At 40.0% G+C, this 288358-nt stretch overlaps 1 protein-coding gene and 3 long non-coding RNA genes across 13 annotated transcripts; 3 read left to right on the top strand and 1 right to left on the bottom strand.

Annotated features, from left to right (window-relative positions):
* Positions 1–113977: 113977 nt before the first annotated feature.
* LOC140125703 (uncharacterized) lies at positions 113978–116498 on the top strand. The gene is made up of 3 exons (XR_011854703.1): positions 113978–114141; positions 115185–115236; positions 115974–116498. It is a non-coding gene; the product is annotated as an uncharacterized lncRNA (long non-coding RNA).
* A 17190-nt stretch (positions 116499–133688) lies between these two features.
* NR2F2 (nuclear receptor subfamily 2 group F member 2) lies at positions 133689–147416 on the bottom strand. Of its 3 annotated transcripts, none has more exons than XM_072148572.1 (3): positions 147043–147416; positions 139957–140484; positions 133689–136977 (listed from the first exon to the last, which is right to left on the bottom strand). In XM_072148572.1, exons 1-3 carry the CDS (start codon positions 147083–147085, stop codon positions 136703–136705), a joined length of 846 nt encoding a protein of 281 aa, XP_072004673.1. In that variant the 5' UTR covers positions 147086–147416; the 3' UTR covers positions 133689–136702. The 3 variants fall into 3 exon arrangements, with proteins under 3 accessions (XP_072004673.1, XP_072004671.1, XP_072004672.1); XM_072148570.1 differs by lacking the exon at positions 147043–147416 and adding an exon at positions 142081–143049 and having other exon boundaries at positions 139957–140505; XM_072148571.1 differs by lacking the exon at positions 147043–147416 and adding an exon at positions 142081–143042.
* On the top strand, positions 144439–197156 carry LOC140127648 (uncharacterized). 8 transcript variants are annotated; one of them, XR_011855046.1, is made up of 11 exons: positions 145432–146738; positions 155416–155486; positions 155873–156014; positions 159208–159276; positions 162798–162999; positions 164485–164647; positions 167007–167077; positions 176752–176818; positions 179193–181806; positions 185717–185927; positions 197025–197156. It is a non-coding gene; the product is annotated as an uncharacterized lncRNA (long non-coding RNA). The 8 variants fall into 8 exon arrangements; XR_011855044.1 differs by lacking the exons at positions 145432–146738; positions 197025–197156 and adding an exon at positions 144439–144660 and having other exon boundaries at positions 185717–186246; XR_011855041.1 differs by lacking the exon at positions 197025–197156 and having other exon boundaries at positions 145430–146738; positions 176757–176818; positions 185717–186246.
* Positions 197157–198622: 1466 nt separating this feature from the next.
* On the top strand, positions 198623–223826 carry LOC140125702 (uncharacterized). Its single transcript, XR_011854702.1, has 3 exons — positions 198623–198689; positions 222644–222710; positions 223578–223826. It is a non-coding gene; the product is annotated as an uncharacterized lncRNA (long non-coding RNA).
* The last annotated feature ends 64532 nt before the right edge of the window (positions 223827–288358 follow it).

The following is a 288358-nucleotide window of genomic DNA, read 5'->3' as shown; positions in this document are numbered from 1 at the left end:
TAATTAGAGGTCCGCGTCATACGACCTTTGTTATTACGTTTATAAGTAAGCAAGTTGCTGTTCCAGCACAGTTCAACACCAATCGGTGAGAAAAGTTTCCAACAGAGTAAGGACACGCCCCTTTCATTGGCAAAGTGGTAACACCCAGTTGACAATTTATCTATCAAACTTTAGGAGGAATGATAAAACAATGGCACAATATAAAGATGACCAAGAAGTGTTTGTATATGAAATAAGAAGTATGTATTTAATAAAATAAATAAAACAAGGCAGGATGATGACAAGTTTACTTTAAGACTTATGTTATAAATGTTCCTTTATTCATACCAATGATAGACCAATAACTCAAAAACTTAAAGATTTTAAAATGTGACAGATCCAGTCTGGGCAGGAGTCAAGGAACCTTTCAACACGGATGTAAAAGTGAATGGTGTTGCATAAGAAGCCTTCATGCTTAATTTCAGGGCTTAAATGTGGAGGAGGAAATTCTGTGTCCTCAGATTTGGCCACTAAGAATTATTATGACACAGTTTTATACTTGCATAAGAGGGCATCATGTATGGAGGAAATAGCATGGCACCAGACACCAAAACACCAGGAATTATGACTTCTCCGCCCTCTATGGGGTTTGGGCTGCGGGGTGGGTGGGGGGGGCGCAGGCTATATGGACTTCAGCCGCAGGTTTTAGCACAATTCTACGTCAGATCAGACCTTACATAAAAGTGCCCTGGTGGCGGAGCGCTGATAGATCCAGCGATTGTGGGGGGACAGGGGCGCTTAGCGCCAGCATATGATAAATGTGAAACAAAATCTTCTCTTTCTCTGCAGTCCTCAACAAATAAATTCTTACCGCATCTCCACATCTCCGCAGATTTTGCTACAATAAGCAGCAAGATCTGCGGAAAAATCAGTATGTTTTCCATGTGGATTTGTTGTGGATTTGCTGTGTGTTTCCCTCTATACAAGCAGTTACGTACAAGATAGGTTTGTTCTTAAGATGAATTTGTATGTAAGTCGCAACTGTATACCTTATAATTGTATCCCCAGCCAATTTTTTGGGGGTCTCTGTGACAATTGGATTTTAAAAATGTCGGGTTGTCATAAGAACCAGGAGTAACAATAAAGCTTCATTGCAGACACATTTGATAACTGTTTTAGCGGTTTATTGGAGCCTAAGGCAAAATTACTGTAAATGACCAACATCCAGAGGTCCTTTCGTAGCTAGGGGTCGTCTGTAAGTCGGGTGTACTTAAGTAGGGGACCGCTTGAACATTGGAGAGGGGGAGATCTTGGGTGAAAACAATTAGAGCATAAATTTATATGCTGCAAAGAAAAACTTTTAAGACATCTTTAAAGTTGTGTCAAATTTACATTACTACTTAAAGGGGTATTCTCGGCATTCACATTCAGTTTCATTAATCTTCCATATATAAACATTTCTTCAATTGGATGTTATTAAAAAAATTGTTTCTGTGTGAAGATAATTTCCCATAAACATAGCCATGTTGTCCCTTAGAAGCGAGATGGCTTCCTCGGATACGACCACATCACATTTAGGCAGCAGTGGCCAGACATGTACTATTGAGTCCTGTCTGACCACCTGGCTTCAGCGATCATTACTACAGGACGGCTGTGGGACATGTAGTAATTCTCAGACATTTCATATACAAAAACGTTTTGTTTATTAGTGCAATCCCTTCAGCAGAGGTGGCCGTATCCGAGGAAGCTATCTCGTTTCTAAGGGACTATATCACTACATCTATGGAAAATTATCTTCACACAGGAACATTTTTTGTAATAACATCTAATTGAAGAAATGTTTATTAATGGCAGATTAATCAAACAAAATGTGAATGCCCAGACGAGAATACCTCTTTAACGCTCAAAGAGAAATGGTATAACATTTGTCCACTTATTTTGAGCTTCCAGTTTTGGTTCTATGGAGGTCTGATAGCGTTATCCAACCTGATCATAGACCCATAACGGCTTAGGAATATTATACTGCCATATCCATTGTGAAGTTGAAGATTAGCATAGACCTGTCATAAAGTGTAAGTAGATGAAGTTAAGGGACAGTCATGGGTTTTTTCATACAGTACATTCCCGCACCCCAAATGTCTGCTTAGTACCAACTAGTGAAAAATCATAAAGTCCTTTGAGAATTTTTCAGATTTTCTTGGAAAACTTTCAAAAACAATTCCGATTTTATGACAAACTTTGCCTTCAAGTTTTGTTTAAATATAAACATATCTATCTACAAAAAAAAAATATCAAAATATCAGCTTTCGAAAGCTGTCGTTTTCTCACCCAAACCATTGTAACACAGGGTCCACCGTGTATGAACTCGGCCTAGAAGATCCAACCAACAAATCCATGAAAAGATATCCCCATCGCAAATTACTTGTAAATTCATGTTCGGTTCTGCAAAAAGCAACGACTCCTTCTTAGCTCAGCTGCCTACAGCCATTATTACTGAGACGTTGCCAAAAACAAGATACTTTGTTAAACTCTTATTTAATGTATCCCAAGGCATGCAAAGGCAAATATATACGTCTCTGTGTAGATATATACCATTGCTGCCATTGTATGAACATACAAAGGGATTGTGTGTCGAATAAGAAAGTAGTTAATTGGAAAATGTTTCCTTTTAATGTCTTTGCTACCATGGAGAAAATGCTTGTTTTCGTTATTTTTTTTCTCTTTGACTGCTTTTTTTCTACTTTGCTCACTTTTTACCAGTGGATTTGGTAATAAGTATAAACTGGCTACTAGTAATTCACCAGATTTCTACTATGGCTTAGTAAAATGCCACCATTAAATTATTTATATACAGGCAGTCCCCGGGTTACGTACAAGATAGGGTCCCGAGGTTTGTTCTTAAATTGAATTTGTATGCAAGTCGAAACTGTATATTTTATAATTGTAGATCCAGACCAAAAGAATTTTGGCCCCAGTGACAATTGGAGTTTAAACATTTTTTGCTGTAATGGGACCAAAGATTATCAATAAAGCTTCATTACAGACACCTTACAGCTGATTATTGCAGTCTGGGACTATAGTAAAGCATCCAGAGAGCTTCATCAGAGGTCTGTCTGTAACTATGGGTTGTCTGTAAGTCGGGTGTCCTTAAGTAGGGGACCGCCTGTATATATATATATATATATATATATATACATATGAACATATAGATATGTTACTATTGGTAACACTATTAAACATTATTTTTCAAATTAGTAAAATGCCACCATTAAATTATATATATATATATATATATATATATATATATATATATATATATATATATACATATTAACATATAGATATGTTACAGTTTATAAAAAGGGGATTTAAATCCCTAATCCCTAAAAAAAAACTTTGTTTTTGTATCTCGCACACATCTAAGGCTGTCTCCATCTCAGCTTAGGGGAACTAAGTGACCTTGAGTAATATATTTCTGAGAAAATAACTCTGACTTCTAGGAATCTAAAAAGTCGAAGGGAAATATGTATAACTTGACTGGAAGCATGCGCTCTGCAGAATTCCGCCAGATTTCTTATAAATGCTGAAATAAAACAATAGTGACACATCTCGGTTATTCTTGAATTTGGCACCGGGGTCAAAAGCTGTTTATTATCTTCACAACTTCCCCCAGCTTTTCGTGACTCTCAGCAAATCATCAGCTAGGATCGAACGGCAGCTTTTTAAGCTTCAGACAAATCTTCTGTTATGGCTGAAGGTCATTCCATCAAATTACAAAGGAAAGATGTGCCTGTAAAATTTGGAGTGCAAAAACAAAAACTCTGGAGAGTGTTAATGACATCGTCAGTTCATATATTTTCTATTCTTTGTAAATATCTATTTATTTCGTCTGGAATGTACAATGTCACGCTTCTCAATGTAATGCTGATGGAAATTGTGTATGAAGGTTCTCAAAGATAAATCTGATATAACCATTTCATAACGCGTAACTCATTATTTTGGCCACTAGGGGAGCTATTCCATTGGAACCTATGGATACCATCTGATACATGTTACACAGGGATGTATACAGTATCCACAGGGATGTATTCTGTATCCACAGAATATCTTTCAAATACCTATGAATGGTAGTTACATCTCCAGGACCTCCTTGGCCTGTACCTATCTTGAGAATGGGGTTCCCATCCCCTAATGGACATTACTAAGAGTTGACCGCTCTCATGCAGTACACTCTATCTAAAAAAATAGCCAAGGGTGCCCCAAGTGAGCGAGGGGCGGAGTAAAGGGGTTCTGTCTGCACACGTGCTATAGGTTGCGCTAGTTCTGGCAGTACCTGGAATAAAACTGCCCCACAGTGTGCTGGATGCCAGATATATCTTGATATATACGCCATGGTGGGAGGGGTGGAGGAAACATCATACACTGAGGCATGATAAATTTCCCCCATGTTTTATTGTGTGAGAATAGTGATACTTGAGCGTATTGGGGGCTTGTTTCATGCCATTTTTGGCATAGAAAAAAATGTGCAAACCAATTGTTCGTCAACCTTGACAAAAGGTTAAAGGGGTTATCCGGGTGTTAAAAATTACGTAGGGCGGGGTTGGGGTGGGCTATTTAAAAATAATAAACATGTACTTACCGCCTCTGGCGCCGCCGATGCCCCGCAACGCGGTTTGTTTGATCTCTGCCCCTGTTTGTTTACAGGGTCACAGAAGCCACGCACAGGGAACTTCCGGTCCACAATGTGGCCGGCTCCTCCCATCCTTCCCTATCTCTCAGCGTTGTAAGTGCTGGGAGATGGTGTCGGATTGGAGATTCCGGCCGGCCGGAAGCTCCCTGTGAGCCCCTGTAAACAAACCAGCGCACAGAGGAGATGGACTGCGGCACGGGACATCAGCAGTGCCGGACGAGGTAAGTAGATGTTTATTATGTTTAAATAGCCCTTCCCCCCCAGCCCGGGCCCTCAGTAATTTTTAACACCCAAATCCATCAAAATTAGGCAGGGCAAGGGGGTGACAAGAGTGATGTAAAAAATGCAGGTCTTGATACATGCCATGCATTGTCTATATTTCCAGTGAGTAGAATTGACCAAAAACATTTATTGTTTCAGATTCCTCCATCCAATACTTTCTAAATGTCACCCCTAACACTTATACTATCAGAATCTTGGAACACAATTCCTGTACCTCGATTGTTCTCCATCATAGTTTTAAAAGAACTTATATCTCTTGGTGGTATCAACATGGTATAAAAGCAGGAAACCTGCTTGATCCTTTTAACATGGGATTTTTTTGCAAAAGTGAACATACAGCAATATAAAGACATAGATATTTTGTTCATTCATCCCATGTTCTGTGTTCAGGGCATTCCCTTTCCAAATGGGTTGACTTGCAAAACCAAGCTCAGCGCTATTCTATGTACAGTGGTGTGCTTGAAAGAATATGGAGAGACTGTAGAGCTTATCAGTTTCCCAGGACCAATGAAGATGAGACAGCCCAATAGCCCATTGTTAGAAGGTGCACATCTCATGCTCCCCCACGTGCATCAAGCAAAGGCAGATACCTCCAAAACATCACGTACATCAATAATACAGAAAATTTCTCCTTCCATATGTTCATTTGCAAAACCATACATCCAAATGAATTACTGTGCATTTAATTAGTTCCCACAGCATGGTGGTAATAGATCATATAGGTATTCTTACCACATGCCTGGGCTTTTTTATTTAGATATTTTAATTGTTAAGAATTAAAGAAAAGTTTCTTAATTGCATTGTTTCGCCATTGTAAACGTACGAGCAGTTAACAACACTTTGAGATATGGATAATTTTGAGAAGAGAGAAGAACCACAATACATGTTCAATGAGTTGTATAAGACAAGACAATTCTTAGAAAGATGTAGGTGGTAGAGATCACCATTACAGGCAGTCCTCTGGTTATGTACAAGATAGGTTCTTTAGGTTTGTACCTAAGTTGAATTTGTAAATCGAAACTGTATATTTCATAATTGTAACTCCAACCCCAAATTTTTTTGGTCTCTGTTGCAATTGGATTTCAAAAATGTTGGGTTGTGATAAGAACCAGGATTAACAATAAAGTTTCATTGCAGACACCTGTGATAACTGTTATAGCTGTTTATAGTAGTCTAAGGCTAAAGTATAGTAAATTACCAACATCCAGGGGTCCTTTGGAACTAGGGGTCATCTGTAAGTCGGGTGTTCTTAAGTAGGGGACTGCCTGTACTTCATTACTAGGTGCTATTGACTCAAATCTGCTGTAGCCGCTTTATTTGGACCAATCTTTGAAGCTTCTTCTTCTATCTAATGTAATATTTCATGACATCTACATTACTCTACTTTCCTAAATTTTTATATGGTTAACAAATCTTAAGAGGAACATTTAACTTCCTTAGATCTATACAACGTCTACTTTCTACTCCGAGTTGTGTTTCCCGGTGTTTGTTTCTTTGTTTGGTCTTGAACTTTTCTCGAAAAAAAGACCCCCAAATCGTTATAATGAGATTTCCCTCCGCACAAAGCCGCCTTTAGAAATCACACATGCTAAACTTGGGTTTGTATAATTATTAGCTGTGTTTTTTTTCGCACAGATGAGGGAGTACAATATTGCACAATGATTGACATGAGAAGTCATAAATCAAAGTCGGTATTTGAGAGCAGTGATTAATGGCTTGTCCATTTCAACCCTATGATTTATAAGAGGCGTGTGTGAAGGTTACACATGTTCGATACACATGTATCTCTTTGTGCTTCTATGCATGGTTCATCTTCCTCAGGCTCTTTTCTTGAATTAGACTTTATTACGTTTCTATATTAGCAGCATTTTGCTGTGCCTGACCCCTTGTGCATTTTCTGCATTACACTAATGTTCCCGAGTCTGGGGGGAATAAATGATTTGTGGGTTTGTGTCATATTGAACCCAACGCTTTCCCAGACATTATTTCCAAAGGATTGTCCTACTTATCTGGTGGTAACTGTGCTCAGCCTATCTCCATGATTTTAAATGAGCTCCTATTAACTATTGTGTGATTCCCAGGAATTGAAATTGGGTGATTTAGATGAGGAAAGAACTTGCCTGGTTTTTTATAAACGTCTCTTTATCAAAATCTTTCAAGTAGCTGGTTTACCTATGTAGTAAATACTATGGTCTGGAAAATAAAATGTGTCTGTAGGGATGTAATCTTTGGGAATGTCTTTATTTGATGGAAACTAAACATTTATTGTTCATATTGACAAGCTACATAATAACTGAAGGGATCCAGAACTAACCAAAAAGTCCAATAATCAATTATCATATTAATATTCACTCCTCCTCACAGGCAAACTTCAATTTTTATTTCATTTTTACAGACATTATTTCTAAATTTACTTTCGTACCATCTGTTTTCATGCTATGTCTTGGCAGGCCATGTATCAACAATTTTGACCATAGAAAGCTGGATCTAGTTTTAGGTATCGTCCATGAAGTTCAGTGTAACTATGCCTTTGTGTATGTTGATAGGTGTAGCAGAACTTTAAAAAATGTATTTATATTTCCAGATTATAGCTGGATTTAGAGCAGCCTTGTGCACTGGTGAGTAAGATGTCTTCACTGTGCTGCTGTAACAGGCTTCTGTTGGAATACTATAACAGCTATGCTGTATTCAGCAAAAAGATCTCACACACCAGTGCACCACAGTGCTCCAAGTCCAGCTACAATCGTGGAATACAAAATGCATTTTTTAAGTACTTCTGCTACCAACAACACCCAAAGGTATGGTTATACTGATCTCCAGGGCTGCTGTCTAACACTATCTGAAACTTTATATGGCCCCTTAAAGGAAATCTACCATCAAAGTGAAGCATGATAAACCAGGGACACTTACTCATAGAGCCAGTGACTGTGGCAATCTTCTTATATGTATTATCCATGGCCTTTTGCTTGCTGCTAATGAGTCTGAAGATCTATGGGCATGTTTGCAGAAGCCCCCGGTCCTCTGGCTTCCCAAACTGTTGTTATACTACAGCAGCAAATCTCAGACTCCCCCTGCACTCGGCAGCAGTGAGCTCACAGTAGGAGGGGGAAGTGCTCCTTCAGAATGTAAAAACTACATGTAAAAAGCTACATCATGGAGGGGCTCTGGTAACATGTCCACAGCCTTTCTGTTTCATTAGCATAATTTTAAAAGTGGTTTTTAGAAGGAAGGAGGCCATGGCCACAGTCACAGAGCCTGGATCTATGAGTAAGTGTCCTTGGTTTATCATGCTGGATTTTCATGGTAGATTTTCTTTAAATTGACAATTGACAAGGGGGGTCACTATGATTTATTTTCTCTGTGATTGCCTCTGTGTCCTTTATGAAAAGAAAAGGACTCCCTTTGACTAGTATCAGTTAACTCAAATATACATTTTGTTGGGCACAATGGGGCACATGTATCAGTAAGTCTGGCTTTGTCCGGCTGTTTTGGGGGGCTTTTCTTGGCTTTCCTGCTGGTCAGATGTATCTTGGAATCTTGGAGGTTTTTCCTTCTGGATACATGTGGCTCTTTAAAAGTCACAAATTTTACACCTGGATTCGGGTGATAACTCAGGGAACATTGCAGAAAACTAGACAATGGCAAACTTGGAAGGGAGACTGCCTTTGGCACAAAAAAAGGTGCAAGTTAGCACAAGCACCGTGAAAAGTCTCAAAAAATAAAAGAAAAAGTCAAGCCAGAAATTTTGATACATGTGCCCCAATGAAATGAGGTTTATACAGCATATCTATCTAAGCTATATAACTTGTTGCTGACAATTTGTATCATTTTTGTGCTTTCTATCAATACTAAATACATTTTTAGTACACCAAAGGTTTCTGCCACAAGAATATGGGAATTTTGGAATTGTGCCAGATACATGACAGTTACTCAGGTTTAATGGGGTGGCTTTCTGAATCAGTAGATCTTTATCCAGTAGAACATATGGGATAAGCTATTAGTAGACACTCAACATCAGCTAATCTGTAACATTTACTGAGACCTGGTGGCATGGCATTGGTAACAGTGCCAGCATCACTTCTATATACTGTTCACACATTGTTGTATCATTTAAATTAGTCCTCAATTGTACACAGTGCAGAGGATGGAAAGTAAGGAAATATCAAGCACTTAAGTCAATTTCACATTTTAACAATTGATTAAACGGCTTAAAGTCAACATTCTATTTTTTTAAGGTCAATTAAAAAATGGAATAATTGCATTTCATAGAATAGGAGATAAGTTACAGTTCAATATAGGGCTGAGTACTTGGAGTCTCAGGACAGAAAGTTTCTTTCTGAATGAAGCATTGGTTCATATGACTTTCTACTTTCTCATCCATTGGGTACATATTACCACTGTCAAGAAAGTTCGGAAAAAGTACTTAAAGAATACGTAAAAGTCCCTGGGAATGGAGAAGGATACAAGAGATATTGCACTAAAATACTATCGGATACACTCTAATAGTGTTAGTGATTTACAGATGGTATCCCGCAGCTTGGGGGAGAAATGTATGATCACTGGGGGCTCCAGCATTGGGATAACTGAGATAATTTTTGTGGGAGTTCTTGAATGGTTGGGTATGTGCCCTTCCATTCAATGGAACTGATCTGTAAGGAACTACTAGATGTAGGTGAGAACTGTGCACAGCTTTCTCTGTTGGACCTATAGGCTTTGAATGGATTAGGTCATCACATTCATGAGCATTGCTCCAATCTAATACTTCAAAGGAGGTGGGAGATGTTATTCCCTTTGAATTAGTGGCTATTATACCACTCTTACATGGTCTTGGTATGATTGGCAGACAAAAATGGCCTAGCCCCCATACCAGCAAGGATAGTCTATGGTTGGATGTTGGATTCTGCAGAATCCTCTCTGGTGCCCCTGACTCATCATAAATGAAACTAAATATAATTTGCACAATTTTAATTTTTACATCTCTGAATTCCACAAACCAGATTTGCTTATGGAGACTTATAGCCATTGACACTCCACTAGTGAAATTTTTGTAGAACACAGAAATACGCTTTCCAGGATGGCATAAGAAAAAAACACACATCTTTTTCTACCTTGTAAGGCAGCTCCCTCATATATATATATATATATATATATATATATATATATATATATATATATATATATAAATAAATAGAAGATCCGAGCAGCACACAACAAGCTGAATAAAAAATGGGTGCAAGCTATTAGGACTGGGTGAAGGTCATCCATAAGTATAAAGTCAAAACAAGCATCACTCTGAAGTCCAATTGTGGTTGAAAAGTGGTTTCCTTTTATTCCATGTGCAGCCCATAGTGGCTGAGTGAGTAGCACTTCTGCCTTGTAGCACTGGGGTCCTGGGTTTGAATCCCACCCAGGTCAGCATCTGCAAAGAGTTTGTATGTTGTCTCCGTGTTTGCGTGGGTTTCCTCCAGGTACTCTGGTTTCCTCCCACACTCCAAAATATACTGTTAGGTTGTTTAGCTTGTGAGCCCCATGCCTTGTGCAGCACTGCGTAATCTGTGTGTGCTATATAATATATGTTCCAGAAGGAACAGACTCCTAACTGTAGACAGCACTGTTTCAACCTGATTGGGTCTCATCAGTACAGCATGAGAGTTTTGACTAGGGTCAGAAAGTAAGAGTGCTGCTTATGGAGACTGCCAATTAAGGCTGCCTTCTTGACCCTAGTCAAAAGCCAAACCAGTTCCCTAGACTGTACTGAAGAGATCCAATCAGGTTGAAACAGCGCTGTCTACAGTTGAGAATCTGTTCCTTCTGAAATAGATATACTGGTTTGGGTTTAAACCTGCTTCATGTCATAAGGCATCTTGTAGGTCATGCTTGATGTCAAGGGAGCTGTCTTACATGGTAGCTAAAAGAGGCAATGTTTTCCTTATCCCATCCTGGAAAACTTATTTGCATATTTTTAGACTCACCAGTTTTCTCATTCTATGCTATGCTATGTGAGATTAGTTACTATGGGTGGCAACTGCATGTGCCGTACTCATGGTAGGTCCACTCCTGCTGTACATACGCAAAGAACACAGTGGGGGCGCAGATGGATAAGATTGTAGCAAGTTTTTTCTAACTAAATATGATCATTCTCTATAGATTGCAGATTAAATGGCTTCATAACTGTAATAAATGCTGTTTACATAAATTAAAGACACTGGTAGGAAACATATGGAGCCAAGTTTCTAATTGTGTGATTCATTATGGGGAAATAACACATATAAAGTTTCTACAAAACAGTTTTCATGAAATTTAGAACAAATTGATGTTTAATTCATAAGAAATCTCAGTGGTTATAGGTCATTTGTCACGGGTTTGTACAATGTTATTTCATTTACTTATTTAGAAATTAGTTTCCTGCGGATCATACACCTTGCTGCACACGGAGATAAAGTCCAGCGAGTGGCAGTCACTTACCGACACCTAGAAAGACTCTTCCATTACATTTACTGGGTTCATACACAAATAAACATCCTGACAAGCAGTATAAAGTGTAAATGTTGGCATAATTCCCGCACAGCATTTGCTGCCTCCTCTAAGCTCCTCTTTAGCCAGATTACATCCTGCAGATTTTACAGGTCAATAGTTCAGGCTGCAGATATTTTTAGTCGGGTTCCTTTTAGTAATATGCTGATTTGTTGCTATTTCTTCGGCTCTGATGATGGAACTGGCGCTTAGTCCTGGCAGGATTGCAACTACCTTGTAGTGACCCTATGTTCACTTATCTGGAAGGTTTTTCGGAAGTAGATATTTAGAGCTTGCTAGTTAATTTTTCTACAGATAAAAGTACGGAAAATATAGGAAAATTTAGCTAAATTTGAGATAGCATTAGTGATGAGAAGACCCAAATGAGCGGGTCCATGCCAAACATTGTGAGAAGTTTGGGTCAAGGTTCTGCTAATTCCCCCATCCCTACCATTTAACAGCCGCGATTGGTGCTGGCAAAGATCACAGGTGTTATCTCTTTAAACTCAGCTGGCAAAGCCATTGCATCGTCATCGGGGAGCCCCGATCCTCAGCAAAATAGCAGTACATTTAAAGTGTTAACACACACAATCGGCGTCAGCACTACAGGAACAATAGGAATGAGGAATGCTCGTAAGAGCTCACAGTCTATGAAGATGAAGGGGTCACACAGAAGAGATAACAGGTTGTATAATAAATATAAATGCTGCTTGAACCCGTCATCAGCCGCCATCTTATATACAAAGTCCAAGGTTCATGTGCAGAGAAGCCTGAAGATTGGTACCTGGTGTTTGCCAGATAACAGATGGGAGGAAGACACAGGATGAGTTAGTAAAAAGAGACTTAAAGAGTGGACTGGAGCGGGGATACACATCTTCTTTGGGACTGGTATAGTGCCCCATCACAGAGGAGCATATTTCCTCTATGTGAACTATGCACTTCTTACTTTATTTTACATTAATAAACTTGCATTGATCTATAGTGTTTTGTACATGCATCTGTATTCTTAGTATATACTTAGTATCTTGCAGTTAGGGAACAGAGCTTGGAGGAGCAGACTACCTGTCTACCTGAGCAACCAGAAGAAGAAGCTGAGACAGGGATACTCTGCCATAGACCAAAGGCTCCTTGCCTGTGACCAGGGTACCAGAATTCTTAAAAGAGATGGATAGCTGCTCCAGGTCTTTCCCCACCAATAACCTTTCTTCTTCCTCGGAGGAGATCGGAGAGGTCAGCCCTTTCATTTGTTTGTATTGCTTTGCACCTGAATTTCCTCAGTAAAGAAGGCAACTGTTCACTGCAGACCCTGACTCTATGGACTTATTTCCCATTGGGGTGCACAAGGCCTTACCATCCCTTCTAGAGAGCAGCAACATGTGGTAATGTCTCAATGGTCTTTCCATTTCAAACAAAACCTTCAAACAAAGACCAAATGTGCAATCCAAACAATCTTCTTTATATATACTTGGATGACAAAGACAACAATAGCATATATACATCACCAGTTCCCGGCTAGATATGCATAAGTCCCTATAAAGTCCACACTAAGGATTCCTGGCTTCCACTGAGACGCCAAATGCCCGGTGTGTCATGTGACGTTTCGGAGGGAGTTCCTCCTTCCTCAGACATGCGCAATACCGGTCAGGTAAGGGTTTAAATACATTTGTTACCAAAGTTTATTCTAATTTATTCAACATTTAAAAATCCCTACTGAAACAACATTACAACAAGTATACAAAACACATCATGACAAATTACGAACAAAGTTTAGAGAAATGTACTAAAACAGCATTGTCCATTAAACCTGGGGGTTGCAAAGTATCCAGCTTAGTAATCCAGTACGCCTCACGTTGTAATAATCTTTTCCTAAGAAGTAAATCATTTTCATGTGTAACCTCTTCTAATATTAACCAACGCAAATCACTCACTGTTGTATGTGTAATGCCTCAATGGTGCCTGGTGGACCAGCATACCCTTGGGGCCATCCCTAACATCGGTACTGCATGGGTAATATGGCAGACTAGAAGGTGGGCATGAGCACCTGTATTACATTCACAAGGAGCACTTAAGGCAGTCATGGTGAACGTTTTAGAGCCTCAGTGCCCAAACTTCACCCAAAAGCCACTTATTTATTGCAAAGTGCCAGCACAGCAATTTAGCCAGTAATTTATTTCTCCTTGTTCATTGACAACTTTCAATCGTTCAGCCCCCTAAGGACACCAACACAGGTGAAAGGAGGAGGGCAAATTCACCTATCATTGTAGGAAGATTCTGTAGGAAGATTCTTTGAGTCCTGTCTGGTGAACTTCATGCTGGGGTTAGGGCCTGGGTGCCCACAGAAAGGGCTCAGAGTGCCACCTCTGGCACCCGTGCCATAGGTTCGCCACCCCTGACTTAAGGGGTATACCAACACCCATTCTCAAAATTAAGGAGCTTGCCAGTCATTTGCCCCTCTCCCCACCAGCACTGAAAAGCAAGTTTATGTATAGTATAGTAATCCTTCATGTGTATAATTTACTCCTGGGACTCCAGCTTTTACCCAATTCCCAAAAAGATACTCAAATTGCCATTAACTTCCATGAAATCAGCCCCGGAAGATCTACAGTATATGCATATGTGTTTGAGATAGGAAATTTAGTTTGTGAGTCCATCTAGTAAGAGAGGATAATGCTAGGAGTGAGAATCTTTGTACAACACTACTGAATACGTTGGTGCTTGTAAATAACATTCTCATTACTGGATTTGGCTGGCGTCTTGGTGAGTAGTCACTTTCTGTGTGTCCAGTAAAGAGAAAAATGTCTCATTTCTTCAGTAATAACAAGAGATTTAGGGACTGACCACTTTAATTGTGAAGGGAGCCTGACATTTACTGATTATATTAGCTCAATGTGAAATGGCCTTTACTGTACCAGGATATCATTTTTCACAAACATGCGGCACGGTATGACAGATGAGCCGTATTAGCCGCAGCTTTATTGGCTCAATCACTTTGGAGTTTGTAGTCATACTTCAGTGTATAATTGTCATTAATATCAGCATTGTGTACAGTCATCAGGTATAATAAGATGTAAACACTTAGCAGAATATGTAACATACTCAATCCAGACCTATCATTTGCTTCCGTCTCCATAGAGCTGATGTTAAACCACTTGACATTCATCTATGAAGACACAATGAACCTGGAAAATACTCCATAGTATCCTTTACTGCGCAAATCATTAAAAAATTACTAACCTTATCATAATATCAAAGTTGCGTTTGTATAATGATTGTAGAGTCACATACAGAGAGTGAGGATCATCCTGTCCTATCCTATCATTTACATAGTGGAGATATCGCAAGCGTTTTAACTAATGGATAATTTAATGAGATTATTAGATAGGTAAGAAAACAGATAGAAAGATAGATAGATAGATAGATAGATAGATAGATAGATAGATAGATAGATAGATAAAAAAGGAAAGTCCACAGCAGCACAATGTCCAAAGTTCCCCTACAAGGGGGGGTGCAGAGGCCTCAGAGTTCGGGGTGGGAACCCATGTATGCATAAAATCGCAAAAATGAAGCAGCAAATCCAAGCAGGTAAAAGTGAAGAAGAATTTATTCCAAAACTGGGAACGTTTTGGTGTGTTACCACCTTTCTAGCATCCTAGATCTGGCGCGTGCCAAGGGCAGCGTCATACACTGCTGCAATTAGCATCACTCTATGATCAATGTCCCCTGTCCCCCTAGGTAGCTTAAAGATAGCTGATGGTTAGTTAGAGCGGAAGATAGATGGATAGATAGATAGATAGATAGATAGATAGATAGATAGATAGATAGATAGATAGATAGATAGATAGGATATAGATAGATAGATAGATATGATGGAGATATATAGATAGATAGATGATAGGTCGGTATATAGACGATTGATAGGTGGATAGATTATTAATGCGAAGCTTAAAGATAACTGATTGTAGGTAGATGGAAGATAGATAGATAGAATATAGATAGATAGATAGATAGATAGATAGATAGATAGATAGATAGATAGATAGATAGATAGATAGATAGATAGCAGATTGTGGCAAACGCCCGTTAAACTGAGTGCACCAGAAAAAAATGGACAGACATTTGGATGGACAATAAACATAGATACTGATATATGGATACAAATACAGATCATACTGGTAGGTAATTGATAGATAAATAGTTAGAGATACATTTAATACATATGAGATATAATAAACCCAGAGTGATAGATAAAAAAAGATAGATACAAGCATACATACAAACATAGATAGATAGATAGATAGATAGCCCTATTTTCTGTGTTTGTATTGTCCCTATAACCTGGTGGGGTCTGATCTGTGTCAGGTCTGTACATGATCCTACCTGCCCCTAGCACTTCCCAATAACATAATGTGACATTGTATTTATCGGTGATGACAAAAGAATCTAAACATGATGATGACGATTCCATTTTTCCATTCTAGTGTCTCTTTTTCAGCAATTCTCGTGCTATCCAAATTAAATATACTTAACCCCTTTTAGATGCTGCGCAGTATGAAAATAATTGCAATAATGAATGAGATGTACACCTATTAGCCTGCCATTTTAATTATATTTAATGAACATATTATCATGTCTGTTGGCTTACTTTGTGTTGCTTTTATTTTAGAAACCTATCACGTTTAAGTTGTGTTGACAATTTGTTTTTAATATCAGCTCGAAATTCCTTTTTCGGTTTCTTTGCAAATAGATGTAACGCTAACACAAGCAATCTGAGGATGTTATTAATAAAATGGGACTAAATGTGACCATTATCAATGTTTTTAGATTCATTTTTATCTTGAATAAAGAGAGCAGAACGATGCCAAAAAGCCGTTAGTCCTAAAGAAACAAGTCAGGCCAGCCAGATACATGGCAGAACGCTGATTTAACTTGCAGTTATTCCTTTTGACTCTCCATAAACATGCATGTTTGGTTTGACTGGGAGTGCATGTATTCTCAACAGGAGCAGGGAAAGGAGGGGCTGCCAGAAAACAAATATCACTTGAAAACAAAGGACCTGGCAAGAGAGAATGTACTGTAGCTATGGTGGTCATCACCTCATCCTGCTATGAGGTTGGCCATTACTCATCCGATTGTCATGACTACCAATGAGGATGTCCAGGTTTTTTTTTATAAAATTGATCACCAATTCTTAGAAAGGATTAAGTCTATTGTTTGTTTATTTTTTTAAAAAAATGTATCCCATGTGTCAAATTGCTAAGAAACATAATATTGCACATTGAAGTGGCCACTACTGTCTTCAATAAGATGCGAAAATGCAAACTAAAATTAAAAAAAGAAAAAACTGAAGACTCTGATGAGTTAAAGTTCAAGAACTCAAAGGAAATCTTCAATTAAAACCAAGCAAGATAAACCAGGGACAATAACTCATAGATCCAGACACCGTGGCTGTGGTAATCTTCTTATATTTGTTATCCATGGCCTCCTTCCTTCAAAAATCAAAATTGAAAATTATTCTAATTAGACTGAAAGGCTATAAGAGCCCCTCTGTGTTGTAGTTTCACATGCTGTTACACTGTGTAGGAGCACTTCCCCCTCCCACTGCGTGCTCTCTGCTCACAGCTGCTGCGATTAAAAATAGTGCATGGGGAAGTTCCTTCTAAAGTCAACTTTTAAAATGATGCTAATGAGCCAGAAGTGCTCTGGGGAGTGTTCTTGCTGTCACACTGTCACACTGATTAGGAGCATGCCTCACCTTCCCCCTGCCCCCTCAACATGCCCCCTCCCTCTTCCTGCTGCAATCTTATGGCACCAGAGAGTTAGCCTACAATGTGAGGGGGAAGATCTCCTGCACAATGCAACAGCCTGTGAAGCCTCATCATGGAGGACTCTGATAACACCCCCCATAATTTCAAAAGTTGATTTTAGATGGAAGGATAACAAATATAAGAAGGTTACCAGTGCCTGGATCTATGTGTAAGTGCCACAGGTTTATCTTGCTTAATTTTGTAGTAGATTTCCTTTAAGAGATTATCCTACGTGAGATGTAGATAGGATCCTTATAGCTAACAAGAGCTTCAGAGGATCCTAAGATCTACTAACACACATCTTGTGATACGACCCACATAACGTGCTGTTATCATGTTGGCTACTACATTTAGACAACAGACCTATGTTTTCTCATATAAAATGGACTGCGGCTTAGAACATTTTCCCTATTTCTTAGAATGGAAAACAGATTTCAGAGTTTCACTCCATGAGGCTACGACAAGATCGAGGTTAATATCCGTAATATATTCCAGATTGATTTATTGCTGGATGTTATGTTAATCTAGTTCATCCACCGTGGAAATAAAATCTTCTTAAGGAGTTAGCAGAGCAATCAATACTTCTCTTTTTAACAATAGATATAATAATTTTGTGATGATGTGGAGTCTCCGACTGGTAAATAGGATGAATCACTAAATAGGGACAATTACTTGTAGCCAATTTCTTGTAGTTATTGGCCCCATATCTGGTGCATCAATATAATGTTACTATTATGGATCTAAAGTAACAACTCCAAATGTTGAATAAACCTGCGTCTACGACCTCTCACCTAGCAAAACCAGTTACCTATACTGTGCTGAGGAGATTCAATAGAATCCAAACAGCGCTTTCTACCATTGGGAATCTGTTTCTTCTGGCTTGGCTATTATCCCACATCATGTCACCAGGCTTCTTGTAAGTCATGCTTGATGTTAAGAGTGCTGCCTCACAAGGTAGTGAAGATAAAAATGTATGTATTTGGTATCATCTTTCATTATACCTTTAAGTGTCACATTGACTACTACCTGAAGCCCCCGTGGGCTGGGATTCAAATTCAAACACTTGTCTGCTCATTATCCTTTAGCGCAGCTTTACGCTGAAAACCACCCTCCATGTGACGTCATGCCCCTCCGTGACATCAGCTCACCGCTGCAAACATTTCCACCGCTTGCAAAATGAGCTGTATCTCTCTGACATAAGCAGTGAGAAACGGAAAGATACAGCTCATCGTGCAAGCGCCAGCAATACTTGCAGTGGTGAGCTGATGTCACGGCGGGGGGGTTCAGTCTATGGGCATCTCTAAATGATAAGCGAAAGACAAACCTTTGAATTTGAATCCCAACCCCTGGGACTTCAGGGGGGCCATTGGCAGGGAGCCAGGTACATTGGTATAACGACTATATTAGCTGATGTACACATCCCACAAACATGAAAAAATACACATACGCTTTTGTCATGTTATGGGCTTTTGGAACATTTTATTAATGTAAAATAGTGCGTTGGTGGCTGGTTCTCTTTAAAGGGGTATTCCCATGAAGACAAGTTTCTTATATGTACTCAGGATAAAAAAAATAACACATTCTCTAGTTCACTGTTATTAACAAAAAGGCAGCATTTCACAGATATAATTCTAACCTGTCACTATCAGTCCTGCTGTGCACAATTTCAGTTGCCCCTAAACACAACCCTGTAACTTCTAACTTAGGGCCCGGCCGCCATCTAGAATTGATATTTGCATCATGCAAGTGAGATTTCTGTCTCTCTGCTAAATGCCGTGCCTCCTGCACGGAGCTCACAGACACTCACATCCTGCCAGGAGATCGTGAGATGAGACAGGAGCTGCAAACTACAAACTACAAGGAGATAAGTGATCCGGGGGATGGGGGAGGCCGGCACATATCTGTGAGATGTAGCAGGGCTCACAGTGTAACAGTGTAAAAGTCTTTAAGGTGAAAATCATAGAGGCACATTTTGGGTTTCCCAAATTTTTTTCTGTTTGGCGCTGAATTGCCCCGGGTTTTTGGCACATCGGCACCGGCTTTCATGCAACACAAATCGGGGGGCATGGCCGTCCGACTACCCGACTGATTCGGACAAACCGCGTTATTTAAAAATGAAATTGTGTGGCAAGATCAGCACTCACATGCGCCAGGAAGAAGAAGGTGAACTCCGGGGGACCTCAGCGGGGAAGCAACACATGCAGGAAATTGGACGCACGATCTTAGTGAATCGCGGCAGCTCTGAACACTTGTCGGACATTCCGGATTGGCTGCATCAACGGGACGGGTAAGTAATATCACGACACAACTAGATCAAGATAGAGAGGACTTGCCCATAACTAGAGATGAGCAAGTAATCCAAGATTTGATTTGTAGAAGCTTTATCTAATTTTTCAAAAAATTCGGTGATTCTCCAACTGCTTTGGAAATTTGGAAATGGTATATAACCTCTGCAAGTCCTCTTAAACATAGATACTTAAAAAAAACGTCTGATCTTATTAATTTAATTGTTATTGAATTTTTAAATGAATCCTAGTCCATGCCCCCTCTCTAAGCTCTCGTGTGAATCATAATATTAGCTAGCTGCCATTATCAAAGATTTCTGTGAATCAGAAAAGATTTGGATTCAATTTGGTGCTAGATTTCTACAAAGCTACGTATCAATGTTACGAACCAATGAATAGATTCATTCATCTCTATCCATCTGTATGTCAGACCTGAGATATCAGGGGGTTGGTTTGCATATAATCCTGGACCTGCTGTTCAAAAACAGCAGGACAAGGAACTAAAGTTTGTGGTATGCTGGGCCACGACCCCTCACACAAGCTTGAAGCTGTATCTACTCCCTTAAAGAGAGCCTGTCATCAAGAACAGAAACAATAAACCTTACACACACACCCACTGTGCCTTTGTTAAAAAGTGCAGTGCAGAGGTCCCAGTTAAAATCTGCCTGTACCATACCAGTAAAATCTCTCACTAAATTTTTCTGCCTTTGTTTATGTTGGTTCTGCCAATCACCGTTTGGCTCCACCCATCTCAGGGTGCATGAAACGGTGAAATGGTCTTCAGTTTTCTGCACAGTGCTCACCATGCACTGAGAGGGACAGCATTTTGGTAAGGACAGGAAGTGGACAGGGAGAGGACTTCCTGTATGCTTAGGCCAAGATTTGCAGAATCATTGTGCTGTGTATCAAAAGAAGGAGGTGGTTTACTAGCATCCGTGAGCAAATAACTTTTCTATACAGAATTTGACTCTTACATACTCATTTGCATATTTGAAAAATGTCTGTAATTAAGATACAGATCCTCAGTGGCAGATAATCGTAGGTGAAATGCGGAAATACGTAGGTATTACTGGTGTGAGGGGTAAAATTCTGGTGATAGGTGCAAAGCAGGAAGCAATACACTCCCTGATCTACCATTTAGAGCCTCCAAATTTCCAAATCCACCTTTGAGGCCTACTCTGTTATTGTTCCCTTCCACCTCTAAAAAAGAAATATAGTAAATAAGTCCCACATGAAATAATACATTACTTAAAGATGTCTAATTCGACTTATTTTTCACTTTTCAGAGCCCATTTCAGCAGTTCCAGTGGCAGAAGTTCATATTCTATGATGTACCGTTGCATTCATGAAAAGTCCCAGTTTACCTTTTATGAAGATATTCGCCTTGGCCAGATTGATACCCACATAACAATAACGTCTTACAAGATGAATTGTGACTGATGAGTGAGTGACACGGCTGGGGAGTATCTACAGCATAGAGCTTGACTAATGATATTTTAATTAGATTTTCTACTGATGGGAAGTCCTTCCTAATCTTCATTTTCATACGGTCTCTCGCATTGAAGTTAAACCCTTGTTGATCTTTCACCCATCGATGGAGTGGTCATATGAACTTGCAAGTGTGAGCAAGATCGTTTGGCTGTGGGTTGTGTCAGCCGCGACCCTTAGTAGCGAATAAATTCTTTCACAGAGTTCCCCACCATCCCACATTTCAGAAAATGAAGCAAAAGACCCAGACCTTCAAATACAGGCTTTCAAGCTGAGAAGCTAGTGAGGAGAAAAGAATGCTAATGATCAGCAGGAAAATAGCCAGCAACTATAGACAACAGGGTGCCTTTCAGATGCAGAAACAATAGGATGTGTGGTCTTCTCATTAAATTCTAATTTGTTATTTCAGTGGTATGACTTGCACGTTCGACTACGTTTCAAAGTCTTTAAGGCGGCTGGCTTGTGTTTCCAAGATGTTTATCAAACATAAAATTGTAAATCTTTTAATGAGTCCTTGGTATACCCCACCTATGAACAAGGACTGGCATTGACTCTCCAGCTCCGCACTTTATAATGATGCAAAGCTCGTGATTAAACCTCCAAAGGAGATATCATGCAGCAATAAAGAGGACTGTTTGTCATAGCGTAAGAAGAAACGCAAGGTAATAACAATACTATTATAGATGATAATCCATCAATTTTTCACACCTCTGCATTTGCCAAGCACAATAAAGGAGAGGGGAACAAACAGCGTATTCTTCCCTTTACATGATGTGTTACTAATGAGAGGCTCTTTATAACTAACCCAGGAGGAAAAAAAGATTCGGCACAGTTAATGGTAGGTAATGTGCCGGCCAAGGCAGGAGACATGGATCCTAATTCCCTGTTCGGATTTTAGGATAACCAAACCATTACTGCCTATTTAGTAAAGCCATTTAAATCATAGATGCCTATCCAGATAGACAGGCAATACAGAATAAGTTTTGGGTATCAAAATTGGTGACTGTACGACAATCGCGTAATGACTTGCGCTATTTATAGTCTATCATTACAATGGATGGTGGCATCCCAGAGAGTTGCTGCAATGTGATTAGAAAGAAAACTTGTGATGTTTTTAGATGTATCGGTGCCAATTTTGTCCGCTACATATTTAGACATGTAAGATCATGCTGAATATATAGAGTAACATAAAAGAAGAGCTTGAATCGATTGGCTCCTTTAAGAAAGATGACCGCCTTTAGAAACCAGTCATCATTGTCCCTTATCATTGTGCTTATGTACCAGCAGCTTCCTACTATTAGATTGTATGTAATTGTCTGATAGCATTTATTTAATCTCTAGAAAGTATAATTGAGCATTTGAGAGACTTCAAGGATGGTGTTTTGAGATTATGGGGCACATTTACTTACCCAGTCCTCAAGGTCCCCCGGGTAACCCCTGGTATCCCTGTCAGGATATCCACCTTGCTCAGGTCCGCCAGAGTTCACCTTCTTCTTCCTGGTGCATGTAAGTGCATTGTCTTGTGACACAATTTGAAAGTTACATCCTGCGTTCAGCCCGAATCAGTCCGATCGTCCGTCGACATGCCCCCCGATTTCGGTCACATGAAAGCCAGCGTCGATGTGCCAAAATCAGATCGCGTGCATCACAATCCCCTTCTAAATACCATTCCCAGCAGCGCAATCCCCAAAAACTTAATAAAACTTAACTGGGAAATGAACCCTTTAATGTGCACTAGTAATATATGATTCCTAAGCTTTACATACATATAAGAAGGGATATCCAATTGATGTCTATCTTGCCAATATATGGGGCACACTCAGTTTGATGGCGCAGTGGATGTGCAATAAATTGGAGTGGGGAGAAAACCCTTATGCCCTGTTTGTGTAGGGTACAAGAATGGTGCACTATAAATACCAGTGGAGTTAAGGACTAATGGGTAAAATCTAGAGAAAAGTTCTTACAGAGGATTTCCCCCACCTAATTTAACCCCTATTCACAGCACTGGTGATATCTGTTTGACACCGCAATAATGACATGGGGGTCCCAGTCCCAAGTTTCTCTTGAATGACATGACCATGGTTATAAGAAATCAAGCTTCTGCATTGCATTGCCATGTTCTGGCAAGGGATGAAGATATTAGGGTTCCGATAACCAACCACCCATTGCTTGATCTATATTTGTAATATAAAAATGGAATTAGAAGAAAACCCCCTTTGAACCGTGTAAATGTTCATTTGTTGAATGTCTCATCAAAAAGCTAGAATCCCTACACATGTTACAGAGTTATAACCCTCAGACATTACATATGTATTTCTAGGAAATCATTATCATACATGAATTATTAAAACAAGAAATACATAAAATTGCATACATATCATGTTGACATATGTGCGGTTCACGTGTGTCACGTTTCCAGAGTCTTCCAGTTTAGTGCAGTGTTTATCTGGCCTTCGCTGCTATTTACATCTAATTACATAAAGCTACATTATCCTATAAATTCTGGCAAAACATATGTTAAACCTGTGTACAACAATTAAAACAAAAGCTGTAATTCCACATCAGTTAACCTAGCACAGCCCCCCCGGGACCACCAAGAGGGACTGTGAAGTCCTGCAGCTTCCAGTTCTCATGTCTCAGGTTATTCATGGCGCAGTTAGTGCACTCGGATATATTGATCTCTATTGATTTCTCCATGTGAAGACACAAAGCTGGCTGAGATCTCATGTCCTATTAGTGACACACAGTCCGGGCCGGCTGCCTAACCTCTGCCTTACCTCATGGTGTCCAGTCTGTTACAGATGCTCGGGCCACTCTCCGCACTGTCACTGGAGACTGTAAACCTCTTTTCAGGTCACGTCTAGTAGTGATGACTTCTTAGGCTTGGTTCACACTTGTATTTTTAATAAATGATCCATACTGGTTGGTCAACTCATGCATAATAATGAGTTGGTGTTCATAGAAATGATGAGCATCTGTCCAAGGATCCTTCTTATGACAAGATACGTGTCAAACAGATGATTAAAAAAATACATAGCCCTTGATTTACATTTACATTTCTTTCTAACAGGATCAGTTTATACTTAGTTTTATTTGTAATGTTGGTTTTTTGGGATTTATCTGTTTTTATTTTTTTATATATGACAAAAAACAAAGAAACAAACTTATGGAAATATTTCCAATGCTGACTTCTTATATCAAGAATGTACAGTATTGTATGCGTGTAGAATGTACGGAATCATTGGTCTCAATAAGGATACCCAGTCATCAGGGGTGCTGTCAGAACCTGAACCTGCTCTGAGCTTCAGCCACATCAAGTGCTGTTTTCTGGAAGCCTTGAATGATAACAGTCTTTTGCAGGGGGAATCTGGGTGCTTTAATTTTGGAGCTCAGTTGTGTTTCACCTGTGACTTAAGTGATGGACAGCCCATCTAGTCAGCTGCTGGGGGTGGCATCCAGGGACTCCCTAATATATCTGCTCAGTGTCATTACACCTGGTTTTACTACTCTTCTGACTCTTGTGTCCTATTTCTGCTTGCCATTACTTGTAGCTGACCTCTGCTACATTATTTGACCATTTTTATTCTATTCTATTGTGTGTTTCGTCACTCTCTTGGATTTGACTTCTGTCTGTCTTGTCCGTCTATTATTTGTTGTTTGTCCCTGTGTCTTGTCATATTTCCCGTGCGCTCAGTCAGTGTAGGGATTGTCGTTGAGAAGTCCTAAACCATTAGGATTTGCAAGGCTTGATAGGTAGGTGGCAGGGGTTATGGGTGAGTTTTAGGCTTTAACCTCTTTCTCATTCATGACAGGTAGTTTATTTCTGTTGTGGCTGCAAGTTGTTGGATTGATGACTGCAACTTTTTTGATCTGTTTTTTTTTGTCACCCAAATTCTCTAATTAGTACCTTATCCCCACGTTTTTAAGAAGTTTTTAAGAAGTGTCCGTGCCACATATGTCACTGAAATGGTCCCTCCAGTGCACAGTCGGACCGTACGCCATTTTGCACATAGTACATTTTGCACTGTTTTTAGTAAATATAGGCCATTTTGTTGTATCATTTATCAAACACATCAAATTACAATGGGAGAAGCATTATAAAAATCACAATGAGGTATCCATAAAGCAGACATGTATCAGACTGTGTCCATATAATAAAAAACCTCTCCTCCATTGACCCACACTACTATCCTTCCATCAGGGCAGACGCGTGCGGTTCTAGCACAGCGCCAGGAGAAGGCCAGTAAGCTGTATACATCTTGGCTTATCATCTGTTTAACATGTCTTTGCTTTAGTGAAAACTAGATTAAAGAGGTTATTTCAACTTAACACACATATCTGTCTCAGTGAAAATGAAAAAGGCAAAATGCAGCAACATAAGAATTTGTACTTATAGAGTTTGTCCGGAATCAAAGATTATTTTACTATTGGCCCTTGATGCTTTATGAAGGAAAAAAAACTAATACTGACCTCAATCCTTGCAGAGTAGTAGTTCTATATTATTTTTTTTTCTAAAAGGGGGGACACTCAGGGTTGGCCTTGCTTCTTTCTCATCCTTCAGAGGAAAGATCCCTGGTGGGTTGGTGATCTGGCTGCTGCTGAAGCTATCTATTTTTGTATCTTTCTTTCTAGCATCTATTTGTCTATTATCCATCTACCTATCTTGACCTGTCTACCGTATATAGCCTTATACAGAGGTCATTTTTATTGAACAATCAGACAGTATAAGTGACAGGGGACTTCTACTAAATACAAAGTCAGCAGCTTCTAATGAGGCTTGTTAGTGATGCTAATCTATGTAAATGTTATTAATTGAGAACATCTATCTTTTATCTCCAACATTTGGTAATCAGGCAATTAAAAAACAATGACATTCCCGGGGGTTGTTCTCCCAGCAAAAAAAGTGATCAAAGAGTTTAACAGAAGGAAAGCGAAAGTCCCTTATCAAGTCACAGGCCTTGCCTTGGGCTAGCGGGCCTCATTAGAGCCAGAAAATCTCTGTTGATCACCAATTAACCTGATTTGCAGAAACTCTGATAAAGACCTCAAACAACATGAGTTTTCTTACTCCCTTAAATGACACAGTTTATTGACAAAAATAAAAGCTTTCACTTTGAAAAGGAACATAAAGGCACTCGTTCAGCGTTAATGGTTATACCAACCATGTGTTATGGAAATAGAGATGGTTTCATTGCTGGCGGTGACACCTTTGAATGATGACGCGGTGGTCAGTGTTGGAATATGAGGTATACCTTCTATCCATGGTGCACGCTATAGGCCTGAATGCTCCCAGGCAGTACTGCGACAAAGCATTGATCTCGCCACTAGCCCAAAGAGTCTTTAAGACATAGCTGAACACAGCAAAAATTATCCAATTCATTGCAATGTTTACATATGGCAAGTTTTGTTCATGTGAATTTTTCTATTTTTTTAAAGAGAGAAATATTTATTTTGGATCAAATATTCTATGGGGCATGTGGGATAGATATCTATGAGGCATAAACTGATATCTATTTACAGATTGAAATTTCCATTATCTTTATCATGTTATGAATCTTACCAGAATTATGGTTCATCATCATATCAATGCCAACACAGGATTTATAACAAAGCACCGGGGGAATTATTATCACTGCCTCTATGCCAGTTTTCTAGCGTAGAAGCAGTGAAATAATTGCAAATTCTTGCACTTCTTAAAATCGCGAAGACGCCGACCCCATGGCAGATGGTGGAGGGGTGGGCACGGGACATGTATTCTTTTGCATAGAGATCTGCAAAGTTATGCAGAGGTTTGCAAAGGTATTTACTAGAGATGAGCGAACACTAAAATGCTCGGGTACTCGTTATTCGAGACGAACTTTTCCCGATGCTCGAGTGCTCGTCTCGAATAACGAACCCCATTGAAGTCAATGGGAGACTCGAGCATTTTTCAAGGGGACCAAGGCTCTGCACAGGGAAGCTTGGCCAAACACCTGGGAACCTCAGAAAAGGATGGAAACACCACGGAAATGGACAGGAAACAGCAGGGGCAGCATGCATGGATGCCTCTGAGGCTGCCTAATCGCACCATTATGCCAAAATTATGGGCAACAGCATGGCCATGACAGAGTGACAGAATGAAGCTAGATAGCATCTAAAACATCCAATAATTGACCCTGACACTATAGGGGACGGCATGCAGAGGCAGCGGCAGCAGGCTAGAGAGTGGCATGGCGACATACCCTAATTGGACTCAGGCTTCAAACCAATGGGTGTCAGAGAGGAACCAAAGGAGGTGAGCAAGAAGCACTCAAATAATATCGGTACATGATAAAAGTTTGCCAGTATATTTTGTGGATTACACAGCAGGGTGGCGACAAAGTTAACATGGAAGCCATGAAAACAACCCAAAATTCTGCCTGACACAGCTCGTTTGATAAGGGGACCATGTATGCTTACAGTTCATGCCAGTCGCTGCACTGGCTGCCAGTCTCCTTTCGAATACAGTTTAAAATAATAATAACCCTCATCCATAAAGCTCTGTATAATGCTGCACCCCCCTACCTCTCCTCTCTTATCTCAGTCTATCGCCCAACCCGTGCTCTTAGATCCGCCAGTGATCTTAGATTAACCTCTACCCTAGTGCGGACCTCCCACTCGCGTCTCCAAGACTTCTCTAGAGCTGCACCAATTCTATGGAATGCTCTGCCCCGGACTATCAGACTAATACCTAACCTCCAAAGTTTCAAACGTGCTCTTAAAACCCATTTCTTTAGGCAAGCCTATAACACTCATTAACTGCATGAAGTTTTAACTCTTCTACTAACCCGTCCTGTGTCGTCCTCCCATCTGTTATCCAGCAACCAACAGGCACCAGACTTCTCTGCAGTCCCATTCACCCTGGACCTGGTATATAAGATGACGGCTGAGTGGTTCAAGCGACAGCAATTCCATTTATTATATTTTTTTCTATTCCCTAAGAAGAATGGCTTGACCATTAAATATTCTTTTACCTCGTGTTACCCCATCATCTTCATAAACCGTAAGCTCTGGCGAGCAGGGACCTCACTCCTGTTGTTCCATACAAATGTTGTGCTCTGTTACATTACATTTGTATTTGTTTCCTATGATTTGTAAAGCGCTACAGAATATGATGACGCTATATAAATAAAGATTATTATTATTATTATTATGGAGGCAGTGAACTAGTAGTAGATTAAAGGTGCTGCAACTATGTTAGTTGGATCTTGGGATGGAGCTGGCGCTCTGCAGCCAGGCGAGCTTTCGCCAATCCAAGCCCCTGTCTCTAGGCTACTCCCCAAACAGCACTTCTAAGAACCTTTTGTATAAGATCAAGTGTAGTAGCGTTCTTATAAGTTTAGGATATGGCGGGTGAGAGGAATGTAAACAGATGCGCAAGAAGCGCTGAAATAATATCCCTAAATGGTAAAAGTTTGCAAGTATATTTTGTGGATTACACAGCAGGGTGGCGACAAAGTTAACAACTTTGATGTGGAATGCCCTGTAATAGCTCTTGGGCGGTGTGCCTTTTATCGCCTAGGCTCAGCAGTTTCAGCACCGCCTGCTGTCGCTTAGCGACGGCACTGCTGCTGTGCCTAGAGCTACCGACTGATGGCGCCATGCCCACGGATGGTAATTCGGAGGAGGAGGAGGTGGAGGAGGGGTGGGAGGAGGTATAGTAGGCCTTTGAGACCTGGACCGAGGTAGGCCCCGCAATTCTCTGCGTCGGCAGTATATGACCAGCCCCAGGGTCAGACTCGGTCCCAGCCTGCACCAAGTTAAGTGTAGTAGCGTTCTTATAAGTTTGGGATATGGCGGGTGAGGGGAATGTAAACAGATGCGCAAGAAGCGCATGATGCGCATGGAGCTGGCGCTCCGCTGCCAGGCGAGCTTTCGCCAATCCAAGCCCCTGTCTCTAGGCTACTCCCCAAACAGCACTTCTAAGAACCTTTTGTATAAGATCAAGTGTAGTAGCGTTCTTATAAGTTTAGGATATGCCGGGTGAGGGGAATGTAAACAGATGCGCAAGAAGCGCTGAAATAATATCCCTAAATGGTAAAAGTTTGCCAGTATATTTTGTGGATAACACAGCAGGGTGGCGACAAAGTTAACAACTTTGATGTGGAATCCATGAAAACAACCCAAGTTTCTGCCTGACACACCTCGTTTGATAAAGGGACGATGTATGGAGGCAGCTATATGGACGACTTTTGGAGGTAGCAATGGAGACAACGTGTGGAGGCTGCTATGGAGACAATTTAATTTGGATAGTGCCTGTATGTGGCAGTCCCAAACATTTTTCAAACCAGAGGAGCAGGTAGGTGGCCCTCCAGTAAAATGGAATAGATTGAGTGCCTGTATGTGGCAGTCCCAAAAATTTTTCAAACCAGAGGAGCAGGTAGGTGGCCCTCCAGTAAAATGGAATAGATTGAGTGCCTGTATGTGGCAGTCCCAAAAATGTTTTAAAACAGAGGACCAGGTAGGTGGCCCTCCAGAAAAATGGAATAGATTGAGTGCCTGTATGTGGCAGTCCCAAAAATTTTTCAAACCAGAGGAGCAGGTAGGTGGCCCTCCAGTAAAATGGAATAGATTGAGTGCCTGTATGTGGCAGTCCCAAAAATGTTTCAAACCAGAGGAGCAGGTAGGTGGCCCTGCAGTAAAATGGAATAGATTGAGTGCCTGTATGTGGCAGTCCCAAAAATTTTTCAAACCAGAGGAGCAGGTAGGTGGCCCTCCAGTAAAATGGAATAGATTGAGTGCCTGTATGTGGCAGTCCCAAAAATGTTTCAAACCAGAGGAGCAGGTAGGTGGCCCTGCAGTAAAATGGAATAGATTGAGTGCCTGTATGTGGCAGTCCCAAAAATTTTTCAAACCAGAGGAGCAGGTAGGTGGCCCTCCAGTAAAATGGAATAGATTGAGTGCCTGTATGTGGCACTCACAAAAATAGTTTCAAACAGAGGACCGGGTAGGTGGCCCTCCAGAAAAATTAAATGCATGAAGTACTATAGCAAGAGCCAGTGGGCCCTGTCAAAAAATAGCCATTTTCCTCTGCTTTACTGTACAAAGAGGAGGAGAAGGAGGAAAATGAGGAGGAGGAGGAGTGGATCAATTATTCAGGTTGAGCTTCCTTCACCTGGTGGAGATTGGAAATTCTGAGAAATCCAGCCTTTATTCATTTTAATAAGCGTCAGCCTGTCAGCGCTGTCAGTCGACACGCGTGTACGCTTATCGGTGATGATGCCACCAGCTGCACTGAAAACCCGCTCGGACAAGACGCTAGCGGCAGGGCAGGCAAGAACCTCCAAGGCGTACAGCGCCAGTTCGTGCCACATGTCCAGCTTTGAAACCCAGTAGTTGTAGGGAGCTGTGTGATCATTTAGGACGATGGTATGGTCAGCTACGTACTCCCTCACCATCTTTCTGTAAAGATCAGCCCTACTCTGCCGAGACTGGGGACAGGTGACAGTGTCTTGCTGGGGTGACATAAAGCTGGCAAAAGCCTTGTAAAGCGTACCCTTGCCAGTGCTGGACAAGCTGCCTGCTCGCCTGCTGCTCTCCCTCGCTACTTGTCCCGCAGAACTACGCACTCTGCCGCTAGCGCTGTCAGAAGGGAAATACTGTTTCAGCTTGTGCACCAGGGCCTGCTGGTATTCATGCATTCTCACACTCCTTTCCTCTGCAGGGATGAGAGTGGGAAGATTTTGCTTGTACCGTGGGTCCAGGAGAGTGAACACCCAGTAATCGGTGCTGGAATAAATTCTTTGAACGCGAGGGTCACGGGATAGGCAGCCTAGCATGAAATCTGCCATATGCGCCAGAGTACCAACGCGTAAGAATTCACTCCCCTCACTGGCCTGACTGTCCATTTCCTCCTCCTCCAACTCCTCCAACTCCTCTTCTTCTGCCCATACACGCTGAACAGTGAAGGACTCAACAATGGTCCCCTCTTGTGTCTCGCCAACATTCTCCTCCTCTTCCTCCTCATCCTCCTCCACCTCCACCTCCTCCGATATGCGCTGAGAAACAGACCTGAGGGTGCTTTGGCTATCAACAAGGGAATATTCTTCCCCTGTCTCTTGTGACGAGCGCAAAGCTTCCGACTTCATGCTGACCAGAGAGTTTTTCAACAGGCCAAGCAGCGGGATGGTGAGGCTGATGATGGCGGCATCGCCACTGACCATCTGTGTTGACTCCTCAAAGTTACTCAGCACCTGACAGATATCAGACATCCACGTCCACTCCTCATTGTAGACTTGAGGAAGCTGACTGACCTGACTACCAGTTCTGGTGGAAGTTGACATCTGGCAGTCTACAATCGCTCTGCGCTGCTGGTAAACTCTGGATAACATGGTCAGTGTTGAATTCCACCTCGTGGGCACGTCGCACAACAGTCGGTGAGCGGGCAGTTGGAGGCGGCGCTGCGCTGCCCTGAGAGTGGCAGCATCTGGGCTGGACTTCCTGAAATGCGCACAGATGCGGCGCACCTTCGTGAGCAAATCAGACAGATTGGGGTATGTCTTGAGGAAACGCTGAACTATCAGATTTAACACATGGGCCAGGCATGGCACATGTGTCAGTCTGCCGAGTTGCAGAGCCGCCACCAGGTTACGGCCGTTGTCACACACAACCATTCCCGGCTTGAGGTTCAGCGGTGCCAGCCACAGATCAGTCTGCGCCGTGATGCCCTGTAATAGCTCTTGGGCGGTGTGCCTTTTGTCGCCTAGGCTCAGCAGTTTGAGCACCGCCTGCTGTCGCTTAGCGACGGCACTGCTGCTGTGCCTAGAGCTACCGACTGATGGTGCCGTGCCCACGGATGGTAGTTCGGAGGAGGAGGTGGAGGAGGGGTGTGAGGAGGAGGAGGCATAGTAGGCCTGAAACACCTGGACCGAGGTAGGCCCCGCAATCCTCGGCGTCGGCAGTATATGAGCAGCCCCAGGGTCAGACTCGGTCCCAGCCTCCACCAAGTTAACCCAATGTGCCGTCAGCGATATATAGTGGCCCTGCCCGGCAGCACTCGTCCACGTGTCCGTGGTCAGGTGGACCTTGTCAGAAACGGCGTTGGTCAGGGCACGGATGATGTTGTCTGACACGTGCTGGTGCAGGGCTGGGACGGCACATCGGGAAAAGTAGTGGCGGCTGGGGACCGAATACCGAGGGGCGGCCGCCGCCGCCATGAGGTTGCGAAAGGCCTCGGTCTCTACTAGCCTATAGGGCAGCATCTCCAGGCTAAGCAATCTGGAGATGTGCACATTAAGGGCTTGGGCGTGCGGGTGGGTTGCACTATATTTGCGTTTCCGCTCCAGCGTCTGGGGTATGGAGAGCTGAACGCTGGTGGATGCTGTGGAGGATCGTGGAGGCGACGATGGGGTTTTTGTGGCAGGGTCCTGGGCAGGGGGCTGACTAGCAGCTGACACAGGGGAAGGAGCAGTGGTGTGCACGGCCGGAGGTGAACGGGCTTGTTGCCACTGAGTGGGGTGTTTAGCATTCATATGCCTGCGCATACTGGTGGTAGTTAAGCTAGTAGTGGTGGAACCCCTGCTGAGCCTGGTTTGGCAAATGTTGCACACCACAGTCCGTCGGTCATCCGGTGTTTCCTTAAAGAACCTCCAGACTTCTGAAGATCTAGCCCTCGCCGCAAGAGCCCTCGCCACGGGAGCTTCACTAGTTGACACATTTGGCGCTGATGCACCAGCTCTGGCCCTGCCTCTCCGTCTGGCCCCACCACTGCCTCTTCCAACCTGTTCTGGTCGAGGACTCTCCTCCGTCTCAGAAGCACTGTGTTCACCCGGCCTCTCAACCCAGCTTGGGTCTGTCACCTCATCATCCTCCGATCCCTCAGTCTGCTCCCCCCTCGGACTTCCTGCCCTGACAACAACTTCCCCACTGTCTGACAACCGTGTCTCCTCATCGTCGGACACCTCTTTACACACTTCTTCCACTACGTCAACAAGGTCATCATCACCCACAGACTGCGACTGGTGGAAAACCTGGGCATCAGAAAATTGCTCATCAGCAACCGGACAAGTGGTTTGTGACTGTGGGAAGGGTCCAGAAAACAGTTCCTCAGAGTATGCCGGTTCAAATGCCAAATTTTCCTGGGAGGGGGCAGACTGGGGGGGAGGAGGCTGAGGTGCAGGAGCTGGAGGAGTGGCGATTTCGGTGACATGGGTGGACTGCGTGGAAGACTGACTGGTGGTGGACAAATTGCTCGAAGCATTGTCAGCAATCCACGACATCACCTGTTCGCACTGTTCTGGCCTCAACAGTGCTCTACCACGAGTCCCAGTAACTTCAGACATGAACCTAGGGAGTGTAGCTCTGCGGCGTTCCCCTGCTCCCTCATCAGCAGGTGGTGTCTCACCCCGCCCAGGACCACGGCCTCTGACCCCTGCAGTAGTTGGACGCCCACGTCCCCGCCCTCGTCCTCTACCCCTAGCCCTCGGGTTAAACATTTTTAAAATGAGAGTTATAACTTTATTTTTTTTTTAACTTTTTTTTGTTTTTTTTTGTGTTTTTTGTTTTTTTTTGTGTTTTTTGTTTTTTTTTGTGTTTTTTGTTTTTTTTTGAGTTTTTAAAACCAAACAATGCTATCCTATTGCTATGGCTATTTTCTAGCCAAGTATCAAAGCACACTACTATGCCAGATGAGATGACACTGAGTTAGTGCCTAATTGAAATCCAACCCCTACTAAATTTTCCCACTTCGGTCTTTGCTATGGATATGTGCGTCACTAAGCGCAGAACACAGCGGTCGCAAGTCTCACTACAAATTGCTCAGAATTGGCTAGTACATGCACTGCAGAAAGTACAGCCACCAGCAGATCAACCAGAAATCAAATATATAGAACGCTACTGTAGGCGTAAGTAAGCTCTTTGTATTCTCCTATGGCTATTTTCTAGCCAAGTATCAAAGCACACTACTATGCCAGATGAGATGACACTGAGTTAGTGCCTAATTGAAATCCAACCCCTACTAAATTTTCCCACTTCGGTCTTTGCTATGGATATGTGCGTCACTAAGCGCAGAACACAGCGGTCGCAAGTCTCACTACAAATTGCTCAGAATTGGCTAGTACATGCACTGCAGAAAGTACAGCCACCAGCAGATCAACCAGAAATCAAATATATAGAACGCTACTGTAGGCGTAAGTAAGCTCTTTGTATTCTCCTATGGCTATTTTCTAGCCAAGTATCAAAGCACACTACTATGCCAGATGAGATGACACTGAGTTAGTGCCTAATTGAAATCCAACCCCTACTAAATTTTCCCACTTCGGTCTTTGCTATGGATATGTGTGCCACTAAGAGCTAAACACAACGGTAGCAAGTCCCCCTGCTAATTCCTCACAAAATGGTACTAGATGCAAATTAAAATAAAAAAAGTAGAACGTTATTGTAGCCCTAAGAAGGGCTGTTGGGTTCTTTGAGAATCACTCCTGCCTAACAGTAAGCTAATAGAACACCCTAACGCTTTCCCTGACCAGCAGCAGCTCTCTCCCTAGCGGCATCCAGACACAGAATGATCCGAGCAGCGCGGGCAGCGGCTAGTCTATCCCAGGGTCACCTGATCTGGCCAGCCAACCACTGCTATCGACGTGTAAGGGTACCACGTCATGCTGGGTGGAGTGCAGAGTCTCCTGGCTTGTGATTGGCTCTGTTTCTGGCCGCCAAAAAGCAAAACGGCGGGAGCTGCCATTTTCTCGAGCGGGCGAAGTATTCGTCCGAGCAACGAGCAGTTTCGAGTACCCTAATGCTCGACCGAGCATCAAGCTCGGACGAGCATGTTCGCTCATCTCTAGTATTTACTTAAAAAGTTCCGACCTGGTGAAGTTTTGCTTGCAGGTTATGGCGCCTGCCGGATATATCGGGAGGCCTTAGCCTCTTGATGTATCCAGCACAATGAGGGGGCGCAGGTCAGCAGCATATGATAAATCTCCCCCTAAGTCTTTTAGTGCTTTAACTGAAGCTGGACATAAACATGAGATAAAAGGCCTTACAAATGGGCAATTTTCACAACTGATCATTCGCGACGGCCTACAGCAGACACAATGTCAGTGTGGAAATGTTTGGTAGCTCTCATCTAAAAAGTAACCGTAATCACTGGATTTTGGCATGATTCAACTTGTCACTTGTCAACTTGTCATTTGTAAGAGACAATAGAGGGATTGATGCTCCCCACACATCACACCGAATATTCTAAGAGGCTGCGCCAGGCCCCTTTTCGCCTATTAACACGGAATTGATATGTTGCACCCAAATGTTTTGAGTTGTGTCCTACTCTAGCATACAGCCTTAGGCTAAGTTCACACTATTTTTCAAACCTCTATTCCAGTGGTGGCGAACCTATGGCACCGGTGCCAGAGGTGGCACTCGGAGCCCTTTCTGTGGGCACCCAGGCCTGTACACCAACACATAGTTTGCCAGATACGACTCACGGCTTTCTCCTGCGGTCAACCCAGAACGTGCCATGCTCAGCGCTATTTTAAAGCAACATTCTTGGCTGCTAGGACTACAGGAGTAGCCAGAAGGGATGGATAGAGATGGATTGTCATTTGAGTACCTGCTCTGGGTCTCCTCATTCTTCCTCTTCAGGGGACCCCGGAGGGAAGCTACAATCCAAATTTCTCCATCATCTTTCTATTGTATTGGTGAACTCAGGACACCAATACGATTAAAATCTGTGATACAGCAGGGATCAATAAGTATAAGTTACTGCTTAAATTGTCATGATGGCACTTTACGACATACAAGTGGGTTTTGGTTGTAGTTTGGGCACTCTGTCTCCAAAAGGTTTGCCATCACTGGTCTATTCCTTACCTCCCTTAAAAAACAGAGGATTAGTGGATGTTTAATGTATCAATTGAAAATCCCATTGACATCAAAGTAATAATAATAATTCTTTATTTATATAGAACCTACAGAACTTAGGTAAATTTTATGTCATCCATTAGGTTCCATTATGGCATGTCATAGAAGGTATCAGTTACTGTATGTATAGGTTTATTTGTACTGAAAAAAATTACGGAAAAAAATTACGAAAAAAAATTACTTTTGCTCTGTTTGGAATAAAACACATGAATAACGGATTAGCTGCCAAACTGACCATAAAGGACGACATAAAATTTAATATTTAATTTCAATGGGATTTTTAATTGATATGTTAAACTTCCATTCTTTACTTTTTTTAACCCCTTAATGACTTGGCCTTTTTTAGTTTTTTCACTTCCATTTTTCACTCACCAACTTCAAAAATCTATAACTTTTTTATTTTTCCACATAAAGAGCTGTGTTATGGTTTATTTTCTGCGTAACAAATTGCACTTCATAGTGACGGTATTTAATATTCCATGGCGTGTACTGGGAAGCGGGAAAAAAATTTCAATTGCAGTGAAAATGGTGAAAAACCACTTTTGCGACGTTTTCTTGGGGGGGGTTGGATTTTACAGCTTCTTTGGGTCGGTGCAATCGCGTGGATACCAAATTTGTATAGGTATTATAATGTTTTCATACATTTAAAAAAATTAAAACCTCCTGTATTTTGCCATCTTCTGGCGCCAATAACTTTTTCATACTTTGGTGTACGGAGCTGTGGGTAGTGTCATTTTTTGCGAATTTTGATGGCTTTTTCATTGCTATAATTTTTGGGACTGTGCGACCTTTTGATCACTTTTTATTAATTTTTTTTATATTTTTCAAAATGGCAAAAAAATGCCAATTTCGACTTTGGACGCTATTTTCCGTTATGGGGTTAAACGCAGTAAAAAAACGTTATTATATTTTAGATCGGACATTTTCGGACGCGGTGATACCTAATGTATTTATAATTTTTTATATTTATATCAGTTCTAGGGAAAGGGGGGTGATTTGAATTTTTAGGTTTTTTTATTATAATTTTTTTTTTTTTACTTTTTTTTATTTTTACTTTTACTATTTTTCAGACTCCCTAGGGTACTCTAACCCTAGGTAATCTGATTCATCCTATCATATACTGCCATACTACTGTATGGCAGTATATGTGGATTTTACAACCCATTCATTACAATGTGCAATTAGCACATTGTAATGCATGGGTTAAAACGAAGTAGCCTCGGGTATTCGGAACACCCGAGGCTACCATGGCCACGGATCGCCTCTCCCCATGAAGTCATCGGGGAGCGATGATCCGCGACAAGATGGTGGCGCCCACACAATGCTGCCGGCGATCGAGGTGACTCAGCCCGCGTCGGGAAGGGGTTAACAGAGGTAAGGAACAGAGGTTTAAACAGTTATGTGAACTTAGGAATAGAAAGTACCTATGTCACTGTAGGTAAACTTTCTTAGATCCAGGACTGTCCACTGTAGAACACCTGGACCACCTTGTCTTATTCTGCATCTATCTATGTTGACTACACATTTCATCTGGAGATGAAAAGACCATGCCAATATCATGAGAAAGTGACATGTTAAGGACACAAATGTTGAAACCAATTAGATATTTGGTGTTTAATTGGTTTGAGAGTATAAATAAGAATGACAGGTTCATTGAAAAGCAAAATTTCAATGGTCTGGAAATGCCAGATTGTGTCTCGATATTATTCAACAAGAAGCAGCAGACAGAAGCGGTTAATTGGAAGATTCTTGAGTTGGTTTCATCACTTATAAATAAAATAATGGAGAAAAAACAAAAATTAAATTGAGAGGACCTGTCACCAGTCTTGATATGTCTTAATCTTCAGTGCATAGGAGCTGAGAGGGTAGAATTAGCAGGGGGTCTGACACTTGGATTTTTGGATAGGTCATCAATATCTATAAGGTAGAAAATCCCTTTGAAGTGCAGAGTCCCTACACACTTTGATACTGTTAACAATTATTGCCAATTATTATTATTTATTTGAAACAAGAAAGGTTTTTTTTATTTGATAAAGTATTTTTATTTGATAAAGTAATCTCCTTCATTAGATCATCTGATGATGTGTCAAGCACAATGCTAGTCTAAACTGTGAGAGTGTGAAGGTTTACAATTTCAACTTCAATTTCAAGAAACCTTGACTTCAAGGGGAAAAAAACAAGGGGAAAGGTGGGAATCCACCCATCGAGAAGTGTATAGAAAACAGGGAGACGAGGGCAATAGTCCTCAAAAATAGGTTGGAAGAGGTAATGTCCAAGATGACAGTATAATTGTGTAAGGAAGGGAATTATGTTCTCAGAGTAGTTGAAAGACTCAGCAAATTAATATAGTCCAACCACGGCTGCCATGTTTTAATGAACAAATAAATCTGGTCCACCCAAATAGCAGTCTTCTCAAAAGCCATTTGATCCTGGCCTTGGCCCGTACGACTTACAAGTTTTCCAGGATTTTCCAATTTGCTGCAATATGTAAGCGAGGTGATGAGGTGTAATGGAATGGTTTGTAGATATTTTGTATATTGGAATTACTCCTGGCCAAAAAATACTAGTATGGAGGCAACCTAAAAGTGTTTTTACAATATATAAGAATGAATTACTTTGTATAACGCCATTGACATCTTATCTCATCCACATGTTTAATATTCAGAACCGGTTGTTGATGTGTAGGAGTGTATGAGTCTGTATGTTTGTTATAATAGTGGTCAATCACTACATTTACTAGCCACATCAATTAGATGATCAATTAGACTCCTTAATGATTCATTCATCTATTGTTTTTTTCTGTCTTTGTCTTAGTAGAAGGGAGGATAATAAGGGATTACTGTGAAAAACAACAGAGCTTTGAAGGTCCACACCACCAATCTCCGATATAGACCTTCATCACCAACCTCCTATTACAACCATATTACCCAGCCTTAGCTACCTTGTAAAAACCCTCTGACCCCCATTACTTTATTGTAAAAGTGTGGCCAAGCAAGTATAATCCACGCATCTTTGTTTGATTTTCACACAAACACAATGGAGGTCATTTACTTGGCACAAATGACAAGACATAATGCATAATCTTTTTTTTTAAGACAACAAGTATGTCCATTTGTGAAGAGGAGAATGGTCACCTAGACTGGGGCAGAGGAGCATGGGTATACAGGGCAATACAAAGCCTTTGTTCATACTTTGTAGGTAATAAAAGATGGTTAACGGGAAGCTCAATTGTATCCAACCAACTCATCAACACTCTATTGTACCAGCATACAACAGCAGCAAGTTGCATAATAATGATGAATGTCTCTTGGCATTGTGGTTGTATACCCCAATAATCAGGAATATGTAGCATGTACTGTGGATCTCGCATGTGTCTCTAATCCGTCAATCTAATTTTATGTCAGGTGCCATACACAATAGATAGAAGTAAGTTGATGATTGGGCACCCACTGGGCAAACGTTCAACTGTTCATACCCTCTCAGGTAGCGTATGAAATGGCCTTCCTAGAATTCCTTTTTTGTATGGAATCTCACCCATTTAACAATGAAAACCACAGAACTCATGTGAAAACGAGCATAGAGGAGTCCCACTCCAATTCAGAAGTTGCAGTGAGAGTCCCTTCAGGCGCCCCTATCTTCAGTTTTAAGGTACCTAGTAACATGGTGTCATATTAAAGATAAAAGTCTCATCTTTCAGAGCAAGGGGTTGTAGTTCTGTGATCTACATAACCGGACATACTTTAAGCTGATATAGTTAATTTTTATCATTTTCAATTTGTACAGTACTAATTACTCTTACATGGAAGTAGATGACTGGTATCATAAAAAAAAACTTCTCTCCTCCAATTTTCTTACCTATGTAGAGGATTGCCTAAAAATTCTCATGCCCTGAAAGAAGAAATTAACATTTGTTTCATCCAATCCCTTCCCTTCCATGGTTGGACTTGATGGACATGTGTCTTTTTTCAACCGTATAAACTATGATTCTACTTTTTGATATTTATTGAATCCTCTTTGGTATGTTATTTAACTGGAGGGTCTTCCACTTGTCTCTTGAGTCACCGAAGGTACAAATACTCCTGACACCCTTCCTCCTCTGTAGATATTATGGACAAATACTTCACATTAATGCCAGTAAAATGCAGAATGGGTTACTTATAGAGTATAATGAATGTATAGTATAACAATAGAAGTAACAATGGCACCTGGAAGGAAAACATGGAAAAGGATAGCCGACATCAGCAATGTTCAAGAATGGCAAAGTTACTTATTACTAATGTCCTCATTCCATCTTCTACTTATGATCCTGCCTTTCTTTTGTTCCTAGTGCTCCTCAAGTCAAATGTATCTACCACTGCTGCCTTTCTCCATTACCTTTGGTGGTAGACTCCAAAGACTTATATGCCAGAAAAGTAGTAATTCAATCCTATAAGGCTTAAATATAATACACACAACAAAAATAAACATAACACACTGAAATTTCTTTGACCAAATATAGAAATTTCATTCTAAAAAATCTGACAGTGACTGAGGATCAGTGTTATACTATTGTGACGTCCCGGCCACCTGCTCAGAACTGCAGATTCTGTGTAATGTTTCTATGCTATTTTTACCAAAGACAGGAGGTTCTAGACAGATATAAAAATGTAGGCTTCGAGAAACTGTTGGATTTGTTCTATTTATCTGATTACTTAAAATTCGCCTATTCAGTTTATAATATTATATTCCAGGAATATTTTATGTTTGTGCATTAGAATTTTGTGCATATTGTAAAGTAAGATCCGTATACAGTGTCCTGCCAGGGCCTTCCTTCACAATGACATCACCATTCATTGCACTTATGTAGAATGTATTTATTCCTCTCGGATTGTAGCGCATCGGCGCTGGCATGCACGCAACGGAAATTGGGGGGCGTGGCCGAACTATGACCCGACGGATTCGGAGAAACCGCTGCATTTTTCTTTAAAAAAGTGTCACGGTACTCGCGCTTACCTTCACCAGGAATAGGCCGGTGAACAGCAGGGCATTCTGGTGGGCCTCGGGGAACTTCAGCACAGCAGCGCCACCTGGTGAACGTCGGAGTAACTACCTTAGGGAATCCATGCCGGACCCGAATCCAAATCTGCCCCATTGTGTATGACGTTTCGGTCCATACTGGACCTTCATGAAATATCGATTGTAGTGGGGAGAGGGAAACAGGGACAGTTCCTGATATTAAGTAGCCATGTGTAGGTGCTTCTAGAGAAGTATCCACTTCTTACAGTGCGGAATAGAAGGAGGCAGTAGTGTGAGAAGTGGATACTTCTCTATTATTAAAGAAACAATCCAGTTAAGTTAAATATTTTGGGGGGTCATTTATCTTATCTCTGTTTCTTTTGGCTTGTTTTTACCTGTCTTTTTTTTCCGTCTGCTACTTTGGTAATTTATCAATCTCACTTTTTTCCTTGTGTTAAATGTTTTTTTTATCAGATCTCTTTTTGCAACATTTGTTACAAATGTCTCAAAAATGTTGCAAAATGTCTCAAGTCACTTTTTTTCCATTTTCTAAGTATGGTTTTGTCTGGAGTTTTTTGAGCAATGAGACATTTAGCGCATCTGGAATAGAAGATAATTGTGTCTTACTGACGATATACTAATGTTCAGGGGACTTCAGTGCACATTTCAAAAAGTCCCCAAAAAGGCGCAAAAATTGCAATCCATCAAAAAAAAGTTGCAAAAAAGACCTAAAAAAGGAATAAAAATAAAAATGAATTACCCCCTTTTACCCATAAATGAGACTAGTCATTCTTAAACTACTCCAGATTTATCATTGTGCATCAGACAAGTTGTCTGTACAACTACTTAAGTAAATTCGCCCCATGTCTAGACTTATATATTTATTCTTATAACAGCCTGAATGTCACTACTTCCTTTCCAAATAAAAGATGTGTGACAATTGGAGAAGGCCTATCACATGGCACCAATGAGAGGGAAAAGGGGTGGATAACTAACAATTACTGTAAAAATTAATATTAAAAAAATTATGGATTGTTATGGATTATTTACTTTTTGGACATCTATTTCTGTCAATGGCCAATGTAATGTCTTTATATTAATTATGTCTTTGGCCATTGACCTTACCTCCTCTTGTAGCTATACATCAAGGTGGCAGGTGCATGGGACCACTACTCACCTGTAGGTACACCCTTTGGCTGCCCCTGCTGTGCATGTGGATATAGTAATAGCTTGTAAAACAAGCAGCAGTCATATGTTACTCCTTGACTACAATAGAGTAAAATATCTCCCAGTCAAAGCCTCAGCGAGCAAAGTGTATGGGAGGGAGGAGGGCAGAAAATCAAAGAGATTAGTAACTCATCACATTAGTTATGGGTTATCATGGATGAGGAAGGTAATGAAACCGAGACCTAGATCACTGATCAATAAGAGTTTGACTGCATTTCTAGTTCATTTTCTCCTGCAGTGAAATAGACAGTAAGTTTATTATTGATCTCCCCGCTAATCCATAAGGAGTCAGAGCTAAAGTCTACTGGAAGAATCAAGAAAAATAAGATAATAAGCAAGAACTCTTGGTCTTTCATTATGAAGAGCAAAATAAATAGAGAGACTGCTTGAGAAGGAGCACTAGAGGCTAACCCTTCCCCTGCAGGCCAGGCATCCCACCCCCCTGGATCACAGTGGGAGCTCCTCCACTGACTACATTACTGCAGCACAATGACAGGGCACAGGCACAGGGAGAGAAAAGCCATAAACATCCTCATTATTATTTGTCACTAGAAGCCTAATGATTCATTTACTACACTCAAATTCTTCATACGTTGCCTCATTTTGTAAGGTTTAATTCTTTCTAATGGGCAAAACTAGAAAACTATAGATGAGGGGAATTAGCTCCATTTATCTGTGTGCTGCTAACTTTTTCTTATCAAGTGAAATGAATGGATGGATGGATAGATAATAGATAGATAGATAGATAGATAGATAGATAGATAGATAGATAGATAATAGATAGATAGATATGAATTAGATAGATGAGTGATTGATAGATAGATAATAGATAGATAGATGGAAAGAAAGAAGGTTGGATGGTAGATAGATGGATGGATGGATAGATAAATAGATAGATAGATGGATGGAAAGAAAGAAAGAAAGACAGTTGGATGGTAGATAGATAGGTAGATAGATAGAATAGATATGCAACAGATAGATGATTGATAGATAATTGATAGATAATAGATAGTCTGCTTGACAAAGGATGTACGGGACAGCTGTAGCATTGAAGCATAGGTGAATAAAATGGCCCATTTATCATACACTATGTGCACCAGTGTATGATGTTGCCCCCTTCCCCCAGCACATGATGGATTTATCAGGAGGCACCGGTCTACAGATAAATCCTGGAGCAATTCCTGGCCGAGCGCCTAAAATTCACCTATTTCAGGTTTTGAACGCCAGATTTCAGGCGTAAGAGCCCTGATATATCTACCCCAAAGACTCCACTTTCCCTATTGTGGAATGCTGCTTGATACTTGGATAGTTTAGGGCACTCTATGGTTGGTTTCTTAGGATAGCAACCTTACTCCATTTATGTTTTTGGACTATGTTGCTCTTTCATAGACACATACATAGATGGATTGATTTATAAATGGATAGAGAAGCAGGCAGCAATTCAGGAGTTTAGTAGTTAACCCAAGATGAAAACTTTATTTCAAGTGAGAAAGGTGGGAAACATTTGATATAAAGTTTTTACCTTGGATTAACTACTGAATTACTGGAGTGCTGCCTGTTTCTCTGTCAATACACCAGAGTTCATTTGCCAGGACCTGCAAAACCTGCACAAACCCTAAATGGGATACAACATAGTGGATAGTGCATGTAGATAGATAGGTGGAGACTAGGTAGGACTAGTAAATGGATGTCTTCTTGTATAAATAGATAGAGAATAGATGAATAAACAGATAGAAAGATAGATAGATAGATAGATAGATAGATAGATAGATAGATAGATATGGGATAGATCGATAGATAGATAGATAGATAGATAGATGGATAGATAGATAGATAGATAGATAGATAGATAGATAGATAATAGATAGATAGATAGATAGATAGATAACAGATGGATAGATAATAGATAGATAGATAGATAGATAGATAGATAGATAGATGATAAGGGAGGGTCTAATAGAAAAATGGAATTTTGTAAATAATGGAAGTAGAGATACTGAAATGAGACCAGTAATAAGTACATTGATCTAAAATACAGGATCATGTAAACTTAGCATTGGAAGATCTATCACTATCTATCTATTTCTAAATTGTTAGAAAAGGTTAGGGAAACTGATAAAAAATATAGGTGAATTGTGGAGAGATTATTATACTAGGAATGAAAATTTATCATTTAGAGAAGTCATAGATACATTTATAAAACAATAGAATGTAGATTGATACATATATATTAGGTAAATAGATTTGATAGATACAGTAGATACATAATAAATAATAGAAAGAATTATGTTTTCCAGCAGCTTCTCCTCCCATGATGTGCCCAGCAGTAGCAGCAGGTATATTATGACATTAGCTTGTCAGATGGCACAATGAAGGGGGAGAAGCTGAGAACAATCCATATATCGATAAGGACTGTAGAGATATTTGCCTTTCTTTTCTAGGCAGCCGTCTGATATTAAATACCTTGTGATTGAGATGTATGAGGGGCGTCCTGGGAATCAGGAAATCAAAGGCACAATGTAAATGTATGTGTGAGCCAGGACAATGGCAGCCCTGCAGGGACTGGGGGGATCATATATCCAGGAGTGACACCTCACATCATACATATACAGGGTCATATGTGCAGACTGTGTGTGATCTGGGGTGACATCACTTCCCAGCATGGTCCCAGGGACAGAGGTTATAAGTGATGACCATCACTCCACCTCTTCCATGTACTGGAATGGAAGATTGGGACAAAAAGCTGCTATCTGTCCCTATAGTGGAGGCTTCATCATTCCCCATTATGGGACAGGGCTGAGGCTTCAATTATTTCTGACATAATACTGTAAAGACTACAGGAGAAGGGATGTGGGCACCCCAAATTACTCAACACTAACCATCCTCCTTATTTTTGCTCGATTTTTTCTTTCTTTCTTTCTTTTCTCTCTATTTCCCATTCTTCTTTCCTTTCTTATTTCTTTGCTTCTTTCTTAGATTTTTTTTATTTCTTTTCTGTAATTATCTATTCATGTATCCTTAATTTAATATCTCTCTCTCTCTCTCGCTCTCTCTCTCTCTCTCTCTCTCTCTCTCTCTCTCTCTCTTTCTCTTGCCTTCTTTCTTTCTTTCTTTCTCTTTTTCACACTTTATGTTTTTTTCTATTTTCCTTTCTTTTTTTCTTTATTTCCTATCTTAATTTTTATTTTTACTTTCTTCTTTCCTTCCATCGTTCATTTCTTCACTACTTTCCATGCTTTACTCATTTCTTTCTATCTTTGAGTCTTCCTTCCGTCACTCATTCTTTTTCTTCCTTTCTTCTCTCTGTACTAATCACCCCCCTGTTTATTTATCTATCTCACGTATATATATCCTTTTCTCTCCCCATTTCTCCTGTACGTGTCTCTTCTTCTATTACAATGTATCATATCCTATCTGTATATGAGTCTTTCTTCTACTTTCCATGTATCTAATGTTCTTGTTACAGATGACAGCATCGTTTAGAAAAATAACATATAATATGGTGATCTTTCAGGTTCATTAGAAGATTTTCTCATTTGCTTCTCTTTAGTCCTCCTCATATAAGACACAGCACAGGCTATTTTCGTTGCTATCACATCACACTAGTCCTTTCTCCCTGCGGTGATATATTCTCTGATTCCTATATTTATTACAATAAAGAAAACTGAGCGGCTAATGTAAGTGATAAGAAAAGTTATTAGATATCTTGTAAGTTATATTAATGATATCTATGTGCATCATAAGGAAATGATTAAGTGATGCAATTTATTATATTGGGCACAAAACTGATCATAGGAACATTTCTCACCAGGTCTTCCTGTAGTTTACATGGTAACAACATGTTCTCCTAAATGTAAATGTGGACAAGGATTGTATTGAAGACTGAGGTGGCAGCAATAGGATGTGATGGCATCAACACTGGCATCAGAGGCAGAAGTGGCAGAGTACTGACTGACACATGTAATGTAATGTAATACATGTATATAGTTACTAGACTGCCGAAATGAGACACATAAAAACACCTATTCTTATCGATCTTCTATCTATATATGTATGCATTCATCTAATCATCTATGCAATCTATTTGTGTGTTTTATCTTGTCATTTATTTATCTATTCATCTAATTATAATCTGCATATTCATTCTATTATCTTCTCATCTATCTTCCCATATAATCTATCTACCTGCTCTATCTTTTATCTCCAGGTCTATCACACTTTTCTATCTTGAGTATATCGGAGTATTTATCTAAATATTTATCACATATATTTGTCTTATCTATTATTCATCTATTCATCTATCTATCTATATATCTATCTCTATATCATATCTATCTATCTATCTCTTATCTATCTATCTCATATCTATCTATCTCTATATCATATCTATCTATTTCTTATCTATCTATCTCATCTATCTATCTCATCTATCTATCTCATCTATCTATCTCATCTATCTATCTCATCTATCTCATCTATCTATCTATCTATCTATCTATCTATCTATCTATCTATCTATCATACATCCATCTATCTAACATAAAAAACACTGTTTTGTCTCTTATTTGGTTTCTATCTATTATATCTCCATTATTTATCTAGTCAAAATGCAAAACAAGCAGGCAGTACTCCACTAGTCCAAAATTGTCCCTGAAAAAGGTAACCACACCGAAACGTTGCCATAGTCTCAATAAAGTTCACCTCACTTCGATTTTTTTGCTACCAAAGTGCTACCTGCTTCTTTGCATTTTGACTACTTAAGGTCCTATCCAGGACCTGTGGGGGCGCTGCACCCCTTCTTTTGAGGAGTTTCAACTTTATGCGGACTTGAATTTTGTTTAATCTATCTATCTCTCTATCATCTATCCATTATCTATCTATCTAACTATGTGCATTACATGTATTTGTTTTATCTCTTGTTTGGTTTCTATCTATCTATTAGCTATGTATCTATCTGTCCTTCGATATCTACCAGTCTAGCTATCCATTATCTATCTATCTATCTATCTATCTATCTATCTATCTATCTATCTATCTTTTTATCCATTCGCTATCACAGGCATTAGTCTTATCTTCAGTTGGATATCTATCTACCTACTTATATATCTTTCTACCATTCTGTATCACTTGCAATTGTATTATTTCTAATCTTCCTATGTATCTCATATCTATCTTTCTCATATCTATCCATCTATAATTCACTATCAGAAGCATTTGCCTTATCTTTAGTTGCTTATCGATCTGTTTATCTATCTATCCCTCTACCATTCTGTATCACCTGTATTAGTTTTATCCCTTATTGTGTATATATCTTTTAGTTATCTATCTATCTATCTATCTATCTATCTATCTATCTATCTATCTATATATCATCTATCTATCTATCTATCTATCTATTATCTATCTATCTATCTATCTATCTATCTATCTTTCTAGCTGTCTATCTCATATCTATCCATCTCCCTATCCATTATCTATCTACTGTTCTGTATCACGTGAATTTGTTTTATGTCAATGGGTATCTATCATCTGTCTATCTTTCTATCTACCGTTCTTAATCACTCATCTTTGTACTTTCTAGAACTATATCTATTATTCACATATGTTCATTTTCACATTGGTTTAGGTCTCCAAGTGTAACATCTGTGTCCCCATTTTCCCAGCATCGGATTGTCGATGGTGGCCCAGTGATTGTTACCTGCTAATAAGAGAGGCACCAGGATAATCTATGTGCCATGGCGGCTGCTGCTGGTGGATCTTCTGTGCCTGTGATCTTCCCTAATTAGTGTGACTCTCCGGGTGATGAGTACAATGGGAGCCCCCGTCCATGTGATCAGGGTTCTCCATAGATATATATTCCAGATCAGCAAGGTCATGGATTCCAATTGTTTAAGTGTTCTATAGAATAGACAATATGGGGGATGGGTCAAGGTATAGCCTCTGACATGGGTCATCCCTATATTCCTGGATTTAAAATCTCATCACAAGAGTCAGAGAACAATCTCATCTCTCCAATCCTCAATCAACACAAGAGCTAATCCACAGAGATGGGGGCATAGAATAACTGCAACCCCTCCTCATGTAGACTGCTATACTAATAATGGCTGGATACTTGGATTAGTTGCCAAACTAAGAATTGAAGGCACTATGTTATTACAATAATCACCTCCATCATCATCATCCTTCAGTAATATTTCCCTCATCTCAACTTTCTTCTTTATTTTGACCCCCTACCTCTTGTTTCCCCTCCTATCTACACAAGTGGTTCAGAACTAAGGCAAGAATCTGCTAATAGCAAAGCTTTGAGTCTTAACAAACAGACTTGATGCTTGGTGTCTATTCACATAAAACAAAGAAGTGCCCGTATTGGGGTTTAGGCTTCTAAGGTCAGTACCCCACCTGCTACCAGCCTGGGATCCAAAGAAATGCAAATGAAGCCCAAGTCTGCCATAGGGCACCCAAATGAGTTTTGTGCAATGAAAAGGGATATTTTCTCCACTTGTTGTGATGCTGAACATCAAGTTGAAATATTTAAATTACTATGATGATTATATTATATGCATAACTATGTACATATATATATATATATATATATATATATATATATATATATATATATATATATATATATACAGCCAGTTTACAGCCAATTAACTAGGAGTCGTCTGTAAGTCAGGTGTCATTAAGAAGGAGACTGCCTGTGTATATATATATATATATATATACCATGGAATAAAGGATTCACTATCTTTTTTTTCAAACACTGGAGTTCTGGCTCTTTATTGGATTTACACATATTTGTATATATGATAGCATTTTTTTTACCACATATATTTTACATCCTGAAGCCGCTCATCCTCAGAAATCACTTTTCAATTTAATATTAGATGGTCCTCTTATTTCACTGTGTGTAATGATGCGATATCTGACACTACCACTGCTAATTTTGAAACAACTTACCAGATGAACAGTATAGTCTTCATAAAGACATACATAGACACAGGACCAACATCATTCACAAAAGTGCACTTTTGTAGATATAGAAGCAGCCAGGCATATACACATTGCAGGTTACATACAGATCTACATGTACACAGTTGGGGAGATTTATCATTGGCAGACTCTTTGCTATAGTTCTATATCTGCCTTTGGCACTCTACTGCTTTTCAAATTTATTACAGGGCCTTTATGGAAATATATAAATATATACACTCACCGGCCACTTTTTTAGGTACACCTGTCCAACTGCTCGTTAACACTTAATTTCTAATCAGCCAATCACATGGCGGCAATCTCCTGCAGTTCAAACCGAGCATCAGTATGGGGAAGAAAGGTGATTTGAGTGCCTTTGAACGTGGCATGGTTGTTGGTGCCAGAAGGGCTGGTCTGAGTATTTCAGAAACTGCTGACCTACTGGGATTTTCACGCACAACCATCTCTAGGGTTTACAGAGAATGGTCCGAAAACGAAAAAACATCCAGTGAGCGGCAGTTCTGTGGGCGGAAATGCCTTGTTGATGCCAGAGGTCAGAGGAGAATGGGCAGACTGGTTCGAGCTGATAGAAAGGCAACAGTGACTCAAATCGCCACCCGTTACAATCAAGGTAAGCAGAAGAGCATCTCTGAACGCACAGTACATCGAACTTTGAGGCAAATGGGCTACAGCAGCAGAAGACCACACCGGGTGCCACTCCTTTCAGCTAAGAACAGGAAACTGAGGCTACAATTTGCACAAGCTCATCGAAATTGGACAGTAGAAGATTGAAAAAACGTTGCCTGGTCTGATGAGTCTCGATTTCTGCTCGATTCGGATGGTAGGGTCAGAATTTGGCGTCAACATCATGAAAGCATGGATCCATCCTGCCTTGTATCAACGGTTCAGGCTGGTGGTGGTGGTGTCATGGTGTGGGGAATATTTTCTTTGGGCCCCTTGGTACCAATTGAGCATCGTTGCAACGCCACAGCCTACCTGAGTATTGTTGCTGACCATGTCCATCCCTTTATGACCACAATGTACCCAACATCTGGTGGCTACTTTCAGCAGGATAATGCGCCATGTCATAAAGCTGGAATCATCTCAGACTGGTTTCTTGAACATGACAATGAGTTCACTGTACTCAAATGGCCTCCACAGTCACCAGATCTTAATCCAATAGAGCATCTTTAGGATGTGGTGGAACGGGAGATTCGCATCATGGATGTGCAGCTGACAAATCTGCGGCAACTGTGTGATGCCATCATGTCAATATGGACCAAAATCTCTGAGGAATGCTTCCAGCACCTTGTTGAATCTATGCCACGAAGAATTGAGGCAGTTCTGAAGGCAAAAGGGGGCCCAACCTGTTACTAGCATGGTGTACCTAATAAAGTGGCCGGTGAGTGTGTGTATATATATATATATATATATATATATATAAATCTCTCTGGGATTTTTTTTTTAATAATCGCAAGTAGAGTAAAATAATCGCAAGAGCACAAATGCCAGGGGAGGGAGGGGAATGGAGTGTGAAGGGGAGTGGAGTGACCTTGTAACTTTTTGGGAATTATTTTAAAAACTCGCAAATCATAAATCTGACTTTGCATGTTGTTGCACTAGCAGTGGTTCTATGTTTAAACCACTATTACTGAGTGGCGGAAAAAGCTCCTTGCGATTTATTTAGTCCCAAAAATCGCCAAAAAACCCTTGCATCTTTTTGTTCGGTTATCTTCAGTTAGGCATGCATTCACTATGTGCAATCAGGCAGGCATCCACTATGTGCAGTTAGGCAGGCATCTGCTATGTTCAGTTAGGCAGGCATCTGCTATGTGCAGTTAGGCAGGCATCCACTATGTGCAGTTAGGCAGGAATTCACTATGTGCAGTTAGGCAGGCATCCACTATGTGCAGTTAGGCAGGCATCCGCTATGTGCAGTTAGGCAGGCATCCACTATGTTCAGTTAGGCAGGTATCCACTATGTGCAGTTAGGCAGGCATTCACTATGTGCATTTAGGCAGGCATTCACTATTTGCAGTTAGGCAGGCATCCGCTATGTGCAGTTAGGCAGTCACTTACTATGTTCAGTTAGGCAGGCATTCACAATGTGCAGTTAGGCAGGCATTCACTATGTGCAGTTAGGCAGGCATTCACTATGTGCAGTTAGGCAGGCATCCACTATGTGAAGTTAGGCAGGCATCCACTATGTGCAGTTAGGCAGGCATTCACTATGTGCAGTTAGGCAGGCATTCACTATGTGCAGTTAGGCAGGCATCCACTATGTTCAGTTAGGCAGGCATTCACAATGTGTAGGTAGGCAGGCATTCACTATGTGCAGTTAGGCAGGCATTCGCTATGTGCAGTTAGGCAGGCATTTACTATGTGCAGTTAGGCAGGCATCCGCTATGTGCAGTTAGGCAGGCATTCACTATGTGCAGTTAGGCAGGCATCCGCTATGTGCAGTTAGGCAGGCATTCACTATGTGCAGTTAGGCAGGCATCCGCTATGTGCAGTTAGGCAGGCATCCGCTATGTGCAGTTAGGCAGGCATTCACTATGTGCAGTTAGGCAGGCATCCGCTATGTGCAGTTAGGCAGGCATTCACTATGTGCAGTTAGGCAGGCATCCGCTATGTGCAGTTAGGCAGGCATTCACTATGTGCAGTTAGGCAGGCATCCGCTATGTGCAGTTAGGCAGGCATCCGCTATGTGCAGTTAGGCAGGCATCCGCTATGTGCAGTTAGGCAGGCATCCGCTATGTGCAGTTAGGCAGGGATCCGCTATGTGCAGTTAGGCAGGCATTCACTATGTGCAGTTAGGCAGGCATTCACTATTTGCAGTTAGTTTTCCGATGGCCACGCCCCCCCTATTTCCGTCGCGTGCATGCCGGCGACGATGCGCCACAATCCGATCGCGTGCGCAAAAAACCCTGGGCAATTCAGGGTAAAATGGTAATATTCGGGAAACAAGTCGGAAAAACGTGATTCGTGCCCTTAGTAAATGACCCCCATTGTCTACTACTAAACCAGAGTTTAAGAGTTTTATATTAAAAGTCTTACACCTAGAGCTTTGTGAACAAGTTCCTAGCAAGGCGGTTTCAGAAAAGGAGGTGGTTAGCGATGAGCAAACATTCAAGAATCACTGCGCTGAAACATTGCTCAATTTTCGTAAGATTTGATTCAGGTCCCGATCTATTCAGTCAGCATCAATGATGCTTTAATTGTCCTGGTAATTGGTATATAACCAACTCTATTCCTCCAAAACATGGTGGGGCACATTTACTAAGAACAGTGCTCTGTACTTTGTGCAGTTTGCCTGTGTATAGTGCAGGGGGCGCCAGATCCAGATATGGCGGACGTTCTCCATGAATGTGGCACCCCCTGCACTGCTTGGACAGAGTGCACCACTTATTTTTGGTGCACCTTTAACGTAGGGCAACACATTTCTGTTGGACTTTGCATGTTAAATCTGACGCACGGTCCCTCTGCACCGGAACGCCCCCTAATTTGTGTCGCATGAAGACTAGTGCAGCTTCCCCACAAAAGGGTAACGTGCGACACAAATGTGGTGCGGACACATCTTAAATACCTGTGCAAGCAGTTTGCACCAGGGGGGGGGGTTATTATAAGTCCCTATTGTGTTTTGTAAATTTTCTACAAATTTTTTAGTTTTCAGAAGCCTAATGGAAAATAACAGAAATCAAAAGTCCATTGAAAGCAATGGAACTTGTAACAGATCTGTTTTACTTCCATTGTTATTTTGTACATCAGATTCGTACCGATTTTTATCAGATCTACCAATCACCAAACAGATTTGCTCATCTCTAGTGATGGTGACATAAATACTTATTTTTTTTACATTTCCTATTCCGGTGATATATGTATCACAATATTAAACTTCTAAACTATTCTCTTTTCGCCATCGTCAAGGCTGGTTGATATTTGGGGTAATACCTGATACCTGCGGGCATCATTCTTATTATTGATACCTGTGGGGATCATGTGGTACATACTGTATCTGATCGATGCGCGGGCTTAAGGGTGACAAGACTGTGTTGTATTGTATTGACAGCCAGTATTGGTGTAACATTCTAATCTAGTTTAGGATGGAATTAGCAGCACTTTACATGCTGTGTCTGAGGATTGATAGATAATAGGCTGTGTAAATTACATATATTAAGCCGACTGCAGGTCTTATGCTGAAGTTCTAATTTAATAAACTTCTTGGAGCAGAAATACGGGGAAATTAATATAATATGCTTAAACGCTTCGTCTTGGGTATGTAAGAGTATATTTATGTTGAAAAGAAAATACACATAAGCAGTTAAAAGCCTTATTAAGATCATCTGTATTAAAAATAAATCCGTTTCTGCTCATTAGGGAAGTTACAGTCAATTTAATTAATACACATTAATCCATAGCTGACATTAAAATCGTCTATAAACCAACATTGATATAGATTATTCCAGCTCTCTGGATGGCAGAGGTGACTGGAGCGTAGAGGGGGAGGAAGGCAGAAATGGCACAGGATTTGCAGCTGTATAGGTTACCTACAATGAAAGAAAGAAGTCCTATTAGCGGTGTTCAGCATCGGATATAGCATATTGGATCTGGAGCGTGCCTTGTACATGGACACTGCCTATTATGGGGCTTCATATAATGGTACTGCTAAGTTGGTTGAGCGATCCCCTTTAGTCCTTTCCTATTATTATCAGAATAGCAGAGAAGATAATACAAGGTTACACTGTGTTACTATGTTTCACCATAAGACTCAACAGTTGTAGTATGAAGGAACGGATATATCATGGACTCTACACATAAAAACAGGGGCACAAGCCTGGAATTGCAACTACTCAACCTTCTTCTCCGGTAGGGTCTAGCACAGGCTGGAGCCTCGGGGCGTATGATACATCCCCCCCAAAAAACATTTTTTCCATGTCTCTAATATACAGTCAGTCCCCTACTTAAGAACACCTGGCTCACAGACGACCCCTAGTTACAAACGGACCTCTGGATGTTGGTAATTTACTGTACTTTAGCCATAGGCTACAATAAACAGCTGTAACAGTGATCAAAGGTGTCTGTAATAAACATTTATTATTAATCCCAGTACTTATGACAATCCAATTGTCACAGAGACCAAAAAAAATTAGGTTGGGGTTACAAAATACATAGTTCCGACTTACATACAAATTCATCTTAAAGGAAACCTACCACATGATATGGTAGGTGTAAGATGGAAATACCGAGCACCAGTTCAGGGTGAGCTGGTGCCGGAGCTTATTTTTGTTAGTGTCCTAAACCGCTGCATCGCGGTTTAAAACACTTTTTTTAAAAAAATATTTTTATTAAATTTTCCAAAGTTACAAAAATACATGGAAAAAGAGACATATATCGTTTCTTTTTTTACAGGTATAAATCATTGTTACAGCGATATACTTTATAGCCAAAGCTGCTTTGGTGCACGGTGGAACGCGCTCGGCGCACCAAGCACGCGACCGAGCGCGTTCCACCGTGCGCCAAAGCAGCTTTGGCTATAAAGTTTAAAAAGTGTTTTAAACCGTGATACAGCGGCTTAGGACACTAACAAAAATAAGCTTCATACAATGGTGCTTGGTATTTCCATCTTACACCTACCATATCATGTGGTAGGTTTCCTTTAAGAACAAACCTACAGAACGTAACTTGTATGTAACTCGGGGACTGTCTGTACTTATATTATAATTTCTCACCAATGGCCTTTACCACATTTGTAGTTTTTTTTGTAAGAAGCACATTAATACAATGATGACCTATATCGGTTGGTTCCATCAACAGACACTTTTAAGTACAGTGATCACTGTGTACCCTTCATTGTAAATTTGGCACAACACAGTACTTTTAGGTTATTCGGGCTTTGTTTCATTCAAATAAGACTACATTTTAATATTAGATATAGCCACTATTAGAAGTATAGACAAAGGAATTGCTGTGCCCACTGGTGCTTGTGATATCTTTCAATGACTGATTTTATCTCCTAATTTTTACAACCTAATTATGATGACCCATTCCATCAGTAAGTCTCAGTTACCTTACCGGTCTGCCCCCTTGTTATATGTAAACTAAACATATGGCCTGCTCTAGGAGTGGTGACTTTACCACCTTCTACCCCGGGATGGGAAGGTGCTGGTCAGTTCAGGCACAAACTATGGTTCCACCACATCCCAAAGATGCTCTATTGGATTGAGATCTGGTGACTGTGGAGGCCATTTGAGTACAGTAAACTCATTGTCATGTTCAAGAAACCAGTCTGAGATGATTCCAGCTTTATGACATGGCACATTATCCTGCTGAAAGTAGCCATCAGATGTTGGGTACATTGTGGTCATAAAGGGAAGGACATGGTCAGCAACAATACTCAGGTAGGCTGTGGCGTTGCAACGATGCTCAATTGGTACCAAGGGGCCCAAAGAGTGCCAAGAAAATATTCCCCACACCATGACACCACCACCACCAGCCTGAACCGTTGATACAAGGCAGGATGGATCCATGCTTTCATGTTGTTGACGCCAAATTCTGACCCTACCATCCGAATGTCGCAGCAGAAATCGAGACTCATCAGACCAGGCAACGTTTTTCCAATCTTTTACTGTCCAATTTCGATGAGCTTGTGCAAATTGTAGCCTCAGTTTCCTGTTCTTAGCTGAAAGGAGTGGCACCCAGTGTGGTCTTCTGCTGCTGTAGCCCATCTGCCTCAAAGTTCGACGTACTGTGCGTTCAGAGATGCTCTTCTGCCTACCTTGGTTGTAACGGGTGACGATTTGAGTCACTGTTGCCTTTCTATCAGCTCGAACCAGTCTGCCCATTCTCCTCTGACCTCTGGCATCAACAAGGGATTTCCGCCCACAGAACTGCCGCTCACTGGATGGGTTTTTTTTTCAGACCATTCTCTGTAAACCCTAGAGATGGTTGTGCGTGAAAATCCCAGTAGGTCAGCAGTTTCTGAAGTACTCTGACCAGCCCTTCTGGCACCAACAACCATGCCACGTTCAAAGGCACTCACCTTTCTTCCCCATACTGATGCTCGGTTTGAACTGCAGGAGATTGTCTTGACCATGTCTACATGCCTAAATGCACTGAGTTGCTGCCATGTGATTGGCTGATTAGAAATTAAGTGTTAACGAGCAGTTGGACAGGTGTACCTAATAAAGTGGCCGGTGAGTGTATATCGGCCATATATACATCCCCCATGTGGCAGTGTTAATGTAGCCTTTGTGTTTATATGTGTATCACTCTCCCATACTCCCCTTTTCTACTGTAGTTAACCCCTTGGATCCTGAGGGGTACCGTGTTTCCTAGTGATTACTCATTTTTATATGTATGAAAAATATCACTTCGGTGCACCATGGTCCAGTCCATCAGGTCCAGTGTACCCAAAGTTGCCTAATTTGACTGGGGTGCAGGACACAGTCATTTAATGCCCAGTGGGAGGTGTTGAGTGGTGAAGTTAGGCAAGAGAGGGAGCACTTGGCCTTGTGGCTAATTTTACAAGCCATCATACAGTTATATCCATAAACTGTGGTACTGAAACATAAAGCACACATTGGTTTTTATTTTATTATTATTATTATTATTCATTATTATCATACTTGTAACCAGGGGCTTAACTAGAAGAGGCAGGGTTCAGAATGGGGCCCCCTAAACATGTATACATATTTGTAAACTCACACATGTATTTACTTATATACATAGACATAGAACATAAACGTAAATACTACATATACATACAGCATATACACAGATTTACAGTACCATGTACACCCATGCAGCAAATACACATCACATATGCACACACATAAAGAATATATACACATCATATTTAAACACATACAGCAAATACACACATCGATACAATACCATATACTGACATACAGTTATACACAAACATACAGTATATACACTCCCAATATTCCAGATTCTGGGGCCCCCTGACACTGTGGGTCCCATAGCGACTGCTATGGCTGCAACCCCTGTAGTTATGCCCCTACTTGTAACTGGTTATGGCCAAAAGAGTAATATTGATCCAGACTATCCTTCCTATATCGTTAGGCTCCAATATTTCCTGCTAAAAACAACATTTTGAATGGTAAATATTGGATCCATGACATCATAAAAATCTTGTCAATGTGTAAATGATAGATGTGGACGCTTTACCTCTAGAGAGTGTAGTAAACCAATCTTATGAAGATACTGGGCCAACAAATCCTCTGTAATAAAAATACATTATAGAAAATCATTACCTGTTACTTAAAATAGCATTGAATGTAGTTTTCCAGAAAGAATCCCAGGATTCTAAGATAAGTCTGACCCTTCAGTAATACGGTCCTTGGAAATTCTATATTTCTTGATATTATATAAAAAGAATTGAAAAACATTATTGTAGTTGACTGAGATGTAGTTTCTAGATGAGGTTTCGCAGTAGCTGGGGTCATCTATATCATCCATACTGCAGATATAGGGAATTCCCACATACACCAGGAAGAAGAAGGTGAACTCCGGCGGACCTCAGCAGGAAAGCGACACATGCAGGATCTCGGGCGCATGATCTTGGTGAATCGCGCCGGACTTCATCCTCGTCAGACAATCCAGATCGGGGATCGCGACAGGACCGGGTAAGTAAATGTGCCCCAATAGGTGAACGTTTTTGAAAAAGGCGTTAATTTTTGCTCAATTCATACCACTGCCTTTCCTAAGCATGGTCGGAACTGGAGTGTTTTTGCACAATTATTTGCACTATTTTAGGCGCAAATCAATGTTAAAAAAGGTGCAAACATCTGGAGGCAGGAGAAATACAAAGACAAATTAGGCACAAACCAGGAAACTGCTACACGGCAAACACCAGAGAACTGCTGGATAAAGGTGCAAAAAAATTATGGGAATACCCAAATGTACCCAAAAAGTCACTAAAATACAACCAAAAAACGTGCATTAGACTAAGATAAGTCTGGCCCTTCATCTCTTGTACCAACACTTATCTCTAAAGGCAGAATCCTCTAACCTTTTTGGTACTGTGGTTCCTGTGAATGAAGATGTCTTTGTGCTTGTGGCGATATCTCCATTCGCTTCAATAAGAGCTCTAAGTACAGCTCCTTGGGGGGCTCCACTTTTTGTCAAAAAGTGAATAAAGGAAGTTGCACAGTAGTGAATCACCCCTCAGCACCCCCTAGAACAGTGGTGGCAAACCTATGGCACGGGTGGCAGAGGTGGCACTCGGAGCCCTTTCTGTGGGCACCCTTACTCCTGAGGTCCAATACAGCCCAGGACATGCCAGGCTCAGCGCCATTTTAAAGCAACATCCTTGGCTGCCAGGAGGAACAAGAAAGTGTAGACAGAGATTGTTGGATCATCTTCTCTGGGAACCCTGATTGTTCCTCTTCAGGGGACACTGAATCTAAGTTCTCCATCATCTTTCTATTGTATTGGTGAACTCAGGACACCAATACGATTGAAACCAGTGATACAGCAGGGATCAATACGTTACTGCTTACATTGTCATGTTGGCACTTTGCAACATATAAGTGGCTTTTAGTTGTACTTTGGGTACTCTATCTCCAAAAGGTTCCCCATCACTGGCCTAGAACCATGAAATAGGGAACCCTGTCATAGGTAAAACACACATTTGTCAGATATTTCCTTAGATGGATATATCTCACAGATATGACATCAGTCCCTTAGTGGATAATACCCATTGTTGCCAAAACGTGCCAAAAAGTTCTAAAGTAGATATTTTACATATCTTAGCAGTATTCACGTGGCAGCATTAGAAAGTTTAGAAACCAAAACAGTCCCCTGTTCCCTAAAATATTTCATACTTTATCATACCAAAAAGCCCCCTCGTGGTTATTTTATACAGAGCCCCTCATGGTTAATATATATTAGCCCCCCTCACATCTTATGGATTCTTTAGATACAGCCCCACTTCTCCCCATGGATTTCTTATGTACAGCCTTACCTGGGCCCTCCCAGCAGCTCTAGGCCCTGGCACTTGCCTAGGTACGCCAAGTGTTGAAGCTGGCCCTGATTCTACACTAGACCAGAACTGGAATAGAATTAACCCATTTGGTAAGAGGTCGGAGCCACTTAGAATATTGGATGCATCAAGCGGTATGGGGGAGGAAGTATCACGACTAACGCTCAATGCACCCAATCATGATACGTCAATCCCCCTGTGTATAAGCATATAAACATGTACATAGTCCATTTATACTATAATATGGTAATATCCCATCTAAACACTTTCCGGGCAGAAGTCACAACCCAGAGCCTCAGAGTTCATGTGTAGAGTGTGTGAGCGCTGAGATAAGGCACACAAGCACAAGCTAGTTCACACACACCATACACTGCGGTCACCTGCCTGCCACTTTCTGTATTTACCTTGTGACAAAATACATGTGGAGGTGAAAGGGTGGAAAACGCGAGATTGCAAACACTGAAGAATCATGATGATACCTAAACATTTTAGCCTGTGCAGAACAATAAGCAACATTACAGATTAACATGATCTGTCAACAAGCCTTTGACCCATATGATTATGAGAGATCTATTAAGTGCCACCTACAATGCTCTCATGCTCACCTTGGTACGACTTTGTACCCCCTGTCGCAGCTGAGTCATAAGTCAATATTTTCTATGCCAGGCCGCTCTCTCTCTTTGGACCCTGTGTGTACTTACTCCGATAACACGTGTTTTCTTAGCAGAAAGATGGACCCCATGGAGCCTTGCAAACATTTTTGTCATCCAACACTAGCTGCAGTACAAACAAGTCGTCCACTGAATCAAATGGCCAACAATGACTTATCAGCCGAGGGGACGTGCCTCTATGGAGACGACGTTTGCCAACCATTAGTGTATTTATGATAGAAAATGACCTTTGGATGTATTTATTTTTCTTTAAAAGCACCCAGACTTTCCACATGGGATATAAGGAATGTATAGTGTAACCCATGACATGCTGGATACTGGATAATATTTCATGTTTCAAAGTTTTTATAATAAATTCTGTGGTGTTTATTCTTTACTTGCTTTCCTTCCTTGTTCTCGTGGCATTTTTAGGCCTCATGCATAACAAGCATGTTTGGGACCCCAAATATTGCTGCCATTGCAATAGGGCATCATGGTTTGCTGCATCACATGCAGCATAGGTCACCAAGTGAACCCATAGAAGCCATGAATTTAGAGGAGCCCTCTAGACATATGACAAATAATATAATCATTCTCTGCCAAGCCTGTTACACCATTCATACATTATTGCGCAAAAGTTTTAGGCAGGTAGAAAAACTACCGCAAAGTCAGATTTCTTTAAACTATAGCAGTGTTTATAAACATGTTTTATTCAGTTAAGCAAATGCAAAGCAAATGAACAAAAGATTAAACACATATTTGGTGCGACCACCCCTATACATTCCAAACAGATGCACTTGCAAACCATTTCTTGAAGGAACTCAGCTGGGAGGTTGTTTCACACATCTCAAAAAACTAAGCACGCATGGATGTGGATGTAGGCTTGCTTCACAGATTGTAAGCTCTTGTGAGCAAAGACTTAATTGAAGGAAAGTTACCTCCAAAATCCATCATGATAAACTGGGGACACACACTCATAGATCCAGGCACCGTGACTGTGGTAATCTTCCTATATGCATTATCCAGGGCCTTCTTCCTTCATCAACTTTTACAATTATTCAAATTAGCCTGAAGGGCTCTGTGGGGTGTTTCCAGACCCCCTTTGTGCTTTAGCTCCACAAGATGTTACGCTGTGCAAGGAGCATTTACCTCTCCCACTGTGTGAGACTACGGCAGGCTGTAGGGGAGGGGAAGTCCTGACGCAGGAGGGGGGAGTGTAACAACCTGTGAAACTACAGCATGGAGGGCCACTGCCAACACCCCAGTAGCCTTTCAGGATCATTAGCATAATTTTAAAAGCTAATTTTAGAAGGGAGGAGGCCATGGATAACAAATTTAAGAATATTACCACAGTCACCGTGCCTGGATCTATGAGTAAGTGCCCCTGGTTTATCACAATGGATTTTGATTGTAGATTTGATTTAATCTACAATGGGGCACCTTTACTTACCCAGTCCTGTCGCGATCCCCGATCCAGACAGTCCAAGCAAGATGAAGTCTGATGCGATTCACCAAGATCGGGCGCCCGAGATCCTGCATGTGTCGCTTCCCCGCTGAGGTCTGCTGGAGTTCACCTTCTTCTTCCTGGTGTATGTGAGTGCATGGCTTGCGACACAATTTGAGATAAATCCTGCGCGTTGTCCGAATCCGTTGGATCTTCTGACGGCCCGTCCCCTGATTTGTGTCGCGTGAAAGCCGCCGCCGATGCGCCAAAATCCGATCGTGTGCCAAAAACCCCAGTTAAATGCGACGCAAAACGGAAAAATTCGGGAAACCCAACAGAAATGCGTTCTGCGGACCCTTAGTAAATGTGCCCCAATGTCTTTTTGGTTTGTATATGTCCCCAGTGATCAGTAAAGCAGTGGGACATATGATGGTGCTATGTAAACAGTGATGTAGAAGTTGGGGTAGTAGAACTAGTATTTATTGTTCTCTTCGTGTTCTCCCAGACAAACTGGATAATGTTGAGGACAGGATTATTTTGGAGCAATATCATTACTTTCATGTATTTTCTTACCCTGAAGATAGTTCTATGAGTAAGTGTCCCCGGTTTATCATCTTTGATTTTCACGGTAGATTTCCTTTGAAGCAGAAGACATTTTGATCTCTTCTATTTTTAAAAGTATTCTTACTTTGTGGCATTTTTTTCCACACTTGCCTAAAACTTTTGCACAGAGCGGTACATCACCTTCCGTCGCTAAACGATTAAGTGATGTCACTGCGTTCCCCTTCCTCAAACAGAATCCATTCTCCCCGTCCTCCCTGGTAGACGTTGCTATCACTTCTAATATGTTCTCTCTATCACCAAATCCCACCACTGCTTTGCGGTTTTCAATTCTTTTTTTTGCTTCTTCTTCTTCCTTCCAATGAAAACTCCTTTAGCAGAGTTTTTGAAATTGAGCTTGTGATGTAGAACCTGCTGCGTTAAATTATGATCCAAAGGCTTTGGGTGGTGACAATCAATCAGAATACCTGGGGTAGTGTGTAATGTGTGTGCTCTAAACAGCAGGAGAGGACTGACCCAGGACATGGTCCCCCAGCAGGTTAAATAAATATGATACCATAGACAAGCAGGGAGGATCACATAGCCGCTTCAATCAGCTGTTGATAAAATACAATCTTGCTTTAATGCACGCTGGGCAAGTTATTTAACACTTACAAAACCTGCGTCCCTTTTATTTCTCCCAGTGACAAAAAAAAAAAAATCTTTGAAAGAAATGGCCTTTCAAGTGATAGGAAAGAAATGGCTTTCTGCGCTTTGATGCCGGGTGCAATAGTCGCTTTAAATTAAGTCACAAAAACTGTAAAAGTACATCTGGAAAGGGACACCAAGCCTTGGCGGAGCGGCAGGAAATCAGGAGACATGTTAAGAACTTAAGTGGTAGCAAATTGAGGAAGGTCTCTCTTCTCGTACAATCGGGCGCGTCTCCAGCATCAGGCGCTCTGTATGGAGCGCTGCTTTGATCACCAGATGAATATATGGAGAGCGGGGGCTGGATCACTTACTGCCAGGTTTGTTCAGGTGAGCACATACTTATACCTGCTGATACTGCTGATAGTAAGAGGGAAATGGAATCGCTCTAATCTCAGACCCGGGGTACTGATACCCTCATCATCTTTACTGACTAATACGTAAGGTGGAGGACATAAAAAAGTAGACATAATACAGCGGTAGGGGCGTTACTAGTAACTATAGGATCCCGCAGCAAATCCTGCAAGATAGACCCATTCCAGCAGCAAGATCAGAACATTATTTTGGACTTGATAAACAGGGATAATACACACAGTGATGTCACAGTACAGGGATAATACACACAGTGATGTCACAGTACAGGCATAATGCAAACAGTGATGTCACAGTACAGGCATAATGCAAACAGTGATGTCACAGTACAGGCATAATGCAAACAGTGATGTCACAGTACCGAGATAATACACACAGTGATGTCACAGTACAGGGATAATATAGACAGTGATGCTTCAGTACAGGGATAATACACACAGTGATGTCACAGTACAGGGATAATACACACTGTAATGTCACTGTACAGAGATAATATACACAGTGATGCTACAGTACAGGGCTAATAATCACTGTGATATCACTGTAATGTCACAGTACAGAGATAATACACACAGTGATGCTACAGTACAGAGATAATACACACAGTGATGCTACAGTACAGGGCTAATAAACACTGTGATGTCACTGTAATGTCACAGTACAGAGATAATACACACAGTGATGCTACAGTACAGGGATAATACACACAGTGATGTTGAAGTACATGAATAATAGTCACAGTAAAGAAAAATGTAAACTTTTTTACATCCACACCTGGATTCTAAATATCAGACGCAGCACTTACAAACTCTGTGGCTGCAAACTATAATCGGCCAAAATATAGGAGGGAAAAAAAGAAAAAAACTAAGGGAAATTAAAATGATGTCACAATCCAATCTCCGGGAAAAATTGACCTAAACCAGTCCCATGGTATTATGTATGGCATCAGTGATATCAGTGTTCATATCCCCTGTACTGTGACATCATAGCCTTCATTTTCTGTGTCCATTAGTAAGACCAAAATAATAATCTGCATTTCACATGGCTGATGTATGTGATCAGGATAGAGTTTGACCCCATTACAAGTTCTGCTATGGGGCGATGAGTAGGACAGGTATATTTGTGCTGGAGTCACAGCTATACTGCCTGTCCCATGGGTGTCACCCCTATAATCATGGGAAGTGGCATCATGGTACTTACTCCTGGTTTAACAGAGAACTCCAGAGACCCTCCTGACCCAGAGACAATGGTGAGATGCTGCACTCAGCCCTGCTACATATGCTACTGCATGATCATTTACTTCCAGGAAAAAAGTCTCTAGACTTGTCTTAATGGTTTCCCAATGTACTTAAGACAGGCTCCAACCTAGACTGGCTTTAATAGGCTCTTTACCTGTAATAGACCCTGTGAAATGCTCTCTGGAGGCTTGTTGTGTGGATGTAATGGCCAGACACAGGGACATTTGTCTGCAGTGACCCATGAGCCTCAGCTTGCCAGCTCTGGACTGGAGTTTAATGTAATGTAACAGAGTAGACAAGAGGAAAGGCCAGGCCTGCCCCAGGGCCAACACATGCTTACTCCCTTTTACTGTCACTGCACCAGAGCTGTGACTTCATTTCATATTCCATTAATATTTACTGCCACTATTGAGTTCCCCACCACAAAGTTCAGGCTAGAACTGCTCCCATGAAACATTAATGGGACAGTGAACATTATCAAACCAGGGAGAGTGGAGTGCACAGTGTGGAGCAGGCAATTCATTATTGGGTCACATTAACTACAATTAGTTTACCTAGTAAATGCCCCCCCCCCCCCCCATTATCTATTGTCATGGGGGTGTCAAACCTGCAACTTAGTAGGAGGGCACCACCAACATGGTTCATCTGATTCTAGGTATCTTTATCTATCTATGGATATCTAACTAATTCTAAAGTATGTGACAATTCATAGACAGCATCAAGCTATCCACTTACCTTTAGCATTATCTATAGATATAATATCGTTCTCTTTCCATCCCTTTCCCTCTCCTTCTGTAACCTTTCTGAATCCTAATACAACCGATTTCTTTATTTAATCCTGCACTTACATCTAGTGATCTATTCATCTTTTTTATCTATCCATTTGCCTGTAGCATAGTGTACAGTATGCTATCTTGATATCTGTGCAGATTAGTCTCAGTTAAAGGTGAGGTTTATTTAAGGGTGGCAACGTTTCGGTGTGTGCTACATCTATGTCAAGCAATTTACAACAGGGTCGGGGATATATAGCAAAAAGCATTGTGGGAAATTAGAATACATAAAAAACTGTGCATGTAAAGCATCAAATATATGTTGTATTGTATATAAATGTGAGTACATAATCTTATATATACATAGTACATTTATATAATGTGTATCTTGAATAAACCTCACGGGATGTTGGAGTGCTGTCTACCATGCTACACATAACCACTAAGGACCTTGCCTTTACCATTTACTTCCTAATAGTTTATCCTTCCAGCCACCCCTGTCTATCTATTTTTCATTTACCTATTTATGATATATTTATCAGTTACCTATTGACTTGTCTTCATATCTATCTATATAAAACCAATCTGACCAATGATTGATCTAAATCGTTTATAGATTTTCTATTCCTCTGTATCTCTTTATTATGCATGTGAATCATTGTTTAATTTTTTTTTATTTCTATCGATCTATCTATTTATCTATCAAATTTCCTATTTTTTCTCTTCCATGTGTAAATATGTCAGTCTATCCTATTTGTATGATTTTTAACCATTTCCAGCCATCTCTCTAGTGCGTGAACCTTTTCATATTTTATCTATTCAGTAAGTTTCTCTATGATCTCACTAATATCGACCTGTTTATGTATCTATCTGCACTTTTTTCTATCCATATGTCTTTCTACCAGTCTATGGTTATCTCCTAAGGCATAGCAGTATAGAAGAGATGAGAGCAGTGCTGGTCAGTACATTTCTGAGGTCCCCCTCCAGTATTGGGGTTCTGTTGTATGGAAAGTCGGAGGTTGCCTCTTCTCTCATCCCTCTGCTCTTTGATGTTATCTACAGATCACAGCTATGTGTGAAATACTTTCTCAGATTTGACCATATCGATCTCCTCACGATTATTTGCCTTAATGTAGAAATGAATACCCTTCAGATAAGTCTCAGCAGTAGCAGCATCCAGGCTTCACAGCTTTGCCTTGGGTCAGTGTCTCTTCATCTCAGAGATGTCCCTCGGTCATGGCTCACCTAGATCCTTCTTATAGCTTCATCTGTGTGGTTACAGATGTATATATATATATATATATATATATATATATATATATATATATGATAGATAGATAGATAGATAGATAGATAGATAGATAGATACATAGATAGATAAATAGATAGATAGATAGATAGATAGATAGATATGCAAGTTGTGCTGCTTAGCCTTTCATATACTTTGTAGGTATATAGTTTAGTTTTCTATATTTATATATGATCAGTATATGTATACAGTACATATAGAGATAGAAGGAAATATGCATGAGAAGAAAATGAGAGAGAGAGATTGAGTCAATGATAGACTGGTAGTAATGTACATGTTATATGACAAATAGATACTGTAGATAGAGAGAGGGCCAGCGAGAGAATAAATAGAGTGTTTGCTAAGACTTCTATTTCTTTCTATATAATATATCAATGATATATACATGATATAATTATATAAACTGCATTATCTATTCATGCATATATTGCTGTATATGTTACATCTATCTAATTAATATCTATGAATCTATCTATCTGATATTTAACTATCTATAAATATTTATTTATCTCTATACATGTGACATCTATTATATCGATCTATTGCTGGATATGCAATGCCTATTTATCTATATGTATCTCTATATCTACTATTATATAAGTTATACTTATTTATCTCTACTCCTTTTATGTAATATCTATCTATATTTTTTTCTCGATATGTAATATCAATATGTATGCCTTTATATCAATATCTATCTATTTATCTATCTATCCTTGTATGTGAAACATCTGTCCATCCTTGTATATGTAACATCTATTTATTCGTCTGTATCTATTTATACTTATATCTCCTTATGCTCTTGTACAAGTTATAGCTATTTATCTATCTCATTATATTTAATATCTACATATCGCTGGATATGCAATATCAATGTATATGTCTGTCCCTATCTCTATCCATCCTTATATATGTAATATCTATGCTTGTATATGTAATATCTATTCATCTGTCGGTATCTGTATACATGTAATATCTATCTATGCTTGTATATGTAATATCTATTCATCTGTCGGTATCTGTATATATGTAATATCTATCTATGCTTGTATATGTAATATCTATTCATCTGTCGGTATCTGTATATATGTAATATCTATCTATGCTTGTATATGTAATATCTATTCATATGTCGGTATCTGTATCTATATGATATCTTTCTACTGTATAAATATTGATATATTTGTGATTGTGTTTGTGAAATACAGGTTGTAGAGTGCATACATATATCCATACGTGTGTCCAGCATGTATGGCAGTGCAGACTTGGTCCTGGGAGAGTTGGCTATGATGGGCTTGGGAGTGACATATCTGCACTCTTTTCCCCCTCCATCCTTCCTTCTCTGCTTCCCCTGTGTTTTTCTCTCCAGCCCTAAACGTGTCAGGCTTTGTCACATGCTCTGTGTGTGTTTTTTGAGAGCATTTGAATAAAAGGCTCTATGCCAGGTATTGGTGACACAGTGGGTGGAAATTTCAGCCTCTCCACAAAGAGTTGGGAGCTTGTATTTGCATAAGGTCAGAGTGGAGCTTCTGATAGAACTTTCAGCATCCCTGTCTCCTAGCAACGCTCTTGCACTCTTGGTCCCTGCATTAAATTGACTGGTCCTTCCCTTTTCTTCCTTTCACAGTCAGCCTTACAATAAAATGTCACCCTTCCAACCTGTGCCTGTCACCCACCAGGTCAACTGTGCCTCTCCCTCTCTCTCTCCTCCAACCCTGCTCCTAATCAGGCAAGGAATGAGCTCATCCAAAAAAATAATAAAATCTCTTCCATTGGATTTTCTTAATTAATATTAATCATATTCCCCTATTGTGTTATGATTAAATCCTTCATAAGGCACATTAGAGATTAGTGTCACCTGCATATCAGCTGCTCAGGAGATAAGGGGGATCATCAAGCTGTAGGGCAGCCCCCTGCACCCATCTAGTTGATACAAGGTTGGGCTCAGCATGGCACTCTCACAATGAAGCCTCTCTTGGCTCTGAGATGAAAGCTGCTGACAGGATACAGATGCTGAGAGCTGGTGTTAATGGAGGGTCATTTCTGGACAATGGTATCCATCACTCGTCTCATGACTTGGGTGTCACATGAAGCCATTTGTGACAATATGGGAGTGATCCCATCATTATATTACAGAAGAGCTACAGTGCATGCCAAGCCATGCAGAGACTAATGCATTATTTATGTATATGGACTCATAACACAGCCAGATTTAATGCATTCCCCATCAAATCATCTCCCCTTACTTAATCTACTGATCATCAGCCAGAGAAATACTGTGTCAATGCATAAAACACCCAGAAACTCCAGAGATTTAGGGTTCATGATGGCAAACCAGAAAAACCATTGTAAATTATACAGAAAGTGTTTGGCCATTGCTCCTCTGATTCACTTTGTCCATTGTTAATCATCACGTTAAAGATCCATCAGATTGTGATCATCATTACAATGTTGGATCACACAGAAAGGAGAAGGCCTGGTTAACCATTTCACAGCCAGGGGTGGCAGGCAGCACCAGAAGAGAAGACCCTGGTAAGTAGGAGGTTAACTAGTTGTTAGGAGGCTGGGAGGAGAACAATGACACTTCCATGGGGTTAATGAGTTCTCTTTCAGCTCAGATACCATTCTCTCGGTGGCATCTTTTACAGATAAACTCTTTAGTAATTGAGGTCTGCAAGAAGCTCCAAGGATTAAGAGACAACTGCCCTTTCTTTAAAATGTATAGTTCATATGTCTACATTGGGGCACAGGGAGCTTCTTATACTAAGCTCTCACATTCACATTGCTCCATCTCATTGATGCTGACAATAAATAGGTAGGCAAGAAGACACAGCATGTGGCTCCTCTGCTCCTATATTCTGTATATACCTAGTATTAATAATAGACATATTATATACTATGAGTTCCCTCTACAACCCTGTGCAACGTATCCCATAATCATTTCATGGGGTATTACATAATCTATGATGCGTATATTTACGTGTAGTATATAGCAATGTACCATGTAATATATACATTTATAATATGCAATATGTGTCATATGTAATATGTTCTTTGCTTGAAGGATAGATCATCTTTTTTCATGAAAATTATATTAATTATTACATAGAAAGGAGGCAGACTACGGATACATAGATACATCGATAGATATATATCCAAAGATAGATGACAGTAGATAGATAGATAAATAGATATATAGATGAGATACGATATAGGTAGATAGAACTAGATTCTAGACCTAGGAAGGAAAGCAGATTATTGATTTTTAGATAAGAGGATGGAGAATAAAGTATAGATATATGGATAGATGGATATATGGTAGATAGATAGATAGATAGATAGAAGAGATAAGATATGTATAACAAGTGGATAGATTGAAGAAGAAAGAAGGAAACCAGATTATTCATTTTTAGATAAGAGGATGGAGAATAAAGTATAGATATATGGATAGATGGATATATGGTAGATAGATAGAAGAGATAAGATATGTATAACAAGTGGATAGATTGAAGAAGAAAGAAGGAAACCAGATTATTCATTTTTAGATAGTAAGTTATGAAATATGTAGATGGATAAATGACAAATAGAAAAGAAGAAAGGATAGCAGATAGATATATGATAGATATTATATATACTTCTATTACTTCTAATAAAATCCCAGTTAAATTTAGAGCTTTACTGCTCACACACGGCAGTATTGAAATCATTAACGTTTTGAGGATTAATGAAATTAGGATAGTTTAGGAATTGCTATTTATTATTACTGCTGTTTTCTTGTCACAGTGCTCTTCTATAATGTGGGAGGTGTTAGATACACCTTGTATTACTCTTGATTAAACTATAAAATACTAATGGATTAATAGATATAAGTATTACAGTATTATCAGTGAAGAGTCCAGATTGATGTAATCACAAGGTTGTCAACTATATTATACATGTAAAACTGTTTATATAATGTGGATGCTATTTGTATTATTGTGTAGTACTTCCATGAAGTGATGTATTTCTATCCCTCCATACTGGGCAGGATGTATGGCTATGCTCACAGCAGGTAGCTTGCTCTGTGCTGTATGTTGTGCTGCCGGTGCATGTTGCTTGTTCTGTGGAGAAGGAGCAGTACATTTGAGTACAGTACTGATGTGTATAAGCTGCATGTTCAGGTTCTACATCTATGGAGACTGCAAATGACCCATTACGATGCATTACATAATGGCTTCATAAGTGAATGCTGCAAAAACAATGAATATCATATCACAAGTATAGAGAAAGATAGATGCTCTTGCATTCAATATAAATATTTACAGCAATAGTAATAATAGAAGGTCCAAATAGCCATCAATATTGGATATGCAACCAATACAATAGTATATACCAAGTTGGTTTCATCTACAAACTTTTAAAGCCCATGGACTCTGATACTCATGTATCTGATATGTGCGATGCATAATCACTTCTAGTCTGAAATGGGTAGTAATGTACTATGCAATAACACCTATACATTTACTGTAAAAAAAAAAAAAAAAAAGCTGAACGTGTTTGGAGGTATTCCCTAAAAATTTGATGAAAATTGTAAAAATTCCAAGGTGTGTTGATAAATTTATATATAGATATAGATATACAGATGGATGTAAAATATTTGGAATTCGATTAAGGTAAGTATTCCACTGTGTTCTGAATTATAAGGCAAGATAGAAAAAATAGATATATAGATAGAGATAGAAATATACATTTGACTGTTGACTGCTGCTATTGTAGTATATATTCATGAGACATCATAGAATAGGTATTGTATATAAGATCCTTGTAAAGGAGTCATTGACCCTCGTCTCCAGGCGCATCCTACATGACAAGGCTTAGCACTCAATATACTGTATACTGACTACTCGCTATCATCTTTATTTGTTTAGACTGGAAACAAGACTCATAGAAGCACCATATATACAAGTGTTTTCCGTCTGATAAAACGCAGGCTATAGTTTCCTGCAGACATGCAGCGTTTTCTATGCGGCTTTCTTCAGTTTTGGACCCTGTATTGACTGCACTACTGTTTGTTTCCGTCGTTAGTCCGCGATTCTGCGAGTTTATACACATCTGTGTATACCGGCTACACCCTGTATAATCATATGTGCTCTTATAAAAAGTCCACAGAGCTTTATAGTATCCTATACTTCTAGAAAGAAGCAGCCTATCTATCTGTATATCCACCAGTGCGTCTGTATTTTATCTATTGTTTTTTTTATTACAAGCATAAATACAACTTTATATTAAAATATATAAAACAACTATATTATATACATACATATATATATATATATATATATATATATATATATACATATATATATATATATATATATATATATATATATATATATATATATACCTAATTAACTATTCGATGCTACTTAATTCATATACATTTTTTTAATACATAATCAATCAAACTTATATTTTAGAATCTTTCTATCTAACATCCATCTATCATCTATCTATCTATCTATTTATCTATCTATCATCTATCTATCTATCTATCTATCTATCATCTATCTATCTATCTATCTATCTATCTATCTATCTATCTATCTATCTATATATCATTTATCTATCTTCTATCTATCATCTATCTATAAGTCTAGTAAGCTACTTTAGTTAGCTAGTTAACTAGCCATCATTCATTCTATCTCCCTTGCCTCTATACATCATCTGTGTATCCATCTATCCTGTACCTATGTATATGTGGCCACATCTTGGGCTTAGCCCAGTGCATTGTGCAGGCAGAGGCAGCAGGAGCCCCTGCAATCTCTCCAGCTCTGTATATGAAGCAGTATTAATAGTCCTGAGTGGCTGATCTGATTAGAGGGGGCACACATCTCCCTGGCTCTGCTGCCTCTCTCTATCCCTCTGTCTCTCTCCATACAGATGCCATGTTTCAAGTCCTGCCTCAGATTACTGATTATATCAAGAATTCTGCTAACACCTATCATTTCCAGTCATCTCCAGTCATCTTCCTTCTGTCTTCAAAACATCCAGAGCATTTGTGATTCCACTTGCTGTTTCTACTTATTGAGTTCTCCATGTCTCTCTGCAACTTGTCATAACCTGTAATAAATGCCCTTTTGTGGGGAGTTAAAGTCCACAGGGCACCAGCTCCATATCCCAGTGCAGGGGAGAGGCAGGGAGCGCTGCTCAGCGGTTAACACTTTCAGGGTTCTCTAGGGTGTAATGTGTCTCCTGTGCACATCAGGTCCTCACTTGGTAATAACTGTGGTATTCTCAGGTCTTTGTATGATAAATGTGCCCTTTTAGGCGCAAATTTTAATAGCAAATTTTTGTGCAACTGTGAACAATAGGGCTTATTTACTAAGGATCGCATTTCCGTTGGACTGTTCATGGTTTTCGGGATTTTCGCCACTGGGACCGGGATTTAGCAGAGGATTGTGTCGTGCGCTATCAGATTTTGGCGCAGCGGCACCTGCTTTGTGTTGCGCGAAATCAGAGGGCGTGCTGTCGGACGATCTGACTGATTCAGACTGAGAGGGAGATTGAAGTTTAAAATTGTGTCGCAACCAATGCACTTACATGCACCGGGAAGAAGAAGGTGAACTCTGTCGGACCTGAGCGGGGAAGCAACACATTCAGGATTTCGGACGCATGATCAATGTGAATCACGGCATCCTTGTCGGACATTCCGGATCGGGGATCGCGCAGGGACCAGATAAGTAAATGTGCCACAATGTTTTCATTTTTAAAATGTATTAAAACACTATAAAACCTATATAAACTTGGTATCACTGTGATCGTAGCAACCTAAAAAATAAAGTAGACCTATCATGTAGATGGCACAGTGAAAGCCGTAAAAACCAAGCCCACAAGAAAATGCGGCACAGGGCATTATCGTCGGACAGTGCACTTTCGGGAACTCTGATGGACTGGGTAAGTTAATGTGCCCCATTATCTTTCGTACGCATGGTCAGGAATAGAGGGACACATTTACTAAGGACATTGTGCCAGTTTTCTGACAGACGGCGGGCACACGGCAGTGCCAGGGAGAGGTGGAGGGGGAGAGTGCCACTCACCCCGTCCCTCTCCATAGCCTAACATAGAGCCCGGCGACGTATTCCGTTGAAAGATAGGACATGTCTAGGGGTAGGGAGCGGTACGGTGCCACACATGTGCTGCACCATACTACTCCCGTACGGCACTATGAGGCCATTGTGATGTATGGGGGACGTATATAAACCGTATATACATCGGCCATATATAAGTCCCCCATAGGTTTGTGTGAATGTAGCCTTTGCACATTCTTTTAGGTACAAACTGCTTGCACAGCTATTTAAGAAGTGTCTGCACCACAAATGTGTAGCACGCAACCATTTTGTGGCGCGACTGCTCTAATCATCACGGACACAAATAAGGGGGAGTTATGGTGCGCCGGACCGTGCGCCAGATAAATTGTGCAAAGTCCAATAGAATTGTGTCGCATGTCCTATGTTAGAGGTGCACCACAAAAAAGTTGGTACACTCTGTCGGGGCAGTGCAGGGGGCACCAGATTCACGAAGAACAGGAGCCAGAAATCCTGAATCTGGAGCACCCTGCACTATACACGGAAAACTGCATATAGTACAGTATGGACTGCTCTTAGTAAATATGGCCCAGAGTATTTTTGCTCAATTATTCAAACCTTTTTAGGCCCAAATCAATGTTAATTCAGGCGCAAACATCTGGAAGCAGATAACTAAGATAAATCTGCCCCATGCTGTCCATGAACATTTCTCCATATTAATCAAAGACTTTCTGTTGTACTTTTGGGGAGCAATGGTTTCCACTTGGCTACAGTCTATGGATTACATATTCCTGGGTCTTGTTCTGAGTGAGCTTCATTTATATAAAAAATAGATGTGCATTCTATGCGAGACCTGTCTGTGTGTTATAGACACATTTTCCAGATAATTTAATAAGATGGTGGAGCTTATTGAAAAGGGGCAAAATGCTAAATATTATTATTATTATATGCAACAAATGCAACAAACTAATTACATAGGCCAACTAACAGACAGGATAAATACAGACTAAAGAGTCTAAAAATCAACCAGCAGACAGTGTTAGAATAATAATAATACATACAATCTTTATTAATATTAAGGCACCATATTCTTTAGCACTTTACAGGTTATAGGGCAGTGGTGGCAAGCCTATGGCACGGGTGCCAGAGGTGGCACTCGGAGTACTCTCTGAGGGCACCCAGGCCATCACCCTAGCACAGAGTTTCCAGACCTCTACCTGCAGTCCCTGGCCACCCAGGACATGCTGTAATCAGTGCTATTTTAAAGCTACACATCCTCAGCTGTCTGGGACAACAGGAGAAGCAAGGAGATGCAGACAGGGCTGTGTTATTATTGGAGCTCCTGCTCTGGGCCCCACAATTTTTCCTGTTCAGGGGCCCCTGAATGTCTCCTCTTTCTTTAAATTAAAAGCCATGACAAAACAGGTAGCAACAGTTACTGTTTAAATTGCCATGTCGGCACTTTACATTTAAAGTGGGTTTGGTCATACTTTGGGCACTCGGTCTCTAAAAGGTTTGCCATCACTGTTATAGGGGAACATATACAAATAAATTAAGAAATAGAATAAAACATAGTCATGGAACCAAAGTAGTGAGGGCCTTGGTCGTAAGAGCTTACAGTCTGTGAGGATAAGGGGTGACACAAGAGCTTACAGTCTATGAGGATGAAGTGGTAACACAAGAGCTTACAGGCTATGAGGATGAGGGGGTGACACAAGAGCTTACAGTCTATGAGGATGAGGGGGTGACACAAGAGCTTACAGTCTATGAGGATGAGGGGGTGACACAAGAGCTTACAGTCTATGAAGATGAGGGGGTGACACATGAGCTTACAGTCTATGAGGATGAGCGGGTGACACAAGAGCTTACAGTCTATGAGGATAAGGGGGTGACACGAGAGCTTACAGTCTATGAGGATGAGGGGGTGACACAAGAGCTTACAGTCTATGAGGATAAGGGGTGACACAAGAGCTTACAGTCTATGAGGATGAAGTGGTAACACAAGAACTTACAGTCTATGAGGATGAGGGGGTGACACAAGAGCTTACAGTCTATGAGGATGAGGGGGTGACACAAGAGCTTACAGTCTATGAGGATGAGGGGGTGACACAAGAGCTTACAGTCTATGAGGATGAGGGGGTGACACAAGAGCTTACAGTCTATGAAGATGAGGGGGTGACACAAGAGATTACAGTCTATGAGGATGAGGGGGTGACACAAGAGCTTACAGTCTATGAGGATGAGGGGGTGACACAAGAACTTACAGTCTATGAGGATGAGGGGGTGACACAAGAGGTTACAGTCTATGAGGATGAGGGGGTGACACAAGAGCTTACAGTCTATGAGGATGAGGGGGTGACACAAGAGCTTACAGTCTATGAGGATGAGGGGGTGACACAAGAGCTTACAGTCTATGAGAATGAGGGGATGACACAAGAACTTACAGTCTATGAGGATAAAGGGGTGACTCAAGAGCTTACAGTCTATGAGGATGAGGGGGTGACACAAGAGCTTACAGTCTATGAGGATGAGCGGGTGACACAAGAGCTTACAGTCTATGAAGATGAGGGGGTGACACATGAGCTTACAGTCTATGAGGATGAGGGGGTGACACAAGAGCTTACAGTCTATGAGGATGAGGGGGTGACACAAGAGCTTACAGTCTATGAGGATGAAGTGGTAACACAAGAGCTTACAGTCTATGAGGATGAGGGGGTGACACGAGAGCTTACAGTCTATGAGGATGAGAGGGTGACACAAGAGCTTACAGTCTATGAGGATGAGCGGGTGACACAAGAGCTTACAGTCTATGAGGATGAGGGGGTGACACAGGAGTTTACAGTCTATGAGGGTGAGCGGGTGACAAAAGAGCTCACAGTCTATGAGAATGAAGGGGGTGACACAAGAGCTTACAGTCTATGTGTATGAGGAGGTGGCACAAGTGCTTACACTCTATGAGGATGAGGGGGTGACACAAGAGGTATGAGAATGGTCCAGTCGTTCTTTATAAAGGGACAGAATAACTTAATGCTGCTGGAACCAGCCATCAGCCTCCATCTTATATACAAAAAGTCCAAGGCCAATGAGATTGTAGAGAAGCCTAAAGCTTAGTATCTATCTGGTGTTTTCCAGATAATGAACGTGAGGAGGACACAAGATGGGTTAGTAAAGAGAGAGTTGAAATTTCATTCAGTTAGGGAATGTCATAGCCTTGCCTAAAGAGATGAGTTTTAAGGGGACATTTGAAGCTTTTGAGGTTGGGTATTAGTCTGATAGCTGAAAGTCCAGGGTAAGACATTCCAGGGAATTGGTGCAGCTTGGGAGAAGTCTTGAATGTTCCCACTAGAAGATTAAAGAGAATGGGCTGAGTGATTCACTCAGATGAGAGAAAAGACTTAGGTAGGTGCAGCACTATGCAGAGCTTTGTGGGTGAGGGTCATTAGTTTTAACCGTGTTTAAGTACTGGTGCAGACTGGAGGCATCTGTGTATTTTTTGGACTTAAAAACAAGACAGTATGGCTGCTGCATTCAGAATAGATTGCAGAGGGGAGAGTTTAGTAAGTGGTAGGTATTTGCCCGGGAGATCTGTGTCACCTGTGTTGATAGTAGAAGCAGGACTGTGAAAAATACAATTATGTTCCCGGACATTTAGGTGAAAAATACAATTAGGTGGATACTATTATAGAGCAGCTCAATATACAGAGCACCACAGTAAGTGGATATGCCCCAGTACATTTTGAGAAGCTACAATTTTGAAATACAAATAATTAATTGGAAAAAAATCCATTTTCACAATATTTGTTTTGGTATCTGACTTTTTCTAGTGTACCAAAAACTGCTGGCTGGACACAACTGATATTATGTACAAAAATACATAAAAACATAGAATGAAATGATATCCAAGCATCTTGGTCAATGCTAGAAGGGAGTGTATACTTTGCATGACAATTTCCGATGCTATGAATTTCTTATTGAAGGTGATTTCCCTGTCCACCACATGCCAGCAGCTCCTTTATGTGTCTTGTGCATACGCTCATGATATGTGCATAGAAAGAGTATTTCATCCATGCAATAAAGAATATAGAAAGAAATCCTCTGTGCTGCCAATCACCAGGCCTTGCTGCCAGTGGGTGATACAGTAACATCTCCATGTTTCTTTGGACATCCAACAATCTCTCTCATCATATAGTAAAAGGACTGGCGGCTGCTGACAGATGGATGACAAGAGGATGCTGACATCCAAAGGTTCTTAGAAAAAAGTCATCTTTACTTTTAAGTCACTTCATAGAAAACGGGGACATGACAAGAGAGATTTTCTTGAGATTTCCTTCATATCCACTTACAATTCTTTATATTTTTTCTATTGTTTAATTTCTGATTCTACCGTTGCTTTTGGACGGTTATACATCAAATGTAATACCATCTTCTATTGCATTTAGGACACGGAAGGGAATAGGTCATAGTTATTACATGATATTCGGTAAGAGCTATGTAGGGTGGTTCTACATAGCTTTGCATGGTGTTTGCTCTGTGCACCGACTCTTATTTTATCAGCCTAACAAACATTAGCTGCATAGTTTGCCTGATGATATCAGAAAGATTTGTTTCTTGGTCCAGCCAAGGAAAGGTCACTCTAATAATACCCAAGGTCATTGTGGGGAGCCAGAGTGTCTCCCAGTCATTTTTCATTTGGTTGCAGCAACTAGGAAGTGGTGTTTTGTGATGTCACCAGCACATGCCAGGAGATTATAAGGGCAGGGAAGGGACAGACTTGTGGATTAATCTGCTGCAAACATTGTTAACTAGTTCACTTCAGTACTTAGCACAAGGCCGTGGAGATCTTAGTGCATTACAGGGGCTGCTGTGTGGTATAATGCAGAATTTGCTCAACAATTATTAGTTGGCATATGTGCTATTGATGGGTACAGTGCCTTGCCAAAGTATTTGAACTCAGCGCACTCTGCCCGCGACTTTTCATATGTGAAAAGTCGCTGGCTTCGTTTTTCAGGGCCTGGCGTAGAATAAACGCTGTGCAGTCACTTGCCCCGGAACATGAAGAGGCAAAAATCCAGCGGTGGGGCAATACCGACCGCTGTACAAGCGCCGGCGTATGATAAATATGCCCCAGAGTCTTCATATGTACTCCAAGACAGATGGGTTAATTCAATGTGGAATGATTTAGTCCTAAATTCAGAATCCTAAATCTAGGAACATGAAAAATGAAAGGAAACCTGATGAAAGGTTCCAGTAGCCCTTGTAATAAAAATTGCTAAAATGCTTTTATAGCCCAACTTCACTGTTCCTGTAATTATAAAAGTATATCAAAGTTTACCTGGCTCCCTTCCAGCAACTTTCAGCTAGTTACAAGGGCGCCTGCTTTAATGGTCCGATTTCCTGTCTCCTGAAGTCATACTCCCTCCTCCTCACTCAGCCCCCCTCACTCCTCCCCATAGTCTTGACTTTGCCAGTAGTTGTGCTGTTGATCAACATTTTGGGGAGAAAACTCTAAAACTCTAAATTATCTCTAAGCTATATGTGGAGAGCTGCCCTGTATATTCTATGACAAGGCACTTGCTGATCAGCAGATACACAAGTACTTTGTCATGCGTCTTACAGATGTCTATTTGGTGCGCAGGGTGTTTAGCAAATTGTAGAACATTTAACTGTCTGGCCCTTTAGTGAGAAAAAAAAGAGGTGGATGAAAAATGTAATGCCCTCTATCACTTCAATTACTGAGGAGAACTTCCAGCGACGGCTGCCATGACTTCATCACAGTACCTTTGCTTTCTCATTTCTCATTCCTCTCATTTAAAGCAGATAGTCAAGACGCTCTCTGCCATAATGCTGATGAAGATGACACTCCAACAACTTTAGCACCCCATTTCAATTACCGACCCCTCTCAGTGGCACCAGATCAAAATGTAATTTGATGTCTACCTTCTCACTATGAGATATTTGTCTTGTATGTCATGTCGAAAATATAGCTTTATGCATTCTTCCTGGAAAGCTGGGAAATGTGCTGCTCAATGTGTAGTCTCACTGCCGGGACAGCCAGGCTAGTTAGGTCTAGGTAGGTCACTGTACCTTGAGAAAGTCAAGACTGTTCTGAGGTAATGACAAAGGTTCAGAGTGAAATTAAACATACACAAATGGAAGCTACATAGCTAAAACTAAAAAAAAAGTAGGCTCATATCTTACATGAATATAATATGGCATAAAAAGATACATTTTAAAGACATCAAGGGTAAAATCCAGGTAGAGCTTTGGAAATTATGTTTTAACTGTTATAGAAAGTCCACAGTCTTACCAATGCATAATTTTTAGGATGAATTGAGAGCTTTTGCCCCAACTCTTGACCACCCTCCTGGACCCAACTTGGGTCTATCTCAAGTGCATCTTCTATAACCCCTGTGTGTGATTTCCTACTTAGGATGGATTTTTGTGAGCCACAAAGACTCCTATAAATCAACTGAATTTTAAAAGGCCAATAGATGATATAAAAGACATCATCCACATGGAATAACCAAAGACGATACCCTTACTAGGTAGTCTCCAGTCCAGCGTGGGAGTTTTTATAACTTTATGTGGGTAAGATCTGATGACAGGTTCCCTTTAATTAATAATATGAATGCATTTACTGTAAGGAAGCTCCATTTGATCAACCAGTGCTAATATTAAGTTTTTTCTAGTATCATAGCTAAGTATCCACGTCCGTACATAACGCACTCAGCATTCCTGGGTATGTAGCTAAAAGAGCAATTTGCATTTAGATTCATGATTAGAATTGACCTCTAGCTTTATAGTAGAAGCTAATTCATATCCATATTACAAGTGTTTCATACAACTGTTCTAGATTGTGTAAGATGAAGCCATATAATTCTAGTGGAGCCCAAGCCTTAAAATTATGCATTAACAACCACAACGCATTCACAACATGAACTTCTATTATATTGTCCTCAATACCCATAGTACTATATGTCTGATGTAAAAAGATTAGGTTGTAATGTCTAGTAGGATCAAGGAGTAATGTGAGTAAATTGAATTTGTGGTTGCCAAGATTATCCAATTGTGTTCAAGGTGATTTCCCATCTGGGATCATGGCATATCCATGGGCTATGCTATAAATGTGCTATAGATGTGGGTCTGACCACAACAAGGGTGGATGAAACCAACCAGTGGTTATTGTGTATGGAGAGTTGGAGAGTCCTCTCTCTTTTTCTATAGCTTTTATGCTACGGTAAAATTAATGAAGCCCAGACAGAAGGCCAGAGAACCCCATTAAAGTCAGCAGAATATTTTGGGCTACATTGGCATTTGTCATTTAAAACATCAGTGTGTTTTACCTATAGTAGAAAAGAATGGTGGACAGGGCCAGTACAGATGTGGAGCTTACGTAAAGAGGTACAGCATACCAAAAGTGAATGCTGTACCAGTCTCCCCTTCCAACTTTTTGGGGGAACAGGGGATCTGCCTGTTCCCCTTGCAGGACTACAGTATAGAAGAGACCATATATTTCAGTGATGGTGAACCGTTAGAGAGCAAGTGTCCAAACTTCAACCAAAACCCACTTATTTATCAACAAGTGGAATCAAGCAGGGGCGTAACTTGAGTAGGGGGCAGAGGTTGCGATCGTACCCGTGCCCAAGAGGTTTAGGGGGCCCTTATGGTGTCACTTTCCCATATGAGTAGACTATTACTATAAACCATACATTATAGTCGGGGGCCTGCATTGGAGCCCATCAGCTTCTAGGTACTCCACTGGTAACATGGCAATTTAAGCTGAAATTTGCTCCCTGTTCTTCTACAACTTTAAATTGTTGCGGCCTCCTCAGTATACCAATACAGTTAAAAAAAAAGGTGGGAAAATTCAAATTATCATTGTAGCTTCTCTCCAGGGTCCCTCTGTATTGGAAGAATCATGGGGCCCGCAGGAGGACCTCCAAAGATAATCTGGCCCAGTCCACACATTCTCAGTCCTCCTGCAGTCCCAAGCAGCCAAGGATAGATCACTCTGAGAGTCTTTTACGATTGAATCTGTGCTAGGGGTGATGGCCTGGTTGCCCACAAAGAGGGCTCTGAGTGACACATCTGGCCATAGATTCGCCACCACTGATATATGTGATCACACCACTGAAGATGATGGATGTTGTGGTAACTGCCTAGCATCTCCCATACATTAGTGAGAGCTACTGCTCAATCTCATTTTATCCTTTCTACGAACATTACCGACCAAGGGTTGAGGTTGTGTACCCTTGCCCTATGTCTATGTCATTGCTCTGTGTATATACAATTGTATAATCTTTTACAATTATTCATAATATTATGAGTATCCATGGATTATTACTAGTAGGCCCTTTGTAATTGCCGTACAGGGAATAAATACTTTTACTGTTTATGAAATTGGTAATTCATTCATCCTTTCATGTGCGATTCTGTTGGACTTTAAGGTAAGGTTGAACATATTCTACGTGCACAATTTATCTGTGTTATTTTTAATTGATCTTTAGGTTCACAAGTTCAGCTGTGCACTTCCTGCCATATGGTCCATTACCCGAGCTTTAACAAATCACAACATAATTATATATCTGAGTCTTAATATACAACTCTAATTATGTCTAACAAGTCATATTTGTGAAACGGCTCCCCCTCCCATCCACACCAAACACTTCCCCACCGCTCGCTGCTTTGTTTCCTTTCCATGAAATAATCCGGTGACTGTAATATCATCACATCCTTTGCCTTTATGAGATTTTCAAAGGAGCCACTGTTTATTTTAAGAATTCCCTCTTCTTTATAATCTCTTGGATATTATGTTAACCTTAATCTGTTTTAGCCAAAGTCCTGGCTGCAAAGAAATAAACATTGCGTTCACTAAAAAGAATGTGATATATTCAGACAGACATTTTTTTTTTTTAGTTAAGCTGGGAAATTGGTTACAACTAGGCCTGCGCTTATTCATGACCACTAATAGGATTAAAGTGTCAGGCGCTCTTTAGAAAATCCAAGTGTATAGTGAGAATATGCTACTGAGTCAGCGGTGTCTATTTTTCTTCCCTAAAGGATGTAATGACACACCTACAAAGGGGAAAGTTTTGACACCCCCCCCCCATCAGTAACTTCCAGTTGATCCAAATCTTGGCTTGCACCATTAGACTGCACCAAGATGCGGGGGTCGGAACTCAGTCACCGGAAGGATAATTGTGTCGCTAGCAAATCCATGCAATCTTCACGATTCATTTATTTCACTTTTATTTTAATTGACTATTTGGAAAGCAAACATGTAGACAAGCCCCATCTTGGTGGAGATCTGTTTCTTCTTCTCCTACCTCTGAGCATCATTAGATAGTTTCACACACTGTACAGAAGGTCAGAGAGTATAAATATAAATTGCATTTTGCATTACTTCTAGATGAGTGAAACTGTCAAAGCAATGATATGAGCTTTCAGTCCCACATTCTGCCACTTCACTCCCATTTTTTTTGGCCAAGAGGTCATGTGCAAATTAAACATGACAGGCCAGACGGCATGTCCAACAGACTGATATTGTTAGGCTTCCCTGCCATGGGGCTCATTACAAAATTACAAAGACAGTGGTCTTTGAGTTGCTCCCTACCAAGGGATAATGTTTCAGTGTTTAAGGGAGTTCAGTAGAATATCACCTAAAAACAGGTGATATTGCACCCTACACCCAAACAAGTGACCGCTTCACGTCATACCCTCCCACAGTGAAGACAGAAGTCTACAAAAACAAACAAGCCAAAATGTCATCTTGCCGGTGACACTAGCCAAGTTGTTAGCCATCCCTATACATCCATGGCCAAAGTGGTTTGGATGCTCAGTTGGAAAATATCCTCATTCTACTCTCAAATTCAATATTCAGCAAAACACACAGCCCTATGCAGAATTGCCAAACTGGCGGCAAGTCGTGGAAGGACATCTGTCCATACCTTTTAAATCCCCATGAGTTGTGTGAGCTCTTAGCCTAGTTACTCAGTAGGGAATGGAGAGATCCAGAAGTTGCCAGGTTGGAGATAATGTCAATAAATAATATAATGCTTATTGTGATTCTTGAAAAAAGATGCTGGAAACTCATAGAGCGAGATGATATTAAAAAGAATTAAGAGATTAGAAGCAACAAGCAAACAACCATTGAAATTGAATAGAAAGCCAATAGATGGTAGAGGAGTTTTAATAAAAGCAAACCCTCATACAATGCACCGAAATATGGCAATTACAGATCCTGGAAAGAGATGCTAGCGTCTGAATCCCACCTCCTGAGTGACTAACACCACCTGTTTATAGCTGCCTCATTACATCAATATTATTTTATGATAATGCCCTTCAAACTCACTGAACTATAAAGTCCATTTCATGAAAAAAAACCTCTACACTTTGTAAATTTACGTGAACGAAGATGAGATGAACATAGATTGTATGGAGAAAACAGGTGAAGAAGCCTTCAACCTTTCTGATGTTTTGTACAGGCAGTCCCCAGGTTATGTACAAGATAGGTTCTGTAGGTTTTTTCTTAAGTTGAATTTGTATGTAAGTCAGAATTGCATATTTTATCATTGTAACCCCAGAAAGACTTTTTTTGGTCTCTGTGACAATTGGATTTTAAAAATGTTGGATTGTCATACTGTTTATTTTAGCCTAGGGCTAAAGTACGGTAAATTACCAACATCCAGAGGTCTGTTTGTAACTAGGGGTCGTCTTTAAGTCGGGTGTTCTTAAGTAGGGGACCGCTTGTATAGTTAAAGTAGATATCCTGGGCTGCAGTACTAAGGTTATACCTAAATCTTCCATGCTGTAGCTATCAATGACATCACATACTATTGTATCTTATGTATGCTGCATATTGTATCTAGTGATGATGTACAGAATATAGTTCAATAATCAATCAAGATTGTTCAATAAAAACTCTGAACTTTCTGATGATCCAGATTCCATATGGAGCTTCTTCCTAGAAGTTTTTGGAAATCAGTTGCTAATTTAGACCCCTGTCTACCAAAACAATAGAGGTCATTTATTATTGGCTGTGTGCCAGTTTTTTGGCGAACAGTTTTTTTTAAGTTGCAATGTTATATGCGCCAAATTTAACTTCTTTTCCAATACACTGGGCTTTTTTTTCCGTTGGCAGAACAGTTTGGGAGCAGCTTCTTTTCCCTAAAAAGAAAAAAAAATGTTTTTTGCATTGAGCTCCCGTCTTGTTAACTCCTGTATGACATGCCGATGCACGGATCTGTAAGTAGGGGCCAGTACTGCAGACAACTTGAAACAACTTGAAATGAAAACAAAAATGGTGACTTCCTGACACTTTTCCTACACGCTATATAAATAAAGATTATTATTATTATTGCTACCAAATGGATGGTTTAGTGAGGTCCTCGGATCCGCCTCGGGGAGGGGGGGGGGCTTTTCGGAGCTCCTCTGCGGTGTTGCCCAAGAAGACAACTGAACTGTACCATCTAGCGGAAGTAAAAGTTGTTTCGTTAGATGACTACTTTGCACCTTTTTCTGGTGCAATTTGTGTCACTCACTTAGACCCACAAAAATTTCATGGATGTGGAGAGTAATTTCAGACACTTTCTACTTTGCACCAAACGATTAAATCCTTGCAATACACAATCTAAAATAACAGAGACGTGAGTCGGAGATTCGAATTAAGGAAGAGATTCATCTAAAATCACTGGTGGCTCGAAGAGCATGGGATGGGTGATAGACTGAGATAAGAGAGGAGAGGTAGGGAGGTGCAGCATTTTGAAGAGCTTTGGGGATGAGGGTGAATAATTTAAACTGTATTCAGAAGAAGACTGGCAACCAGTGCAGTGACTGGCACAGACTGGAGGCATCAGTGTAGCATTTGGTCTGAAAGACAAGCCTGGCTGTTGCATTGAGAAGAAATAGGCTGCTCCCATTTGCGACACTTCTGACTTTTCCAATCATCTGGCAAAGTTAGACGTGGAAGAATTTTTCAGTGTTGTGCCTGAAGTATCCTTAAAATCCAGATGTGGATGTATGAAAACATCTCAATTTTGAAACAAACTTGCAGGATAGAGCTTGCTTGTGATAGCAAGCTAACTTGCTGATGAGACACCCACTGATCATGTGAAAGGGGATCTGTTGTACTCACTTTGTACCCAGTCTCATATGCGTCCTGCTGTTCTATTGTGTCTATCTCAATGGTGCTGACACTGGTAGCTGCCCATTGTGCTCTGCTATCTTCATCAATTCCATAGACAGTAAATGGAGTGTGCATGTACGGCCTCTACATTGTTTTGGTATGGAATTCTCATAATCCATGGGTGTCCCATTACTCAGATCCCCACGAATAAGCAAGTTAGCTTGTTGTCACTAGACAACCCCTTTGAGCATATGCACTGAAGCCAGGAGCGTAACTAAAGCGGTAGTAGCCATAGCAGGTATAGCAGCCGCTATGGGGCCCACAGTGTCCTCATGCACAAAACAATGGGGGTTGTGCACCATTATAAACACATTGGGCCACATTTACGTCGTGATCCCCGAGGTGCGTTCCCCGACTGTGATGCACTGTGATCCACGTAGATCCTGTTCCCGATATCGTGCATGTGTCACTCCCCGCTCAGGTCCGCCGGAGTTCACCTTCTTCCCGGTGCATGTAAGTGTTTGGCTTGCGACACAAACTTGAATGTTAAATCCCGCGCTTAGTCCAAATCCGTCGGGTCGCCCGATGGCCTGTCCCCCGATTTTTGTTGCGTGAAAGCTGGCGCAATTGCGACACAATCCATTCGCGTGTGACACAATCCACGGCATGATCCCCAAAAAGTCGGGAAACCTGACGAAAATGCGACCACGGGATCCTTACTAAATAAGCCCCATTATTCTGCACATTGTACAGCATAATATGTATATAACAGTGCACTTCTTCCGCAGTACAAAGCATGAATCGGCAGCTCAGATAAGAAATGTTGGGTTAGAGGGAGGGGACAGCAGCACGACGGGACTAGAAATATCTCCTCTCTAATTCCTGCCATGTAGTCAGTAGCAACTGGAACAGTTCACATGTATAAATGAATATATCATAAATGTGTGCTAAAAACTGTACAACTGTGTGTTAGTGTGTAGGATTATGTACATGTGTGAGTATATAAATATGTACATTTTCTGAAGGGATAGGGGTCTCTATTCAGAAGTCTGCTGTGGGGCCCTGTCTCTCCTAGTTATGCCCCTGACTGCAGCTCCAATTTTTCATTATGGCACTGCTGTTTCTATACTCAACTACCATATATACTTGTATATAAGCTGAGTTTTTCAGCACAAAAAATGTGCTGAAAAACCTCACCTAGGCTTATACATGAGTCTATAAAAAAATGAACTTACATACTCACCTTCCGGTGCTCCCAATGCTCGACGAGGCTCCTTGATGCTTGGCCCGGCTCCTGTCAGCTTCTCTTTTGTTTTCTCTATGCTGTATTAGCTGGCAGAGATGCATCCATGTGCTCTGCTGGCGGGCACACACTATAATATGGCGGTGTTGCCGCTGATTACGTCATAGTATGTGCCAGCCTGCAGAGAGAAGACAGAAGAGAAGCTGAGGTTACCAAGCATCAGGGGCGGCGGAAGGTGAGTTTTTAGGGGGGGGTGAATGTTTACTGGGGGGCTGGTTGGCTATATACTACAGGGGGATGGCTGTAAACTACAGAGGCTGGCTGGCTATATACTACTGTGGGCTGGTTGGCTGTATACTTCAGGAGGCTGGCTATACACTACAAGGGGCTGGCTGGCTGTATACTACTGGCAGCTGGTGGGCTGTATCCAAGCGGGGGCTGGCTGTATACTACTGGCGGCTGGCTGGCTGTATACTACATGGGGTGGCTGTATACTACATTGGGCCTGGCCGGCTGTATACTATATGGGGCTGGCTGGCTGTATACTACAGGGGACTGGATGGCTGTATACTACATGGGGGCTGGCTGTATACTACAGGGGGCACGCTAGCTGTATACTACATGGAGGCTGGCTGGATGTATACTACATGGGGCTGTCTGGGTGTATACTACAGGGGGCTGGCTGGCTGTATACTACATGGGGGCTGGCTGTATACTACATGGGGCTGGATTGCTGTATGCTACATGGGGGCTGGCTGGCTGTAAACTACTGGGGGCTGTCTGTATGCTACATGGGGCTGGCAGGCTGTATACTAGTGGGGGCTGTCTGGATGTGAACTACTGGGGGCTGGCTGGCTGTATGCTACATGGGGATGGCTGGCTGTATACTACATGGGGCTGACTATATACTACATGGGGCCTGGTTGGCTGTATACTATATGGGGCTGTCTGGGTGTATACTACAAGGGGCTGGCTAGCTGTATACTACAGGGGGCTGGCTGGCTGTATGCTACATGGGAGATGGCTGTATACTACTTGGGGGCTGGCTGGCTGTATACTACATGGGGCTGCCTGGGTGTATACTACAGGGGGCTGGCTGTATACTACATGGGGCTGCGTGGGTGTATACTACAGGGGGCTGGCTGGCTATATACTACATGTGGGCTGGCTATATACTACATGTGGGCTGGGTGGCTGTATACTACAGGGGGCTGGCTGGCTGTATACTACTGGGGGGCTGGCTATATACTACTGGGGGCTGGCTGGCTATATACTACCGAAGGCTGACTGGCTGTATACTGGGAGGCTGTGACCAATGCATTTCCCACGCTCGGCTTATACTCGAGTCAATAGGTTTTCCCAGTTGGGGGCCTCGGCTTATACTCGGGTCGGCTTATACGGTATCTTCATTAGTCCAATAGATACTAAATGGAGTAGCAATGCATCACCTCTGACTTCATATAGATGGACAAATGGGATTTTCAGCAATCAGAGACTCTCTGATCGGCATACAGAGTAAAAATGTAATATATTATAAAAGTGAATACATTATAATATAAATATTAATGTTGGGATAACCCCTTAACTTGATTATGTAGTAATAAACATAATGGTATTTGTATTTTAGCAGGGTACATAAAAATTCAAAAGTTGTAACTTAGGAATGGAGGACATGTATCTTTATTTCTATGCAATGTGCCTTATGTATCCTCATTTTCCAGATGTTCTGTGCTACTTTTCACTTATATGTATCTTTTATTCTCTTCTTTTGCGACAATTTAGATGCAAAGCTGCACCTGTTCCAGGGCAGGTGCAGAGGAAGGATTTCATGTTTTAACATGAAAATTTTAATTATTTCATGTGCTTTAAATGTTTAAAATTTTGCACATAAACCTGCTGGGCATTGAAAGTTTGGGTTGTTTGTATTTATATTTTCAATTTATACATTTTTGCATTCACATTTTATTGAAATATATTGGTTACTTCTAAGGGTTCGGTCACACATAGCGTTTGAGATGCATTTTCTTCATTGCTGGAAGTCCAGTTTGGGCATTGTAGGGGACCCATGGCCACCCAAACCACCCACCAAATTTTATACTGAGAAGGACCTTCACACATGAAATCCTTCATGTGTTCCTGCTCTCACTATGCATGTACACAAGAGCCATTTTAGGACCTAACAAGGTCCTTAAATGGTCCTGAAACCTGAGATTGAAAGCAGGCACAAGGGGCACAACCTCCATTCCCCAAGAATGTTGGATGTGGCTCCAGACTTGTAGGGACTATAATATTCATACAGTCCCGGGCCCATAGCAGTCTAAATCTGCCCCTGTGGAAGTTTAAGCAGCTATGAAAATGTTAACACAGCTGCTTACACTTCCAACAACGAAGAGAAACACTTTCAAACCAACCAAACGCATGGTAAACATGTAAAACGCATGTGTTTCTGTGATGCTTTTAAAGACGCATCACAAACACCACGCATGGCCGAACCCTCATATGTCGTCATCTCCCTGGGGTGTGACTAGAGTGCTTAAAAACACAGGCCACTGCCTCAAATCCAAAATTTACAGTAGTTTCCACTCCTGTATATATATTCCACTCACATGGCTTGTGTCCATGTATTTTTGAGAAATTTGCAACAAAAAGTCTTCTAAATAAGTTGCGCCTGCCAAGATAGGAGAAACTGAACATGAAAAAAAGACTTGATCATACATAAGGCGCAAAAAAGATCTAACAAAAGTCTTATTTATACACCAAAGAGAAAAAACTAAGTCTGACCAAACACCTTTTTAATCAGTGTATAATGGTTTGTCTCTTTTCCGTATCTGTAATCCACATCTGAGTCCGATACCATCAGAGTATGTAATTCAGTAGCGCAGGGAACGTGCACGTATCACAGTGTTTGTCATGTTGGCATTTCAGCAAATATAGAAATACATTAAAATGATGTGGATAAGTAACTGGCAATTCTAAAGAGTAAGTATCAATTCTCCCTGTCAAATTTAATTAAATTGTGCAAAGAAATAAAAACCGCCGTTATGTAACGTTTACATTTCAGAGATTTGCATAGAAGATGGGCAAAATAATTGAATGCCACACATTCAGAAACCACCCACATACAGAATCTGAAAGAGTAGCAATGAATAAGTGACATATGCTAACAGCTCTCTAGTTTATGGGTAGCGTTCTCCTAATGAGGCTTTAAATGCAGATATTGAAAGACTGACAGAGGGTATGGATTTCACGACTGCATCATTAGCTCAAGATTGTATTAAGACACTGGGTTTTATGCCAATGTACTTTTTACGCTGCAGCTGCATCATATGGCAGCTAAATGTTAACAGGTTTGTTAGATTTGAGTAAGAAATGGGAATCTGTCTTAAAAATGTGTCAAGACATTTCTTCTCTTTACAATTAAATTATAAAGGTGGTTATACTAGCACATATCAAATATTGTATGGGACAAATATAACATAAAAAGTTATAATGGTAATGGATGCTATAGGTATGCATCAGGTGCAAAAAGTTTTTAACAAGTTACCAAATCTTTGTCACGACCTGTCCAATCCACACTGACCCCAAAAAAACTTATGCATTGGGCACATTTACTTACCCGGTCCAGTCGTGATCCCGCGGCGCGTTGTCCGACGAGGATTCGGGTCTGCCGGGATCCAGCTGGTGTCGCTGCTGCTCCGAAGTCCGCCGGAGTTCACCTTCTTCTTCCTTGTGCATGTAAGTGCTGATCTTGCGACACAAATCGTTTTTTAAATTCTGCTGTTTTTCTGAATACATCAGGTTGTCCGGCGGTCACACCCCTCCCCCCCCATTTCTGTCACATGAAAGCCGGCGCCGATGCGCCACAATCTGATCACGTGCACCAAAATCCCGGGGCAATTCGCCGCAAAACGGAAATATTAATGAGCCCCATTAAGTTGTTTGTAATAATGAGAAAAGTATTAAACATATGAAGAAAGAGAGGTGGAAAAATCACGGAAAGTCATGTCACCGGTTGAAATCTACCAGTAATTAGAAATCAACTCTGCTGCTTGTGTGTTATCTGATGTCTTGCTCAAATGTGATGAATGAAGACTATATGACTTGATGAAGCTGCCCCCTATGACTATTTAAGGTACATATCCATATGTCTTCTATGTTTTTTTTTAAAAAAGATTATAACTATTTTCAGTGATTTCAATTTACTGAGGGGCACCATAGGAGAAAGTATTAAATGATACTGTGTGGGGCTAGTTTAGAGTGGAAAATATACCTAAAAAGTTGCCAGATTACACAGAAGTTCCATGGAGAGGGAAGAGGGGGTGTGAGTTACAGCAGCTAGGTCTCTACTCAGCAACACAGATAAGACTGTAAACTAGATGAAAGCACTAGAGTTGAAAAGCTGCCAGAAAGTAAAAATGACAAGTTACATGACAGGGTACAGTATCATTCTTCGTGTACACACACTGGACTACTGGGGTACACTGCAAAGCTGAGCTTACAATACAAAAGCACGGGAAAAAACATTAAGCAAGTTACAGATTTAAGAGCAGGTTAGAAACTTTAAATAATAGGATCAGATGGAGCAGCTCAATGTCTTCTTTCCTCTAGTACAAAGGGGAAAAGCTATTACAAAATCTGTAATAGGATGGGTCAAAACGTTGTACTTACATGTTCTGACAAGACTTCAGAAGCTGCACAGAACTTATCAAGGTGAGCGATACCACCAGTCTTGTCTCATGCCAACTGTAAAGCATCCTGCAACCATTCATGTGTGGGGCGGCTTCTCAGCCAAGGGAATCGGCTCTCTCACAGTCTTGCCTAAAAACACTTTCATGAATAAAGAATGGTACCAGAATGTCCACCAAGAGCAACTTCTCCCAACCATCCAAGAGCAGTTTGGTGATAACAATGCCTTTTCCAGCATGATGGAGCACCTTGCCATAAAGCAAAGGTGATAACTAAATGGCTCAGGGAATAAAACATAGAGATTTTGGGTCCATGGCCTGGAAACTCCCCAGATCTTAATCCCATTGAGAACTTGTGGTCAATCATCAAGAGACGGGTGAACAAACAAAAACCAACAAATTGTGACAAAATACAAGCATTGATTGTGCAAGAATGGACGGCTATCAGTCAGGATTTGGTCCAGAAGTGGATGAGAGCTGCCAGGGAGAATTGCAGAGGTCCTGAAGAAGAAGGGACAACACTGCAGATATTGACTTGCTGCAGTAACTCATTCTAACTGTCAATAAAAGCTTTTGTTACTCATAATATGATTGCACTTGTATTTCTGTAGGTGATAAAAACATCTGACAAACACACATAAAAACCAGAGTTATGTGAAAATATAATATGTGTGTCATTCTCTAAACTTTTGGCCATGATTGTAGAGGTCCTTTTTTGGAGGACTACTGTCTATGTTATGGCTGCCTTCGGCTAATATAATTAGGTTACCCAACAAATATGGGCTAGAGGTAGAATAAAACATCCAAAAAATACTATAACAATATTAAAGAAAGAGCGGATGTCCATGAATGAGTACAAATAACAATATTTATTAGTTTCACAAATACAAAGATGGGGTTAAAAACAATTAAAAAGGCACCCCTGAGGAAGCCTGGTGGTACAGGCGAAACGCGTGGGGATCATTGTCCCCAGTGCCAAACACTGACGTCCTTCATCCAGGTAAACGTTGGCTACCCTAGCACCTTTTATACTACCTGTCTGACTATTTTTTGATGCACCATGTTGCATTGATGGTGCTTCTCTGATGAATGCTGTAACCTGTTTACCTGTTACTAATCGCCTATCATTGTGCACTGGGGACATGGGTACTTGTATGGCACCTAGGGTGCTTTTTTAATTGTTTTTAACCCCATCTTTGTATTTGTGAAACTAATAAATATTGTTATTTGTACTCATTCATGGACATCCGCTCTTTCTTTAATATTGTTACGGCTAATATAATTAAAGATACAGTCTACAAATTGCTCCCCTTCTTCAGAAGTTACACGATACGTGTGATGTGCCATCTTATGTATGCAGCACAGATACAACTTTGCAGCAATTATTAGTCTTTCCTGGTCCTCGTGATTAAGGAAGATGGGATGTAGAACATGTAGGTAAAGACAAGTGGTGCATTTCTTAAAAATGGGGAGTTTTTGGCTGACTCCTCTGATTGGGACATGGCTTGATTGAAGATGACCCAGATAGCTGATTGCAATTTTTTTTGTGTCATTCAGTCAATTATGGCAAGGAAATCGGGTTTTTGTCTCGCATCCATGCCACTGTCTAATGAGTCTGCATCTAACTTGCCCAGACCTGACATTTTCCTGGAGGTTATAGCTACTAGGTAGTTGTCAAGCAATAGAATAATTTAAAGGGGTATAGTCATTATCTATCTATCTACCTATCTACCTATCTATCTATATATCCCATATCTTTCTATCTATCTATCTATCTATCTATTCATCTGTTATCTATCTATCTATCCCATATCTATATATCCCATATCTATCTATCTATCTTTTATCTATCCATCTGTTATCTATATATCTATTATCTATGGGTCTGTTATCTATCTATCCATCTATCCATCTATCTATCTATCTATCTATCTATCTATCTATCTATCTAAATCCAAAAAAAATTTGAGGCAGCACTCCAAAAACGGAAGGGTTTATTCCAAAACCGGCGACGTTTCGGTGTGTATCACCTTTTTCGAGCTTTTTTCAGGCTTGAAAAAGGTGATACACACCGAAACGTCGCCGGTTTTGGAATAAACCCTTCCGTTTTTCCATTCACTATCTGGAGTGCTGCCTCAAATTTTTATTGGATTTATATACTTGTTAGTCTTCTACCAGGACTGCTGAGTCTTTGTACCCCCCCTTGCTAGGGGTTCTTTCTTGACACTGTGCTGCTGTGAATTTTTTATTTTCTATCTATCTATCTATCTATCTATCTATCTATCTATCTATCTATATATCTATTCATCTGTTATTTATCTATCTATTCATCTGTTATCTATCTATATATCTATTATCTATCCGTCTGTTATCTATCTATCTATCTATCTAAGATAAGGGAAAGTTCGGAGCAGCACAGCAACTTCGGTGGGTGCACAAACCGTGAGTCCCCAGGCCAAGGGACTGAAATATAAGTTGAGGAAAAGGCAGCACTCCGCTTGATAAAGGCTCGTAAGGAGCTGAAACGTCGCTTATGGAATAAAGACACCCAATTTATTTTGACACCATTTACGGAGTGCTGCCTTTTCCTATCTATCTAGCTATTTATCTATCTAAAGTAATAATAGACATTTATCAAACAATCTAAAACTCACCTGTCCCGTTTCCCACGATGCGCTGCTCCGCAGGGTATGCGACGGGACGGCTCTGAAGCCGGCGCACATGATGACGTCATCGGATCACGGGTGCCGGCTTCAGGCCAAAGACAGCTGCAGGAGCTGCTCGGGGGAACCAGAAAAAGGTGAATTATTTTTTCTTTCTGGGAGGGGTTCTGTGTGTCTGCAGGGAGAGGGGGGGTGGGAAGGGGTCAGTGTGTCAGCAGGGGGGGTCATTGTGTCAGCAGGGGGGTTTCAGTGTGTCCGGAGGGGGGGTTCAGTGTGTCCGCAAGGGGAGGGGGGGTTCAGTGTGTCCGAAGGGGGGTGAGGGGGTCAATGTGTCTGCAGGTGGAAGGGGGGGGGGTCAGTGTGTCAGCAGGTGGAAGGGGGTTAGTAGTGTGTCCGCAGGGGGAGGAGGGGCCCACTAAGTCTCTGTCGCCCAGAGGCCCACTAAAACCTGGAGCCGGCCCTGATACAGTGCCTACAAGTAGTATTCAACCCCCTGCAGATTTAGCAGGTTTGATAAGAAGCAAATAAGTTAGAGCCTTCAAACTTCAAACAAGAGCAGGATTTATTAACAGATGCATAAATCTTACAAACCAAAAAGTTATGTTGCTCAGTTAAATTTTAATAAAAGTGTGGGTCAATTATTATTCAACCCCTAGGTTTAATATTTTGTGGAATAACCCTTGTTTGTAATTACAGCTAATAATCGTCTTTTATAAGACCTGATCAGGCCGGCACAGGTCTCTGGAGTTATCTTGGCCCACTCCTCCATGCAGATCTTCTCCAAGTTATCTAGGTTCTTTGGGTGTCTCATGTGGACTTTAATCTTGAGCTCCTGGGCAAAGAGGGGCAAGAGCAGGGATGGCGCCAGAACTGGGCATACCCGGGCGAGTGCCAGGCCCTAGAGCTTCTGGGGGCCTACATAAGACTGTACATAAGGAATTCATGGGGTGAGAGGAATTGTATCTCATGAATCCATAGGATGTGAGGGGGGGCTGTTTCGTATGGTAAACTAGGGAATATTTTAGGGAACAGGATGTTTTAGTTTTTGAATTTTGAATGGCGCCACATGATTTCACTGTAAAGGGGCCCACTGAGGCTCTATCACCCAGGGGCCTACTGAAAACTGGAGCCAACCTTAAGCAGGAGAAGCATCATCTAGTCATCACACTACTTCACAGATTTAGAAGGTCTCTCAGGAGGGTACCAGGTTGTTGTGGACATGTCAGTGAGAGACATGTCAATCACATCTAATAAGGCATGACTTGATGACTAGTTAAGGTAAGTTTGTATATGATGAAGTATAAAAACCGTATAACTTTTTTGGAATGGGAAGCTTTTGTGACTCTTGTGGGGTGAGGGATAGGGGTGCCAAAAAAGTTTACTCATCCTGTTCTGACTCCTGATACCCACATCTCACAGATATCTGTTTTCTCTTGCACTTATGGCTCAGACAGAAATGCTATGGGTCACAGGACCTGGACAGGACAGGATTTTTGTCACTTGATATGCTAATTAGACTCTGTATTGGCAGTTGGGTTGTTCTGAGCCCAAACATATGACTATATCATCCAGAGGGAGTGAGGAAGTGCTGAGGGAGCAGGGATGAGCGGAGACAGTGGTACAGCCTGTGAAGCCACTGCATAGAGGGGCTCTGGTAACACCCCCAGAGCCCTTCTGACTCATTAGCATAATTTTGAAAGTTGATTTTAGATGGAATTAGGCCAAAACAAATAATAATAAAGGAATAACACGTAGAAGAAGATTACCACAGTCACAGTGCCTGGATATAAGGCATAAGTAAGTGTCCCTGGTATATCATGCTGGATTTTGATGGTAGATTTCCTTTAAGATGATCTACATTATATTTTTGAGATGTACCTTTGTTTCATTTTTAGTTCATTTCCAGTTTTAGCTTGATATGTACTTGTTAATTTCCTAGCACTTGAAGCCATTCACGGCAGAAGACAATATGATGCAAATTCACAAGTTTTTATTAGAATACTGCAGATAATACCTTATGACTGCCATTCACCAGACAATAATGTAATTCTCTATTAATTAAGAAATCACACATTTTCTATTTATTTTGACAGATTCCCATTTGTGTAATCTACACATCTATATAACATATTTCCATAATGCAAAAAATATTTTATAAATGAATTCCTCCCCAATACAAACGGCAAGTGAAAACACAGTGTATCCATATATGTCGATATCAATGTGATAATTTAAAGGAAATCTACCATCAAAATCAAGTATGATGAACCAGGGACACTTACTCATAGATCCAGGTACTGGGACTGTGGTAATCTTCTTATATTTGTTATCCATGTCCTCCTTTCTTCTGAAATAAACATTTTAAATTATGCTAATGCACCTAAAGGGTTCTGAGGGTGTTAACATAGCCCCTACTTGCTGCTGCTGCTTCACAGACTTTTACACTGTGTATGGGCACTTCTCTCTCCCACTGGGGAGGAGGGGGGGTGACACATTCTAATAGCCTGTAAAGCTACAGCATGGAGGGACTCTGGAAACACTAACCAGAGCCCTTTTGGCTCATTAGCATAATTTTAAAATATGAATTTAAAAGGAAGGAGACCATGGATAAAAAATATAAGAAGATTACCACAGTCACACTGCCTGGATCTATGAGTAAGTGTCCCTGGTTTATCACGCTTGATTTGATGGTAGATTTCCTCTAAATATCTTTTGTTGTTTTTTATCATTATTATTTATAACAATACCAAAAAATACTATGGAAAAGACAATACAAAAAAATCTTATAAAAAAATTAAGTAGCATGTGTGATTAGAGCCCTAAGATACTGTATAGCTGAACATGATCTCACACTGTGGCTGTGTACTTACAGTAGCTGTCAACCAACAGCTATTCCTAATGACCTCTCTGCACACCCAGCTCAGCCAGGCACGGTCAATATACAATAGGAAGTAAGTCACAGACACCTCTGGCTATTGGTAATATACCCTTAAAACAGGAAAATTAGATTGGGAACTTTAGCACATCTAGCCGATTATATTTTCCCTTCATAATCTATTAGGGGATTGTCATGAGATATTCGACAATCCGTTCTGACAGAATCGGTTATCCCCACAGACCATATGGTGGCCACAGTTCATGGGCTGAACATTGCTCTGGAGATACTATAGACAGAGGGGATTTATCAGATGTGTCTGAGGTAAAACTGTGGAAACCAATCAGAGATCAGTTTTAATTTCATAAACAGCTGTGGGAAAATAAAAGCTGAGCTCTGATTGGTTGCGTTGGGCAACAAGAACAGTCCTGCTCTCAGACACTGATAAATCTCCCCCATTTATATAATATAAGGAGTCCCTACATCCCCACAGGATAACCACTCTGTACTGAAACCATGATTACAGCCCAGTGCATTGGTCTCACCGGGATGCAGGGACTCCTTACATCATGTATGGTAGAGGCCGTGGTAAAGTGGTTTTCCAGTTATACTGGAAAGCCATTCTGCATCCGAAGATGGGCCAGTCATTGATAAATATATACTTACCCTACATTTAATAATAAAATATTCACCCAGCCTCTGTTTCCCATGATGCAAAATCAGGATGCAGTGAACTGGTGGACGTTAAAGGACAGCTGTCATCAGGTCTGTGTCACTAGTCCTGTCACTACTACCTGTTGGAGCAGCTCACAAGGATCCCATCACAGCCTTTATCTAGTCATTTCATACATCATTCATTGTAAAATCATCTATTTTTTATCATGTAAATGAGGCTGGTCACATGGTCAGAGGCAGTGATGTCTCTTTAAGCACAATCCAGCGAATAATTGAGACTGTTTGTGAAATGAAAAGTTATAAAACTTTCTCTCTGCTTGCTGTCATTCTACAGGAAGCTTCATTGTTTACTTCCTGTGCAACACAGATTCCTGGTCATGTGATATCCCACAGATGCACGGCTCGTTATAACACACAACTCTGATTACTCTCTTTGAACTGTGCACCTGTGTGACCTCACTTGACCCGGGACTGGTGTTGATCTATAAGAAGGAAACATTGCAGCTTCCTACAGAATAAAAACAGTAAAAAGAGATCTAGAAAACAGTGAGGAATTGTTACAGAAAGTATATTTGAAGTTTTATCATTTCAAAACAATTATTTGTTGGAATGTGCTTAAAGTGGACAACCCCTTTAATGGGTTTGAACAACATTTATGGCCACAACACACTATTTAACAATTTAACATGCCTTGTCCATTAGTTTTCAGGAGAGCGATGAATGTAAAAAGACCCATTACTGATATTTTTGTCGGCTTTTCACCTCGATTTTGCCATGGCAGGGCAGATAGCAGGCTGGGTAGGGGCAGGAGGACGGGGGCATGAATGCTCCAGTCCACAGTATTTACAATAGTCTCCATCAACATCTGAAAACTGAGATTGCATTCTGGTGGGGGAGCTCACCTCTGAATTTACCAAGAGGGTCCGGCCTAAACGGGGCGCAGTATATGAGCGTGGGAGAAATGAAGACGATTAAGATATTGATCAATATTCCAGTGTTCAGAAATCCTACCAGTTTCTCACTATAGATCTATCTCCATTACAACATATACTAAGGATACTCTTCCACCACACAGGTACTTCTCACACAAAGGCAGGAAGAATAGATCCAAAAGATGTCTCCTAAAATAAAGTTTCCTTAACCAGAATGTGATCAAAATTTCATTTGTTCTATTGTAAAATATTTATAATACTTCCTAAAAAGCCAAATATTACCATCAAGACTGTTTATTACAAAACAATGTAAAAAAATTCTCATAACAAGGATCTGTCCTTATTTTCTTGGATTTCAGATGCCGTAATCCATTGGACTAATTTTTACAGTCTGTTTACTTAGTGTCCAGCACCGAGGTTTTCGGCTATAATTTGTTTCAATCAGATTTTCAGCTTATTTGATAATATTTCCCAAGAAGAAGAAATGTAATATTTACAACCAAGGATTGTGAGGTGGAGGGTGGGGGGGCAGGGGATTGGGGACTGCACTATATTACACAAAAATCCTATAATAATCCCTTGTGTTATGGGAGTAAAGGAAAACATCCATAGTCCATAGATATTCACAATGGTTATTGCATTCTGCACTGCTCCCTGTGGCTTTACATTAAATTTAAGAAAAGTGGATTGTACAATAGAAATGAGTTATGTTTCAAAGACATCTCAAAAAATGAATTTACATCAGTGACGCAGATTGGGTACAATTCACTTGGAAAATTTTTCAATGTGCTTATAGATCCCCACATGCAAAATCATGCCAAGTTAGGCTAATTTCACTCTACCGTTCCATCCCTCCACTAAAAAAAGAAAAGAACGGAGGTTTAACATTAATTTCCCATTGACATCAATGTAAATTTTATGTCATCTGTTATGGTCAGTTAGGCCAGGATCTGATATCCATGCTTTTTTTTCAAATGGAGTAAAAGTACTGGAGCCACTGTCATTTTCTAAGTTCTAAGTTCACACTACCGTTCAGATTGTATATTCCGCTTAAAAAAAGTAAAACAAAACGGAAATTGAACAGATCCGTTATAAATCCCATTGAAAACAATGCAATTTGTTATTACATCCTTTGTCATCTGCCAGACAGTCATCCGTTATTCTTCCGTTTTTTTGGATGTAAAAAGTTAGGGAGCATGAAGCACTTTATTTCCATTTGAAAAAAAACCTGATTCATAACTGATGATGTCTAACTGACGTTAACATAACGGTTGACATTAAAGGGGTTTTCCCACCAAACATGTTAGGACCTCTCCACATGATAGGGCCTTACTTGCTGATCGATGGGGGTCTCAGTAATGAGACCTCCACTGATCTTGAGAGTAGGGGCTCTAATGGTGTCCAAGATACCTGTGTCGAACCCCTCATCGCTCCCTTAGATGAGTGGAGCAGACGGCCGGTCATGTATGTTCTGCTCCATTCATCTCTTTGGAGCTGACGGAGATTGGCTATATGAATGGAGCTGAACAGACATGCGCGTCCGCCTGCTCCACTCATCTCGGGACAGACAAGGGTCCGACGGTGGTACCGCGGATAATAATAATTATTATTTATTTATATAGCTCCAACAGATTACGCAGCGATGCACAGAGCTTGCCAAATCGCTCCCTGTCCCCAATGGGGCTCACAATCTAATCAACCTACCATTATGTTTTGGAGTGTGGGAGGAAACCGGAGGACCCAGAGGAAACCCACGCAAACACGGAGTGAACATACAAACTGTTTGCAGATGTTGACCTGGGTGGGAAAAAACTAAATTTTTATTTTTCTACACACTATCTTCATGGAGCATATTAATATCGTTTTTAAAACTTTCATTGATTCTAGAACATACTTTGTGTATTTTGGGAATTTTTTTGAAGTTGTTATCCAATTGGGTGTTACCAATGGGGGGATCCTTGCAGTGTCTGAAACTGTCAGTATTCATTTGACAGACTGCTCAAAAACACATCTCCAACTGGTAACTCCCACTTGGCTAACTCCTCATTTCAGAAGGGAATAAGTGTTATTTCAAGGAGAATACAGGTAGTCCCCTTTTTACATACAGGATAGGTTCCTTGATTTTGTACTTGGATGAATTGCATGTAAGTCGGAACTGTATATTTCATAATTGTAGCTCCAGACAAAATATTTTTGTCCCAGTGACAATTGGATTTTAAAAAAAAATTGCTGTAATGGGACCAAGGATTATCAATAAAACTTCGTTACAGACACCTTACAGCTGGTCATTGCAGTCTGGGACTATAGTAACATCCAGAGAGCTTCACCAGGGGTCACAGGGGCAGAGGGGTCCGTCTGTAACTAGGGGTTGTCTGCAAGTCCGGTGTCCTTAAGTAGGGGACCAACTGTACAAGTAAATACAAAATAACACATCTGGAGGGGTGAAAGTATCCTTTTAATGTATTTTTTTGTTTTCTTTTATGGTATATGAAAAATTTAAAACAATTAATAAAAAAAAACTAAGATTACTATAGGTGACTCCCAGAACTCCCAAATCAATCGGCTCCAGACGTATGCACACAATTCATATATTAAAAACTGAACTTTTCTATCTGTGCAAACAAACCTATAGATTTTAAGTGTGAACTGCTTCACAAAAGGTGTCAGTTTAATAGTTTTTTTTTTTCCATTGAACCTCAATTAGAGCGGCAATGTAATAATTGTCCTTTTTTTTTTTCCTTAACAAAACTAGACAGTTGATAACACATTTTTAAGTAGGGACATTGAGAAATTGGTGTAGAAAGTGTTATGCCACCAGTAAATAGACACAGTGAGTAGAGTTAATCATTTGGCGACCGGTTCTCCGCGCAGGTTAACAGTTGTCACTTTTAATTTTGCGACTAAATTCCTGAAATCCAGTGTATAGCATTTCCTGGCTGTCATGTTGCGTTATGAAGAACCTACAAGGTACACTACTGCAGACAAGGGTAATTGATCCCTAATGTCTTAATGCAGTTACATCTAAATGCTTATTCATATATATTATACATAGACATTATTATGCAGAGACAGATATTATCCTCTCTTATACCCAAATTACATTTTATATTCTGCCTTCTCTATATGTATTATAATGACCGACTCTCATACAGATTTAAATAAATCAGCCAGAAGGGCAAAATGTTCCCACTCATTTGGCATTGGAAATGCTTTTTGCCAAAAGTGCTGTTTGCCATTTAAGAATGTTCTGATTTAAAGTGCCATATGATCAATGTACCTACCCAGGTGGGATGTTTATAAATATGCTAGGACATGAATATTTTACTGAATATTTTCATTGGCCTATGTTCCAACTTCACCGGCATACAGAGTCTTAAAGGCCATGAATTTACCAGCATAAAAGTGGCCTGCAAATGCAATATCAAAAGGAAAATTATTTCCCTCCTGACCCACGTCTATGGCCTCTCACATTGCCACACCTGTTTCTTGCACTGCACAGAAGAGGAGCAATGACCCTGAAACAGAGTTGTCTAAGGTTGGGTGTTTTTTTTATTTGTGGAAGAGACCTGCTGGTTTGGGTGTTATCAAACATGATCTCACTAGGCTTTCTGAAAGTCTGCCATTCATCCACAGTGTAGTACTGGAGGAGTAGTTTTGCTTTTTACTACCAAAGAAGATTTATTTGCATATTCCTTACCTAGAATACATGTGAAGCGTTAATATGATGCTAAATTTATAATATATATACATACATCAGGGAACAAGCAAGATAAACCAGGGACATTTAATCATAGATACCGACTCAGTGACTGTAGAGAGATTTTTACACACATCATATTCACCCTATAGCGCAGTGGTGGCGAACCTATGGCACGGGTGCCGGAGGTGGCACTTAGCCCTTTTTGTGGGCACCCAGGCCATCACCAGAGAGGACTCCAGGTATCTTCTTGCAGTCCCAGAAAGCCCAGGACTTGCTGTGCATAGGGCTATTTTAAAGTGACAGTGCTACCTGGGACTACTGGAGGAGTGGGAAGGTGTTGTGACAGAGAAGGGAGTATAAATCACAAATAAAATTTCTGTGTTGGCACTTTGCGATAAATAAGTGAGTCTTGGTTGTAGTTTGGGTCTCTAAAAGGTTCGCCATCACTGCTATAGAGTCTTTTGAGTGTACTTTGCTACAATTTTTAAGTATTTATAATTGGACTGTCTGTTCTATGTCATTGCTTGTATATGTTTCCAACAATAAAACTTAGAATTTTTAAGGATTATTGAGGTTCAGTTGTTTTTTTTGCTTATTGAATATACAAGGTCAGTGGCTTTATCGTGCAGGACCTATGTTTTTATCTGTTGATGTAGTGATCTCCTTATCCGTGGCCTCCCAGGGACTGGGGCATGAGCAAAAAAGCAAAACATATGGTATACTTAACTGGCTCCCAGTTGCAGTGCCAGGGAACATGGGACCTGCCATGGCCAATCAGTGGCTCCACAGCGACCAAATTATGTCACTGGAGCCCTCTAAGGCCACTGGTTGACTAGAGAGGATCCTACAATCCTCCAAATTCAGCACCCAATCTGTGGTGGCCAAGTCATAGAGATGAAACACAGTAGACAGATGTGTTGAGTTATTATGTCTCTAACATTTCCATAAAATTGTAAAATCATGAATATTTATATATTTATAATGGAATTTAGAGGGTTGCTTATTATGGTTTCAAATTATAGCGTTTTACAATGTAATTTTTTTTATAAAATGTGAAAACAACGTCTCATATGACTTTTGTTGCCTCTTTATGTTTGACAGGAAGATTATTTGAACTCAGTAGGGAAAGCTTCAAATCCATTTTGGATAAGTCAACTCATAAACAATGGGGCACATTTACTAAGGGTCCGCAGCCGCGTATCCGTCGGGTTTTTCCCGAATATTTCCGCTTTGCGCTGTATTTCGCGGGATTGTGGCGCATGCGATCGATTTTTGGCGCAATCCCGGTGCGCCAACTTTCACGCGACAGAAATCGGGGGGCGTGGCCACCGGCCAACCCGAAGGATTCGGAAAAAAACCGCGGAATTTAAAAAGCCATTTGTGTCACAAGATCAAGCACTCACATACACCAGAAAAAAGCAGGTGAACTTCGGCGGACCTCGGCGCAGCAGCGACACCTGGTGAATATCGGCGCACGGACCTTAGTGAATCCCGGCAGAACCCGAATCAGCGCCGGAGAACCCGCCGCTGGATCGCGACTGGACCGGGTAAGTAAATGTGCCCCAATGTTTCTGAGATGTCACTAAATATTTAAGGTGAGCTATAGCTTTTTATTGGAGGAAAACTTTTTTTTAGCCTGAAAGCCTCAATAGCAATGCTCTTCTTTACAGGCACCGAGTGCTGGAGTAAGATATATCTCTATAGACCAGTACCATAGAAGTCACTGTAAAGACATATATCCATATAACATTACATGTTGCTTGTAATGAAAAACAAGTTTTCTTACTCACATAACTACCACATAAATATTTACATGGGACTTTTTCCTTTAACATGTAAAAATCTAAAGATTCAACTGATTTATCCGGTAATTTCAGACCTTAGGCTGATCCAGTGTAACTACATCAGGATGAAAGGACAACTATATGACATTTTAAACGTGATGGGTAAGGATTGCCCCAGCTTCACTCCATGTAGAGATGAGTGAATTATCCAAGATTTGTTTGGCTGAAGCTTCGACAAATGTTTCAAACCATTTGGTTTGGGTCCAAATCTATTCAGTCCAAACTGATGTTGCTCTGGTTGTCCTGCAAACATGTATACAATCTCCTCTAGTCCTCTAAAACACAGATTTATCATTTTCCCTCACCCATCGCCCTTTCACCCTTTCCCCCTAATAGCCATTTTTTTAAAAAGTCACAGTATTGTACAAAATGAATTAATAACAAATATTTGGTATGGATTGATTCCACTAATTACAGCTCCCTGGTCATATACAACATGGCAGTTTATGGGCAGGTCAGTGATTAGCCCTGGTGTCTTCATTTTTCATCTGATCCAAGCAACCTATACATGTAGGTCTAAGGCTACATTCACACAAACGTATGGGGAACGTGTATAAGGCCGACATATATACAGCATATATACGTCGGCCATACACTTTTATGGCCTCACGGCCCTATACGGGAGCGGTACGGTGCAGCACACGTGCGGCACCGTATCGCTCCGCAGCCCGTAGAAAGATAGGACATGTCCAATCTTTCTACGGAATATGGCGCCGTGCTCTGTATATGCCTATGGAGAGGGACGGGGGTGAGCTGCGCTCATCCCCTGCTCCTCTCCGCAGCGCCGATGTGTGTCCGCCGTACCATAGTACATATACATGGTGTTAATGTATCCTATGTTTTCACAGGTTTCCCTTATGTACTCTAAATTGTTTCCACACTACAAGAACAGATGGGGAGATTTATCAGAAGTGTCTGAGAGCAGAATTGTTCTAGTTGCCCATGACAACCAATCAGAGCTCAGCTTTCAATTTCCCACAGCTGTTTATAAAATGAAAGCTGTGCTCTCATTGGTTGCCATAGGTAACTAGAACAGTTTTTCTCTCACACACATCTTATAAATCTCCCCCATGTTATGTGTATGGGCTTTCACGGAAATTGATTATGTTTTTAGATGGACCAATGCTAGTGGTGACAAGTTCTGTTCAGTGGTAGCCTGCCTGGCCATTTGTTCCCTTGGGTGTAGAGTTTTGGGCATATTGGATATTTTTTCCTTAAAGGGAACCTGTCACTGGATTTTACACCAATAATCTATTTAGCCCCTGAGGTAGGGTATGAAATGTCCTTTATACTATTTCCCCTTTTATATGAAATTTCCCCTGTTTACTCTAACCAACAATAGGGACACCTGAAGTGGCACTCTCTCTGCAGCCTTTAAACTTGATTCATCTCAGGAAAAATATGACTCCTCTCTGCTCATTTTCATTTGACTTTGTGGGAAATTTCTTTCATAAGTAAAGAGATTTCATGGGATTCTAGAAAGGCCATTTAATACCCTTCTGGAGGAGGTTATTAGTTTTCTTGTGGTAAAATCTGGTGAAGTCAATCAAAGTTATTAACTGGTGTTTAATGTCTCTGTAGAACTAATATGGTTGAGCCAAATGAGTATTGTGGATTGTGGGTAGATGTGATAGCCAGACATCTTTTATCTGGCAGTATTTGCATATCTATGGCCGCCTTTGCCAAACATATCACAGACCAAATGAACTGCATAACTGAAGATCTAATATTTTATTAACACAAATAGTGTTTTTTTTTTTGTATACTAAAATAAGTGGAAACAAACATTAATTGTACCTGGCATACATACGTTTGCTGTTTAACGCATTTGACAAGCTACATAAGAATATGCAAATGATATGCAAAGCAACTTTTCACTCTGAATAATTAGTGATTTGTTGCTTAGAAAATTATCACTTTTCATCTGTATTCTATCTCTCTAACTATATATCTAACCATTAAAAAGAGTGGGGCGCAGTCATGAAATGAAAGATGCAGCAAAAAAGGTGAAAATTTGGGTGCAACAAGTACAATGAAGCGGGCAGGGAGGGGCGTTGCATGACCTACACGATTAACACTATAAATAGTGTAAACACAAGGAAACAATTAACCTAAAACCTGACTCGTTTTTTTTTTAAGTTTTAGTAAAAGTAGCTATGAAACTGGATGTAAACATTAGATGACTTTTTGCTTTTGACTTTACCCTACAAATTGCTGAATAAAATATTGGATTTCCATTATAGGTTTCCCAGGTAAAGGTAACCCATTCCACCCAACGCATTTCTGCCTGATTTACATAAAGATTAAATACTGTTTTCCGGATATTAACCTCTACAAAGTAGTGGTGGAGCTTTGTAGAGGTGAAAATGGGTGGTAGATATCTTCTAACCATGGCCTCCTTTCTTCTTCTTTTAACATTATGCTAATGACCAGAAGTGTTCTGGTGGTTTTTACCAGAGCCCCTCTATGCTGTAGCTTCACAGATTGTTCTATCGTTTCAACATCTCCCCTTTTTCCTCTCACACAGTAGGGGGTGATACTTCTCCTTCACAGTGTAACATCCGGTGAAGCTGCAGTACCTATAGTCTCTGGTAACACCCAATATGTCCCTGGTCTAAAGTGATATTCCAGTGACAGTATGTCTCATCTAAAAATGAAGGTGTCCTGTCCCTCCAAATAGAAGGAGCTGCAGTTTGAGAATGTGGACCCCCATTCTCCTCACTGTCCATGACATCACATTAGGATACCTCTTCAAGGACGAAAAATAAACTTAAATAGGAATCTACCATCAAAATCCATCATGATAAAACTAGGCACCATAATCTTCTTATAGTTGTTATCCATGGCCTCCTCCCTTCTAAAGTCAACTTCAAAAATTTTGCTTAGGACATTACCATTTTCCATGTGTTTGTTGGACTGAAAAAATGACGGAGGCTGCGGTACTTTTCCTCTGTTTGAAAAAAAACGCATGGATAACGGATCAATGCCAAACTGACCATAATGGAAGATATAAGATTTACATTGATGTCAACTGAATTTTTAACTGATACGTTAAACCTCCGCTCTGGTAGAGTGAGTTTAGCCTAATTTCCTTAGAGAGCTAATTCATCAATGGGAATACTCTCTAGGTATGGAAAGAGTTAATCATTGGTTTTCGTATCTGTCTGAAGTGGATGGACCTCCAAAGGCTTTCAGATACACTGCTCATTGCAGGAGAAAGAGCAGAAACAAGACACAGCGAAGCTGCTTTATTTAATAAAGCATATTACAAAGTTTATTATTAACATCTGCTCAGGGGCATATTAGGACTGTCATTGGCCCTTGGTTATATGAATATTATAGCCCCTACAAGTCAGAAATAATTTCCTACATGTGTTACTAGAATCCAGCTTCTTGGGGAATTAAGAACATGGAATAAATGTACAAGGATTTCATGGGTGAAGGTCCTTCTCAGTATAAAATTTGGTGGGTGGTTTGGATGGCCATGGGCCCCCTAGAAGGCTCAGGCTACCGCCCAAACAACCTATATTAAAATCCACTATTACATCTGCTCAATTCATTTCAGAAATAAAGTTGCTTTAAAGGTTTAGTTACTCTTGTTAGTTGCTTACATATACTTTGATAAATGTCAGGAACACACCCCTGATGAGCGTCTTTAAGGACAGCAGCATTTGCAACACCCCTGCCAACGCATAGGCAGGCTGGTAGTTGTGAATGGTGCCCTCCTCCAAGTCAGGAGCTGTTAGGGAGATTGATCACCTCTCTAGGAAGGTTCTAGAACCTGAGTATTGAGTAATTGCAGCTATAGATACTGCCTGATAAGGCAACAGTTAACTGGTGTATGTAATTATCCAATGATGTGTCTGTCAATGCAGTCAAGAGACAGAGTGAGGAGCACACCTTCAGTGCTGCCACAGACATTAATCCCAGGAACTTCTAGTACCTCAGGCTTACTGCCTGGCACACAGGGTAAATCCAGACTTAAGCCCAGAACTGCAGCTTCCACCTCTTGGACTCAGTTCCATCTGAACCAGCCCAGCCTGCATCTACTATCAGGCGGCATGCACCTTTGCTATGGACCAACTCTCCATGACCTTTCCAGCAAGAAGAATCTGCTGTACATCATTCGGGCCATTGCCTGCTGTTGATTAAAGAACTGTAAGTTGATTTGCACAACCTTGCCTTAGTCTGATCCCTGGATATGGCTGTTACCACCACGGGCTTCCCCATCCATTACCCAGGGACTCATCCTACAGACACTTCAGGGGTTGCCCCAGGGAGAAACCATTGCATCAGCCTCTCCCTCCATATTTCTTGCACACGCCACCTGCTGGAGACATGCCAGGACAGCCCTACGGTCCCCTTACCAAGCACCATGACCACGGCATGCCCAAGGCCGCACTGGCCAGCCACTCTGGTATTCTGGGCCCTGGCTGCCTCCAGGCCCCAAGAAAAGGCTAGGCCCCCGGTGGGGGATGTTGCACATTGATAAGGGGTACTTTCATGTGATGCAACTAGAGAGAAATTGTTTTTCCACCATTGAAAGTTTTCCTCAGGATTCCAATGTGATCCTGAAAATTCCAAATTGTACAAAATTGAAGTAACACAATGTACAAATGCATATGACATCAAAAAAGGTGCAGAATAAATCAATATGTTGTCTTTATTTCTGGACTGCAATGGTTATCAGGGATTTCTGAAGTCATCAGGAGGAGACTAAATTGGTTTATCCTCTGCCGGTATTAGATGATTGAGTGAGGTATTTCAGCAGCTTCAGATGATACAATTGTATACAAGTATGTGCTGGCTAATTCCATTTATATAATAGCCACTGGGGCTTAACTTGTCATCCAGGTTGATTTTATTGATCAGGAGCACTGATCTCTCTCTCAGGATGGGATGTTCTAAAATCGATGGAATTAAAAGAGAACATTTTCCCTTATCTGTTCACCCAATAGGTAAAATAGAATCATGCAGAGATAACTGGTGAAAATAATGACAACGTGGCAGTGTGCACTTAGCTGGAGGATCTCACTTCTACCTATAGCATGGATGGGACAATAAGATTAGAGGTGGTTATAAGGACAATAGTAGATGTTTCATGTAAAGCCAGTCATGCACAACCCAATCTATAGACGATATCATGAAGAATCGACAACTGTGACCAAGAACTTGCTTCCTGCAGAGAGAACACAATCTATACAATCCTCTCAACTCCATCTGCTCTATAACATGCTGCCTCCAGATAGGACACTATGTACAATCTGCTCAGCTCCTCCTGCTCTACAACATTCTATCTGCAGAAAGGACACTATATACAATGTCCTCAGCTCCCCATGTTCTATAACATGCTACCTACACATAGGACGCTATGTACAATCTCCTCAGCTCCCCCTGATCTACAACATTCTACCTACAGATAGGACACTATGTACAATCTGCTCAGCATCCCCATGCTCTATAACATGCTGCCTCCAGATAGGACGCTATGTACATTATGCTCTGCTCCTCATGTTTGACAACATTATACCTACAGATAGGACACTAAGTACAATCTACTAAGCTCCTGCTGCTCTACAACATTCTACCTATGGAGTGGATACTATGTACAATCTGCTCAGCTCTTCCTCCTCTATAACATTCTACCTACAGATTGGGTACTATGTACAATCTGCTCAGCTTCTACTGCTCTATAACATGCTGCCTACAGATAGGATACTATGTGCAATCTGCTCAGTTCCACCTGCTTTGTATTATGCTGCCTCCAGATAGGACATTATATACAACGGGGCACATTTATTTACCCGGTCCAGTCGCGATCCTGCGGGGCGTTGTCTGACGTGGATTTGGGTCTGCCTGGATTCACTAAGGTCGTGCGCACAATATCCAGCAGGTGTCGCTGCTGCGCCAGGGTCCAACGGAGTTCACCTTCTTCTTCCCTGGTGCATGTAAGTGCTTGATCTTGCAACATAAATAGTTTTTAAAATGAGTGAAGGATGCTGTCGGTCATTTTTATTGAGTGGAGGCTGCTGATGGTCATTTTCATTGAGCTGCTTCTGGACTTTGAAATGGAGGATGCTGTGTGGGAAGGCTGTGTGATGTGTGAGAAGGGGGTGGCAGTATAATGGGGGCCGTGAACCAAAGTTCGCATTGCTGTCTTGTTACGCCACTGTCTGTACCCATAGTGGCTTTTTTGTAATATACTTACATACTCATACTATATCATGGTCCATATGTAGAACACATGACCATCTGGTGGGTAAGTGAGTACTCAGCTCTCTGTTCCATAGCACTGGGTTCATGACAGTTATTGGATCTTCTATCTGGATGCTAATGCTTGACTTTGGTCTTTACTTCCCATATAGTGACTATAGTCTGTATAACACGGATCCCTTATACAACCATCTTCATGAACTCCTATATTGTGTATAGTGACAAGTAACAGATTAGCCATACACTTCATTACTCGGGAAGGATGTGACCAATGTATTTCCCCCCCCAGGCTTATAAGTGAACCAGTATTTTGTGGTAAAATTCAGTGCTTTGGCTTATACACTTTTCGGCTTATAATCAAGTATTCTGACACCTGGGTGTAGCTTCTAGTTTCCAGATCCTTTTTTTGGCTCATGTCATGGCTCAAAATTAGACTAACAAAAAGCAAGTCCACCAACTTCCAAACCCCTTCATGAACGTGGCTTCACATTTCTGACGCTCATTTGTTTTTTCTTACAATGTGCCAAATACAATAAGGCTTTGCGCCACAATAGAACATCACAGTGCAAATCACTGCTAAAATTGTGCACCAAAAACGTACAACTACAACCAAAAATAAAGAATGCTCCCCCCCCCCCCCCCATGTCTATTGTCATCAGCAAGTCCAAGACTCATAATCAGGAAATGATGAATCCTGATTACATTTAGCGATATTTCAAGTCTATGAGTGAATGCATTTCTGAGGCCACTATTGGAAAGGCCAGGTCCACCAGGGATAAGCAGCCAGTTAGACCCCCACTTCATGGCATCCAGGGCTTCTTCAATTTTTTTTAGATTTTGCAGCTACTTCCTATCCACAATTCCCCGTTGGCTTTCACAACTTCTATTGCATCTCTTTTAGGTTATGAAGGTGGAGATTCGGACAATTTCTACCAGTTTCTCAGGGTCACAAGTTAAAATCAAAGGAAATTCTAAAAGAGCGAGGGCTATAGAGCTAAATAATATGGCAATCAGCCTCGCTGGAAGCAGGCTCACCTTGTCAGGGAGGCAAATGCAGTTTCTTCCAACATGGGAAGATATGACTTCTAATCAATAGTTCATAGAGATGACCTGGCCTTTCTCAGATAATATTCACAGAAAGCCGCCAGGCAATGCATCTTGAATTAATACCTTTGAAAATGATAAATGTTCGAATTCCCCTGTCATTTTATGGACTTGAATTTTAAGAAGCACGGTATGTGAGATTTGCATAGAAATCAAAGGCACGCTCTTTTACCTTGGGGGCCATTTATCAAGTTTCTCTTGATAATTTGATTAAAGAATGAAAAAACACCTGATTTGTCTGTATACCAGCGCTAGCAGCGGGATTATTACACAAAATATACCAAATCCTTTATACCAAGCCGTTCTAAATATGTAGACAGGTTCTACATTAGATGTAGCAGAGCTCAGTGTGCGGTTTAGCAATATTCAGTTTAAGTGTTGGCTGTAGGACTTCATGCATATGAGGTGCAAAGCCAAGGCTGAAATATGCCTGATAAAGATAGAGGAGGTGACTCCGTATTGCAGTGTGGAATGGCGCTGAGAATATTATGCATCAATTTTGCTATGTGTCAATGGCTTCTGTTAAAGGAAATCTACCATCAAAATTAAATCAGAGACACTTACTCATAGATCCAGGCACTGTGACTGTGGTAATCTTCTTATATTTGTTATCCATGGCCTCCTTCCTTCTAAAATCAACTTTTATAACTATGCTAATGAGCCAGAAAGGCTCTGCTGGTGTTACCAGAGCCCCTCTGTGCTGCTGCTTAGTAGACTGTTACACTGTATCCCTCAGCCCAATGTAATATCACTGCAGCAGAGGAGGTTACGCCACACTGGAGGGGAGAAGTGATCCCGCACAATGTAACTGCGGAAGGGCTCTGGTAACACCCCCCGGAGACATAATTTTATAAGTTTAAAGTGTCCCTGGTTTATCATGATGGATTTTGATGGTAGATTTCCTTTAAGCTTATTTTTCTGCATTACTGTACTTGAAGATGTATCTTGGTGAGGAAAAGTTATCCCCTATCCAATGGATTAGAGGGGGTCCCAGCACTCACCAGAATAGGGGTCCCTACTGCTACCTACAGAATAGAAGATTCTGCTCTACTGTTACATTAATGTCATTCCAGCATTGCCATAGACAGTGAGGGAAATGGTGAGGCACATACTTAAACTGTAGCTCATACTATTTGGATGGACAAGAGACCATCCAGCTATTTCGGGGTCCCTTAAGTCAGGATTGAATATAACATACTGTCACTGGTATATCACAGACCTGGGATAAATGCTGACTGTGACTCTAGTTTTAAGCTGTAATTTTGCTGCATTGGGGAGTTTAACCCTTGCATTACAAACGTTTCTGGAGGTTTTGATTCCACAGGATGTTGCTTGTTGTTGTGGATTCAGAACCAGAAGTGGAACTAGTATTGCAGTAGGTGGAGGCTATTAGTGTAATTCACTGCCAGATAGTGGCAAATGATTCCACTGTGGCTAATCCTTAGCAAGCATGCCACTTAAAGGGGCTGTCCATGATCAAAAATTGATCCTTACTGGACCATTGGTGATTGCATCCAAGCTCCATCCATTTTATAAAGCTGAACTTTACAAGTCATGGACTGGTGTTGTGCTGTTTTGGGAAGAAAGCAGCCATTTTCTTCATTAAATTGTGGACTGGTCTGGTTAGGTCCAGTTTCCCACTCACTCTGAAGCTAACTAAATAGTTATCTAATTCTCCCTAGTTCTGAAATAAGACAACTGGTCAGAGTCATATCTAATCTGTGATCTTCTATTTGTGGGCTCTATATGGTGCACAATGAGATTATGTTTTGATCATTGTATTACACATCAATTCTTGCTGGTTAAAATACAATTTCTGATGACACATTGTGGTCTCAAGATGAGTTGTGCTTCTATTTTAAGAATGTGATATATAACTCAGCTCTGCGATATCTAGACATTGGAAGATTACAGCATATAAATAGCAAATGTCTAAAGCAAGGTAGACCCGACTACATTAACTTAAAAATCTGTATAATAATAGCAACAAGAACAATAATAATAGTAATATATAGTTTAAATAGTAATAATAATAAAATAATAACAGTAATAAATATATCTCAATTTTATTGGAGAATAAACCAAACATTTGGAACATAACCAAATGTACCATAGATTCATCATGGTCATTAGTCATTATGGTCATCATAGTCATTAGTGACCCCCAAATGTCCATCTCACATGAATCAGATCAATAATTCATCAAACTTATAAAACACAACAAATTCATTTTCTTTGGGTTTTCTGACATATATCTGTAATTTCCAGCGAGCAGTTTCTTGCCAGAGTTGGACACCCTGTTAAACCCTGTTAAACTGGGTTTCAGGGTGGATTCCATAGTAGGTGTTTATGTGGAATCCACTCTTACTGTCTGGATAGGGTAGGTTGATCGCACAGAATGCAGGTGTTTTAATAGATGTAACGATTATCGCTAGCGATTATTGATGATGGAAGAGACTGAAGAGCTGCTGTGCCCATGGTGAGTGCCGATCTCAGGAGGATATCTCTGCAGCTCTGAAGATTATCTTCCTGGGATCTGCTGCCTTGTGCAGTAAAATAAATAATTCAGCCTTTTACACATTCACAGGAGGAGGAACTGGTAAAGAGTGCGGAGATTCTCACAGGAGTAAATAGCTGAATGTAAAGTGATGTCTCAGCAGATCTTTTCTAGTGATGACCTGGGTGCTAAATGTTGGGCACTTCTCATTGTTAAATTGAACAGCCTTGTCTTTTTATTCTCATCTGAAAGGCAGTTGTCTGCTGAGGAGCAAGAACTGTCGCAGAAACATTTTATGTCGCCACATGACTGAGACTGGGATCACCAAAGTGTGTCCTGCTGCTGCTCACTGCAGAACCAGCCTTGTCCACCAAGTACTAAAGTAAGTTCTGAGAGGGGACAAGTATAGAGAGGGAGAGATCGATGATAGATAGATAGATAGATAGATAGATAGATAGATAGATAGATAGATAGATAGATAGATAGATAGATGATAGATAGATAGATAGATAGATAGATAGATAGATAGATAGATAGATATGCAATTAGATGTGACAAAGACAGAAAGTACAAAAGATATATATAGAAATATAATACATAACAAAAAGGTATGGGGGCAGAAGGTAATAGATAGATAGATAGATAGATAGATAGATAGATAGATAGATAGGCAATTAGATGTGACAAAGACAGAAAGTACAAAAGATATATATATAGAAATATAATACATAACAAAAAGGAATGGGGCAGAAGATAATAGAGAGATAGATGATAGATAGATAGATAGATAGATAGATAGATAGATAGATAGATAGATAGATAGATAATAGACAGATATATAGATGATAAATATGGTAGATAATAGATAGGCAGATACATAATATACATACATAAACAAACCTGAAATAATAAAAAGCCTGGTATTATAGATAGATTAGCTGTTATAATATACACATGATGGCAATGTCTATCTATCGATATTCAGCCATCGTGTGTTTTTGTTTTGTTAGTAAATGCATAGATGTTTTTAATAATATAGATAGAAAATTAAATGATAGGATAGATAGATAGATAGATAGATAGATAGATAGATAGATAGATAGATGATAGATAGATAGATAGATAGATAGATAGATAGATTAGATCCTAAATAAATAAGTACAATGATAGATAACGATTTTGTTTTCATTCATTTTACATATGTCCATAAATTTCTTGTTTCAGATGAAGCTGTACATTACAATAATTCCTCTGCACAGAAATGTTCTTTTTAGGAATGTGTTACCCCATCCTGTGTAAACCATGGAGAGATTGCTCCCTTTACCTGCACATGAGCATCTCCTGCAATTAATTAATATTACTAAAGAATTAATGAATGTACTGAAATAACTATTTGCTGTTTTTCTCCATTATTTTGTAATAAAGAGAAGAAGTGAGCGCCCAGGAGATACTCAGCGGAGTTGAGTGTGTAATTAAGGTAAAATATAGTTAATCGGGCTCCCTAAACCTTTGACACTGAGCTAATTAAGAAATAATATCTTCATCTAGATGGCTGCCCACATCACCTTTTACTGTATCTGTTGGGGAAAAGCGCTCTTAATTTTCACCAAACTAAAGGATGAACTCATTAAAATGATTAAGTAGTGAAAAAAAACTGCTGAAAACTCATCACTATATATATAATTACATTTATTTATTTCTTTTGTCGCTTGATATTATGCGCCTCTTTTGTAATTGCGTCAATTTCGCCGCGGTATATTTCCTCTTGTAAACGTCAATATTGTGATATATTTTTTGTTCTATTTTTTGATATTTCTGATTATTAAGCGATAAGGGGAAGGAAGCTCCATGTTTCGGAGACAATTGTCATGATTGGATAAAATGTTGCACAACTTTTTTTTTACAGCGACAAAGATCGCATACAATCGACTCCTCCTCGTTGTATATTGTGTAGATTTGGAAGTTTTGACTTCTTTTTTTTGTGATTTAACTCATTCCTCCCATAACTATCCCAAATCGAGGTCCATTGGATACAAAGTAACAACGTGTTGTTATTATCGTTCTGCACATTTAGAGGGGGCAGAGCAGGGGGAGAAAGTAAATTCTGTGTGTGAGGGGGGATCAGTGTGTACAAATGTGAAAAGATTCGGGGTGGGGATGTTTAATTATGAAACACAAAACTCATTCTGTATTTTGTGCTTTTCTCTCTGGCAGACAAGGATAAAGCCCCCTTTGATTGGGAAGTAGCTACAATGCGAGATGCAATTTTCTCTTTCTCTCCTCACAAGTCTTGTCATCTCAGGGATCAGAATTGTGTCACCAAGAAGAAAAAAAAAACAGAGGAATGGTTGGAAGCCAGTGAGCAAGTTAGCATGGAAATTCCATAGACCTCTATTTGTGAATGTGATCCTAGTACTGGGGCTTCAGAACAAGTAATACCACTAAGCTTTCAGTCGTGTGAATTGTTCAAAAGATCTCTAGAAGCAATCTGAGGCATCGTGACCCCTGACAAGAGCAGATCTGTCTATCTGTGGCACTGGCAGCACTTCATTTCTTCATATAGCTCCTGCACCTCTATGTGATGATAAGGGGGTCTCAGCACAGGAGGAGGGGGGAGGCTACATTAAAATGCAAATATGGACTTTTAATTTCCTAGACAAGATTCTAATACAGGACAAAAGAAAAAGTTATATAGATCTAATTCTAATTTATGGGATAGCCCCCTAGGTATTAGTGTGTCTGAGATATCTATCCATATCTTTTTATCTATATATCTATCTAAATCTATCTATCTATCTATCTATCTATCTATCTATCTATCTATCTATCTATCTATCTATCTATATATATATACTTCTAGCTTAAGATATTATAGTATGGGTACATGATGAATCCTCCCAGATACTATACTAAGTATATATACCTATATCTATATTTATCTTTCTATATCTTCTATAGTTTATAGTAATGGTCTATGGCATATCCTCCAAGATAGAGAGAAGGAGAAAGAGAACTATATCAACCTAAAAAAAACCTGATGTAATACCTGATTGAAAAAAACTGACACTCTTTCAAACTATCCGTCTTTCATTGACTTCAACCTAGAAATTATTCCCACCATCTCTTTTCCATCTATGTATTAACAAGTTCTGTCTATATCTGTCTATTGTCTTCCTCTAAAAAATGTAAAAACTGACACTTACTATCTATCCCTTTGACTTCAATGTAAAAAAAAATTAACGTCATCCGTTGGGGTCAGTTTGGACCTATCAGTTTTGGATTAGCCTCTTTTTAGACGGAAAAAAAGTACTGCAAGCTCCGTCTTTTGTTCTGTGAAAAAAACGGATCCAAAACGGATCACTGTACAACGGATGACAACTGATGACATAAAAATGTACATTTACTTTCAAATGGTTTTAAAACTGATCCATCGAGTTTTTTACTTTCTTTTCTAGGCGGATACTAGAGACAGAAATCACAACTGTAGTGTGAACTGAGCCTTAGTTTTAAGGAATGGAGTACTGCAGCTACCATCATCTTTGTTATATCATATATATATATATATATATATATATATATATATATATATATATATATATATATATCTTGATAAAGGCTGTATGGATCAGATGAAACGTATCTGCTTGAGTGAACAAAGCCACACTGATTCACCACACCTATTGGAGTACTGCCTGGTGTCTGCTATATGTTAATAATATATATTATTTCTAGTCTGGGTCCATGTTCCCAGCATTCTCTCCTCTACACTGTCTGTGAGTAGAGAACATGTGAACATGTGCTTTCTATTACATAGCCCTAAGATCATACTTTGACCTCATCTCCAATGTGCTATAAATAAGCAGAAGTTTCTTTATGAAAAAGCATAATTCACTCTAAATATAATAAATGCTTATATAACTGTGTTTATATGTGCCGGTGATCTGTAGGAGTGTTGGGGCACTAGCCCCCCTAATGTGTAAAGTTTGGCCATAATTACTGAAGTGTGCACCTGTTGTTCCAGCAGTGAAGTTTCTCCTATGGATGTGGTGTATTGGGAAGGTACCTACCTACCTACATGCTGTTTATCACTGTTTATGCTCCTCATTTAGGGCTGAGATGGGATTAAGACAATGGCTAGTTTTAGTGAGTGCTTGTTTCTGTTGTATGTGGGCCCTCCCCTTGTGAAAGAGACCTTGGGGACTGTCATTAGATCAGATGGCAAGGCTGTATAGAAAGTGTTTTGCATAATTACATACCATAGCCAGAATAGTCACCTCCACATTTTATGGGTCACATACCAGCTACAATTGGCCCATTATAGTCCCAGGAACCTTATCCCCTTTACTGATAGAGAAACCAGACCGCCTAATCTAAGAATGAACATTTCATTTCTTTTTTTTTTTCCTTCTGATAAAAAAACAGAAAAGGAGTAAAATGATTTGGAAAATCTAAAGTTCATGGAGATTGGGGGAAGATAAGGAGCAATGGGATCAGAACTTAAATAGTTAATCAAGAAGAAATAGATGACTAGATTGACTGCACAATGATCACCCTTCACCCCCCTCCATCCTCCTTTTCTCTTTCCTACCTTTGTTATGTAGTAATTGAGATATTCTCATATTGGAGGCAGCATTGATGTCTAACTTCTGACAGCTACAGCGGGACAGCAAGGGTTAAAGGACATATATTGCCTCCATTACATCTAAATCATGGGCTGCAAAAAAAAATAATCCAATCCAGACATCTTGGAGGTTTTATTTTTCCTCTGAAATTTCCGAGAAAACTAGAAGGTGCTTACAAATGCGACCAATTGGTTTCTGCGTCAATTCAGTGTAATATGTAACAAGAGGGACATGAGCTGCATAGCGGTGTGAGAAGGTTGTCAGAGGAGTGCAGAGGAGATAGTAATCTGTTCTAAATTGTGATGACAGTGCATTATGTGAAGAATAGAAAGAAATAGGTAGATAGGAGGATGGATAGATATATAATTGATAGAAGATAGATAGATAGATAGATAGATAGATAGATAGATAGATAGATAGATAGAAAGATAGAAAAAGTTATTAAAAACATAGAATATACAGATAGGACTTGTCCGAGAAATATAGGGTTAATTATATAACATTTATTAATAATACTATTCGCGATCCATGTGAGATGTTTGCTGTAATATATAGTTAATACTATTACGTTAGATTGAATTAGAAACTCACTGCACATCACTTCATAGTTAGTTCTTGTGGATCATTGATGCAGGCAGAAACAATACGATCATTTAAATAAATCTCGAAAATCTTTTTTTCTTCCTGTAAATATCTAAAGAACATGTAAACCAAGGCGAGCCTTTCTCTAGCAGGGAAACAGTTAACGCGTCCTAATATCAAAGCACGGGGCTGCTGGCAGGGATGGGGTTAATGGGCGCCTGTGATCCAGTAAGTAAGAGATCACACTGGTTATTATATAGTAGCATTGCCTGGAAGCCATTCCCACTGATTCTGATGCTGAGGTCTCTCTCATGTAATGGTATTATGCATTTATGTGGTGTATACAGTGTACCAGGTAGTGTGTGCGAGAGGATATATTCTAGCCTTGCCTCATACATGGGACATGAGAAAGAATCTACTGTATTTTTGTTATTTATAATAATAATAATCATAATAATAATGTATTTAATTCATATGAGTAATATAATAATAATATATAGACATAGATCGATTGAAAGCTTCTTGCAACATTTTGTTCCTATTCTATGATTGGGACACAGAATTACAATATAAGGTTCATTCCGAATAATATTTTGAAGAAGAATATACACATAATCAGACAACATTAAATATTCGCTTTACAGAAGGGAAGGATAATCTTACCTAGTATTTATCAATGTTATTTTCTCTATTTTAGGTGATTAGCTTTATATAATATTATTGTATCATCATGTTTATTTAGTATTCATATTTTTATGATATCTAAGAGCCAGTGCTGATATATGTTATAGAATGTAGCATTCACAAGGTGTGAGCTATGTGTCTATACATTAGTCCTGGGACATGGTATAGGTTGGCATCATGTTTGTGTATGTACAATCCCTGTCAGTAATAGAATAGCTATTATCAGAGGAGAGATCCTGGATGGGGGACAGGGCTGGGAGCTGTCATGTTGGAGGGGTCTTTGCTCCCATCACAGGCTGCCAGGGAGATTGAGATGTCCTGTTAGACAGGAGGTGTAATGACTGCTGACAGCTTCTTCACACTTACCACAGCACAGCCACGGTGCACCAGCCGCACTCCCCACCTATATCCATGCCCCCGGAAAGGGTTAACCTCCATAGAATAATATAGTAAGAACATTGTATCCTGTTCTTTATTAACAAGTGGAGCAGAGCAGTCACGTGTTTAGTGTTTTATTGATTGCTGTTAGTAAACTGTTATTTCAGTTCCAGTGACAACCCAAATATCCAAGAGGCACTCCACGGTGTGTGTTTATATATATATATATATATATATATATATATATATATATATATATACATATATGTATCACTCTGGACCACAGAGAAGACAGGGAGAGAAGCAGAAACACTGGGGCCAATAGAAAGAGGTAGTATAAAAGAGCAAGAGAGAGGCACAGAAAAAGAGAGACAGAGAAGGATAAATTAGTATAATACTATATACAGAGAGATAGAAACACCGAGAGAGAAGTAGATGGAGACAGCGACAAGTTGAGAGAAAGAAAGAGAACAGTAGAAATGGAATGAGGGTGAAAGGACAATACTAGAAAAAGAAAGAAATAGGAGGAGGGAGAAGAAAGAAAGAAAGAATGAATAGAAGGAGGGAAAAGAAAGAAAGAAAGAAAGAAAGAAAGAAAGAAAGAAAGAAAGAAAGAAAGAAAGAAAGAAAGAAAGAAAGAAAGAAAGAAAGAAAGAAAGAAGAAAATAAGAGAGGCAGATGGATACACAATGACATAATTACTTATAGATTATTTAAAATCAAATTATATTAAGAAGCAAAAATAAAATAGGAAGAAGAAAAAATGGGAAAAAATACAGTAACATTTAAAAACTTTAATAAAAATTGTAAGTGGGAAAAAGGGAGTGCTGAAGGGAGGCTTTTACACATCACTTGCCCATATACTCAATATGAGGAAATACACCCCTTTGTGTATGTCTATCCATTACACACATAAAACATGTTGCCTGGAAGAAGGCTATACAAAAATTGGAGTTTGCATGTCCTTTCTGCAAAAATAAAAATCTTTAGTTAAAATAATCTCCCACTGTAAATAGAAGCAATAATGATAATATTAATAATATCCTTAAACATGGGGGAGAGAGTGAAGCAACAGGTACAAATGTCCACGCCAGATGTATCAGGAAAAAGTACAATTCGACCATACAGAAGGGAAGCCGGGAGTGTGCGACACAAAACGGCCTGGATTTTTTGCGTTTTCTCCTCTCATGTGCGGAGAAGATATTTTTTTTTTACGATCTGTTCTCCACTGACTTCAGGTTAAGGAGTAAATTCACAACCCTTTGCCTTTTAGGGCAAGTACACTCCAGGCATTCATCAAAAAACATCATAAGACTCTAGGTAAAAAAAAAAAGATGTCTAAAATAACCGTGTGGTCGGGGCAGGTGACATCTTTGTACTGAATGTTTTTATGTTTTCTATTATTCATTTATTTAGAAGTTCCTGCAAAGAGAGATCATGGTGAATATGGGTTTGCTTTATGATGCGTTTTAAAAGACATTTATTCGTAAACTGCAATTATTTTAGCAGTCTGTGCACCACACACATCCATACCTGCGGTTTTTTTTATAGACAACAGCAAATTCTGACCGGTGTTTGTCTATTTCTTTAGGATACTCAGAATGGATAAACCTCTGTTCACACTAGTGTCATGAATCGGGTTATAAGTAATACAACAAGTTGGACTCATCTGCACAAAGATACTGAAAAGTTCTGATGGACCCCAAATCCTCCAGGTTCTTTGGTTACTCTCACACCCAGAAAACGTATTAAAAGGTATTACTTGTATTGTCTCAAGTCTGTCCTAGGTAAACAGTCTGGGCTCAGAGACTCATGTAAAGTCATGGAAAACTCTGCACTGCGCTACTGAATATGTTGGCGCTATTCATTGATCACGAATGATGTAGATAATCAGCAGCAAAATAAAAACTGAAAAGAAATGAAATGAAAGCTGCTGCTTGGGGGCCCTAAGGTTTCAGAGATTCTGCACTATTGATGGAGAGACCCGTGTTAACAGAGACTTTGCATTTTGCATTAACCGATAGATCTGCTAAATACGAGTGTATCATTTCTGCAATTCTTGTACTATTTTTTGGTTTATATTCGTTGCAAGTGACAAAAGTTAATATAAAGTGTATATGAAGTGTATATAAAATAAAGTAAGAATCAGGACAATGGGTGGAGGTCACATGGGAATAAAGTGTAATCATTAAAATTGAAATAATACAATGTATAATGTGAAATAATACAATGTATAATGTGAAATAATACAATGTATGGTGTGAAATAATACAATGTATGGTGTGATTAATCTTTACAAAAAGCTTGTGTATGTACCTGTGTATAGCATAGCAGTTTATAAATGTATTATAAGAATGTATATATGTGTCTGTATGCATCATATTAGTATAAATATCTGTAAATATAGTAATACCAATGCATATATTTGTCTATATGTAGTATTTTAGTATATATACGTAATGCATATATGTGTTATGTGTATGCGACTGTTTATATCTACATATCCTATTTCAGTTTCAGCACTGTAAGAGTTAAGCTGAGACTATCTGGATGCAGCCCAGCACTGCATTGTGCCCTTATCTGCAGAGTAGAAAGCTTGGTGATAATAACAGCAGAACAATGTGAATACTGCTGTATAGGTAGCAGTGCGCCCATTCATTCTGGCTCTTCCTCAGTCGCTCCATGAGTCGCAGCGTCGTCTTGCTGATAAATTAACATCAGGTTACTAATTCTATTTATCAACAATTCTGCTGTGTCAATAGGAATAATCTCGTCACCTGCTCACATACATCTACAGGGAAATAGAGTCCCCCCCTTCCCAAACACTCGTTCCAAGTACAGGTGTCCAGCATATGGGGATATTGGGGGATACACGTCCATTGATTCTCTATTTCTGAAGCACCATGAAATACTCTGCAATGTAATAAGTTGTTATACAAAATAAATCAATAATGTCCTTTGTTGCATATATGTTACTATTATTGAACTATAAATTATTATTATCATTTTTATTATTATTATTGTTGTTATTAAGTACATTTTTATTAATATCAATTATGTTTGGAATTATTATTGGTGATATTATTAATCATTAATATTATTAATAATTATAAATAGTGTTGCATTGTTATCATTAGGAGTATTGCCATTATTAATACAATTATTTTTATGGTTGTTGTTAATATTATTATTATGTTGATATTGTTTTTATTACTTCTGTTATATTTTTGACCATCAAATGTTGACATGCAAAGTTCAACTCGGTTCAAGGAGACAAGTCTTGTGACGGGTTAAAAATGCAATGTATTAATTGAAGATGGAAATATTTTTACCATGAATATATAGACGTAGCTTCATTTAGTTTCAATTAAGAAATTAAGAAAAATAATTGTCATTTTTAACCTTTTATCTTTAATTTCCACTCAATTTTTCACATGGAAAAATAAAAATGATAAAATCCAAACCATTTTTAAATTGGAGTGAACAAAAAAGCAGAAGAGAAATAGTAAATTTAGAAAAAAATAAAGGATCAATCGTTGAAAGAAAAATATATTAGACGATAGAAAAATAGATAGAACAGATCAATATATATATATATATATATATATATATATATATATATATATATATTAATAGATAATAGAAAGATCAGGAGGAATACTGATAATTATAATTTAATATTTTCAGTCACTATTATTATTACTATTATAAACATTTGGCATTCTCTAGTCCATGTTCCACACATAGATATAGATATGGGTGCAGCGGACATTCTGGGAATGAGAATCTTGCAGAATGATGAGACTTGTATTTGCAGAGAAGAGACGCTGCAGGACGATGGAGACTGCACAGCGCCACCTTGCTGCCGATTGAGTAATAGCAAGAAGTAGAAGAAAAAAAAAAGATCAAGAAAAAAGATCAATCCACAGAACACTTGTGAAATGTGCTACTTTATACAATGAAGCCACTGGACTGGGCAGTGAGGAGAAGTCCTTAGCATTACATGACATAACATTCTCCTCCTGACAACAGTACACACAGAGGAGACTTCACCTTGGGTAAAAACACTCAAATCCAGGTTCACTCCCGAGTCGGCTGACAATAATTATAGCGATGTTTAGTAAAACCAATGATTTTCTAGATGATATTTCAGTGTAATATTTATGCAGATTTTTAGATCATGTCCTCCTGTGTGCATTGTGACATTGAATAAATACATTCAAACACATATCATTTAGGAAACATCCGATGGAAAGGACACCATTAGGTTTAAACTCTGAAATACTAAGTTTAAGGAACATTATGTTATTCTATAATAAATGTTCCATATTTATGTTCAATATTTTGGAACCTCTCTGTATCTATGTGTGAAATATGTAATTACCTATCATATGTATCTATACAGTACTATCTAATCTGTCTATGAATAAATATCTGTTTTATCTATGATCTATATCATAACACATCTACGTATCTATCGATCTTTCTTTCTTTCTATTATTTAATCTATCTATGAAAAACTATCTGTTTTATCTACTATCTATATATCTATACTTCTATTATCTATTTACCTCTCTATTTATCCCTAGATTTATCGATATATCTAAATGTAACAGGTCTGGACTGATAGATTGTGTAGTGTTATATGTAGCAGAATCCCTAATGTCTTGATTCCCCACTTTCCATATCATTCCAGTGTTATGAAATCCAGTGCACTCTGCACTTCTTGTTGCACTCTCCAGACTTTTTCTTTAGTGTATCCCGTGTAAATGGGAGATTTGGCAGGTTCTTTTCCTTGTGTAGGAAGCTGGATACCGGGATCTTCACTCCATTCGCAGGAAGAGATGCAGAGCAAATAGGTTGGGTTTGTATTACAACTATGTCATAATGTTTCTCTCATGCAAAACATGTAGCCAGAGGGGATTGCTAATGACTCAAGGTTTGAAGAAGAAACACAAGACAGACTCTTGCAACACATGAACACAGCACAGAGCCTATAGATATTATATCATACACAATGCAGCAGGCACAGCACACCAATAATAACACCGATAGGGTTTTCTTTCAGAAATAAAGTTTATTTGAAAGCTGAACGGAGATGTCATTTATTATCTGAACGAACAAATAATAATTAAAAAAAAGATAAAGTGCAAGTGAAATGTCAATTCTGTAAAAATAAAGAAAATAATAATAGATATGACTATAGCAAACCGAGTATATATACTGAAGATCCAGGAATGACTATTGTACTATTATGCATTAAGCAACGTAGAAATACGTCTCTTTCTCTGTGTATGAATTGTCATTTCCACATCTCGCCCGTCCATTTCAATCGATCAGACCAGGACCTGTATTAACTCTTTGTTCAGTTTCGCTACCACCTATTATAAGGGTCTTTGAAGTTACCCCCCTAACCCTTAAATTGCCACCCTCTCAGAGTGTCCAAATGTTTTATATGCAACCACATGTAAAATAAATAAAAACCCATTAAACAAATGTAATCGTTTTGAAATGTAGTATAATGTTCCAAATTATTTGAGCGTTTTGAAATCTAAAATTATAGGAAATGTAACATCACACAGGATAATTATTATAATGAGTATATTGTCATTGTTCTTTACGGTAGTGTCATATTTAGGAATAATAATACTGGCAATAAAGAAAATCCTATATATTAAGTTAAAATCGTTGCTCCTTATTACACAAAGATACATAAGAAAACCGCATCGAAATCAATGAGAATCTACTGAATCTCCAATAAAACTGAAATTTTACTTGTTACAGAAGAAGGATGCACTATATTGTACTTTTATAAATCAACATTAGAGGGAGACCAGAGACGGGTTTTAGGCAAGGGATATAACACTCTGCTAGGCTCCTCGGTGTAATATCTAGTATATTAGCTATAATTCTGAGTGGGAGACACAACCATATGTATCACATTCAGTAGAATCACTTTCATTAGATGACATTCATTTACTAGATTTACAAGATATCAAAGCAGCTTCCAGAAATCCAACTGAAGCCACAATTTTATTTTCAGCCACATAAAATATTCAGAGGGAAAGAAATATTTCGCTATTAAGCACGTAGATATTAATGAACGACTAGATCTTGTACAATTACATTTCTGTAGATCACACTGTAACTAATCTCATTCATCATTATCATCATCCTCAATATCATCAACAACTGCAGTCATAGGAAGCTTCGTGTATCTATGGATGCGATTCATATAATTGCTATAATTCATCATCATCATCGTCATCATCCTCAAAATCCTGAATCATTGGAAGCTACATGTACTTATTGATACCATTGATATAATTCATCCTCATCATCCTCAATATTATCAACAACTTGAATCATAGGAAGCTCTATGTATCTATTGATACCATTCATAATTGATATAGAATTCAGCTTCATCATCATCCTCAAAATCTTGAATTATATGAAAATCCATGTATCTGATTCTATTAAATAACTTATAATATATATATATATATATATATATATATATATACATATATATATATATATATATATATATATATATATATATTTACACACACATAGATTCACTTAGAATATACCATTGAGAATTGAGATACCATTGGGTCAAAACTACTCATATAGCAGACAATCAATACTGGCTGACAAAATGTCAACTATATATATATATATATATATATATATATATATATATATATATATATATATATATATACATAGTAGACGCTGAAGAAATAGTGAATAATTATTTGAGATGAAAATTGATCAGGGCTCCCATACATATTGTGAATGGAAAATGAATACTATTTTTTATTTCATATTTCATATTTAGTAAGAAAATATATAAAGGAACTGATGTAATATAAATATTAATTTGTATTACAATCAAGATCAAATCAAACCTATTTTATTTGCTTATTTCACCTATAAGAAAGCCAAATTATGAAATGCAGAAGAAACAAGTGGGCAGTCAGGAACAAAGTATTGGCTCCTTGGGGGTAATGTGGGTGAATGTGCCCCAATCCATAGCATAACCCAGCTAATATCACCTCCCATAGAAATGCTATTTATCATGTGATCATTGCAGGCACTGACACACCTGCTAACATGCTTAACCTGCTGACACCTCTCTCCCTGTGTGCAGTCATATTAATGTGACTGCCTCTGATAAGGCACAATATTTCCCATATTGATGAAGTAGGTATTAAACATGTCAGAATAGACGATTTATCAAGAAGCCTCACAGCCAGACTGTATATAAAAATCACATAAAGTTCCCATTAATTAATCAATTATACATTATTAATACCATTCTATAATTCATGATTTACAATTTTCACCAAAAATACACATGTTCTAGAAAGAAAAGAGAACGGTGCAATAAAATAGATAATCATGCATCCCAGAAATTAAGAGGTTAATAAAATTGTATGTAATTGATTTCAGTGCATATCTGTCTGGATGTATGTACATAGAGACCATCCTGGTCTAGGTATACATGGAGGGGCCACATCCCAGGCTACAGGAGATCACTTTCACTGACCACTTATTCATCACATCAGCGATGACAGACGAGAAATGTCGCAGAAAAAGGTGGCAATTTACAACTTTGTTATTAGTTAAGAGTAACCAGCCTTTATAATAGTCCTTAATAATTGCTGGAGAGGCTTCATTTACTCTAGAAGGAAGGGAAAACAGCATTGTAAAGGGTCTTTCATAGAAATAGATGGGGGGGGGGATCTTTGAGAAATGATGCAAGATTTGGAATGATTTCAATCAATTATGTCCATTATGACATGGGAGAGGGATATTTGTTTAACTGATGGAGGAAAGAAACTAAATATAGATAGAAAATGACTTGACTTTAATTATAGCAATAGCAACATCAGAGGTATATGGGGATTGCTATTATATAAAGGCTTGGTCTACACAGGCAGCTAGGCAGATCATTACTTACTATATATATATATATATTATAGTGGGAGCCCAACCTTTGGCTATAGAACTTTCCATTGAGAAACTCTATAGAACTTTCCATAAGAAGATACAGGACAAGCTGATTGTAGTACAAAAGGTGCTCAGGGTTTCAGATTTATCGGTTTGCAAATGAAAAGGTTTCTCCTAGTGTAAGAGGTTAACCCAGAGTCCCCCACATCGTGACTGGCATGGTCAATAAGCCCTGGACAAAGCCATCCTTAAGATACACACAGATATACATCCACACAACACACACTCACACATCTCAGCCTGGCCTGCTGCAATTTTCTTTTCATTTCTGTTTCTTTCTGCCTTTTACAAAGCCCTGGGTCCCTTTGTAGGTAGTTGGAGGATTTCTCTCTCTATTTTCTCCCTAGCTGAACCATCCTTGTTCTATTGCATCCAGCTGAATAAGACACCAAAAACACAGAAAAGATTAAGGGGGGAAGAGAGTGAAAGAAAGCACAGTGAGAGGGGCTTACACCCCCCTACATAATCTGAAAGTGCTGCAATAGGGGAAGACATTGGAAATAATCCTGCTGGACACTTGTAATGGAGTCTGGGGGAACAGAGCAAACAGTTTGTAGGTTTGTGATTGTAATACATGGTGAGAGAAGGACAGGCAGAAGGCTACAGACACAGAAAGGAGAAGAGGACAGAGGGGGACACTGTAATGTTGTATACATGCTAATAAGCCTACATTAACCCATGCCTGCTGTACTCCACAGATCAATGCCTGACCCAGAGGCGGCTCACATAGTCCCTCACACATAAGAAATAATCGCTGCAGACCAAGCAGTCCTCTAATAATACATGAAATAAAGACATCAGTCTCAGGGGTTAACTATTCCCTTACCAGGACGACTGGAGACTGCTGGCAGGGAGCAGGTTAATAGCTAATTGTCTCCTCCGAAAAAAAGCAAAAACAACATCCAAATAAATGAATGAAATATCTACATACCATGTACATCACACAAAGGACAAGTTTAGCAAATATTTAGAAACTCAAGGCATTCATATAAATATCAACCCGTCCCGACCGCCTAAACAGGATGAAAGCTAAGTTTATAATTATAATAAAACATAAGAGCACACCGTAAAAAAAAGATATTATGAAATAATATAACTAGAAGCATTTGGCTCTGATGTATTATTATACTAGGTTTGCGCTTTGTTTGGAAAGCCAGGTGACATTTATGAAATGACCTCCAAGCGTACAGTATCTATACAGTCCTACTCCTATGACCCTTCTGCTGCAACCAATATTTTACTATTTACCTTCTCTCTGATTATGGCAACACTAATAAAATACCTCTGTATAGATAGAATAATATCACATTTACCTATAAAGGTTGCCTATACAGCATTCATAGACTGAACCCAAACCTATGTATAAATTGCTTGAGTGAATGATATTTGTAAAAAAAAAATTATCTGCAACATTTTTGGCAGAGAAAATAAAGAATAATATATCAAATTAATAAAAAAAAATAATTGTTATATTAAGTTTTAATTTTAGTACATTTAGGGGTTCACCTCTGACCTGGCCCCGACTATACTGCCTGAAAAATATTTTCTGGTTGTAGTTAATATAATAAATATTAAATAGCGGTAATTAGGAGAAGCAGTGCTAATAGTAATAGTGCATCCAATGGGCAGCCCGCGGCTTCAGTGCCCCCTTTGTATATCTACTTGGGGTGCAGCAATGATGACTGGCTGTAAGAAGCCACTCTTTGAGGCTTTGCCTGTGACATGGATGCATTGAAGTCAGGCTGAGGTCTTTGGAGGTCTCACAATGTGTCAGTACTTGGTATAACTGGTAGATGGCACAATTTTCTAACATTTAAAGAGAGGACTGCATGCTGAGAGCAATAGGTCCATTTTATAGCCCTTCATTTACAGGGGACAAAGATAAGTGACAGCCAAAGGAAGGAGACATCTCAATGAAATCTGGCAATGTAATTAAAGAACCATACAGAAGGACAGTGGGGTGTGGCTTCATATATATATATACATATATATATATATATATAGAGAGAGAGAGAGAGAGAGGACAAGTTCATCGTACAATATATTTTAAATCAAGAAATTAAAATAATAGTTCATGATAATTATATATATATATATATATATATATATATATATATATATATATATATATATATATATATATATATAATTGGATTCACCATAGTATCAATTCCAATTGCTAAGCATCAAGCCTATTAGACAATGACAGGTGCCTTAAATAATAATTCACCGGCTATTTTTCTCTCCCTTCGATTTACATTTATAGAAAATGATAATTGTCTCCTGTACACACAGAAAATATCACTCTGTTTTCTTTATCGCCAACATCTCCACTGCGGAGGTTAGCGCCATAAATACTATAAACCAGCTCCAGCAGAAAAGTCTGACAGCAGTGTATTAGTACTTGCCTAATAAACAGTAAAAGGCCATTAAAATAAAATAGTAATGAAATCCAAGGCCTCCGTAATACAATGCATAGGAAGGGAGAGGTAATTGTAACTCTATAAAGAGACTTTATGGGGATGGGATTAAAGATATCTTGGAGCAGCTTGTGGAAAATAACATTGTCCCCCAGTAGAGCAGTAACCTGCACTTTTATTAGGATCCATCAATGATGGAGCAATGTACAGAGAGAGAGAGAGAGAGAGAGAGAGAGAGAGGGGTAGAGGAGAATTTGGAGGAGACTACAGTGTAAATAATTGTATTTGGGTGGATGGAGTGTAGAGTAAACCCCTGGCTGTGCTGGAAGAGAATCCCTGTAGGTAAATCCATCATTACTGCTCGGATACAGGGAGGAAGCAGGGCTACTAAATTTATCTTACATTCGTAGCTTTAATAGACATTTATTAAATGCTTTTAGAGAGAGACATGTGGCGCCTGATTACATCCTAGTTATAGGCACAACATAAAGACACCACCTCACCGAGCAATTTACTGGAAGGCAAGGGAGCAGACAATGTGCTGGACACACCAGGCCTGGACTAGGGGTACTCCCCCCTCACCCCATACATTAGTCCCCATACACCTAGTCTGGTACCCCCCTAGACAAAATAGAAATAAACACGACAAATTCTCCTCACCCCACACATGGGTCCCCATACACCTGGTCTGGTACACCCCAAGACAAAATAAAAATAACATACACCCTGCATTCTGCACTGCTGCCTGTATAGTGACATCTGGACAGAATAAGAAAAAGTCAGGTACTAATGGGTTAAATATTCGAGGCTAATGATAGATAGATAGATAGATAGATAGATAGATAGATAGATAGATAGATAGATAGATAGATAGATAGATAGATAGACTTGGTTGGGAGAATAAAACATACACAGAAGAAAGAATTAATATACATATGTATGTAGATGATATAAATAGACGGATAGTTAAAAACAAATAAATAGAAATAATAAATAGATACGGTTCTTGACATATAGATATAAAATAGAAACCTTACGTAATAATAGAGATAAACAATAGATTCATAGATGGATCATATACTGAAATGAACTATAGAAAAATAAAAAGATAGATGCATTGTCATGGTCCATTATGGTAGTGTATGCAGTAAAATACACCACACCCCTAGTAGAAGTCTACAGTCTATTATATTATGTATCCACATAAAATAAACTCCATCCAGATATACTGTCCCTCACATCTATGACTTGTCTATGGCCGATACAAGTGACCTGATCAATGCTGAGCGATCAATGATTCAATAATAACCAATCGTACAGAGATCGGGGAAACGATGTGAGATCAGGGCTTGTACTAATGGAATAAAGGAAAGTTTTGCAGCAGGACATGCGGCTGGGGGAGCTCATTAGTTCGTTGTCCATCTCTAATAAAGGAGCAGGGTTACACATTATCCAGTCCTGCCTGTACACACGATCTGTCAAGTGAGATCAGCGCAGGGCTAGCCTGATCCCCTCTGCCTGGCTGGATGGCTAGCAGGGCAAGGGTCCTCTACAGGGGCTCCTATACATCATCATTCCAATATTATATATAATACAAGCAAGGACTGCATCCATCAAAATGTTTTTACATCCCATGCACCCCCTGCCATTAATGTGCGTATCCCTTTAAATTAACATTTATAACCCCCTACTAAATACCCTTTAACTGACTCGTTACTTCCATTTTATCATCACAATATCACATTGCAGATAAGTCCCTATTTTACAATGTAATAATGTCACCTCCACTGTAAGAAGAAGGGACTGCATGGGCTGTTATCATTGTCTTATCTTACACCCGATAGGATTTATAACTCTTCCAACAGGTGTGGGGTTTGCAGAAGGTTTTGCACTGGTGACAGGTAGCAGTCCTCTCCATACATGCCGACAGACACTTCAAATCTAGACCAAAAATACTTGAGTTCTCTCAAATTAACCCTTTGCGTACTGGGAATTTTTTTCTTATGGGTTAGGGAATTATTCCAGCTTATAACACACACACACATATGCTATTTCTTAGACCCCCAAATCATATTTATGACCTGATGAGTTATTTTTATAGGTGATCATAAAGAGTCACAGTGTGCAGTTAATTAGTCTGAGGAACCTAATGGGTTAAAGACTTTCAGGACACACACAAGACACTCTCACGGTTCACTGACTATGACTGTATCACTGAGGTCTCTGCAACTTTTAGCATTGTGCCTGCAATGCAATGTCTAGGAGGGTAAAGACCACTCCAGGCATTGAAGGGGTTAATCTACATTCTCTCTCAACAGGAGTCTAAAAAATAAACCCTTTGCCTTGTTGTCCTGGGGAGGGGGGGGGGGGGGTCTGTGTTGTCTTTAGCAAAGTGATGGAGGAAGAGCAGTCACACAGGGATGGATGGAAATGTGTTTTGTATTACTAGGCTTTGTACAGGCTAGGCTTGCATTGCATAGAAAGACGCCATGTTGCCTCAGCTAATAGGACACACAAGTCACCAACAAGCTCATACTTTCACACGCTGAGACACCCCCTAAAATTCCACCTAAAGTAAACACAAGTGCACTGTGTGTTTGTGTGTGATCTGGGATCATGTGCAACCCACAGATCCTAATTCAGGGGAACAATACACAGCAGGTCACATAGCCAGTCATCAGTCCTGGTGCCCCCCTTCCTTGCCAACCAGCAGCAGCACCCCCTTCCTTCCCTGCATTGCATGTTTCAGATCTACTATAAGATGGTGTTGATAAAATAATCCCTACTATGGGTTTTATTGTCTGGACACATATCAGCATTGTGAAGTAATAAAGCAGAGAAAAAGGATGAAAGACACTTATAGTGTTGCCATCTTTAATCTAGAGCTACAGTTAACCCCTACACTCCTGGGCAACCCTTCTACATAAAAAGCATTGCAGCCTTGCAGCAAAGAACAGGTTAAGATCTCCCACAACTTGCTCTTAAATCACCCTCTCCCTTTTGTCCTAGCCAGATCTTTTGTTCCAAATCAGCACGAAACAGAAAACTTAGTAGGAATAATAATAAAAGTAGGAATAATAAACTTCACCCTAAATTCTGCATCATCCACACACGTTAATTGTTACAAGCTTCATCATCATCACCACCATCATCCTTTTCATCATCATCACCATCATCATCACTCTGACCACACAATAAGGAAAAGGGACTAAACTTGTTTTCAGTTTGAAATTCATAAATTATAATTTAATACCAATGAGACAAATTTACAACACATGAAGGTTTTACAACAAGCTAAACACAAAACGACTTCCTGTGACTTTTTTTTGTTGATTTTTTTTCACTTTTTTTTTGTAATACAAAAAAAATAAAAATAAACTTCATACACTCATAAATGCAATGACTTGCAATTGAAGAAACCTAAAAGTAGAGGTCAGTAATACTCTGCGAATGTGCTCACTCCTCTCCCTGTGTGTTATGTATAGCGCTCTGCTATGTCTCCAGCCAGCCTATAGATGTGTCCTCCTCTATATATATCCTATGGATGTGTCCTCTCCTATACATGTGTCCTCTAGATGTATCCTCTTCTATAGGTCTGTACTATACATGTATCCTTTAGACGTTTCCTCTCCTACACGTGTGTCCTCCTATAGATGTTTCCACTCCTATAGATGTGTCCTCACACAGAGATGTCCCATAGATGTATTCTCTCCTATACATGTGTCCCATAGATGTATCCTCTCCTATACATGTGTCCCATAGATGTATCCTCTCCTATACATGTGTCCCATAGATGTATCCTCTCCTATACATGTGTCCCATAGATGTATCCTCTCCTATACATGTGTCCCATAGATGTATCCTCTTCTATTGGTCTGTCCTATAGATTTATCTTTTAGACGTTTCCTCTACTACACGTGTCCTCCTATAGTTGTTTCCACTCCTATAGATGTGTCCTCCTATATATATATGTCCTGTAGATGTATCCTCTCCCATACATGTGTCCTATAGATGTATTCCCTTCGATGCATGTGTCCTATAGATGTATCCTCTTCTATAGATATGTCATCTCCTATACATGTGTGCATGTACTTGTAATCAATCCCAGTCAGACAGCAAGGTCCAGGCGTGCATTGACAATAAATTAATTGAAAAAATGACATTGGAATAATGTTAAAATATGGCCATTTTTCTTATTCTTTTTGTACAAAATATACCCCAATATTAACAAATGACAATTTATTTTGGGATGCCTATTATTCTGGTTCTATTACAAAGCCCCCCCCATCCCAAATCCCTTCCGTTGACTTTATCATTATCCATAATTTCTTCTGTACGGGGACTCCCTATACTTAGTCATCCCCACTGATGAGTCTCTTCACATATCACAAAATATTATTGAGCAACCAAAAAGAAAATCAGAAATCCCTACAAAAGCAACTTGACCTGTATATACAAATGTGCCACTGGCTTCCCCCAAATATCCTGTGCGTGTATATCAGATATTTACAAAATAGTCCTCTTATTTTTCATGTTCATAAAATAGATGCAGAAGATTTTTTTTTTGGACAAGTTTAACAATATAATAAGTTCGCTAAAATACAGGCACTTAGAAGTATGGGCCTAGGAAATCCATTTTTAATGAAATTGTGTATTAGGTTACTAGGAAAGGGTTGCAATAATAATGTCCAGGACCTCTTAAAACCATAGATAAACCATTGGTTTAAGCGTTTCCTGCAGAATTAGGCATGCAAATACACAATAAGGGGGTGGGTGGATGGGGGGGAAAGGGAGAAAAAGCAGATTCAATTAACCCCTTCTGCAGCCAGATCCCCCCCATATCACAAAGGGGGGTTCATTAGAAGAAACAGATGAAATATGGATCAGATCGTTCTCTGTAAAGACACTTGTCACAGCCAAAGAGGTTTTCAGATATCAAATAATATTTTAATTTCTGAATACTTTCAATTTTTTTCTCGAAATATAACACACAAAGACTCGACCAAACAGTTCAGTTATTATAACTTTTACAGTATACAGAAAAAAAGGTTGCACTTAAAAAAAAAACAAAAAAAAAAACAAAAAAAAAATAAAAACCTTCAGTTTTGTAACACAAAAAAAACTGTAAAATCTAGTTACCGAATCAATCACATTATGTATAAGTGCCAACAGTGTTATTTGTCATGCTGATTTTTCAATGGTAGTTTTTTTGTCTCTTTTTATAAAAAAAATGGAAATATCAACAATTATAATACAAAGGGATTTTGCAAATATACAAACAGTTATATATAGGAGCTTGAGAGAATGAAGAATACTGTATGGAACATGAATTGTCCTTATCTAAAGCGCTGCTGGGTCTCATAGACACACAGGGTCACCCTACTCTTCAACCCCCACATCATGAAAAAATAAAATAATAATAATAATTATAATAATATTAAGAAAAAAAAACATTCTGTCTTGTGTAATGAAGAAACGTGGTAAATAATTACAGGTCTGAAAAATATTAATTAAATTAGGCTCATCACTTATAAGTGCGCTTCCAACTTAGCTTCTAGTGTCCAATTCTTTAAAATTCCATTATTATTTTTTTCTTATCATATTTTGTGGACTCTGTTTTAATTCTTACAGAACATATACTTTTAAGGATACAGCTTTTTTTCTTACTCTTAAGTCAAGAATATATTTATTAAAAAAAAAAATATAGATCCACAGAAATAAACTGGTTTGGAACCAGGAAAATACAAATTAAAAAAAAGGGGAAAAAAAACATCTAGACACAGAGGACGATTTAAGAAAAAAAAAATAAAAAAAATTTTTTGGGGGGGGAAAACTTTCTTTCTGCTAATTTTTCCACATTTCCATAAATGCACTTTTAGCGATATTTTTTTTTAAAGGTTACAAAAAAGACTAAAATTTCCCTGTTGACTTTTTTTGCTGATTTTTTTTTTTACAAAAAAAAGAAGAAAAAGATACGTAGCCAAGTTGTTCTGAACGAGACAGGTTTTTAAATGCATTCTGATAAGAGTTCATCGATAGTCTTTTTTTATGTTTAGTTTTTTTGTTGGTTTTTTTTTTTAATTCACAGTCCAATAAATTTCTTCCCTCTTCTTTAAGTAAACTTGTAACAGCCTTAGCAGAAGGAATTTTATGCCAACATACCCCAAAGTCTCTTTTTACTTTTTATTCTTAGCTTGCCCTCCAATCCCCCCTCCCACCCCCATCAATACTTTGTATTTTATTGAATGGACATATAGGGCCAATTGAAACTGCTTCCAGAGAGTAACATATCCCTAATGAGCGTTTCTATAGGGGTTTTACCTACCAAACGGACGAAAAACAATTGCTCTATGACAGAGGAGGACACAGTGCGGAGGGAGGGTAGACGGAGTAAGAGTTTGCCAAATCTTGTAGGCTGGTTGGGGTACTGGCTCCTAACATATTCTTCCAATGCACATTGCGACTTCTCCTGCAAACTTTCCACATGGGCTACATCAGACAGACCACAGGCATCTGCAAGAAAGTGTGATAAACAATGTCATTATATCAGTCACAAGACTTGTGCAGCCCCCAAATCTACCCCCATTGCACGGACAAGTGTAATAGTAAATCCAGCAGAGGCCTACTAATGACTGCACACAACATCTGATCTTCACCCATCAACAATACAAGTGCTGGTCTCCTAATATATTCTCCCTTGGAGGACTATATGTTTTTCTTTAGTCTCAGCAAATGTCTTAAGTGGCTCTTTTAAAGATCATCTTGTCAGTATTGGTTGTTCAGAATCAGCCAAGCAAACTCTTATCCCTCTCCTCTACTAGAGCTGGGCTTAGACAAGGGCCCAGGGAGACTCTACTGGGAGACTCTGACCATTAAATACAATGCTGAGGAGGAGGTGGTGGTGGTGGGGGTTAAATCACAAATAGCCTCTGTCTGGAGATTGGGTTGTGACCTAACCTGCCATTGGCTTCTTGGAAGTAGAGAGTAGCATATGCATATTGTAATCCGGGGTCATTAAAAAAGGCATGCAAATTATTTGAATCATGTGGAGGGAAATAAAAGCACTTATTTATGTGAACCCTTCATACATCCTGACAACTTGCACCCTCTGACAACTTAGAATCAAGCGCACATTGTACTTTATAATATCATACAGTCACAGATTTGTACATAATCGAGACCATTTATAGTCTTTTTACACTAGATCCCTCCATTATGTGTAATATGAATGAGCATCTGACCTGGGAGATAGGTCCCTGCAAACTGCACTTCACTACTCACTATGTGTCCTTCTTCCTCCCATCACATTTAGGAGGAGGGTGCAAGATGGGTGACACTATGACTACAGTGCACACTTGTATTGTACACATTAATTATTAACTCCACGCATAATAATAATAATAATAATAATAATAATAATAATAATAATAATAATAATAATAATTTACTGATGATGATGTCCTTCTATATAAATCATTCAAATTAATATTTAATTTACATCCATATTTTTATTTCACTCATTTTGTCAAGATCATCAGACAATGAATAAAAAAAAACCCTCATCATAAGAGGAGATGTAATAATTTTGCAGTGAAAAGCCTCGGGCGATGAAGGCTGCGATTTCTTATTTAATCAGCAGCAAAGATGTGTAAGGAGTGAGAGAATCTAGAACACAACTACCTACATCTCTGCACATTCACTCCCAGATCTATCGCAGATTGCTTATTGAAATCACTAAAGCGACTAAATTTGCGAGATGTCCCACCAAGCTGGGACACCAAAGAGTTAATTACTATCACATATATGATTAACCTACGATACATGACAATTAATGTGTTCATTACTGCTTTAGAGCTGGTTTTGCGATCAGAATATCATGAGGACATGTTAGTTTAAATATTAAGAGTTTTGTTGGAGGAAGGAAACTTTTTCCCCTTGTCTGTGTTTCCACTCCCTGCCCCCACTGCTTACTGTGGGTAAATAATGTGGCTGCTTGCCTCTCATTTCTACACTAAAAGTTGTATTCTGTCTAAAGTTACAGCAGGCGAGCAGTGAAATCCTAACCTGCCTGTCTTAACTCGTCCGATTCACAAATACATTTGGAATCCCAATGATTTGGGCCCATGCAGTTAAACAAACAACAGATCATTGCTGCCTGCAAGCTACACTCTATGGAGGAGCCCTGTAGGGACCCAGCCAGGAACTGCACTGTCTCCTCTACTTTGAGCTACATTATTTCACCATCTCACAATAGTTTATGTTTTTTTTTACACTATCTCTAAATGCTATGAGATTCAGAAAATAGGATTATTTTACTTTTTATTAACTTTAACTTTGTAAATATGGGATTAGGTCTGTGAAAGTTGGGGGCCTTACTATCTCCAGTCATAATAATGATAATAACAACAATAATAATTATAATAATAGTGATAATGCACATCTATCACATGTTGCTACAGTAATCAGCTATCTTATGGTTCATTCATCTTAGCAAAAATCATTAGACAGAGGGGTATCTAGATATAGGTGTAAAGAGAAATCTGTAGGCAGATAGTATATAAAGATATATATATATATATAGATATAGATATATGGATATAGATAAGACATATGGGTATCTAGATTATCTAAATATAGGTGGAAAGATAATTCTGTAGACAGATAGTAGATAGATACTAGATAGAACGATAGATAGTAGGTAGACAGATATAGAAACAGTAAGGATAGATAGATAATTTATAGAACGATAGATAAATAGATAGATAGGTATACAGATGGGTATCTAGATATAGGTGGAAAGACAAATCTGTAGACAGATAATAGTAGACAGATAATAGATAAATAGATAAAAAGTAGACAGATAAGCAGAGAGAAACGGTAAGGTTAGATGATTGATAGACACATGATAGATAGATATAGATAGATACATAGATAATAGGTAGACATATGCATATGGAAACAGTAAAGAGAGATTAAATAATAGATAGATGATATATAGAATGTATAGTTACTAGATAGGTAGATATGCAGATAGATACGGTACATAGATATGATACAGAATAGATAGGAAGAAAGAAAATTATAAGATACTAGATAGAAAATAAATAATAGATAGACAGATAAAAAGGTAGATAGATAGATAGATAGATACTGCATAAGTAGACAGATAAGCAGATAGATACAGTATACGGTAGATAGAATAGATAGGAAGAAATAAAGTTACAAGATCCTATAATAGATGGACAGATCATAGATGATAGACAGATCATAGATGATAGACAGATAATAGATGATAGACAGATAATAGATAGATAGATAGATAGATAGATAGATACTACATAAGTAGACAGATAAGCAGATAGATCCAGTAGAAAATAGAGTAAATAATAAACTACTTCCCTAAATAATAAATAGATGGAAGTAGTGGATTACAGATATGATAGATGGATGATAGACAGATAGATAATATATAGCATGTCATGTATTTCTTACCTGAAGTAAAGAGAACTATAGCTTTTAAACAACTATATTCTGCCGAGTCCACATGTAATGCCTTGAGTTTTTCTACTTGCTCTTGGAAGATTCGTATGTGGTCCATGAAGGCCACCACTCTGTCCGCAGACATGGGGGAAGCGTGTAGACCAGCAGCTGCCAGGAGAGGGGCAACATGGAGGGGCATGGAGCACTGGGCAGCGTTCAGCACAAATAACTCACTCCAGGTCAGCCTTAGAAGTGCCACTTGGTCTGTGATCTGTAGGTCTGGGAAGAAGGGGATATTCCGTGCCCACTCCACTGCACTGAAGAGCATCCTGGCTGCCAGTTCACAAATGTTCTCGATGCCCATAATGTTGTTGGGTTGCATGCATTGACTGCCAAATCTGGAGGTGGGGTAGGGTTCTGCTCTCAGAAGAAGGGATATATATCCGGATAGGTAGGAATGGCAGTTCAGGGGGTCTCCATTTGTCAAGGCGAACTGGCCATGGGTCGGCTGTGTGGGTGGCATTCTGCCCCTCTGTACGGCTGCAGTAAATAAAGAAGAAACTACAGCAATTAAAATCAGTGGGTGACTGGCTCTCATACAAAGTCAAATCTCAAAACATGTCTCCATGCATCCCAGATCTGTGCTGTTATTGTGTTGTTTTATGACTAAATTACAACAATCCCATAATCTACATCCCACAATGGCTTCAATATCTCTCCTCTGCTTTGCTTTAATAATAAAAAAAAAATCTGCTGACTTCCCAAACGCGAAGACATTCAATTTATTCTTCCATATGGGCTCATAATGTCCTTCTGTTTCCTTCTCCCATCTACACATAGAATATTGCCGATTCTTTTTAATTATATTATATATATAGACGCATATTTTTTTTTTTAAATACAAAAGAAAACTCAGCAATAGGATTGTAAAAATCCCCCCCACTAAAAAAACAACAACAACAACATAATTATAATGATATAAAGAATATAATGTGGCTAAGCTGGATGGATGTGCTTGCAGCTTGCAGGCCTCTGTGTTTTTATTGCACTGGATTTGCATGAAGAGAGACATAGAACAATGAGGGGGGTGATGTTTTTAGTTTATAAAGTGTTTGGGATTTTGGAAAGTATTTGAGTTTTTTTTTTTTTTTTTGCAGAGATGTGCGTGAGACTGTGAGCAGGACAGCGTTAGCTGAAGCAGCTGGAACACAAAGGAAGAGGAAGGCTGTAACCCCTAGCCTAGAGAGGAGACAGCCTGCACACTATCAGCTCCCTGTCCTTGCCTCATGCTAGATCACAAAAGGGTTTGACTTTCACAAGAGGACACACACAACACAAAATACACACATACACCACAAGCTACAACAACAACAACACAAGCCATCTGCAACACCCCCAGCTTATGGAAGCAGGAACTTGAATTGTAATTTTTAATGGAGGGTAGAGAGAAAGCATGTGTGTGTGTATATGTGTATATTATGTTTATATATGTGTTTGTGTATGTATATGTAAGTGTTTGTGTGTCTATGTGTATACTAGTGAGTGTATGTGTGTATGTGAGTGTGTGTTACACGACCCAGCTCCAAACTGTCCTTCTGATCTTAATCAGTTTTAACTCCTGTGCAGAATGACATTCTAGGTCACAGGGGCCAGGCAGATTATTCCATGGAGATGGGGGTTTTGTGTGGGGAAGAATACATAGAAATATATAAAAAAAGAATCCCTTCTACTAGATAGTTTATATTAAGCCTTAAAAACTATGGGTTTACAAAGTAGTAAATATATATATTCTGAAATAATAATAAAATAAATAGAGTTGAATAATAAATAATAAATGTAATATAAATAATAATAATAATAATAATAATAATAATAAAATAATAAGCGTGATACAAATAAACTAATAATAAAATAATAGATAACGTAATAAATAAACTAATAAGAAATATAATAAATAGTATTATTATTATAAACGTGGGGGGTAAAAAAATAAAAAGCGAACCAAAATAAAAGAGGGGAACTAGTAAAGTCCCAGAGCTGTGCCATGCATGAGAAAGTTCCTATGAGTAAGTGGTTGGTTGTGGTGGTGATGGTGACAGAACAATAGAGAGTGTAAAAGAAATGAAATCCCAATACCTTCCCGTCTCATGCCAACTTTGAGACATTTTTTGAGGCGGCAGTACTGGCACTGGTTGCGGTGGTGCTGGTCTATGGGGCAGTTCCTGTTGGCACGACATGTGTAGGTCAGGTTCCTCCTGACACTTCTCTTGAAGAAGCTCTTGCAGCCCTCACAGGTGAACTGGCCATAGTGCTTGCCACTGGACTTGTCCCCACACACCACACACTCTATGTGCTGCTGCTGTTGTTGCTGCTTGTCCCCCTGGTTCTGGCTGGACTGGCTGGAGGGGTTGGATTGGGCAGGGGTGGTAGAGGGCACTCCTTGCCCTGGTGTCTGTGGGGTGTGTGGGGCCCCTGCTTGCCCTGGAGGTGGCTGTGAAGGTTGACTTCCTGGCATATCGTCCTGAGGGTCTCTCCAAGCACCCACTACCATTGCCATATCTATGGGAGAACCTCTTCCAAACTGCTTCTTGTTCTTCTTCTAGTGCAGCTTTAATATAGGGATAAGGGGGAGGGGGGGCAATGGAGAAGAAGAAGGAGAAGACAATCAGATGATGATGATGAGGAGCTGCAGCAGCAGGGTGGGTGCTCTAGTAGTGCTCTGGAGAAGACTTGGGTGCTGGGGGCCAGGTCCTGGGGAGATTCAGGAAAGCCATGAAGGGTTAAGGCTCAGCAGTGACTGCACGGGGGTCCTGGCTTCTCCTCCAGCAGCAGCAGCAGGACTTCAGGTCCTTCCTCTTCTCTGGGCAGAGTCCCCTCTCCTCTAGCAGCAGCAGCAGCAGGACATCATCCTTCATGCAGCAGGAGAAGCCCTCAAATACCAGGCGGCAATCAAAGTGATCAAATATGCTAAAGAGAGAGAGAGGAGAGAGAGAGGAGAGCGCGGGGCGGGGGGGTGCGGGAGCGCGGGCAGAGCTCTGTGCTGTCTCTGCGATCAGCTCACTCCGCTCTCTATATAGTGAACTTTGACACCGCTGCTGCAACTTAGCGCACGTTACCATGGAGACGCCGCTCCTTATAAGGCGAGAGATTGTGTTTAACTGGTCAGGGCTCCCAGCCCCGCCCCGCGGCACCCCATTGGTCGGGGCCAGGCTAGTGGTACAGGGCGCCCTGCTCTCCCGGCGCTGCCCGGTCCTAGAGACCGTCTCCTCTCTTCCTCCATACAGACACAATAAGAAGGGTGACAGGAGAAGGCATGCTGCGTAATCCTCTATCTCTTATACACAGGGTATAGAGGGGCATACTTGTTATATAGGATAGAGTTACATCTTAATGTATAGATATGAGAAAATCACCTAAGCACATACATAGGCACAATGCATAGATACGTTCACATGTAATTCGTATACACCTCTGTATTTTACTGTGTACACTGTAAGGATCTATCTGTTATATATCACCTACACACATACATAGGCACAATACACACATGCATACATTCACATGTCATACATATACAATATATATACAATAGACATGTAAATACACGTATACAAACATATACACCTATGTATTTTACTGTATACACTGTAAGGATCTATCTATCTGTTATATATCACCTACACACATACATAGGCACAATGCATAGATACATTCACATGTCATACATATACACCTATGGCTTTTACTGTATACATCTATCTGTTATAAATCACCTGCACATACATAAATACACGTATACAAACATATACCCCTATGCATTTTACTGTATACACTATAAGGATCTATATATCTGTTATATATCACATGCATAATACATGTATACATACAACCTTTTACTGTAAGGATCTTTCTGTTATATATCACATACACACATATAAATATACATATACATACACATGTACACCTCTGTATTGTTCTGTATACACATACACTTCAAGGATCTATCTATATATTTGCTGTGTATAACCTACACAAACATACACATGTACACCTCTGTATTGTTCTGTATACACATACACTTCAAGGATCTATCTATCTATTTGCTGTGTATAACCTACACATATAGACAGACACAAAGACAGCACAATGCAAATATACAGTCACATATACTGTACACACACCTGTCTTTTCCTCTGTATACACATACACTTTAAGGATTTGTCTGTCAATCTATCTACATCACATTCACACATATAAACACACACTTAGAAACATATACACATTAAACACATATATTCATACATCATGCATGCACACTTTAGTCTTTCTCTTTGTGTACACATATACTTCAAGGGTTTTTCTGCAATTATATATTACTTATGTAAAGGCTCCATGCATAGATACGTTCACATATACACACCTCTCTCTTATTTGCATACATATACAGGATCTGTCAATATATATATATTATATATCACATACACATAGATTAATACACATAGACAACACAATGCACGCATGCATTCACATATACACACCTTACTTTTTATCTGTATACATTTACACTTCAAACATATGTCTCTATATATGAACCCATTGACGTCCACCAACAGCTTTGCATCCACTGACCAGACTGGAGTGATAACAGCAGCATCTTGCACAGCTCAAGTATGTAGAAAAACAGGCTGGAGGAGCAGACAGAGCTTCACATGGGAGGTGATGGAGGTTCAGATGGACAATACTCCTGTGTTACAGAATCAGGGTCGCTGCTGTTTGATCACTTGACCATCAATAGCTGGGACTATTATTTACTACATTCCCTGTCAGCCAGGGCTGCTGAGCCTTGTTGGTTTAGGGCTAATTGCACATAGAAGGAAGAGTGTCATTATCTTGGGGCTAGATCTGAGATTTTTCTGCTGCTGAATGTTATGTATACTGTAGATAAAAGTATTAACTTATTCGCTTTTTAGTCTTCTCATAAAAGTCAGGTTGCAATAGTGTTTGCAACTAACCCTGTGCTAAGATACTACAGAAAATTAGGGACTACACTACTTAAATATTAAATACAAACTCCACTACAGAATAGCATAGGCACCTAGCAGCAAAGAAGCCATTAATATTATCTTTATATCAGATATGAGCCTTTCTATCTATCTATCTATCTATCTATCTATCTATCTATCTATCTATCTATCTATCTATCTATCATCATGCAATCTACCAGACTACCATCTTTTTCATACATGTCTTTTAATAATATCTAAATATGAGGTAAAAATATTTCTATATGAGAATCGTCAAAAATATACGTTTAAGTGAAAAACTCAATATTTTAGACGATCACCAATGCATTATTACAATATGATACATATGCACCCAGCATATGCTCCAGTGCTTATAATATGTCACATCCACATTATAAGATAGCCATGTATCCACTACTCCACACATATAAGTACAAGTAAATCTGCATTGAATGTATGGTGCATATGTGTAGACTGCATTCACTTGCTATAGAGTGACAGATGATGTGAAGACCTGATGCTGGAATGTTTCCACTTCTTCATTTCTTCTTCAGTAATACAATCTGGAACTTGCATTGAAATAACCCTTTCACCCCACTCCCCATAAGTGTCTCTTAAGGGAGGTATTAAAATGCTTATGTTAAGAAAAATGAGGAAAATTTAACTGGAAAACACTAGATTGTGTAGGGGATGACATATAATAAGGAGAAATGTTGGTATGATAGGGGATGGATGTGGCACTCACAATAATAACATCATAGTTACACAATACATGTACAGACTGTGCCTTATTATTAGCCTTTGATAAGGGTCAGCGCTATGTCCAGTTGTAAATCATTAGTAGATCATAGCTGTTACAGGCCATACAATGGTCACCTGCATTGTGTGCCATGTATCCTGATGATAGGAATATAAAGCCATCATATTTGTCACATTTCACATCATGCCTCATTTCATTGTTGGCATCACATTGTGTTATATGATAATTGAATATGTGATAGAGTATTGTGTCTTAGTATGGAGATGTGATCATCATTATCATCTCTGATTGTCACCACAGGGTTAAAGCTGAATATGCTGCTTTTCGTCTGACCTTAGTAAATGATGAAACAGAAGACTAGCCTGGAAGAAGCCAGCATTACTGCAGATCCCCTGGCTTGTGCTGGAGCCTAGTGTGTTGTGTTTCACAAGCATCACACTGAAGTCTTGTGAATGGGGGTGACTGAGTCTCATTGTGTTCCTCTGAACTTAGAAGTCAATGCAATTTTTAACCACTGGCTTGTGGTACTTTGAGAATCACCAGGGGCTGTCAGAGTTAGGTCCTCTGAAAAATTTACAGTGCTAAATTAGAGCATATGCTGTGAGGTGAAGAAAAAAAAATGCTCAAGATTGGAGCAAGTACAGTATCTGTCTGCCCCCTAGTGTAAGGCTTTCATGTGCTGGAAACTCAGAGTACACTGCAAAAAAAAAAAAAAGATGGGATCTTAAAGGGAAACGACTTTTGGCTCCTTGCAAGAAAGAAACTTGTGTACATATTAATCTGATTAGCATCTAAGGATTTAATATTAATTGGCTTGGACATAGCTGGAGAGCTGGGTAAAGTTTGTGCTTCTGCATCATGCAAGCCAGTGGTGAGTGGATGGATCTAGGGGGCTGATGCAGTGTGCTGTCTCATTGATGGTCAGAGCAGTCTATTCAGCCTGCACTGAGGAAAGCTAGCCCTGCTGCTGCTGCTGCCGCCTTCTGCAGTCTCTCCAGGAGGACATCACGGTGAGTACACTGCCTTTTCCTTGCTATCTGCAGCTACATTGTATCCTGATCCCAGAGCAAGCCTTCCCCTCCCTGGTGCAGCCGAGCAGAGGAGCCCTCCAGCAGGGGAAAATCCTCCCATCTCCCCTTCTAGTCACTGCTCAAGCTGCCTTCTAGTCATGCTATGATTTCCAGAATCCTACATTCAATGCAAACACACAGCACAGAGCCCAAAGCAGCACAGTCAGCATATGCACCAGGAGAAGAGATAGTTAAAGAGATACAACATCTCAACATAAAGCATAAGGAAATAAAAGAGACCTACCAAAAACGTATTTTCCTTGCTCTGCGTCCCAAATGGCTTGCATCTTCTTCCTATCCCCTTTATACCGAGGCAGGTGAAATGAGTCCCCTTTTTTTGCACGTTTTAAAAAATCCCTTTTGCAAAAAGAGAAAAAAAAAATACAATGTTCTCCCTTTACTGTGTTTATTTTAGGCGATTGAACAAACTGATTGGAAAGTAGAGGGTGCAGGGAGAAAGGTGAATGGGATATCCTCTGCTTGGAGGGAAGTACTATTTGGCTTGCAGGCTTTGGGAGAAGAGGAAAAAAAAACTTGACACTATAACTTTAAATGTAGTGAGTTTGAGAGAGCTAGCACACAGCTTGTCAGGAATGTGAGCCTCGCCTTTAAGAAAATCCCCATACCCAAGGTATAGCAGCCCACAGTGATCTCTCCTCTCATCTCATTCCTTAGAAGGAATAGAGAGCATTGCTACACCTTCCAGTTTGGGGCAGGGATAGATGAGACTTAAAACAAGCACCCAATTGGAAAAACATCTTTAAGTTCATGATTTTCCCTCTCTCTTTTTTGTATAATATATATACAATTTATTGTATTTATAGATATAATATCACTTTCACAACTTTATGTAGAATACAGTCCCACTCTTTGAATATCTGCTACTTCTTTATCACAATTTCTCTTTAATAACTGCACTGATGTATTGAATCCCAGAGACAGTATATTCTAGCCTGGCACATGTAATATTCATTATATACTCACCAAACTAATGAATGGGTCCTTAATATATTACAGATGTAATAAATAGTTAGACACTGGCAGCCTGGCACAATTTCATCTAATGGATTCTTTTTTTAACTGTTCCAAAGACTGATGCTAAAAGGAAGAGCTTTTATTTTATGTCATATTTGACGAATGAAACAAATGCTCTTTCATTGTCACTTGTCCTTGGCTTTAATAGAAATTAACTTAAGCACAGCCCTGAATGCTAATGACATATTTACTGCCTAATGGAAATTACAAATGATTTTTGCCACCTCCAATAATACTAAAAAAAACAGGAGACGATGTAATTATAGACTTTAAGGTGGAGAAAAAGAATAATAACTGACTATCAGATCCCTTTAACTTGGCATTTATACTAGGTTATTGCTAGCAATCAATTGCTGCCAGTATAATCAGCTCATGCTGGATCTATGAGACAGCCCTTTAGAGGTGAGAGTTTTTTTTTTCTTTTTTTTATTGCCACCTAGAACCTGGCATGTCTAGTGACAACAATTAAAGGGTGGCACTGATAACAGGCAGGCATTGTCCCTTGAAATCTATAGGTTATTGGTGGAGCAAAGTTTATCAGAGCAAGCCCTGGGAATATATATAGGGTTTGGATGTGTGATGTAAGTGATTAGTTGCAGGCATTCAGCCTATGACGAGGCTCTAGTGCATGGTGGGTAGTTATGTTAGAAAATGTGATGATTGAAGATCAGGTTTTTTTTTAATCCCTTTTAAACTGTGCCATAGGATTCCAGCCATGACCACAAGAGCTTTTATTTATACCATAGGGAGTTCATTGGCAGAGGTTTTTTAAACTTTGGCCCACATTATATAGATAGCTGCCTTGGTGATCCCAAAGGTCAAGGGTGAGTCTCCTTACCCATAAGTCCCTGCAGATTATTAGAATGAAGCCAGGCTGTCACATAAGAGTCATAATTACCAGTTCTCTTTCTACTACAACTCGTGCTAAGCGTGGTTCCTTTTTTGTTGAGTGATAAAACCAGTTTTTTAGATCTAGATTAAGGCAGAGTGCTGTTTGCTTGAGCCTGGATCCCCTACTTGGCATTCCCAAGGCACTGCCTTTGTCTTATAAGGAATAGGGCTCTCTGAATGGTGTGAAAAAGGAGAGAGAGGGTCGCTTCAAATCGATTTTACTTGTTCTCTGTGTCTTTTCGGATCAATGACTCTCAATAGTCTTATATGTGCTCTTTCAACCAAAAAACTTGTGCAACATTTTCTGTCTGTATTCTTGCTAAATACAATAAATTCTGTGTTTTATCAATCACTGAGTACTCATCTTGAAGGCAATTAAGCAGAGACACCTAAAACCAGATCCTCCACATTAATACAGACAGGAATTGATAATTAGCCAGATCTTTTATACTTAGTCCTGGACCCAAATAGAAAGCTGCAGATGTACAGGTGCCAATCAATATCTATAGGACATTAACCTCATACCAATACAATAGTGGGGGCATTTATATTCTAGGAACACAACATATATGGCACTAATATCTGCTATTAATAGCAAATCCAGTAATAGCAATGACTTATAACCACAAAGCAAAACCAGACATTAAAGTTTACACTGTTTACAAGGTTTTGTAGCGTTGAAGGTTTTTGTAGAAGATAAAAGTGTTTCACTGACATTGCAGTCACTTTGTACAAATATATGGAAGAGATCTGTGCTGCAACAGTATGTGGACATAATAATAGGATGTACACTGGAGAAGGGGAAAAGGATATACATTGTTTAAAGGAAAAAGGAAATAGAGAGTAGAAAGTAAGAGATTTGGAGAAAGTGCAGATAGAATGAAAGAAAAGGAAATGGAAAGAAAGAATAAAACAGGAAGAGAAAATATGGAACTAATGGCAGAGACTAATAGAATGAGAACAGAGTGGTCAGCATGAAACGCATTAGTAGAAGAAAGGAAAAGTTAAAAAAAAATAAAGTTCTAAAAGCATACAGAAAAAGAAGGCACATGAAGGAAGGAAAAAAATTCAAGGAGAGGGCTAAAGAGGGAACAAAAAACTAAATAAAAGATGAAAAGTAAGATAAGAGGCATAGAAAAAAAGAGAAAAAGAGAATGGGTAAAGGGATAGAGAAGGAATAAGAAGACTCAGAGAGACAGAGAGGATAGAAAAAAAAAATAAAAGGCAAACAGAGAGCTATAGAAAGAGAGAAGGAAACAGAAAAAGTAAGATGAGAAATATTCAGAAAAGAAGAGAGAAAGATAAAGAAAGAATAAGAAGATACAGAGAAAGAGAATATAAGGCGAAGGGGAAAGAAAGAAAGGAAAAAAGGAGAAAGAAAGAAAAAAAGAAAGAGAGAAAGAAAGAGAAAGAAAGAAAAAGAGAGAGAAAGAAGATGATGCTGTGGTTAATACATCCAGCTAGAGACGAAGCAGCTGATGAAGCCTATAGCCCTGTCCCGGACAATACAAGTCTCCAGTAGAGATGGGTATTGATCAGGAGAGAAGCTGAGATGTCACCACACTAAATATTTACTGATCACACACAAATAGCTGGGGCTTGAACGATCTTCCCATGTGTGGAAGTGAGAGGAGAAAGGTAAATCATTTTATTAGTGTGTATAAAGCAGAGAGCACACTCTGGGCTGCAGTGTTTTAAGATGTGTCTTTAGCTGGATGAAGAGAGTTAGGGAAATCGATAGTCAGTGATTAGGAGCCCCAGCAGTGCCAGTGCTGTTACCACACATAGCAGATTCAAGGATTCACATCCAAGTCAGGGAAAAGACCCAAACAATACAAGTACAATGAAATTAATAGAGGGAGAGGTCTCTGTCTGGATTATTTAGTCCTAGAAGTTAACAATGCATAATACTTATATATACTAATGTGTTATAAAATGTTGCCACAAACTAAGCAGATCCAGATACCAACCTTGAGACTTAAGAATATTTCTCAAGTATAAGACATAATTCTAATTATTTTGATCCATTTTTTCCAAATTCGACTGATTCAGAGGCGAAATCCTTAATTTTCTGCTAATACATTGAGATTTTAGGATGCTATGAGTGATATCTTTTACTTAAAGCTGCATTATGGGTGTACAGACCTGTGGCTATGGTATCTGTATAGTGTAAATTGGGCATTATCATCAGGTGGGCATGAACGCTCAGGGTGTGTGCAAGAAGACAAGAACTGCAAACACGAGGTTATGTAGGGGTTACATGCATAGTTACAAATGAACCTAAAGGTGTAACCTAATATATTATGTCAGGTTCAATGTCAAAGAGAAAATATGATAAAAAAAATATCAATATTTCCAAACACCTGCAAATAAACAATGGTCACCTGTGTCACTGAGGGAATAACTTATATAGCCCTTGTCTTCCTGTCCCCATAAATATCCCACCCCATACATGTATGTTAAGGTCACTGGTGGTGCTTGAGGCTCATACATTGTAATACTATTTGTGCAACAGGACACAGAAGTCAGGCCAATGGATTAATAGGATTTAATCTTCTGTATGTTCACCTTATCTGCCTAACACTGTCGTGTCAGGTGTGGAGAAAGGAATAAGTATTCACTCTCCAAACGGGGATAACATACTACACCCCTGGATTCTGCCTGCACTGTTTGGGGAACTATATCTCCTGTCAGGAGAAATATGAATGAGATCTCTATTAAAGAAAGTTCATGAGTCGATAGATTCTATTACATGCAATAGATGGCACATAATAGTAGACGGTATTAGTATCATTAGAAGTATGGTTATAAAACATGTATGATAGATCGGGGTTAGTATATGCATATAATTTGTAGGATTGATTTATAGATTTATAGAAGGATAGAGAGATGATAAATAGATAGATGATAGAGATAGAGAGATAGATAGATATTTGAATAGACCAAACATCTATGTACTGCACACACACACACACACACACACATATATATATATATATATATATATATATATATATATATATATATATATATATATATATATATATATACACACATATATGTATATTCTGAAATTAGGCGTATATATATATACAGATGAAACTTACTAGAAAGATACATGGTGGATAATAGAAAGATGAAAACAGATGATAGATAATATATAGATGATAGAATCGTGGATATATATTAGATACATGCTAAATAAATAATAGATAAACGATAGGTGATAGATAGATAATAATTGATATAAAGATCCAGATATAAGAAATATGATGTATAAATAGGAATATACATTTACATGGGGAATACTATACACACACGTCTCTGTGAAACCTATTTTATTTCCATATTAAAATATATTTATAGATGAGTGATACATTTTCTTTCCTCCTAGCAATTACCATGATAAAACAAATGTAAAAGACTTTCTATGATATCTCCCTATAAGAAATTGATATAAAATACTATACATAATATTAAAATATTATGTTAGTGATATTAGTAATGCAATATTACAATGTTTCTTCCTTAATATTACAGAGGATTTAATATCTTTAGAATCTCTGGAATAATAAAGATTTGACTCGTCCTCTGGATGTATTGTCATAGCGATCCTGACACAGAGGGGGGTCAAGTGCTACCCCCTTCCCTCTCCTATAGACCTCTATATAAAGACCCCACACTATATACAGACATCGGAGCGATCCCGCGTTATTTCTTCCAAGCTGCAATTTTTGTCAATCGATTTCGTTTCCGAGATCGTCTCAATAATGAGAGCTATGGGGAAGCCTCAGATGTGATGCCCATTATGCCCATATATATGTCCATGAGTATCCCCCCCCCCCCCCAGCACTGTCGATCACTACTACAATTTATAGCAATGTAAAATAAAAGTGTCATTGTAATTAATCAGTTCATCCTGGGACAACACAAGACTATTATATATATATGTATGTATACATATATATGTGTGTGTGTGATTGGCACATATGGATTGTATCTGTACTGTCACATGTATGTAAATATGTTTGTAAACACAGGCACATGTCTATGAGTGCTGGTAGAAGCAGTGCCAGCTGTACCCATATACCACCACCTGTACCTGTGTCTGGGGGCCCCAGGGCCACTCTAAGGACCCCCCTAGCAGCAGTAGGATTGCTCCCAGGGTCTGCACTGCTGCTGTCTGTGATGATGGATCACCATGTCATTGTAAACGGCACCGGATTCATTTGTTCCAATGATTTCTTCTTAGCAGGAATTCCACTTACTTCTAACTCTCCACTCTCCCTCATTTACATGGAAAACCTTCCTATAAAGGTAGCAGTCACATGACTAAATATAGAGCAAGTTGTGGACTTTGTAACTAGTTGATGCTATGGATGAATGGATCCAGAATCTGTACATTGAACAATGGACCTGCACTTGATGTACTGCAGCTCAGGGAAGACAAGAACTCCAGAACTGTTTGATATTAACCATTTCAGCTGAATAAGGGAATATTCAATACTCTATAGTTATGACATACAATCAGAGGCTACACATAGACACAAGGAAGTAAAGAGTTAGATATATAGAAATTCCTACACACATGTACACATACAGAGGCATTACATATACAAGCTGGTAAAGAGGTTAAGATATATATAAGCTCCTACACACATTTACACGTACAGAGGCATTGCATATATAAGCTGGTAAAGAGGCTAATATATATATATATATATATATATATATATATATATATATATATATATATATATGCTCTTAAACACATACCCATACAGAGGTAACACAAATATAAACAGGTAAAGATCTAAATTTATAGAAATTCCTAAACAAAATGACACAAACAAGAGAAACACAAGCTACACCAGCATAAGCAACACTGCAGTCTTATACTTAGCAGGCTATTGTTCTCTGTTGTCACACTGTAGGTTACACACTTTATAACTCCATATAAAGGGTCTTTGAAATCCTCCAGCGCCTCACTAGTTAAAACCACTGTGCTGGATAAAGACTTTATTGTACCTGGGCACATTTGGCTTTCTATGCAGCAGGGAAGCCCTGGGATGAAGGTGTCAGGGGAGAGGCAGTGCCAGTGTCAGGGTACATTCACAGTCTGGACTCAGATGGAGATACCTATTGAAAAGTGTCTGGGAAAGATTAATAGGAGGTGTCAGGGATGGGAAAGCTCAGATTTGCTCTACATTCCTAACAGCTCCAGATGAATTACTGATGATCCTCCCCATCCCTATCATTAAACACTACATCAACCCCAGCACTTATCTGCAATCTAGAATTCCACATTGCTTAAGAAAACAATATTAGATTGGAAAAGTATTTAGTAAGGATGTAATTGGAGAAGAGTAAAGGAGTTACAGAATGCAGCCACTAACTCCATTGCCATATGACATGTAACCATCCAATGCAGATCTTCTGCTTCACTCCACACATCATATCATCACACTTCTGATTTGTTGTAGACCTTGAAATTGCACATGTTGTATGCCTGCACTGGAGCATAACTGGTAATATCTAGCCCAGTGACATGGGCTTACTTCCACTGTATGCTCAGGAAACACTTGAGAAAAGAAAACTTATGCCATACAGGAAGAAACATGTGTCTCTGGATTTATTCTAATCCTATCACAGAGATTATGGGCTGGTTATTTACAATATTTTATCTAATGTTATATTGCTTTGCGCTACTATACTTGCCCATAGGTTAGTACTATATTATAGTTGTATGATGTAACCCTTCTCATGCATTGTTACATAGTTTTGATAACACTTTATACAAATGTACTCACATTGGTATCTATCCCCTGTGTGGCACACATGTAATGTCTCTATAGCACATATATATGCCATAGCATTGTACAAATGTATTGACACTGCTATTTGTATAACCTGTAAGGTTCATCTCTCTGTTGCAAGGATTTATACTATTTCTAGGACAAATTTCATATGAACTAAACTGGTCATGTATTTTGCATATAAATAAGTAGTCTGAGAACCCAGAAGAAACCAATATTTTATCTAATTCTGCTGTTGCCAAAGTTTTAACCCATTTCACCAATGCAACGGTGTAACTTTAAGGTGGACATTGTAAAATTCTATTGGATAACAATTTAGCATTTTACAGTTCCTCTGTTATTCCTCCTAAATATTTATAAAAATGAATAAGTGGGTAGTACCATCCTCCTTTAAAACAGAAGTGCCACTAAATAGTCAGGGTACACCTACACCTACAACTAACTGGACCATATCAGACAATCCTAATAGGTAATTCCCTATGGTAAATTTTATGAAAAATGCTGAATCTAAGAAAAGATGACTATTGTATGTCAGTAGTAGTAGTAGAATTATTAGTAGTAATAAGAATTCTTTATGTATATAGCGCACACAGATTACACAGCACTGCACAGAGCTTGCCAAATCAGTCCCTGCCCCCAATGGGGCTCACAATCTAATCATCCAACCAGTATGTTTTGGAGTGTGGGAGGAAACCAGAGGACGCGGAGGAAACCCACGCAAACAGTAGTAATAACGATATATTATTATAAACCACACTGTAATATAATGTATTATACAAATCCTATTAACAATCTGCAAATTAACAAAGTCCTTAAGAATTTATTCACAGGGGAGAAGAAACTTCTTAACCATTTTATGTTATTTTTTGGATCAGGACTATGATGAAACCTGCCCATTTTCACTTCAGCACAGAATATTTGGAGGATGAATGGACAATAACTGGAGGTAGTATAAACTTTTCCTGAAGTTGATAGCTTGGGAAGTGTTATACAGTGGCTAATATGTAGACACAGCAAACATTCCCAGCATCCAGAGGCTTGGGCTGATATTTACTATCATGATTACTATAATTGTTATTATCTATAGAATTACAGGGCAATTAGAAATGATCACTCTTACTGCTGGGTCCGATGCTGCTCTGCTTATCTCATTAGTGGTTATTTATGCTGTTTTCTATCTCTTCCTCACTGCTCCATGCTCTGCTAGAATCATTATTATCTCTCTTGTTATTTCAGCATATTTCCTGTCATGTGAAGTGATGATTTATTTCTCTCTATAAAGTATTTTCCTTCTACTCTTTCCTCTAATTCTCTTACTATACCTCTCTATAGACGCTTTCAGAAACAAAGCAGCCATGATCGGACGCCTGATGCCTCCTCAGGATCAAACAGCTGAATTCCAACTTGCTATATCCTTATATCCCCCTGTATCTGCCATTGGAGACGTTAGATAAAAATGGGGGGCTTTACCCAGGTAATGAGAGCAGAGGTGATGACCAGGTATCTGTCAATATTGAATGTGTTTGGACAACCCCTTTAAAAATCTGAAAGCAAGAACTAAACGCTAAAATTTAGAAATATCGATGACGTCACTTTTTTTCTTATTTCTGAAAGATCCTGAATTGCCTTTGGGAAGTAAGAGCTCTAATTACAGTGACTTTGCCAATGAAGGCAGGCTTCCAGGCGTGACTTACAGCCATTGATGCTCCACTCTGGGATTCTGGGAAAATGAAACTAAGGCTAAGTTTACACTACCGTTCCTTACTTCTGTTAAACAAGTAAAGAATGGAGGAGCTTTAATGTATCAATTAAAAATCTCATTGACATCAATGTAAATTTTATGTCATCCGTTATGTTTCGTTTAGGCAGGGATCCGTTATCCATGCATTTTTTTTGATGGAAAAAATAGCGGAGGCTGCAGTAGTTTTCCTCTGTTTGGAAAAATGCATGGATAACGGATCAATGCCAAACTGACCGTTACGGCTGACATAACATTTACATCGATGTCAATGGGATTGTTATCTGATACATTAAAGTTCCATTAAACTGTCCTTTACTTTACCGGAGGTAAGGAACTGTAGTGTGAAATAAGCCTTATCCTGGAAAACTTTTATGCAGATTTACCAAGATCCTGAAATAAGAAGTCTCACAAAATCCTGGAGAAATCTTTCTCCATGTTTATCTGATCTCTGGTTAGATGAGTGTCCTACTATAGCAGGTTGAGGCTAGAGGGGCTGCTGTTCCTGCCAGTTCTCTTACAACAAGGCACAAGTCATTTTGTAGGAGAAAATGGAAATGCATGGCTGAGATTGTAGGACACTTAATTTGATTTCTCGTTCTTAATTACAATGTAAAAAATAGCACCATGACCATAGCTCATTCCATTAAAAACTATGTATTATGTTAAGATCCAAATTGTGAGAAAGTCTTGCACTTGAGATCTAAATGAAGGCATCTACCAGAGAGATCCAACAAAGTAATTCTAGTACTAGAGCTATTGCTAGAGAGCAATACAAAGTCAATCAGACTTGGAGAGCAGGTCAAAACTATAATTTTATATAGAAAAATAAAGTCTATGGAGGAGAAGTAACATAGTAAATATTTAAAACTTCTTCTTCTATATAGCTGACTAATTTTGGAATGCAATACCACTTGCAACCTGTCTCTGAGGTGGCGCTGTGTATTCCAATTACTTCACAACTGAATTAAACAAACAACAGTAATACTTTTTGTTCTTGCTTCAGGGTAGAAATATTCAATATTTTACACTAGACAGAAAACCAACAACAATGGAAAGTTCACTCCTAGAAGTAGAAAATATTTCTGTGGGCTGTGGCTTTGTGAGATTGTATGGAATGATTGATTGTGTGTCTTTAGGCCGGGTGACACTGACTATACATCAATGTATCATTTCTTATCACAGCAGATAATATTGTGACCCAGCTGATAATGAAGGAGGGGCTTCGAAAATGAGGCGCCTGGGCTTCTTTAACCATTTAACTACTAAAGGTGTCCCAAGCCCCAACCATAGTATTGGGCAGTAAGATGAAAAATGTTCTGTAGCCTGATACAAAGCAAAGCACAGATATTGCAGGCCCGACGTCATTTGTCTCCGGGTTATCTCAGTGTGACGGATTAAACTGGAGCTCTGGCTGGAAGTGAGAAGTGATTGCTCTCTAGGCAGAGCAAACATGAAGGGTTAAGATCTGAGTGTGGACAGATGCTTTAAGTCAAACTAACAGCTCAGGCCCAGGCAAGATTGATGTTACCTTTAATTTGTTTATAGTGACCTTGCAAACAAATTCTCACTCTGCTGTGGTGTATAATAAAGCAGAGCGTGGTGAAGTTACAGTACTGGGCGAGTGTCAGGGCTGTAGACTTTAGTAGTCATTTTGTTGCTCATGATAGTCTAGGATTTAGTTTTTTTGTCTACGTTCCCATCAAAATTTTTTGCACTTATTTTTTTCCCTCTAGGCATCATATAAAGGGTAGTAGTACCAGGCCAATGCACCTCAATGAGGCCACGTTGTGCATTCATGTAACTTCATGCATTGCCATCCTGAGAAATCCTATAAAACAGTAGGTTGTGTGTCACAGTGCGGAGCCTCCGCTGATTGTAGGTGACAATATCACCAACACCTCAGGCATAAAAGCATTCACTAGATAAGAAAAAAAGAGAGTGTGGCTGCTCTTATGGGACTGTGTATTAAACTAATTGGTTCTCTCTGGTCAGTCTTCAGAAATGTCACATTACACTTGGGCCACACAGAATGCACAATTGTACAATTCTTCACACATATTGTTCTTCACATACTATTGTGAAGAACACCGTTCAACACTAATGTCTTCTGATAAGTTAGCAGATGTATGGAAACATCTGCAATGTGTTCTTCACTGTGTTCTTCAATGTGTTCTTCACTTAAATGATCCTGTGTTCACTGTGTTCACTGTGTTCTTCACTGTTCTTCACTTTGTTTCCTTAATAAATACTAATACTCAAACGAACCATCAAGCTCGGACGAGTATACTCGCTCATCTCTAGTGCTTACTTATACAGGCAGTCTCCTACTTAAGGACAGCCGACTTACAGTTAAAGACGTCCGTCCCTCTGCCCACTGTGAGCTCTGGTGAAGTCTCTGGATGCTTTACTATAGTCCCAGATTGCAATAATCAGCTTAAAAGTGTCTGTAATAAAGCTTTATTCATAATCCTTGGTCCCATTACAGCAAAAAATTTTGAAACTCTAATTGTCACTGGGACAAAAAAAAACTTTGTCTAGAACTACAATTATAAAATATATAAGTTTCGACTTACATACAAATTCAACTTAAGAACAAACTTATGGACCCTATCTTGTATGTAAACAGGGGACTGCCTGTATATTGTAGCAGTTTTATATGGGGTCTTGTACTTTATCGTACTTTACTTTATGAAGACCCCCACAGAAGACCACAGGATCATAATTGGTTATTATAGCCCACGCCCTTGACCTCCAACCTTATATTCTTAGCAATAATATGATATTGACAAAGTAATCTTCACTCTATATTAAATATTAAAACATTGAAACTATAAACAGTAAATATTTGTAGTTAATCGTTTAAAATAAAACTAATTGGCGAGGACTATCTTTGTCATACACTATTTCCATTTATGTCTCCATACAGGTTATAAACCATGCCCCACCTATGAAGACAACATACCAAACTTATAGAAGATGACAATGTGTTCACAAGGTAAGAATTTTCTATTTTTTTTAAAAAATTAACTCTTGCATTGCCAAGACCTAGTGAGAGATATAAGTGGATCAGGGCTATGACTACTGAATACTTATTGCTGTCTGCCTCCTATGAGGCTCCATAAGATTCTTGGGACAAAGAACTTGTGCCTCTGAGGGCCTCCTTTTACTGACTGCAGTTGATTTATACAAGCAGCAATTGGATTCGGCAGCTACTAAGCTAAAAAGGAATGTCCTGTACACAGAGTTCAGACAGCTGTGTCAGATTGATAAAGATGTAATTAGTGCGGTGCTGGATTTGGTATTATTTCGGAATAAAAAAAAGTATGAAGGTGGGGAGCGAGAGAGGAACAATAGCCAGAGTTACCAGTACAGCTGTTGTGTCGTCCTGGGACACACCAAGGAGAGGACAGAAGGAAAGAAGAAGACTTTTACAATTGCATAGATCCATAGTGCACCAACTCCAAAGCAGAGAGATGAGTATAAAGGACAAAAGAAATACAAAAATGGTTTATTCAATATTCAAAAGTCAAACATCCAAATCAGGACATATGATAAAAGCACTTGAAAAAGTGCACAATACCTGATAAGGTGAGATGACACCTGTGCCCGCGATTAAGTAAGTGCCAATGTGGAAGAGGTTTTCCCATGAAACAAGTTAGGCCCGATCCACAGGAGCGCCGTCCTCTGGAATCTCCAACAGCTGCATAGAGATGAACAGGGCAACCCGGCTCATGCTGAGCTCCGCTCATCTTGGGGAGTGATGAGAGGTCCGACAGACGTACATTGGATCCCCCATTCTCATGATATGTGGGGGTCTCATCACTGAGACCCTCACCAACCTGCAAGTTAGGCCCTATCCTGCAGGTAATTCCATAGTACAGCACTCAAAAGAATCGCACTGGCTCCCTTTTGATGATGCGCTATAATTCTGGTACTTGTTGAACCTATTTTTTTAATAAAACTGTAGACAAAACAGATATTTCTTTAAAATAAATCAACCAGGATAATCAAGCATGGATAAACCGGGGGCACTTACTCATAGATCCAGGCACCGAAACTGTGGCACTCTTTTTATATTTGTTATCCATGGCCTTCTTCCTTCTAAAAATTAAAATTACGCTAATAAGCCAGAAGGGATCTGGGAGGGGTTGTTACCAGAGTCCCTCCTTGATGTATCTTTCCAGGCTGTTAGATTCTGCAGGTGCACTTCCTCCTCTCACTGTGTGATATTACAGCAAGCAGAGGGAAGGGGGAAGTGCCGAGGGAGCAGGAGGAGTGTAACACAGTGTGCCTGGATCTATGAGCGTCTCTGGTTTAGTATAATGAATTTTAATGGTAGCTTTCCTTTAATAAAAATGTAGACAAAACAGATATTTCTGTAAAGTTTCTATAAGAAGATGTATAGCATTGTCACATCTCAAAATGCACCAAATAATTTGCTAGTGTGCACCAGTTTTTTAGCACAAAATTCTGGTATAAAAAATAGATGCAGTTTCAGAGATGGAACCCTCGTGTATCTGATATTTATGTACTGAGGATATTCTATAAATATCCATAATGGGAATAAACCCTTTAAGTAATGGTAGACTAGACACCATGACGCTGCCCCAGATTTATGATGCTGGTTAATAATGTGGTGCAGTATTAGACTGTCTAGTTGTACTTTGCATCTCCTATCATTTGGCTTAGTTTATAGCAGAAAAGAAAAGATTTATAAGAAATCTTTTTAAAAATCCATCATGATAAACCAGGGACACTTACTAATAGATCCAGACACCCCTGACTGTAGTGATCTTCTAAAATCAATGTTTTCAATGATATTAATGAGCAAGAAGTGCTCTGGGGGGTGTTACCAGAGCCCCTTCAAGCTGCAGCTTCATAGCCTGTTAAACTGTGCAGCAGCACTTCCACCCCTCCCACCATCTGCTGAAACTTATTTTGCTGCAGTGAGACTACACCTGGAAGAGAGAGGGGGAAGTGCTGAGGGAGCAGGAAGACAGTTAGAAAGTGTAACAGCCTGTGAAGCTGATAAATAAAATCATGCTGGATATTGATAGTAGATTTCCTTTGTGACAGTTTGTGATGCAAATTGCAACACATTGATAAATCTACCCTATTGGGACTGAAATGTTAAGATGTTATTAATACAAATCTTTGTCAGAGAGGGGCTAGGCTAGATTGTACCTATAACCTAACAAATTTATGGAGCAATGATGGAATATGACATCCTTGCCCTAGTCCACTTTGAAATCTCCTTTATGAAAAAGTAAGTCACTATTTTTAATGTTATGTTTACTTTTATGTGAACTTGTTACTTTTTTCTGCCTTGTATTCTAGAATAAGGGGCCCAATAATTTATGGAAACGGTTCAAGCACCACAACCATAAATGCACAGGATAATTTGTCCCTGATCTAATCAATGTTCTTACATTTTTCAGTTGTTAAAAAGTGATATCCATATAGAAAATCATTCTCTGTCTTGATAACATTGTTCGCATTATATTTACACAGGGTCTTTATTTTTTAAAGATTGATGAGCTATCCCGAGGATATGCCATCTATATGTGATCTGTGGGGGTCCAGGCTCTGGGACTGCCATCGATCACAAGAACAAAGGGGCTGTGACGCTTGACTCCTTCATTCTTGGGATTGGTGAGATTTCTATTGGGCGGGGAAGCGGTGCGAGAGATGCCATCAATCTTCAAAAGTAGAGGTAACCCCCTAGAAAAAAGCAGAATCCTAACACACAGATTTAGGGACACGTCTCATCTTCCAAGAGAAAAATGCACAAAACCATGTTATAGAGTTGATTTAAAGTTTCCTTTACAGATTAATCAATGTAGAATATTATATATATATATATATATATATATATATATATATATATATATATGGGTAAATGTACTGAAAAATGTAACGTTTGCACCAAAAGTGCAGCTAAAATCTAAACTCTAAATTGTACAGATCACCCATAGATCTGCATTACTTTTTATTTTGTATTTTTTGTATTTCATATCCGTGTATCCTAAAATTTTTGGTGGAATTTTACAACCAATGTGAACTGAAATACTGCTCTGTATAGACACCAAATGGGGGCACACTAATGGAGGGATTTATCAGGGACAGGAATGGCACCTATTTCCCCCCAACTGGGTGTGGCGGGTCGTGACACGGGGGCGTGCCTGGCAGTGGAGTGGTCCTCCAGGGGGCGTTCATGCGTAGCCTGGCACAGGCTATCCATACGATAACTAACCCCCCCCCCCCCCACCTGTGTGTTTTACTATTGGGATCAAGGCAAAGAAAAGCAGAATTCACATGCATCACATTATAACATATCTTGTATTACATGGAGTATATCTTGACCCACTTCATACATATAGAAATGAGCAATATGCAATAAATACTTCCTATCAGGGGTCTGCTGAAATCTGCACAGAATACAAGACTCCCATGTCCTCTATTCAATCCCCCATAGCTGCTAATATTGACCTGTTTCCTATATGTGGTTGTTTGCAGATCCTTCAAGCCTACACGAGGATACAAGCTTAAAATGAGAAGGTATCATCTGCCATTCCTTAGATAACATCTTGCAACTTGATGCCTACACAGGGTATCACCTGTAAACTTCTACTACAGCACCTTGAAGAAGGATGACACTTTGGCTTAGGATTTCTTACATATAATTCATTACAGGGCATTTCTGAAATCTCAAGCAGAGGTAAAGCAACTGTTCGTCTTTAGAAATATGTTTTTTGAAAGTTTTATAGACATTGATGATCACTATTGTCAAGGCCGGCTGAAGCCCATGGGAACAGCCCTGTATGTTGGTCCTATTCCATAGACTAAACATGAACATCATACAGAAATATGATGCAAGGACTTCAAGTCTGCTGGCCCAACTGCAGCATTGGCACACTAACAGTTAGCGGCGCTGCAGATCGTGTGGTAGTCAGGGAGTCCTTGCATCTTATTTCTGTGTGATGCAAGGACTTTAGTCCGCTGAAATGTGTTTACTATGTAGGAAAGGTCCAACATACAGGTTTGTTCAAAAAGGCTGGACATGTTTGTGTGCGGGGGGTATTTATACTCTATACCAGTGATGGCAAACCTTAGAGACTGAGTGCCCAAACTACAACCAAAATCCACTTGGTTACTGTGAAGTGCTAACATGGAATTTTAAGAAGTTACTTATTGTTACCTGTTCTTCCACATCTTCTAATTCTATAGGTCCCCTGAGGCCACTAATACAGTTGAAAGGAGGAGGGCAAATTCAGACTATCATAGTAGCTTCTCACCAGGGTCTATCTGTACAGGAAGAATGGTGGGTCCAGCAGGATGAGCTTCAAAGATAATGCAGCTCTATCCACACCTTCTAATTTTATTTGCAGTTCCAAATAGCCAATGAAGTCCTCCTTTAAAAAAGCACTGAGAGCAGCATCTCTTAAGTTGAGTTATTGAGACAGCAGAAAGATTTGGTCCTGGGGCGACGACCTGAGTGCCCACAAAAATGGCTCTGAGTGCCACCTGTGGCACCCGTGCCGTAGGTTCGACACCACTGCTCTATACTAACCCCTCCATAAACATGCACCACCAGCTTGAGGCAGCTTGTATGTTTAAAAACCTCTCTGAGACATCTCTCATCTCCTTGAGCTACCTGGACCTTAACACCAACTTTAATTGCCATCCATGGAAGATTTAGGAGCCCCCAATACACAGTTGATAGGTAGTTGGTCGTTGAATTCAGACAAGACAAATCTGATGGGGTAGTTTCAGTATCCTCTGACAATGGGGCACATTTACTAAGAACAATGGAGTGTGTACTATGTGCAGTTTGCCTGTGTAGTGTGCAGGGGGCGCCAGATTCAGGATTTCTAGCGCCCGTTCTTCATGAATCTGGTGTCCCCTGCACTGCCCCGACAGAATGCACCACTTTTTTTTTTTTGGTGCACCTCTAACATGGGGAGTGCAACACAGTTCTGTTGAACTTTGCATGATAAATGTGCTGCACGGTCCGTCTGACCACCGGAACAGCCATTTCAGTGCACAAATTTGTATCACATGAAGAATAATGTCACGTGCAACACAAATTTGGCGCGGACATTTCTTAAATACATGTGCAGGCAGTTTGCACTGAAAAGACAGTAAAAAGTCTGGCAGAAAACTGGTGCATGGGTTCTAACTTATTATTTCTTTCATTGTTTAGGATGTTTTAAAAAAGACAAATGAAGAATGAAAATACAGAAAGCTACAAAATATGCCAATGGCTCCTTCCCCCGGCCGTAGCCCTGTGGTGTCTACCCTGATTCAAGCATGTGACGGATAGAGCAATATGTCAGTAATGAGCTGCACATGGGCTACTAAGGAGGGTGAGTTATTGTAGTCAGGTAGGAGACTTGTGGTGGATATAATCTCTGCTCAAAGGGTTTTTAGAGTATGACATTTATAAGTTAGACCCCTTGCACATGATATATGGCGGCTGTATGCTTGCTGTGCGATCGGCAGCTAGTATATAGCCACCATAGAAGTGCATTGTGCACGGCACGGTACGGTAAGTACACACACCTGTCATGGTGCCATCGCCAGAAAAAAGATCTCGTGCCATATGTAGGACCTGGCAGCACGCCTCCCTATAGAGAGGGGCGGAGTGACCAGCTCTCACCCCTCCACCTCTTCACCTGAACGTCCCGGGCTGGGGGTAACATACGTTCATGTGTAAGGAGCCTCATCCAGAGATAGGGAATGAGTGCTTGATAGCTGAGGTCTGTTTACTAAAAAGAGGCTCCTTCACTGCAAAAGATTAGCGCTGCACTGTTATCCTGATTGCAGCAGGAAAGATAGGGACTCCATAGGGATCTATTGCTATGCCTTCTCCACCAGTTATTTGCTGGACGAGGCATGTATTAAAGGGGTTAGTCACATTTACTCAATCTGTTCCATTAGACATGTCTCTGCATGTATATGTACCTGGGTCTTTGCCTCATTGGATAGCTTCAGCCTTTTGCTGTTGTCACCATGCTGCCCTCTGCATATGTACACAGCTTCCTAGCCCTCACTGCTCTGGGCCTTCAAAATGGCATCTCTCTTATCACTGTCTTCCCTCACTGACAGAGACAGGAAAAGGGGAGTGAGCAGCATGAGTCTTAACGTCCTGCTACAGCTCCTCATATTCATCAGAGCTCAGACGTGTAAACAAAGAATCAGGAGAGTCTGCACACAGTAGAGAAGTAAGTAGCATGTGGAATCACTTAATAAACATTCAGGGACTACCCACACGGCAGTAAAGGCACATGGGCAGCTTCTATAAAAGAGCGGCTAACCCCTTTAAGTCCAATCTCTGCCAATTTTTGAGGTTTTCCACCTTGCACGTCACTTTGGGCATGAGAGCTGGGTAGGAGTGGGGCAGACAGGAGTCTGGTGGGGGCATGAATGCACTGGTCCACCTTATTCACTATAGCCTCCACAAGAAAACTGCTGGAGACTATAGGTAAAATGTACGGCAGCTGAGGCCAGAGCTAAACAGGTCTGACCCGGCGGAGATCACTTCGCAATCTAGAGACCGGTGCATCTTAGTAGTTCCAGCATTGGAGGGGAAGGAGGGAATATTATGACTGGTGAGCAAAATGCCAGTCTAAATAAATTCCCTTTCCTGTATTGTAAAAAAACTTTGACCGTGGTCACTCCATTAAATCCGACCAGCGCACAGTCCATGACTAAAAGACCCATCATTGGCCTAAGGAATTCCTTTATATGAAATCTACTGTTTGTTACTTCCCTTTTCTGCATAGATTCCAGAACTGAACTAGATTTTTTTTTCTTGGTGATTTCAATGAAAGTTAAACTTTGCAGACAAATCTTAAGAATGCTCTTGTGCACTTGCTACTTGATGACAATGACATTTTACCACTTATGTCCCCCCTTTCATCCTCATAGACTATAAGCTTTTGTGTCACCCCCTTTCATCCTCATAGACTGTAAGCTCCTGTGTCACCCCTTTCATCATCATAGATTGTAAGCTCTTGTGTCACCCCCATCATCCTCATAGACTGTAAGCTCTTGTGTCACCCTCTCATCCTCATAGACTGTGAGCTCTTGTGTCACCCCCTCATCCTCATAGATTGTAAGCTCTTGTGTCACTCCCTCATCCTCATAGACTGTAAACTCTTGTGTCACCCCCTCATCCTCATAGACTGTAAGCTTTTGTGTCAGCCCATCATCCTCATAGACTGTAAGTTCTTGTGTCACCCCCTCGTCCTCATAGACTGTAAGCTCTTGTGTCACCCTCTCATCCTCATAGACTGTAAGCTCTTGTGTCAACCCCTCATCCTCATAGACTGTAAGCTCTTGTGTCACCCCCTCATCCTCATAGACTGTAAACTCTTGTGTCACCCCCTTCATCCTCATAGACTGTAAGCTCTTGTGTCACCCCTCATCCTCATAGACTGTAAGCTCTTGTGTCACCCCTCATCCTCATAGACTGTAAGCTCTTGTGTCACCCCCTCATCCTCATAGACTGTAAGCTCTTGTGAGCAGGACCATCACTCTTATCATTCCATATGACTATTTGTACTCTGTAATGTAATACTATAGTTGTATATGTCCCCTATGATTTGTAAAGTGCTACAGAATATGATGGCGCTATATAAATAAAGATGATTATTATTAATGACACATACACTGGAGTACAATCCTTCTGTCCATCTTATAACATCTTCTCTTCCATTCTAGATTCGTGGAGCTGATCAGGCAGAGACCACGGTGGTGCAGATATATAAGAACTTATTTTGGGAGTCTTAACCGTAAGTTTGAACACAGTAATACATTGTGCAATCATTTTATTTTCCTGGCTTAAAGATGATGAAGACTTTTACAATTGTTTGGAGACATACTTGTCCACAAGGCTCACAATCTAGGAGCACATCAGAAAGCATGATGAAACAAGGGGGGGGGGATGTGCTTGGGATGGACGGAGGCACTTTTACTGTGCCCTATAAAATGTTCTCGGTAACAGCTGTAAAACCCCTTCTAATGATGACCATGTGAGTGACAAGTGGGGATCCAGAAGGAATTATGTGCATTAAATACACATTATTCACCAATTTTGGGGGGGTATCGTTACTCAACAAAACATGCCCAATACTTACAATGATGGCTTATTCACATGGTTCTGCCAAATTACGCTTCATTGCTGCAATGCCAAAGATTTCTGCAAAATCAGAACATTTTGCAGCAATCTCACTGTAATCACAGCAATGGATCACCATCAGTTTTTAGTGATGTGGTAAATACAGATGAAACAGAAAAAAGTGATACCTACTGCCCGACGTTACAAAAATATGGAAATTTCCAGGAGCTGTCAACATTCATTGAAGTTCCCAACCACATGGCACAGACTGTGATGGACAGACAACCTAAGGCTACATCCTGCTGGTATACATGTGTGTGAGGTGCAAACAATGGATCGGTGGTCCGTTTTTTGTAACTCTTATATCATCAATATGCAATCCATTGGGGGGGGGGGGCACATCCACAAAAAATCTAAAATACAGAAATTTGGCAAAGCATGTCACTAGCTTGTCCCCGTCCCTTAAAGGGTCACAATGTGAAGACCTAATAGACTACCATGACTACAAGTGCCTAACAAGAGTCCTTATGGTACACATGGGGCACATTTATCAGACGCTGGCATGAAGTGCCTTATGATGGTGCCCCTGGCATCGGACGGATTTATTAGGAGGCTTCAGCACAAAACTGGCGCATAAGCCCTGATAAATGTACCTCTATATAATCTCATTAAAAAAATTGTGAAGATTTGCTGATTTATAAAGAAAACACACAGCACTTACTTGGCTTTCAAAAGGGGAGAACCCCCCCCCCCCAAAATAATGAAAAATTCTGCTGTCACCCCAGTGTTACCCCAGCTGATGTATACCGTGGCTGTGGGTGCAACTTTTATTTGTCAAGAGTCCAAAAGCTTATGTAGCTAAAATCCGAAATAAATCTTAAATGGAAGAATATAATAATAATGTTTATTTATATAGCAACAGCAAATTCCGTAGCTTTACGAATCATAGGGGACATATACATATATACTATTTCATGATAGAGTACAAACATTCATATGGAACAATAGGAGTGAGGGTCCTGCTCACCAGAGCTTACTACAGTCTATGAGGATGAGGGGGTGACACAAGAGCTTACAGTCTATGAAGATGAGGGGGTGACACAAGAACTTACAAATTATGAGGATGAGGGGGTGACACAAGAGCTTACAGTCTATGAGGATGATCGTGGTGACACAAGAGCTTACAGTCTATGAGGATGATCGTGGTGACACAAGAGCTTACAGTCTATGAGGATGAGGTGGTGACACAAGAACTTACAATCTATGAGGATGAGGGGGTGACACAAGAGCTTACAGTCTATGAGGATGAGCGGGTGACACAAGAGCTTACAGTCTATGAGGATGATCGGGTGACACAAGAGCTTACAGTCTATGCGGATGAGGGGGTGACACAAGACTTAATGTCTTTGTGGATGAGGGGGTACACAAGAGCTTACAGTCTATGAGGATGAGGGGGTGACACAAGAGCTTACAGTCTATGAGGATGAGGGGTTCCACAAGAGCTTACAGTCTATGAGGATGAGGGGTGACACAAGAGCTTACAGTCTATGAGGATGAGTGGGTGATACCAGAGCTTTCAGTCTATGAGGATGAGTGGGTGACACAAGAGCTTACAGTCTATGAGGATGAGTGGGTGACACAAGAGCTTTCAGTCTATGAGTGGGTGACACAAGAGCTTACAGTCTATGAGGATGAGGAGGTGACACAAGAGCTTACAGTCTATGAGGAAGAGGGGGAGACACAAGAGCTTACAGTCTATAAGGATGAGGGGTTGACACAAGAGCTTACAGTCTTTGAGGATGAGGGGGTGACACAAGAGCTTACAGTCTATGAGGATGAGGGGGTGACACAAGAGCTTACAGTCTATGAGGATGATGGGGTGACACAAGAGCTTACAGTCTATGAGGATGAGGGATGACACAAGAGCTTACAGTCTATGAGGATGAGGGATGACACAAGAGCTTACAGTCTATGAGGATGAGTGGGTGACACAAGAGCTTACAGTCTATGAGGATGAGGAGGTGACACAAGAGCTTACAGTCTATGAGGAAGAGGGGGAGACACAAGAGCTTACAGTCTATAAGGATGAGGGGTTGACACAAGAGCTTACAGTCTTTGAGGATGAGGGGGTGACACAAGAGCTTACAGTCTATGAGGATGAGGGGGTGACACAAGAGCTTACAGTCTATGAGGATGAGGAGGTGACACAAGAGCTTACAGTCTATGAGGATGAGGGATGACACAAGAGCTTACAGTCTATGAGGATGAGGGATGACACAAGAACTTACAGTCTATGAGGATGAGGGATGACACAAGAGCTTACAGTCTATGAGGATGAGTGGGTGACACTAGAGGTATAATGTGAAGTAACAAATGCACAGGAGCATTCTTAAGATTAGTCTGCAAAGTTTTTAACTTTTAGTGAAATCACCAAGAAATTTATAAAAAACAACCTAATTCAGATCTGGAATCTATGCATAAAAACAGAAGATTTTATATAAAAATGGTTAATAAAGCATAAAATGGTTTATAAAGTTGTTTTTATCAAAGAAGTCCATTGCTTATAATGACCTAAAATGTAGTTTTAAAATGTAGCTGTCACACTGCCAGAACACTCCCTTGAGTCACGGGGGGCGTCTCCTGTATTCTGTAGAGTCATTCAGTGACTTCAGTGACTCAGCCAATGTCTGGAGCACATCGCTCATTTTCCCCTCCCCTCTGCTGACTTCATCCTCTTGCATTTAAACGATGGAGCTGATGGAGACGTTAATTCACTCAATGGGGCTCATTTCCTAAGGGTCTGAACGTCGTACTTTCATTGGGTTTCTCGAATATTTCCGTTTTGCAGCGAATTCCCCAGGGATTTTGGTGCATGTGATCAGATTTTGGCGCATCGGCGGCGGCTTGCACACGACAGAAATCGGGGGGCGTGGCCGTCGGACAACCCGATGGATTTGGACAAACCACAGAATTTAAAAAAAGAATTTGTGTTCCAAGATCAGCACTCACATGCACCAGAAGAAGCAGGTGAACTCCGGCGGACCTCGGCGCAGCAGCGACACAGGAAGGAACTCGGTCGCACAATGTTAGTGAATCGCGCCGGACCCGAATCCTCGTCGGACAACGCACCGCAGGATCAGGACAGGATAAGTAAATCTGCCCCAAATATATCCACAAACAGTCTCTAAGTATACTTAGAGGAAATGGGACTACTTAGACCAATCAGGGACCTCCACCGCTCCTGGTCCCGCATCTACACATCCAGTTTGTGGCAACATCGTTCCACATTTTCAATTTGAGCACCGATGTTTTCTGAACACACAGACTGTTACATATTCATATTTTCATTTTTTTTAGGGGTATCTATGAGATGTTTATGTCTATTTTATGATCTTTTAAGTTATTTAGTAAAAGTTAAGTTTTCAATGTTCATACCCTGCTTATAGTTCAAGTCACTCAATGACACGTCTGAAGACATCTTCTGTGAAATAAAACTACATTTCATGCAAATATAAACTATGGGTTATTAAAATAGAAACAACTTTATAAACCATTTGAAGACTGCTGAATGCATTTGGTGTAAACCTCATGACAGATTCCCTCTAAGTGACCTGCATTTATACATTTTTCTTAAATCAGTTACCTGTCCTATGAGCCTAAATTGATTTAATTTTTATTATTATTATAAACGTCATTATTATTATTGACATTATTATACAAATGAAACATATTCAGTAATTTTTTTTTTTATGTTTTATTTTGGGAACATCCTGTAATATTTTATGATAACTTTAAGTGGATATTAGAGACCTTTATGATACATTCACAGGAGCTTGAAGGGGTTGTTTGCTTGACCTTTTTGAAAATTGGATGTCCCAAGGTTCATAAACATCAAAAATACAGCTCCTCTTCTGACCATGGGTAATGCTTGGTATTACAGTTAAATGGGTTGTCCCATTTCAGCAAATTAGTTGTTATTGTATGTATTATGAAAGTTTATACACTTTCCCAATAAACTATCTGTATCAATTCCTCACAGTTTTCTAGATCTCTGCTTGCTGTCATACATTAATTAAGTTCACAGCTGCACCACTTTAAGAAGCTTAGTTTGGGTGCTCACCCTTCTCAGTGGTTTGACTCTCCACATTTTATGCTTGCTGTCATGCTATAGAAAGCCTCTGTGTTTACTTCCAGTGGATAGAAATCTGACCATGGTCACACAGGTGCATGGCTCGTTATAACACCCAGCTCTGATTACCATCTGTGATATAACGAGCTGTGCACCTGTGTGACCATGGTCCGATTTCTGTCCACTGGAAGTAAACACAGAGGCTTTCTATAGAATGACAGCAAGCGGAGATCTAGAAAACTGTGAGAAATTGATACAGAAAGTATATTGGAAAGTTGTATAAACATTAATTTGCTGAAATGGGAATACCCCTTTAAGCTCCATTCATCTCTATACAAGAGAGCTGCATTACCAGAACAAACCTTGGCCAGGGATGACACTGTTTTTGATAGAGAAACTCAACATCTGGGCAACCCCTTTAAATGTCGTTGCATGTCTGAGAACATTATAGTTAATCAATGAGGAATTATCAGCTATGGACTACATTCTCTACCCATGGTGTATGCTGAAAGGGTAACTTGCAATAAAGACCTCAAAACCTATGATGTGATGACTCATGCTGGAGTGGTGGCACATGAAGGTCCCTGGGACATGCACAGAAAGGGTTACACTTGTGCGGGCGCTGGTAGAAGAATGCCGCCTTTAGCCGCCCAGGACTTGGTCAAAACCTCTCTCTTCTCTTGGCATAAAGGATGATTTATCAATCTCACCGCTGACACTTTCTCTGAATCGCTGGATTAGCCAGCACTACACTTACCCACCTACTGGGTTTTCACTTACAAGCCGAAAAACCGCTTGTCTGGCCAACATACTTTAGTTTGCCAAACATAATGTACAATTACAGCATGAACGTAATAGATGAATTTTAATGTACCACACAAAAGTAACTGAACACCCCTCTTGGCATGAACTCTCGTGTTACAGCTGAAGCCTGAGCTGCTACCTCAGACTTGCGTTTCATAAAATGTATTTTTGACTTTTTATAATTGGATAAAAGCGTAAAACGGGATAAAAAAAAAAGTTCAGTCGTTTCTGGTCCCAAGGCTTCTGAAACAAATTAGGAAGAAGCAGTAAGAACAGGGCCGGCCTCAGCATTACACTGCTTCCCAACACACAGAGATGATAGAGTCAGATAGTTTTACCTTTACTTGGGGTGACTTATGACCTGCAGACATCCAGGACACTTGTAGCCTGCAGCTGGGAGATGGAACCGAGTCTCCAGGACCCACTTGTAAACTAAGGCTATTCATTCCTATTTTCCCATTCATACCTCTAAAATATCTGTTGTTTTAACATTGATCAACTCAATTGCATGTTTAAAGAGAACCAACCATTTCAATTAACCCACCCAAAATAAATGCTTTATTAAAAACAATAATTAAAAAGTATTGCCCTTTATCCCTAAATGGTTCCTTTCCATGGCCTCAATGTTAACATATCAATTTGTAAACATATATGAAACTCACCAGAGGTGACACAATGATAATAATGGGGTCCTGCATATTAAATTTAACTTGCAATACTCTGCCTCCTTGTTATCGATTGACAGGTCTCACTGCTAGGACATGCTGCTGTATGGAACATTGGGAGAGAGCTCTGTAACATCATTGGGCACTTTGTTTCATGCGACCAGTGAGATGTCATCTAAGGTCCTTTACCCAGTTACATTTGCAACATCTACCCCATGTATGTATCCGATCACATGAAATCACAGCATGCCTCCATGGAGGATGGGGAGGAATACATATCCATGGAGGCATTCTGTGTTTTAATGTAATCAGATACAAACATGGGGTAGACATTCCAAATATAACTGGGTAAAGGATCTTAGATGACATCACCCTGGTCATAGACATGCTGAGAAGTGGGACATGGGACATAGGGTGGAGTAGATGGGAGGGACTGGTGGAGCAGGGCTCACCACATCTGATGTCAGGTAATATAAGTTCTCCTTCTTCTTCCTGGTGCATGTAAGTGCATTGCCTTGCGACAATTTGAACGTCAAATCCCGTTCTCAGTCCGAATTCGATGGGCACACGATGCAGGATATCGGGCGCACGATCTTAGTGAATTGTGTCAGAGTGCATTATCGTCGGATTATCTGTGAACTCCAGTGACTGGATAAGTAAATGTGGCCCAATTTGTCATTAGTTAACAAAATGAGACAAGAGCTTTTTAGAGGACTAAAGGGGGTTTTATACCAATTTCCAGGACAGTTGGAGAAAAAATGATTCATATTGAATATTCAATATGATGACATATTTGAACCAAATCTTAATAAAAATATGATAAAGCTTTTATCAATTAAAGCAATTCTGCCATCAAAATCCATCATAATGAACCAGGGACACTTACTCATAATTACAGGCGTCTTCTTATATTTGTTATCCGTGGCCTCTTTCTGTCTGAAATCAACTTTTAAAATTATGCAAATTAATCAGCAGGGTTCTGGTGGTGTTAACAGAACCCCTCCATGCTAATGCTTCACAGGCTGTTACACTGTCTCCCCCTGCTCTCTCAGTACTTCCTACTCCCTGTACCAGTTGTAATCTCACACAGTGGGAGGGGGAAGTGCTCCTGCACAATGTAACAGTGTGAAGCTGCAGCATGGAGGGGTTCTGGTAAACAAATATCAGAAGATTACCACAGTCACAGTGCCTGGATCTATGAATAGGTGCCAATGGTTTATCCTGCTGGATTTTGATGGTAGATTTCTTTTAACTCTTGGATGATTTGCTGATCTCTATTGATGCTACACTCTACAAGGAGATACATGGGTACATTATTTATTGTGGTCCCACATACCCCATACTGTTTGTGCCCCCCAGACAGCTCCCTCCTATAGCTTATGCCCTATTTACAGTGATATATACTACAATGGACACTGATAGCAGACAATGAATTACTCTCTGTCCTATGAAGTGTCCCTGCATGCAACAAAAACATCATTTCCCCTCATCCTGGTGAATTACAGTCCACAGTATATTTTATATGAGAAAACTAGACAAATGCTAAACTGGAAAACATATGCCATGTAACATCACGCAGGCCCTGCAAAACAGGAATTTATTATTTACAATGAGCGTTTAACTAGAGGACACAGCATTTAATGGCTAACAGCTGTCTAAGAAATTGCCAAATAATGCACATATGATGTATATAAGACAGCTTGAAATTATAGGACTTAGTTCTGCTTTCGGAAGTGTAAGATGCCGCATTGTGACAACTGCATACTGGAGGAATGCATAATTTCAACAAGGTATAATTAAAGTATCAAAGCTGGAGATGGTAGCACTGCTAAGAATGTACATTGCTGGAAAGGTCAGCAAACAACTGCTCAGCCTGGCATCTCACACCGACAGGCCCGGCTAGGAAGAGGTTAATTTTACAGATTGTAAAAAAAAAAAAAAACAGCTCAAGAGAGGACACACAGGAAGAGAGACGGCATATTAATATGAAATATGAACGCTTACTATAGTGAAAAAAAGGCTAAACCTAAAAATAATACACTGAATGGAAACCTACCAACCCGGATTTACATAATAAGGTAGAGCCGATGGTAGGTTGATGCTCAAATCCTCTTCCCCATAATATATTTGTATAATGGATTCTTTCTGTATAACCTTAGAAAATCTTAGTATTATGCAAATTAGCGGCAGAGGCTACCGGGGCGTGGAGTAGCCTCACCTTGGAGCGGGAGTAAAGGCAATGCTGCCTACCATTACTACTGAGAAGCCGGACTACTGAACAAGTGGGATTACACAAGCATGATATACTATAGAGGATCTACCATAGTAGGTAGATCTGTGCTGGTAGGTTTCCTTCAATGCAACCTGTGAAGAAACAAAGAATCTGTAGAAGTGCAGAAACATTTCATAGTATTGAAGATCTGGGCTCACTGCAATTTCACCTGTGGACACTTGTGGCATTGATTTTGAAGAAAGACCCAACTTTATTCTAACTGTTTAGAATAAAGGGGTGTTACATAGATATACATAGATATATACACAGATATATACATAGATATATTGTATCCTATCTCGTATTCACATGATAGGGGGGATTATTCCAATTCATGGTGGCCCTGGGACCCTTACTGATTATAAGAAAAGGGGGGGGGGGGAGGATCCACTAATGAATGGAGCGGCAGGTCCAGCACAACTATATGGGAGTGTCAGAAGTTGCCATCCCCAGACACTGACCGTGAATGGGAGTACCGGAGATACCCAGCAAAGTGCTCTGTAAATTCAGACACTCGACAATAGTATTGTAGTGAGAATGGGACACCTATTCTTGTGATTGGTGGTGGTGGTAGGTCTTTGCAGTCAGTCCCCCACTTATTGTTATCCCATATCCAGCGGGAACTTGGAACAACCCTTGTTAAGGAATTTTCCCATTAAACACAATTATTGCCTACCAACAGGCTACACCATAGATACAGGTCCCACCTTTCTCTACAGTTAGTCCTCCCATATCATGTTCTGTGGCTCACCCCATCTGCACTGACTAAATCCATAAAAGTAAACAGGAATTGTATTTGCTCGATCTATATTTGCTCGGCTATTGATAAAAAATTAAAAAAACACCAATCTGCGGTATATTTTATAGGATGGGGCCAGTCTATCAAAATGATCTATAAGTGCTAATAGCTGTGAGCTTCCTAGACTGATCTTCTCTTTGACATCCCTGACGAACTTGCATGCCTGGTATGGTAACTTCTCTCTCGTCAGTAGAGAGCAGAGAGGCCTCAATCACATAATATAGTTGTCGGATATTGCAGTGAAATGAGTAGGTTCAGTGAATTTTTATTTAGCATGTATGGGTGTCATCATAGACAGGGTTGGACTGACCGCTAGAATATCAGATCAAGTAAAGAGTCCAAAAGGTAAACCAAATGGCAACCAAATTTGAAACCAATGAATTGACACTGATCTTAATGTATTTTGATAGTCAGAGACAGGGGATTGTCCCATTTGGGAACAGACACAGATGTGAATATTGGTCATCACTGCACCAAGCTGCTAAGTGTATCCTCACTGTATAAGCGAGAGAAAATATATATTCCTAAGATTTCTAATAATGCTTTGTGCAGGATTCAAAAAGGACTCTTAGCATTGAAGCAAACTAGAAAACCACCAGAGAAAAACTTAGCAAACTTTTGTCGTCCTAGAAAACATACACTGTGCTGAGGTTTCTTTGATTGTTCCATTTTTTTTTAGCGCAGATTCAAGAGCTTTGGGGAAGAATAATATCTTGTCTCGTTATCCTGACTGCAGAATTGAAATGGTAATTATAAAGTATACTTTACTCAAAAATTCTTAGAAACATCCATTTTCTCAATACATTTCATTAAAGTTATCTGGACATATTCATTTTTATGAAATTGCAAGGGGTTCCCGTAATCCAAGAAATTCAGTTTTTTTTTTGTCTACGGCCATAATAGTTAACTTTGCTGTACTAAGTCACATTCAACAGGGGCATGGAAGCAGCGCTGCACTCAGTTTCCAGCCGGCCGAGGTGGCCAACCAGGCCTGCGCGTCCCACATGATATAGTGATGGGAATAGGGAAGGGTGGGCATGGCTGATTGGAAGCTGAACACGGCGTACCTTCCATGTTTGTTTACATGGGGAATAGACCGGAGTGATGGCAGAGATCAATTAGTAAATTAACACTGGCAAGTAGTCATTAGCCCAACATGTCGGTTGGTGATTGACCAACTTGAAATGTAACATTTTGAATCTATAAAATGTTTGTCCATAATCTATAATTTTTTAAACTAATTTGGGCACAGTGGATTCTGGAACACTGAGGGTGGTCCGCTGAATTAGGTAGGATGGCAATAATTAGGGATAAACGTTCAGGCTCAGGCTGATAACAGCCCCAATCAATGTTGGCTCCGATCCTGGGTGTTAACCCTTTAAATTCCATTGATTGGCACCAGTGAAAGCGCTGCTGGTATTTAAAGGGTTAACACCATGCTGTCAACGATGGGCTGAATGCCCCGAATCTGAACCAGATCATGTCTGCTCATCCCTACCTATAATCTACCCTTGGATAGTTTTCTAGATTTAGTCCTCATCTGCTGTCTATTAAGGCAATGTTCTCATCATCCTTATCTTACCCAAAAGTCCTATTGACTGTAATGGGGTCAGTTGGGCTTTTATTCCAACGGCTGTCCAACCTGCAGTAATTTTCCATCCATATTTTCAGACAAAATCTGCTACAGAGGTCACTTCTAATGGAACCTCCAACCGAGATGTGAACTTAGCCTTTAAGAGGACCTGTCAGAGTAATTTAACCCACGGGTCCTTATGGACCGATGGTTTAGTGTTCCAAATCGTCCTATTCCAAGTCCCTCCGTGGGTGCTATAAAAAAAACCTTTATACTTGCCTAGAAATGGGTCTGATGAGGCGCATTGGACCCATCTCTTGTGCTCCCTGTGCCTGCGCAGTACTTCTCTGAAGCCGGAGCAGTACATCTCGGCTTCATTGTGCAAGCGCCATACCCAAAGCACATGCACAGTGAAGCCGGAGTGTAGTGCGGCAGCTCCACTGCTCGCCTGCGCAGGCGAAAGGAGCACTGGAAAAGGTAAGTTTAAATGTTTTCTTTTTTCATAGTGTGATTTGGGACACTAAACCACCAGTCCATAAGGACCTGTGATTGGTTTTGTGTCCCAAATTGCCATGACAGGTTCTCTTTAACCATAAACCATTCACTGGTGAAAAAAGTTAAACCTTCCATTAATTTTATTTCTCTCAAAATAAAAAGAAAAAATTCCCCAAACTTTGAAATTTAAAATGGTCGAAAAAAAAAATACAACAGCAAAAAGCTGCCTTGATGTGCCTGTTTCCGATTAAAGTATTCAATTTACAAGTCCAAACATATGTTTTATAGTCTCAAACAAAAATGGACCTGTAAAGAGTAGGAAATGCCAGTAATATGTGTCACCTCATAGCATTCAATAACAATTACTGAGGTTCTGCAGAGGTCTGTCTGCCCACATTATGAAATTCTATGTAGTCATTTTACAATTAACAACCCAGGTCAATAATGACCTGAATAAACCATAAATGACACCCTCAGTAATACCCTGGAAAACTGTTAGAAGAAGCAGCTGGGGCTTTCCTTGTATTCATGTACATGTATACATCTAGTAGTAGACAGGGAGAGTCTACGTTATAGAAATCCCATGAATCCCACATTTATATTGTAGTTCTCGTAAAACCCCTTAAATATTTGACCTACTCAAGCCTTTTTTTTGCATTGACACTTTCTAAGGTCCATAACTTCTTTGGAGACTTTTTAAGTTGTGTTGTACATCTACACATCTACACAGGCGTTGCATCAAGTTCCATTGTTGTCCTCGGATATCTCCAGGATGCCCATTCATTGTCAGTGTAGGATATAGCGTGCTGTGCTCAGCAATTTTTTTCACTTTCATAGTATTGAATGAAATGGCAATTTTTGAGAATGGGACAATCATGCTTGTGACCAGTGGACTCACAGTGTTCAGACTACCACCGATTGGAAAGTTATGTCCTATAGTGTGGAAAGGGGATAACAATCAAACTTGGTATAACTTAAAATAATTCTGTTTTTTGCTATTTATTTTATGGAATTTAATTTATTGAATAAATTATTCATTCTTTTTATCCCAGTAGAATTTTTTTTTAATTTTAAAAATCAACAAGGGGTGCAACTTGAACCTAAGGTCCAGGAACCTGAGGAGGCTAGTGATGAGCCGACTAGATGTTCGCAATGTTCAGGTTTGTACTAAACATTGCAGGTTCAAGTCCACAGAACGGTTCACTCCCCCCCCCCCTCCGACCAGTAAAACTCGTAATCGCTTTCATGCTGGGCTTTGCCCATGACATGTAAAGGATGACATCCATGATCAGTGCCAGCATCGATTGCAGGGGAGTGGACCCATTTAAAAGGTTAAAACCCAGATCATTGGATCTCAGATGGTGTTTGTCAGTTGGGTCTGCTCATCTCTAATTATCAATTAAAACAGTGAGACAGAATGTGTTCTTTGGGCCCACCACTATACATTGACATGCAAATATTATCCTAAAACAGAGATGACACACATTTCTTTCAGTAGTAGCTGCTTCCTGTTAAAGGTAATCTTCTTATATTTGTTAGCCATTACCTCCTTCCTTCTAACATCTACTTTGAAATGTATGCAAATGAGTCAGTAGGACTAAGGGGGAGCGTTACCAGAGCCCCTTCATGCTTTAGCTTCACAGGCTGTTAGACTGTGTAGGAAACAGTCTTACCCTCCCCCTGACTCATTAGCATAAATGTAAAAGTTTATTTGTTAAGGAAGGAGGCCATAGATAGCATATGTAAGAAGATTATCAAAGTCTCCATGGTAAAAATCTGTATGTAGTACAATGAGAATACTATGCTATGTATCACCCATGCAGGGCGTAGATACTGACCCAACCTATGGCCCACTGTGGATTAACCTGCTCAGCAGTGGGTCAGTATTCCCTTCTACATGGGAAACAATAGTAAAATTGTATGAAATTATTTTTTAATAATGCCAGCCATATACCGAGGCCAAGGAGACAAGTTTCAGCATAGAGAAGATACAATGAATTTGTGGTGCTACTAGATGACAAGGCCTACCTACATCTGCTCAGTAACGGCGACCCATGAATGAGTTGCACAATCTGGAATGCTCGCTAACAAGTCATGAATTTATCCTAATTGTTTCCAGATTCAAGATCATGTCGCTTCCTCTGTGAAATGTCTAATTTTTTCCATGTAACCGTCCTATGTGTAGTAAGATGTTGGCTGAATGTTGTTTTACGCGAGGGTTTCTGAAAAACGTGTATTTAACGCTCCATTTGAAGCCTCTAAACCCAGAAAAAATAATACTTATGTGTTTTGCCTTTGATTTCTGGTAAAGTGATAAATTCCAGATCTAACTCGCAAGAGTAAGCAACATCATGTCATTCCAGGAAATCAGGACATAAAAAACATTTTTTGTGATTTTTTTAAAAAAAAACTTTTTTATAATTAACTTTTGAGATTTTATTTTTATTAAGTCAGAAAGTCTTCGTGTTTCCTGTTCATGTAATTGTTTAAAAAACTTTTTGTTCCTAATGGGGTAAAGTGTTCTAATGATTTCCATCTGACACAGCACAAGTCTCCCAGAACGTCACGATTATTTTTGTTGTTTTGTTTATTGTCTTATATTTTGTTAATTATTAGACCATTTTTAAGGTACCGTTAATGTGCAGGAATGTGGGTAGGTGATTGCCAAGGGCAAAAATAATTAATAATAATTCTTTTATTTATGTAGCGCACACAGATTACACAGCGCTGCACAGAACTTGCCAAATCCAACCCTGTCACCAATGGGGCTCACAATCTAATCAGCCTAACAGTATGTTTTGGAGTGTGGGAGGAAACTGGAGGACCGGAAGGAAACCCACGCAAACACGGAGAACATACAAACTCTTTGCAGATGTTGATCCTGGGACTTGAACCTGGGTTCCCCCGAATAGCAGTAACTCACAGACTTTACGATACAAACAATCTCCATGATTCATCAAAAGATGGGAATTTTTTTTTCTAAAGGAGTGTTTACATTTTTTTCATTTATGGGAAATCTACAGTCTGATTCTTACTTTAAAATTGAATTTGCATCCTGATGAAGGATCTGGTCTTGTAATAGTTTTTTATGGTCTGCTTTTCCGAAAAAAAGATGTTTTAAAAATATGCTAATGAGATGCAAGTGCTCCAGGGGGTGTGTTATTATCTGTCCAAAATTGTGTGAAATAAGAAAGTTGTCCAATTGGGACATCTATACCCATTTGTAACTAAAATCTAACTTTTATTGATATGTATATTTTTGATGGATATTTTTATCAATTTTTTTATGCTTATCAATAAAAGTTATATTTTAACTTTAACAAATAGGTATAGATGTCTCAATAGGACAACTTTCTTTTTTCACGCAATTTTGTATTCCCTGAACCCAGTCACAGATTGGTCTATATATAGAAACTCTATTATTGTTGTCTGTTATTACCTGTCCAGTCACAACCTGGAAGGGTTTTGGTCATGCCCCCCTCAATGCACTTGCAGCTCATTAGCATATTTTGTGAATTAGGAAAACCTTTTCTCTCTGTCCTTTACCCATGTGTTTTATTAAAATTCTTTGCACATGTTGTATTTTATTTTACAGTAAAACCGGTTCTGGAATAACCTGATGATTTTCTTTGATGAGATGACAATGAAATGTGAACAAAGATCAAGGTAATTTACATGTGATGTCATAGCAAATGCAACATTAAAGTAACAGTAAGCCTGCTTCCATTCCTTCATTTACAGTATCGTGGTCCACATTTGTGTACGTTGATATTCATTCAACATTCATGATGGTTGCCGGTTTGTTAAATTGTTAAAATGTGAGTCATTTAAATGGTTAGCACCTGCGATTGTCGCCATGTTAGCGTTCAGTCCAGGTTTGAGTTTGGGGGCCCCGAACTAAGCTTTTGTTCTACATTCGGCCAAATTCACCGAAGCCAAACACTCCTGGGTTCGCTCATCACTCTTTGTAACCCACCAAAATGTTTTGGTAAATTTTTACAGAAACTTTATCCAATTTTTCAAATGACTTATGTTGGAATTTTTAAATGCACAAATGAAGGAGACCCATAGTCTTAGAGAAGTCTTTGACATTCTTGCTTTTTGAAGAGCAGAGAGAGAACATTCGGGTATATGCAAATTTGCAAATACATAACAGGCATCACCATGCCCATAATTATATCAGTTTATAACAAAAGTGCACCAAAAGGAAAGCAATTTCATCAGGCTAATTGCCTAAAAGTGCAGGAAAGAACTTCATATGTTATTCTATTAGGAGGGTTTTTTTTTTTTAACTTAATCACAAATAAGGAGTGTGGCTCCCCAGGGAGAGTTGTATTCTCATTTACAATTGAACCACAGATCAGGGCAATCAATCTTGAGTAACACTTTTACAGTGTAATTGCAGCAACATGACACAGGAACACTCATTGCCAGACATGGACTGGAGTGGGAGACATGCACCAACCTCTGCTAGAGTGCTGGAATGTACAAGACACTGTATCTATGAATATGCAATGAGAGCTTATTAGCGGCCCAGTGTTGTAACTGTGATGAATGACATTATCTTCAGACTGGTACATCCTAAACATGAATTCTATAATGACCCATTTTTCATGGGTTGTCACTGGTGCTTGTGATGGTGCACACTCTTTAAGGAGCACATTGATTTCCTCATACTCAAGACACTTATATTACTCTTCTTATGTGGACAAAGACATCTCTTCATATGTCTTTCCTAGGTTGTGCTGAGGAGAGATAAAACATTGCAGTACCGGCTGTTCTAGAATTATTTATGAAGGTATCCTGTGTATAGTTTCCTTACATTAAAGCTATGGATGAAACATGGTATAAAGCCGTCACAGATTTTTTTTATTCCTATGAAATAGAAAAGTATGGAAAATAAATATGAAGACATGTTTTCCAGAATGGGAAAAGGAAAGCAATGCCTCAGTGCTACAGGACATGGGGCAGCTCCATCTACATTACATCAATGTCTGACTTGCAAAAAGCCTAGGTCGGAGAGCCAAGAGTGCTCCTTGAGTCATGCTCAATGGTTAGGGGCTGCCCTAATTGGAAATGTTTTTCTTATCCCATCCTGGAAAACGTATTTTTTAAGAAGTCTAGTGAAAGAAAGGAATAGACTCCCCATTGTAGACAGCTTTATCACAATGTTATGATGTATCATCAGCGCAGTATAGAGAACTGGTTTGGCTAGGTGAGAAGCCATCACTGAGATTTAGAGGAAAGTACCTTCATTTGACTTATTGCCTTCCAGCTTTTATTTAGTCCAGTACTGTCCATAGAAACCACAAGTATTTTATAAATCATCCATATTTTTATAACACATAGTGGTTGAACTACTATTTTTTAGTCGAAATGAAATACGATAGCAGATAACAAGTATCCTGATACCCGGCTCTCACCACAACTTCGGACGGACCACCTTCAATGGAGTGCACTGGAGCCCGACCAAGTAGACAGAAAACGAAGGAGAGATTCGCAAGTCCAGCACAACGTCTTTCCGGTGGTATAAAATGAGATCTTTATTATCCAAAGGCTAAAGGTGACGCTTTACCTGTATGTTCCTGTATTGGATTTTAGCCTTTGGATAATAAAGATCTCATTTTATACCAACGGAAAGACGTTGTGCTGGACTTGTGAATCTCTCCTTCGTTTTCTGACTATTTTTTAGTCATCCTCTTTAATGGAACCTATCAACCAGGTCATTTTTAGCTTGTGACAGTTTCCAATACCCTCTACATTGATGAGTTTACAAAATGTATTTTTCAGCATTCTGAATTGTTTCAGTACTGCATAAAAGTGTATTAGACATCAACTGTCTCCCTGCTAGAACTGTCCAACAAGTTGCGGGGTTGGGGTCTGTGTATGTTTGTGGGGTATTGGTAGAGAGGAGGAGGTTAGAGGAGGAGGCAGATATGAATTGAGGAGATGGGGACTCAGGTAATTGAAGCCCACCCCTGATTCCCTTAACGGTGCTAGTAGGGGACCAGTTATTGTCTACTATACAGAAGTACAGAAATGATTCAGAATGCCAACAAAGGCATTTTTAAACTCAACATTGGGTGTCACCAGCTAAAATTACATTCCTGGTGACAGGTTCCCTTTAAGTGGACTACAGGGGCTAAAATACTTAAAGTTGGTTGACAGTCGAATAGATACGCCACCTGTTTTTGTAGTTGTGACCCACAGAAGAGCTGAGCTAATATTCATATATTTTTGTGGAGCAGAGGCTGGACTAGGCCAGACACATTTAGCAATTTTGTTAATGTATGTTTTATTATAGGAAGATTAGTGCTGTTCATAGTGTTATGCCAGCTGGTTATTGATTGTCGTGACATTGAACTTACATTGTATGCTCTTATTGGGCAGTTTATGCATCCCATTAACTGGTGACTTGCTAGAACAACTTAGTAGCTGGTACATAGTCATTTTACGGAGTTCTGTAGGATAAAAATATCACTTTATGCTGGGGACATACAGGTTGGGTAGGGGACACTCTTTAGTAGATCGATCCAAAACAGTTCTCGAAACTCTGGTGGTGTTTCATTGAGGAACAGAGATAGCCATGATAATGTTTGGAAAATCAATGTATCCATTTTTCAAATAATTATAATAATAATACTTTATTTGTCCAAAATGGAAGCTAAACACAATAATCCATGTGACTACTGTGCATAGTGTTTATATATCTAAAGATTCTCTTAATTCCCACGTTTACGTTTCAACTGAAAAAGTCTTCGGTCACTGAGGGAACCCACTTGGCCTTTTACAGTACTATACAGTGGATGATCAAAATCTCCTATTATTATCCTAAATCTAGTAGCTACTGTCTTAGCCAACATACTATCCCAATTTTCTAATTCCTGACTAACAATTGAACTGATAGATATATCCAACTTTGTTTTATCACGACCTGTAATACCCGTACCCCAAACTGACAATGTAAACAATAAAACAGTCTCCACAACACTTTTGTACAACCCCCACAGTTATTTATCAGCTCACACCCTTTTTTTTTTAACTGCGCATCAATATGGTTATACCAATTTAATTTCTTATCCACATGGACCCCTAGATCAGACACCAATTCAATTTCTTTACCATTTATTCTTACCGGGACTTAACCACCTAAAATTCACCACCAACTCATAGGTTATTATTAAATATGGAAAAAAAACAATTTGCCTCACACAATTCTACCTATGGTCTCCCTGTATTCTGACTCTTCCTTATTGAGGATGACTCCTACCACTACTGAGTCATCTGAAAACTTCTCCATGAAGCAAGATGAACTATTTTGATGGATGTCAGCCGCAGATACACTGAAAAAAAAACGGTACTAACACAGTACCTTTGGGACACCTGTATTACATATAAGCTCCTCCAATGGGATGTCCCCCATCTTTACTTTTTGAGGCCTAGAAGTAGTCGACAACCCATCTGTTAACTCTGACATCCATGTTAATTGATGTTAATTTCTAGCCTAAGGTGCTCGGGAGGATGGTATTAAACAAAATACTTCTACATATTAATTACAGTGAAAATTCCCTTTCAGGAAGAAGAACAGGAAAGACAAAGGAAAGGCAGATATGGAGAAAAAACTACAGTAAAGAGACGGGGAAAGCACAGAAATATATGTCATGGATGGCAACAAGTCGCTCCAAAACTATGGCTTCCAACTTTCCCGAAATGTAGTTATCAGTCAACAAACAGACAATCATAGGATCGTGTGGCCCTTATAATGGAAACTCTTGGACAGCATTGAGGTATATAATAATGAAGCAGATGTTTATATTTCCCTTTTATTTCCATGATTTGTATGTCTCCTGAAGTACAATGCCCTCGCCTGGAGTCTTTGGAAAGCAATTTACACTGTCCATATGATTCCTTGTATTAGGCCGTAAGGGGATTTGAGGTTTTACAAATTACTCTTTATTTGTTAGATCAGAATTACTTTTCTCACAATAGCCCCAAGCTGTGAAATCCTGGCTACTTGGAGGTGAAAATAAAGTTGGCAAACACATAAATGTAGGAAAAGTGCAACTTCATAATATTAAAGTAATAAAATTATCCTCTTTAGTGTTGCATGTTTGTCTCGGCTTCTTTGTACAAAATAATTTTTTTTTTTTAAAACATAAAAAGTATGTACAAAGTAAACTATTTAAAGATATTTTCCAGGAATGTTGAAATACCCTATGGGGATTGGGGCAGGTTTAAGAAAAAAAAATTAAAGTGTACTGATACCAGTTACTTTGTCAGTGTTCACGGTGTCAGCAGGCCTTGGTGATAGAGATGAACGGACCTGAACTTTAGGTCCAGCTTCTTCCATTTGGTAGCTGTGTGTAACCTGTACATGTTACCAGTCAGGTAGCTTTATACCCCTAGCAACTAGTCATGACTGTGATTGGCCAGGTGGACAATCACAGCCTTGTTGCAAGGGGCATACAGCTGCCAGATTGTCTGCTCTACAGCCTAGCAAGCAACATGTCCAGTTTTGGGTCTGCTCATCTCTAGTCACCTGCTCTACGTCACTGAGCACCACTGAAGCCACTGTCTGTGAACATGTGACAGTAGGGAAGTTGGAGCTAGAGAAAAGTAAGTACACACTTAATTTTTTCCATATACCTCCCCTTGCCCCCATGGCATTTTCTAGAATTCATAAAAAACCCTTTAAATTCATTTACTGTCAGTCTTCCAGTTGTATTTGTGTTTGACTCTTACAATCTATTAAAAGGCTCCCAGCCCTAGGTCTTCTAAAGACACCCATGCAACACCTGATGACTTGGTGGGACCAACTGACCATCTTTGTATTTGAGGACCCTCTTCTACATCATATGTTGAATCACTGGACATAATGAATCACAGTGCCATACCTTTTTGTTCTGAGGGTTTACATACAAGTACTGGGGGAATCTGACTGAGGCTTTCTACCCACCCATCGTTTAAAAACATCAAAAAACATAACTATTGAGAAATTAATCCCATATGCACCAAAAACAATTGTGTCTGATTTACATTTCTGATACAGGAGTCACAAATCGGAGATTAACAATTGATTGTATTGGGCAAAAATTTTACACCAATATGCTGTGATGGAGAATATAGACCACTGTCACTAAAGTCGACATCCTTCTTGAACCTTTCAAGTTTTATGTATGTGTTATAGGGGGTTTATGGTCAACACCTAATTTCTCTTAAAGATCATCTACCACCAGGATCAAGGATTGTAAACTAAGCACACTTACATGCTTACGTAGGCCCTTTCTGGAATGATCTACTCTTCTTTTAGCTTCTATGCCCTGGTTTAAAAAAAAAAGGCTTTTAAAATTATGCAAATGTTCCTGAAGGGCTCTGGGTTCCATAGGTGTTAATGGAGCCCCTCAAACTCATTTGCATAATTTTTAAAGCCTTTATTTCTTAAAATCAAGGGCATATTAAGCTAAAAGAAGAGCAGATCCTACCAGAGGGGACACACACCAGTATGTCAGTGTGCTTGGTTTACAATCCTTCATCTTGGTGGTAGATGTTCTTTAAGAACAGAGGATCAGGCATAATGAAATTCAACATGCCCGATCATTTTCTTTCTAGCCATATGTTGAATAAATGTAATTCAAACATCCAATATACACAGTCAGCTGCTCAAATAGTTGTACCGTTATGATTTTGGGCCATTTTAGAACTCATCACATTATAATTCACAATGGTGCACTGAGTTTAACTTATCTGGTTGTGGTTGATCTGGGAAATGTATCCAACCCATGGACTATATTATTTGGACCAAACCTGTGTGACACTGGCCTTAAAGGGGTTGCCCACTTTACCTCATGTATTTTGTAATTTGTGTGTAAGTGTGGTGACATGATATTAGGTAATTTACTAGCTTAGGGGTGCATGTGGATAAGAAATTAAATTTGTATTCGTAACCATATTGATGCGCAGTTAAAAAAGGGTGTGAGCTGATAAATAACTGTGCGGGTTTTACATGATGCCAGTAATTTATAGCTAATAAATATGATATGTAAAATGAAGCCTCTTGTCTTTTCCCTCATCAGCCAGAGATTCCTGTCCATACAATGGCTGCAGGTGGAGGGTCATGTGATTTGTAACTGTCTCTGAGCAATCGCCCTGCAAGGACCTTAACCTTATATTCATGAATAGTATCATAAGGTCCGGGCAGGGCGATTGTTCATGGACAGATTACTTGATTCTCCATCTGCGGCCATTTTATGGTCAGGAATCTCTTGCTGATGAGGTAAAAGACAGGAGGCTTCACTTTACATAGAAGGAAAGCAGAGCATAACTTTTATTAGATGTATATTATATAACTACCTAATATCCGGCCCCCCATACACACATTACAAAAAACATGAGGTAAAGTGGCTGACCCCTCTAAGAGGATGAGGTGATATAGTGATGGAAAACAATGGAAAGACAATACCTTTTACTTTGAATTGATGTCTAGGTTGTATTGGAGAAGAGTCACTTAACATTACACCTCCGATCAGCAGGGTCAATTGGTGAAAATAAAAATTCTGTATAATGAATTCAACCCATAGTGGATGCTGTCCAGATTATATATTCCCTGAATATATTAAAATAATAGCAGGCATTTTAATTATTCTAAGAAATTATATCATGGAGAAACTTTGGAGTAATAAAAAAAAATGATCCCAGCCTTCTCCTGATCCATTCAATCTGCCCCTTCTGTGTCTAAGGGGGTTCTGGCAGCATTTCGTCATGTGGCAAGGAAATATTAATAATAAGATTTACAGATTAGGGAAATAATTCTAGTAAAAGCGTTCTCCATTTTCCTATCATTAGGAATCTTGACCAGGTGTGGTAAGCCGGCCGGATCTGTATATAAAATAAAGGGTATGAGTCTAATTACATCCAGCGCTGGAATTCTAGGGTTCTGACTCTCGGCTCGCAGCTATACCTTGTGCACTCCACTAACTTTCTTTTCCCCGGTGCCTCTAATGACATTTTCAGTCATTAATGAGTTAATAAAAATTTCAAAGTCATCTGGGTTTAGATAAGTGGAAAGAAAGAGGAGCATTGTGCCTGTAATGACAGGCCGCCTGCTGCCCTTGGGATGTCATGGGTCAGACATGTTAAGAATGTGTGCACCCAATCATCTGCTGATCTTTATCAGCAGGCCCTCAAGCACAATCCGAGCCAGGCCTGTATGGGAACTCCAATGAATAAACAATGCCTTCTTGGATTGTTGCCGGCTGTGTGATATACTGAATGGTTTATACATTCTAAAACATGATGACATTAGCAATCAATATACCAATTACTGGACAAGTTATTGGGCTAGGAATGCACATGTCTTGATCCTAAACGCACTTTGAACACGGTACCTGCCAAGACAGCCATTGTTGTTGAACCCTTGAACTTCTGCAGACGCGGGGCATCCCAGTGCATTTAAATGTTATTGAAGACAAATGTAAAGACTGTGTTCTGGGCACATATAAAGTTCATCAGATCTGGACACATATGAAACGGACTAAGACAAATGAGCAAAGTACGACAGGTAGAAGTGGCCTGAACCTCAACAGCAATGGCTTGTGTTTGTAGCAGCCGGAGCCTAAAGGCAGCTCTTTCGATGACATGCAGAAAAGTTTTAGTTAAATACCTTGTATTATTTAAAAAAAAAAAAAACTTGTAGGGTATTATATTAGTTAAAAGGACCAATATTTCCATGTCCAAAACGTGGGCAGAATTTAGGGGAACATGCAAGTGGATCCAACCCATAAACCAGTAGTAATATTCATCCTTACTGTATAGCTACATGTAAATATTCTCTGACACCACTAGAAAAATTCCCTACATTTGTTTTAGTAGGAGATTCCTAGCCCTTGCCTTGGAGTGTTATGACACTGGGAGACCTGTCAGTAGCTTGCTGACAGGCTCTGGCTTTGAACTGTGTCCTTCTTATCTCTACGAGCCCAGACTACATTCCCATACAACAGCAATAATAGGACTGGAGCCTTATAGTGTCATCTACATCTAGACTTTAGTACATCATCAGCAGACTGAAGAGCCTGTTACATAATATAACCATTTTATTATACAAATACATAAAATATATGAGATTCTGTACCCTCAAAATGTGTATAAAGTACAGTGAATGTATCATACACCACTTATGTAGGGGCTGAAGGCCCACCAAGCTTAGATGTTCACCGGGAGATTCACCGTCTCTCCTGTGGGTGTAAAGGGGTATATACAAACAAGGAAAAAGAGAAAAATCCAGCTTCAACGGAACCCACGTGAGTATAAAAATTGAAATTTATTCAGAAACTTCTTAAAAAAGTTGAAATCGGCATACAGAAAAAACGCTCAATTGGTGTGTGTACAGGGTAGGAGGGAGACCAACAATCGCCTATGCATTTCAGAGATACATCTCCTTAATCATGGCTACTATGGAAATACAAACGGGAAGTAGATATACCCATTTACCACAGTCACGTGATGTGCAACGCCGTAATGTCACACATCACGTGTGTGTTTCCATTTGATTGACAACCCTTTCAAATCAAAGTGATACATAAAAGCATTACATTGTCATTAAAAAAAGGGGTAAAGGGGTATACAGCTTGACATGCAATCTTTCCATTCTGGATAGCCAAAGCTAATAGAACATCCCCAGCCAATGACATTATGGTGGTTGTGTCTATCACTATTAAGGCACTTGAAGTGGATTTTCTACTACTGATGGCTTATGGGTAATTGATGCAAGAGACAGGCACAGCGTCATACATGATATAGTGGCGGCAGCTAGTTATTGCAGCTTAATACCTTTGAAGTGAATGGGACTGATTTGCAGTACTGCCCAAGGCCAATACTCAATTTCAATTTCATTCAGCTGATGGGTGGGATCACAGAAAGTCAGGAAATAGTAATAATCTTTATTTATATAGCGTCATAATATGCCGCAGTTCTTTACAAATAATGGAAGATGTGCAAAACCAGCATGATAGTCTTACGCTCCGCGGATGTCTACAAGTGACTTCTTGCACACAGTTATATATGTCTCTGCTACAGAAGTGCGATACTGGGACATACACAAAGTATACACTGAAAATGTAATATATATATATAGATCCTACAATTGTGGAGGTGAGGTGTAGCTCATTCCTATTTTTGAAAGTTCTTTGATGGTATAAAATCTCCCTTGGGCTCACTCCCCTGGGGTACCCTACTCTCCTAAGAATAAGGGGAATAAAGAAGATCTGGGGGCTACTGTATAGAGTTCTGAGATGGCCTTTAACTTACCCCCTGTTAAAGGAAATGATAACATTGAACTAGGTGTAACATTATATGGTTAAATAAACATGTATATAACTGATAAGTAAGGATATTGTCAGGTTCGCTAGGGAGATTGCTGGGACTTCTGGTTCTTCTGGTGGTACCAGCAGCGTTCTCCGAACCCCGGCGCGTATCCGCGCAAACTCCACCTCTCGTCCTGGGCAGCGGCTGCTAAGATCTCGCGCTGTCTAGGAGTGGCTGGGACTTTGAACCTCTGCTTGGTGCTTGGTTGTTTCTGCACCATGAGGGGTTAATTCCCAGATGCTGTCCAGCACCTATCAGGTTCTGGAGGTGGAGTTCTGGCTGCATAAATTGCAGCTTCACTAGTCACCAGTGCCAGTGTTTGAAAATCCCTTTCTCCACCTGGTTGCTGCTAGTTTGTATTGCTCTGTATCTGTATCTATATTGTTGCTAACTCGGCTAGTTTTGGACTTTGACTCTTGCTTACTGATTCTGCTTTTGACGTACCCTCTAGTTGTGACTCCGGCTTGTTTACGATTCTTTTTTGTTTTATGTTTGTCAGTCTGTTTGTGTTCCCCTTCCCGCACTTACCCAGAATATTTCGAGTCTTCAAGTAGTCGCCCCACGGTTTAGCGTGGGGGGGCTATAGGAAGGGACAGAGGTTGGGGCAAGCTCAGGGCACACTATCCCCTGTCTTTTGTGTACCAATCCTAACAGAAACACTGGCCACACATAGGTCTGCATCCTGTATCCGACCTGCTACATTCTCTCCTTCCATGGAGCCTTTGTCAGCTGTGGTCGCTCAGGTCCAGACCCTAACTCAGCTTGTTCAGGATCTAGCTTCCCGTCTCCAAATTCAGGAATCTATGCAGGTTCCACGGCAGGATCCACTGCCACCCACGCCTGAACCTAAGGTTCCTCTCCCTGACGTGTTTTTTGGTGACCGTAAGAAATTTTTTTCATTTCGGGAGGGCTGTAAACTTTACTTTTCTTTACGCCCTCGTTCATCGGGCACAGAGATTCAAAGGGTGGGCGTGGTAATTTCCCTGTTGCGTGGGGATCCGCAAAATTGGGCTTTTTCTCTCCCACCTGACTCTCCATCCCGTTCTTCTCTTGACGCTTTTTTTTCTGCTTTAGGCCAGATTTATGACGAACCTGACCGGCGAGCACTTGCAGTTTCCCACCTTAGATCTCTGTGTCAGGGAAAACGGACAGCAGAAGATTATTGTGCCCAGTTCAGACAGTATGTGACTGACTCTCAATGGAATGACTGCGCCCTAAAAGACCAATTTATGTCCGGACTGTCAGACAGAGTACAGGACTTAGTCTTAGCTTATGCCGAGCCTCAGACATTAGATGATGCTATGACTCTGGTCATCCGAGTTGATCGTCGCCTAAGATCCAGGCGATCACCTCGGGTGTCCTCGGACTGTCAGCCAGCGGCCAGTCCGTCTCCAGGTAGTCCAGAATTGGAATCCATGGAGCTGGATAGCATCTCTCCTGCACAGCGGAAGCAACATCGAATAAGACGCCATCTATGTTTCTACTGTGGAAGTCCTGATCATCAGATCAACACCTGTTCCAAGAGGCAGCAGCAGGAAAACTTCCGCTCCTAAGCAGTAGTCGGGGGGACTGCTTAGGAGCTCAGGTACTCCCTATTGTGTCTAGAATGTATTTACCTTGTACGGTTAAGTTTCAGTCTGTTTCCTGCACTGGTCGCGCCTTTTTGGATTCAGGTGCTGCGACTAATTTAATCGATTATAATTTTGTCTCTCAGTTTTGCATGTCATTGATTCCATTGTCCACTCCTATCCAGATGTCGGGTGCGGATTTGACCCCTCTACAGGCAGGGTTGATCAAATTCCGAACCCCGCAGATAAAGCTTATGGTAGGAGCTATGCATGAAGAATGGTGTTCTTTTCTAGTTATGGAAAACCTGTCTGAAAATGTCATTCTTGGTCTACCCTGGCTCCGGATCCATAATCCGGTAATTAATTGGGAAACTCTGGAGCTGGTTCATTGGGGTCCTCTCTGTAAGGAGCACCTGACCAGAGTTTCACTATGTACAGTAGTGACGGAAGATCAGGGTCTTCCAGGTTTTCTCTCGGACTACTCAGATGTGTTTTCAAAACCCTTGTCCCAAGTCCTTCCTCCTCACAGGGAGTTTGATTGTAAAATTGACCTTCTTCCTGATGCTAGATTGCCAAAGGGTCGTATATATAACTTGTCGGTACCAGAACGGGAGGCACTGAAGAGTTATATTGATGAGAGTTTGGCAATCGGACATATTCGTCCCTCTGAGTCGCCCACTGGGGCCGGGTTCTTTTTTGTTGAGAAAAAAGATGGTGGTTTACGGCCGTGTATTGACTATCGAGAATTAAATAAGATAACGGTAAAAAACTCAGGTCCCCTCCCCTTGATCCCGGATCTCTTAAATCAGGTTTCTGGGGCCCAAGTTTTCTCTAAATTAGATCTCAGAGGGGCTTATAACCTGATTCGGGTCCGAGAAGGGGATGAGTGGAAAACCGCATTTAATACACCTTTGGGGCACTTTGAATACCTGGTTATGCCCTTTGGTTTGAGTAATGCCCCAGCGGTTTTTCAAGGCTTTATGAACTCCATTTTTCATGATTACATCGGTGTGTTTATGGTGGTGTATCTAGACGATATTTTGATTTTTTCTCCTGATATGGTTTCTCACCAGCAACATCTCCGCCAAGTACTTACCAGGTTGCGCAAAAACCACCTCTTCGCTAAGCTGGAAAAGTGTGTTTTTTGCGTCCAGAAGGTTTCCTTCTTAGGTTATGTTGTGACTCCCTCTGATGTACAGATGGATCCGAGTAAGGTTCAGGCGCTCACGGACTGGGTTCGGCCTACCAATCTTAAGGCCCTACAACGATTTTTAGGTTTCGCTAACTATTATCGGAACTTTATAAAGAACTTTTCTGTGATCGCCAAACCCCTCACGGATCTAACCCGTAAGGGTGCTGATCCAAACAACTGGTCCCCTGCCGCTTGCTCAGCGTTTGAAACTTTAAAAGCGGCATTCTCGTCAGCCCCAGTTTTGGTTCAACCTGACCTCTCTCTACCGTTTGTTGTGGAGGTTGATGCCTCCGAGGTAGGAGTAGGTGCAGTGTTGTCTCAGGGGTCCTCCACTCTCACCAGACTTAGGCCCTGTGCATATTTCTCTAGAAAGTTTTCCTCTTGTGAGAGGAATTATGATATTGGTAATCGAGAGCTCCTTGCCATTAAGTGGGCATTTGAAGTCTGGCGACACTTTTTGGAAGGAGCTCTTCATCCGATAACTGTGCTCACAGATCATAAGAACTTAGTATATTTGGATACTGCTAAGCGTTTGAACTCACGTCAGGCTAGGTGGGCCTTGTTTTTCTCTCGCTTTAATTTCGTGGTCACCTACCGACCTGGGTCAAAAAATGTGAAGGCTGATGCCTTGTCCCGTAGCTTCGGGACTCCTGAGCTTCCAGCGACTACGGACAGTAATATTTTGTCTCCAGGTGTTGTGTTGGCAGCTGTCTCCTCCCACCTCTCCTCTCAAATTTTAGCAGGACAAAAATCTGCACCCAAAGACCTTCCGGAAGGCAAATTATTTGTTCCTCTTTCTTGTCGTTTGAGAGTGTTGGAGGAGACGCATTGCTCAGTATTGGCAGGTCATCCGGGAATGCGGAGTACCTTGGATCTCTTAAAGAGAAGTTACTGGTGGCCTCACATGACTAATGATGTGCACGCATTTGTCCAAGCCTGTCAGGTCTGTGCGCGAGGAAAGACTCCCAGGAGACGTCCTGAGGGGCCTCTTCTTCCGCTTCCAGTTCCCACCAGGCCATGGTCTAAAGTGTCAATGGATTTTGTCACTGATCTGCCAGCATCTCAAGGCTATACAGTGATTTGGGTGGTAGTGGACCGTTTCTCCAAGATGGGACACTTTGTTCCATTAAAAAAGTTACCTTCAGCTGAAGAATTGGCTGATTTGTTTATACAGAACATTGTACGCCTCCATGGTATACCAGATGATATTGTGTCTGATAGGGGCGTACAATTTGTTTCCAAATTTTGGCGAGCATTTTGTTCTAGACTGGAAGTTAATCTGTCGTTCTCCTCAGCGTTTCATCCTGAGTCTAATGGTCAGTCCGAGAGAATGAATCAGGAGATGAATCAATATCTGCGACTCTTTGTCTCGGACAGTCAGGACCAGTGGGTGAAATTCCTTCCGTTGGCAGAATTTGCTATTAATAACCACTGTAGTTCGTCCACACAGGTATCTCCGTTTTTCTGCAATTATGGTTTTCATCCACGTTTCTCTTTTTCATCTGTGCCTGTCTCTAATATTCCTCGAGCGGAAGCCATTACATCCAAGTTGCGCTCGCTCTGGTCACAAGTTCGGGAGAATATTCAGAGGGCACAAAATTCTATGGTCCAACAAACTGAAAGAAGGCGCACTAAATCTGATACGTTTGTGGTGGGGGATAAAGTGTGGTTATCAACAAAAAACCTTAAATTGAAGGTCCCCTCTTTGAAGTTTGCGCCCAGGTTTGTGGGTCCGTTTGTTGTTACTCATATTGTTAACCCGGTTTCCTTCAAGATTACACTTCCAGCAGGGTGGCGGGTCCATAACACCTTCCATAAGAGTCTTCTGAAGCGCTATGTTGAGCCTGTTTTGCCTCTTTCTGACCCTCCTTCTCCATCTATTGTGGAGGGGAATCTGGAATTTGAGGTGGAAAAGGTGGTGAATTCCAGATGGGTAGGTAACTCCCTGCAGTACCTGGTCCATTGGAAAGGTTTTGGTCCTGAGGATAGGTCTTGGGTTCCGGCTAGAGATGTTCATGCTCCACGGTTACTCAGGTTATTTCATCAGACCTACCCTCAGAAGCCATCTTTAAGATCTAGGGGTCCGAAGGCCCCCCGTCAGGGGGGGGGTACTGTCAGGTTCGCTAGGGAGATTGCTGGGACTTCTGGTTCTTCTGGTGGTACCAGCAGCGTTCTCCGAACCCCGGCGCGTATCCGCGCAAACTCCACCTCTCGTCCTGGGCAGCGGCTGCTAAGATCTCGCGCTGTCTAGGAGTGGCTGGGACTTTGAACCTCTGCTTGGTGCTTGGTTGTTTCTGCACCATGAGGGGTTAATTCCCAGATGCTGTCCAGCACCTATCAGGTTCTGGAGGTGGAGTTCTGGCTGCATAAATTGCAGCTTCACTAGTCACCAGTGCCAGTGTTTGAAAATCCCTTTCTCCACCTGGTTGCTGCTAGTTTGTATTGCTCTGTATCTGTATCTATATTGTTGCTAACTCGGCTAGTTTTGGACTTTGACTCTTGCTTACTGATTCTGCTTTTGACGTACCCTCTAGTTGTGACTCCGGCTTGTTTACGATTCTTTTTTGTTTTATGTTTGTCAGTCTGTTTGTGTTCCCCTTCCCGCACTTACCCAGAATATTTCGAGTCTTCAAGTAGTCGCCCCACGGTTTAGCGTGGGGGGGCTATAGGAAGGGACAGAGGTTGGGGCAAGCTCAGGGCACACTATCCCCTGTCTTTTGTGTACCAATCCTAACAGATATTTTTTATGATTATTTTTATTACAGTTTTATTTTAGCTGCTGTGAGGCTGTGAAATCTGATGTCGGATTATGCACATTTTCGCACAGTAATAACAGGTTAGCAAAAATGGAATCTGTACCTTCCTATGATATATTAGAGGGGACGAGGAGTGGGAAGACAGCAGCGAGACTTGATGGTGAGAAGTGCTCATAGGCTTACTACTAAATAAAAAGTACATGTCTAAACAACTAATTAAATCCTAGAGGTATAGGTGTGTGATTCCATTCACCAGACTCACGTACCAAGAAAGGGTGGATACAGATCTGCCTTTGAAGTTGACAGCAACCTTTATATTGACTCAACTTTAAAACATGGATTAGCAACTCCTGTGCCTCGGAGGCATCCGATCAGCCCCCCCACACAGAGCACATGGCAGATACTTTCACTGCACTTTTAAAGCTATACTTGCCTCACTGTCGTTCTCCTCTATACCTCCGAGTCCTGTGTGCTTATCTCTTAGTGTTAACTGGAGCAATCCTCAGCCAATTAGTCAATTGGTGGTTGTCATTCAATATATTTACATAGAATACATCACCTTCCCTTCCTGTACGCAGCCATAACCACATTAAATGAAAGATAAGAAACTAATAAAGCTTATATTATAAAGATTTGATAATGGGGCACATTTATCATATGATAATTGGCACTCGTCAGATCTATCAGGAGGCTCCACCAGCGCAGCGATGCCGCTGGGGCTCTTCATCGCGCCCCGTCCACGCCCACTAGAAGTCGCAATTCCCTGCGTCTGTGCCAAAAATTGTGCAAAAATCAAAGCCTGTATACCTGTTTTTCAGCTGTGATAAATGTGCCCCAATGTACATGATAGTTAGAAATAAGTTGTCTGTCTATCTATCTATCCATCTATCTATCTATCTATTTATCTATCTAGTAAAGTTCAAGTCAGCACAGTTTGTGAGACTCCCCAGAGGGAGGGGTGCAGAGCCCCCAATGGTTCTGGCTTGGTCCTCTTGTAGGTAGAAAATGTAAAAAGCGTGCAGCACTCCAAGTTCAAAATCAACGTTTCGGTGTAGGACACCTTTATCAAGCCATCGTTTTTTGGCGTACAAGCTTGAAACAGGTAAAATTCCAGGCATGTGGCCAGGCTTTGGGCCTATTTCCCCCCTTGTGCCACCTCCATGCAACATGGGCATAAAGGGTGTAAAGTAGGATGCGGCAGGCGACTAAGAGGGCTAGTACGGGTTATTTCTGGCTCATTCTGGCACAGCCAATGGTGCAATGCTATGCCAGGCGGTACCTGGCATAGATATGTGCTACTAGTGCAGCGCATTACCATCATATGCTGGCGTACATAGCTCATGTGCCCCTTTGTTTTTAGAAGAAATCCGGAGTACTTGGCGGAAAACATATAGGGTGGATTTTTCAGGGCTGGTGCGTATAAGCTCTGAAATAGTTGCAGTCCTTGTTGCATGTCCAGGAATTGCACTGATTTCCCCCTGTATGCCAACACCACACCAAGTGGGCATGGAGGGCATGAAGGTGGCATGGCCAGTGGTTTAGTCCAACCTTTGGCCGTACACTACCTATAGCTCGTGCAAGGCTGGACCTGATGTAGGACTGCCCACAGTGTAACTCCTGCCATATGTATCAGAAGGCCGGAGCTGTCATGACCTTGTTCCTGCCCTTCTCTAAGTAAGCCATGCAACAATATTTGTCTAAGCTCATTATTGAATTTATGCTTAAATATTCATTAAAGATTTGTGCCATAAAAATGCCAAATAAACTGCATAAATACACCTGCCCTCCACCAGTTGTAGTTCACAGCTTGTAGTTGGCTGTGCAAGAAAAGAAAAAAAGAATAGTGCCTTCACAACAACTAGCAACAAAAAAATGCAGGAAGAGGAATTATCTAAGTTCACAGTGAAACTGATGGTGGATGTTGTTTAAAGTATCACTTTAGGCCATGCCGATTCCTGGTAACCCTCTTCCCAAACCGTTCCCAGTTCTTCAGTCATTGTACATATGTTGCTCCTTTCCATTCACGGTGATGGCTTACTGGCAGTCTTGATATTATATTATATTTCCTCATTTGGAGGAATCTTAGCACATTTACATAATTCTATCCATTATATTATGATAATTGGGAATTGGGACAATAATGGACCAGTTTCAGAAGGTTCTAGACATTCCACTTTGTTGGAAGTACATCTTGTATACACAGGTGATGTGTCATTGACATAATACAACAGTATGGGGGAAGAACATGATAGCCCAACATGTGCTGCATGAGAATGGAACTATGTGAAGGCTTCTCATACAGCACCAGTTAATGGACTGTATTGTCAATCTGCACTCTCAAATGTTGATGTTCAGACTGTATACCAGCGCTTTTATTGTTCAGACTCCACACAATATATTTTTCCTATCTATGATCATAAAAGAAAAATATAAATGCAGAAAACTAGTTAGGAGAGAGCCTTACTCACACAACCTTGGCAGCTTTAAGTAATAACAAGTATATATCTGAGAATATGTGTACAGATAAAGGAACATATTTAGATATCATGACTTTAGTTAATTAGATGGTAACAAACATTTGGAAAAAAAGGGACTACAGGGATCCATCCAAAACGTGTTCCAATTTTTTGAATGGCACTCAAAGGTGGAAGTAAGAATATGAGATTCGAAATAAACTAAAGTAATTCTCATTGTGATTTGCCTGGAAACAAAATGGATTGGGAATTTAAAATGTTTATCTTATTACATGTCAGATCACCTAAAATCTACATTAACCGTATTAGTATTTTTTAACTGATATTTACCACTTTGTCCCCCTATTATATGAAGAGTTGTTATTATTGTCAGCTCCGAAGTGTAATAGGTAAGGGAAACTCCAACTGCGGATTACGGACTATTTTATTTAGTCCCTGGCTACATTGGTTTTCTGTTGATCCCTTGGCTTGATGGAAAGGAGGACAATGCACTTAAAGAGGAGTTTTAGCCACCTCTACTAGTACTTTTTAATAGAGTTCACTCCACACAATTTCCATATACTGTATCATTCCTATCATTCCAGCGCCAGTATTTTTAGCATACTAGACAAGTCACAAAAAAGTTTGTGTGGTATAAGATGCGCCAGCTTGTTGTACTATAACTTGCACCAAAAGGTTGAGCACAAGCCCAGACCTACTATATATTTCGGCTATAAGTTGCACGCCAGGGGCACCAATCATTAAGACTGCTGCACTAAGCCCCAATCTTAATACATTGGGGGTAATTCATTAAGACTTGTGTTTGTAACTCCATTCGTAAAATTCCCCCCCTGCCGGCAATCGTGTTTCTATATTCACTTTGAGGTTCCGGCCTCTTAGTAAACGCGGGAGCAAACTCCACCAGTTTGGTCCTGTAGACCGGTAAAGTTTTCTACTATAGTTTCCACCAGCTTTCCGACATGTCACGGGCTGGATGTCCCGCCTGCCGCCCAACTTGCTCCCTGCCCCGACACATCACGTCCATAGTCATGTGTGGCTCAGAAAACTGGAAGAAGCCATAATGAATGTCCTCCACTGTCTCCATTGTTGTGAGTTTCTGCACCCAGTTTGCTTATTAGGCTCTTTACTGTCAGGTGGGTGGACCTTGGCTACAACAGACCGCTTGGAACCACCCATCTGACAGTAGAAACTCTAACAGATTGGTTGCCAAAAATAGCTGTGTCGGAGTTGTGGAAGGTTCATCTTAATGAAGGAAACAATTGATTTGTTCACATCATTCTCTCTATCTTCTAAGTGCTACGTCCTGTGCACACAATGTGGAACAATGTCATAGAAGCCAATTGACCTTATGTGTCTACGATTTTGAACTGCCTGTAAGAAATGCACTCCAAAAAATAGTTAAGAACATTGACAATGACCCAGAAGTTATCTCCTTACATGCCATCTATGACAGTGACCTGATGCATTCGCTTGTATACCCCCACCATCCAGAATATTCATTTTTTTTCTTAGTGCTTTATCTTTGTATTGTGAAATAATAAAAATTGGAAAGGTTTTTTTTCCTTTTGACTACCTGGCACTGCAGCTACAGCTCTGCATGAACATTATACCTTATGTTTGCCTGTGCTTAACAAAGGCGTTATATCTCCTGTCATATTTACCCGAGTGTTAGTTTCAAGTGTTCAGATTTGTTGACTTAGATGTCAGGATCCACTTCTAGCATTCAATTCTTCCTTTTACATAGTGCATAGAATACAGACTATAACTTGCCTGCGGAAGATCAAGGTCAACAGCCATCCACATAAAAGAAAAATGAACAAATGGAAGCATTGCAGGTCTTTACAAGATGTATGCCTCCTAGATTACATTAGCAGTTCTCTGAATGAGGATTTGTTTAAAGGTAGAGAAAAATAGGGTCGGTATTCAATATCGTTTTTTTCCTTATAACATGGAGAACATACAACAAGGGAAAATTAACGTAGACGCATGGATGGGGGACAATAAAACATATTATGAGTAAATGAAGGTCATCGGAAGCATATACATTCAATAACCATATAACAAAATGCTCAGTTCTACTACAGTAACTGTTTTTTTTAACATTGGTTTATGATTTTTTTTGTCCCAACTTTTACAAAAGTTATTCTAAAAAATAGAATAGAATTATTTGTTAGCAATAAGTTACAGTGTGGCAGTATATTCTGCAGTATTGTATAGCTCAAGAGTCAATAAATCTTTCAATATATTTTTGCAATAGGGGAGGAAAATTGAGAAAATTTTGCAATATACAGAACTGGCCATTGATATGGTTAAAGGAAATCTATAATTAGTGGAAATCTACCATCAAAACCATGGATCCAGGCATCCTGACTGTGGTAATCTTCTCACATTTGTTATCCATTGCCTTCTTCCATCTAAAATCAACTTTTAAAACTATGCTAATTAGACAGAAAGGCTACTGGGGCAGTTCCCAGTGCCCCTCAGTATTGCAGATTCATAGGCTGTTACTCTGTGCAGGAGCACTTTCCCCTCCCACTGTTTGCTGGAACTTCCTCAGGTGCAGTGAGATTGTATCAGGCGGATGGAAGGGGAAGTGGAAAGACAATGTAACAGCCTATTACCGAGAACCGCTCCAGCTGCCTTTTAAGCTCATAAGCATAATGTTAAAATTTGATTTTAGATGGACGGAGGCTATTGATAACAAATATAAGAAGATTACCACAGTTGCAGTGCCTGGATCAATGAGTAAGAGTCCCTGGTTTATCATGATGGATTATGATGGTAGATTTCCTTTGAAAATATTTTACACAATCAAAAGAGCACACATTTGCTGAAAAATATTTTTAAAAATTAGCTTTATTGTCTTTAATCTTTACAAAAAAATCTAAGAAATTCACAAATGGTACACAAATTGGGAGGATATCATACATACGCCACAAACATGGACACCACATAAAGTCAGAGAATAGTCACATACAGTATGATGACCAAAGTATTAACAGTGGGTATAAATGAAATAGTGGTCACAGTTTATCACTAGTCTATAGGACCTAGTGCATTAAAAGCTGGAATAACAAATGAGCTACTACTGTAGTCTGTAGGAGTATGTTCACACTCATCCAGCATGGATTTTATTCTGAGAATATAATGAGCGACATGCTGAATGCCTAAGTGTGAAAATCCTCAGAGAACTTAGGCCTCTTTCACACTTACCGTATATACTCGAGTATAAGCCGACCCGAGTATAAGCCGAGACCCCTAATTTCAACACAAAAAACTGGGAAAACCTATTGACTCGAGCATAAGCCGAGGGTGGGAAATGCATTGGTTACACCCTCCCAGTATATAGTCTGCCAGCCCCTGTAGCATACAGCCTGCCCAGCCCCTGTAGTAGGAAAAAAATAACACTGTACTCATCTTTTCGACGTCCCCCATAGGTCCTCTTCTGTCTCAGACTGTCTCAGACAGAAGAGGACCTACGGATGACGTCAGAAAGGTGAGTTTTGTCTTTATTTTTTTAGTTGACTCGAGTATAAGCCGAGTTAGGGTTTTTGAGCACAAATTTTGCGCTGAAAAACTAGGCTTATACTCGAGTATATAAGGTATGTTTTTCATGCGCGTGTTCGGCGTGTGCTTTTGATGCACAGAACTTGCATTGCACTCTGACCCATTGTAATCAATGTATTATTTCAGACTTGCATTCTTTTTCAAGCACACACGTGTGTTTTTGTTTAACACACTTTTAAATCTCGACATGCTCTACTTTTGCAAGTCAAGCGTGTTAAAAACGCACCATACAAGTCTATGAAGATGCATCAAAAACGCATTGCACTCTGAGACACGTGCAAATGCAATGCGTTTTTCACGCATCAATTGCCATAGAAAAGATAGACCTCAGTCCTGAGTCCATTTCACCTGTGCTATCTGCATGTGAAAAATGCCTGGAAATTGCATTTAAAATGTGCGTGAAAAACAGAGACACTGAACAAACTCTGACTGAAAACTGATCGTACTCTGATGAAAAATGTCAGTTTTTCACTGACCAAACCCTGATCGCACCCTGATCAAACTCTGACGTGATCTGCAACGCAAGTGTGGAAGGGGCCTAAAGCTGCTTGCACACAGCTTTGTGGGGATGTAAACTTTGGCCGGATATACGCCCCCATAGATGGCGAGTTACCGTGCACATAGAAAACGTAGAGCATGCTCGATCTTTCCCTGTTCTCATCGTGTTTATGTGGGTTTCCTCCGGTTCCTCCGGTTTCCTCCCACAATCCCAAACATACTGGTAGGTTGATTAGATTGTGAGCCCCATTGGGGACAGGGACCAATTTGTCATGCTCTGTGCAGCGCTGCGTAATCTGTGTGCACCATATAAATAAAGAAGTATTATTATTAATCAGTCCCCATCCCCATGGGTCTCACAATCTAATCAACATTTTGGAGTGTGGGAGGAAACCAGAGGAAACCCACACAAACACAGAGACAACATACAAACTCTTTGCAGATGTTGACCTGGATGGGGCTTGAACCCAGGACCCCAGCGCTGCAAGGCTATAGTGCTAACCACTGAATCACCATGCTGCATCTTAGTAGCCATTATTTTTTTGTTACAATATCACATTCCAAAAATATGTTCCTCCAATTTCTCCAATTTTGAAAGTTACCGAGGGTCACCGTAATATTCTATGGTGCAGCCAGATGTCTTTTTTTCTACAATGGTAAAGTACCTATGGCTATTGAAGACTTGTTAGATAGGAAGCATTTTGGACTAGTAACTGATTTCTCACAATAATTTCAACATTTTTTAATAGACAAATGTACAAGAATCAATGAATTATTTTAATATTGTGATGGTGGGTGACATGTCCCCGGTATAGCTTGAATATCCAGCCTGGATTTTATACGTGGAATATGATAAGTGACAAGCTGAATGCCTACATGTGACAATCCTCAGGTTGTCAGGATTTCCTTCACTCCTGTCTTGATTGAAAGACTTTCCCCTCGCTGTTATTTTGCTGCTTAATTGAATGGGATCGCTAGGTTTACACATGCAGCCATATAAATTACAGCGGCAATCATGTTTTATTTATAGGCCATTGTCAACAAACATGAGATACGTTCTGAAGAATTAAACATCCTTTACTTGGCGCCATGAAGTAAATTGCTTTCTTAGTATGTAAACTGTACGGGCAAAAACGTATTCTATTAAAACCGCCTCATATCTCATCCCTTCTGTTCTCTGCTGACAGTGTGCTCAGTGGCTCATTGAAAATTTTAGCAGATATCAGCAATCTAACAGGGATATCTCGGAATCACGAGGCTTACACAATTGTTGCTTATGTAATGTAATGTGTTGGTAATGCTTTTTGTATTACACAACAGTAGTTCACATTTAACCATATTATCAGCCACCCCCATCTGCAATGACTGTGCCTCCATTGCATAGCAACTCCCTAATATACTGCACTATCAGCCATGCATGAGTCCGCCACCACAAATGGATGGAGATTAGAGATGAGCGAGCATTAAAATGCTCGAGTGCTCATTACTTGGGTCGAACTTTTCCCGATGCTTGAGTGCTCATATCGAATAACGAACCCCATTGAAGTCAATGGGAGACTCAAGCATTTTTCACTGAAAGAACACATTGAAAGAAGAACACTGAAGAACACATTGCAGATGTTTGCAGGTGTTTTCACTGAAAGAACACATTGAAAGAACACAGTGAAGAACACATTGCAGATGTTCCGTACATGTGTTCTTCACACATAATGTACTTCATATACTATTGTGAAGAACACCGTTCGGCGCGCGTGTCTTCTGATAAGTTAGCAGATGTATGGAAACATCTGCAATGTGTTCTTCACTGTGTTCTTTCTGTCCTGCTCCACCCCGCTCCGCTCCAGCCTCCACTTCAGCCCCTGCTCCTCTCCTCCATGCCTGCTCCGTTTCGCTCCAGCCCCCCCTCCGCTCCTCCGTGCCCACTCCAGCCCCCGCTCCACTCCTCCATGCCCTCTCCAGCTCCGCTCCTCCATGCCCGCTCAAGCCCCCGCTCCGCCATGCCCACTCCAGCCCCTGCCACGCTCCTCCATGCCCGCTCCAGCCCCGCTCCTCCATGCCTGCTCCAGTCCCTGCTCCGCTCCACTTCAGCCTCCGCTCCTGCATGCCTGATCCAGCCTCCGCTCTGTAATACCCGCTCCGTTTCGCTGCAGCCCTCCAGCCCCCGCTCTTCCACCGTTCGGCGCTCGTGTCTTCGGCTAAGTTAGCAGATGTTCGGAACATCTGCAATGTGTTCTTCACTGTGTTCTTTCACTGTGTTCTTTCACTGTGTTCTTCACTTAAATGATCCTGTGTTCACTGTTTTAATTGTATTCTTTACTGTTCTCCACTGTCTTTTCTTAATTAAATGCTCGATCTCGAGCAGGGGAAATACTCGTCCGAGCAACGAGCCGTTCCGAGTATTCTAATACTCGAACGAGCATCAAGCTTGGCCGAGTATACTCGCTCATTTCTAATGGAGATCATTTGGGTGTGTGTGTCATTTTGCCACATTTAGGCTAAGGCTCCAAGGAAAAGCTGGAGAATCATTGTCCGATTGCATTTCCCATTGCATTTCCCATCCCTATGGGATGAAAAGTCACAATTTCAGGGGAATTCATTGTTATCCTAATTTATCCCTACAAGAAGCACACAGAACTTCCAGATGTTGATGCAAGTCAATTTTATTTTATTTTTATTTTATTTATTACTTTACATTCTGTTCATATAAATTGCTACTTTTATGATTCCTGGGCTTAAAGGGAACATATCAGTAGCGTTTACCCCATTAAACTACTAGTCCCCTCAGGTAGGGTATGAAATGTCCTTTCTAGAATTCCATCTTTTATGTAAAATCTCACCTATAAAATTTTACCATACATATAATAAAATATGGCAAATATGACTCTTCTCCTACAATTTTAACCTGAGATGAGTCAGGTTTAGTGGTTGCAGGTGGAGTGTCACTTCAGAAGACCCTATCTTCTCTACTCTAGTACTAAGAAACATGCTTTTTGTATCGTATTAAAGACAAGGATCTCATCTTTTAGATCACATCAGGCTTATGGCTTTATGAGCTACAGAACAGACATCCAGACAGTTGGAAATTTGAGCTTCAGAAAAAGATCTAAAGTTTCCACCTATTTTTAACTGGCCACATGTCCAGCTTCTAAAGTGACACTATCTCTGCAACCACTAAACTTGACTCATTTCATGTAAGAATTGGATAAAAAGAGTCATATTTGCCTGATTTTTATAGGTAAAGAGGAGAGATTTCACATAAAAGGTGGAATTCTAGAAATAAAATCTCATACTCTACATGGAAAGACTAGTAGTTTAGTGGATTCTTTCTGCCCAGGGGCCCTGCATGAAAGCCACCATTATCATCCAGATTTTCCCTCCTTTTTTCAATGGTTTTTGGACACCTTGAGGTTTTCGGTTGTAGTTTGGGTACTCGGTCTCTAAAAAGTTACCCATCACAGTCATAAAACATGTGACAGCTTATCAATCACTGGCCTCAACAGACATAGGTTCTTGGACAGCATGAAGCCAATGAGACCAGTGACTAGCTTAGTGGTCACATGAACAATGATCATGACAATATAATTTGGGGTCTGGCAGAAATAGATGTATAAGGAGAGGACCTGCAGAGAGGTGAATACACTTTTTATAATTGTTTTTACATAGTTCTGTAAAAACCTTCCATCTACCTGAAAATGTTTTCCTTTGGAGGGAGGACATTTTGAATGAGGTCATACAGGCAGTCCCCGGGTTACATACAAGATAGGGTCTGTAGGTTTGTTCTTAAGTTGAATTTGTATGTAAGTCGGAACTGTATATTTTATCATTGTAATCCCAGCCAGAACTTTTTTGATCTCTGTGACAATTGGATTTTAAAAATGTTGGGTTGTCATAAGAATCAGGATTAACACTAAAGCTTCATTACAGACGCCTGTGATAACTGTTACAGCTGTTTATTGTAGCCTAGGACTAAATTACAATAAATTACCAATATCCAGAGGTCCGTTTGTAACTAGGGGTCGTATATAAGTCGAGTGTTCTTAAGTAGGGGACCGCCTGTAATATTTTTGGATACATCTAGTAAAATACTACTTGGTGATGTACTTTGATGGTTCAGCAATGCTTTCTTTTCAGACAACAGGAGAATAAATCTGACTTTTTGAAATCTGAAAATTATGCTTCAATTAAATCCGAGTCCTTCCATTGCTTCAGAGGCAAATGAAATACAGATGGTGCACTCTATTCCCTGCCCTCTCAGTCATCTGCATTCGATGCTACATGCTATAATTAGTTAAATGCTTTACAAATCCGCAATGTTATTGTGCATACGCTGGAACGTGCTTGTGGTTTCACTATGACCCTAGGCAGGTATGGTTTATAGGGAATGCATCACCTACTTTTTTTTTCTTACTAAACTCAGATTATAAAGGCAGCTATAATCACCACATGGACATCATGGAATTGTTTGTTGGGCTTTATGAGTTTTTCGGGGATCTGAGAATAGGTGATACTATCAGGGATGGTGGCTGAGTGAGTAGCACTTCTGCCTTGCAGCGCTGGAGTCCTGGGTTCAAATCCCACCCAGGTCAACATCTGCAAAGAGTTTGTATGTTCTCTTCGTGTTTGTGTGGGTTTCCTCTGGTTTCCTCCCACACTCCAAAACATACTGTTAGGTTGTTTAGATTGTGAGCCCCATGGAGACAGGGATTCATTTCACATGCTGTGTAATGTGTGTGCGCTATATAAATAAAGAATTATTATTATAAGATAAGCATTATCATTATAAAACAGATGGTCCCCTACTTAAGAATACCCGACTTACATACGACCCCTAGTTACAAACGGACCTCTGGATGTTGGTAATTTACTGTACTTTAGCCCTAGGCTACAATAAACAGCTATAACAGTTATTAAAGATGTCTGTAATATAGCTTTATTGTTAATCCTGGTTCTTACGACAATCCAACATTTTTTAAATCCAATTGTCACAGACACCCCCAAAAATTTGGCTGGGGTTACAATAATGAAATATACAGTTTTGACTTACATACAAATTCAACTTAAGAACAAACCTACAGAACCTTTCTTGTACGTAACTCGAGGTCTGCCTGTACATTTAATTATCCCTTACATGGCACATCTAAAAAAGAATTGTATCCTAACTAAATCCATATAGTGATCTATTATCCATATGTTCAGATATTGTATTATATGTAAGAAGTTGTTGTGATGCTGGTAATGCTGTAGCTAGTACAACCAGTACCAGTCAAGATTATTAATGAGAAATTAATGCTGCAACAAGTGCCCCCTCTTCTCACTTACCAGAATACCATGACCTCCTATCCTCACGCTGTGGTCATGCATTCCACCCCAATCTGCTAATGCGAAGGACCCTGTCAGCTATTTTAGAGGTTTGGAATTTTATTCAATTTCATATGCAATTTGAATTAGATTCAGATAATAACAGTGTAAAGAGATCCCAAACATATGTAGAGGAAGAAGTGGGACGAAGCAGCTTCACTTAGATTTTCTGACCTTGTACTAACAACAATAGATTTTCCTTCCTATCGATCAATGAATAGTGAACTATTTGTCTGTTTGTACCAGTCATCATTACCTGATGTTACCTGAGCAGAGGGTGCGCTGGGGGTTTATAGCCTGCACTGATCACTGCCAGGTGATGCAGAGCTGCAGCCATACTATATGGGCTATATGTGTTATATGTGTTTGGTTACTTGTGTAGATTGTAAGCTCCTCTTTATTTTAAAAGGGTGACACTCTATTGTGGTGCTTTATACAATATTTATGTGTAAAATGTATGTTATTGGTGATATTTATTACGAAAGGTGCAACCCAAAGGTGTATTCCCTTTAAGACTCTATTGGTCTGGGAATAGTTGGATATTTAATGACACCAGTGTATACATAGATTGTATCTAGTTCAGTGTGAGCTACCTATAGGGGAGCTACAACCTAACCCCTGAATTATCAGCATTTTGTTCTTGCTATGCTTTTTTTTGATCACATAAATACAAACCTTCTTATGACCTGAAGCCTGAGTGAGGACCATTGTGCGGTGAGTCACTTTACAGTCACCAAGTCGGATGTGTCCTATATTTTGGCGGCTTGGGCTCTCATTAGCCCATGTGGATGGGTGAAGAGCATTCACAACTCCTCCCGGCTCTGTGCTCGTCCTAAGGCTAGGTTCACACTATCGTTCAAACCTCCGTTGAATGGAGCTTTACATGAATGTAAATTTTAGGTCATCCATTATATTCCGTTTAGGCAGGTATCCGATATGCATGTGTTTTTTTTCCAAAGGAGGAAAAGTTCTTAAACATTTACATTGATGCCAATGGGATTTTAATTGATAAGTTAAACCAAATGGAGGTAAGGAACAGAGGATTGAACGGTAGTGTGAAATTAGCCTACTGTCAGTCTATCTATTTACCTTGCTCTATCTCTATATATGTATAGGTGAACTATCTCTGTCTGTCTCTATCTCTCTAAAAAACCTGATGTAATAACTGGTTGAAAAAAACGGACACTTTTCCTAACTATCCGTCTCCCATTGGCTTCAATGCAACAATTACAATTGTTATTATTTTAACAATTATTCGCTATGGTCCGTTAGGCAGGTGTCCGTTATAATTGTATTTTTTTTTCAACTAAAGGAAAAGTACTGCAGTCACTGCAGAAAAAAGAAATACTTGCTTAACAGATCCCGGCCTAACTGAACATAATGATCACATAAAATTTACATTGATGTCAATTGGATTTTTTACTGATTTACTTTCTTCACTTTTTTAATGAAGGTAAGAAACTAAGGTTTCAGTAGTAGTGTGAGTCATGGGTAGGCTAAGTTCACTCTACCGTTTATAAACGGATATTTAACAGAGGTTTAACGTATCAATTAAAAATCCCATTGACATCAATGTAAATTTTATGTCATCTGTTATGTTTAGCTAGGCAGGTTGAAACGGGCTAGTCACATGGTCTATGACTGTGATTTGTCACCTTTTATAGACTGAGTACCCAACCGAAAACCTCAAGGTGTCCTAAACTCACAAAAACCACTGAAAGAAGGAGGGCCATTGTGTATTATAATGGTAGCTTTCATGCAGGGCCCTTGTATATTTGAATAAACTGAAATTTTTAGATGAATTTGTCCAATTTTCTTATCTTGCGTTCTTTTCTTGAAATTGAGACCCAAAGATTGACCAGGTGGTCGAAATAAAGGACATATAAGCCATACAGGTAATCAATGCTGATAGTGTGGAACCGTTGGTTGGTTCCATGTCATTTGCTACTGTGTGTAAGGAATCTATACACCACTCCTAAATTAATGGCAAATCCTGATCATGATGTTTCCTAATGATAGTGTGACCAGGGCTGTAACTTGACAAGGTACAGATGGTGTGGTTGTATTTGGGCCCAAGAGCCTTATGGATCTCTTTCTTAAAGAAAGTGTCTTCAGGTCTGACCATTGATAGTCTAAAGTTATGCTTTGACTGCTTGGGATTTGTGGGAGGAGCAGAGAAGATGATAAAAGCATTAGAGCATATAACAATATGAGAATTCCTAGCTAAAATTACAATTTTAGGTGTAATTTCTCAGTATGAATCATTGGGAGAAGTGTTGATGAAGCAGGATATAGAGTAACATTTACCGTACGTATCAGAGACTATTTCACTTTCCTCCTCTATGGGAGAACGGTTACAGTTTATCTTTTCACAGGATTCTAGCAAATAAATAGTGTGAAATGTTCTTTTCATGGACACAACAAAGCAAATGTTACTAGAGAGTTCAAGTTAAAAAAAAAAATCACCCTCTGAGCATGAAGTCACTCTTTGACTCTAACAAGTCTGAAGTGACCATTAGGTCAGTAGATGGGCGGCAATCCAATAAACATGGATTAGAAGGCTCAAATTAGGATTCCCCTCACCATTGCACAAGTGGCTGATTCTCACAAGCTCAACTTTCTAAGCTTTTTCCATTTGTATACAAGCCAATGATGAAAGATTAAAATGAGGAGGCAAGATAGTTAGAAATGAACTTTTCCCACTATGCCGTGTCATCTGGGAACTGAATTTGGATCGATAGAAAACATTCTGTTGCCTTTGAAAATGGGGACAAAAGAAATAATGAAACAAAAGGTTAATGAAAAGTGGACATCCCAGGGATGAACTGATTAGCATGAAGACTTTGCCTCATCCCTTAGAGCTTCAGGCTTCTTTTCGATACTGTGCTAAATTCTTATTTACCCATTGGTAAGTTGTAGTCCTGGCATCTGTGCCATTCTCTCCTTTGGCAGTCAAATGGGCATGTCCAAACAGATACTCCATTGTTAAAGTTTTGGAACAGTCTCTTCTTTATCCAAAGCCAAGGGACATTTAAAGACAATGGAGAACTTTAGTGTATAGGGTGTGGAGAAAACTCAGTCTGCTGAGGATTACAACTGCATTGGAGGTTCCATCATAAATGCTACATAATATTTTTTCCAGTGCAATGAAAAACTTTTTGACTGAACCCAGCAAAACCCCATGAAAAAAAACAGGGTTCAACAGGACATGACTATGAGAAACGGCTTCAAGTTTTCTGTTCTCCTATGATCCAAACAACTGAACTGAGTAATACAGATGTGAATATCTGAGTCTGGTTATGCACTGAGTATTATATCTGTGATACCATTTGTCAGGCCCGCATTATAAAGTTGTATAAAATGATAATCGTACAGTGTGTCAATGCATGCCATCTCAGTATTCTCCCTCACATGGATTGTTTTAGGGAAAATTAAGTGCTTCATTAAGGCACCGCAGAAATGCTCAGAGTCTCCATTAACAGTAAGGACTTTGCGCTATAGTAAGAGGTCTGTGCAATTAGCTGCCATATCATAGACATGGAATGGTCTTACTCAATATAGTGACCATCTACAATGAATCATCATAAACAGGTGTATTTTGTCGATTTGTAAGGAGTTATGTATATGCCTATATCATGGATCAATATATTTAGGTTTAGTTTCAGCCATTTACGTAGCTATAATTCTTTTTTTAATTATTTTAGATTATTTTATGGGTGGTATTTTTTATGGAATCGCTTGATAGAGGACCTCTGCCACTTGCAGTTGGAAAGTCATGGCTGAAAGCTGCAGTAGAAACCTGTGTTTCTAGTCGCAGCTTTACGGTATGGCATGTTCATGACGGAAGAGGACCCAGCGATCCTGACATTTTACATACTGCCGAAGGTTCACATGTCCATGACCCGCGCACCAGTTGGGCCTATTGTGTTAAGAGATTGGTGGTCTTTGTGAGAAACCGTGTATGATATATACTGTAGACCATTTTTTGCAACCACTGTTATTGGCTCTACAGTTGTAAATTTGGGACTCCATGGACCTAATCTAGAAAATGTATCAGGTCAAACTTCCAGAAGTGACATGGATTGTCTCCTTGGACATGGAGTTCCTGTATACCATGCCCGTCGAGATGTGATGCCTGTCGGACATTGTGATTGGTGAGTGCTGTGTGTCCTCTTGGGCCAACTTATTCCTAGGTTGGTGGATAGTAGTAGTAGAATTAGTAGTAGTAATAATAATTCCTTTATTTATATAGCGCACACAGATTATGTAGCGCTGCACACACTTTGTCAAATCAGTCCCTGGCCCCAATGGGGCTCACAATTTAATCAACCTACCAGTATGTTTTGGAATGTGGGAGGAAAACGGAAGGACCTGGAGGAAACCCACACAAACACGGAGAGAAAATACAAACTCTTTGCAGATGTTGACCAGGATGGGGCTTGAACCCAGGACCCCAGCGCTGCACGGCTGTAGTGCTTACCACTGAGGCACCGTATATGTGTGTACCCATTAAGCCTGTACAAACAATGGGATTTATTTACTAAGGGTCTGCAGCCACACTTTCGTTGGTTTTTCCGACGTTTTTGGCTTTTATACGACAGAAATCAGGGGGACTGATTCGGACTGAGCGCGGGATTTAACTTTCAAATTGTGTCGCAATATTAAGCACTTATATGCACCAGGAAAAGGTGGTGAACTCCATCAGACGTGAGCGGGGAAGCGACACATGCAGGATATCGGGTGCACGATCTTAGTGAATTGCGGCACAGTGCATTATCGTCGGACAATGCACTTTCGTGAACTCCGCATGTCCAGGTAAGTAAATGTGCCTCATTATGTGGTGGGCTGGTATTGGCTTATCAATAATATCCGACTTTGGACGGATGCCTTGATTTGTGTCAACAGTTTGTCTTGGGTTTTTATAATAATCCTAGGAATGCCATCTTGTCTTTTACTTTTTCAAATGCATCTGCAGATTTTCAGGATCTCAAAATTCCAATAATTAATTGCCATGCCCATCTGCCCTTATTGTGTATTGTACCCGGGTACACTTGAATTGTTTCTAAAACTGTTGTTGTGCACGTTTGTTCTAAATTATTATAATAAAGTTTTTGTATATTATTCTTGAAATTGCTATTTATAAGACGCCTCTATTTTTTTTATTTCGTTACCTTAGTTATAGTGTTTCAGCAATTGGACCATATCTTTTGCTATGCAAGATCCCCTTTGTTTAATTGTTGTGTAGTCAATATTATCACCAAAATCAGAGGTGGAATCTACAGAAAAAAAAGCTTCCTTTGTTTAGACTTCCTGATGCAAAATACTGAACACTTACTAACCCAGTAATAGCGAATTTAGAGGAAGACAATAAATAATGCGCCTTATAAAAGCCTAATACAGTGACTCATAGGGGGAGATTTACCATACACCGGAGCTTGTTCGCCCCTGTATCATAAAGCTCCACATTCTCTCGCCAGCAAGGCGAATACATAATGAAGCTTAGACCGCATGAAGTATCTGCTTGGGCACTGCTTTGGCAGACAAACCTTCACCAGGTCCAACCTGGCTTAGATTTGAGTCAAGATCTGTGAATATTCAGAGATTAATGTTTACAAATTTTTTAACTAATGCACAGGCACAATCCATGCCCTCCCACTACGCCGGTGACTGCACCCTTCACTTCCCCTCCACACCCATATGGCATTAAGGTGGCATAGTCGCCAGAATAACCTTAATTTCTTACTGTGTTGAAGAAATTGCGATTATTTCAGTGCTTATATGCCAGTTTTCTGGTGTAGAAGCACTGAAATAATCGCAATTTCTTCTGCACTGATACATCTCCCCCTAGATTTTAGTATAGATGCCAGTGTGTGCCCAGAGCAATGTGGTCAGCAAAGACAATACAATATATTTTGGTTCATTCTTTGCACTGGCCACTTGTGAGTTAACATGGAGCACGCCACAATATGAAGAACACCTCATATAGCAAAGTTGTTTAATCTGTGTTGATCTGTTCGGTTTGTCGTCCAGGGAATAAAGCAATTCCTTTTTTAAAAAAAAAAAATTCAACCTCAAAAAATCAACAGACATTTGAAATGGTAATGAAGTTGAGTTTATTATTTTTGGGATGTGGTGAGTCTCTGCGGTATGATATCACATGAGATAATGCCCTGCATCGATGCAAATCTGCTGAATAATTGTACATAAGTCATCGAGGGGCCAGGCGGGTTAACCCATTCACTGCCAAGGATTCTCGTGAATTTGCCTCTTTCAAATTACACTAATGAGGGTTCAGTCTTATCTGCCGAGGATGGGAAGTAAAGGTTTGTGCTATGTTCATAAAGAAACGGCCAATCGCCAGGTACTAATGAATTTAACTTGCTAAATATTTGATCGGCCAGAACTGCACTTAACAGCAATATTTCCCCATCTTTCGCTCATTGTGTTTTTCTTTATCTTCCTTTTCGTTTGGCCTTTCATTCATTGCTATTCATGCCCTATTTAACCATTACAGGCTATCCCACATTCTCTGTAAATTATTAATGACATGGTCAAATACTAAGGTCTTGTGGTCCCGTCTGTGGCTGGGAGTGTATGCAGAATACTACTGCACGAGGGAAAGACTGTAAACTTTAAAAGTCTAAAACCATCCTCTTTTATGTGAACGTATGAAACACGTTATAGGTAAGGATACTTTTTTTTGTAATGCAGTCAATGCATGAATTATTTCCGATCAAGTAGGACATAACATGACATAAGGATATGAAATGTACGACATAAGTGAAAAGGTCAAGCATTTTCTTCAAGATTCCAAATATCCTGAATGTTTGGGCAGGCTTGATTGACAGGCAGCTATTCTAGGTTTATCCATTAGATGTCGGCTCTTTCATGGAAGAAGAAGTTACTGATTGTGTATGATTCTAAAATCAAGAAGCAACATCACTTCTACGTAGAACCAAAATGATTCTTTTGCTGTTAGATTTATCATCATATCTCTCTGATTAGAAGCTCTATATCAGAAGTGGGGACAGCTCCGGGCTCGGATTGCCCACGTTCATAATCGTCAGTTAAAGTAGAAAAATGGAACAATAAAAATTGCATTTTTAGGAAGGTTTCATACAGAATTTTAACACTGTAAGAATATATAAGAAGCCAAATAATAATAGAACACATCGGAATTTATAAACAAGGGCTGGGCTATTGGAAGTTCTTAAAGATAACATGTCACCAAGGACCCCCCAGAAAAAAACACACACAATACCTTTTAAACATCTTATATATATTTCACTGATTTCTCTTTCCATAGGATTAGAGACACCATGGTTCTTAAAAATACTTTTATTGATGCCCTCTGTTTCAGTTCCATGGAGGAGGGAAAGCTGCACTATACAGTCAAGCTTCCCCGCCTCCTTAATGATGCTGCCAATGCTAACCTGGATGAAGAGAATTCCTGAGGGAGGCGCGAGGAGTAAGGTTGATTTCTCTTCACATAAACAGCTTTACTCACAATACCAACATTCCTGAGGGAGTGGTAATGATATAGCAGAGCTGAGTCACACAAAGTCACTGTCTCTCTCACTTCCTCATCACTCCTCCCTCAGGAATTCTCTTCATCTGGGTTGTGTTCCTGCTCATATTACAACTCTCAGCACTGATTGGACAATATTGGACTGTGCAGGTACATGTCCACAGCTGACATCCTCTACTTTCTGACTATTCATAAATTCCTAGAACAAATAACAAAGGAGCAGCAGAACAAGGAGCCATATGAAATGATGCTCCAAAATGTTATTTATTTGTAAGAACATTGGACATTTTTGCCCATACAAAGCTGCAGACAATATAAGGTAACTGCATGGGGATCTGTGTAACTGTTGAGTGTGTTGATAGTAGCAGAAGGACGGTGAAAAAGACATTTATATTCCAGAATTGTAGCTGGACTTGGAACTTGGAACTCTGGTACACTGGTGTGTGAGATCTCTTCTCTAAACAAAGCATAACCCTCTCCTCCTGAGTAACTTCTGTATTATTTAGACAAAAACCTTCTACAGCAGTGACTCAGAGCAGATGAGAGGGGTTGTGTTCAGTGTAGAAAGAAGTAAAACATGGTTTCCCACACTCCAAAATTTAGCTATGCAGACTTTATAATAGCCTTTAGTAGTGACTAAAATCTAGTTGTAAATCACAAGCCAAATACATTCTAAACAATTAGAGACCGACGCACATACACAAACGTAAGTTGCGTCTGGCAACATTTTTGACATGTGTGATCACAACTTTGCAAACCCAACTGTTATATATATAACCCGTTGTGTGGCGTAAACCTTCATCCTCATTCTACACGACTTTTGCATTGATATCTGATTAAAATAGATATTCCATACAAATGTGTATATAGATCAAGTTCAGTTCTAATGGAGAGCAATGCCCTTGTGTTGTAGCATTATACTCTTCCATCCATTGTATCATCTAAATTCTTCCTAGTCTAAATGACCCCCTATGTGGTTCATAATAATTAAACTTCACTAAAAGATTTAGAGCTCACCGCAAAGAAAATAGGACAATAAAAAGTCAAACTGCTCAATGTGCGACACAGAAACTTGCTGCTTTTATTGCCTTGGATATTGCCTAAATTAAAGAGATACCCATTACTTTACCACTGCTTATTGATAAACACGATGCCCGCTGCCATAAAATATAGGAACTGTCGCCTCTCTTTGGGTAATAAAGATGTGAGCCTTACAGAGAGAGGGACCAGGATGGTACGGGTTAAATCCGTGTCTTTGTGCAGGTGCATGGCAGAGCAGTTCTTTGGAGATTCATTACGACTTCCTCAGAGATCTAGTTTTACTCTGTGTTTAATCAGCCACAGGCAGAATAAATGGCTTCATTTCAGCTTGATGGGAGCCAGATTACAAAGAGGAAAGTAGTCCATGAGATTCATCAATAAGCATATTGTCTTAATTTGCAAAACACTCTGCATTCCACCGATCAAGTATTATAAGTCTAGTATCCTGCTTTCTGACTCAGGGCTTGCCCATACGATCTCCATTTACTAGATATGGACTACCTAAATCTGATCTTGTACACAGTGGAATACAGTCCCTTATCATGTTGATCTCTTTGGGCTATTCTTGTTGGCAACTTCATCTTGTTGTGGAGGTATCTTACTCCATATAAGACAAACCTTTATTGTTTACCACGCATGGGTAAAGTTCATGAACGGGGTTGTCTGGTTTAGAAAACCAAAAATCGAATACTCTACGAGGGAATACTGAATCGGAATTCTGGATGGGGTTCGGTCATTCAAGAATCTTGCTCATAGTTGGATATAGACATAAATAAGATGTAGCGGCAGCTGATATTGTTTATTCCAAAATTGAGGGTGCACATTGCAGATAAAGCTGATTTGAAGAGGCCTAGTATCACAAAAACTCCTTTGTTAGTGGGTTAGTACTTATATGTAGAAGTTTTCATGGCACTGTAGGTTCGATAATCGGTACATAAGTACATAAGACACAAAACAACATTGAGCTTTGGAAAAAAGTGGAAGGAGGACTCTGTCCATGAAGGATCTCAATCTATATGGGCAGGTAGTTGGAGAATCTCCAATTCTAAACAGATGGGATTTCAGGTTATGCTTGAAGGTTTGTATGGTGGGGGGCATGAAAAAGGGTAAAATGTTTTTCTGTCAGCTCACCACATATGGAGTCCTGGCTGTAGACATCATATGCCGAGCATGAGATGAAAAAAAGGTGGTCCGGTACCCGACAGAGAATGCACAAATATCCAGGTGAAGCATCCGACAAGAGTAGAAATAATAAAAGCAAAAAACTTAAGATGGGGGACAGTTTCACACGTTTTAGAGAGTTCCAGATTATGAAGGATTATGAAGTTCTGGAGATGGTTGTGAGAAGAGCAGATAGCAAGAGTGTGACCCAGAAGATCTTTGAGGATCAGAGATTACGTGTGGGATGGTATATGGTAATTCAAACATGGTACAAGAATCCTTCAGTCTTGTGATTCCAATAGTCAAACCCCAAGATCTATTCTTTAATCATTTATCTTGTTGCAGGTGGATCATCCCCTTCCGGTTTACAAATAGTAGATCTGCCAAAAAATACTGTAGAAGAAATGTGATGTTTATCAATGGGAATGTTTATACAGAGCTACCTAAAACATTCCCATAGACCAGTATAAAATGTCTGTCTACAAAGGGTGGTGAATGTTAAATCATAACAAAATGCAACTAGATACCTAAAATATCAAAACACAGGAGGAACCTCAGGATGAACAGGTGCCTCAGGAAATATGAAAGGGAATGCCATAGAGGAAGGCACGATATATCACGTGTGTGTCTACTATCTATAAGCCAGAGAATAGAAAACCTGCTCAATGTAGCTTTTGCCATTTATGCATAAATGCTCGACAATTATAACCATAAAGATGCACGAAACATGATCCAGATGACGGGAACGCACCATTCAAGCCATCTTACACTGATCATTGTCCTCTTTAATTTTCTAGGACCCAGAAGTATGAAACATCTGTCAGTGAACATTGTTTGTGGCTACTATGAGTGTTGTGGGTTGGACATTCTGACAATATGTCAATGATTATTTCTGGCACAATCTTGCCACTCATGGGGCTGCTCTTCAGTGATTCACTTTAATGAAAGACAGATAGCAGTGAGTTTTTCAGCAGATGTGAACTGCGGTGATGTTCATCCTGGGATGGATTATTCTATTGGCAGCTGAGACAAAGACTACTTGCGAGATTAATGATAACTTTGATTTTCCTTGTATTTTTTTAATGCCAAGTGACTTTGAAAGCAGCGAATGTTCTTTTGGCTTGTGATCTGACCAAGTGATTAGGGTTGAAGCATCTGAGTATATGCCTCAATGAGTGCCGCAATGTGTGAAGACAGTGCCATATTCATTAGGCTTCAGCATATACTATATTTACAGTGTGTATACTCTTCCATTTTACAGTTTGAATACAGAAATCATCAAGAAAAAGTTGAGCAAATGTATTTTTTTTTATTTTACACATTTGTACAAAAGTTGTTTCCCAAATGAGTATACAGGCAGTCCCCGGGTTACATACAAGATAGGTTCTGTAGGTTTGTTCTTAAGTCGAGTTTGTATGTAAGTCGAAACCGTATACTTTATTATTGTAACCCCAGTCAAAATTGTTTTGGTCTCTGTGACAATTGGATTTTGAAAATGTTGGATTGTCATAAGAACCAGGACAATAAATCTTAATTACAGGCACCATTGATAACTGTTACAGCTGTTTATTGTAGCCTAGGACTAAAGTGCAGTAAATTTCCAAAATCCAGAGGTCCGTTTGTAACTAGGGGTCGTATGTAAGTCAGGTGTTCTTAAGTAGGGGACCGCCTGTATACTCATAGCACAGCTAAAGAGGATCCCAGGATAACAATGATGAATTTTGCTATTAAATTTAGTTGACTGTGGTGGATAGATACATTACTGATAGCTAAGGCTCATTTCACACTACTGTCCCTTCCCTCTGTTCTTTACTTCAGTTAAAAAAGTCAAGAATAGAGATTTAACGGATCACTTAAAAATCCTATTGATATCAATGTAAATTTACATCTTCCGTTATGTTCCGTTTAGGCAGGTATCCATTATCCAGGAGGTTTTTGGACAGAAAAGGTTACGAAGGCTGCAGTACTTTTCCTCCTTTTGAAAGAAAACACATGGATAATGGATGATCCTAAACGGAACATAATAGATAACATAAAATTTACATTGATGTTAACTGTTATATTAAACCGCCATTCTTCACTTTTTTTTAACGGAGGTAAGGAACGATATTGTGAATTTAGCCTAAGAGGTATAAAAAACTATTAGCAGAGCAAATAATTTTGGCCTAGCGCCCCGGGTGAACCTTCTCCAATACTTTATTTACAAATATGTAATAGTAGAAAAAAATATCTCAGACCACATTCACATTATAGATGCACGTAAGCCAACGCGTTTTACCACGCTACATCACACCTCTACTCTTACATGAGCGCTGGCCACGTTTTTCACTGTGTTGGTCTTTGAACACATTGGTTGGTGTGAAACATAATATAAAGGAGCCTTGAGATAATTTTTTTTTTATTACTGTATTTAAAAAACTCTGCTAGGCTCTAAACCATTGGGAAGTTCGAAGATTTAAAGGGAACCTGTCAGGAATATTTTCGGGCACTAAATCATTCAAAGGTTCTTATGGAGCAGAGAAAAAATGTCTTAGGCTAGGTTCACACCTTTCCTTTTGTATATGCTCAGCATATATGCCAGCGTATGTTCTCCCTCCTACTGAGCGCAAATATGCTTAATGGAGGTTATTAAAGTCAATGGGGGGAGGGGGGTGGGAGGGCACAAATGCAGCAGTACTGCTTCTTCCATGTATGTGTTGCTCAGCAAAAAGGAGGTCCCCAGTGTAGTCAATGTCCATAAAAGGAAAGTGACATCACTGGGAAAACACGCCTGAACATCGGCAGCAGCCAATCACTGGTGGCTATCGATGCTCACCCCTCCTCCTCCCCACATTCAGAGCAACATATGCACTGTGGTAGGTTGCATGGGCCACGAACGAAAAGTAGTTTTTGTGGTGGAAGTGATGCTTGTGATTATGCTGGGTAAAAGTAAGGGTATGATATTATAAATACCGCTCAGATACCATCTCAGATTCCTATTGTTGGGTATGTTTGCGTAAACAGTACAATCCTGCAAAAAGCTACACATCTCAGTGGTCGGTAAAAGTACATTCTCCGAAATGAAATGGCATTTTATGAAATATCTTGCACAAGGCAGAAAATCTACAGACTACAGATAAGAAATTCCAAAGCATAATTCATCATACCACCCACTGTGTTTTGTACACTAATACACTCTCTACACATACTGTTGAACATTATTTTGGAAGTATAATTTATTTCATTTCTGATTTTTCTATGAGCCCCTGTGATTTCACTATATAACCTAATACAGAGCCAATATAGAAAATATAGCAGTCTATTGTTTTAAATTTTTTATATACATTGTATCCATTGTGGCCCCTCAGTATTCCATATCTTATTATAGAACATCAACCTTTTGTCTCTCGAGTAACCTAGCTATACTTTTAAGGGCTTATTCACACAGGTGTTTTTGAGATCTGTATGCTATGTTTTTTTTATTGTGGAATTGTGGATGGCGTACCGACCATTTGATTCCTATGGCGCAGACTGGGATTCCACTAAACCCCAACCGGGATACTGGGGCAATATCCCAAAACCAGAGATCCTATCGTAAACATGGTGTGTGGATGAGATTCTCTCTACATCCATTAATGAGGTCACAGCTAGACCTCACGGCATACAAGGGGTCATAAACCCGGTGTAATTAAAACCGCAATTAACATATCCCCCGCCTCCTTTGTGTCATCACAGGCAGGAGGGCTCGGGGGGAAGTTGTAATCATATTTACATAGAAGTTTGGAGATGGGAGAGGGTCACTCTTTTGGGGATCACTAGTGGACGGATTGATTGTGTATGTCTGCTTCGCCAGGCACCAGCTTTATAACGTTGCATAATTTAATAAATTCTCTTTTCATCTCTATTATTTTATTAAACTGTTATTTTTTGAATTGTTTGTATATATCTGTTTAATTGTTATCCCCTTCTTGTAAGATAACCTCTTTATGGTTTTTTTCATATTAAAACTTCAATATAATAAGAGCCTCCTTGGGTTCTAACGATTCCAGAACTGAGAAGAAACATTACCTAACGTGATTGATTTAACTAGTGAGTATTGTATTGTATTTGGGCATAATTTATGCAAGTTGTCTCGTCAGCCTTATATATGATTAGTGGTGGCAGCTAAATTCACTCAGGTTCTGGGGGGCGAAGAGCTGTCAGAGGGTGGTTCAGCGTGACCCTATAGTCTCCCTTCCTGAATCTAAGTCTGTGATCTTGACACTGACAGTTCAATGGTTTAAAATACATCAGTCATAAAGAGATGGATAAATCTGCCATAGAATGGATATATTAGGCAATGGCTTTACAATGACAGTGGGCCGCCCATGCTTCCTGGGTCTTTGCGCATATGGTAAGTCCAACCCTAGAATGGACATTCCAGATCATCCAAGTCATTCATTACCAAACTGTAGTTCCTTAGCTCAACTGTTGTTACTAACTGGATATGCAGATAAAGTTTTCTAATTCTTTAAAGGAAAACTTCCCTTTTGAGGTCAATATGAAACATGAAAAATGAAAATAACTAAGTGGGCCAAACATATTGCAGGGTTTCAAGGAAATTTGTAAATCCCTATGGCTTCCCCGCTATTAGTCATTTGGCTGTATGTTGGCTTATGGCTGGCTCCTAGTCACAGGAAGCTTCCAATAATAACTTTATACCCAGGAATTGCTAATTGCAAAGTAATTTTGCATTTTATAATGATAGAGTTTGCTCACCTAGTTTTTTTCTTGGCATTGAAAGCCTTGTATGTACTCCCACTATTTGGCACAGTTTACCTAGCAACAACCACATACCAGGAAAGACCTGGCAAAGACTGCATCTTTTCAATGAAAACCTTAATAAGCGTGATATGAAACGAAACCAAAGAGAATGTTCTCAATAAAGAGATTTACGTTTCTTTCTTTTTTTTCCAGATCTGTGAACATTCCATTGGGTCTGGTCTACAGATAGTGAAAATACCTGATATCTTACACCTCCAGGTGTTCTTATCTATAGGCAAGCACATTTTCTTGAAATATTCTCATAGAAGAGAACACCTTTTGGATCATTATGCCAATGGAAGGAGATGTACACAATTTTCTAAAAAATTTCTCCATGTGTGAAATTTTGAACACTTTATGGGTGGGTCACTTGGAGAACACGTTAACGGATCTCTAGTTACTCTAAGGGGTTGGTTAACAATACTGTTATGAGTATATTGCTTAACAAACCTCTAAAAGAATAAATAATGTAATTTGGGACTTTTTACATATTCTTTCCTAGGCACAGGCCATTATGTAGTGGCATTAGACCTCTCATTCCAAACCACCAACAATCGGTTATTCAAGATGTAAAAAGTTGCTAATAACATCAATCTATAGTCTGGATTGTGCAACTTAATATAGGAATAGCATGTGGTATGTGTCAAGGAGTTGAGTGTAATAGACCATGTACTCTCTGGTTTTATCCAAAGTAGGATTGCTTCACATATAGAGGACCTCTCAGAGTAATTTTGGACACTTAACCACCCACAGGTCCTTGGCAAGTCCCTATGTGCCTGCTATTAAAATACTAAATTTTTATATTTACCTTGTTCTGGTGCTCCCTTCACCTTCATTGCCTTGACAGGTCCTCTTCAAATAATAGTATGGTCATTAGACAGGCATGCATCAAAGGAGTTCCCCTCTCCTTTATGCAATCTAACCTCTTTGTGGATGTCCAGGGCAAGTCCTAAATATATGTCCACCTTAGTCACATGAAAAACATTTGAGGAAAAAATGTGGTATCACAGCACTATAGCCTAATAAATGTGTAACATGTGTAAAACCAAGACTGATGAGCACACCCTGCTGTGATGTTTTGAAGGCTTCTCCTCCTTCTTCAGGGCAGTTGTACATGATAGGCTACACGAGTAACATACAGGGCATGTAAAGTAAAAGAGGGACAGATGCTGGATATAGCTTGAGGTGTCTTATCCATTTAGGAAAGTACCACAATAGATAGAGATCATTTCCAACCTACTACTACCCTGGATATTACAATATTGGATAAATATGTGCACAGGAGACTTGGCACAAAAGCTTCCAACCTCTTACGATTTTTTTGTAGCCTTTGTCAGTTACTGGCACAGGATATGGTAAATTTGGCTGGCCAACGTGTCCCTGTCCTGGTCCTCATTAGGCAACATTTTTTTTTTAGAGCCAAACATGCTAAAAAATGGTCACAAACATCTTGATCCATCATCTCCATTGTATGTTATCATTACAAAACTGATGGCCCTGTCAAAATTGTCTGCATATCCTCAGATACCAGAAATGGTACTTTTTCTTCTCCAAAACTTGCAACTGGCCAAAATATTTGACATAGTGGAGCACAATTACTTACCCGTCCCGTCGCGATGCCCGAGGTGCATTGTCTGTCGAGGATTTGGATCTTCTGCGATTCACGTAGCTCGTGTGCCCGATTTCCTGCATCTGACGCTACCCCGTTGAGGCCCGCCGGAGTTCACCTTTATCTTCCCGGTGCTTGCGACACAATTTGAAATTGAAATCCCGCGCGTTGTCCGAATCCGTCGGGTTGCGTCGCATGAAAGTCGGTGCAATTGCGGCAAAATCCAATTGCGTGCGCAAAAAACCACTGTTAAATGCGGCACAACAGGGAAATCGCCGGGAAACCCGATGCTGGACCCTTAGTAAATGCGGACCATTAGTAAATGGGCCCCAGTGGGTTAGACTTGTGGTTTACACTGTCAGTTCTGAAATTTAGTTATGAACATATTTTGATTTGTCTGCCTCTGTTGTGGAGTTTTGGTACCAAGGGACTCTGGATACATCTGAAGCATGGGCAGAGGTGAGGTACACCCACACAATTGAATGTTATCATGACTGGTACTGGGGCATTCAGCAAATGCCTTGGGAGATATGTCAATGATGTTCTGTGCTAGCATCAGAAATAGGAGATTAGAGCCTTGGGTTGATATACTGGTTAAAATATTTACAATGAAAAAAAAAAGTTACATTCTGAGTGTAAAGGAATAAATAAATGTGAATCCACATCTCTTATGGAAGTAACATGGAGGCATGTGATACTGGAAAGAAGAAAAAGCACAGACTTGTGAAATCTCACACATCTTATTTTAAAAAAAAGCCATTTAAGTGGCCGCTTTTATAGCTGGTGGAAGTTGTAGTCCTTCCAGACTGTGTTAATTACACAAGGGAACCAGCGAGGTTTAAAAGCAGCATAATTTCATATATTAGGAGTCAGTAACACACAATGGGGAAGCCCAGACTGCTTCAGAGTACGTTTATCTATTTCCCCTGCCGATAAGCCGGTATGCATTTCTATATTTACCGGAATACCAGCTTTTTTTTTACTTGGTATGAAGTTTTTTTCATTTGTGTTTAAGACACAAGAAAGAAACAAGTGTGAAACGTATTGACGAGAGAAGAAACAATGGGGAAACCTTTGATGTATAATATTAATCTGTAGAGAACCAACATATACTGCACAGATATACTTTATTCCTCATTATATCCTTATTATATTATAAGTCCATAGATATGATCCACTTGTTTCAAATCTTCAGCTATCCAAAATAGCAAGAGGATCTCCCGCAAAAAACACAGGCTTACAAATGCATTGCAAATTTTGTAAGTTTAATTTCAAGTAAAACTTCTCGAAAAGACCTTTCCTTTGCACATTATATATTATACTGAATACATTGACCATTTTCTTTAAAAGCTGTCTCCAACCTCCAGGGGCGTTACTGCAGTGGTAGAAGTAGTGTAGAAGCTTCTATGGGGCCTGCAGTGCCTGGGGCCCTGTCATCCAACCTGACACACTAAAGAATGAAGGATGTGCATCATTATATACATATTATGCTACACATTGCACAGCGTGATATGTACACTAACATATATGTGATCTATACATGCTGTTATCTGTGATGTGTATATACTGTATGTGTGTATATATGATAAATGTTTCTATATGGCACTCTATGGGGCTCATTTACTAAAGGTCGCGCAGGCACCTTTGTCAGAATGTGCATTGTTTTCAATAACTGTGTGCGCTGGGATTGTGTCACACGCGACCCTTTTTGTGGCGCAGCTGCGCCGGCTTCCATGCTACACAAATTAGGGGGCGTGTTTCTAGACACTCTGACTTATTCGGACTAAGCACGGAATTTAACTTTCAAATTGTGTCGCAAACACAACCTCTTAGATGCACCACTAAAAAGATGATGAACTCTGTTGGACCTGAGTGGGGAAGCGACACATTCATGATATCGGGCGCACGATCTTAGTGAATCGCGGCAGAGTGCGTTATAGTCGGGCAATGCACTTTATGTGAACTCTGTAAAGGTGCCCCTATGCGTGTGTATATGTTCTATGCGTGAGTGCATGAGTATGTGTGAGTATACAAATATATATTTTTTAAGTGGAAAGGGGGGCCCATTCAGATATGCACCAAGATCTCAAACTTTATTATTTCTGTCCATTATGTCATTTCTGAGAAATTTGGATTTACCTGGGAATATCTTATAAATGGCACTGTAGACAGAATTCGTAAAGGTACTTGGGAAATTTTAATACAGTTCTCTAAAACATGCTTCCACCACAATATAAGGCGATGGTGGCAGCATGTGGAGGTGGTAGTCTATGATTAAGCAGAATTTTGGGTTATCATTTTTCCAGCTTTACCATATTTGGAATCTAGTTTGATTTTTTTCCACTTTTGTCTTAGTTTTACTATCAATGTGAAAAAAATTAGTCAATAAAAATCCACAATTTAAATATTTTATTGTCAAAAATAATAAAAATAAAACATTAAAATCGTAGGTAAATCTTTAGGAACCTGGCTTTTTTTGTGAGCTGTTACTATATACCGTACATAATTTGATAGTTTTGTCCTAATTTTTTAACCCTCTTCAATCAATTCTGTTTATGTTTATTTCATCCTAGAGTTCTATTGTGTTCTTTTTAAGAAATGTACAACAGATACCTTAAGCATATTTTACCTTAAACAATACCCCCAAATCTTCATCTTCCCCTGCCTACAAACCAGCAATTGAATGGCGCATGATTGACGCCGATGTCGTAAAGGGTCCAGGTGATGAAAAACATTGACTTGCCTTTTAGAAATGGCTAATTATATTTCTGCTCTGTGTATCCAATGGGTAATAAACCATTTTTTACAACCAATTAAATGCAGGTGTTTGGCACTGGCATTTGATCGCATTAGTCACACAATACCCATTAAGAGAATGCAATTACATTGCATGTATGTCACGGAATGGTACGTTTCTCTGTGTAAGTATAACTGGATCTGAGCAGAAGAAAATGAAAAGATTACACAGTAACTGTATACCAGCGATGGCCTTATTTATGTAGTCCATTTATTTTGTGCTGACAATGCAGGGATGGCAAATATAAACTCATTTAGCGAGAATGAAGTCCCTTTATTGAAGTTTTTATACGTGCATTAATGAAAAGCTGACGTGGAGCACTCGAGTCTTATTCTGCAGATTATGTATTTCGCTACTCGGGGTGTGGTTCTCATTTTGAAAGGGATCGGATTTAGCGCTAAATGTATAAACACGCAGCAGCAAAGATGTCTTAAGGGATAATATCGTTGGGACTCTTGCTGGTTATTCTTTTTTTCCCATTAAATTACCGTATACACTCGAGTATAAGCCGACCCAAGTATAAGCCAAGGCCCTTAATTTTACCACAAAAACATTGGGAAAACCTATTTTTTTTAACTCGAGTATAAGCCGGGTTTGGGTTTTCAGCACATTTTTTTGTGCTGAAAAACTAGGCTTATACTTGAGTATATATAGTACATTTTTATAATAATACTCAAGCAACATTACATTACTGACCAAAAAACATTTGCCAAACATTTGCCAAAACATGGCCACTTATACTTAAACTTTAATGTTGTATTTACCCTTTAAAAGTTTGTGTACCTTAATAAGTTATAGTTGTTACTTTTGGAATATAAATGTTCAGTTTTAGATTGTTAAGGATGAAATCGGATGCAGGGTTTGCATTCCCCCTACTCTTACACTATATACTAAAGCTTGTCTCACTGTACGGGCAGGGATGTGAATACATAGTAATATGTTCTCATGACACAGATGCCACTGCAGAGGTTAATATTCATAATAAATATCCCTTAATCATATGCATCTCATTATGACAGAGGTCAGATTTGATATCACCAGTAGATCCATAAACGCTGTTTGGTCAATTACCTTAATTAAATCTATCGTGTGTAATGACCACATTTATTCGCCGAGCAAAACTACTTTCCTCCCCTAACAATTAGATATAGAAAAACAGTATTTCTATCATCCAGACATTGCACAAGGTGTAAAATATTGTGCACTTTTTTGTCCGTATAGCTTTAGCTTGTGCATATGCAAATGATCCATAAATGAGCCTTTATTAGAAAACATTGGTGACCAGTTTATAGAATGACCACAATTGCTTTACCTCCATAAGGATGGCAATTAGTGGTCGTCCTGGCAGATGGTAATAATCCAGCCCCCGTGCAGTAAAATAAAATAACACCTTCTGAAATTCAAGGAGGTTCTATCATCTCTGTCAATTTGACAAATTTGTTTTTTGGCCTCTATTAACATTTTCTGATCTAGATTAGTCCACACAAAGATGGCGGCTTCTATATGCATTGTCATATAATACTAAGAACACCACTTAAAACTAAAAAAATAGTCATACATTTGTATTTAGTGTGCATAGAGTTGAGGGGGCTACAAGTGGTAAGAAATACTGTAGTGTTGAGCGGAGCTGAGTTTGGCTCAACTTCCTCCGTTTGGTAAGTGCCTGTGATTGGTGATGGCAATTACCTAGTATGCCAGCGCACTTGGTGCCACCATTTTCTGGGGGAATGTTGCTCCCTGATGACGTCATCCAAGGCAGCGACCCTCCCCAAAATGGTGGCACGTCTGTCAGTGTGTTCTGACGCTCACATGGACACAGTACTTCCATTGCTGCTGGCGACTTTGTCAGTGCCATTTAAACAGTTAATATTTGCTATCAGTGTCGGGACTGATCGCTGGTGATAATGGTTGGGGTCTCGAACAGGGTTTTAAAATTTGGGTTTGGTTGAACTCAGCTGAGCCTGAATTTTAATGGGTCTAATCATCCATAGTTGGATGAAAAATAATGTAACTTATACTCAGTTCCATTAATACCTGCACTCCAATGGTCTCTGCCTGGAAATTCCTGCTCAACCAATTGCAACTGATAGCACTTATTGGCCTAAACAGGGGTTCCCAAAATTTTTCAGCAGGTGCAGCAGATGGAGCGTATCACGGTACAGGGATAATACACAGAGTCATGTCACAGTACAGGGATAATACACACAGTGATATCACGGTACAGGGATAATGCACACAGTGATGTCACAGTCCAGGAATAAGACACACAGTGATGTCACTGTACAGGGATAAGACACACAGTGAAATCACGGTACAAGGATAATGCACACAGTGATGTCACAGTACAGGAATAAGACACACAATGAAATCACAATACTGGGGTAATACCAGTTATTAAACATGATCTGCTACTTTGTGTTTTACGCAAAAAAAAAAATGGAATTGTAAGTTTTCCATAAAAACAATGAAAAATTAAAACAGTTTGAAAAGTCTCTTCCAGCACCTGAACATCACCGTCCTCTCACAAAAGGAAAAAAGCCTCTAATCTCCTAAACATTCTCATTACAATGTAACGAGACACATTACCTCACTACATTACAGGGGTTAATCTCCTCGCTGTAGTGGTGAAGATTACACTGTATGTTCCTTTCACTCAAACACAAACTAATGACTGGTTTCAGGCCTAAAGTTGTATTTCCGGAGTAAAGATGATCCTGCTCAGTAAGTGATTTTCGTGGCAGCAGAACAATTCCTTTCTGGCAAACGCATGTCGGGACATGAATATTACTGTTCCTAATCTCCCCAAATCACAGCAAATTTGCAGTATACAGTATAGCTGGCTCCTCCCTGGCAGCGAAAATCTTCTTTATATTCATTACATTTTTCCTCTTCTCATTCCAAGGTTTTTCCTCTATTATTTTTCAGTATTTTGAAGTCCTACAATTGTATATAGTAATTGCTACGAATCACATAAAAGTGGGTTATTTTGGAATAAAAGAGAAATGAGCAGTAATCTATAGACAAGGATAAACTAGATTCTGTGTTCAGGATGTAAAGTTAAGTTAAAGGGAACCCGCACCAATTGGATAATTTTAATTTTTCTTTATTACATATTAGCTATGTCTGGTCCTGTGACCTACCATAGTCGAGTGGTGACGAATGGACCCAAACTTGCAATGTTTGGGTCCGTGACAAACATTATAGCTTCAGGTCCCATGAACCTGAACACAGACTTCAGTCAGAATTTCTGTTTCGGCTTAACCCGCACCATTTAACCACCGTGAACAGTACTGTCTATGTTATAATAAAAATTCCTTTATTTATATAGCGCACACAGATTACACAGTGCTGAGTGTGCCAAATTGGTCCCTGTCCCCAATGGGGCTCACAATCTAATCAACCTGACAGTATGTTTTGGAGTGTGGGAGGAAACCAGAGGAAGCCCACGCAAACACAGAACATACAAACTCTTTGCAGATGTGGACCTGGAAGGAACTTGAACCCAGGACCCCAGCACTGCAAGGCTATAGTGCTACTCACTAAGCCACCGTGCCATTAGCAAAGCTGTAATTTTAATGAGGATCATCACTGCCTCATGACATCAAGGCAGTCTCATTATAAACGAGAGTATAAGCACAACTTCATGTAGTCGATTGTCCTCTGAATTGCCAATAGGGGGCTGTTGTCTCAATGCCCGAACAGTGAAGCCACATTCATGAGATAGTTGTCTGTCTAGCACTTGGTCCTGGATAGCACCTGTCCAAGAAAGTAGACAGAAATCAAGAGTGGCTTCTTGTACAAGTTCCTTTAGGGTCAAGTCAACGACTATCCAGGATCAGAAAAGAAAGGACAGCTGCTCATGGAGCCTGCAAGGAGGTCAAGGACAGTCATAATATGTCACACCTGCACCCAAGACCCTCAGTCCGGTTGTACACTAACACGATTGTTCTGATAAACTTGTTCACCAGCCTAAATATAGAACTGTTGGACGGTGACATTTACCACATGAAGTGGCTGGTCCATTATGACCCGGATCATGGATTAGTTTCTGCTCCTCTCCTATGTACAGAGATCTCTTGGGTTTACAAGGCCCAGATGACGCTGACAATGCAGTCTTAGCCTCTACTTCAGGGGTCCCCAAACTACGGCCCGCGGGCCACATGCGGCCCGTGGACAGTTTCTATCCGGCCCCTGTCCCATCCAGCGCTTGGAGCGCCAGCGCAGAGCCCCCTGGATCCGGATTTATTATTTGGGGGCCCCTGGGCTGGCGCTCAAATAGTCAATGATTAGGCCTATTAGACTAATCATAGGCCGAGGCCTTCAGCAGTCGGGCAGGAGCCTCCGTCCGGACAGGAAGCTCCTGCCCGTCACTGAATAGTGCTCGATACGGCCGGAAAGGCCGCTCGAGCACTATTATTGCAGGTGGAGCAATGTGGCCGGTAGACAACCCCGGCGCACATCACTCCTTGAACCTGGATGCGCGGCCGTGTGATTACGTCATCACGCGGCTGCGCACCCCTTCCTGTCCGGCAGCAGCCAGAAGAAAGAAGATGCGGGAGCCAGAGGTAAGTACAGGTTTTTTTTTAAAGACAGCAGTAGAAAGATAATTAATTAATTAATATATGGGGGGGGGGCAGCATATTTAATAATTAATTGACCCAATCAATTCATTAATTGGGCAAATAAATAAAATAGTTCACAAAGGGGTGCAGTTTATTAAATAATTAATTGAGGGAGGCCCAGTGTATTACGGATGCGGTCACATGTACCGCTAGCGCTGTTTTCAAGGAATTTCATATATATATATATTTTTTTAAAAACTTCAGTCTGGCCCTCCAGCGGTCTGAGAGGGACAGTGAACGGCCCCCTATGTAAAAAGTTTGGGGACCCCTGCTCTACTTAGACGCTGGGCTGAGTTCACCACCAACCCATTCCCCCTATTTTCTCTCTCTTATACTCATTCCTCCTCTTCTTAGATTTAACAGTTCCCTAGTAGCACTGCACCGATCATTATTGCTTTTGTTTTTGCCCTTGCAGGCTAATTTTGGGTGGGTGTTCACCATCTTCTTGTCTTCATGTTTAGTTCCCGCTGTTCTGAAAAACTTTGTAAAATCTGGAATGTGAAAAAAAGAACTGCTGAACTGTACTAGCATGCTAAGTTCAGTTCAACACTACTAAGTTCCAGACGGTCAATCCAAACTACAATGAAAACCTGCTTATTTATCGTAACGTGCCAACAGGGCCCTTGCTCCCTGCTCTGTCCATTATATTGGCTCCTTGTGGACACGAATACAGTAGAAAGGAGGATAAATTTGGTTTAAGACTTTCGTGACCTGAAACAGGAGCTTCGATGATAATCCAGCCCTGTCTACACCTCCTCCTTCCTTCTTTAGTCCCAGGAGGCCCGGGATACTTTAAAATAGCACCTAGTTTGGCATATCCTGGACTTCCTCCGACTGCAGGAGGATACCTTGAATCCTGTCTCGTGAACTGTTCGGGTTGATGGCTTGGGTCCCCACAGAGAGGGCTTTGAGTGCCACCTATGGCACTGGTGGCCACCACTGACCTAAAACATTAAAGATAAAAAGTGGTTTATCCAGAGGTTGAAAAACATGGCTGCTTTCTTACAAAACAGCGCCACTGCTGACCATGGTCTGTGCCGGTACGGCAGCTAAATCGAGGTATGGCGTTTAGTTAGCAGGAGCTATTTTTTGAAGAAATCTCACATGTTTAACCCCTTTTACAACAATAACAGCTTAACCCTAACGTAAAGCAAGATACTGTAGGCATTTGGTATAACATATAGCCAGCCAAACATTAATGAAGTTTACTTGAAGGAAATACTGTGTTAGGTTTTTTCAAAGCATGCCGTAGAGCGGGAGAATGTTTTGTCACTAAACAAGTACCAAACAAAATAATATTTTCCAATCCGCCAGCTGTTCCTGTAAAAAATAAGCACGGGGAAAGCGATTAACCACATAAACAATACAAGACGCAAACAAACTAGCAAAAGTAGGTAATTAAAAAGGCAATCTGCATACTCCGTGTTTTCACATTAAATTCAGGCTCAGGTTGGAGTGTGTGGATTATTGCAGGATGCTTTAACCCACCTGCCTATTGTTTTCCCATCTACTATGAATTACATATTACTTCTTGGTGTTCTTCGGAGAATCTGGGTCAGGAAAGTGAATTTATCTGTTTTAGAAGTCCATCTTTTAAGGCGTAGTAGAGTCTAAAAGGCCATGTAATCTCTGCTGAGAATTCTGGGAAAGGAATATGCTAATCATTTTTCAGTAAGCAAAAAGGAAATCGATTGAGAGGGTTGGGGGGAGTTTATAATGGCTTGTAATGGCTGGCCATCAAAAAGTTTCTCCCCCTCATACCACTTCAACGTAAAGTTGGAATAACAGGACGGGACACAGGATCCTGGCACAACAGAAATTTACATCAAGTAGGATCTGGTGCAGAGTTAATTCAGGTGCATGAGCCTCTTAGTATGATATGCCCATTAGTGATAACTTCCCTCCTATGCCTTTACACTTACCTTAAAGAAAGCAGCTATGTATCAGGAAGCCTGGTGACATGATTTTGGCATAATATCTAAACCAGTAGGACTTAGTCTTGCAGTGTTGGTTAGATGAGAGGCCATACACATGTGTCGGGGAATATATCTCCTTAAAGAGACTCCCCCAGCACCTCTGCAGGCTACTTGTTAAAGGCCAGGCTTGAAAAAAAAAGTGTTTTAATATTTTGCTATGATCGAAGGTGATTCTTTGGAATTCTCCAGACTCTGGATGTTGCCTATCCTTTAGGTTAATGATGACCATTGGTTTCATTAACTCCTATTCCTGGATTTGACCTACATCCTACCCATGCCTCTACTTCCATGGTTTTACTCCTGCACCCGCCTTACTGCATCCCCTGATATTGACCTGGACTTTGACATGGGGGGCTGTGACATGGAGTTCTGAGCAGGAAAGTGCATATCTGTAGAAAAGGATAAAAAAGTTAAATGAACGTCTTATGCAAAAAACGATAATGGTATAAATAAATGAATGCAACAAAACTGTCGAGAAAAAAGAAGTTGTCCAGCAATGTTGGTTTCCAGGAAAAAGGTAAAAACACAATTTATTTCCAAAACATTGAAAGCATCACAATGCCATGGCAAGGAAAAATAGAAACTTCTGACGCCTTGCCATGGCATTGTAATGGTTTTAATGTTTTGGAAATAAATTGTGTTTTACCTTTTTCCTGGAATCCAACATTACTGGACAACTTCTTTTATCTCTATTATACGGTCTGACCCCGACTCATTCGCGTAGTAGAGCAATCATGGACATGTAGCATTCCAGGCGTGCTTTTTTTTCCCACCCTTCTTTGTTTACTTGCTAAACTCAATGTCATTAATCACAAAATGGAGCTTAAATAATTTGCTTTTATGCTTCACAGAATATTATGGACTTTCTAAAGTTGGTGAAGTTATCTTCAGGATGGTGGCCACTGGAAACTACAAGTCCCACGATCCTTTTGTTCTCAGTAACTCCTCCTCCCTCTTATGCTCTCTGTTACCATAGTAAAGATGTGTAACTGCCATCAGTACACATTACCTCACTGAGATGATGTCTCACCACAACACTGGCCATAATGGATGCACTGATACCAACCAACTACAGCCAAACATAGTGGTAATCACATGACCTTCCCAGGCAGGTGGTGGACATGTGATGTGAGCATATGACCAGCGGCCATCTTCTGTCCTGTGTCTGCTCTGCGTGGAGACAATCAACAGACTGATTAAAAGGCCATCAGCATGTTACTTCTCCATTACAGTATATGTCCACAGCCTTTTTCTGCCAAGGAGAGCAAAATTTTAAATAACAACTAATCACATATTAGCTTATATTTTAAGGAACCATTTAAATATTAAGTATGCTTATTCCTGGAATATCCCTTTAAGGGTAAAGACTTGTAGAAAAACTCCATGCACTGTTTAGTCATCACCAAATTAGTTCCACTAGCGGCATCACTGGCATTTTGTAATTGGCCATGCCATTGGATGTAATGCATTAATTTATATTTCATCTCCATTTTGAATCCACTTCCAAGGTCTGTCCACTATGGAAATCACAATTTTTTTAAATTCAGTTAGTACATAGAAAAGGAGCCCTTTACAGGTCCAGGTCTATTGGCCAGAGCAAATAGTGGTTCTAAAGAGCATTTACAACTCTGGAGGACTTGTCTTGTTCAGCATTTCCCAGACAGATCTTTGATTTGCTTAAACATTGTGTAATAATTTTTTCCCTTATGGTGACTGCAGAAAAACTGAACAACTATTACTACCTTTTATTACAGACAACAGCTAATTAAGGGTAGTGTTGGTGGATTTGGTAATTCCGGGACTCCCGGGACCTGGTCTACATCTGATCTAGTGGAGTTTGCATCGGAGCCACCTTGTGGATACCGGAGCCGGAGCACCAACAGGGGAGATTTTAAAACTAGCATTCAAAATGCCGGCTTTAATGAATACCCCATATGATCTGGATATTGGCAAGTAGGGGCTCTCTATAGTGGAACAGATAAAGGGATCCTTTAATTCCAGTACTGCATACGCTGTAGATCTTTTCAAATCCATTATGCATTATTATGTCCCATAATAATTAAATGAGCCATGGATTTTTTTTTAACTCTATTTTGTTTAGAGTCTCCTTTTTATCCTTCCTATTTTGGCAGTTCCTTAAAGGACAAAGGGATGAAGGGCTGCAGACATTTTCCAAATGATGCAAAGCATTACAGAGCTACAAGAACTGCTGGAGGACTTACAAAGTGCTGATAAGGCTTATCATTCCGGGGCTGAGTTCCATGTTCAGCCTTGCATATACACCACAGATATAACCCAGCGGTCACTGTGTTCACACTCCCTTCTATCTTTCACAATTAGTTCTTGATTAAGAGGGCCAGTTTGACTCTGCGGGTCTTTCATGTGGAGTCTCCGGTCTGGTGATGGAGTGAGATGTATGGGCACCTCCCAGTTGCAGCGTCCTTAGTAATAGGATTCTAGTTGGATATTCTATCATCCAAATGGAAACCAGATGACTTCACTCCCCATTTAATTTTAAATATTTACTGATGTGTTCTTGCTTTTTTGAATTGAGGAGAAGATTTATTCCATGCCTCTATTATGTGAATGAATCAGAGCGCGCAAGGCTTTTAACCGGACTTCAGATATCCAGGATTCTTCTATTAGTGTATTGTTTAGCATTGGAAAAGCATAGGGATCACATCAAATAACCAATAAGACATATTGGTTTATTCTTCATGGACCTAAAGTCTAATAGTTACCTATTATTACCTATTACCTAATATATAATTGTTGTTATTTCCGTTAATTGTAAAAGTTTACTCAAGTAATGTCTTTTTCGATACCTACATTGTTTGGTTCCCTGCTCAACGCATTTTGCAAGATCTTTGTGACTTAAATGGGTTGATTTGGACTAAAGATAAAAAAAATTGAAAATGTAATGTACAAATATGAAAATGTACAGATTACTGCCTCATCCAAAGCAATGTAACGCTGTACTGTCAAAATGGAGGTTCTAGTCTTCAAAGGTGGGTGCAGTCCTCAAGCAGATTTGACTCCAACGTTCGGTTCAAATCCAGAAGAATGCATGGAAGCAGCGCTCCAAAATAGTATCTCCATTGGTGAAAATTATAAAGTGAAGTACAACGATTCAGCTCCACAAGGGAAGCTTGAAAATGGCTCCATAAAGGAGTTGAAACGTCGCATTGCACTTTGTAATTTGCATCATGATCAAATAAATTGCTGATACTATTTTTCAATGCTGCTTCCACACTTTCTTCCAGTTTACTGCTGTAGCTATTCACTTGTCCCAACACGTTATACCATCCAGGTTTCAGTGGGCGACAGAGCCTCAGTGGGCCCCTTTGCAGTGAACACACTTGGTGGCATTAAAAATTTAGAAACTAAAACAGTGTCCTGTTCCCTAAAATATTCCCCAGTTTATCATACCAAACAGCCCCCTCATGATTATTTTACATAAGCCCTCCTCACACCTTATGGATTCATTCGATACAGGCCCCCTCACCCCCATGGATTTCTTATGTACAGCCTTATGTGGGCCCCCCAGCAGCTCTCCATTTTATTGCAGTATAAAAAAAATAGAATGTATGAATGTATAAAACGAGATAGTAATTTCATGGCTTCCTGACTGTGTCCAGTGTCTCTAGTGCAACCCTTGGAAAATATATAAAAAAAAATCTCCCATCTCCACTCCAATTACACTGCTCATCTTCAATATGTTTCGGCAAGTATTATGGTTCACTGATGAGGAAATCTTGGAGAAAGGCTAGAGAAATGTAGGTTTATTTATCACTGGAGTCTACGCGGAGTCTCACACTCTGTGTGCTGTCTGTGCTGTGATAATTGAATGGACTTGTCTTTTCTAGCACGCTGTTAGATCTAACTAGTCACAATGTCTCACTCCTAACCAGCGTTCCTATTTATTGCTCACTTCACTGAGAGCGACAAGGTGAGTTATCTTCCACTGAAGAAAAACTGAGAGTCATTCATATGCTTGATAGCTCTGGGTTTAGAGGATGATATACTAGGAAAAGCAAGCTTTGTATAGATACGGAGACAAACTTCTATCAGGGATGGTTTAAGAAGGTTTGGAGGAAATTGTCTAAAGCCAATTATATGTACAATGTGATCCCAAATCATGTACGATACCCCACTGCAATAAAAACTAGTATTGAGCGGACCTAGACCACAAAGTTTGGGTTCTTGCTGAACTCCCCAAACTGTAGTCAGAAGTTCGGGTCTGGGTTTGGCTTAATACCCTCACCAATAATACCCTCAATCAGTGCTGGCACCAATCACAGGTGTTATCTCTTTCATTGACGGCATTTAGATCAATGCAGCGTGTGCATGCTGGGACTTCACAGGGTGCGATGATGTCACGGGGAGTGACAATCCTCCCCCAAATGGTGGCACCCATACACCGCTGGGATTTAAATGCTGCTGCTCATTACTGGTGGGTGTTGGGGTTGGGTATCCGGATCCGGACCCAAACATAATTTTTAACTTTGCGTTCATCCATACTCTGGTCTGCTCATCACTTTTTATCAGTAGGCCCTGAGGAACTTTATGGTAGGTCCATGTTTTACAGTAAATTTAAATATTTCTTATCTTCTACATATTTTTAGTGGTTTTACTTTAAAGAAAAAATGGAATTTGAGTGACCTGTCTTCCATCCTTGTTAGTAAAAGAATAAAAGAAAAAGAATATTGCCAGCATTTATATGCCAGTTACCGGGGAGTGACAATCCTAGGGGAAATTCTGGCACCATTGCCAACATTACCAATAGTGCGTGTTAAAAAACTGCTCAATAGCCTATCAATCAACTTTTCCAGGGGAGCCCTATCACCAAACACCCAAACTTTGGGCTTAACATTGCAGTTCGGGTCTGCTCTACACTACTAAGGGCGGCATGGTGGCTGAGTGAGTAGCACTTCTGCCTTGCAGCACTGGGGTCCTGGGTTGAATCCCACCCAGGTCAAGATCTCCAAAGAGATTGTATGTTCTCTATGTTTTTGGGTGGGTTTCCTCCGATTTCCTCCCACACTCCAAAAACATACTGTTAAGTATGTTTAGATTGGGAGCGCCATGGGGACAGGGAGCAATTTGCCATGCTTTGTGCAGCGCTGCATAATCTGTAGGCACTATCTAAATAAAGAATTATTATTACTGCACACTAAAAAGTTGCATTCCATTGTAGCAATTCATATCAAAAGCTGAAAAATATTAAATGGATAAGATAGTCCACAGATGTGAAAGTAACTCTTTGTACTGCATCATCGAGGAGGGTCATTATAAAGCAAATAAATAGGATCTTCTTTATAAAAAGTTGACCCATTTTTGTATTTTGGTATATTTTCACCAGATCCCTACACTGCACTTATGAGGAACAATGACTCGGAAACAGTGCTGTCTACATTTGAGTGTCTTACCCTTCTAGTAAAAGTTGACAGTTCTAAGTTGTTGATACCTTTTATTGGCTAAAAAAGAATGATTATATTTGCAAGCATTCGAGACAACTCAGGTCTCTTCATCAGGCATGGTATAATATGTTGTCTCATGCCTGATGAAGAGATATAAGTAGTATTAAAAAGCTTGCAAATATAATCATTATTTTTAGTTAGCCAATAATAGTTATCAACAACTGAGGACTGTAAACTTTAATATATTTAATCACGGGACAAAGAATTTTTTAGCTTTCACTTCTGGAGGAGCCTTACTGGTTTGGTTATTATCCCACATCATGTTACAAGGTTTATTTAGGAAATGATGTAAATCTTACATGTTATGCTAAGTGTCCCACAAAGGTGCCCTGAAAAGACTCCTTAAGGAGAGACATTCTCCTTCCTGACCTATGTATAGTCTCATGGAAGACCTTCTAGCTATATGAATGCATTTACTATCCAAATTTTGACAAAATTAGTTACCACCTCATGGGATTAATACAAATACTGGTGAGAACTACTTTAAATAGACTTAGAATAAGTAATGTGTTGAACATGGGCTAGACCACCATACCTATAAATCTTTCTTCTGTATTAGTAAAAGTTTTAAACTCGCCTTAAGATTTCCATAGAGATGGTAACAAAAGTCTGCACTATTTTATATGGCTCTTAGTTAATCAGTTCCATAGGTTTATGATAAAGTGAATGATCGTAAGCCAATCCCCGATCATAAGCCTGTCCCTTACTGTTGCCATTTGATGCCAGAATATTTCAATACAAAGATATCTAAAGCCCCAATAGTAACATATATTGGATATTTATAGCTCAGAGAAGGCTGCCACACAGGAGGAAATGTAATGTACTCTTTTTTTTCAGAAAGCCCTGAATAGTGTATTGTTTCTGAACATGTATAGCAGAAAAGTGGAAAATTCTCTTTTGACTTTCAAAGCCAATGTTATTTTATTCCCTAAAATTGTACATATTGTTAAAAAAGACTACTCCAAGCACCCATAAAGAAACTTGCTAATTCTGGCAGGACCTGACAACCGCATAATGTCTACCAGACTCTTCCCTGATGACATATGTTGGAGAAGATAAAGATCAGGCTACTGCCTTATTCCTCTGTTCTCCCTGACATAAGGTGCATTACTCCCCTTTCCTATTTAGAAGATATAAACAATAGGCTGGGCTAAGAATGTAGGAGATGATAAAAAAACGTTGCTAACTCTGTAATTTTGCACCTCCGTTAGGTCTTCAGTTACTTTCATTGGTTATTGTCAGCCAAAATCAGAAGTGGTCGAACACACAGAACATGCGCCGGATCCTCTCCAATTCCATCAGGTTGGATGGTGAACATTGGTTGAAGCCATTATCAAGTCTCTTCGGAGATGCTCAATTGGGTTTAGGTCAGGGCTGTGGCCGGGCCAGTCAGGAATAGTCACAGATTTGTTCTGAAGGCACTGCTTATTTTAGCTGTGTGCTTAGGCTCATTGTCTTGTTGGAAGGTGAATCTTCGGCCCAGCCTGAGGTCCAGAGCACTCTGGAAGAGGTTTTCATCCAGGATATCTCTTTACCTCTCCTTCAATTGTAAACAGTCATCCTGTCCCAGCAGCTGACCCCACCCCCCTCATAGCATAATGCTGCGACCACCATGGGTCACTGTTGGGATTGTATTTGGCAGGTGATGAGCAGTGCCTGTTTTTTTCCTCAGGTACCACTCAGAAATAACACTAAACATGTTCAATCTTCATCTCATCAGACCAGAGAATCTTATTTCTCATAGTCTAGGAGTCCTGCAAGTGGTTTGTTGCAAACTGCATGCAGCTTTCCTATGTTTTGTACTGAGGAGAAGTTTCTGTCGGCACACTCCATAATGCCCGACTGGTGGAGGCGGCAGTGATAGTTGTTTTTGTGGAACTTACTCCAATCTCCCTACTGCACTCAGGATCTCATCCACAGTGATCTTGGGGTTCTTCTTTACCTCTCTAAATTATTTTGATCTAGTATAAATAAAGAACTTTTTTGATCTTACCAGTTGGCTGCAATGAATCGAAGATTGAAAAATGTAAAGGGGTCTGAATACTTTCCATATAATAATATAATAATAATCTTTATTTATATAGCGCCATCAAATTACGTAGCGCTTTACAAATCATAGGGGACATATACAACTATATTACACTACAAAGAACAAACAGTCATATGGAACAATAGGAGTGAGGGCCCTGCTCACAAGAGCTTACAGACTATGAGGATGAGGGGGTGACACAAGAGGTTGTATAATGGTCCAGCCATTCTTTATAAGGGAACAATATAAAATAATTTAATAAATAATTTACTAAACAACGATGTTGCTGCTTGAACCAGCCATCAGCCGCCATCTTATTTACAGGGTCCTAGGTGAAAAAGACTGCAGAGAAGCCTGGAGCTTGGTATGTATCTGCTGTTTGCCCGATAACAGATAGGATAGTACATAGGATGGATTAGTAAAGGGAGAGTTGACATTTCATGCAGTTAGCGAGTGTGATAGGCTTGTCTAAAGAGATGGGTTTTAAGAGCACGTTTGAAGCTTTGGAGGGTGGGTATTAGTCTCAGAGTCTGGGGAAGGGCATTCCAGAGAATTGGTGCAACTCGGGAGAAGTCCTGGAGACGTGCATGGGAGGTTCGAATTAAGGTAGAGATTAATCTAATGTCACTGGCAGATCGAAGAGCACGGGAAGGGCGATAGACTGAGATGAGAGAAGAGAGATAGGGAGGTGCAGCATTATTCAGAGATTTGTGGATGAGGGTTATTATTTTAAAGTGAATACGGAAGGAGACAGGTAGCCAGTGCAGTGATTGGCACAAACTGGAGGCATCTGTGTAGCGTTTGGCCTGAAAGACGAGCCTGGCTGCTGCATTAAGAATAGATTGAAGAGGAGAGAGTTTAGAGAGTGGAAGACCAATTAGTAGGGAGTTACAGTAGTCTAGTCGAGAGTGAATAAGTGCAACAATTAGCATTTTAGAAGTTTCAAATGTCAGAAACGGACGGATTCTGGAGATGTTTCTGAGATGCATCCGGCAAGAGCGAGCAATAGATTGAATATATGGTGAAAAAGAGAGGTCAGAGTCCAGCACAACCCCAAGACAGAGGGCCTGCTGCCTCGGTGCTATAGTGATCCCACAGACTGAGATGGAGAGATCAGGGGTGGTTTGGTTAGTAGATGGTGGAAAGACAAGAAGTTCAGTCTTAGAAAGATTAAGTTTCAAGAAGAGAGAGGACATGATGTTAGAGACAGCAGAGAGACAGTCACTAGTGTTCTGGATTAAGGCAGGGGTGATGTTACGTGCAGAAGTATACAGCTGGGTGTCATCAGCATAAAGATGATACTGGAAACCAAATCTGCTGATGGTTTGTCCAATGGGGGCTGTATAGAGGGAGAAGAGAAGAGGACCTAGGACTGATCCCTGAGGAACCCCGACACTGAGAGGAAGATGAGAAGAGAAAGATCCACTGTATCTCAGATCAGCGCTTGATTCACACCTGATTCTCGTGCTGTGATGCACGAAAAACAGAGGCTGGGTTAGTTCCAATTTGAACAAAGGTTGTAGAAAAATGGAGGTTCCAGAACCAGATAAAAGTTAAAAAATATATACTTTATTTCATGTAAATTAAAAAAAATAGATGATCATGAAATACGTAAAAAATAATAATGATGATGAGTGGGATCCATCCATCTGACGCATTTTGGACACACTACAGTTGGCTTCGACTGCATTCTGTCTGAAACGCGTCAAATGGATCGATGCCCTTTCACTATCCTTTTTATTTTTTGTGTATGTCATGATCATCTATTTTTTAATTAACATGTAATAAAGGACAAATTTTTAACTTTCATCTGTTTTTGCATTCTCCGTTTTTCTACAACCTGTTCAGCAGTTTTTAGTGTGGGGATAAAAAACAGAAGATGCACTTTGTATTGTTCCTTTAATCCTGTTTTTTACTCAATTGAAACCCTCTACTACGCAAACCCTACTTCCCATCATCTCAGAATGAAGATGTTGTCCAATCTCTTCCCATTTTAGCTACACCACCTTCTCCCCTTCCATTTGCTCTGTAGGCACCATTTAATGAATGGTGGCTGAGTGGGTAGCACTTCTGCCTTGCAGCGCTGGGGTCCTGGGTTCAAATCGAACCAGGTCAACATCTGCAAAGTTTGTATGTTCTCTCCGTGTTTACGTGGGTTTCCTACGGGTCCTCCGGTATCCTCCCACACTCCAAAACATACTCTGAGGTATTTTAGATTGTGAGCCCCATGGGGACAGGGACCAATTTGACATGCTTTGTGCAGCACTGCTTAATCTATAGGTGCTATATAAATATAGAATTATTATAGAAGTGTAGCTTATGTTCCCCTTTAGTTTTATTGCATTACAGTGTATCAGTCATCATTTCTACAACCTGTACCGTTAAAATAAAGTGTTCAGAATTCTACTTTGAAAGTCAAAACAAAGGATAGGTTATAAAAAGATGTTTTCAGTGTTGTATTTGTCAAAAAAAAAAAATCCTATGCAATCATATGTGACAGGTTCCCTGGTTGTTCTGCTTAAATTCAGCGCTGAAGCTACGCAGCACAAAGTAGCAGTCACAGCAAGTGTGCAAGTGCTGCTGGGGGAAACTAATTTGACTCAACTTGGAACTCAATGAACAAGAAAATGCAAACGCACACCTAAGGCATCTTAGATCTTTTATCTACATAAATGCTGTAACTGGCCAAGATGTTTTCTTTACAGTATGCAATATTTTTCTGAACTAGGCATGCAATTGTTAGGCGAAGATAATATTTCACAATCTGCTTTCCCAGTATGCTAATGGATTGCAGCGTTGGAAAGTGCAGGCTTTCACTTATCTAACTAATGGACAGATTGTCATATATTCCATTCCGTGCAGATTTTTTGTCTCTCTTCCCATGGTTCTGACTACTTACTGCCAACGCAAATGAAAGAACAATAATTGGTGAGTTCTCACATGTCCAGTCTCCAAAAGTTCAATAAATTCACATTTTTAAGTGCATTTTTGAAATATATTTTCAGGCAAATAGGTCTGTCTCATAAAGATTCATTGTTCTATTTTTGTCAAAAATATTTTTTTTTAAATATCGTGAGTAATTAATGATATCGGCAATAATTACATTACCACCATTATTAAATAAAATCACAGGTGCTATTGTACAGTGGGTACGGAAAGTATTCAAACTTTAAATTCTTCACTCTTTGATTCATTACAGCCAATTGATAAGAACAAAAAGTAATTTTTTCTCATTAATGTATACTCTGAACCCCATCTTGATAGAACCCCCCCAGAAATGTAGATATTTTTGCAAATTTTTTGCTAACCCTTTGCTGTGACACTCATATTTAACTCACATGCTGTCCATTTCATTCTGATCCTCCTTGAGATAGGTCTACTCCTTCATTTGATTCCAGCTGTGTTAAACTGATTGGACACAAATAGGAAAAGCAGACACCTGTCTATATAACACCTCACAGTTTACAGTGCATGTGAGACTGAGCATGGGATTTAACTTTCAAATTACCTGAGCGGGGAAGCGACACATGCAGGATATTGGGCGCACGATCTTAGTGAATCGCGGCACAGTGCATTATCGTTGGACAATGCACTTTCTATGAACTCCAGCAGATGTGAGCAGCACTCATCATCCTCATATCACCCAGGCCGAAACAGGCCACAAATTTCCTCCTCTTTGCGCAGGGCCGGATTAAAGGAGGGTCTCCTGGGGCTCTAGCCCCGGGGCCCCCACCACTTTCACTTTTTAAGGGGCCCCCACCAGTTTCCGACAGTCAGCGACTCAGCTGAGTCACTGACTGTCCCGTGGCCGCCTGCATCGCACATAGGCTTCTATAATGTCAGTGAGACACAGCTGCCATCGCTGGGGGAGTTCGCTGATGCACTGTTTTAGGTACAGCAGGTTGTCATGGGACGCCATGGGGGGCCGGTGCCTGTATACTACAGGAGGCTGGTGGCTGTATACTACAGGGGGCTGCTGGCTGTATACTACAGGGGGCTGGTGGCTGTTTACTACAGGGTCTGGCAGGCTGTATACTACAGGGGTCTGGCAGGCTATATACTACTGGGGGCTAGCAGGCTATATACTACAGGGGGCTGGCAGCCTATATACTTCAAAAAACATTGTTGCAAGGGCCCCCACCAGTTTGTGCCCGGGGGCCCCCACCACCCATAATCCGGCCCTGTCTTTGCGGATAATTCTAAGCTGGTTGTATGCAAGAGGTCTTATGCCAATGAACTTCTGGATGCATTGGGGGCAGGTCTGTTCCCTCTGGTACACCCATTTTGTTCTTCCTACAACTTAAAGATAGAAACAGTACTGCAGAATGTTCATTAGTTTAGTGGTTTGGGAATTGTAGATTCCTGTTAACCCCTTTGTGTAAAGGCCTTAAAAAGCTTTAATGACTAGGGCATGACACAATGGGATAGTTAAAAATAAAAGTGTCTCATAGGACCTTTTTTCATTTGCTTGAGAGGTTGCAATGTATATCATATATTCTTTTCAATATTCGAAATTAACTAAAAATGACCATCATAAATTAAAGGGGTGTTCCCATTTTGGCAAATAAATTTAAATGTTTTTATGATAAGAAGTTATACAGTTTTCAAATATACTTTCTGTATCTATTTCTTAGGGTTTCCTAGATCTCTGCTTGCTGTCATTCTAAGTGAACAGAAATCTGACCATGGTCACACAGGTGCACAGCTCGTTATAACACCCAGCTCTGATTACCATCTGTGATATAACGAGCTGTGCACCTGTGTGACCATGGTCAGATTTCTGTCCACTGGAAGTAAACATAGAAGCTTTCTATAGAATGATGGCAAGCAGAGATCTAGAAAACCGTGAGGAATCGATACAAAAATTGTGTATATCTTGATAATACAAGCAATAACATTAATTCGCTGTAATGGGAACATCCCTATAATTCTCTTGTGTGTGATGGTCGTTTTGATATACAATATGCAAACGAAGCGACTTTGGCAATGCTTTTTATAATGTAGCATGGGATTTTATAAAAAAATTTAATGGGAAATAGCAATGTTTATTTTTAAATATTTATACATATTTTTCATATATTTTACTTTATACGGTCATAAAAGACCCCTGGGGGACATTTTCCCAGTTTAAAAAAAATATTGGTTCTCTTTTTAGTTTTCTATCCTAATGGGTCACAAAAGATTTATCAGTACATTGTGAGATCCTTGATCAGTTCTAACAATTGAAATGTTCTGTGTGTGTGCCATGACTTTACAAATATTTGGAACTGAATTCGCAAATACATTTTCTCATTTGGGAAAAAGAAAACTGCGCCATTAGTCCTTCCGTAAAGAACGCTTCCTATAGATCCCTGCCTGACTTTCAAGAATCCTTATAGCATGACTTGGGATAGTAGCCAAACCAATTAATATCTTCCAGAAGGAAAAACACTCAACTACAGACAGGCTGTTTCAGAGTCATTGCTCCTCATCAGTGCAGTGTAGGGAACTGTTTTGGCCATAGACTTTGGTCAGAAAGGGCTTTTTTCTCTCCTTAAGGAGATTGCCTTATTTTACATTGCCAATATTTTACATTGATATGCTTTAAAATGATACCATCCATAATCTTATTAATTAGATTTTTGACAATCCAGAATCATAAATCCTAATTCCTCTAGGATGCTGTTTCTCATTTAATATTAGTAGAAAAGGTAAGAGTGTTACCTTTTCTCATTCAGAAACAGTCAGAGTGTTTGATTGGACACTGAAATGATCATATCAAACTGCGCAGAGACATTCCCTGAGTCGGTAACACCCATTGTCAAATCTCCAAAAGAAAAAACAAAAAAACAGCAAAATGCAAAGATTTATAAGGAAATGCTCCAGAATGCTTATTTGTGGAGAATATATATGACATGACAGGAGAAGTGACAGCTCCACTTTAACAGGTTCACTTTCAAAACTCTTAGTTCACAAAAAATTTACGACTAAACGCTGTCTTAACTGTTTGCTTTGTAAGAATTACAGATAAGTCATTTCTCTTAGACCTGTAAAGTGGAATGCCAATCCTCGATCCATTCACTGGTGAGACAGTTGCAGGATATAAAGAAGGCTTTGATTGAAAAATGTTGACATTTGCTGGCCAGGAGCCTGGTACACACTTGCAGAGGTCAGGAGTGAGTAAACAGATATTAATGGTTAGCTGGATAACTAGTACATGATCAGGTCAAGTTAATATTTAACACCAAGACAACTGGGAAACTGACTTGTAAGCTCATAAAGAAACAACAGGGGCCAAAAGTCTTACACACATAATTTGACACATGCCATCATCACCTCAACAAAAACAAAACATGATGCCGCTAGTTAGGTGTCCAGCATATCGTAAAGAAAAGACACCAGGCAATTTGTGGAGGCAAGCTATATATTTTAGTTACATCACCAGCAAACATACATAAAAAAATATTCAAAACAATTAAAATGGGAGTCATAGTTTTGAGCACCCAATGCAAATAGCACAACCTGCGTGGACACAATACTTGTCACATGAATGGTTACCCCCAAACCCCATGAAGCAGTAATGAATATAATAATAAATAGTTAATTACATTATCAAGCATAAAGTTAGACAGTATAATTCACTTAAGGGCGAATTCACACAGACGTGTGCCCGCTGTATCGTATCACAGCGGACACACTTGGGCGCATAGAGATAAATGGCGCACTTGCTGTATTCTGGGAAAATATAGGACAATTGCTATGGGACATGTCCGCATATATGCTGCACTGCACCGCGCCGTGCGCCCATTGCCAACCGATGGAGGACATATATTTGGTTGCCGTATATACGAAATTTTAAATAGTGAATTCCCAAAATCAGGGGGTCATACCCTATAGTGTGAAATAGAAGTAATACTGTTAAACTGAACAAGAAAAATTAAAGATAAATATGCATTACCAAGATTGGTTAAGAGGGGGACAGTAGGCCACTTGCCCTACTCGTATAGCTGCACACGAAGTGCCCACGTATGATAAATGTGCCCCAGTGTGTCCATCACTGCTACTGTATATCCCTAGCTTAGTCCACTTTAACATAACCATAAAAGAACTCATTTGCCTGTAGTACGAATAAAGTCCTCGACAACATTGTAGTGATCCATGTCACACCAGGTCACTACAGCCATTGCTATGTTCATCTTAAACTTTCCTCGCCATTATTAAACTTTTCTTAGCATCATAATTCAAGTACAAAGATTATAAAAGTACAAAGTAATCATAAAACGGACCAGAGTGCACCTTCTAATAAATTATGATTAAATTAGCCGTGATTGTCACCCAACTGCCTGGCACATACATTATAAATAAAGCTAGGCCGCTTGCCAACCGATGTGCCCAAGTTCTGCAAAGGTCACACCTAGAATTAACTTGCTTCATGACCCCAATACCTCTCCCTGCTAAAAACATCAATATTATAGATTAATTTATAGGTAAATTCCTCCTGGCCATTGACCTGGCCATAGACTTCTTTTCATTCCTCTGCTTTTTAATGTAACAAAACCTAATATGTGTATTTAGCGCTTGACTACCATCATGCAGTTTACTTAATATGACCAGACGGTATCTGAAAGGAAATATAGAGCACTTAAAACTTTCAGATTAGCAACCTGATGGCTCAAAGAGATCGGCTTCCAGGAATCCCTCCTTCTAATTGAAGGATAATTTGATTGGCAGAGTGCAGTGAGAAGCCTTGTATTATGTCCCGGGCATTGCAAATCTCCATTAACACATAGGAATGTTTAGATCCACAAGTATATTGTGTTGCAACTAATTGTGTCGAAGAAAATGCCAGGGATGATGTATGTAGATATATGTTATTTATATGATATTTATACATTTATATTATATCAAATTATATTTATGTGATGACTGAAGCCGAATCACCAGGCTAGGTACACATGTGCCTCACACATGAAAGTAAAAATTTAAACCCAATAGAACCTAGTAAGATCTTTTGGGGTTTCTAGGTGGCCACCATTAATGGATATGGTGTAAACCTAGTGTTACATCTGTGTCTCGGTCTTCGACAGTTCCTACAGTCAGGCAGAGAAGGCGCAAAATTTTATGAGCTGCATTTAAGTCAGCAGTCTGAACAGTGCTGGATTGCAGGCTCTCTGTAATACTTGATCGGAAACAGCGAGGGTAAAGGGTTTCACACCCCCAAAGCCCTGCCTCTCTCACCTAGAGAACTTTGACATAACCCAGTATGCTCCATCTTCCCTTGCTGGTCAAACAGTTTGTATTGCTAGCTTCCTCTAAGTGCTATTCTTGTTACTCCTTATTATTCTGTTTTTTTTGATACTGGCAACGTTCTTGACTATTCTCCTGTCTATTTGATTTTGTGCTTTGCTTGCTTTAATGTTGTCACTTGGTTTGTTGACCCCCCCTCTGCGTTATATGTTTATCTGTCTTGTTATGTTTCTACATGTTGGTCCAGGAAAGCATAGAGTTACCCAATTACTGGTTCACTGTGTAGAGTGGACTTTTTGGGGGGCTCAGAATTAGGCTTCAATGTAACAATCCACTCAAATTCATATGACGTTTCAGTCCAAACTGGGGCTGGGACTAGTTTGGCACCATGAAACAATAGAAGGAGTGCTGTGAAATTCCTACAGGAATAATGTTCTCCAATACACCTGGGCATGTTTCCATGTTATTGCCCATACAAACCTTTCCAACAGTGACAGAATATATATATATTGATATATATAGATATATATATTAATTTGTCCTACAATAGTGACAAATCAAATCCTTCAGCCAATCAGTGGCTTCCACTGAATTTGCCTTGTGGCTTAAAAGAGGAAACTTCCTGAGGGTACACCTTCTGGCTAAGCCATGAGAGAACATAAAAAGAATGTAACAAGGAGACTGAGAGCTGGGTAAACAAAGCGCCAGGAGGCTTTCCAGGAAAACTCCTTTAATAAAGGTCATATGCATAACTTGACTTTCACTATTACTTACTATATTGTGCTATTAAAAACTTTGAACCTCAAAGACATGGACATGGGTTACTTGGGTCAAGTAGATGTAATGAACATACACCATCAGATTTGGGATTTTAAGGGCGGACCCATAGAGATCTATGGGCTTCCATGATCTGCATCCGTGAAAAAAAAAGGACATGTTTCATCATTTTTCCCACGGACAATGGATACGTGAAAATACAAGCCAATGGAAAACACCCATTGAAAACAATGGGTGTGTGGGCATCCGTGAAAATCCCTAAACCACGGACATAAAAAAACAACGTGAATGTGAAAGAGCCCTAAGTGTATGAAAATAATTTATCAAAGTCTATGGAATTCACCCAGTAATCCCAAAAGTCTCGGATGTTACTCCTGTTAACAATAATTCCACCGTGTAAGGAGCAAAGTGCTTTCATTTGTCTGTAATTTGATGTTAGGACATGCACCTCTTGACTGCAGCTACATACGTGTATTCTTTCTTTAGTAAATGACAATATTCAGGTGAATAATGAGGAACATTCCAGAGCAGAATTAACACAATTGATTTATTGATGATTACACAATGGGAGGTTATCTTTTGCTAATTGACTCAGTAAATAGGCTGCATTAAATTGCTCGGCTTTGTGCGTTATCAGCCGTGGAACATGAAAAATCAAACATTCGGTGCCACTTCTAAAACTGTGTGGTCACTGGAGGAACAAAGACACCACTATATAGTCTAATCTCAATATCAATTAAGTCACCAGATGAATAGAATCTTGAAATTCTTGACTGATGCGGGGAACAGGACGTGGTGTTTGACTTCTGCCGAGATCACATGAAAAGCTCTTTGTCTCAAAGGTCACCTGTATGTGTAGTTCTTTAGCGGGACAGTACAGATGTAATCATAATATCAATCATAATATAATCCAACTAATCGGGGCCACTCAGAAATGTACATTTGTGTACATTACCGGATGATGTTGAATGAATTTACACTTGACTTTATCTTCATGCTGTTATGACATTAAAGGGATTGCACTCAGTGAAAAATGTGCTAACTTACATAAGTGTAGACTGTGCCAGAGTTTAGACGAGTTGGATGTTGTTGTAAGAAAAGTCCTTCTGTTCTGTGAGGGTATTGAAAACATACAAAGAAAAGAATACATATATTGAACGCTTCGGGCAGCAATACCAAGATTACAGGAACTCAGAGTACTTGCCGAGACGACAGAAAATCTGAAGACTATGAACATTCAAAACACAGACTCATGTTCTAAATAATTAGAGTATATAGCTCACTTTCATCCATTAACGTGGAGCCACCCCATTATAATACTTTTGACTTTGATTTAATTTTATTGGTTGGGTTGGGTAGTAACCAAAATCCAAAAAACAAAGGAGTATGAGTTAGCCTGTCTTCAGTTGACTCCAAAGCATGTCCAAGAGAAGTGGTCTGATATCACTATGTCATATCCAGGGATATTGGTCATTTGTCATTAGATTGCCTCCCTGCGCCAGTTCTAAGGGGGCTATTTATCATTAGGCAGACTCCTTCCGAAAGTTCTATGTCTGTTTTTGAAGACTTTTCAAAAAATCTCAAACTGCATAAAAAGTCTCAGCACATACACCAGCAGGGGACTGGAGTCATTATGAATCTGGCTTTGCACGGTGTCACACTAAAAGTAGTTATATGTTTGCCAGATTAATGAAGTGGCAGAAACAGCTGTGTGAGACTTTTTAGCAGTGAAAAGTCCCCAAAAGCCCTGCAAAACAGATAAAAATAACCCCCATTGTGTTTCTTTGGAGCTCTAATGTTGTCAGAGTTATTAAAGTGGCTTGGGGCCTTGATAAATCTGCAGATAGTGTCTTATGCTATGGGGGTTGTTTTCAGGAGTCACATAAAAAGTCACAAAATACTATCAAAAGTTGTAGCACATAGCATCTAAACAGAAAGTCGTCATTCAAGTGCTATTTTTAAACATAGTCTATGCAAATAATACATTTAGTGCAAGCAGGGTCTATGTCAAAGTTCATTTAGCAGAATGGAAAGTTGCTAAACAGCATTTGCACTACAACTGCACCAAAACATCCCCAAACATAGACAAAAAAAAAACAATGATACATAAGCCTCATTGGGGCAGATTTATCAAGTGTCTGAAAGTCAGAATATTTCTAGTTGCCCCTGGCAACCAATCACAGCTCCCCTTTAAAATATTCATGAGCACTGGTAAAATGAAAGCTGAGCTGTGATTGGTTGCCATGGGCAACTGGAAATATTCTGACTTTCAGACAGCTTGATAAATCTGCCCCATTGTCTCCAAAGACTGACCGGTATCCAAGTCAGGGATATTGGGCAGTAAGATGTCTCCAAAGAGTCACCAAGAAAGTTGATCTTAGCCAGAGGGGCACAACACTTGGCTGATCATTTCTGCATCTTCATTTCTTTAATTGGTCTACCAGAGATAAAAATTACCCTTGTCTTTCATAGGCTCCAACCACTCATGTCTCACGGACTTCTCCCAAGCTGCACCAATTCTCTCGAATGCCCTAACCTGAACTATCGGACTAATACCAAACCACCAAATATTTACCAGTACAAGACAAAGATAAGTATAGATGAACTTGTAAAAAGTACTTTCACAGTAAAGACTTTATTCCCATAAATTTAGGGCCTCTGGCTAAAAATGTAAAAATAAATCTTGCTTACAAACCAATCCATTGGGCAGTGGAAGATACCATTGGCTATATACTAGAAATCTCAGATGATTCATGATGGAACTGGCTTAAAATCAATGCAGGAGATTGCTTACTATTATTGCACTGTATATTGGGTCCATTATACAAATGATTAGTTGCAGTATTAACCTATAAAGTGAGTGGAAATGGACTAGTTCATCTACTTATAGGGAAGGCCTTGCCCTGTAGAGCTAGCAGATTATCACTTTTCTCAGTGGTATTTTGGGACTTCTTCATAAATGTTTCCACTTTTGTTGGAGCAGGGAAAATCAGAAGAAAAGCAGCTGGGTGACAAAGTAACAGAACTCGGAAAGTCCTCAATCCTTCAGGGGGACATGCAGGTTTATATCCATTACACTGCAAGAGGGAACTAATAATAGGAAAAATGAAAAATAGACAGCCAAGAAAAACAAGTAATAAATAGATTTCATGGAAAAATAGCGGAAACTTAGACAAGGTCCTATGAAAGCAGCATATGAATCTGATTTGTAACATTCTGTGGTTCTGGTACTAATAAACCTTATAGTGCCTGAACAGTCCAAACCAATCTGGAGGACGTTAAAGACATCACCTACATCTAAGATTAAAAGATTTTCCTCATTTTCAGCATAAATTTCCCAAAAATGAAAATTCGTGAAATTCCACAATTCATCGTTATTGTACATATAACAAGGCCAATCATATAAAATCTAGAATTTTACCATGTTGATCCAGAAGAAGGCTAAACACTCTTGAAGTTGACTTTATAACCCATATTAATGGAAACATTCCTTCCTGATGATGAGCAGACCCAAACCCGTGATGTTCAGGTCAGTGCTGAGCAGGGGCGTTGATAGGATGGCAAAAGATCTGGGGCACGGGCCCCAATGCATTTGTATTAAATTGACAGTAGTGACCATTTTTGTACATGACCCCCTCAAATGAGTTTCCCACCAAAACCAATTCCATCCATTGCCTGCAGGTGATGTGTCCTCGGACTGTAGTTGTTCTCTATCTTCTCCATTAGCCCTAGCATCACCAAGTCTCCTCCCTGTAAAGTTTACCACACAGGCATCTTATGTTCTTCATTGTTCCTATATCTTGGTCCCCTAACACAGTTATCCTTCTGCTACCCCTAACACTCTCACTCTAAATATTGTAAGAAGACTACACAGAATCCACAATTTATAAGCCTAAAATTGTAGCAATGTACAATATACTGGCCTGATTTAGCCCCACAACCCCAAATCACCTTCTAAGAATAACCCACATATATATACTATTCATTCTAGTTTACACATACTACATTGTCCCCATTGTGGCCCCCACAATACATTGGCCCCATACTTTACATTACAACCTCATTGTGCCACCCACCTGATAATGTTCCCTAAACATGGCCTAACATGTAATAATGCACTTAATACCTCTCACCTTGATAATGCCCCTGCCAAGTGACCCTTTCTAATTATCTAATAAGGAGCCGCCGAAAAATCCCCACACTAAATAATGCCCCCACCCACTGAATAATTCTCCCACATGAAATAAGTCTCACCAATAAGGGATGTCCCCACAGCCCTCCAGTATATAATGTTATATATATAATGGGCAATTAACAATCCCCAAAGAAATTCATGTTCTCTGCAGCCCCCACAACAATGGATGTCCCTCCTGCCCCTCACACTTATTGATGCCATCCCATCACATCCCAGTAATTGGTGTCCCCCAAAGCCCCCCCCACAATTGATGTACCCCTTCAAAAAGGGATATACCCCCAAAACCCCAACAATGAATACCCCCCAGCCCCTCAGAAATGGTTGTCCCTACCGCCAGCAATGCATGTGCCCCATAGACACCCAGCAATTGACGTTTCCCCCCTCCAAGCAATTGATGTCTCCCATAAATCCCCCCAGAAATGAATGTTCCCATTAGCTCCCCATCAATGTATGTCATATATAGCCCCCCAGAAATTAATATTCCACCCCACCCCGAGGAACAGATGTTCCCCCATCCCCACAGCAATGGATGTACCCTCATCAGCCCCTCTCAGCATTTGAACTGTATCTGAACTGTATCGTAACCTACAAGTGTCAAGTTTGTTACTCCAATGTGGTCTCTTATCTAAGTTTCAAAGAACCATAAGGAGTAAGGCTCCATGCACATGGCTGTATAAAACGGGCGTATATACTGCCGGAATATGGACAGAATATGGTCCCATGCATTCCAATGGGCAATACGGCCATCCATGTATAGGCGGTCCCCTACTTAAGAACACTCGAATTACATACGACCCCTAGTTACAAACGGACCACTGGAGATTGGTAATTTCTTGTACTTTAGTCCTAGGCTGCAATAAACAACTGTAACAGTTATCCCAGGTGTCTGTAATGAAGATTTATTATTAATCCTGGTTCTTATGACAATCCAACATTTTTAAAATCCAATTGTCACAGAGACCAAAAAAGTTCTTTCTGGGGTTCCAATGATAAAATATACAGTTCCGACTTACATACAAATTCAACTTAAGAACAAACCTACAGACCCTATCTTGTATGTAACCCGGGGACTGCCTGTACATGGTACCGTACTATAAGCGAGCCCTATAAAAATATAGAGCATGTCCCATTTTCCACCGTATTTCCATTCCGTAAGGCACATACAAGACAATGGGAACTAAAAATACGTAAAATGCATATAATAAAATATATGTGCACCACATGCTGGTGTATAAATACGTGCAGTAACCAGAACCAGTGTGAGATGCATTCTGTCAGCGAGCCAATAGTCAACCATCCATCATCTGCCAGCCCACCATACTTAATACTGATACGGTACGGATACGGTGCAATGCGTTGCCATACTGTTGCAATACGTCCCATATTTACGGCCAGAATACAGTCGTATGTACAGAACAGAAGAGACCATACGGTCGTGTGCATGAGGCCTAACTTGAACTTAACAGGATAGTGGTGGATAGCATAGTTATAGCAAAGCTACATCCATGTTCAATTATCATGAGCCAATGTGTGGGCAATATTATGAGAACAATTAGCCATGTGTTATGATAGGTTTACCATTAAATATATCATTGGTGGTAAATCTTGTGGGTTGCAGTTTCCATACCATTTCCACATATAGGGAAAAGGTATCAGACATTTTTTATTTCAGACTTCCCAATGGCATCCAATGTTCTGCACTGACTATAATTTTGGACAGGTTTAACATAATCCAAAGTGAATAAAATTATAGAAAAGAAGGTGAAACATGTGCTGATGTGTTAATGCATAGACTGTGAATACTCAGAAATATCGGCATAAAAGATAAAGTATAATGGTGGAGAGATGGAGGAAGGACATAAGTAAATGCCCATTATCTTTAGGGTCAAAGGCTCGGAGCTTGAGCACGCAGAGGATCAAACAGTCAGCGATAGCAATTGATTTTTATTGACTGACTTCTGTCTAGACTAGAACTTTGTTATTCAAGCTTTACCTTTGTTACACTTTATATACAGCATTCTTTAAAAGAAACAGAAAAACACTAATATAAAATAAAAATTTCATTTTGAGTATGCTATTAAGGTTTTTTTTAATGGATTCACATATAAACAACATTTCTTGCAGTCCTTGTCCCTAGTGAAGTTCATCCTTCCATTTCCAGAGAGAAAATAATAAATCTAACAAGAGGCTTAACTAAAAAGTTACTATGCCCCAATGCAAAATCTGCACCAGGTCCAGTGTAAGGTGTAGTAGTTGTAGCAACTGATATGGGGTCTGCCATGTCAAGGGGCCCCATCATCCAACCTGACACACTAAAAAATGGAGGAGGTGTATCATTATATACATATTATACATTTTATACATACATATTATGTACATTATGGACAGCATAATATGTATACTAACATATATGTGATGTGTATATGGTGTATGTGTATACGGTGTATGGTGTGTGTATGTACTGTATGTGTGTATACATGCTGTATGTTGGTATATGGCACTGTATGTGTGTGTATATGCTCTATATGTGAGAACATGAGTGTATAAATGTGTGATTGTAACGTGCATGTGTGAGTATACAATATATATATTTTTTTTTAAGTGGGAAGGGGGCCCCATTCAGAAGCCTGCTATGGGGCCCAGCCTCTCCTAGTTGAGCCCCTGCCCAGTGTCAAACATACCCACCAGAGGATCTTCTGTTGGGCCAAGCTCTAACCCAATAGTGGAAGTAGATAGTAGAAGACAAACCAAGTTGGAGGCTACTAGAGTCTATTTCCTAGGGGCTAATGAACAGATACTACAAGGAAGCTGTCAATCATAGTTTGTAGCATGACAGGCTGGGTCTGGCCCACAAGCTGAGAAGTCTGCAGCCAGAGTCCATTCAGAGTTCTAACAATAGGTCTAAGTTTTGTGGATCCAAATATCAAGGGAGCAGAAGAACCTCTAAAAGTGACTCATCCCAGACAAAAATCATTCTTCTCAGATAATTTGCATATAACTTTGGAGAAGGTTTTTTTTAAAAAAAAAAAAGGTAAATAGTCAAGACTGAATGTTAAAATAGGAAATCTAGAAAGGATATGTCATAACCTCCCCCAAAAGTATTTTATCTTGTGAGCAAAGACTTGAATGGGTAAAAGATGCCTAATGCCTCTCCGACCGTTGTTCTGCAGTGATGACTACACAAACATCCATCATTGGGGAGACTCTTTTGTGGCTAGTTTTTGAGTTCCACAGGAAGGCAATCAAGTGATTTCCCAGCAGGATCCTTTCTAGCTAAATATGGATATATTGAGATTTTTAAATAGTTTCACAAAATAGGCTTATTCAAGGTCCTGTAAGACATGCTGGGGGTCATTTATTATTACCTATCAAAGGAAAACTTCTGGTGTTTTTTGTTTTTCCCTTTCTGCGCCTTTTGCGCCTTAATTCATGAAGTGTCGGCACCACAATATTGGTATTTTCCGACTTGTGAATCCAACAGTTTTCTGGCGCGTCACTCGTTTTGAGGCGCAATTTATGGCACAATATTTGAGCAGCTAAAAGGAAGTCTATGGAGTTCTAAACCTTTTAGTCCGTGCACCAATTCATTGATCCCTTGTGCCACAAACTTACATCCCATTGAAAAATAAAGCACGGTTCCAGCGCCAAAATTAATAAATGTCCCTGGCTGTCTCTCTGATGTCATAGGAAATGAACTCCTTCTCGAATAACTTTACTAGCAAATCCTATCCATAAGGATAGCAAAGCACAACAAGAACTCATACTGTCCTGTAGCTCTGACTATCTGGTCTTTCACTTATTGACAGTAAAGCAATACAACCCTTTAGTAGAAAGAAAAACTCTTATTTTTGAAGACTGACAATATTGTGAAAATCCTACTTTTTGTTGGATTATTTTACATTAAAGAATAATAATAAATAAGATTAATAATTCAATTCAAAATGATTTTATCAGAGGAGGACAATACCATTCACAAAGCAGAAGAGGATTTCCATTCATTTCTATGATAACCCTAATTTGAGAGCAGATTGGCAGCAGAGAGTAACATGTGTAAGGAGGATGTGTAGCTCGAGCCAAATAATTATCTAATGTTGCAGCTCCGAGTCCGTTGCGTTACGAGGGCCCATGCTGTGCAGTTTGTGTTGTAATCTCTTTATACAGGATCTTGGGGGCCAATTTTCTTGCTACTTGGATTCCAGATTAACTTTTCACATACTCAAAGGTTTCCCAGAAGAGGCATCTTCATCTTCTATGGAGAACATTGAGAGCCAGAATGTTAATTCAGAGGTGGCTGCCCTTTAGCTGCTGTTTGGACCATAACTACACTATTAATTTAGTGGGAAGGATCCACATTAGAGCAATGAAACAGCAGCAGTCCAATTCCATGGTGATCACTTTAAAATCTGCTTGCACTTGTTTATGTGACATTCTCAATGATTTCTGGAATGATTGTTTTTTTTTGTTTTTATTGTAAGTGGCCGTAAAAATAACTTTAGCGTAAGCTTTCTTTCTACCCCTATAAATGACGACGTATGATTATTAAATGATGCTTTTATATATAATGTATCTGTCATTATTGACTTTTAATTGTTTAATGAATAATAGATTAAATATACAAAAATAAGAGATAGATTATTAAAGATATCCAGATAGACAAAAAAAGTTAAAAAAATATCCAATAACTGAACAGAAAAACAGATATTTCCCCACTATACTAATAGATAGGATATGACATATCCTTTCTAGGTTTCCTATTTTAACATTTAGTCTTGCTCATTGACCTATTGAAAAACTCCTTCTCCAACTCCTTCTGCAACTAACCCAAAAAACGTCAATTTTTGCCTGGGTGTGACCCATTTTTTGAGTCCACATTTCTGCTGCCCCTATATTTGGACCCACAGAACTTAGACCTATAGTTAGAACTCTCTGAATGGCTGCAGACTGTGGCTGCCTTGCTGTGAGCTGTGATTGACAGATGCCTTGAAGTATCTGTTCCCTGGAAAGTTGGGTGGTTCATTCTGGAGCTCAGTGTTAGACTCACCTGGGGGTTGAGTGATGCAGCCAGTCAGCTGCTAGGGCGGCATCCAGGAACTGGATAAATAACAATTCCTTAGTCAGGGCTGGTTATACTTTCTCCTGTGACTTGCAGTACCTCTTTCTATATGTTTTTTGTTGGACCTATAACCCTGAACCTTAGCATGTATCCAGCTTGAGCAGGTACCCTAAAACCCAGCCTTACCTGGCATTTTGAACCTGTACCTAAGACTGTATCCAGCCTTATCCGGTACCCTGCTCTGCAGCTTGATCTGGAGCCTTGTGCCTGAGCCTGCATCAGGCCTGATCTGGAATCCCCGTACCTGTACCTGACCGTGCATCCTGCCTGATCTGGAACCCGGAACCTAGAACCTTGTATCATGACTGCTCGAAAAACCCTGAACTCCCACTTGATTGGGAACCCGCACACTTTGTATCCTGCCTAAGCCAATCCTGAACCGCAGTTTTATCCAGAACTTCAGGCCTGTATCTGAGCCCGTTCGCTGTCCCCATTATGGACTCTGAGCCTTGTTTCAGAGCCTGTACCTAGATCCCAAGCCTGTTTCTTGATGCTCTTGTGTCTGCATATTTATCTGTCTTGACATCATATATTTCGGTATCATATTAAATATAAGAGATATGAATCTCATTGTTCAATACCGTCAGGCTTGTGGTTCTGTGAGCTACAGAACCGGAGATACAGACAGTTAATAACACAATGAATTTCGACCTGTTCTTTTATTCTGAAGAGCGATACTCTCCTCTCTTCACTGAGAAGACATGGATACTTGATCAAACTGTACACACGTGTCTGGAAGAAAGGAGGAATAGCGTCTTGCTGATGGCTATAGAAGGTATATTATAGGATAGATATTTTACTGAATCTATTACTGCATGAACCCCCCCCCCCCCATAGGTAAAACAAGGAGACCCCCATATATCTATCTATTTAACTGGTTTCAAACAGTTCATATATATATATAGATGAAATATATTGTGAGATGCGGCTGTCCGTTACCACAGATATACTTTGCATAATAACAAGTATGCCTCGGAGCTTTACTGTAAGAGCTCCATTTTCTCCCCAGCCACATGTATTAATACTTACTGCACAGATAGATAATAGAGTACTCGCTGCACTGGATCTCCAATCTTACCTTTAATGTCAAGGTAACACAACCATTCAGTCAAGAAAAAGAAGACACATTTACAATGGAAATGAGAAAAACACATCCTTGGGCCATAATGCAAATGTCACTGTCGGAGAAAGTTAATGCACTTATAAGTTATAACGATGAAAATATAGCAATAAGCAACTTGGTAAATCAAATCCATATACAATGTTAACAAGACGCTTTCTAATGACAAAAGGGGGAAGCGATAGAAATTCTGAATGTTATTACTTTATCGGAGATCAGAGGATATTTGCATAAATCTGGGAAATATTCTCTGAGCCGTGTAGAAATGTAATGTTATAGAAAGAATCAAAAGGCAATTTTATGTTTTTCTTTACAATTTCTTCTGTTGTGGAAAGGTTAATTGAAGGAAATCTACCATCAAAATGAAGCATGATAAAACAGGGACACTAATTCACAGATCCAGGCACTGTGACTGCGGTAATCCTCTTCCATTTGGTATCCATGGCCTCCTTCCTTCTAAAATGAACTTTAAAATTATGCTAATCATCCAGAAGGGCTCTGTTGGTGTTACCAGAGACTCTCCGTTCTGCTACTTTTCAGGCTATTACAGTGTGCACTTCCCGCCGCCCACTATGTGAGATTATCCACATCATGTCATTAGGCTTCTTGAAAGTCTTGCTGGTACATTAAGACCACACAATACATTTACCGACATATCAACAAAAATGTGGTTATCTTTCCATTTCTTCCTTGATTTGAAGGCACAATGAATGATTCAACTATCAAAGACTAATTTATAACACTATTATTCCCAAGTAGGCATTTTGGACCTGGTGGACTGACTTTAATTAGTAGCCTGGATTGGCTAGAATTTGCAGATTACCCCAATTTTGTCACCACATTTTTCACAAATACAGCTAGTGGCAGGTTACTATAGAGCCCTAGTAACTAACTCACACCATTCTTTTAGATAAAAATTGTTCCCTCAGATTCCCATATATTCAACTTTATAATTTTACCCGACGTCTATAGTGAGGTGGGTGTGGTCTCCTCAGGCTGAATCCAGAAGCTCTTCCCCATGCTTTCTCTACATGCAGCAGTAATGTCATGTGACCGGGGTGACATCATCACTGATCCTTTAGCCTTATAACATTAGAAAACTGTGCATCAAGCATATATCTCATTAAATCACAGCATATCTTTTCACATGAAATCACAGCAGCCCACATGGAAAGGAGTAGATATCCATGCAGGCATGCTGTGATTTTCTTATGTGGTCGGATATGTGAAATGGGAACCGTTTGCTAATGTTAAGAGGCTAAAGGACCTGTGATGATGTCACCCAGGTCACATGACATTAGGCCACAACCCTTAACTCACTCTATAGATGGCTAGATACCAGGCAAGTTTATAAGTCTGATTTTATGGGGATACTAGGGAAACTATTTTTAGCTAAAAGAAGGGGGTCAGATAGTTACTAGGGCTCTATAGGAACCTGTCACTAGCTCTATTTGTGGAAAAATGTGGTTAAAGGGTAAAATTTGTCTTGCCAGGTTACTTTTTAGGGTTTCTTAGAATTTCTAAGATATTCCAAATGGTAGTAGTAATATCACATTTTTGGAGGTGTATATTGGCAACAATTTTGGTCAAAATAATGGTTCTAAACTAGTTAAACTAAAATATCTATAAAAAAAAGTTAAGTTAAGCTATGAATAACAGATTGTTCACCTGTGGTTCCAGTCCAGGCCAGTGACATCAGGAGAAGATCCTAGATCCTGCCGGAGCTGTTTGTCAGCCGCACTTAAATTTTGTATATCAGTCTGCAGAGCAGTGTATCTGTTGTTCATTATCATTCTCCATCATTTTTTCTCTCCTGGCTCACTTCCTCCTGTTATGGAGGTCCTGCGTGGGATTTTTATTTTTTTTGCACAGGAAGGGAATTTCCTATTTTATCATTTTATGAGGGTCAAAGAGCAACACATATTGAGGAGACCATTTATAACAATAAAATAGTGTCAGTGGATAAATGCAAAGCAGATGCTGTATAGAAGAAATTTCCATGGGATGGTCACTGGGCCAGGATGGTATACTCGTGTTGCCGATAGTGTTGCTACTAATACAGTTCCACTACAAAACCTTACTGATTAGTTTATGCAGTGGAGAACAATGATACTAAGTGACTTGGAGATTCTAGATCGAATCATTTTGATACTTTTTGCTAATTTAATTATAACATATTCTTATGGTCTATTTTGGGCCAACATATTTCACAGCACTTTACAGATACATTATATAGGGGGAGATCAGAAGTGTCTGAGAGCAGAACTGTTGTAGTTGCGCATGGCCACCAATTACAGCTCATCTTCCATTTCCCCACAGCTGTTTTTAAAATGAAAGCTGAGCTCTGATTGGTTTCTATGGGAAACAGTTTTACCTGATAACTTCTGATAAATCTCACTCATAATGTGTCCCTAGTAGGGCTCACAATCTGTTACCAATGATTATTGGAGTACAGAATTCGATTATACTATGTGTTTTTTGGGTGGGGGAGGAGGGAGTGATGTAAATTCTTTCTTCCCATTAAGTCAAGGTGTTAGTTGTTACAAAAAGAAAACATAATAACGTTTTTTATTAGGATGACTTAAAATGTACTTAAGTAATATATTTATGAAAAAAATAATTATGCTTGATATATTCTAATTAGTTAGAATCAATATCATTCCACCTGATATAGCAAGATCTAGAAGGTGTTAACATGAACAATTAGACTGAATAATTTTTGTGTTGACAAAAGTAAGCTCTATGACCCTTACACAGTCATAAACACCTTTGCGATATGACCTTACTTGCTTATGGTCATGAGGATTTGACAGCATTATATGAGCCAGCTGATAAGAACAGGTCAAAAGCCAGGAGACTAAGTAAGGTTGGCTTAGGTGTCAGTGCTCGGTTTGTGTCAAGTGTAGGTATTTTCTCTAGGATATACATATGGGCTCTTGACTCAATGCAACGGCTTATATACCTTTTCAAAGGTCATAGTCTTTAAAGACTCTGGTTTCAGTGTCATGAGGATTTTAGGTCAGTTGTATTCCAGTTTTATCCGTTGAAGTTGCTGACTCTGTTCTTATGAATTGAACATAAAATCTCAAATGAGCTCCACTCATACTACTGGAGTATGCTGGAGTATTCAACCCTTTTTAATGGCATAGAGTATCCGCGTTAAAGAAGGGAGTGGTGTCTGAAAGGTTTTGGATTTTTAAAAAAACTATAGTTATAATCAATATTTTGGTCATTTCTTAAGACCCTATATATATATATATATATATATATATATATATATGTACACTCACCGGCCACTTTATTAGGTACACCTGTCCAACTGCTCGTTAACACTTAATTTCTAATCAGCCAATCACATGGCATTTAGGCATGTAGACATGGTCAAGACAATCTCCTGCAGTTCAAACCGAGCATCAGTATGGGGAAGAAAGGTGATTTGAGTGCCTTTGAACGTGGCATGGTTGTTGGTGCCAGAAGGGCTGGTCTGAGTATTTCAGAAACTGCTGATCTACTGGAATTTTCACGAACAACCATCTCTAGGGTTTACAGAGAATGGTCCGAAAAAGAAAAACATCCAGTGAGCGGCAGTTCTGTGGGCGGAAATGCCTTGTTGATGCCAGAGGTCAGAGGAGAATGGGCAGACTGGTTCGAGCTGATAGAAAGGCAACAGTGACTCAAATCGCCATCCGTTACAACCAAGGTAGGCAGAAGAGCATCTCTGAACGCACAGTACGTCGAACTTTGAGGCAGATGGGCTACAGCAGCAGAAGACCACACCGGGTGCCACTCCTTTCAGCTAAGAACAAGAAACTGAGGCTACAATTTGCACAAGCTCATCGAAATTGGACAGTAGAAGATTGGAAAAACGTTGCCTGGTCTGATGAGTCTCGATTTCTGCTGCGACATTCGGATGGTAGGGTCAGAATTTGGCGTCAACAACATGAAAGCATGGATCCATCCTGCTTTGTATCAACGGTTCAGGCTGGTGGTGGTGGTGTGGGGAATATTTTCTTGGCACTCTTTGGGCCCCTTGGTACCAATTGAGCATCATTGCAACGCCACAGCCTACCTGAGTATTGTTTCTGACCATGTCCATCCCTTTATGACCACAATGTACCCAACATGTGATGGCTACTTTCAGCAGGATAATGTGCCATGTCATAAAGCTGGAATCATCTCAGACTGCTTTCTTGAACATGAGTTCACTGTACTCAAATGGCCTCCACAGTCACCAGATCTCAATCCAATAGAGCAACTTTGGGATGTGGTGGAACAGGAGATTCGCATCATGGATGTGCAGCCGACAAATCTGCGGCAACTGTGTGATGCCTTCATGTCAATATGGACCAAAACCTCTGAGGCAAAAGGGGGTCCAACCCGTTACTAGTATGGTGTACCTAATAAAGTGGCCGGTGAGTGTATATATATATATATATATGTATATATATATATATATATATATATATATATATATATTAGTGAAAAGTCGGCAAAACCTGAGGAAATGAAATCCTTTGGTGATGGAGGATAAAAGGATCGGGCATGTCAAATATCAAGGGCCTAGTCTTGAGTTAAACAACGCCTAGACTTACGTTCCATTGACAAAAGTTCACTTCAGATTGTGGTAGGGTTTTGAAGTTGAAGAGGTTTTCCTAGTAAGGACATTTATCTTTCTCCAATATATGAGGAGTAGGACAAAAACTCAGTTGACTTCTATGTGAATTCCTTCTTGGCTGACAGGATTAGTCTAGATAGAAATACAGGGCAACCAATGAGGAACATACAGTCCCCCCATTCAGCCAATCATATAGGTCCTTCCAATGTGACCACCCATAAGGAGAAGATTATCCACAAAGGAAACTATCACCTACTGATAGAATAAGTTATTGGTTCCTGATCCCTGAGATTCCATTACTAGGAATGCCGCTAGTATCCAAAATTTGTTGTCCACGTGTCAGAAATTAAATGGAGGCCTACTCGGTGCAAAGTATATGGAGCTAATGAAAATAGCTGAATCCAATTCTTTCCAATTTTACAGTGGTAGGGCAATTGCATGACCATGAACCTATTTAAATGGGGGTTGAAGTGACTGTCCTGTGGAATACTCAGGAATTGAAACCTTATCAAGAATCCTGCAGAAAGGTTGTAGAACAAAACCTTTAATATTTTTAAAATAACTATATATAATCATATAATAATAATAATATATTTGGCCAATGATTTTCTTGTCTAAACTCATTGACAACTTTTGTGTGGCCTTGTTGTATTTCAGAAACTGTTACTATGGCTCAAAGTTTTATTTTATATAGATCTATTGGATAAACCGAATCTACAACTGGGTATGCAAAAATTGTTAATTTGGGGTAACATTTCTCTTGATGAAAGACCAGATGGAATGGTAACTACAGGATGTAGATCTGTTGGGTCTACAACTGGCAATGCAAAAATGGTTAATTTGGGCTAAAGTTTCTCTTGATGAAAGACCAGATGGAATGGCAACTACAAAATGTAGATCTGTTGGGTAAAACTGGGCATTCAAAAACTGTTGCAGCAAAAATATGAAAATTGTTGATCTCGGCACTGTGGTTAAAATTTCATTTACATTATTAATACATATTAAAAAACTTCTTGATCAGTATAAAAAGAAAAATCTCAGACACGTTTTGGGCAAACACAATGCTCATAGTCATTTGACAAGCTGTGTCAAATACTTTTTCTTACATTGGTTGCAAAAGCAGTTATTTTGTTTTATAGCATTTTTCTTGATGAAAGACCAGATGGAATGGTTACTATAGCATGTAGATCTGTTGGGTAAAATGAGTCTGTTACCGGTCATATCATCCTGGGTCGTAGTCCTTTTTTCCCCCTAGTTTTTACTATTCAAATGTAGGGAACCTAATTACAAACACTGGCAAGTTCTCCCAAGTCATAGAAAAAAACAGTGACACAAAATGAAAGGGCAACACACAGAAAAGAACCCGTAAGACCTAATGAATCCACACTAAACACCTCTCCACTGAAATGTCAAACATTTCTCTTAGCACAAAACAAGGCTTAAAGAATTTTCTGCTTTTGTCTCTCCGCTAATTCCTTAAGCAGAGAGAGAGATTTTCTTCTGGGAGTGTTATTGGACAAAGAACTAAACAGCAAATAAACAATGGCCTCTCATAGAGTGAGCGAGTATGAATAAAATTCATGAGTCCTTAAAGAGTTTACACTGAAAGAATGTGGGGGATTATTTACAATTAAAGCATAGGCCCTGAAATAGTTATTATCGAAATGAATAAGAGAGCATTTCTTTTCTATGGACATGCACCTGGATCCTCTCAGTTTGTTCATCACGTATTTCATAGTGGTTTGATGTTGTAAAAATCCACCGCACAAAAGATGTCAGCTTAATGTGGTGGAATAAAAAGAATAGTGTAAAGGCGTTGTATTGAGTCTGTTACTTTTTATCTCTCTATAAGGCAGTTTATCCTAAAGGTTATTAATCATGCCATCAACGAGATATAATCCTTCAGACTTTTGCCTTTATTCCAGCTTGGACTACAGTCAACTTTTTAGAAATGTTTTGTTTTGCTCATACTTAAAAATCTTCCTGATCGATCCTAAGACTCATTCATTCAATGAAATGATCATGTAAGTAAATGAAGGACAAAGTAAATGACAGAGTTTGGATGGAATTGGACTAGTAGCCAGTGAAATTGTTGAAATTAGTTTTAGAGAAATCAAGATTTTTTTAATAAAGATATTTCAAGGGGTTGTACCAAGCTTGATTTTTATCACCTATCAACAGGATAGGGGATAACAATCTGATATCTGATTGGTGGGGGTCTAACTGCTGATTACGTGAACAGGGTACTCACTTATTGATGGAGTATCAAACAGAGCATATGTCCATTCAATAATTTAGGAACAGTGGAAATTGTAGACCACAGAGCTCAGGTATTTATCACTCTCATAGGCAATAATTGGGGGTGCTGGAGATACCAGAGCTCACCGATTTTCAAAACTGCCTTAGTATGGAAGGGCAGGACTTAGGCTACATTCACACGACTGTCGGGGGATGTATGGACGTCGCAAGCTTGCGGCCGTACATACATCCCCCATAGGTTGGCAATAGGTGCACAGAGCGATACGGTGCAATGGATCGCTGCGGAGAGGATAGGGCAGGGCAGGGCTCACCTCTCCTCCTCTCCGTGCCTCAAACATATGCCAATACGTTCGCTTAAATGTAGCCTCATTCTTGACCTGCAGCTCTATCATTAGGGAGAATGGGACTCTTGAACTGCTTGGGTCCCGACAGTTGAACCCAAGCTGATCGGACTGATATTATATGAAAATCAAACTTGATACAACCCCATTACCCATCTTAACCAAGTTCATTGTTGAGCAGGAAAATGTAATATCACTAAACTGAGACTTGTACCACAACTTCCTTTACCTGGCATCCTGGCAGAACTAAAAGCTACTGGTTCTGAATGCAAAGCCTGTATTAGGCCTCCCAAATACAATATTTAGTTTGTATTACTGATCTTCCATATGGGAATAGACACCTTAAAGGTCCCCAAAATCTTATTGGCCCAGGTGAGACAGCAAACTCTGTACCCCCTCAAGTTATACCCCTGCCTCAAAGCCTTTTTCTCATTGGAAATTGTCACCAATTGTTTTTACAAACTATATAATATAACTAAGAATCATATTGTGAGATTTAAGGAGTTTTCTATTAGAACTTCCCTTTACCTTTTGAACTATTAGGGTGGGCAGAAGTCATAAAGGGGGTTTTCTGCTGTAAGACTTGATGTAATAAAAGACCCAAACTAAAATTACCTTATTCTCTCTTAGACTTAGCCAAGTTATGTATTACATAGTTACCTATTCATTTCACAAGAGGGAAAAAATACTACAAATGATTGGCCTGTATCTTTTTTTTTTTGCAATAGATATATCTCACCCCAATACGGAATTCCTATATTAATAATAAAATATAAAAAAGGTGGCATTTTCACAATGTAAATATTTGCACATCATTTATTTTACTCATTATGGTTTTATTTATCTTTGTGCATTCAAACAGGAATTTCCTTTAGCCTCTTTGTACGTATATCTATATGGCAATTGCTACGCTTAATAGGTGGGAATACACTTATAATCTGAAGCAAACCATGTGTTTCTGTAAGTGTTTGATTGCTCATATTACACAAACTCAATGCTATTAACATTCATCATAAGCTCACAAATAGTATGGCATTAAAAAGGACCCATCATCAAAGTAGACATGCTTGTATGAGTAAATCAAAGTTGCCATAATATAATGAATTTCTTGTTTAAACCTCTGCTAGAAATGGATAAATAAATGGACAAATGGGTGTTACAATTTCCTCCTATACAGACATTTACTGTAAAATCTATCCTGCAAAGCTAGTGCAACAAATAGATCAGGTTCACAGAGATCTAAGGTTACTTAGAAGTAGAGATGAGGAGATCCAAATGGGAGATGAGGAGTTCGGGTCTGGAGTTTGGGTGCAACCCAGACATATTGCCGGATGGGCAGGCGTGCAGCCAGTATGTCAAATTGATCCCCTAGCTACTAGTCATGGCTGTGATTGGTCAGTCATTGGGACACCCCTGGCCAATCACAGCCAACGCTAGTAGCCCGAGGCATCACTTTTCCTCCAATATGTCAATATGCCGTGGTTGGCCGAGAAGCACCCGAACCCGGAACCTGCACTTAAACTTTGGATCCACTGATCTCTACTTAGAAGTCTATGGAAAGGAGAGAAAGTGGCAGAGAAAGGTAAGACACAGGCAGAGAAAGATGCTGCTTGAGCCAAAATGGGAGTTTTTTTACACCAAATGCTGTATTCCCTTCAATACAGGTGCTTACTTGTCTATAATGCCCTATGGTAGATTCTTCTCTCCTTGTCTTTGCTGTGTAGCAGCTATAGCAGCTATTCCCCAGGTACCAGCTTTAAGCCAAGTAGATATGAGAGATTGCAGAGGGGTAAACTGCTAAAAAACACAGCAGGTCAAATAGTGTTTCCCCTCATTTACATACAACACACTACTAGTTTATGCAAAGCGTGTTTAAGGTCGGGTCCACATTTAATAAGAAATTAGAACGTTTTAGATTAAGGTATCGTTATACAACAAAATGAATCTGAAGGACCTCCCTCCTCTCCAGTCATAGGGATATTGTACATTGATATTTTCAGCGCTAATTTTTTTCTTTTAATTACTCATTTATGACATATAAAACTCACAAATTTTGAGCAATGCAAATAATGTTCGGACCACATGATACTTGTTATAGTTGGGACCAATGTAAAACCCACCAATTCTTTGTTGGGCCGGCCTGACCCAGAATAAAGATTATAACAATGCATTTTTGTCTGAGAAAGGTAACACAAACAAAACCTACAGAAAGTCTTTGTGTTAAATACTCCAAATTACATTTAAGATACAGGAGGTTTATGTCATTCTATAAGTGGTCACCTTATTTGTTCCCCCTAGGGATATCTGATGATAATCTCACATGTATGGACAAAGACATTAAACTGCCATTTGGTCAAATATGCCAGCCAATATCCAAAAAATGCCAGTGCTATGCATTCTACTCATTCTAGTCATTCACATTTAGAACATAAAAGAAATCTGTCATAAAAATCCATCATGATAAACCAGGGACACTTTCTCATAGATGCAAGCACCATGACTGTGGTAATCTTCTTATATTTGTTATCCATTGCCTCCTTCCCTCTAAAATCAGCTTTTAAAATTATGCTAATGAGCCGCCAGAAAGGCTCTGGGACAGGAAAGCGCGGTTATTTGAGCCCTTCCGTGCTTGAGCTTTACAGCCTGTTACATTGTAAAGGAGCACTTTCCCCATCCCACTGTGAGATTACATCAGGCAGAGGGAGGTGCCAAGGGAGCAGGAGGGAGGGTGAGATGTGCTCCTTCACAGCCTGTGAAGACATAGCACGGATGGGCTCTGGTAACACCCCCTTAGCACTTGTGGTTCATAAGTATTGTTTTAAAAGTTGATTTTAGAAGGACAGAGGCCATTGATAATAAATATAAGACAATTACCACAGTCACGATGCATGAAGCCACTGAAATAATTGAATTTTTTTGCGCACTGCAAGAAATTGTGATTGTTTTTGTGGCTAAATCACCTCCATGCCATGTTGGCACTAAAGACGCGGCCACCAGGAAGTGGGTTGGCACAGGATGTTCCTCCCCTGTGACTGATTACTTTCTAAAAACTGCAAATGCTTGATGCAGGTTTTTATGCAAAACTATGCTTGGTCTGACTTGGTATAGTTTTGCCCCACCGCACAGCCACCAGAGAGATATATTTAGAGGTGTTTTTAAATATATGTATCCCCTGAAACCACCCATTTTGATGAGTTTGGGCAAACATTTCATGTGCATGGGATCCCATTACTTGACTACTGTATAAAGTATACTGTATAAAGTATTTTGCCAGCTTTAGTTCCATAAGATTTCCTCTTTGGACAAAGTTGACAAGGACTGACCAGCTTACCAAAGACAAAGCCTTTCTTCATTAATTCACAAAGTCCTCAAAGTTGGTGGGTCAACCATCCGAGTTTCCTTAGATTTCTAATAAATTGCAAATCTTATATTTATTTATTTTTTTATTCAAGAAAAATGTTAGGATCAGTTTTAAGTCAAATGTTAGCAACACTTTCTGTGAAAGCAAATACAAAAAAAAAAAAACCTCGAGATGAATTTTGTATGCGTCGAACATGTTAGGGAGAGAGTAACTTTGTTACAAAGCACCAAGTTAGAACAAGAGAACAGCTTGTTGTGAGTTTGGTCTGGAGAGACACATCAATGTTCTTTTCAGAGTGCGTCAGCCAGTGGCACTTACTGATATTATCTCAGATATTGTGTGAACCTTGTTCCCTGCACTCCAGACAAAGCATCTGAAACATTTGGCCACAATATTAAAGGAGCAATACAATGTTTCAACATCTGTGGCAGGAACCCAAACTCTGCTACCAAGAAAAGGCAATGCGATGGAAAAGAATTTGAAGTCCAGCTGGGCAGTTTTCAAAATAAGAAAACGTTAAGCATGCAATTGCTGTGTATTTAAGGCTCAAAACACCTTGCCTCCAAAGATGTCTTGAAGGAGTTAATCCCTTCTCAAGTTAATCCAGTAAAGAGCATCCTTCATTATGATGTTAAAAGCAAGGATCAGTGCAAGGGGAGTCTAACAATAGGACAGGGGTGCTTTTCAACCCAAATGACATTCTTCCCAAGTTAGAAACAGAAACTGCCTTTATTCTGGCAAACACTGCACAGTGATTTCCCTCGGCATTAAATATTCAAATGAAAAGATTAAACAATAACAAAAAAAAGAATGGATAATCTACTGCATTAACTGCACTTCAATCCCACCGCACTCCACAAAAACGGCTTGGATTTTTTGAAAAATATGTTTTCGAAGAAGTATCGAAATGTGGATAAAAACATTTCGATGGAAAAAGTTTAAAGTTGGGGGAAAAACTTTCCATGTGAGAAAGGAATTAAAGAAAGGAGATCAGTCGTTTTTTTTGGCTTTATTGATCATTAAATAATCTAAAATATAAAAAAAAAAACCCTAAAAAGCAAAAAGAAAAAGATACTACATATGATGTAATAATGGAACCGTAAAAAACATAGAACCTTCCTATTTTTTCCCTCCATGTAACTCCGCCTTCATATCCTATTGGTTTCTTGAAGACAACCCCTGCTGATACAGTTTGTTGAGACAAATGGACATTTTAGAAAGTTTCCTGTTTTGGAAGACTTAAGTCATCTTGAGCAGGGTTGAGCGGATCTGTGTCAAACATTGTGGGTTCAGGTCCCCGAAACAGAACCTGGACTTCAGCGAGGAGTTCATGTTTGGGTTCAGTAATTGGGCTCACCCTACCCAAACCTGAATGTGAACAGCCACTGCTATCACCTCCAATTGGTGATGGTACAATTTGCAGGTGTTAACCCTTTAAATGGCAGGGGTTCATATGTGTGACCATTTTCTCAAAGATTGTCTCTCCCTTATGACATCAGATGGAGAGACTATCCTGTGGGCATTCGGGTACAGGTTCAAAGTTTGGCCCAGCTTAGGGAACCCAAATGGGCCTGCTCATCACTAATTTTGAGTCATCTGAATTGCTTCCATCTAATACTTTATGCATAAAGGGTCCTGAACTATTATCCTTTTAACATCACTTACAGCATGTGATGAGTGGACCTGTCAAGATTTGGGTTTTGACCCCCCACCAGTATCCTGGCCACATATGCACAAGCACTAACACACCACCATTTGCGGAGGATATTCACTTCCACGATTGGCAATCTTCTTGGATTATCCTTCTTGTAGCTAGAGATCGAAGTTGCAATAATGGAAACTCTTTTTGGAACTCACACAGGCCATGCATTATACAGTCACATTCAGTGACCAGTAATACTTGATTTATTTAATAATATATGAAAGAGAAAGTCAATCTATAAATACAATATATGTATATGTATATATATAGGGGCTGAAGGGGAAGGATCACTTTAAATACTCATACAGGCAATCCCCTCTTAAGAACACCTGACATACAGACAAATCCTACTTACAGACAGAGCTTTTGGCCTACGGCGACATCTAATGAAGCTCTCTGGCTGGGGATAATTTACTGAAAGTTATCAAAAAAGATGTATTGTTTTTCCTTGTCTCTATAACAGTTGATGGCGTTGATGGTGTTATAATGTATGGAACAGATTGTGAGTAGCCACACTGAACAGGATCAATGGAGTATACAATAAAAAAGGAATGTGGTCTGATTGGTTGGTGTAGTCAGGTGTAGTGAATGAACATGGACAGGGAAGAAATAATGAAAATGCCAGTTTATTGAGAGCCTTAAAAGCACAACGCGTTTCGGGGTATAATTCCCCTTTTTCAAGTCTAAAATAAGACGGATGCTTGGGCTCGGAAAGACCTATGTCTATGTTTTTAAACATAAATAGGGAATGTTAAAATGTTTCCTACCTGTGGATGCTGTGTGTGTAGTGGTAAAAAATGCTTGTAACTAGTTCTTAGCTGAGGACTGCTGTTCTGGATCTTCACCTGGTTCTATAAAATAAGACTTAGGGTACATTCAAACGGCCACAATGGGGTTCAATCTGGTTGCTTGATTTGCGACCAGATCACGGACCCCGTAGATTGCAATGGCTCATGGTCACACCACACAGTGATCGTGTCGGGCGGCCGACATGTCCCATACTTTTCCAGATATGTAGTGTGGTCGTTCTTCTGCCTATGGAGAGAGAATGAGTGATCCCGACCCTGTGCTTGCTCAGGATCCGGGCCTTCAAGGGAGTTTTCAGGTCATAAATCATCTGACTTTTTTCCTTCCGATCTCTGCTACATAACTCCTAATAATACTAGATTTTTGTATTTTACTGTCATTGCTCTGGCAAAGAAACAGTTATTGACTTCCACATACAGTGAGATGAGCACTTGAGTAAGGGACTGCATACAACAAATATGTCACCATTTATATTGCCCATAAGTCAGGCTATAGAGATTACACCAATTAAAGACCAACCGGAGGAAATGCCTCCAGCCCTAATCTCCAGATGCCATCTGATGGCAAATTATGGTCTATATGTGGGTGGACTTGCAGATGACATCTCTATCGGAATGGAATAGGAGTCCATTGTACAGCCTAATACAGAGGTGGACATTGAGGACATACATCATCTGGGGAGCGGCCCCTGACAGATTGGACCATCCTCTGGATCCTTGTAGCGACTACTTTTTATGAGCAGCAGTGTTTGTATTACATGACCGATACAGCACATTCGCAAACCACAGAAGTTCTCTCCCCAGTGATTTGTACTCTGTACGAAACATTGTTTCTGTCCAAGTCAGGACAAAGAACTTTTACATCATGCAACACAATATCCTGACAGTGCATGGGATCATAAATGGATTGGAAATGTTCTTTTTATGTGTGTGAAACTTGTTAGCTTCCCTTACATGCACCTCAGGCCACCCGCTTATAAATCTGCAGATATAATCCAAAGACAAGGCCCTTATTGTTACACGCTGAGTGTTCATATTGCACTGAAGCCATTAGTCATACACTAAAGTCATATACATGGCAAGTTGGCTACATGACTATGAAGCAAATACTTGTTCATTATCATCTGGAGCTGAGCTGATGCTTACATAATATTGAACTACATTATGATCTCTGAGGAATAAGAACAGCATTGTACGGCTAATTGCTGAAACGACTACATAATGCCATATATTAAACCATGATTACTTACTGTATAGCCAGACTGTAACAGCCACCTGTAATGTATAAATGTGTATATCACTAAGTAGGCAGTGCATGGAAGATTTATTGTGGTGGGACCTCAACTTTCACAAGCCACTGGTGACGTATATATCTCTTTTTAGAAAGAAAAAAAAAAGACCATCAACAACAGAAAAGTCTCTACAATACACAAGGTGCACAAGACATGGATCACCGTGAACATGGGATGGATTTGAAGAAACAGACCTAAGCATTTACACACCTTGCAGGAAGGTGTACGGAGAGACATGGACACTCTTTGGCTCTTGGAAGTTGAGTTCAACAGAACAACATAAGGTCTAGGGTCAGGTCAAACCTATCTTTTGGGCACATTTGGAGGTGAATAGGAACACTCCTATATCTCCATAATCCTTCTACAATTTGCTAAAGTAAATAGTGTTTTTTTTTCCTGAAAATCTTATTGTATGATTTTTGGACAAAATAGACAAATGTTTCAAATACAAAGAATGCCTTGTACAATGGAAGAATGTCTTGGACACATGACTGAGGCATTGTTTTCCTTAGCCCATCCTGGAAAACGTGTTTGCATATTTACTTGGACACAATGAGGCAGATTTACTTACCCGGTCCATTCGCGATCCAGTGGCGGGTTCTCTGACGCTGATTCGGGTCTTCTAGCGATTCACTAAGGTAGTGCGCCCGATGTCCACCAGGTGTCACTGCTGCGCTGAAGTCCGTCGGAGTTCACTGGAGTTCACCAAGCTATGCTGGGTGCAGGTAAGTGTGTGTCAAGCGACACATTTTAAAAAAAAATATGGCGGGTTTTCCGATTTCCGTCACGTGGGTAGGTATGTTATTATCCACCTGACGAAGGCTCCAGCCCGGAGCCGAAACGCGTAGTGTTTTACCCTTTACTTTTTATTAAAATTGCTTTTATGGATATACCATCCCAGTCTATTCTCTGAGTGTGACAGCGCCTTCTAGAACGGGACGACTCCTCGTGGTTCTTCGATGATGTGGGATTTATGTCAGTAGTCTTCCTGAAAGTTATGGTTGATGGTAAGAGGCAATGGTTTCCTTATCACTTCCTAGAAAACTTATTTGCATTTTTTAGGGTTAATTGATAGATTCACATTCACTGCATATTTTCTAAAGGATAAGCTGTAACACTTCCAGGAGAAAAGTAATACAATTAATAGATACAGTCACAGAAATCAAGGACTTTGAAGGAATCCTAAATCCCACATATACTTACAACCATACTTTCCTATATCTTCAAACACCAATTTTCTCCATATCTCTTTATGCCAATTCTGTTTTATACATCTAGATAAGAGTATTATTTACAAGACTTTTCCATAACAATATTTCAGTTTTCATAATAATTTTCTTAGTCTTGAACATTTTTTCGGCCAATACCCTAATACATGCAACATAAAAAGCTACCAGACATCACTTGCGCGGGATATGTAATTGGTATCTTTCTGGTGGCAAAGGGTTAAAGTGAAAGTAAATTAATTAATGAGACAGAACAAGCGATTCCCTGGAAAACAAATTGTCACATTATTACCCTGTTAGGCTGTTTTGCTCCCCGATTCTCCTTATCACAGTTTGCTAAAACCAAACGCAGTCAGTTTACATTATAATAATTTATCTATTATGTCCTCTGGTCAGAGCACTTACTTAATCAACAATCCTTAATGAATTGGTAATTTACTTACAGCTATATCCTGCTGGGGAGTTGCACATATCAAGTACATTAAGCTTTGAATGGTCATTTAAACTCTGACCATTGATAGCCTTTCCAGGCAACCTCAACGGTGGGACTACAATTTAGAGTTTTATTGCTTGCTAGCGCTATTGCTTGGAAAGATTCATCTATCGCGCCTTCCACATTTTACAGTGGAGACAAATACTTATTTTGGCTTCATTTGGCAATCGGCTAACAGTCAGAGCAGGCTGTATTCTATGTGATCATTGGATTCCAGCAAAGTCAATGGCCCAGGGTAAATATCTGTAATCATGCGTGGAATATTACATGCACTACAGCTTCACGCCAATGTAAAAAGCTTAGATGAGAAACATTGCTGCGAACATGGAATAAATCCACCTGATCACTTTACATCATTGGAGTGCTGTTATCTTTTCTTTTTTACTTGTCTGTCTATGATATGTATTTTGAATTTTTTTTAGGTGCTACCATAGAAGAGCCCAGTTTTTCACTGTGTTACAGAATTCATATAAACAAGCTTTACAGAAAATCTACCATCAGAATCCATCATGATAAACCAGGGACACTTACTCATAGATCCAGGCACCGTGACTGTGGTAATCTTCTTATATTTTTTATCCATGGCCTCCTTCCTTTTATGATCAACATTTAAAATTATCCTAATGAGTCTGAAGGGCTCCAAGGGCTGTTACCGGAGCCCCTCTGTGTTGCAGCTTCACAGGCTTTTTTACTGTCTCCCCTCTGCTCCTTCCCTCCTCTCTTTGCCAAATGCAATTTCATTGCAGCAGAGGGAGTCTGAGCATACAGTGGGATGGGGGAAGTGCTCCTGCACAGTGTAACAGCCTGTGAATCTGCATCATAGAGTGGATGTGGTAACATTCACAAAGCCTCTATGGATCATTTGCCTTTTAAAAGTTGATTTTGGAAAGAAGGAGGCCATGGATAACAAATACAAGAAGATTACCACAGTCACAGTGCCCGGATCTATGAGTAAGTGTCTCTAGATTATCATGATGGATTTGGGTGGTAGATTTCCTTTAAGGGTGTTTGTAGTAATTCTGTACTAGGCTCTTCTATAGTAGCATGTAATAGTAATAATCTTTATTTCTATATCGCCATCAAAATTATGTAGCATTTATAGATTATGGGGAACATATACAAATAAAATAAGACATTACAGAGTAACAAATGTCATATGGAAAAATAGGAGTGAGGGCCCTGCCCACAAGAGCTTACAGACTATGAGGATGAGGGAGTGACACAAGAGCTTACAGACTATGAGGATGAGGGAGTGACACAAGAGCTTACAGTCTATGAGGATGAGGGGGTGACACAAGAGCTTACAGTCTATGAGGATGAGGGGGCGGTACTAGAGCTTACAGTCTATGAGGAAGAGGGGGTGACACAAGAGATTACAGTCTATGAGGATGAGGAGTGTGACACAAGAGCTTACAGTCTATGAGGATGAGGGGGTGACACAAGAGATTACAGTCTATGAGGATGAGGAGTGTGACACAAGAGCTTACAGTCTATGAGGATGAGGGGGTGACACAAGAGATTACAGTCTATGAGGATGAGGGGGGACACAAGAGCTTACAGTCTATGAGGATGAGCGGGTGACACAAGAGCTTACAGTCTATGAGGATGAGGGGGGTTACACGAGCTTACAGTCTATAAGGATGAGGGGGTGACACAAGAGCTTACAGTCTATGAGGAAGAGGGGGTGACACAAGAGCTTACATTCTGTGAGGATCAGGGGGTGACAAAAGGACTTACAGTCCATGAGAATGAGGGAGTGACACAAGAGCTTATAGTCTATGAGAATGAGGGGGTGACACAAGAGCTTATAGTCTATGAGGATGAGGAGCTGACACAAGAGCTTGCAGTCTATGAGGATGAGGGGGGGCACAAGAGCTTACAGTCTATGAGGATGAGGAACTGACACAAGAGCTTACAGTCTATGAGGATGAGGGGGTGACACAAGAGCTTACAGTCTATGAGGGGGTGACACAAGAGCTTACAGTCTATGAGGATGAGGGGGGACACAAGAGCTAACAGTCTATAAGGATGAGGGGGGGCACAAGATCTTACAGTCTATGAGGAAGAAGGGGTGACACAAGAGCTTACAGTCTATTTGGGTGAGGGGGTGACGCAAGAGCTTACAGTCTATGAGGTTAAAGGGGTGACATAAGAGCTTACAGTCTATGAGGATGAGGAGGTGATACAAGAGCTTACAGTCTATGAGGATGAGGGGGTGAAACAAGAGCTTACAGTCTATGAGGATGAGGGGGTGACACAAGAGCTTACAGTCTATGAGGATGAGGGGGTGACACAAGAGCTTACATTCTATGAGGATGAGGGGGGGCACAAGATCTTACAGTCTATGAGGAAGAAGGGGTGACACAAGAGCTTACAGTTTATGTGGGTGAGGGGGTGATGCAAGAGCTTACAGTCTATGAGGGTAAAGGGGTGACATAAGAGCTTACAGTCTATGAGGATGAGGGGGTGACACAAGACCTTACATTCTTTGAGGATGAGGGGTGACACAAGAGCTTAAATTCTGTGAGGATGAGGGGGTTACACAAGAGCTTACAGTCTATGAGCATGAGGGGGTGACACAAGGACTTACAGTCTATGAGGATGAGGGGGTGACACAAGGACTTACAGTCCATGAGAATGAGGGGGTGACACAAGAACTTATAGTCTATGAGAATGAGGGGGTGACACAAGAGCTTATAGTCTATGAGGATGAGGAGCTGACACAAGAGCTTGCAGTCTATGAGGATGAGGGGGGCACAAGAGCTTACAGTCTATGAGGGGGTGACACAAGAGATTACAGTCTATAAGGATGAGGGGGTGACACAAGAGCTTACAGTCTATGAGGAAGAGGGGGTGACACAAGAGCTTACAGTCAATGAGGATGAGGGGGTGACACAAGAGCTTACAGTCTATGAGGATGAGGGTTGACACAAGAGCTTACAGTCTATGAGGGGGTGACACAAGAGATTACAGTCTATGAGGATGAAGGGGTTACACAAGAGCTTACAGGCTTTGAGAATAAAGGGGAGACACAAGAGCTTACAGTCTATGAGGATGAGGGGGAGACACAAGAGCTTACAGTCTATGAGGATGAGGAGTGTGACACAAGAGCTTACAGTCTATGAGGATGAGGGGGTGACACAAGAGATTACAGTCTATGAGGATGAGGGGGGACACAAGAGCTTACAGTCTATGAGGATGAGCGGGTGACACAAGAGCTTACAGTCTATGAGGATGAGGGGGTGACACAAGAGCTTACAGTCTATAAGGATGAGGGGGTGACACAAGAGCTTACAGTCTATGAGGAAGAGGGGGTGACACAAGAGCTTACATTCTGTGAGGATCAGGGGGTGACAAAAGGACTTACAGTCCATGAGAATGAGGGAGTGACACAAGAGCTTATAGTCTATGAGAATGAGGGGGTGACACAAGAGCTTATAGTCTATGAGGATGAGGAGCTGACACAAGAGCTTGCAGTCTATGAGGATGAGGGGGGGCACAAGAGCTTACAGTCTATGAGGATGAGGAACTGACACAAGAGCTTACAGTCTATGAGGATGAGGGGGTGACACAAGAGCTTACAGTCTATGAGGGGGTGACACAAGAGCTTACAGTCTATGAGGATGAGGGGGGACACAAGAGCTAACAGTCTATAAGGATGAGGGGGGGCACAAGATCTTACAGTCTATGAGGAAGAAGGGGTGACACAAGAGCTTACAGTCTATTTGGGTGAGGGGGTGACGCAAGAGCTTACAGTCTATGAGGTTAAAGGGGTGACATAAGAGCTTACAGTCTATGAGGATGAGGAGGTGATACAAGAGCTTACAGTCTATGAGGATGAGGGGGTGAAACAAGAGCTTACAGTCTATGAGGATGAGGGGGTGACTCAAGAGCTTACACTCTATGAGGATGAGGGGGTGATACAAGAGCTTACAGTCTATGAGGATGAGGGGGTGACACAAGAGCTTACAGTCTATGAGGATGAGCGGGTGACATTAGAGCTTACATTCTATGAGGATGAGGGGGTGACACAAGAGCTTACAGTCTATGAGGATGAGCGGGTGACATTAGAGCTTACATTCTATGAGGATGAGGGGGGCACAACATCCTACAGTTTATGAGGAAGAAGGAGTGACGCAAGAGCTTACAGTCTATTTGGGTTAGGGGGTGACGCAAGAGCTTACAGTCTATGAGGATGAGGGGGTGACAAGAGCTTTTATTCTGTGAGGATGAGGGGTGACACAAGAGCTTACATTCTGTGCGGATGAGGGAGTGACACAAGGACTTACAGTCCATGAGAATGAGGGGGTGACACAAGAGCTTATAGTCTATGAGAATGAGGGGGTGACACAAGAGCTTATAGTCTATGAGGATAAGGAGCTGACACAAGAGCTTGCAGTCTATGAGGATAAGGGGGGGGCACAAGAGCTTATAGTCTATGAGGATGAGGGGCTGACACAAGAGCTTACAGTCTATGAGGATGAGGGGGTGACACAAGAGCTTACAGTCTATGAGAGGGTGACACAAGAGCTTACAGTCTATGAGGATGAGGGGGGCACAAGAGCTTACAGTCTATGAGGATGAGGGGTTGACACAAGAGCTTACAGTCTATTTGGGTGAGGGGGTGACGCAAGAGCTTACAGTCTATGAGGGTAAAGGGGTGACATAACAGCTTACAGTCTATGAGGATGAGGGGGTGACACAAGAGCTTACATTCTGTGAGGATGAGGGGGTGACACAAGGACTTACAGTCCATGAGAAGGAGGAGGTGACACAAGAGCTTATAGTCTATGAGAATGAGGGGGTGACACAAGAGCTTATAGTCTATGAGGATGAGGAGCTGACACAAGAGCTTGCAGTCTATGAGGATGAGGGGGTGACACAAGAGCTTACAGTCTAGGAGGATGAAGGGGTGACACAAGAGCTTCCACCTATGAGGATGAGGGGGTGAGACAAAAGCTTCCACCTATGAGGATAAAGGGGTGACACAAGAGCTTCCTCCTATGAGGATGAGGGGGTGACACAAGATCTTCCACCTATGAGGATGATGGGGTACACTACTGGTATAAGAGCTTGTATAATGTAAAACAAAAACTTCAACATTCCGACTTTAATTTACCTTTAAAGTCATCAGGAATGGGCTAGGGGGCTCGAAATCTGGAAACTTTTTAAAAAAGTGTACATTCCTTTCTCCATTTCTCTAATTCTATTTGACACCTCAGTTTGGGTTGATGGTATTGCACATTCTCCTTTTAGTGACGGACCATCCAGAGGTGTTCACAAGGCACTGGAGGACCAAGCCATGTGTAATCCAATGAATAACATATTGATATTGTCTCTGTCAGCATTTGGAGGGAGATTATGGTACAGTAAAACACCTCTCCACGGAAGCCCAATTTTGGTTCTGTACATACAAGCCTGTAAAATTACCTTGTGCATGATCCCTTACATAGGAGGAGAAGATTACTTATCGAGTGATACTGTATGTAAAAGAAATCTAAAGTTGGAATCTAAGAAACTGTAAACTGAAATCTTATCCCGAGAACTGAAAGAAAAAGGAAACGAGTGATTGTCGTGTGTCAGCAGATTTAAGAGTCTCCGGCAATGAACAATATTTATTTTCCCAGACTGCACAATTACCTTCCCCTATTAAACATGACACATTTGCTTAAGGAAAGCAATTACGTCGGAAAGCCATTGCAAAATATTTTTCTTTGAGCAAGTGGGACTATTGCTTTAAACGCAAGCAGATAAACTCACACAGGTGACCTTCCAGCGAGGACCCGGGAAACGGCAGACGCAATTATTTCACTTTAACTTGTTTGCTTTCTCCTGACGAGTGACAACTTTTGAGTTGTGATTTATTTTCTAGCCTAATAAAAGGCCAAAAAAAAAAAAAAAAAATCCGTAAGACATCACTTCCTCCAGTTGGTATTAATTTAAGAATTGCAAACAAACCCACACATTTCAGCAAAGATTCCCAATTGTATGTTCCTTCGCGAGCCAGACGCACCGTTCTGCATTTACAACTTAAAGACCTGGACGACTGCCACACTCCTGCGTTTAAGTGATTAAGAAACGTTTCCCTTTCAAGTGGACATCTCTTGTTCTAAATATATTTGACAAGAATTTAAAGAGTCAACTGGAGGGTAGAGAGGGCATACCACAAACATTCAGTCCGCAGGCTGCCAGAATGGCTAGGCCCGGACCTCGGCCTCCCTGTCTATGCCTCGTCTTTGCCAGATGAGTTCATGTTGCTTATGGGCATCCTGCCAGCACAAAACAGTCTTCCTGCTGTTTAACGACAATAGATTTACTGCTTTCTCTGCATATTGGTGTTATTTTGTGTAAACAAGGTTAACACTCCTTTTAAATGAAATGCACCACCTGGTGACAGAATTGACCTTGGAAGCTTTTCTTTTCACCTGGTCTTTAGAAAAGCCAACATTGTTTTCATTGGTTCCACCTCCCTTTATCTGCCATTGTTAGCTCAGGAAACAAAGGATCACACGAGAGATCAATCTAATGCAGTCTGATAGTATAATGCAATGTGTAGCGTTACCTCCTAACTACTTCACCACTGGAAACTCAATGCCTCATCATGAAGAGATTAATAAAAGTCTTTGTTATATACACACATACATGGAAATCCTGAGCAGCAGGTAAAGTGCATTAAAATCTTGTGACAATGGCACCTGCCAAGGGGTGGGATGTCTTAGGCAGAAACTGAACAGTCACTTCTGAAAAGTGAGTGTAAGGGGGACCATGTAGACCAAATTGTGATGGTTGAACTGGCCAAACATAGTACCAGAAGATTCTCTGCTATGCTCAGACTCCAGATATTGTAATGGATAGGGGCGTGACTAGGAGAGGTAGGGCCCCATAGCAGACTTCTGAATGGGACCCTCTACTCCCAAATATACACATTTGTATACTCACACTCAGTGGTTAGCACTACAGCCTTGCATCGCTGGAGTCCTGGGTTCAAGTTCAACACACAAACTCTATCTGCAAACAGTTTGTATGTTCTCTCCATGTTTGCGTGGGTTTCTTCCAGGTCCTCTGGTTTCCTCCCACATTCCAAAACCATACCAGAAAGTTGGTTAGATTGTGAGCCCCATTGTGGAAGGGACCAATTTAGCAAACTCTTTGTAGAGCTGCATAATCTGTAAGTGCTATATAAAGAAAGAATTACTATTATTATGTATGCAGTGATATATACATTTATACACTTACACAGATATGTCCGCAGGCCCCCTAACACAGCAGGCCCAATAGTAGCTTTTATGGCTACTACCGCTGTAGTTACGTCCCTGGTAATTATGTCACCCATAACCAGTGAACCTATTCAGAGGTGACTGCAGAAATTACTTGTCATTAGGAAATATTTCTTATATAGTCAATAACTCATCAACAAACTTATAAATCAGATCAGCATAAATCAGAAGTACAAGTGACAATAAGAAACTTTGGGAAAAATACAAATCGGTTTTCCAGGATGGGATAAGGAAAACACTGGCTCTTTTGGCTACCTTGTAAGGCAGCCCCCTTGACATCAAGCATGACCTTCAGGAAGCCTAATGACATGATGTGGGATTAAAGCCAAACCAGTATATCTATTCCAGAAGGAGCAGATTCCCTATTGTAGGCATCAATGTTTCAACATGTTTGTATCTCTTCAGTACAGTTTAGGGAACTGGTTTGGCTGACTGAGAGGCGTTTGACTAGGGCCAGGGAGTAAGGGCTCTCCTTACGGAGACTTTGCCAATCACGGCCGCCTTGCAGGCGTACCTTGTAATGTATCTTAGTAGATCGAAGATCTGCTACGATACTAACTTAATCTGAATCTTATTACATGGATCCTTCCTGATCTGCTTTTTCTTCTAAAATCTCTACTGACTTCCATCCTTCTAGTGAGAGAGACAGTTCACTGAGGTTTAGGTTTATATAATAGTTTTATACAGAAGGATGAAGATAGTCACCATAGCTTGGTCTCCACCCAACTGCTCACTGTGAACTGCAAATTAACATAAGGAGACTGCAGGAAAATAAAAATTACAGGTCACATTATGGACAAAAACTATGGGGCTCATTTACTAAGGGTCCGTCGGACGCATTTTCGTCGGGTTTCCCACCGATTTCTGTTTTGCGCAGAATTGCCCCAGGATTTTGGCGCATCTTCGCCGGTTTGCAAGCAACAGAAATTGGGGGCCCATCGGATTTGGACAAACCGCAGAATTTAAAAAAGGATGTGTCACAAGATCAAGCAATCACATGCACCAGGAAGAAGCAGGTGAACTCCGGCGGACCTCGGGGCAGAAGTGACGGATGCAGGAACTCGGGCGCACGAGGATAGTGAACCGCGGCAGACCTGAATCCTCGTTGGACAACGCACAGCGGGATCGTGACAGGACCGGGTAAGTAAATGTGCCCCATTGTCACTATTTATGTGCACACATTAAACTGATTTTTGCACTTGTTGTTGAAAGGGGAGGTATACTCTAAAGACATCTACAATTTTAAAGACATTTTTTAATTTGAGAAATCGATACTAAATTCAATTCTGTTTTCTCTTTCTCTTTTCCTGCAGTTAGCAGTGTTCTGTAGATAAGGTGAGGAGAACAAAGATTAACTTCTAGCATACCTAGATAATATGCCACTTAAAGGAAGTCTACCAGCAAACAGTGTGAAATATCAACACTGGACATTAATGTAACTTTCACTTTGTGTTTGTGTAAGTATAAGCAGGAGCTTAAAAAATATATTTATATTTCCGGATTGTAGCGGGACTTGGGGAGTCTGAGGGAGTCTCATCACACTGCTGTGTTTTTGATTTCTGCACTCTCTCCCCTTTGCTGTAATATCTAACCTGAACCCTTTGCTTTGCTGTGTTCGCTGAAGAGATTTCACACAGGAGTTCTCCAAGTCCAGCTACAATACTGGAATATAAATGTTTTTTTTCTATCCTGCTACTACTAAAAACACACCGAATACTGTCTTCCACTTTGTATGCTCAAAACTACGAGTGTTAATGCTTTAAATGCAGCCCGCAAAGCCGGAGGAACTTAAAGGGTAACACCCACGATAAGTGGTATTACCTGCAGAGTTTAGCGTTTTGGTTCATCCCTAAGTATAACCATTAATTATTTCATTTGAATTAAAATGGAGTAAATTAAAAATTCATGTAGAACAATTGTGGCAAGATAACTATCTAATGATTGTCACCCTATGCTATGATAAAGCTGAGACAGAAATACAAATACATGGTTAGCAACCAAGCCAAAAAAAGCAAAAACTTAAAAAAAGTTTTTCATTTTTAAAGCTTGAAAAAGAACCCGAAATTTGTTAAAGTACATTTGAAACCATAAAGGAAATACAATTTTAAAATATTTTCAGAATTCATTTACTAATTTCTGACCCCAATGTCATTTATGGCTTACTTTTCTTGGGTTACTTGAGCTCACCCTCACCCTGCTCTGCATGTAAGCAGGCTTATGTTCCCTTGTGTATGCATCACAGCTGTATGATGGGCCTCTTGGGGTGATTTTTCATCTACTACGCCAATTTTTTTTGGTGAGTTTTTATGAATTTCAAGTCTTGCTTTTTCTCCATTATCATCACTTTTTGAAAAAGAGGCATGCTGGTGGCATGATGTAGGCCTTGTCCTGGGCCTTTGCCAAATACATTGGGGCACATTTACTAAGAGTCTGCGGATCGCATTTCCGTCGGGTTTCCCAACTATTTCTGTTTTGCGCCGCATTTAACAGGGGTTTTTGGTGCACGCGATCGGATTTTGCCACAATTGCGCAGTCTTTCATGCGACACAAATCGGGTTGGAGTGGCCGTCGGACAACCCGACTGATTTGGATCAAACGTGGGATTTACAAAACATGCACTCACATACACCGGTAAAAATGCAGCATCTCGGGTGCACAATCTTGGTGAATCTCGGCAGACTTCATCCTCGTCGGACAACGCACCTCGGAGATCGCGCAGGGACTGGGTAAGTAAATGTGCCCCATTATGTATTACACCAGTTTCCTGGTATAAATAATGACAAAAAGCTACACCAATAACTGTAGGCATTGACATAGATTTCATTCTATATACATGCATTGCAATAGATTGGTTTTGCAATTATATGCAAAGGGGTTTCTATTGTTGCCCCAAAGATACATGTTTTATATTGCTTTGTATGTGTGCTTGTTATTCTGTAGGCAAAATATCAGTGCATTTTAATGCCTCTTCACGTCATATGGATGGAATATTAGTTTTACTAAAATTTTCTTGCTGTTTTCAAATTACAAATGTCACGTACTATAATGCAGCTGTTAGGGAATGGGAAAAAACATAGAAAGAAAGGACAGACATGAACAGTAAATCCCAAGAAGACCCAACCAACTGTCCCTACTTGCTAACCTATCCTACTCCAAGTGGTAGGTGACAACTGCTTGATGTTCCCCTTCTGTACCAAAGAGAAAACAAATAAAGAATTATTATTTTTAAGGGGACAAAAATATAGGACAAACAAAAATATAATGCAGTACAGAATCAAGACACAAATAAATGATGATCATTAGACAAGCAAGATTCAAAAAATCAAATAATACCGGAGCCCATAAAATAAGACCCAAAGAAGACTGGAAAGTGGGCAGACAATCCTTTTATGAGAGATCAGAAAGTAATTGGACTGGTCCTCTGAAATCCAGACAAACCAGACTTGTCCGCAGACCAAAATAAAGTCATCAAAGAGACAGATGGGTGTGGTGGAAATCAATTAATACAGGCAGGAGTGAAATAAGGCAATGTTCAGAATAGTGCAGGACAGAATGCAAACTCAGTCAGCAGTACATCTTCTGCCATACTTTATGGGCACGGTCCGAATGGGCACAGAT

This window comes from Engystomops pustulosus, chromosome 4 (genome assembly GCF_040894005.1).
Source record: "Engystomops pustulosus chromosome 4, aEngPut4.maternal, whole genome shotgun sequence".
NCBI classification, from domain to species: Eukaryota; Metazoa; Chordata; class Amphibia; order Anura; family Leptodactylidae; genus Engystomops; species Engystomops pustulosus.
The sequence above is the reverse complement of the archived record's forward strand: the minus strand, read 5'-3'. Positions and strand labels throughout refer to the sequence as shown.

What these genes read in the sequence shown, in the direction of transcription:
- NR2F2 (XM_072148570.1), bottom strand. Translation starts at nt 142,501, where the DNA reads ATGGCAATGGTAGTGGGTGCTTGGAGAGACCCTCAGGACGATATGCCA. An exon ending in AGTTGGCATGAGACGGGAAG is followed by an intron (nt 140,506 to 142,080) that starts GTATTGGGATTT and finishes TAATTGCTGTAG; the next exon opens with TTTCTTCTTTATTTACTGCA. An exon ending in TATAGTTCTCTTTACTTCAG is followed by an intron (nt 136,978 to 139,956) that starts GTAAGAAATACA and finishes ACTTTCTTGCAG; the next exon opens with ATGCCTGTGGTCTGTCTGAT.